General features: G+C 49.3%; 3 protein-coding genes and 1 long non-coding RNA gene across 8 annotated transcripts; 1 reads left to right on the plus strand and 3 right to left on the minus strand.

Annotated features, from left to right (window-relative positions):
* Positions 1-81,730: 81,730 nt before the first annotated feature.
* On the minus strand, positions 81,731-82,461 carry LOC134427723 (uncharacterized). Its single transcript, XR_010030221.1, has 3 exons — positions 82,340-82,461; positions 82,082-82,166; positions 81,731-81,890 (listed from the first exon to the last, which is right to left on the minus strand). It is a non-coding gene; the product is annotated as an uncharacterized LOC134427723 (long non-coding RNA).
* A 19,856-nt stretch (positions 82,462-102,317) lies between these two features.
* Positions 102,318-197,296, minus strand: CLIP2 (CAP-Gly domain containing linker protein 2). 5 transcript variants are annotated; one of them, XR_010030252.1, is made up of 18 exons: positions 183,619-183,722; positions 165,943-166,163; positions 145,959-146,491; positions 136,565-136,689; positions 130,695-130,908; positions 128,548-128,745; positions 126,219-126,322; positions 124,408-124,468; positions 120,388-120,492; positions 117,045-117,989; positions 114,496-114,553; positions 113,092-113,175; positions 112,545-112,701; positions 111,349-111,508; positions 107,667-107,852; positions 106,840-106,902; positions 102,942-106,344; positions 102,318-102,858 (listed from the first exon to the last, which is right to left on the minus strand). XR_010030252.1 is itself a non-coding variant. In XM_063174017.1 (17 exons), the coding sequence occupies exons 2-17, from the start codon at positions 166,052-166,054 to the stop codon at positions 106,333-106,335; spliced, it is 3,117 nt and encodes a 1,038-aa protein (XP_063030087.1). In that variant the 5' UTR covers positions 166,055-166,163; positions 197,055-197,296; the 3' UTR covers positions 102,318-106,332. The 5 variants fall into 5 exon arrangements, 4 of the variants coding, with proteins under 4 accessions (XP_063030087.1, XP_063030086.1, XP_063030089.1 ...); XM_063174017.1 differs by lacking the exon at positions 183,619-183,722 and adding an exon at positions 197,055-197,296 and having other exon boundaries at positions 102,318-106,344; XM_063174016.1 differs by having other exon boundaries at positions 102,318-106,344.
* A 5,295-nt stretch (positions 197,297-202,591) lies between these two features.
* RFC2 (replication factor C subunit 2) lies at positions 202,592-210,875 on the plus strand. Its single transcript, XM_063173957.1, has 11 exons — positions 202,592-202,770; positions 204,425-204,494; positions 205,196-205,237; positions 205,619-205,725; positions 206,881-206,982; positions 207,703-207,803; positions 208,474-208,631; positions 208,986-209,051; positions 209,518-209,598; positions 209,936-210,049; positions 210,671-210,875. The coding sequence occupies exons 1-11, from the start codon at positions 202,649-202,651 to the stop codon at positions 210,779-210,781; spliced, it is 1,074 nt and encodes a 357-aa protein (XP_063030027.1). The 5' UTR covers positions 202,592-202,648; the 3' UTR covers positions 210,782-210,875.
* A 2,941-nt stretch (positions 210,876-213,816) lies between these two features.
* Positions 213,817-225,272, minus strand: LAT2 (linker for activation of T cells family member 2). Its single transcript, XM_063174242.1, has 13 exons — positions 225,188-225,272; positions 225,124-225,137; positions 223,499-223,626; positions 221,643-221,686; positions 220,794-220,848; positions 220,134-220,177; positions 219,365-219,403; positions 218,624-218,654; positions 218,428-218,507; positions 217,981-218,046; positions 216,715-216,777; positions 215,809-215,911; positions 213,817-214,574 (listed from the first exon to the last, which is right to left on the minus strand). The coding sequence occupies exons 1-12, from the start codon at positions 225,270-225,272 to the stop codon at positions 215,823-215,825; spliced, it is 738 nt and encodes a 245-aa protein (XP_063030312.1). The 3' UTR covers positions 213,817-214,574; positions 215,809-215,822.
* Positions 225,273-235,133: the final 9,861 nt, after the last annotated feature.

Genomic DNA, 235,133 nt, shown 5'->3' on the forward strand with positions numbered 1-235,133 from the left:
AGTGGCCATGAGCTCTCAGTGCCAGCAGGACTTTTGCATCAAGGCTTTAATTTCTGTCCATGCTGTTGACTGATCCAGGCCACTTTGGGGCAGTTTGGGTCTACCCCGAGGGATGTCCTCAGTCTCCCATGCTGCCTGCTGCCTACCTGGCCCCAGTTCCTCATCATCTTCTCAAACTTGCCCACAGCCATCTGCCGAGACTCCAGGGATTCCATCTGCTCCTCGAGTTTCTCGCAGCGCTTGAGGAGCTCCCCCAAATGCTCGTTGAGGTCGAAGGTGCAGTTGGAGCACTCTGCCTTTACCCTCTCCGCCTCCTCCTGCACACTCTCCACCATCTCCTCTATCTCAGCCAGCTGCAGGAAGGGCAGAGAGAATTGGCTCCAGAGATGGGATGAATGGAACCATGAGTCCTGCGTGCTGTGGGCCTCAGTGGCCCCAGCCAGTTGGGGAATATGGCTGGGAACCCCACCAGGACTACTGCACCAAGCCAGGAGTGGTGGGAGTGCTCCCCCAGGACCTCATCTGCTCGTTCACCTTGTTGGCTGTCTCAGCCACCAGCTGCTCCAGCATGGCCTTCCTCATCTCCTGCTCCTCTTCCATCTTCTGCAGCTCACGCCTTGTCTCCTCCAGCAAAGCCCTGGCCAGAGAGATGGGGGCAAGGGCAGGGTTACCCCTGCAGGGCTGCTGGGCATCCCATGCCCACAAACCAGGATGCTGCCAGACCCCCTGGGCTCCCTTGCAGCTCCCTGGGGTATGAAACCCCCTCCTGTCCCCTTACGCGAGTTGCTGAGAGATTTCGTTGCTGCTCTCTTCTTTCCACTTGGCTATATCCTGCCTCAGCTTTTTCATGTCCTCCTCCATCTTCTTCATCTGGGAAGGCCAGTGACGGCAGAGTCAGGGCACACAGGCATGTTGTCTCAGCATGGAGGCTCTTCAGCTGCACAGAAAGCCCCAGGGCCACCACCCTTTCCCCAGCCCCTCACTCCAAACCTCAGGGAGCCTCACTGAAGTTCCCCATGAGAGCCCAAAGCTGATGTCACCCCATAGCTTACTGCGGCAGCCAGCTCCTTAATCTTCTGTGCATTTTGGTTCTGTGTTGTCTTTATGATGTCAATCTCCTCAAGGACATCCACGGAGGAAGCCGTGTCCTAGTAGAGAGGGGTGGTGGGAGTCAGTCTCTGGGGAGGGCCTGTGGGGACTGGCAGGGTGGTGGGGGCAGGCAGCACACTCCATGCATCCAGCCAGCAGAGCAGAGGGTATGGGCTGCTGTCTCAGACCCAAAACCTGCTCCCAGCAGCAGTTCACCTCATCCGCCGCCTCCTCGGCCTTCTTCCTCTTCTCTGCCCTCTGGAACTGTAAGAGAGGCAACTCCTTGAAAAGTGCCAGGAGGGAAACAACTTCACCACCACAGTGGTCTGCACAGACCTGGGCCTTCTGGTGGTTGAGTCTTTTGGCACAAACACCCCAAAGAGCCCCACCCTGGCACGGGCAGCCCTTGGCACAGCCAGGTGAGCAGGGAGAGTCCCGGTGCCACCTGCCCCAGCGGGGCTCAGTGCCAGAGCACTGAAGCCCCTCCAGAGAGCAAAGAGCCCCTGCCAGCGGCTCTGCCAGGGCAGTGAGGGCAGAGCCAAGCACTGCTGTCTGAGGAAGTGGGGAGGGGCTGTGTGCTGGGGGAGTGCCCGGGGGCTGGGGAGAGCCTCTACCTTGGACATCTGTTTCTTGCACTCCTCCATCTCACTCTTAACTTCTCTGACTTCAGCAACCACATCAGCAAGTGAGGGGCCACTGAGCTGGCCTGGCCACGGCTCCTGGCTGCTCAGGTACTGCACGTCCAGGTGCTGCAGCACGGCCTGCAGCAGTTTTCTCATGGCTGCAAAGTGAACAGTCCCCTCCTGGGGCATCCCAATGGCAACATCAAGCATCTGGGAGAGGCTGAGTGTGTCCAGGAATGGTTCCATATCTGCACACTCTCTGTCCCTGATGTGTCACAAGCCTTCTGCCCAGTTGGGTCTGTCAGGGATAATAAAAGTATAATGAAAGGGCTGACAAAAGCAATGATAAAAATGACAAGTAGCCAGCAGGCTCCTTCCTCATCGCTTGTCCAACAAAGGACTGGAGCCTGCTCTGCTCCTGCCCCTTTTCATCACAATTCCTGTTGCTAGGCGGCACACGTCATCCCTGCCAGACATTGGGTCACAGACTCATGGAGTCATGGAATGGCTTGGGCTGGAAGGGACCTCAGAGATCCTCTCATTCCAATCCCCTGCCATAGGCAGGAACACCTTCCACTAGACCAGGTTGCTCCAAGTCCCATCCAGCCTGGTCCCGGACACTTTCAGGAATGGGCTGACACAATTTCTTTGGGCAACCTGTGCCAAGGCATCACAACCCTCTCAGGAAGATTTTCTTCCCAATACCCAGTCTAACCCTGCTGTCTCACAGTGGGAAGCCATTGCCTCTTGTCCTGTCATTCAAGGCCCCTGTGCCAAGTCCCTCTCCAGCCCATTTGGAGCCCTTTCATGACTGAAAGGTGCTTGAAAGTCTCGCAGGACAGGAGAGGCCTCACTACTTTTCTTTTAATCCGTTTAAGACTTGAGTTAGAGCTAAACCACTTGTCCAGCTGCTGTGTCAGAGTCCTGTTCTGTGGCATTTCATGTTCTCAGTTTCTTCTTGCATTGTGGAGCGGGCAGCAAGCCTGGCTTTGCTGTGCAGTGAACTGTCAGTGTGAGTCACCACGGGCAGGGCCCTGCAACAACCACAAAGGCCCAGATGAAGGCCAAGGGTACCTTTGTGTTTGTTTCCTCACCAAGAGAGGGATCCCCCAAGCAGCTCCTGGGCAGAGGCTGCAGGTGGGGCCAGCAGCCCCACAAGAGCTCAGTCCCTGGGAGAGAATCACCAACCTGCTGCTTTCCCCGGGGTTTGAGACATGGCTACTTGGTGGTTTGGCACAGCAAACCCAAGGCCTGGTTTGGAGCATCCATTGGGATCAGCCTTTGGCAGGGAAGCAGTGGGGTGCTGTGCATGAGCCCCTGGCTGAGCTATGGCGTTGTTGGGGCACAGACTCCTTTGTCCTCAGCAGTTCAGGGCAAAAAGTCTCTGTGGGTGAAGCCCTTGGACATTTTCCTCCAAGTCAGGTTTTATGTCAGCTCGACAGTCCATAAAGAGGACAATGAAATATTTTCTCCTGCCAATATCCCCAAGACTTTTGGGGAAGACAAACCAAGTTCTTCCCTTCAATAACTGCCTTTTACTATATGTTGTACTTAATTTGTCCACAGAGCCACATAATTACCTTGGGCCTCCTTGATTTGTTACTGATCTCTCACGGTAGCACTGACTGTTCCATTAACTGCCAATTTTGCAAAATTTGCTGCGCTTTCAGGGAGGTTTTATTGCCACACACCATTGTGAGAAGCATCCTTGCAGTGTCCTTTGTCCTGTGAGAGCACAGACATTCCTCTGTGCCCGGGTGCCGCACACGGCGCTGCTCTGTGGCAATGGGGACACGGGGAAGCGGTGCCCGCCGTGTGTTCCCCGTGTGTTGCCCTGTGTCCCCCCATGTCCCCCCGTGTTCCCCCGGCCAGGGAGCTGCTGTTGCCCGGCATGGCCGGGCCCATCCACCGGGGCTCGCCGGCAGCGGGCAGGAGCCGGCCCGGGCTGCGGGACACGGCGGGGCTGCCCGGCTGGAAAGCAGCTCTGGCTGCCGCCAGGGAGCTGTGGGCGAGGGGCTGCCGCCTGTGCGGGAGGAAAGCCGCTGGGCCGGCCCCTAACGCTGCCCCGCAGAAAGGAAGGGCAGGAGGAAGCTGACAAATGAGCCGGGAATGTGGCAGTGCCAGAGATGAAGGGACAAGTGCCCTTGGGGGCCGGGGCCAGCCCTCGGGCACGGCTCCGAGCGGCTCCTGAGGCGGCGTCAGGGCTGCCTGTAAGGATTGCAGGCGGCAGCCGAGAGCAGCAGCGCCGGCAGTGCCAGCCGGGCCCCATGGCCATGTGGCCGTGCCTTCGCAGCCCGTGAGGGCCGCGGGCTCTGCAGCGCGGCTCCTGCTCCCACAGCCGGCCCCGAGCCTCAGGGCTGCCCCGCAGGCGCCGCGGGAGCAGCAGCGGCCTCAGGGCCTGGCCCGGGGCTCGATCTGCTCAGCCCGGGGGCAGAGCCAGAGCAGGGGGAAAGGAGCACCAGGGAGCCCGGGGAGAGAGAGGCTGTGAGACATGGCTCTGTCTGTAATTTCAACAGTTTTTATTCACTTAATTACTATATACAACTAAATAACTATATACAACTAACATAATAACTATATACAAGTAAATAGTCAGTTTTCAGGTGACAATTGTCCCAGGTGCTTCTCGATTCTGGCCAGATGTCCCAGGTCTTGCACTGGGCGCGGAGTCCTCTCCAGCTGGCCGGGGGCTGTTGATGTCTGCCGCGGCTGGAGAGGCTGCTCGACACCTGGGGCCTTTTGAGGAGCTGTGCCTGGCCGGTGCTCTCCTGAGGTGGCAAGGGTAGTGAAGGGCAAGGGTGAGACGCCACAGATGCTGGCCCCACCACACCAGGACTCAGGCTCCTGTCCCGCACTGGGCATGGCCGTTCTCCCACCTTACTCCAGCTCCAAGCTCAGTTGCCCCATGAGCTCCTCCTATTCCAATCTGCCCCTTTCTTCTTACCCCAGATGCAAAATAGCCAAGCCACATTACCCAGCTCTGTACACAGAGCCCTACTCCTCCCCCAGCCGGTACCTAGCAGACAGTCAGCCCCCTGTCCACGTTAACTCCCATGCCCTAACAGGGCCATACATGACGCATCCTGGGTCCTGATCGCTGCACGATGCTGGTCATTACAGCCCCTCCAGATGTGTCCATCACCACGCTGCAGCAGCGTCACACTGGGCTGAGGTGGAGAGAGCAGCTGGCTGCAATGCAGGGCCCAATCCAGCATCCCCCAATAATGCTCCCAACCCAGGTCTCCCTGTGGAATGAAGGCTCAGATTTCCCCTGCACAGTCAGCAATGCCATCAAGCCTCAGTCACCATTCTGTGTCCCCACCTACATCACACCTACCTTGTTGTAGTGTACCAGAAGACGCTGCAGCTGTGCACTACTCTTTGGGGAAGCCTTGATGTTTGGCACCCTGGAGCTGCTGCTCTGATGGTTCCCAGAGCTCTGCGGCATACGGGGGACACTGGCACGGACCGGCGGCCTCCTGTGGGATGTGGCAGAGGACACTCAGTGCCCAGCCCTGTGGCATGCAGGGCGTCACCCTGCTGTGCCAGGGAGGGGACTGGCAGTGCTGCCTGCAAGGGCATGTCCCTGCCAGCTCCTGTCACCTGCTGCAGGAGCCCCAAGCAGAAAGCAAAAGCCCCTCGCACACAGGGAAAAGCCCTCCTTGCTGTGTCAGGGCTACCCTGCACCCCAGGCGCTGGGGATGTGTCCTCAGGGCCCTTACCTTTGGCTGGGAGGGGGCTCCTTGCTGGGGGGCATCGGTTGAAAATACGGGAGTGTCTCGGGGTACCTGAGGAGGGCAGGAGTCACAGGTGTGTGACAGGGGACAAAGAACCTGTTCCTGTTGGAGGCAGCGCCCCAAAGCCATGGGATTGTAGCCCACGGCACCCCGCTGCCTGCAGCCCTTGGGATGAGCCCCCACAGGCCCTGGTGATGGGCAGGGCTGCAGAGGGGGCTCCCCACATCAGCCCCTCCCAAGCCGACACTGTCACCCCTGTGCCCAGCACAGCGGGTCACTGCTGGCACCCATCTCCCCCCATGGCAGCCCCGCTGCCCCCGAGGCACTGGTGCTACTCACTGGCCAGGAACCTGCACGCTGAGCATGCGGTCACACGACAGGCACGAGAAAGGCACTGGCAGCTGCCTAAGGAGGGTGAGGCAAGAGGGCTGGCTGAGCTCCTGGGCCCACAGCCCTGCAGCACACAGGCAGCAGCTCCCTGCAGCAGCCAGCTGCTGGGCAGCTCACTGCACAGGCTCACGGCCATTGCAGGCTGAACCGTGGGCTCTTGAGCCTGTTCCTGCCCATCCCCAAGGTGCTGGCTGGTGCCAGGTGAAGGGCACAGGCACCCATGCCACCATCCCAAGCAGCCCCTGCAGCGCTTTCAGCCCCTCTCTGGCACCAAAGTGCCCCCGTGTGCACAGCCAGGAGGGCAGGGCACGGCCCAGCTCTGGGGCACTGTGTGTCACAGCCCTGCCTGGGAGGAGCAGTTGCCATCGCTGTCCCCAAAGCCATCAGAATGTCCATGGCACTCACTTCTTCAGCCCAGCGGCGCTTTCTCGCAACAGTCGACTCTCAAGCTCCTCCAGGTTCCTGATCCAGGAGTCCTCCAGGTGTTTACGGAAAGTTCTCAGCTCCAGGCGATCCAGCTGTGAACAGGTGCAGAGCCTCAGCCAGCTGCTCCAGGATGTGACATGGAGCTCTCCAGGAAAAAAACCGGAGGGGGATCCTCAGAGGGATGCTGCCTCAGGCTGCCAAGTCCCAAAGTGGTGGGGACGAGGAACCCCTCACCTTCTTCTCCTCCACAACGCTGAACTGCTGCTGCGTATTGTTCCAGTGCTTCTCCTGTCCTGAAATCTGGCTCTGCAACTCCTTCATCTTCTCATCCAGCTCCTCCATGTTCTCTTCAAAATGGCTGCGATTGACTTTGCTGTCCAAGGCAGCTTTGTCCGCTTTCTAGCAGAGGGGAAGGGCAGGAGAGCAGTGGGGACAGGGATGAGGAACGGCAGGCAGGGCCAGCGTGTGAGGGGCAGAGGGAGGAGTGCTTCCTGCAGGCCATCATGCCCCTCTCAGGCTGCTGTGGCCCCATTTGCCCCATCACCCTGGTGAGCTTGGTGCCACCATGTGAAGGGTGAGGGACCCCTGAGCTCAGGAAATTGTCCCTCCCCAGACCAGTTCAGCCACCCAGCCCCCAAGGGACAAGGGGCATTTGTCACCCTGCCTGGCAGGCTGGCCTGGCACAGAGGCCCCCAAGGGACTCTACCATGTCCATTGCAGCCATGACATCCTTCTGTTCTGCTTTCTCCTTCTGCAGCTTCTCCAGAGACTGCATCAGCACCTTTCAGCACAGAAAGGAACACACATGATGACAGCAGAGCAAGGTTGGGGCACACCACAGGATGTAGGGGCACACCACAGGATGTAGGAGCCCTCTCCCCCTACCCAAAAATCTTGGGGGAAGGCACTTGGAACCAGCACAGGACTGTGAGAAGGGCAGTAGGAGATTCCTTGTGATCCCTGCCTGGAGTCATCTTGGGGGATGCTCTGACCCAAAGTGGATTTAAGCCACACACCGTGATATCTTTCTGCTTTTGTTCAGAGTCCTGTTGGATGCTCTTGGCGGCAAAGCGGAGTTTCTCATAGTCTCTCTGAATGTCCAAAATCTTGGCTTCCATGTCCTGTCTCAGTTCCTGATCCTGCTCCCGGGATGAAAGAACATACGGTGCTGACCAAAGGGAGTCTGGCTGCTCCACAGGGGCAGACCCACATTACTCAGCCATTGGCCACGAGCCCACCATGTCAAGAGGACATTTGCATCAAGGCTTTAATTTCCCTCCATGCTGCTGGCGGATCCAGGCCAATTTGGGCAGTTTGGGTCTCCCGTAGGATTACAGCAAGGCACAAGACAGCATGAGGATGTGGCATGGACCTCCAACAGGACTGAGCCAGGAGTGTCAGGAGTGCTCCCCCAGGACCTCACCTGCTCGCTCAGCTGGTCAGCTGTCTCAGTCACCAGATCCTCCAGCATGGCATACTTCTTCTCCTGATACTCTCCCATCTTCTTCAGCTGTAACTTTGTCTCCTGCCGCAAAGCCCTGGCCAGAGAGATGGGGACAAGGGCAGGGTTACCCCTGCAGGGCTGCTGGGCATCCCATGCCCACAAACCAGGATGCTGCCAGACCCCCTGGGCTCCCTTGCAGCCCCCCGGGGTATGAAACCCACTCCTGTCCCCTTACTCAATTTGCTGAGAGATCTCCTTCCTGTTCTCTTCTTTCCACTTGGCGAAATCCTCCTTCAGCTTTTTAAGCTCTGCCTCCAGTTTCTTCATCTGGAAAGGCCAGTGATGGTAGAGTCAGTGCACAGACATCATGTTGTCCCAGCGTGGGGGCCCTTCAGCTGCATGGACAGCCCCAGAGTCCTCCACCCGGTCCTGAGAGCCTGATCCCAAAACCCGCTCTTGTAGTCACATTGAAGTTCCCCATGAGAGCCCAAAGATTACAGAACCAAACAACTCACTAAAGCAAGAGACTCTTTAAGCTTCTTTATGTCGTCTTCCATGAGGACCTGGTTTGTCTTTAACTGCTCAACCTCTTCACGGAGATGCTGGGTGAGAATCATGTCCTAGGAGAGAGCAGTGGTGGCAGTGAGCCTCTGGCAGGGTCAGTGGGGACCCACAAGCCCTTGGCCCCTGCTGTGGTTTGTGGAGCACCGGGCACAGGGCAGGGCCGGGCTCAGCCAGGCTGGCAGGGCTCTGCAGGCAGCACGGTCCCTGCATCGAGCAGGGCCAAGGGTGCTGAGCCTCCAGCCAGCAGAGCAGAGGGCACGGGCTGCGCTCTCAGACCCAGAACTCGCTCCCAGCAGCATCTCACCTGGTCCCGCGACATCTGGACATTGTTCATTTCCCCTGTTAAATTGCGCTGGCTAGCCTTTAACTTTTCAATCTCATCAAGATGCTGGGAACTCTCCGCAGTCTAGGAGAAAGATGTGTCAGACAGAAGTGTCTGGTGAGGGTGTTTAGGAAACGTGACCTTAGAACCACAGTGGTCTGCACACACCTGGGCCTCCTGGAACTTCCTAAAGTCCTCTGACATGCGGGAAGCTTCTGCCTTTATGGCACCAAACTCATCGCGAAGAACCTATGAAACAGTCCCAGAAGCAGGGATGTCAGAGGTGATGGCCAGGGCAGCAACACCCCAAAGAGCCCCACCCTGGCACGGGCAGCCCTTGGCACAGCCAGGTGAGCAGGGAGAGTCCCGGTGCCACCTGCCCCAGCGGGGCTCAGTGCCAGAGCACTGAAGCCCCTCCAGAGAGCAAAGAGCCCCTGCTAGCGGCTCTGCCAGGGCAGTGAGGGCAGAGCCAAGCACTGCTGTCTGAGGAAGTGGGGAGGGGCTGTGTGCTGGGGGAGTGCCCGGGGGCTGGGGAGAGCCTCTACCTTGGACATGTGCTTCTTGTAGTTTTCCATCTCTTTCTTAAAATCTTTCACTTCTGAAGAAACCTCAGCAAGGGAGGAGCCACTGAGCTGGCCTGGCCACGGCTCCTGGCTGCTCAGGTACTGCACGTCCAGGTGCTGCAGCATGGCCAGCAGCAGTTTTCTCATGGCTGCAAAGTGAATGGCTCCCTTCTCTGGTGTCCCAATGGCAACATCCAGCATCTGGGAGAGGCTGAGTGTGTCCAGAGCTGTTGCCATATCTGCACACTCTCTGTCCCTGATTTGTCACAAGCCTTCTGCCCAGTTGGCCCTGACAAGGATGAGCAAAATGGATGACAAACAGGGTGCACAAAAGGGTTGATAGAAGCAACGAGCAAAGCAATAATAAAAAGGACGAGTAGCCAGCAGGCTCCTTCTCCTTCCGAATCCCTTGCAGGACTGAGGCCCCTTCTCAACACAACTCCTGTTGCCAGGCAATGCACCCCACTCCACTCCTGGGAGCCAGTGGGTCCCATGAAGTCATAGATTAATGGAGTCTTGGAATGGCATGGGCTCGAAGGGACCTAAAGGATCATCTTGTCAGGGACAGGTAAAGGAACCTTTTCCACTAGAGCAGGTTGCTGCTAGACCCCATCTGACCTGGTCTTGGACACTTCCAGGAATGGGGCAGACTCTGTCAAGGCATCATCATGCTCAGGGAAAGAATTTCTTCCCAATATCCCACCGATCTCTCCCCTCTCTCATTGTGAAGCCATTCCCATGCCAGGCCCTTGTGCAAATTTCACCTCCAACCCTTTTATAGTCCTTTTATTTCCCAAAAAGTGCTCCAAGTTCTGCCAGGAGAGTCCAGCCTCCTTGTTTTTCTTTGGATCAGTTTAAGATTTGTGTTACATCTGATCCAGTTCCTCCACTGCTGCAAAGCCACGGCCTGGTTTGGAGCATCCATTGGGATCAGCCTTTGGCAGGGAAGCAGTGGGGTGCTGTGCATGAGCCCCTGGCTGAGCTATGGCGTTGTTGGGGCACAGAGTCCTTTGTCCTCAGCAGTTCAGGGCAAAAAGTCTCTGTGGGTGAAGCCCTTGGACATTTTCCTCCAAGTCAGGTTTTATGTCAGCTTGAAAGTCCATAAAGAACACAGTGAAATAATTTCTTCTGCCAATATCCCCAAGACTGTTGGGGAAGACAAACCATGTTCTTCCCTTCAACAGCAGCCATCCACCTCCACCCTCCCTTTTCCAAACTCTGCTCTTTTCACCCCTAGTCCTTCTTGCTTCAAAGCTCATCAGCGGGTTTTGGGGATTTCAATATAAACTTGTAATTGATTTTTAAAATTAGTCTTTAGCAGTTTGTCTTCAATTCGTAGTCAGCAGGTAGCTATACGTCTTTTCAGAGGGTGTTATTATTAAATTTTCATTGGGAAAATCAGGGAAACTTTTGATTCTGCTGAACTAACCCTTGATAGCTTCAGTGAACAAAGCTGAAAACTGAGTCATTTAGTGGTCCTGGATGGTTGGTGAACCCATAGTCATATCTGACCCCCTGGTGAAATGGTGCTTCTTGGCAAACAAGGAGAAAAGTTGGTATAGCTGGCCAGTTATTTAATTTGTGGAACCATTGATCAATGGGTTGTAGGTTTACTCCCTTCTTTGGTAAGTGTTTATCCTGCTTTTGATGGTGTGGTTCCATGGACTTGGCAAAATGAGCATAGTATGGAGCCCACCAGGAGCAAGCAATTCTTCATCAGGCAACATCATGAGAATTGAGAAATCAAAAAGAAGTGGAAGAGAGAATATAGATTAATGAAGAGAAATCTGAAATTTATAGGCAATGAGCATTAATTTCTTTGCTAAAAATATGTAGTGAAAAGTTTAGGGAGTGGGTGTGCATTGTGAGTGGAGCTATTCCCATGCAGCCCGGTGCTGGGAAAAAAGAAATTCCTGAGTCCGAATAGTAAAATTAGCATAAGACAGTTTGAGTTATCGCGGTATCGTCAGTGACAGTGGGAAAAGGTGCTGCCTCTCTTTTTTATTCTTTGAATAAAAAAGTTTTTTTATTCACCAAACAGAATGAAAATAATATTTTTCTGACAGCAGTTGTCACAGAGTTTTCTCTCTGCTGACAAAGCATCCCTGGTGGAGCACTGGCTTCCCAGTCCTGTCCAACTGCTTGAGGGCTGCTCAAGTCTCACGGGGCTGGAGTGGCTGGCGGAGTCCTGGTGTCCTGGTGCCTTGCTGGGACACTGTGCCTGGCCGGTGATCCCGTGAGGTGGCCGGGACTGGGGGTGAGACAGGGACAAGGGTGAGCCCCCAGTCCCCGGGGCTGCCCCGCCTGGGTCAGCTCAGCCAGCTCAGCACGGGGCAGCAGGAGGGTCACCTGCTTGGCCAGAGACCCCCAGGGAGCAGGTGCAGACCCAGCAGACAAGCAGGCTCATCTGCCCCTGATCCCCCTGCCCTGACAGGGCCACACCTGGCTCATCCAGAGTCCTGATCACTATGGGAAGCTGGTCCCTCGGGATGTGTCCACCCCTGCTCAGCAGCTGGGTCACTCTGGGCTGGGAAGGAAAGAGCAGCAGGGTGAAATGCAGGGCCCACTCCAGCATTCCCTAGCAACCCTCCCAAACCAGCTCTCCCCAAGGAAACTGAAGGCACAAATTCACCCCCAGGGAGCAGGGATCCGCAGCATCGCCCTGCCAGCCCCCACTGCACATGCCACGTCCCCACCTTCATCACCCTACCTTGTTGGGGAGAGTCACAAGTCCCTGCAGATATGCACTGGTCCGGGGAGAATCCTGAATGGCTGGCAGTTTGCAAGTGCTGCTCTGATGGTCCCCAGAGCTCTGTGGCACATAAAAGCCACCGCCACGCACCAGTGGCTTTCTGTGGGATGGGGCAGAGGACACTCAGTGCCCAGCCCTGTGGCATGCAGGGCATCACCCTTCTGTGCCAGGGAGGGCACTGGCAGTGCTGCCTGCAGGGGCACGTCCCTGCCAGCTCCTGTCACCTGCTGCAGGAGCCCCAAGCAGAAAGCAAAAGCCCCTCGCACACAGGGAAAAGCCCTCCTTGCTGTGTCAGGGCTACCCTGCACCCCAGGCGCTGGGGATGTGTCCTCAGGGCCCTTACCTTTGGCTGGGAGAGGGCGCCCTGCCGGGGGGCATCGGCTGCAAATACGGGAGTGTCTCGGGGTACCTGGGGAGGGCAGGAGTCACAGGTGTGTGACAGGGGACAAAGAACCTGTTCCTGTTGGAGGCAGCGCCCCAAAGCCATGGGATTGTAGCCCACGGCACCCCGCTGCCTGCAGCCCTTGGGATGAGCCCCCACAGGCCCTGGTGATGGGCAGGGCTGCAGAGGGGGCTCCCCACATCAGCCCCTCCCAAGCCGACACTGTCACCCCTGTGCCCAGCACCGCGGGTCACTGCTGGCACCCATCTCCCCCCATGGCAGCCCCGCTGCCCCCGAGGCACTGGTGCTACTCACTGGCCAGGAACCTGCACGCTGAGCATGCGGTCACACGACAGGCACGAGAAAGGCACTGGCAGCTGCCTAAGGAGGGTGAGGCAAGAGGGCTGGCTGAGCTCCTGGGCCCACAGCCCTGCAGCACACAGGCAGCAGCTCCCTGCAGCAGCCAGCTGCTGGGCAGCTCACTGCACAGGCTCACGGCCATTGCAGGCTGAACCGTGGGCTCTTGAGCCTGTTCCTGCCCATCCCCAAGGTGCTGGCTGGTGCCAGGTGAAGGGCACAGGCACCCATGCCACCATCCCAAGCAGCCCCTGCAGCGCTTTCAGCCCCTCTCTGGCACCAAAGTGCCCCCGTGTGCACAGCCAGGAGGGCAGGGCACGGCCCAGCTCTGGGGCACTGCGTGTCACAGCCCTGCCTGGGAGGAGCAGTTGCCATCGCTGTCCCCAAAGCCATCAGAATGTCCATGGCACTCACTTCTTCAGCCCAGCGGCGCTTTCTCGCAACAGTCGACTCTCAAGCTCCTCCAGGTTCCTGATCCAGGAGTCCTCCAGGTGTTTACGGAATGTTCTCAGCTCCAGGCGATCCAGCTGTGAACAGGTGCAGAGCCTCAGCCAGCTGCTCCAGGATGTGACATGGAGCTCTCCAGGGAAAAGCCTGGACGGGGATCCTCAGAGGGATGCTGCCTCAGGCTGCCAAGTCCCAAAAATGCCAGTTCCTTGTGGTGGGGACAAGGTACCCCTCACCTTCTCATCCATTGCATCGCTGAACTGTTGCTGCATCTTATTCCAGTGCTGCTCCTGTCCTGAAATCTGGCTCTGCAAGTCCTCCATCCTCTCATCCAGCTCCTCCATGTTCTCTTCCAACTGGCTGCGATTGACTTTGCTGTCCAAGGCAGCTTTGTCCGCTTTCTAGCAGAGGGGAAGGGCAGGAGAGCGGTGGGGACAGGGATGAGGAACGGCAGGCAGGGCCAGCGTGTGAGGGGCAGAGGGAGGAGTGCTTCCTGCAGGCCATCATGCCCCTTTCAGGTTGCTGTGGCACCATTTGCCCCATCACCCTGGTGAGCTTGGTGCCACCATGTGAAGGGTGAGGGACCCCTGAGCTTGGGAAATTGTCCCTCCCCAGACCAGTTCAGCCACCTAGCCGCCAAGGGACAAGGGGCATTTGTCACCCTGCCTGGGAGGCTGGCCTGGCACAGAGGCCCCCAAGGGACTCTACCATGTCCATTGCAGCCATGACGTCCTTCTGTTCTGCTTTCTCCTTCTGCAGCTTCTCCAGAGACTGCATCAGCACCTTTCAGCACAGAAGGGAACACACATGATGACACCAGAGCAAGGTTGGGGCACACCCCAGGAGCTGGTAGCACACCCTTCTCCCCCTATGCAAAAAACTTTGGGGAAATGCACTTGGAACAAGCACACGGCTGTAAGAAGGGCAGTAGGAGATTCCTTGGATCCCTCGGCTGGATTCATCTTGGGGGATGGTTTGACACCAAACGGGATGGGTTCCAGCCACACACCTCCATGTCTCTTTGCTTGTGTTGAGAGTCCTTTTGGAGGCTCTTTGAGGCAAAGCTGAGTTTCTCATAGTCTCTTTGAATGTCCGAAAACTTGGCTTCCATAGCCTGTCTCAGCTGCTGATCCTGCCCCAGGGATGAAAGAACATAAGGGGGAGGGTTAGACCAAAGAGGACCTGGCTGCTCCACAGGGGCAGACCCACATTACTCAGCCATTGTCTATGAGCCCACCATGTCAAGAGGATGTTTGCATCAAGGCTTTAATTTCCCTCCATGCTGCTGGCGGATCCAGGCCAATTTGGGCAGTTTGGGTCTCCCATAGGATTACAGCAAAGCACAAGACAGCATGAGGATGTGGCATGGACCTCCAACAGGACTGAGCCAGGAGTGTCAGGAGTGCTCCCCCAGGACCTCACCTGCTCGCTCAGCTGGTCAGCAGTCTCATTCACCAGCTCCTCCAGCATGGCATACTTCTTCTCCTGATACTCTCCCATCTTCTTCAGCTGTAACTTTGTCTCCTGCCGCAAAGCCCTGGCCAGAGAGATGGGGGCAAGGGCAGGGTTACCCCTGCAGGGCTGCTGGGCATCCCATGCCCACAAACCAGGATGCTGCCAGACCCCCTGGGCTCCCTTGCAGCCCTGTAGAAGTCCATCCGAAAATCCTTCATTTTTTGCCTCACAATTGTCATGAGAAAAGACTACCGAAGGGTTAAAATTGCTCAGCCCGTTGGGAAAGAAAGTCTCCTGCTTATCTAGTGTGTTCACAATTGATGTTTGCAGAACTCGAAGGGGGCATGCTGCCCTTTTCTGGACAATTGAACTGGACTTTCTTCCAAACTCCTGAGCTGGCTAGACGGAGCTCTGGGGTGGTTCCCCTCCGCTCCATAAGAAGACCCCTCTTGCCTGTCTCCAACCACCGTGACGGACCAACAGAGATGCGAATCCCCTCATCAAGGAACCAAGAACCCCTCTGGCACCCTACTGACACCCCCATGGCACCCCCCTGGACACCTCCTTCCAGAGACTGGGACTGTACTCCCTCCCAGCTCAGGGAGGGGGAAAACTTAACGTACATGTGAGCATTCGGCCATGAACACAATGGACTTCTCCCCTCCATGGAAACCTAATTCCAGTTACCTTCCCCCAACCAAGAACAGTATATATATTGGGGTTCGGCCCGACTGTCCTTTGAGATCTCCCCAAGACGTGTACCAGCGAGTTTCGGCGGCGGGACCCCGAAGACATCACGTTTTGGTAGCTATACCCCATTCCCTGACCTCTTTCCTCCCTTTTTCCTTTTCTTACCCTTCTCTTCCCCGGATCCCTTAACCAAACGCATATTTAGCTGTGGTTATAATCAATAAATTGCACCTTGTTGATTTGTTACTGCAAAACCCCTGTGCCTTGTGTTGGTTATTTTTGCACCCAAAAATCATTCTTCACCCGTTTATTTCGGGCGGACCTTCACAAGCCCCCAGTGTATGAAACCCACTCCTGTCCCCTTACTCAATTTGCTGAGACATCTCCTTCCTGTTCTCTTCTTTCCACATGGCTAAATCCTCTTTCAGCTTTTTAACCTCTGCCTCAAGCTTCTTCATCTAGAAAGGCCAGTGATGGTAGAGTCAGGGCACAGACATCATGTTGTCCCAGCGTGGGGGCCCTTCAGCTGCATGGACAGCCCCAGAGTCCTCCACCCGGATCTGAGAGCCTGATCCCAAAACCCGCTCTTGCAGTCACATTGAAGTTCCCCATGAGAGCCCAAAGATTATACAACCCAACAACTCACTAAAGCAAGGGAGTCCTTAAGCTTCTTTATGTCGTCTTCCATGATGATCTGTGCTGTCTTTAGCCTTTCAACCTCTTCACGGAGGTCCTTGACGAGAGCCATGTCCTAGGAGAGAGCAGTGGTGGCAGTGAGCCTCTGGCAGGGTCAGTGGGGACCCACAAGCCCTTGGCCCCTGCTGTGGTTTGTGGAGCACCGGGCACAGGGCAGGGCCGGGCTCAGCCAGGCTGGCAGGGCTCTGCAGGCAGCACGGTCCCTGCATCGAGCAGGGCCAAGGGTGCTGAGCCTCCAGCCAGCAGAGCAGAGGGCACGGGCTGCGCTCTCAGACCCAGAACTCGCTCCCAGCAGCAATTCACCTCGTCCCGTGACATCAGGACCTTCTTCATTTCCTCTGTCACATAACGCTGACTAGCCTTTATCATTTCAATCTCCTCGAGATGCTGGGAACTCTCAGTGGTCTAGGAGAAAGAATTGTCAGACAGAAGTGTCTGGTGAGGGTGTTTAGGAAACATAACCTTAGAACCACAGTGGTCTGCACACACCTGGGCCTCCTGGAACTTCTTAAAGTCCTCTGACATGCGGGAAGCTTCTGCTTTTATGGCACCAATCTCCTCACGAATAAGCTGTGAAACAGTCCCAGAAGCAGGGATGTCAGAGGTGATGGCCAGGGCAGCAACACCCCAAAGAGCCCCACCCTGGCACGGGCAGCCCTTGGCACAGCCAGGTGAGCAGGGAGAGTCCCGGTGCCACCTGCCCCAGCGGGGCTCAGTGCCAGAGCACTGAAGCCCCTCCAGAGAGCAAAGAGCCCCTGCCAGTGGCTCTGCCAGGGCAGTGAGGGCAGAGCCAAGCACTGCTGTCTGAGGAAGTGGGGAGGGGCTGTGTGCTGGGGGAGTGCCCGGGGGCTGGGGAGAGCCTCTACCTTGGACATGTGCTTCTTGAACTCGTCATTGTCTTTCTTCATCTTTTTCATGTTGGCGGCCACATCAGCAAGTGAGGGGCCACTGTGCTGGCCTGGCCACGGCTCCTCACTGCTCAGGTACTGCACGTCCAGGTGCTCCAGCACAGCCTGCAGCAGTTTTCTCATGGCTGCAAAATGGACGGCGCCATTGTTGGGCATCCCGATGGCGAGATCCAGCATCTGGGAGAGGCTGAGTGTGTCCAGGGATGCTGCCATGTCTGCACACTCTCTGTCCCTGATTTGTCACAAGCCTCCTGTCCAGTTGGCCCTGACAGGGATGAGCAAAATGGATGACAAACAGGGTGAACAAAAGGGTTGATGGAAGCAATGAACAAATTCGATATTTAAAAGGACGAGTAGCCAGCAGGCTCCTTCCTCATCCCTTGCAGGACTGGAGACTGCCCTGCTGATGCCCCTCCTCAACACAACTCCCATTGCCAGGCAACGCTTCCTAATCCACACCTGGGAACCAGTGGTTCCCAGACTCATGAAGTCATAGATAAATGGAGTCTTGGAATTATGTGGTTTAGAATGGATGACTGTTGATTCCTTTGTTTGCTAACAACAGACAACTAAGTCAAAAGTTTTGTGTGTGTGTGTGGCTGGAACTATCCCCTCCACATGCGCTGACCAGAATAAAATAATGCCTAACTCGCTAATACTAAAATGACAGTGCTTGAGGATTTCATTTATCCTAGTTTTGGTGACAGTTTCTAATGACCCAGATGGAACTTTCCTCCTTCTTTTGCTCCATGGATTCACAGGATCGAGAGGACGCCGGTGCCCTCCAGAGATTTTTCAGGGAGATCCTCTGATGCTCCCATCCAGTGAGCTCATGGCAAAGAGCCCTGGGATTTTAGTCAGGGAGTTTCAGACACACTGCTATCTCCAGGTGGAGGAATTGTGGAAATGGCAAAAGTGGGGGAAGAGGCTCAGAGAGGGCAATGTCAGCAGGGAATGCTGGATCAATCTTTCCCACCTGCACATCCCTGGTGGGAGGAGGTGGAAAACACTGTCACTGTGTTGGTGTGGACCAATGGAACTCCAGGGAAATCAAAAGCAGTGGAACCAGTAAGGATTCAGTTGGAGCCTGACGGAGGACTGGTTAGGCAGAAAAAATATTTGTTGAAGTTAGAAGCTAGAAGAGGGTTAGAAGAATGAATTGCTAAAGTTTGCAAGATGGATCACTAAGGGAATGTGAGTCACAATATAGGGCTCCTCTCCTGCTGGTAAAGGAAGCACATACTAAGGAACACAGGCCAGTACAAGATGTCAGAGCTGTCAATGAAATAGAGTGAGACTCAGACCCAGCAAGTCCTTTTACAAGTCCTTTTTACCCAATTAAGCAATCTGATGAGTGAGTCCTGATGAGCCCACTGTTGTGGATGTTAAGGATCCTTTTTTCTGCATTGCCCTTGAAACTGAAAGTCAGCTCTTGCTTCTAGAATGGAAAGTTCCTTGATAGGCCATGAAACCCAACTGAAGCGGCATGTACTTCATCCAGGGTCCAACAATCTCAAACATTGTTTGAGAAATGTCTGGATTGGAGACAAGTTAGGAGGAAACATCCCCTCTAAAGAAAACAGGTTTGGGCACTCCCTGCCACCCACAGCAAGGAATTTTTTGGAGGAAAGTGAAAAAAGCTGTTTATTTAACACACAGAGTGCAGGCAGGCATGGGAAAAAGAACGAATAATGTTAGATCTTCAAACCTTCTGCAGACAAAGCTGGAGGATTCAGAGCTCTTTCTGTCGGTGTGGCTCGGCTCCACCAGCCCAGGGCCGGGATGGGCATCCCAGGGCCTCCCCTGCGGCCGTGGCACAGGGCCCTCGGAGATGTTCTGCTGTTTTGGGCTGGGACAAAGCCAAACAGTTCCAGGAGAAGGTGCCACAGTGCTGGAAAACCTTCTTGCATTATCAAAGAACAAGAAGCCAGCTAAAAGCCAAGATGTCCTCCGTCTGTCTCTGCTGCACAACACAGCTGAGCGAGCCTGGGGAGGATGGGTGAACACCACACCAAAAGAATTCCACACCGGCTTTCCACCCCTCTCTCAGACCTGGCTTAAATTTACAGGACCCATGCCTGGGCATAAAGCACACAACAGGGGACACAGTCTCATACAGTCTCATACAGTCACCCCAAGACAAGAACCAATTGGCAAAAGATTTGGAGTTATGGTGTTGCAGTTCAAATTTATTTTACTGATTCCTTGTTACATGGTTCGTCCTTTTTTACGCCCATGTTCTCCCCGAGCTGGTTTACCCCTGGGTTTTACCCTCCCTCAAAGCTGTCCCTCATGCCATTCCCCACCCCTTGTTCCAGCTCTTTCCCTGCCTGTCAAGGTAACCCATTCCTTGATTCCTGAACCTTCTCTGCCACTCAGCCCTCGGGCCAATCCCAGTCTGCAACACCCCTTTGGAATTCCCCTACTCCTCCAAGCCCCATTGGCCCCTGTGGCCCATCCTCCCCACCCTCCCGCCCCAATTGGCCCCAGACTCTTGGTGGAATCCCCTCGCTCCTCCCCTGAGGATTCCCTGTTGGTTAGCTGTTTGTATCCCCCTCCTGATCTGTATCTGTAGAAAAACCCTTACTCGGGACTGCCCAGTGCTCTTTGCTTCAGCTCTTTTCGCCTGGAATAAACTGTTCCTTATGGAACATCAAGACAGAAAGTTCTGCCATCTTCTCTGCCTGGTCCCTGTTGTGCCTTGTATCTGGCACCTTAGAGCAAGGGGCTGTAAAGGATGTGCCTCTTGTAAATCCCCATACTGGGGCGGCTCCCCAGTCCTGGAGAGGCTCTGGAGTTCAAAGAGCTGGCCAGGGCTGCAGCAGCCAATTCAGTATGGGAAAAGGGGAATGAGGATATGGCTTTGCTAGAGTATGTATGTGATGTTTTACTTGATACAGGAACTCAAGCAAGATGCATGGAAATAATTCTAAGCTTACTGACCTTTTTGGGACAAGCCAGTTACAGGGTATCCAAGAAGAGGGCCCAGAGTGCAAAAGAGCATGTTACCTAGCTAAGGTTCACCATTTCCCAGGGACAGCCAAACCCTGGAACCGTAAGGACAGAGCCAAACTCCAGAGCCAAGGTCTGTTTGCAAGTCAAGAACATTTCTAGGAATGGGTGGTCTGGGCTCTGATTCCTAATTCTGGCCTATGGGTAAGACCTTTCTATGAAGCCCTGAGAATTGCCCGAGGAGGTGCTACACCAAGGAGGTGCTAGAGTGGACTCCAGAATGGCAGAGGCTTTCAGAGAGCCCAGGAGAGCTCTAATGTCAGCCCTGCAGGGGCAATGCCAGACTTGACCAAGCCTCTTGAGCAGTTTGTTCAGCAACACTGACGTGTTGCGCTACGGGTGTTAGCTCAGAGGTTATGGACATGAAAAAGGGCCACAGGATATTTTTCCAAACAAGTGGGCAGTGTCAGTTAAGGGATGTCCCTTAACTGCCTTTGACTTGCAGCAGCAACTGCCTTGTAATACAAAAGCCCAGAATGGACCATGGGCCAAAAGATGACTGTTGATGTTCCACCCTTGGTCCTCTCAGCTCTAGGACAAAAAGGAGGCCACTGGTTACCCCCAGGTCGAATGCTTAAGCATCAAGTTGTCCTGTTGGACCAGGATGATGTGGAACTGCAGACACCTCTGCCTTGCAGCCAGCCACGTTCCTGGGATCTGTACCAGAAAGAAGCCTCACAACATGACTGTGTTCATCAGCTTCACTGCAGCAGAGGAGATCCTGTGGGAGAAGATCCGGACTGGGAATTGTCCACAGGTGGGAGCAATTTTGTGAGCAAAGGAGAGCAGAAGTTTGGGTGTGCAGTAGGGCCCAATCCAAGCCATCCCATTACCTCTTACCACCTGTGCACACAAGGCTGAGCTGCTTAGTCTATGGCAGCCTGGAATTGTCACAGGGAAGAAGGGGAGCATATGGGCTAATTCTAAGTGTGCATTTGGAGCAGTTCATGCCCCTGGAGCTCTCTGGAACCAAGGAGGGCTCCTTTCAGCCCACGGATCTCCTGTCAAAGGTGGAGACATTATCAGACACCTACTAGAAAGTGTTCAGGTACCAGCCAAAGTGGCTGTCGTGCATTGCACAGCTCTTCCATTTGGAAATACATCAATTAGTGTGGGAAACGGACTGGCAGATAAAGCTGCTCAAGGGGTGGCAGAGAAAAGCATCCTAATGTGTGGATGCCATGGAACAGAGAGAGAGAAACAGTGTTTCTCACAGTGGCTTGTGAGAAGTTTTGGGGATTTGGAAAGATGTGATAACTCGCTGAGAATAAAAAATTTGCAGGTGTGTTTTTCTACTTTATTTTTCTGTTCCTCTCAAGGACTGTGTGTGAGATAGATTTTCTGTTAGTTAGCCAATAGAATAGAACCTGTTGTACCACTCTATAAAAAACGTGTGGTTCTTTTGAATAAAGCCTTCTTTGCCTTTGCTACAATCCTGCCTCTGTCTTGCCTCAACCTCGGTGCAAGAGTGACTCTAATAGTTGCTGCACCAAAATGTGTGACCTTTCAAATGTAACCCAGAATAACAAGCACAAGAAGAAATGCTGGCAAAATTGAATGGCCCTAGATTTAAAATATGATAAGTTTTGCCAAAAAATTGTGTTAAGTAGTTTATTAGTAATTATTGCATTTTAGTGTCATATTGCTAAAAATATGTAGTGAAAAGTTTAGGAAGTGGGTGTGCATCGTGTGTGGAGCTATTCCCATGCAGCCTGGTGCTGGGAATAAAGAAATGCCTGATTCCTAATAGTAAAATTAGTGTAAAACAGTTTGAGTTATCCCGGTATTTTCAGTGACAGTAGGAAAAGGCTCTGCCTCTCTTTCAAAACGTTTTTTATTAACCTCATAAAATGAAAAAGCTAATTCTCTAACAACAAATATCACAGACGTTTCTCTCAGCTGAAACAACATCCCTGGTGGAGCACTGGCTTCCCAGTCCTGTCCAGCTGCTTGAGGGCTGCTGAAGTCTCACGGGGCTGGAGTGGTTGGAGGAGCCCTGGTGCCTTGCTGGGACACTGTGCCTGGCCGGTGATCCCGTGAGGTGGCCGGGACTGGGGGTGAGACAGGGACAAGGGTGAGCCCCCAGTCCCGGGGCTGCCCCGCCTGGGTCAGCTCAGCCAGCTCAGCACGGGGCAGCAGGAGGGTCACCTGCTTGGCCAGAGACCCCCAGGGAGCAGGTGCAGACCCAGCAGACAAGCAGGCTCATCTGCCCCTGATCCCCCTGCCCTGACAGGGCCACACCTGGCTCATCCAGAGTCCTGATCACTATGGGAAGCTGGTCCCTCGGGATGTGTCCACCCCTGCCCAGCAGCTGGGCCACTCTGGGCTGGGAAGGAAAGAGCAGCAGGGTGAAATGCAGGGCCCACTCCAGCATTCCCTAGCAACCCTCCCAAACCAGCTCTCCCCAAGGAAACTGAAGGCACAAATTCACCCCGGGTCCTCAGCATCGCCCTGCCAGCCCCCACTGCACATGCCACGTCCCCACCTTCATCACCCTACCTTGTTGGGGAGGGTCACAAGTCCCTGCAGATATGACTTGTTCCGGAAAGAATCATGAATTGGTGGCAATTTGCAAGTGCTGCTCTGATAGTTCCCAGAGTTCTGATGCACATAAGAGCCACCGCCACGGACCAGTGGCCTCCTGTGGGATGGGGCAGAGGACACTCAGTGCCCAGCCCTGTGGCATGCAGGGCATCACCCTGCTGTGCCAGGGAGGGGACTGGCAGTGCTGCCTGCAGAGGCACGTCCCTGCCAGCTCCTGTCACCTGCTGCAGGAGCCCCAAGCAGAAAGCAAAAGCCCCTCGCACACAGGGAAAAGCCCTCCTTACTGTGTCAGGGCTACCCTGCACCCCAGGCGCTGGGGATGTGTCCTCAGGGCCCTTACCTTTGGCTGGGAGGGGGCTCCTTGCCGGGGGGCATCGGCTGAAAATACGGGAGTGTCTTGGGGTACCTGGGGAGGGCAGGAGTCACAGGTGTGTGACAGGGGACAAAGAACCTGTTCCTGTTGGAGGCAGCGCCCCAAAGCCATGGGATTGTAGCCCACGGCACCCCGCTGCCTGCAGCCCTTGGGATGAGCCCCCACAGGCCCTGGTGATGGGCAGGGCTGCAGAGGGGGCTCCCCACATCAGCCCCTCCCAAGCCGACACTGTCACCCCTGTGCCCAGCACAGCGGGTCACTGCTGGCACCCATCTCCCCCCATGGCAGCCCCGCTGCCCCCGAGGCACTGGTGCTACTCACTGGCCAGGAACCTGCACGCTGAGCATGCGGTCACACGACAGGCACGAGAAAGGGACTGGCAGCTGCCTAAGGAGGGTGAGGCAAGAGGGCTGGCTGAGCTCCTGGGCCCACAGCCCTGCAGCACACAGGCAGCAGCTCCCTGCAGCAGCCAGCTGCTGGGCAGCTCACTGCACAGGCTCACGGCCATTGCAGGCTGAACCGTGGGCTCTTGAGCCTGTTCCTGCCCATCCCCAAGGTGCTGGCTGGTGCCAGGTGAAGGGCACAGGCACCCATGCCACCATCCCAAGCAGCCCCTGCAGCGCTTTCAGCCCCTCTCTGGCACCAAAGTGCCCCCGTGTGCACAGCCAGGAGGGCAGGGCACGACCCAGCTCTGGGGCACTGCGTGTCACAGCCCTGCCTGGGAGGAGCAGTTGCCATCGCTGTCCCCAAAGCCATCAGAATGTCCATGGCACTCACTTCTTAATCCCAGCACCACTGTCACCCTCCTTCATCTCATTCCTGAGCTCGTCAATGCTTCTCTTCCAGGTGTCCACCATTTGGTTACGGAAAGTTTTCAGCTCCAGGCGATCCAGCTGTGAACAGGTGCAGAGCCTCAGCCAGCTGCTCCAGGATGTGACATGGAGCTCTCCAGGGAAAAGCCTGGACGGGGATCCTCAGATGGATGCTGCCTCAGGCTGCCAAGTCCCAAAGTGGTGGGGATGAGGAACCCCTCACCTTCTCCTCCTCCACAACGCTGAGCTGCTGCTGCGTATTGTTCCAGTGCTGCTCCTGGCCTGAAATCTGGCTCTGCAACTCCTGCATCCTCTCATCCAGACGCTCCATATTTGCCTCAAACTGGCTGCGATTGACTTTGCTGCCCAAGGCAGCTTTGTCCGCCTTCTAGCAGAGGGGAAGGGCAGGAGAGCGGTGGGGACAGGGATGAGGAACGGCAGGCAGGGCCAGCGTGTGAGGGGCAGAGGGAGGAGTGCTTCCTGCAGGCCATCATGCCCCTCTCAGGCTGCTGTGGCACCATTTGCCCCAGCACCCTGGTGAGCTTGGTGCCACCATGTGAAGGGTGAGGGACCCCTGAGCTCAGGAAATTGTCCCTCCCCAGACCAGTTCTGCCACCCAGCCCCCAAGGGACAAGGGGCATTTGGCACCCTGCCCGGGAAGCCCTGGGCTGGCACAGAGGGCCCTCTAGACTGTACCATGTCCATTGCAGCCATCATGTCTTGCTGATCTGCTTTCTCCTTCTGCAGCTTCTCCAGAGACTGGAACAGCATCTGTCAGCACAGAAAGGAACACACATGATGACACCACAGTAAGGTTGGAGCTGCATCCTGGCCAGGAGAACAGAACCCACTCCCCTTGCCCTAAAACCTCAAGGAAAGGCTCTTGGGATCAGCACAGGGCTGAAAAGGCCGGCAGGAGATTCCTTGGGATTCCTGCCTGGAGTCTGCCTGGTGGAATACTCTGGCCTCAAATGGGTTTCAGCCACACACCTCGATTTCTTTCTGCCTTTGTTCAGAGTCCTTCTGCAGGTTCCCAGAAACAATGCTGAGCTTCTCATAGTCCCTTTGCAGCTGTTCAACTATTGCATCATTGGGCTGTATCTGCTCTGGGTCCTGCTCCAAGGAGGAAAAGCATTTGTTGCTGACCAAAGAGGGTCTGGCTGCTCCACAGGGGTAAACCTGCATTACTCAGCCAGTGGCCATGAGCTCTCAGTGCCAGCAGGACTTTTGCATCAAGGCTTTAATTTCTGTCCATGCTGTTGACTGATCCAGGCCACTTTGGGGCAGTTTGGGTCTACCCCAAGGGATGTCCTCAGTCTCCCATGCTGCCTGCTGCCTACCTGGCCCCAGTTCCTCATCATCTTCTCAAACTTGCCCAGAGCCATCTGCCGGGACTCCAGGGATTCCATCTGCTCCTCGAGTTTCTCGCAGCGCTTGAGGAGCTCCCCCAAATGCTCATTGAGGTCGAAGGTGCAGTTGGAGCACTCTGCCTTTACCCTCTCCGCCTCCTCCTGCACACTCTCCACCATCTCCTCTATCTCAGCCAGCTGCAGGAAGGGCAGAGAGAATTGGCTCCAGAGATGGGATGAATGGAACCATGAGTCCTGCGTGCTGTGGGCCTCAGTGGCCCCAGCCAGTTGGGGAATATGGCTGGGAACCCCACCAGGACTACTGCACCAAGCCAGGAGTGGTGGGAGTGCTCCCCCAGGACCTCATCTGCTCGTTCACCTTGTTGGCTGTCTCAGCCACCAGCTGCTCCAGCATGGCCTTCCTCATCTCCTGCTCCTCTTCCATCTTCTGCAGCTCACGCCTTGTCTCCTCCAGCAAAGCCCTGGCCAGAGAGATGGGGGCAAGGGCAGGGTTACCCCTGCAGGGCTGCTGGGCATCCCATGCCCACAAACCAGGATGCTGCCAGACCCCCTGGGCTCCCTTGCAGCCCCCCGGGGTATGAAACCCCCTCCTGTCCCCTTACGCGAGTTGCTGAGAGATTTTGTTGATGCTCTCTTCTTTCCAATTGGCTATATCCTGCCTCAGCTTTTTCATGTCCTCCTCCATCTTCTTCATCTGGGAAGGCCAGTGACGGCAGAGTCAGGGCACACAGGCATGTTGTCTCAGCATGGAGGCTCTTCAGCTGCACAGAAAGCCCCAGGGCCACCACCCTTTCCCCTCACTCCAAACCTCAGGGAGCCACACTGAAGTTCCCCATGAGAGCCCAAAGCTGATGTCACCCCATAGCTTACTGCGGCAGCCAGCTCCTTAATCTTCTGTGCATTTTGGTTCTGTGTTGTCTTTATGATGTCAATCTCCTCAAGGACATCCAGGGAGGAAGACGTGTCCTAGTAGAGAGGGGTGGTGGGAGTCAGTCTCTGGGGAGGGCCTGTGGGGACTGGCAGGGTGGTGGGGGCAGGCAGCACACTCCATGCATCCAGCCAGCAGAGCAGAGGGTATGGGCTGCTGTCTCAGACCCAAAACCTGCTCCCAGCAGCAGTTCACCTCATCCGCCGCCTCCTCGGCCTTCTTCCTCTTCTCTGCCCTCTGGAACTGTAAGAGAGGCAACTCCTTGAAAAGTGCCAGGAGGGAAACAACTTCACCACCACAGTGGTCTGCACAGACCTGGGCCTTCTGGTGGTTGAGTCTTTTGGCACAACACCCCAAAGAGCCCCACCCTGGCACGGGCAGCCCTTGGCACAGCCAGGTGAGCAGGGAGAGTCCCGGTGCCACCTGCCCCAGCGGGGCTCAGTGCCAGAGCACTGAAGCCCCTCCAGAGAGCAAAGAGCCCCTGCCAGCGGCTCTGCCAGGGCAGTGAGGGCAGAGCCAAGCACTGCTGTCTGAGGAAGTGGGGAGGGGCTGTGTGCTGGGGGAGTGCCCGGGGGCTGGGGAGAGCCTCTACCTTGGACATCTGTTTCTTGCACTCCTCCATCTCACTCTTAACTTCTCTGACTTCAGCAACCACATCAGCAAGTGAGGGGCCACTGAGCTGGCCTGGCCACGGCTCCTGGCTGCTCAGGTACTGCACGTCCAGGTGCTGCAGCACGGCCTGCAGCAGTTTTCTCATGGCTGCAAAGTGAACAGTCCCCTCCTGGGGCATCCCGATGGCAACATCAAGCATCTGGGAGAGGCTGAGTGTGTCCAGGAATGGTTCCATATCTCCACACTCTCTGTCCCTGATGTGTCACAAGCCTTCTGCCCAGTTGGGTCTGTCAGGGATAATAAAAGTATAATGAAAGGGCTGACAAAAGCAATGATAAAAATGACGAGTAGCCAGCAGGCTCCTTCCTCATCGCTTGTCCAACAAAGGACTGGAGCCTGCTCTGCTCCTGACCCTTTTCATCACAATTCCTGTTGCTAGGCGGCACACGTCATCCCTGCCAGACATTGGGTCACAGACTCATGGAGTCATGGAATGGCTTGGGCTGGAAGGGACCTCATAGATCCTCTCATTCCAATCCCCTGCCATAGGCAGGAACACCTTCCACTAGACCAGGTTGCTCCAAGTCCCATCCAGCCTGGCCCCGGACACTTCCAGGAATGGGCTGACACAATTTCTTTGGGCAACCTGTGCCAAGGCATCACAACCCTCTCAGGAAGATTTTCTTCCCAATACCCAGTCTAACCCTGCTGTCTCACAGTGTGAAGCCATTGCCTCTTGTCCTGTCATTCAAGGCCCCTGTGCCAAGTCCCTCTCCAGCCCATTTGGAGCCCTTTCATGACTGAAAGGTGCTTGAAAGTCTCGCAGGACAGGAGAGGCCTCACTACTTTTCTTTTAATCCGTTTAAGACTTGAGTTAGAGCTAAACCACTTGTCCAGCTGCTGTGTCAGAGTCCTGTTCTGTGGCATTTCATGTTCTCAGTTTCTTCTTGCATTGTGGAGCGGGCAGCAAGCCTGGCTTTGCTGTGCAGTGAACTGTCAGTGTGAGTCACCACGGGCAGGGCCCTGCAACAACCACAAAGGCCCCGATGAAGGCCAAGGGTACCTTTGTGTTTGTTTCCTCACCAAGAGAGGGATCCCCCAAGCAGCTCCTGGGCAGAGGCTGCAGGTGGGGCCAGCAGCCCCACAAGAGCTCAGTCCCTGGGAGAGAATCACCAACCTGCTGCTTTCCCCGGGGTTTGAGACATGGCTACTTGGTGGTTTGGCACAGCAAACCCAAGGCCTGGTTTGGAGCATCCATTGGGATCAGCCTTTGGCAGGGAAGCAGTGGGGTGCTGTGCATGAGCCCCTGGCTGAGCTATGGGGTTGTTGGGGCACAGACTCCTTTGTCCTCAGCAGTTCAGGGCAAAAAGTCTCTGTGGGTGAAGCCCTTGGACATTTTCCTCCAAGTCAGGTTTTATGTCAGCTCGACAGTCCATAAAGAGGACAATGAAATATTTTCTCCTGCCAATATCCCCAAGACTTTTGGGGAAGACAAACCAAGTTCTTCCCTTCAATAACTGCCTTTTACTATATGTTGTACTTAATTTGTCCACAGAGCCACATAATTACCTTGGGCCTCCTTGATTTGTTACTGATCTCTCACGGTAGCACTGACTGTTCCATTAACTGCCAATTTTGCACAATTTGCTGCGCTTTCAGGGAGGTTTTATTGCCACACACCATTGTGAGAAGCATCCTTGCAGTGTCCTTTGTCCGGTGAGAGCACAGACATTCCGCTGTGCCCGGGTCCATGCCAGCCCTGCACACGGCGCTGCTCTGCGGCAATGGGGACACGGGGAAGCGGTGCCCGCCGTGTGTTCCCCGTGTGTTGCCCTGTGTCCCCCCATGTCCCCCCGTGTTCCCCCGGCCAGGGAGCTGCTCTTGCCCGGCATGGCCGGGCCCATCCACCGGGGCTCGCCGGCAGCGGGCAGGAGCCGGCCCGGGCTGCGGGACACGGCGGGGCTGCCCGGCTGGAAAGCAGCTCTGGCTGCCGCCAGGGAGCTGTGGGCGAGGGGCTGCCGCCTGTGCGGGACGAAAGCCGCTGGGCCGGCCCCTAACGCTGCCCCGCAGAAAGGAAGGGCAGGAGGAAGCTGACAAATGAGCCGGGAATGTGGCAGTGCCAGAGATGAAGGGACAAGTGCCCTTGGGGGCCGGGGCCAGCCCTCGGGCACGGCTCCGAGCGGCTCCTGAGGCGGCGTCAGGGCTGCCTGTAAGGATTGCAGGCAGCAGCCGAGAGCAGCAGCGCCGGCAGTGCCAGCCGGGCCCCATGGCCATGTGCCCGTGCCTTCGCAGCCCGTGAGGGCCGCGGGCTCTGCAGCGCGGCTCCTGCTCCCACAGCCGGCCCCGAGCCTCAGGGCTGCCCCGCAGGCGCCGCGGGAGCAGCAGCGGCCTCAGGGCCTGGCCCGGGGCTCGATCTGCTCAGCCCGGGGGCAGAGCCAGAGCAGGGGGAAAGGAGCACCAGGGAGCCCGGGGAGAGAGAGGCTGTGAGACATGGCTCTGTCTGTAATTTCAACAGTTTTTATTCACTTAATTACTATATACAACTAAATAACTATATACAACTAACATAATAACTATATACAAGTAAATAGTCAGTTTTCAGGTGATAATTGTCCCAGGTGCTTCTCGATTCTGGCCAGATGTCCCAGGTCTTGCACTGGGCGCGGAGTCCTCTCCAGCTGGCCGGGGGCTGTTGATGTCTGCCGCGGCTGGAGAGGCTGCTCGACACCTGGGGCCTTTTGAGGAGCTGTGCCTGGCCGGTGCTCTCCTGAGGTGGCAAGGGTAGTGAAGGGCAAGGGTGAGACGCCACAGATGCTGGCCCCACCACACCAGGACTCAGGCTCCTGTCCCGCACTGGGCATGGCCGTTCTCCCACCTTACTCCAGCTCCAAGCTCAGTTGCCCCATGAGCTCCTCCTATTCCAATCTGCCCCTTTCTTCTTACCCCAGATGCAAAATAGCCAAGCCACATTACCCAGCTCTGTACACAGAGCCCTACTCCTCCCCCAGCCGGTACCTAGCAGACAGTCAGCCCCCTGTCCACGTTAACTCCCATGCCCTAACAGGGCCATACCTGACGCATCCTGGGTCCTGATCGCTGCACGATGCTGGTCATTACAGCCCCTCCAGATGTGTCCATCACCACGCTGCAGCAGCGTCACACTGGGCTGAGGTGGAGAGAGCAGCTGGCTGCAATGCAGGGCCCAATCCAGCATCCCCCAATAATGCTCCCAACCCAGGTCTCCCTGTGGAATGAAGGCTCAGATTTCCCCTGCACAGTCAGCAATGCCATCAAGCCTCAGTCACCATTCTGTGTCCCCACCTACATCACACCTACCTTGTTGTAGTGTACCAGAAGACGCTGCAGCTGTGCACTACTCTTTGGGGAAGCCTTGATGTTTGGCACCCTGGAGCTGCTGCTCTGATGGTTCCCAGAGCTCTGCGGCATACGGGGGACACTGGCACGGACCGGCGGCCTCCTGTGGGATGGGGCAGAGGACACTCAGTGCCCAGCCCTGTGGCATGCAGGGCATCACCCTGCTGTGCCAGGGAGGGGACTGGCAGCGCTGCCTGCAGGGGCATGTCCCTGCCAGCTCCTGTCACCTGCTGCAGGAGCCCCAAGCAGAAAGCAAAAGCCCCTCGCACACAGGGAAAAGCCCTCCTTGCTGTGTCAGGGCTACCCTGCACCCCAGGCGCTGGGGATGTGTCCTCAGGGCCCTTACCTTTGGCTGGGAGGGGGCTCCTTGCTGGGGGGCATCGGTTGAAAATACGGGAGTGTCTCGGGGTACCTGAGGAGGGCAGGAGTCACAGGTGTGTGACAGGGGACAAAGAACCTGTTCCTGTTGGAGGCAGCACCCCCAAAGCCATGGGATTGTAGCCCACGGCACCCCGCTGCCTGCAGCCCTTGGGATGAGCCCCCACAGGCCCTGGTGATGGGCAGGGCTGCAGAGGGGGCTCCCCACATCAGCCCCTCCCAAGCCGACACTGTCACCCCTGTGCCCAGCACAGCGGGTCACTGCTGGCACCCATCTCCCCCCATGGCAGCCCCGCTGCCCCCGAGGCACTGGTGCTACTCACTGGCCAGGAACCTGCACGCTGAGCATGCGGTCACACGACAGGCACGAGAAAGGCACTGGCAGCTGCCTAAGGAGGGTGAGGCAAGAGGGCTGGCTGAGCTCCTGGGCCCACAGCCCTGCAGCACACAGGCAGCAGCTCCCTGCAGCAGCCAGCTGCTGGGCAGCTCACTGCACAGGCTCACGGCCATTGCAGGCTGAACCGTGGGCTCTTGAGCCTGTTCCTGCCCATCCCCAAGGTGCTGGCTGGTGCCAGGTGAAGGGCACAGGCACCCATGCCACCATCCCAAGCAGCCCCTGCAGCGCTTTCAGCCCCTCTCTGGCACCAAAGTGCCCCCGTGTGCACAGCCAGGAGGGCAGGGCACGGCCCAGCTCTGGGGCACTGCGTGTCACAGCCCTGCCTGGGAGGAGCAGTTGCCATCGCTGTCCCCAAAGCCATCAGAATGTCCATGGCACTCACTTCTTATACCCAGCAGCATTTTCACGCAACATCCTATTCTCAAGCTCCTCCAGGTTCCTGATCCAGGAGTCCTCCAGGTGTTTACGGAAAGTTCTCAGCTCCAGGCGATCCAGCTGTGAACAGGTGCAGAGCCTCAGCCAGCTGCTCCAGGATGTGACATGGAGCTCTCCAGGAAAAAAACCGGAGGGGGATCCTCAGAGGGATGCTGCCTCAGGCTGCCAAGTCCCAAAGTGGTGGGGACGAGGAACCCCTCACCTTCTTCTCCTCCACAACGCTGAACTGCTGCTGCGTATTGTTCCAGTGCTTCTCCTGTCCTGAAATCTGGCTCTGCAACTCCTTCATCTTCTCATCCAGCTCCTCCATGTTCTCTTCAAAATGGCTGCGATTGACTTTGCTGTCCAAGGCAGCTTTGTCCGCTTTCTAGCAGAGGGGAAGGGCAGGAGAGCAGTGGGGACAGGGATGAGGAACGGCAGGCAGGGCCAGCGTGTGAGGGGCAGAGGGAGGAGTGCTTCCTGCAGGCCATCATGCCCCTCTCAGGCTGCTGTGGCACCATTTGCCCCATCACCCTGGTGAGCTTGGTGCCACCATGTGAAGGGTGAGGGACCCCTGAGCTTGGGAAATTGTCCCTCCCCAGACCAGTTCAGCCACCCAGCCCCCAAGGGACAAGGGGCATTTGTCACCCTGCCTGGCAGGCTGGCCTGGCACAGAGGCCCCCAAGGGACTCTACCATGTCCATTGCAGCCATGACATCCTTCTGTTCTGCTTTCTCCTTCTGCAGCTTCTCCAGAGACTGCATCAGCACCTTTCAGCACAGAAAGGAACACACATGATGACAGCAGAGCAAGGTTGGGGCACACCACAGGATGTAGGGGCACACCACAGGATGTAGGAGCCCTCTCCCCCTACCCAAAAATCTTGGGGGAAGGCACTTGGAACCAGCACAGGACTGTGAGAAGGGCAGTAGGAGATTCCTTGTGATCCCTGCCTGGAGTCATCTTGGGGGATGCTCTGACCCAAAGTGGATTTAAGCCACACACCGTGATATCTTTCTGCTTTTGTTCAGAGTCCTGTTGGATGCTCTTGGCGGCAAAGCGGAGTTTCTCATAGTCTCTCTGAATGTCCAAAATCTTGGCTTCCATGTCCTGTCTCAGTTCCTGATCCTGCTCCCGGGATGAAAGAACATACGGTGCTGACCAAAGGGAGTCTGGCTGCTCCACAGGGGCAGACCCACATTACTCAGCCATTGGCCACAAGCCCACCATGTCAAGAGGACATTTGCATCAAGGCTTTAATTTCCCTCCATGCTGCTGGCGGATCCAGGCCAATTTGGGCAGTTTGGGTCTCCCGTAGGATTACAGCAAGGCACAAGACAGCATGAGGATGTGGCATGGACCTCCAACAGGACTGAGCCAGGAGTGTCAGGAGTGCTCCCCCAGGACCTCACCTGCTCGCTCAGCTGGTCAGCTGTCTCAGTCACCAGATCCTCCAGCATGGCATACTTCTTCTCCTGATACTCTCCCATCTTCTTCAGCTGTAACTTTGTCTCCTGCCGCAAAGCCCTGGCCAGAGAGATGGGGACAAGGGCAGGGTTACCCCTGCAGGGCTGCTGGGCATCCCATGCCCACAAACCAGGATGCTGCCAGACCCCCTGGGCTCCCTTGCAGCCCCCCGGGGTATGAAACCCACTCCTGTCCCCTTACTCAATTTGCTGAGAGATCTCCTTCCTGTTCTCTTCTTTCCACTTGGCGAAATCCTCCTTCAGCTTTTTAAGCTCTGCCTCCAGTTTCTTCATCTGGAAAGGCCAGTGATGGTATAGTCAGGGCACAGACATCATGTTGTCCCAGCGTGGGGGCCCTTCAGCTGCATGGACAGCCCCAGAGTCCTCCACCCGGATCTGAGAGCCTGATCCCAAAACCCGCTCTTGTAGTCACATTGAAGTTCCCCATGAGAGCCCAAAGATTACAGAACCAAACAACTCACTAAAGCAAGAGACTCTTTAAGCTTCTTTATGTCGTCTTCCATGAGGACCTGGTTTGTCTTTAACTGCTCAACCTCTTCACGGAGATGCTGGGTGAGAATCATGTCCTAGGAGAGAGCAGTGGTGGCAGTGAGCCTCTGGCAGGGTCAGTGGGGACCCATAAGCCCTTGGCCCCTGCTGTGGTTTGTGGAGCACCGGGCACAGGGCAGGGCCGGGCTCAGCCAGGCTGGCAGGGCTCTGCAGGCAGCACGGTCCCTGCATCGAGCAGGGCCAAGGGTGCTGAGCCTCCAGCCAGCAGAGCAGAGGGCACGGGCGGCGGTCTCAGACCCAGAACTCGCTCCCAGCAGCAGCTCACCTGGTCCCGCGACATCTGGACATTGTTCATTTCCCCTGTTAAATTGCGCTGGCTAGCCTTTAACTTTTCAATCTCATCAAGATGCTGGGAACTCTCCGCAGTCTAGGAGAAAGATGTGTCAGACAGAAGTGTCTGGTGAGGGTGTTTAGGAAACGTGACCTTAGAACCACAGTGGTCTGCACACACCTGGGCCTCCTGGAACTTCCTAAAGTCCTCTGACATGCGGGAAGCTTCTGCCTTTATGGCACCAAACTCATCGCGAAGAACCTATGAAACAGTCCCAGAAGCAGGGATGTCAGAGGTGATGGCCAGGGCAGCAACACCCCAAAGAGCCCCACCCTGGCACGGGCAGCCCTTGGCACAGCCAGGTGAGCAGGGAGAGTCCCGGTGCCACCTGCCCCAGCGGGGCTCAGTGCCAGAGCACTGAAGCCCCTCCAGAGAGCAAAGAGCCCCTGCCAGCGGCTCTGCCAGGGCAGTGAGGGCAGAGCCAAGCACTGCTGTCTGAGGAAGTGGGGAGGGGCTGTGTGCTGGGGGAGTGCCCGGGGGCTGGCGAGAGCCTCTACCTTGGACATGTGCTTCTTGTAGTTTTCCATCTCTTTCTTAAAATCTTTCACTTCTGAAGAAACCTCAGCAAGGGAGGAGCCACTGAGCTGGCCTGGCCACAGCTCCTGGCTGCTCAGGTACTGCACGTCCAGGTGCTGCAGCACGGCCTGCAGCAGTTTTCTCATGGCTGCAAAGTGAATGGCTCCCTTCTCTGGTGTCCCAATGGCAACATCCAGCATCTGGGAGAGGCTGAGTGTGTCCAGAGCTGTTGCCATATCTGCACACTCTCTGTCCCTGATTTGTCACAAGCCTTCTGCCCAGTTGGCCCTGACAAGGATGAGCAAAATGGATGACAAACAGGGTGAACAAAAGGGTTGATAGAAGCAACGAGCAAAGCAATAATAAAAAGGACGAGTAGCCAGCAGGCTCCTTCTCCTTCCGAATCCCTTGCAGGACTGAGGCCCCTTCTCAACACAACTCCTGTTGCCAGGCAATGCACCCCACTCCACTCCTGGGAGCCAGTGGGTCCCATGAAGTCATAGATTAATGGAGTCTTGGAATGGCATGGGCTCGAAGGGACCTAAAGGATCATCTTGTCAGGGACAGGTAAAGGAACCTTTTCCACTAGAGCAGGTTGCTGCTAGACCCCATCTGACCTGGTCTTGGACACTTCCAGGAATGGGGCAGACTCTGTCAAGGCATCATCATGCTCAGGGAAAGAATTTCTTCCCAATATCCCACCGATCTCTCCCCTCTCTCATTGTGAAGCCATTCCCATGCCAGGCCCTTGTGCAAATTTCACCTCCAACCCTTTTATAGTCCTTTTATTTCCCAAAAAGTGCTCCAAGTTCTGCCAGGAGAGTCCAGCCTCCTTGTTTTTCTTTGGATCAGTTTAAGATTTGTGTTACATCTGAGCCAGTTCCTCCACTGCTGCAAAGCCACGGCCTGGTTTGGAGCATCCATTGGGATCAGCCTTTGGCAGGGAAGCAGTGGGGTGCTGTGCATGAGCCCCTGGCTGAGCTATGGGGTTGTTGGGGCACAGAGTCCTTTGTCCTCAGCAGTTCAGGGCAAAAAGTCTCTGTGGGTGAAGCCCTTGGACATTTTCCTCCAAGTCAGGTTTTATGTCAGCTTGAAAGTCCATAAAGAACACAGTGAAATAATTTCTTCTGCCAATATCCCCAAGACTGTTGGGGAAGACAAACCATGTTCTTCCCTTCAACAGCAGCCATCCACCTCCACCCTCCCTTTTCCAAACTCTGCTCTTTTCACCCCTAGTCCTTCTTGCTTCAAAGCTCATCAGCGGGTTTTGGGGATTTCAATATAAACTTGTAATTGATTTTTAAAATTAGTCTTTAGCAGTTTGTCTTCAATTCGTAGTCAGCAGGTAGCTATACGTCTTTTCAGAGGGTGTTATTATTAAATTTTCATTGGAAAATCAGGGAAACTTTTGATTCTGCTGAACTAACCCTTGATCGCTTCAGTGAACAAAGCTGAAAACTGAGTCATTTAGTGGTCCTGGATGGTTGGTGAACCCATAGTCATATCTGACCCCCTGGTGAAATGGTGCTTCTTGGCAAACAAGGAGAAAAGTTGGTATAGCTGGCCAGTTATTTAATTTGTGGAACCATTGATCAATGGGTTGAAGGTTTACTCCCTTCTTTGGTAAGTGTTTATCCTGCTTTTGATGGTGTGGTTCCATGGACTTGGCAAAATGAGCATAGTATGGAGCCCACCAGGAGCAAGCAATTCTTCATCAGGCAACAGCATGAGAATTGAGAAATCAAAAAGAAGTGGAAGAGAGAATATAGATTAATGAAGAGAAATCTGAAATTTATAGGCAATGAGCATTAATTTCTTTGCTAAAAATATGTAGTGAAAAGTTTAGGGAGTGGGTGTGCATTGTGAGTGGAGCTATTCCCATGCAGCCCGGTGCTGGGAAAAAAGAAATTCCTGAGTCCGAATAGTAAAATTAGCATAAGACAGTTTGAGTTATCGCGGTATCGTCAGTGACAGTGGGAAAAGGTGCTGCCTCTCTTTTTTATTCTTTGAATAAAAAAGTTTTTTTATTCACCAAACAGAATGAAAATAATATTTTTCTGACAGCAGTTGTCACAGAGTTTTCTCTCTGCTGACAAAGCATCCCTGGTGGAGCACTGGCTTCCCAGTCCTGTCCAACTGCTTGAGGGCTGCTCAAGTCTCACGGGGCTGGAGTGGCTGGCGGAGTCCTGGTGTCCTGGTGCCTTGCTGGGACACTGTGCCTGGCCGGTGATCCCGTGAGGTGGCCGGGACTGGGGGTGAGACAGGGACAAGGGTGAGCCCCCAGTCCCCGGGGCTGCCCCGCCTGGGTCAGCTCAGCCAGCTCAGCACGGGGCAGCAGGAGGGTCACCTGCTTGGCCAGAGACCCCCAGGGAGCAGGTGCAGACCCAGCAGACAAGCAGGCTCATCTGCCCCTGATCCCCCTGCCCTGACAGGGCCACACCTGGCTCATCCAGAGTCCTGATCACTATGGGAAGCTGGTCCCTCGGGATGTGTCCACCCCTGCCCAGCAGCTGGGTCACTCTGGGCTGGGAAGGAAAGAGCAGCAGGGTGAAATGCAGGGCCCACTCCAGCATTCCCTAGCAACCCTCCCAAACCAGCTCTCCCCAAGGAAACTGAAGGCACAAATTCACCCCCAGGGAGCAGGGATCCGCAGCATCGCCCTGCCAGCCCCCACTGCACATGCCACGTCCCCACCTTCATCACCCTACCTTGTTGGGGAGAGTCACAAGTCCCTGCAGATATGCACTGGTCCGGGGAGAATCCTGAATGGCTGGCAGTTTGCAAGTGCTGCTCTGATGGTCCCCAGAGCTCTGTGGCACATAAAAGCCACCGCCACGCACCAGTGGCTTTCTGTGGGATGGGGCAGAGGACACTCAGTGCCCAGCCCTGTGGCATGCAGGGCATCACCCTTCTGTGCCAGGGAGGGCACTGGCAGTGCTGCCTGCAGGGGCACGTCCCTGCCAGCTCCTGTCACCTGCTGCAGGAGCCCCAAGCAGAAAGCAAAAGCCCCTCGCACACAGGGAAAAGCCCTCCTTGCTGTGTCAGGGCTACCCTGCACCCCAGGCGCTGGGGATGTGTCCTCAGGGCCCTTACCTTTGGCTGGGAGGGGGCTCCTTGCTGGGGGGCATCGGCTGCAAATACGGGAGTGTCTCGGGGTACCTGGGGAGGGCAGGAGTCACAGGTGTGTGACAGGGGACAAAGAACCTGTTCCTGTTGGAGGCAGCACCCCAAAGCCATGGGATTGTAGCCCACGGCACCCCGCTGCCTGCAGCCCTTGGGATGAGCCCCCACAGGCCCTGGTGATGGGCAGGGCTGCAGAGGGGGCTCCCCACATCAGCCCCTCCCAAGCAGACACTGTCACCCCTGTGCCCAGCACCGCGGGTCACTGCTGGCACCCATCTCCCCCCATGGCAGCCCCGCTGCCCCCGAGGCACTGGTGCTACTCACTGGCCAGGAACCTGCACGCTGAGCATGCGGTCACACGACAGGCACGAGAAAGGCACTGGCAGCTGCCTAAGGAGGGTGAGGCAAGAGGGCTGGCTGAGCTCCTGGGCCCACAGCCCTGCAGCACACAGGCAGCAGCTCCCTGCAGCAGCCAGCTGCTGGGCAGCTCACTGCACAGGCTCACGGCCATTGCAGGCTGAACCGTGGGCTCTTGAGCCTGTTCCTGCCCATCCCCAAGGTGCTGGCTGGTGCCAGGTGAAGGGCACAGGCACCCATGCCACCATCCCAAGCAGCCCCTTGCAGTGCTTTCAGCCCCTCTCTGGCACCAAAGTGCCCCCGTGTGCACAGCCAGGAGGGCAGGGCACAGCCCAGCTCTGGGGCACTGCGTGTCACAGCCCTGCCTGGGAGGAGCAGTTGCCATCGCTGTCCCCAAAGCCATCAGAATGTCCATGGCACTCACTTCTTCAGCCCAGCGGCGCTTTCTCGCAACAGTCGACTCTCAAGCTCCTCCAGGTTCCTGATCCAGGAGTCCTCCAGGTGTTTACGGAATGTTCTCAGCTCCAGGCGATCCAGCTGTGAACAGGTGCAGAGCCTCAGCCAGCTGCTCCAGGATGTGACATGGAGCTCTCCAGGGAAAAGCCTGGACGGGGATCCTCAGAGGGATGCTGCCTCAGGCTGCCAAGTCCCAAAAATGCCAGTTCCTTGTGGTGGGGACAAGGTACCCCTCACCTTCTCATCCATTGCATCGCTGAACTGTTGCTGCATCTTATTCCAGTGCTGCTCCTGTCCTGAAATCTGGCTCTGCAAGTCCTCCATCCTCTCATCCAGCTCCTCCATGTTCTCTTCCAACTGGCTGCGATTGACTTTGCTGTCCAAGGCAGCTTTGTCCGCCTTCTAGCAGAGGGGAAGGGCAGGAGAGCAGTGGGGACAGGGATGAGGAACCAGAGCCAGCGTGTGAGGGGCAGAGGGAGGAGTGCTTCCTGCAGGCCATCATGCCCCTTTCAGGTTGCTGTGGCACCATTTGCCCCAGCACCCTGGTGAGCTTGGTGCCACCATGTGAAGGGTGAGGGACCCCTGAGCTTGGGAAATTGTCCCTCCCCAGACCAGTTCAGCCACCCAGCCCCCAAGGGACAAGGGGCATTTGTCACCCTGCCCGGGAGGCTGGCCTGGCACAGAGGCCCCCAAGGGACTCTACCATGTCCATTGCAGCCATGACGTCCTTCTGTTCTGCTTTCTCCTTCTGCAGCTTCTCCAGAGACTGCATCAGCACCTTTCAGCACAGAAAGGAACACACATGATGACACCAGAGCAAGGTTGGGGCACACCCCAGGAGCTGGTAGCACACCCTTCTCCCCCTATGCAAAAAACTTTGGGGAAATGCACTTGGAACAAGCACACGGCTGTAAGAAGGGCAGTAGGAGATTCCTTGGATCCCTCGGCTGGATTCATCTTGGGGGATGGTTTGACACCAAACGGGATGGGTTCCAGCCACACACCTCCATGTCTCTTTGCTTGTGTTGAGAGTCCTTTTGGAGGCTCTTTGAGGCAAAGCTGAGTTTCTCATAGTCTCTTTGAATGTCCGAAAACTTGGCTTCCATAGCCTGTCTCAGCTGCTGATCCTGCCCCAGGGATGAAAGAACATAAGGGGGAGGGTTAGACCAAAGAGGACCTGGCTGCTCCACAGGGGCAGACCCACATTACTCAGCCATTGTCTATGAGCCCACCATGTCAAGAGGACGTTTGCATCAAGGCTTTAATTTCCCTCCATGCTGCTGGCGGATCCAGGCCAATTTGGGCAGTTTGGGTCTCCCATAGGATTACAGCAAAGCACAAGACAGCATGGGGATGTGGCATGGACCTCCAACAGGACTGAGCCAGGAGTGTCAGGAGTGCTCCCCCAGGACCTCACCTGCTCGCTCAGCTGGTCAGCAGTCTCATTCACCAGCTCCTCCAGCATGGCATACTTCTTCTCCTGATACTCTCCCATCTTCTTCAGCTGTAACTTTGTCTCCTGCCGCAAAGCCCTGGCCAGAGAGATGGGGGCAAGGGCAGGGTTACCCCTGCAGGGCTGCTGGGCATCCCATGCCCACAAACCAGGATGCTGCCAGACCCCCTGGGCTCCCTTGCAGCCCTGTAGAAGTCCATCCGAAAATCCTTCATTTTTTGCCTCACAATTGTCATGAGAAAAGACTACCGAAGGGTTAAAATTGCTCAGCCCGTTGGGAAAGAAAGTCTCCTGCTTATCTAGTGTGTTCACAATTGATGTTTGCAGAACTCGAAGGGGGCATGCTGCCCTTTTCTGGACAATTGAACTGGACTTTCTTCCAAAATCCTGAGCTGGCTGGACTGAGCTCTGGGGTGGTTCCCCTCCGCTCCATAAGAAGACCCCTCTTGCCTGTCTCCAACCACCGTGACGGACCAACAGAGATGCGAATCCCCTCATCAAGGAACCAAGAACCCCTCTGGCACCCTACTGACACCCCCATGGCACCCCCATGGCACCCCCCTGGACACCTCCTTCCAGAGACTGGGACTGTACTCCCTCCCAGCTCAGGGAGGGGGAAAACTTAACGTACATGTGAGCATTCGGCCATGAACACAATGGACTTCTCCCCTCCATGGAAACCTAATTCCAGTTACCTTCCCCCAACCAAGAACAGTATATATATTGGGGTTCGGCCCGACTGTCCTTTGAGATCTCCCCAAGACGTGTACCAGCGAGTTTCGGCGGCGGGACCCCGAAGACATCACGTTTTGGTAGCTATACCCCATTCCCTGACCTCTTTCCTCCCTTTTTCCTTGTCTTACCCTTCTCTTCCCCGGATCCCTTAACCAAACGCATATTTAGCTGTGGTTATAATCAATAAATTGCACCTTGTTGATTTGTTACTGCAAAACCCCTGTGCCTTGTGTTGGTTATTTTTGCACCCAAAAATCATTCTTCACCCGTTTATTTCGGGCGGACCTTCACAAGCCCCCAGTGTATGAAACCCACTCCTGTCCCCTTACTCAATTTGCTGAGACATCTCCTTCCTGTTCTCTTCTTTCCACATGGCTAAATCCTCTTTCAGCTTTTTAACCTCTGCCTCAAGCTTCTTCATCTAGAAAGGCCAGTGATGGTAGAGTCAGGGCACAGACATCATGTTGTCCCAGCGTGGGGGCCCTTCAGCTGCATGGACAGCCCCAGAGTCCTCCACCCGGATCTGAGAGCCTGATCCCAAAACCCGCTCTTGCAGTCACATTGAAGTTCCCCATGAGAGCCCAAAGATTATACAACCCAACAACTCACTAAAGCAAGGGAGTCCTTAAGCTTCTTTATGTCGTCTTCCATGATGATCTGTGCTGTCTTTAGCCTTTCAACCTCTTCACGGAGGTCCTTGACGAGAGCCATGTCCTAGGAGAGAGCAGTGGTGGCAGTGAGCCTCTGGCAGGGTCAGTGGGGACCCACAAGCCCTTGGCCCCTGCTGTGGTTTGTGGAGCACCGGGCACAGGGCAGGGCCGGGCTCAGCCAGGCTGGCAGGGCTCTGCAGGCAGCACGGTCCCTGCATCGAGCAGGGCCAAGGGTGCTGAGCCTCCAGCCAGCAGAGCAGAGGGCACGGGCGGCGGTCTCAGACCCAGAACTCGCTCCCAGCAGCAATTCACCTCGTCCCGTGACATCAGGACCTTCTTCATTTCCTCTGTCACATAACGCTGGCTAGCCTTTATCATTTCAATCTCCTCGAGATGCTGGGAACTCTCAGTGGTCTAGGAGAAAGAATTGTCAGACAGAAGTGTCTGGTGAGGGTGTTTAGGAAACATAACCTTAGAACCACAGTGGTCTGCACACACCTGGGCCTCCTGGAACTTCTTAAAGTCCTCTGACATGCGGGAAGCTTCTGCTTTTATGGCACCAATCTCCTCACGAATAAGCTGTGAAACAGTCCCAGAAGCAGGGATGTCAGAGGTGATGGCCAGGGCAGCAACACCCCAAAGAGCCCCACCCTGGCACGGGCAGCCCTTGGCACAGCCAGGTGAGCAGGGAGAGTCCCGGTGCCACCTGCCCCAGCGGGGCTCAGTGCCAGAGCACTGAAGCCCCTCCAGAGAGCAAAGAGCCCCTGCCAGCGGCTCTGCCAGGGCAGTGAGGGCAGAGCCAAGCACTGCTGTCTGAGGAAGTGGGGAGGGGCTGTGTGCTGGGGGAGTGCCCGGGGGCTGGGGAGAACCTCTACCTTGGACATGTGCTTCTTGAACTCGTCATTGTCTTTCTTCATCTTTTTCATGTTGGCGGCCACATCAGCAAGTGAGGGGCCACTGTGCTGGCCTGGCCACGGCTCCTCACTGCTCAGGTACTGCACGTCCAGGTGCTCCAGCACAGCCTGCAGCAGTTTTCTCATGGCTGCAAAATGGACGGCGCCATTGTTGGGCATCCCGATGGCGAGATCCAGCATCTGGGAGAGGCTGAGTGTGTCCAGGGATGCTGCCATGTCTGCACACTCTCTGTCCCTGATTTGTCACAAGCCTCCTGTCCAGTTGGCCCTGACAGGGATGAGCAAAATGGATGACAAACAGGGTGAACAAAAGGGTTGATGGAAGCAATGAACAAATTCGATATTTAAAAGGACGAGTAGCCAGCAGGCTCCTTCCTCATCCCTTGCAGGACTGGAGACTGCCCTGCTGATGCCCCTCCTCAACACAACTCCCATTGCCAGGCAACGCTTCCTAATCCACACCTGGGAACCAGTGGTTCCCAGACTCATGAAGTCATAGATAAATGGAGTCTTGGAATTATGTGGTTTAGAATGGATGACTGTTGATTCCTTTGTTTGCTAACAACAGACAACTAAGTCAAAAGTTTTGTGTGTGTGTGTGGCTGGAACTATCCCCTCCACATGCGCTGACCAGAATAAAATAATGCCTAACTCGCTAATACTAAAATGACAGTGCTTGAGGATTTCATTTATCCTAGTTTTGGTGACAGTTTCTAATGACCCAGATGGAACTTTCCTCCTTCTTTTGCTCCATGGATTCACAGGATCGAGAGGACGCCGGTGCCCTCCAGAGATTTTTCAGGGAGATCCTCTGATGCTCCCATCCAGTGAGCTCATGGCAAAGAGCCCTGGGATTTTAGTCAGGGAGTTTCAGACACACTGCTATCTCCAGGTGGAGGAATTGTGGAAATGGCAAAAGTGGGGGAAGAGGCTCAGAGAGGGCAATGTCAGCAGGGAATGCTGGATCAATCTTTCCCACCTGCACATCCCTGGTGGGAGGAGGTGGAAAACACTGTCACTGTGTTGGTGTGGACCAATGGAACTCCAGGGAAATCAAAAGCAGTGGAACCAGTAAGGATTCAGTTGGAGCCTGACGGAGGACTGGTTAGGCAGAAAAAATATTTGTTGAAGTTAGAAGCTAGAAGAGGGTTAGAAAAATGAATTGCTAAAGTTTGCAAGATGGATCACTAAGGGAATGTGAGTCACAATATAGGGCTCCTCTCCTGCTGGTAAAGGAAGCACATACTAAGGAACACAGGCCAGTACAAGATGTCAGAGCTGTCAATGAAATAGAGTGAGACTCAGACCCAGCAAGTCCTTTTACAAGTCCTTTTTACCCAATTAAGCAATCTGATGAGTGAGTCCTGATGAGCCCACTGTTGTGGATGTTAAGGATCCTTTTTTCTGCATTGCCCTTGAAACTGAAAGTCAGCTCTTGCTTCTAGAATGGAAAGTTCCTTGATAGGCCATGAAACCCAACTGAAGCGGCATGTACTTCATCCAGGGTCCAACAATCTCAAACATTGTTTGAGAAATGTCTGGATTGGAGACAAGTTAGGAGGAAACATCCCCTCTAAAGAAAACAGGTTTGGGCACTCCCTGCCTCCCACAGCAAGGAATTTTTTGGAGGAAAGTGAAAAAAGCTGTTTATTTAACACACAGAGTGCAGGCAGGCATGGGAAAAAGAACGAATAATGTTAGATCTTCAAACCTTCTGCAGACAAAGCTGGAGGATTCAGAGCTCTTTCTGTCGGTGTGGCTCGGCTCCACCAGCCCAGGGCCGGGATGGGCATCCCAGGGCCTCCCCTGCGGCCGTGGCACAGGGCCCTCGGAGATGTTCTGCTGTTTTGGGCCGGGACAAAGCCAAACAGTTCCAGGAGAAGGTGCCACAGTGCTGGAAAACCTTCTTGCATTATCAAAGAACAAGAAGCCAGCTAAAAGCCAAGATGTCCTCCGTCTGTCTGTGCTGCACAACACAGCTGAGCGAGCCTGGGGAGGATGGGTGAACACCACACCAAAAGAATTCCACACCAGCTTTCCACCCCTCTCTCAGACCCAGCTTAAATTTACAGGACCCATGTCTGGGCATAAAGCACACAACAGGGGACACAGTCTCATACAGTCTCATACAGTCACCCCAAGACAAGAACCAATTGGCAAAAGATTTGGAGTTATGGTGTTGCAGTTCAAATTTATTTTACTGATTCCTTGTTACATGGTTCGTCCTTTTTTACGCCCATGTTCTCCCCGAGCTGGTTTACCCCTGGGTTTTACCCTCCCTCAAAGCTGTCCCTCATGCCATTCCCCACCCCTTGTTCCAGCTCTTTCCCTGCCTGTCAAGGTAACCCATTCCTTGATTCCTGAACCTTCTCTGCCACTCAGCCCTCGGGCCAATCCCAGTCTGCAACACCCCTTTGGAATTCCCCTACTCCTCCAAGCCCCATTGGCCCCTGTGGCCCATCCTCCCCACCCTCCCGCCCCAATTGGCCCCAGACTCTTGGTGGAATGCCCTCGCTCCTCCCCTGAGGATTCCCTGTTGGTTAGCTGTTTGTATCCCCCTCCTGATCTGTATCTGTAGAAAAACCCTTACTCGGGACTGCCCAGTGCTCTTTGCTTCAGCTCTTTTCGCCTGGAATAAACTGTTCCTTATGGAACATCAAGACAGAAAGTTCTGCCATCTTCTCTGCCTGGTCCCTGTTGTGCCTTGTATCTGGCACCTTAGAGCAAGGGGCTGTAAAGGATGTGCCTCTTGTAAATCCCCATACTGGGGCGGCTCCCCAGTCCTGGAGAGGCTCTGGAGTTCAAAGAGCTGGCCAGGGCTGCAGCAGCCAATTCAGTATGGGAAAAGGGGAATGAGGATATGGCTTTGCTAGAGTATGTATGTGATGTTTTACTTGATACAGGAACTCAAGCAAGATGCATGGAAATAATTCTAAGCTTACTGACCTTTTTGGGACAAGCCAGTTACAGGGTATCCAAGAAGAGGGCCCAGAGTGCAAAAGAGCATGTTACCTAGCTAAGGTTCACCATTTCCCAGGGACAGCCAAACCCTGGAACCGAAAGGACAGAGCCAAACTCCAGAGCCAAGGTCTGTTTGCAAGTCAAGAACATTTCTAGGAATGGGTGGTCTGGGCTCTGATTCCTAATTCTTGCCTATGGGTAAGACCCTTATATGAAGCCCTGAGAATTGCCCGAGGAGGTGCTACACCAAGGAGGTGCTAGAGTGGACTCCAGAATGGCAGAGGCTTTCAGAGAGCCCAGGAGAGCTCTAATGTCAGCCCTGCAGGGGCAATGCCAGACTTGACCAAGCCTCTTGAGCAGTTTGTTCAGCAACACTGACGTGTTGCGCTACGGGTGTTAGCTCAGAGGTTATGGACCTGGAAAAGGGCCATAGGATATTCTTCCAAACAAGTGGGCAGTGTCAGTTAAGGGATGTCCCTTAACTGCCTTTGACTTGTAGCAGCAACTGCCTTTAAATACAAGAAGCCCAGAATGGACCATGGGCCAAAAGATGACTGTTGATGTTCCACCCTTGGTCCTCTCAGCTCTAGGACAAAAAGGAGGCCACTGGTTACCCCCAGGTCGAATGCTTAAGCATCAAGTTGTCCTGTTGGACCAGGATGATGTGGAACTGCAGACACCTCTGCCTTGCAGCCAGCCACGTTCCTGGGATCTGTAGCAGAAAGAAGCCTCACAACATGACTGTGTTCATCAGCTTCACTGCAGCAGAGGAGATCCTCTGGGAGAAGATCCGGACTGGGAATTGTCCACAGGTGGGAGCAATTTGGTGAGCAAAGGAGAGCAGAAGTTTGGGTGTGCAGTAGGGCCCAATCCAAGCCATCCCATTACCTCTTACCACCTGTGCACACAAGGCTGAGCTGCTCCGTCTATGGCAGCCTGGAATTGTCACAGGGAAGAAGGGGAGCATATGGGCTAATTCTAAGTGTACATTTGGAGCAGTTCATGCCCCTGGAGCTCTCTGGAACAAAGGAGGGCTCCTTTCAGCACAAGGATCTCCTGTCAAAGGTGGAGACATTATCAGACACCTACTAGAAAGTGTTCAGGTACCAGCCAAAGTGGCTGTCGTGCATTGCACAGCTCTTCCATTTCGAAATACATCAATTAGTGTGGGAAACGGACTGGCAGATAAAGCTGCTCAAGGGGTGGCAGAGAAAAGCATCCTAATGTGTGGATGCCATGGAACAGAGAGAGAGAAACAGTGTTTCTCACAGTGGCTTGTGAGAAGTTTTGGGGATTTGGAAAGATGTGATAACTCGCTGAGAATAAAAAATTTGCAGGTGTGTTTTTCTACTTTATTTTTCTGTTCCTCTCAAGGACTGTGTGTGAGATAGATTTTCTGTTAGTTAGCCAATAGAATAGAACCTGTTGTACCACTCTATAAAAAACGTGTGGTTCTTTTGAATAAAGCCTTCTTTGCCTTTGCTACAATCCTGCGTCTGTCTTGCCTCAGCCTTGGTGCAAGAGTGACACTAATAGTTGCTGCACCAAAATGTGTGACCTTTCAAATGTAACCCAGAATAACAAGCCCAAGAAAAAATGCTGGCAAAATTGAATGGCCCTAGATTTAAAATATGATAAGTTTTGCCAAAAAATTGTATTAAGTAGTATATTAGTAATTATTGCATTTTAGTGTCATATTGCTAAAGATATGTAGTGAAAAGTTTAGGATGTGGGTGTGCATTGTGTGAGGAGCTATTCCCATGCAGCCTGGTGCTGGGAATAAAGAAATGCCTGATTCCTAATAGTAAAATTAGTGTAAGACAGTTTGAGTTATCCCGGTATTTTCAGTGACAGTGGGAAAAGGCTCTGCCTCTCTTTCAGAACGTTTTTTATTAACCTCATAAAATGAAAAAGCTAATTCTCTAACAACAAATATCACAGACGTTTCTCTCTGCTGAAACAATGTCCCTGGTGGAGCACTGGCTTCCCAGTCCTGTCCAGCTGCTTGAGGGCTGCTGAAGTCTCACGGGGCTGGAGTGGTTGGAGGAGCCCTGGTGCCTTGCTGGGACACTGTGCCTGGCCGGTGATCCCGTGAGGTGGCCGGGACTGGGGGTGAGACAGGGACAAGGGTGAGCCCCCAGTCCCCGGGGCTGCCCCGCCTGGGTCAGCTCAGCCAGCTCAGCACGGGGCAGCAGGAGGGTCACCTGCTTGGCCAGAGACCCCCAGGGAGCAGGTGCAGACCCAGCAGACAAGCAGGCTCATCTGCCCCTGATCCCCCTGCCCTGACAGGGCCACACCTGGCTCATCCAGAGTCCTGATCACTATGGGAAGCTGGTCCCTCGGGATGTGTCCACCCCTGCCCAGCAGCTGGGCCACTCTGGGCTGGGAAGGAAAGAGCAGCAGGGTGAAATGCAGGGCCCACTCCAGCATTCCCTAGCAACCCTCCCAAACCAGCTCTCCCCAAGGAAACTGAAGGCACAAATTCACCCCGGATCTGCAGCATCGCCCTGCCAGCCCCCACTGCACATGCCACGTCCCCACCTTCATCACCCTACCTTGTTGGGGAGGGTCACAAGTCCCTGCAGATATGACTTGTTCCGGAAAGAGTCATGAATTGGTGGCAGTTTGCAAGTGCTGCTCTGATAGTTCCCAGAGTTCTGATGCACATAAGAGCCACCGCCACGCACCAGTGGCCTCCTGTGGGATGGGGCAGAGGACACTCAGTGCCCAGCCCTGTGGCATGCAGGGCATCACCCTGCTGTGCCAGGGAGGGGACTGGCAGTGCTGCCTGCAGAGGCACGTCCCTGCCAGCTCCTGTCACCTGCTGCAGGAGCCCCAAGCAGAAAGCAAAAGCCCCTCGCACACAGGGAAAAGCCCTCCTTACTGTGTCAGGGCTACCCTGCACCCCAGGCGCTGGGGATGTGTCCTCAGGGCCCTTACCTTTGGCTGGGTGGTGGCTCCCTGTTGGGGGGCATTGGCTGCAAATACGGGAGTGTCTTGGGGTACCTGAGGAGGGCAGGAGTCACAGGTGTGTGACAGGGGACAAAGAACCTGTTCCTGTTGGAGGCAGCGCCCCAAAGCCATGGGATTGTAGCCCACGGCACCCCGCTGCCTGCAGCCCTTGGGATGAGCCCCCACAGGCCCTGGTGATGGGCAGGGCTGCAGAGGGGGCTCCCCACATCAGCCCCTCCCAAGCCGACACTGTCATCCCTGTGCCCAGCACCGCGGGTCACTGCTGGCACCCATCTCCCCCCATGGCAGCCCCGCTGCCCCCGAGGCACTGGTGCTACTCACTGGCCAGGAACCTGGACGCTGAGCATGCGGTCACACGACAGGCACGAGAAAGGCACTGGCAGCTGCCTAAGGAGGGTGAGGCAAGAGGGCTGGCTGAGCTCCTGGGCCCACAGCCCTGCAGCACACAGGCAGCAGCTCCCTGCAGCAGCCAGCTGCTGGCCAGCTCACTGCACAGGCTCACGGCCATTGCAGGCTGAACCGTGGGCTCTTGAGCCTGTTCCTGCCCATCCCCAAGGTGCTGGCTGGTGCCAGGTGAAGGGCACAGGCACCCATGCCACCATCCCAAGCAGCCCCTGCAGCGCTTTCAGCCCCTCTCTGGAACCAAAGTGCCCCCGTGTGCACAGCCAGGAGGGCAGGGCACGGCCCAGCTCTGGGGCACTGCGTGTCACAGCCCTGCCTGGGAGGAGCAGTTGCCATCGCTGTCCCCAAAGCCATCAGAATGTCCATGGCACTCACTTCTTCAGCCCAGCACCACTGTCACCCTCCTTCATCTCATTCCTGAGCTCGTCAATGCTTCTCTTCCAGGTGTCCACCATTTGGTTACGGAAAGTTTTCAGCTCCAGGCGATCCAGCTGTGAACAGGTGCAGAGCCTCAGCCAGCTGCTCCAGGATGTGACATGGAGCTCTCCAGGGAAAAGCCTGGACGGGGATCCTCAGATGGATGCTGCCTCAGGCTGCCAAGTCCCAAAGTGGTGGGGACGAGGAAGCCCTCACCTTCTCCTCCTCCACAACGCTGAGCTGCTGCTGCGTATTGTTCCAGTGCTTCTCTTGGCCTGAAATCTGGCTCTGCAACTCCTTCATCCTCTCATCCAGACGCTCCATATTTGCCTCAAACTGGCTGCGATTGACTTTGCTGCCCAAGGCAGCTTTGTCCGCCTTCTAGCAGAGGGGAAGGGCAGGAGAGCAGTGGGGACAGGGATGAGGAACGGCAGGCAGGGCCAGCGTGTGAGGGGCAGAGGGAGGAGTGCTTCCTGCAGGCCATCATGCCCCTCTCAGGCTGCTGTGGCACCATTTGCCCCAGCACCCTGGTGAGCTTGGTGCCACCATGTGAAGGGTGAGGGACCCCTGAGCTCAGGAAATTGTCCCTCCCCAGGCCAGTTCAGCCACCCAGCCCCCAAGGGACAAGGGGCATTTGTCACCCTGCCCAAGAAGTCCTGGACTGGCACAGAGGGCCCTCTAGACTGTACCATGTCCATTGCAGCCATCATGTCCAGTTGATCTACTTTCTCCTTCTGCAGCTTCTCCAGAGACTGGAACAGCATCTGTCAGCACAGAAAGGAACACACATGATGACACCACAGTAAGGTTGGAGCTGCATCCTGGCCAGGAGAACAGAACCCGCTCCCCCTGCCCAAAAACCTCAAGGAAAGGCACTTGGGACCAGCTCAGGGCTGAAAAGGCCGGCAGGAGATTTCTTGGGATTCCTGCCTGGAGTCTGCCTGGGGGAATACTCTGGCCTCAAATGGGTTTCAGCCACACACCTCAATTTCTTTCTGCTTTTGTTCAGAGTCCTTCTGCAGGTTCCCAGAAACAATGCTGAGCTTCTCATAGTCCCTTTGCAGCTGTTCAACTATTGCATCATTGGACTGTATCTGCTCTGGGTCCTGCTCCAAGGAGGAAAAGCATTTGTTGCTGACCAAAGAGGGTCTGGCTGCTCCACAGGGGTAAACTCGCATTACTCAGCCAGTGGCCATGAGCTCTCAGTGCCAGCAGGACTTTTACATCAAGGCTTTAATTTCTGTCCATGCTGTTGACTGATCCAGGCCACTTTGGGGCAGTTTGGGTCTACCCCAAGGGATGTCCTCAGTCTCCCATGCTGCCTGCTGCCTACCTGGCCCCAGTTCCTCATCATCTCCTCAAACTTGCCCACAGCCATCTGCCGGGACTCCAGGGATTCCATCTGCTCCTCGAGTTTCTCGCAGCGCTTGAGGAGCTCCCCCAAATGCTCGTTGAGGTCGAAGGTGCAGTTGGAGCACTCTGCCTTTACCCTCTCCGCCTCCTCCTGCACACTCTCCACCATCTCCTCTATCTCAGCCAGCTGCAGGAAGGGCAGAGAGAATTGGCTCCAGAGATGGTATGAATGAATGGAACCATGAGTCCTGCGTGCTGTGGGCCTCAGTGGCCCCAGCCAGTTGGGGAATATGGCTGGGAACCCCACCAGGACTACTGCACCAAGCCAGGAGTGGTGGGAGTGCTCCCCCAGGACCTCATCTGCTCATTCACCTTGTTGGCTGTCTCAGCCACCAGCTGCTCCAGCATGGCCTTCCTCATCTCCTGCTCCTCTTCCATCTTCTGCAGCTCACGCCTTGTCTCCTCCAGCAAAGCCCTGGCCAGAGAGATGGGGGCAAGGGCAGGGTTACCCCTGCAGGGTTGCTGGGCATCCCATGCCCACAAACCAGGATGCTGCCAGACCCCCTGGGCTCCCTTGCAGCCCCCCGGGGTATGAAACCCCCTCCTGTCCCCTTACGCGAGTTGCTGAGAGATTTCGTTGCTGCTCTCTTCTTTCCAATTGGCTATATCCTGCCTCAGCTTTTTCATGTCCTCCTCCATCTTCTTCATCTGGGAAGGCCAGTGACGGCAGAGTCAGGGCACACAGGCATGTTGTCTCAGCATGGAGGCTCTTCAGCTGCACAGAAAGCCCCAGGGCCACCACCCTTTCCCCAGCCCCTCACTCCAAACCTCAGGGAGCCACACTGAAGTTCCCCATGAGAGCCCAAAGCTGATGTCACCCCATAGCTTACTGCGGCAGCCAGCTCCTTAATCTTCTGTGCATTTTGGTTCTGTGTTGTCTTTATGATGTCAATCTCCTCAAGGACATCCACGGAGGAAGCCGTGTCCTAGTAGAGAGGGGTGGTGGGAGTCAGTCTCTGGGGAGGGCCTGTGGGGACTGGCAGGGTGGTGGGGGCAGGCAGCACACTCCATGCATCCAGCCAGCAGAGCAGAGGGTATGGGCTGCTGTCTCAGACCCAAAACCTGCTCCCAGCAGCAGTTCACCTCATCCGCCGCCTCCTCGGCCTTCTTCCTCTTCTCTGCCCTCTGGAACTGTAAGAGAGGCAACTCCTTGAAAAGTGTCAGGAGGGAAACAACTTCACCACCACAGTGGTCTGCACAGACCTGGGCCTTCTGGTGGTTGAGTCTTTTGGCACAACACCCCAAAGAGCCCCACCCTGGCACGGGCAGCCCTTGGCACAGCCAGGTGAGCAGGGAGAGTCCCGGTGCCACCTGCCCCAGCGGGGCTCAGTGCCAGAGCACTGAAGCCCCTCCAGAGAGCAAAGAGCCCCTGCCAGCGGCTCTGCCAGGGCAGTGAGGGCAGAGCCAAGCACTGCTGTCTGAGGAAGTGGGGAGGGGCTGTGTGCTGGGGGAGTGCCCGGGGGCTGGGGAGAGCCTCTACCTTGGACATCTGTTTCTTGCACTCCTCCATCTCACTCTTAACTTCTCTGACTTCAGCAACCACATCAGCAAGTGAGGGGCCACTGAGCTGGCCTGGCCATGGCTCCTGGCTGCTCAGGTACTGCACGTCCAAGTGCTGCAGCACGGCCTGCAGCAGTTTTCTCATGGCTGCAAAGTGAACAGTCCCCTCCTGGGGCATCCCAATGGCAACATCAAGCATCTGGGAGAGGCTGAGTGTGTCCAGGAATGGTTCCATATCTCCACACTCTCTGTCCCTGATGTGTCACAAGCCTTCTGCCCAGTTGGGTCTGTCAGGGATAATAAAAGTATAATGAAAGGGCTGACAAAAGCAATGATAAAAATGACGAGTAGCCAGCAGGCTCCTTCCTCATCGCTTGTCCAACAAAGGACTGGAGCCTGCTCTGCTCCTGCCCCTTTTCATCACAATTCCTGTTGCCAGGCAGCACACGTCATCCCTGCCAGACATTGGGTCACAGACTCATGGAGTCAAGGAATGGCTTGGGCTGGAAGGGACCTCAGAGATCCTCTCATTCCAATCCCCTGCCATAGGCAGGAACACCTTCCACTAGACCAGGTTGCTCCAAGTCCCATCCAGCCTGGCCCCGGACACTTCCAGGAATGGGCTGACACAATTTCTTTGGGCAACCTGTGCCAAGGCATCACAACCCTCTCAGGAAGATTTTCTTCCCAATACCCAGTCTAACCCTGCTGTCTCACAGTGGGAAGCCATTGCCTCTTGTCCTGTCATTCAAGGCCCCTGTGCCAAGTCCCTCTCCAGCCCATTTGGAGCCCTTTCATGACTGAAAGGTGCTTGAAAGTCTCGCAGGACAGGAGAGGCCTCACTACTTTTCTTTTAATCCGTTTAAGACTTGAGTTAGAGCTAAACCACTTGTCCAGCTGCTGTGTCAGAGTCCTGTTCTGTGGCATTTCATGTTCTCAGTTTCTTCTTGCATTGTGGAGCGGGCAGCAAGCCTGGCTTTGCTGTGCAGTGAACTGTCAGTGTGAGTCACCACGGGCAGGGCCCTGCAACAACCACAAAGGCCCCGATGAAGGCCAAGGGTACCTTTGTGTTTGTTTCCTCACCAAGAGAGGGATCCCCCAAGCAGCTCCTGGGCAGAGGCTGCAGGTGGGGCCAGCAGCCCCACAAGAGCTCAGTCCCTGGGAGAGAATCACCAACCTGCTGCTTTCCCCGGGGTTTGAGACATGGCTACTTGGTGGTTTGGCACAGCAAACCCAAGGCCTGGTTTGGAGCATCCATTGGGATCAGCCTTTGGCAGGGAAGCAGTGGGGTGCTGTGCATGAGCCCCTGGCTGAGCTATGGGGTTGTTGGGGCACAGACTCCTTTGTCCTCAGCAGTTCAGGGCAAAAAGTCTCTGTGGGTGAAGCCCTTGGACATTTTCCTCCAAGTCAGGTTTTATGTCAGCTCGACAGTCCATAAAGAGGACAATGAAATATTTTCTCCTGCCAATATCCCCAAGACTTTTGGGGAAGACAAACCAAGTTCTTCCCTTCAATAACTGCCTTTTACTATATGTTGTACTTAATTTGTCCACAGAGCCACATAATTACCTTGGGCCTCCTTGATTTGTTACTGATCTCTCACAGTAGCACTGACTGTTCCATTAACTGCCAATTTTGCAAAATTTGCTGCGCTTTCAGGGAGGTTTTATTGCCACACACCACTGTGAGAAGCATCCTTGCAGTGTCCTTTGTCCGGTGAGAGCACAGACATTCCTCTGTGCCCGGGTGCCGCACACGGCGCTGCTCTGTGGCAATGGGGACACGGGGAAGCGGTGCCCGCCGTGTGTTCCCCGTGTGTTGCCCTGTGTCCCCCCATGTCCCCCCGTGTTCCCCCGGCCAGGGAGCTGCTCTGGCCCGGCATGGCCGGGCCCAGCCGCCGGGGCTCGCCGGCAGCGGGCAGGAGCCGGCCCGGGCTGCGGGACACGGCGGGGCTGCCCGGCTGGAAAGCAGCTCTGGCTGCCGCCAGGGAGCTGTGGGCGAGGGGCTGCCGCCTGTGCGGGAGGAAAGCCGCTGGGCCGGCCCCTAACGCTGCCCCGCAGAAAGGAAGGGCAGGAGGAAGCTGACAAATGAGCCGGGAATGTGGCAGTGCCAGAGATGAAGGGACAAGTGCCCTTGGGGGCCGGGGCCAGCCCTCGGGCACGGCTCCGAGCGGCTCCTGAGGCGGCGTCAGGGCTGCCTGTGAGGATTGCAGGCGGCAGCCGAGAGCAGCAGCGCCGGCAGTGCCAGCCGGGCCCCATGGCCATGTGGCCGTGCCTTCGCAGCCCGTGAGGGCCGCGGGCTCTGCAGCGCGGCTCCTGCTCCCACAGCCGGCCCCGAGCCTCAGGGCTGCCCCGCAGGCGCCGCGGGAGCAGCAGCGGCCTCAGGGCCTGGCCCGGGGCTCGATCTGCTCAGCCCGGGGGCAGAGCCAGAGCAGGGGGGAAGGAGCACCAGGGAGCCCGGGGAGAGAGATGCTGTGAGACAAGGCTCTGTCTGTAATTTCAACAGTTTTTATTCACTTAATTACTATATACAACTAAATAACTATATACAACTAACATAATAACTATATACAAGTAAATAGTCAGTTTTCAGGTGACAATTGTCCCAGGTGCTTCTCGATTCTGGCCAGATGTCCCAGGTCTTGCACTGGGCGCGGAGTCCTCTCCAGCTGGCCGGGGGCTGTTGATGTCTGCCGCGGCTGGAGAGGCTGCTCGACACCTGGGGCCTTTTGAGGAGCTGTGCCTGGCCGGTGCTCTCCTGAGGTGGCAAGGGTAGTGAAGGGCAAGGGTGAGACGCCACAGATGCTGGCCCCACCACACCAGGACTCAGGCTCCTGTCCCGCACTGGGCATGGCCGTTCTCCCACCTTACTCCAGCTCCAAGCTCAGTTGCCCCATGAGCTCCTCCTATTCCAATCTGCCCCTTTCTTCTTACCCCAGATGCAAAATAGCCAAGCCACATTACCCAGCTCTGTACACAGAGCCCTACTCCTCCCCCAGCCGGTACCTAGCAGACAATCAGCCCCCTGTCCGCGTTAACTCCCATGCCCTAACAGGGCCATACATGACGCATCCTGGGTCCTGATCGCTGCACGATGCTGGTCATTACAGCCCCTCCAGATGTGTCCATCACCACGCTGCAGCAGCGTCACACTGGGCTGAGGTGGAGAGAGCAGCTGGCTGCAATGCAGGGCCCAATCCAGCATCCCCCAATAATGCTCCCAACCCAGGTCTCCCTGTGGAATGAAGGCTCAGATTTCTCCTGCACAGTCAGCAATGCCATCAAGCCTCAGTCACCATTCTGTGTCCCCACCTACATCACACCTACCTTGTTGTAGTGTACCAGAAGACGCTGCAGCTGTGCACTACTCTTTGGGGAAGCCTTGATGTTTGGCACCCTGGAGCTGCTGCTCTGATGGTTCCCAGAGCTCTGTGGCACACGGGGGACACTGGCACGGACCGGCGGCCTCCTGTGGGATGGGGCAGAGGACACTCAGTGCCCAGCCCTGTGGCATGCAGGGCATCACCCTGCTGTGCCAGGGAGGGGACTGGCAGTGCTGCCTGCAGGGGCATGTCCCTGCCAGCTCCTGTCACCTGCTGCAGGAGCCCCAAGCAGAAAGGAAAAAGCCCCTCCCACACAGGGAAAAGCTCTCCTTGCTGTGTCAGGGCTACCCTGCACCCCAGGCGCTGGGGATGTGTCCTCAGGGCCCTTACCTTTGGCTGGGAGGGGGCTCCTTGCTGGGGGGCATCGGCTGAAAATACGGGAGTGTCTCGGGGTACCTGAGGAGGGCAGGAGTCACAGGTGTGTGACAGGGGACAAAGAACCTGTTCCTGTTGGAGGCAGCACCCCAAAGCCATGGGATTGTAGCCCACGGCACCCCGCTGCCTGCAGCCCTTGGGATGAGCCCCCACAGGCCCTGGTGATGGGCAGGGCTGCAGAGGGGGCTCCCCACATCAGCCCCTCCCAAGCAGACACTGTCACCCCTGTGCCCAGCACAGCGGGTCACTGCTGGCACCCATCTCCCCCCATGGCAGCCCCGCTGCCCCCAAGGCACTGGTGCTACTCACTGGCCAGGAACCTGCACGCTGAGCATGCGGTCACACGACAGGCACGAGAAAGGCACTGGCAGCTGCCTAAGGAGGGTGAGGCAAGAGGGCTGGCTGAGCTCCTGGGCCCACAGCCCTGCAGCACACAGGCAGCAGCTCCCTGCAGCAGCCAGCTGCTGGGCAGCTCACTGCACAGGCTCACGGCCATTGCAGGCTGAACCGTGGGCTCTTGAGCCTGTTCCTGCCCATCCCCAAGGTGCTGGCTGGTGCCAGGTGAAGGGCACAGGCACCCATGCCACCATCCCAAGCAGCCCCTGCAGCGCTTTCAGCCCCTCTCTGGCACCAAAGTGCCCCCGTGTGCACAGCCAGGAGGGCAGGGCACGGCCCAGCTCTGGGGCACTGCGTGTCACAGCCCTGCCTGGGAGGAGCAGTTGCCATCGCTGTCCCCAAAGCCATCAGAATGTCCATGGCACTCACTTCTTATACCCAGCAGCATTTTCACGCAACATCCTATTCTCGAGTTCCTCCAGGTTCCTGATCCAGGAGTCCTCCAGGTGTTTACGGAAAGTTCTCAGCTCCAGGCGATCCAGCTGTGAACAGGTGCAGAGCCTCAGCCAGCTGCTCCAGGATGTGACATGGAGCTCTCCAGGAAAAAAACTGGAGGGGGATCCTCAGAGGGATGCTGCCTCAGGCTGCCAAGTCCCAAAGTGGTGGGGACGAGGAACCCCTCACCTTCTTCTCCTCCACAACGCTGAACTGCTGCTGCGTATTGTTCCAGTGCTTCTCCTGTCCTGAAATCTGGCTCTGCAACTCCTTCATCTTCTCATCCAGCTCCTCCATGTTCTCTTCAAAATGGCTGCGATTGACTTTGCTGTCCAAGGCAGCTTTGTCCGCCTTCTAGCAGAGGGGAAGGGCAGGAGAGCGGTGGGGACAGGGATGAGGAACGGCAGGCAGGGCCAGCGTGTGAGGGGCAGAGGGAGGAGTGCTTCCTGCAGGCCATCATGCCCCTCTCAGGCTGCTGTGGCACCATTTGCCCCAGCACCCTGGTGAGCTTGGTGCCACCATGTGAAGGGTGAGGGACTCCTGAGCTTGGAAAATTGTCCCTCCCCAGACCAGTTCAGCCACCCAGCCCCCAAGGGACAAGGGGCATTTGTCACCCTGCCTGGCAGGCTGGCCTGGCACAGAGGCCCCCAAGGGACTCTACCATGTCCATTGCAGCCATGACATCCTTCTGTTCTGCTTTCTCCTTCTGCAGCTTCTCCAGAGACTGCATCAGCACCTTTCAGCACAGAAAGGAACACACATGATGACAGCAGAGCAAGGTTGGGGCACACCACAGGATGTAGGGGCACACCACAGGATGTAGGAGCCCTTTCCCCCTACCCAAAAATCTTAGGGGAAGGCACTTGGAACCAGCACAGGACTGTGAGAAGGGCAGTAGGAAATTCCTTGTGATCCCTGCCTGGAGTCATCTTGGGGGATGCTCTGACCCAAAGTGGATTTAAGCCACACACCGTGATATCTTTCTGCTTTTGTTCAGAGTCCTGTTGGATGCTCTTGGCGGCAAAGCGGAGTTTCTCATAGTCTCTCTGAATGTCCAAAATCTTGGCTTCCATGTCCTGTCTCAGTTCCTGATCCTGCTCCCGGGATGAAAGAACATACAGTGCTGACCAAAGGGAGTCTGGCTGCTCCACAGGGGCAGACCACATTACTCAGCCATTGGCCATGAGCCCACCATGTCAAGAGGACGTTTGCATCAAAGCTTTAATTTCCCTCCATGCTGCTGGCGGATCCAGGCCAATTTGGGCAGTTTGGGTCTCCCGTAGGATTACAGCAAGGCACAAGACAGCATGAGGATGTGGCATGGACCTCCAACAGGACTGAGCCAGGAGTGTCAGGAGTGCTCCCCCAGGACCTCACCTGCTCGCTCAGCTGGTCAGCTGTCTCAGTCACCAGATCCTCCAGCATGGCATACTTCTTCTCCTGATACTCTCCCATCTTCTTCAGCTGTAACTTTGTCTCCTGCCGCAAAGCCCTGGCCAGAGAGATGGGGACAAGGGCAGGGTTACCCCTGCAGGGCTGCTGGGCATCCCATGCCCACAAACCAGGATGCTGCCAGACCCCCTGGGCTCCCTTGCAGCCCCCCGGGGTATGAAACCCACTCCTGTCCCCTTACTCAATTTGATGAGAGATCTCCTTCCTGTTCTCTTCTTTCCACTTGGCGAAATCCTCCTTCAGCTTTTTAAGCTCTGCCTCCAGTTTCTTCATCTGGAAAGGCCAGTGATGGTAGAGTCAGTGCACAGACATCATGTTGTCCCAGCGTGGGGGCCCTTCAGCTGCATGGACAGCCCCAGAGTCCTCCACCCGGTCCTGAGAGCCTGATCCCAAAACCCGCTCTTGCAGTCACATTGAAGTTCCCCATGAGAGCCCAAAGATTACAGAACCAAACAACTCACTAAAGGAAGAGACTCTTTAAGCTTCTTTATGTCGTCTTCCATGAGGACCTGGTTTGTCTTTAACTGCTCAACCTCTTCACGGAGATGCTGGGTGAGAATCATGTCCTAGGAGAGAGCAGTGGTGGCAGTGAGCCTCTGGCAGGGTCAGTGGGGACCCACAAGCCCTTGGCCCCTGCTGTGGTTTGTGGAGCACCGGGCACAGGGCAGGGCCGGGCTCAGCCAGGCTGGCAGGGCTCTGCAGGCAGCACGGTCCCTGCATCGAGCAGGGCCAAGGGTGCTGAGCCTCCAGCCAGCAGAGCAGAGGGCACGGGCTGCGCTCTCAGACCCAGAACTCGCTCCCAGCAGCAGCTCACCTGGTCCCGCGACATCTGGACATTGTTCATTTCCCCTGTTAAATTGCGCTGGCTAGCCTTTAACTTTTCAATCTCATCAAGATGCTGGGAACTCTCCGCAGTCTAGGAGAAAGATGTGTCAGACAGAAGTGTCTGGTGAGGGTGTTTAGGAAACATGACCTTAGAACCACAGTGGTCTGCACACACCTGGGCCTCCTGGAACTTCCTAAAGTCCTCTGACATGCGGGAAGCTTCTGCCTTTATGGCACCAATCTCCTCGCGAATAAGCTGTGAAACAGTCCCAGAAGCAGGGATGTCAGAGGTGATGGCCAGGGCAGCAACACCCCAAAGAGCCCCACCCTGGCACGGGCAGCCCTTGGCACAGCCAGGTGAGCAGGGAGAGTCCCGGTGCCACCTGCCCCAGCGGGGCTCAGTGCCAGAGCACTGAAGCCCCTCCAGACAGCAAGGAGCCCCTGCCAGCGGCTCTGCCAGGGCAGTGAGGGCAGAGCCAAGCACTGCTGTCTGAGGAAGTGGGGAGGGGCTGTGTGCTGGGGGAGTGCCCGGGGGCTGGCGAGAGCCTCTACCTTGGACATGTGCTTCTTGTAGTTTTCCATCTCTTTCTTAAAATCTTTCACTTCTGAAGAAACCTCAGCAAGGGAGGAGCCACTGAGCTGGCCTGGCCACGGCTCCTGGCTGCTCAGGTACTGCACGTCCAGGTGCTGCAGCATGGCCAGCAGCAGTTTTCTCATGGCTGCAAAGTGAATGGCTCCCTTCTCTGGTGTCCCAATGGCAACATCCAGCATCTGGGAGAGGCTGAGTGTGTCCAGAGCTGTTGCCATATCTGCACACTCTCTGTCCCTGATTTGTCACAAGCCTTCTGCCCAGTTGGCCCTGACAAGGATGAGCAAAATGGATGACAAACAGGGTGCACAAAAGGGTTGATAGAAGCAACGAGCAAAGCAATAATAAAAAGGACGAGTAGCCAGCAGGCTCCTTCTCCTTCCGAATCCCTTGCAGGACTGAGGCCCCTTCTCAACACAACTCCTGTTGCCAGGCAATGCACCCCACTCCACTCCTGGGAGCCAGTGGGTCCCATGAAGTCATAGATTAATGGAGTCTTGGAATGGCATGGGCTCGAAGGGACCTAAAGGATCATCTTGTCAGGGACAGGTAAAGGAACCTTTTCCACTAGAGCAGGTTGCTGCTAGACCCCATCTGACCTGGTCTTGGACACTTCCAGGAATGGGGCAGACTCTGTCAAGGCATCATCATGCTCAGGGAAAGAATTTCTTCCCAATATCCCACCGATCTCTCCCCTCTCTCATTGTGAAGCCATTCCCATGCCAGGCCCTTGTGCAAATTTCACCTCCAACCCTTTTATAGTCCTTTTATTTCCCAAAAAGTGCTCCAAGTTCTGCCAGGAGAGTCCAGCCTCCTTGTTTTTCTTTGGATCAGTTTTAGATTTGTGTTACATCTGATCCAGTTCCTCCACTGCTGCAAAGCCACGGCCTGGTTTGGAGCATCCATTGGGATCAGCCTTTGGCAGGGAAGCAGTGGGGTGCTGTGCATGAGCCCCTGGCTGAGCTATGGGGTTGTTGGGGCACAGACTCCTTTCTCCTTAGCAGTTCAGGGCAAAAAGTCTCTGTGGGTGAAGCCCTTGGACATTTTCCTCCAAGTCAGGTTTTATGTCAGCTTGAAAGTCCATAAAGAACATAGTGAAATAATTTCTTCTGCCAATATCCCCAAGACTGTTGGGGAAGACAAACCATGTTCTTCCCTTCAACAGCAGCCATCCACCTCCACCCTCCCTTTTCCAAACTCTGCTCTTTTCACCCCTAGTCCTTCTTGCTTCAAAGCTCATCAGCGGGTTTTGGGGATTTCAATATAAACTTATAATTGATTTTTAAAATTAGTCTTTAGCAGTCTGTCTTCAATTCGTAGTCAGCAGGTAGCTATACGTCTTTTCAGAGGGTGTTATTATTAAATTTTCATTGGGAAAATCAGGGAAACTTTTGATTCTGCTAAACTAACCCTTGATCGCTTCAGTGAACAAAGCTGAAAACTGAGTCATTTAGTGGTCCTGGATGGTTGGTGAACCCATAGTCATATCTGACCCCCTGGTGAAATGGTGCTTCTTGGCAAACAAGGAGAAAAGTTGGTATAGCTGGCCAGTTATTTAATTTGTGGAACCATTGATCAATGGGTTGTAGGTTTACTCCCTTCTTTGGTAAGTGTTTATCCTGCTTTTGATGGTGTGGTTCCATGGACTTGGCAAAATGAGCACAGTATGGAGCCCACCAGGAGCAAGCAATTCTTCATCAGGCAACAGCATGAGAATTGAGAAATCAAAAAGAAGTGGAAGAGAGAATATAGATTAATGAAGAGAAATCTGAAATTTATAGGCAATGAACATTAATTTCTTTGCTAAAAATATGTAGTGAAAAGTTTAGGGAGTGGGTGTGCATTGTGAGTGGAGCTATTCCCATGCAGCCCGGTGCTGGGAAAAAAGAAATTCCTGAGTCCGAATAGTAAAATTAGTGTAAGACAGTTTGAGTTATCGCGGTATCGTCAGTGACAGTGGGAAAAGGTGCTGCCTCTCTTTTTTATTCTTTGAATAAAAAAGTTTTTTTATTCACCAAACAGAATGAAAATAGTATTTTTCTGACAGCAGTTGTCACAGAGTTTTCTCTCTGCTGACAAAGCAACCCTGGTGGAGCACTGGGTTCCCAGTCCTGTCCAGCTGCTTGAGGGCTGCTGAAGTCTCACGGGGCTGGAGTGGTTGGTGGAGTCCTGGTGTCCTGGTGTCTTGCTGGGACACTGTGCCTGGCCGGTGATCCCATGAGGTGGCCGGGACTGGGGGTGAGACAGGGACAAGGGTGAGCCCCCAGTCCCCGGGGCTGCCCCGCCTGGGTCAGCTCAGCCAGCTCAGCACGGGGCAGCAGGAGGGTCACCTGCTTGGCCAGAGACCCCCAGGGAGCAGGTGCAGACCCAGCAGACAAGCAGGCTCATCTGCCCCTGATCCCCCTGCCCTGACAGGGCCACACCTGGCTCATCCAGAGTCCTGATCACTATGGGAAGCTGGTCCCTCGGGATGTGTCCACCCCTGCCCAGCAGCTGGGCCACTCTGGGCTGGGAAGGAAAGAGCAGCAGGGTGAAATGCAGGGCCCACTCCAGCATTCCCTAGCAACCCTCCCAAACCAGCTCTCCCCAAGGAAACTGAAGGCACAAATTCACCCCGGATCTGCAGCATCGCCCTGCCAGCCCCCACTGCACATGCCACGTCCCCACCTTCATCACCCTACCTTGTTGGGGAGGGTCACAAGTCCCTGCAGATATGCACTGGTCCGGGGAGAATCCTGAATGGCTGGCAGTTTGCAAGTGCTGCTCTGATGGTCCCCAGAGCTCTGTGGCACATAAAAGCCACCGCCACGGACCAGTGGCCTCCTGTGGGATGGGGCAGAGGACACTCAGTGCCCAGCCCTGTGGCACGCAGGGCATCACCCTGCTGTGCCAGGGAGGGGACTGGCAGTGCTGCCTGCAGAGGCACGTCCCTGCCAGCTCCTGTCACCTGCTGCAGGAGCCCCAAGCAGAAAGGAAAAGCCCCTCGCACACAGGGAAAAGCCCTCCTTGCTGTGTCAGGGCTACCCTGCACCCCAGGCGCTGGGGATGTGTCCTCAGGGCCCTTACCTTTGGCTGGGAGAGGGCGCCCTGCCGGGGGGCATTGGCTGCAAATACGGGAGTGTCTTGGGGTACCTGAGGAGGGCAGGAGTCACAGGTGTGTGACAGGGGACAAAGAACCTGTTCCTGTTGGAGGCAGCGCCCCAAAGCCATGGGATTGTAGCCCACGGCACCCCGCTGCCTGCAGCCCTTGGGATGAGCCCCCACAGGCCCTGGTGATGGGCAGGGCTGCAGAGGGGGCTCCCCACATCAGCCCCTCCCAAGCCGACACTGTCACCCCTGTGCCCAGCACAGCGGGTCACTGCTGGCACCCATCTCCCCCCATGGCAGCCCCGCTGCCCCCGAGGCACTGGTGCTACTCACTGGCCAGGAACCTGCACGCTGAGCATGCGGTCACACGACAGGCACGAGAAAGGCACTGGCAGCTGCCTAAGGAGGGTGAGGCAAGAGGGCTGGCTGAGCTCCTGGGCCCACAGCCCTGCAGCACACAGGCAGCAGCTCCCTGCAGCAGCCAGCTGCTGGGCAGCTCACTGCACAGGCTCACGGCCATTGCAGGCTGAACCGTGGGCTCTTGAGCCTGTTCCTGCCCATCCCCAAGGTGCTGGCTGGTGCCAGGTGAAGGGCACAGGCACCCATGCCACCATCCCAAGCAGCCCCTGCAGCGCTTTCAGCCCCTCTCTGGCACCAAAGTGCCCCCGTGTGCACAGCCAGGAGGGCAGGGCACGGCCCAGCTCTGGGGCACTGCGTGTCACAGCCCTGCCTGGGAGGAGCAGTTGCCATCGCTGTCCCCAAAGCCATCAGAATGTCCATGGCACTCACTTCTTCAGCCCAGCGGCGCTTTCTCGCAACAGTCTACTCTCAAGCTCCTCCAGGTTCCTGATCCAGGAGTCCTCCAGGTGTTTACGGAATGTTCTCAGCTCCAGGCGATCCAGCTGTGAACAGGTGCAGAGCCTCAGCCAGCTGCTCCAGGATGTGACATGGAGCTCTCCAGGGAAAAGCCTGGACGGGGATCCTCAGAGGGATGCTGCCTCAGGCTGCCAAGTCCCAAAAATGCCAGTTCCTTGTGGTGGGGACAAGGTAGCCCCTCACCTTCTCATCCATTGCATCGCTGAACTGTTGCTGCATCTTATTCCAGTGCTGCTCCTGTCCAGAAATCTGGCTCTGCAAGTCCTCCATCCTCTCATCCAGCTCCTCCATGTTCTCTTCCAACTGGCTGCGATTGACTTTGCTGTCCAAGGCAGCTTTGTCCGCTTTCTAGCAGAGGGGAAGGGCAGGAGAGCAGTGGGGACAGGGATGAGGAACGGCAGGCAGGGCCAGCGTGTGAGGGGCAGAGGGAGGAGTGCTTCCTGCAGGCCATCATGCCCCTCTCAGGCTGCTGTGGCCCCATTTACCCCAGCACCCTGGTGAGCTTGGTGCCACCATGTGAAGGGTGAGGGACCCCTGAGCTCAGGAAATTGTCCCTCCCCAGACCAGTTCAGCCACCCAGCCGCCAAGGGACAAGGGGCATTTGGCACCCTGCCCGGGAGGCAGGCCTGGCACAAAGGCCCCCAAGGGACTCTACCATGTCCATTGCAGCCATGACATCCTTCTGTTCTGCTTTCTCCTTCTGCAGCTTCTCCAGAGACTGCATCAGCACCTTTCAGCACAGAAAGGAACACACATGATGACACCAGAGCAAGGTTGGGGCACACCCCAGGAGCTGGTAGCACACCCTTCTCCCCCTACGCAAAAAACTTTGGGCAAATGCACTTGGAACAAGCACGCCGCTGTGAGAAGGGCAGTAGGAGATTCCTTGGATCCCTTGGCTGGATTCATCTTGGGGGATGGTTTGACACCAAACGGGATGGGTTCCAGCCACACACCTCCATGTCTCTTTGCTTGTGTTGAGAGTCCTTTTGGAGGCTCTTTGAGGCAAAGCTGAGTTTCTCATAGTCTCTTTGAATGTCCGAAAACTTGGCTTCCATAGCCTGTCTCAGCTGCTGATCCTGCCCCAGGGATGAAAGAACATAAGGGGGAGGGTCAGACCAAAGAGGACCTGGCTGCTCCACAGGGGCAGACCCACATTACTCAGCCATTGGCCACGAGCCCACCGTGTCAAGAGGACGTTTGCATCAAGGCTTTAATTTCCCTCCATGCTGCTGGCGGATCCAGGCCAATTTGGGCAGTTTGGATCTCCCATAGGATTACAGCAAAGCACAAGACAGCATGGGGATGTGGCATGGACCTCCAACAGGACTGAGCCAGGAGTGTCAGGAGTGCTCCCCCAGGACCTCACCTGCTCGCTCAGCTGGTCAGCAGTCTCATTCACCAGCTCCTCCACCATGGCATACTTCTTCTCCTGATACTCTCCCATCTTCTTCAGCTGTAACTTTGTCTCCTGCCGCAAAGCCCTGGCCAGAGAGATGGGGGCAAGGGCAGGGTTACCCCTGCAGGGCTGCTGGGCATCCCATGCCCACAAACCAGGATGCTGCCAGACCCCCTGGGCTCCCTTGCAGCCCTGTAGAAGTCCATCCGAAAATCCTTCATTTTTTGCCTCACAATTGTCATGAGAAAAGACTACCGAAGGGTTAAAATTGCTCAGCCCGTTGGGAAAGAAAGTCTCCTGCTTATCTAGTGTGTTCACAATTGATGTTTGCAGAACTCGAAGGGGGCATGCTGCCCTTTTCTGGACAATTGAACTGGACTTTCTTCCAAAATCCTGAGCTGGCTGGACTGAGCTCTGGGGTGGTTCCCCTCCGCTCCATAAGAAGACCCCTCTTGCCTGTCTCCAACCACCGTGACGGACCAACAGAGATGCGAATCCCCTCATCAAGGAACCAAGAACCCCTCTGGCACCCTATTGACACCCCCATGGCACCCCCATGGCACCCCCATGGCAACCTCCTTCCAGAGACTGGGACTGTACTCCCTCCCAGCTCAGGGAGGGGGAAAACTTAACGTACATGTGAGCATTTGGCCATGAAAACAATGGACTTCTCTCCTCCATGGAAACCTAATTCCAGTTACCTTCCCCCAACCAAGAACAGTATATATATTGGGGTTCGGCCCGACTGTCATTTGAGATCTCCCCAAGACGTGTACCAGCGAGTTTCGGCGGCGGGACCCCGAAGACATCACGTTTTGGTAGCTATACCCCATTCCCTGACCTCTTTCCTCCCTTTTTCCTTTTCTTACCCTTCTCTTCCCCGGATCCCTTAACCAAACGCATATTTAGCTGTGGTTATAATCAATAAATTGCACCTTGTTGATTTGTTACTGCAAAACCCCTGTGCCTTGTGTTGGTTATTTTTGCACCCAAAAATCATTCTTCACCCGTTTATTTCGGGCAGACCTTCACAAGCCCCCCAGTGTATGAAACCCACTCCTGTCCCCTTACTCAATTTGCTGAGACATCTCCTTCCTGTTCTCTTCTTTCCACATGGCTAAATCCTCTTTCAGCTTTTTAAGCTCTGCCTCCAGCTTCTTCATCTAGAAAGGCCAGTGATGGTAGAGTCAGGGCACAGACATCATGTTGTCCCAGCGTGGGGGCCCTTCAGCTGCATGGACAGCCCCAGAGTCCTCCACCCGGATCTGAGAGCCTGATCCCAAAACCCGCTCTTGCAGTCACATTGAAGTTCCCCATGAGAGCCCAAAGATTATACAACCCAACAACTCACTAAAGCAAGGGAGTCCTTAAGCTTCTTTATGTCGTCTTCCATGATGATCTGTGCTGTCTTTAGCCTTTCAACCTCTTCACGGAGGTCCTTGACGAGAGCCATGTCCTAGGAGAGAGCAGTGGTGGCAGTGAGCCTCTGGCAGGGTCAGTGGGGACCCACAAGCCCTTGGCCCCTGCTGTGGTTTGTGGAGCACCGGGCACAGGGCAGGGCCGGGCTCAGCCAGGCTGGCAGGGCTCTGCAGGCAGCACGGTCCCTGCATCGAGCAGGGCCAAGGGTGCTGAGCCTCCAGCCAGCAGAGCAGAGGGCACGGGCTGCGCTCTCAGACCCAGAACTCGCTCCCAGCAGCAATTCACCTCGTCCCGTGACATCAGGACCTTCTTCATTTCCTCTGTCACATAACGCTGACTAGCCTTTATCATTTCAATCTCCTCGAGATGCTGGGAACTCTCAGTGGTCTAGGAGAAAGAATTGTCAGACAGAAGTGTCTGGTGAGGGTGTTTAGGAAACATAACCTTAGAACCACAGTGGTCTGCACACACCTGGGCCTCCTGGAACTTCTTAAAGTCCTCTGACATGCGGGAAGCTTCTGCCTTTATGGCACCAATCTCCTCACGAATAAGCTGTGAAACAGTCCCAGAAGCAGGGATGTCAGAGGTGATGGCCAGGGCAGCAACACCCCAAAGAGCCCCACCCTGGCACGGGCAGCCCTTGGCACAGCCAGGTGAGCAGGGAGAGTCCCGGTGCCACCTGCCCCAGCGGGGCTCAGTGCCAGAGCACTGAAGCCCCTCCAGAGAGCAAAGAGCCCCTGCCAGCGGCTCTGCCAGGGCAGTGAGGGCAGAGCCAAGCACTGCTGTCTGAGGAAGTGGGGAGGGGCTGTGTGCTGGGGGAGTGCCCGGGGGCTGGGGAGAACCTCTACCTTGGACATGTGCTTCTTGAACTCGTCATTGTCTTTCTTCATCTTTTTCATGTTGGCGGCCACATCAGCAAGTGAGGGGCCACTGTGCTGGCCTGGCCACGGCTCCTGGCTGCTCAGGTACTGCACGTCCAGGTGCTCCAGCACGGCCTGCAGCAGTTTTCTCATGGCTGCAAAATGGACGGCGCCATTGTTGGGCATCCCGATGGCGAGATCCAGCATCTGGGAGAGGCTGAGTGTGTCCAGGGATGCTGCCATGTCTGCACACTCTCTGTCCCCGATTTGTCACAAGCCTCCTGTCCAGTTGGCCCTGACAGGGATGAGCAAAATGGATGACAAAAGGGATGAACAAAAGGGTTGATGGAAGCAATGAACAAATTCGATATTTAAAAGGACGAGTAGCCAGCAGGCTCCTTCCTCATCCCTTGCAGGACTGGAGACTGCCCTGCTGATGCCCCTCCTCAACACAACTCCCATTGCCAGGCAACGCTTCCTAATCCACACCTGGGAACCAGTGGTTCCCAGACTCATGAAGTCATAGATAAATGGAGTCTTGGAATTATGTGGTTTAGAATGGAGGATTGTTGATTCCTTTGTTTGCTAACAACAGACAACTAAGTCAAAAGTTTTGTGTGTGTGTGGCTGGAACTATCCCCTGCACACGCCCTGACCAGAATAAAATAATGCCTAACTCGCTAATACTAAAATGACAGTGCCTGAGGATTTCATTTATCCTAGTTTTGGTGACAGTTTCTAATGACCCAGATGGAACTTTCCTCCTTCTTTTGCTCCATGGATTCACAGGATCGAGAGGACTCCAGTGCCCTCCAGAGATTTTTCAGGGAGATCCTCTGATGCTCCCATCCAGTGAGCCCATGGCAAAGAGCCCTGGGATTTTAGTCAGGGAGTTTCAGACACACTGCTATCTCCAGGTGGAGGAATTGTGGAAATGGCAAAAGTGGGGGAAGAGGCTCAGAGAGGGCAATGTCAGCAGGGAATGCTGCATCAATCTTTCCCTCCTGCACATCCCTGGTGGGAGGAGGTGGAAAACACTGTCACTGTCTTGGTGTGGATCAATGGAATTCCAGGGAAATCAAAAGCAGTGAAACCAGTAAGGATTCAGTTGGAGCCTGACGGAGGACTGGTTAGGCAGAAAAAATATTTGTTGAAGTTAGAAGCTAGAAGAGGGTTAGAAGAATGATTTGCTAAAGTTTGCAAGAGGGATCACTAAGGGAATATGAGTCACAATATAGGACTCCTCTCCTGCTGGTAAAGGAAGCACATACTAAGGAACACAGGCCAGTACAAGATGTCAGAGCTGTCAATGAAATAGAGTGAGACTCAGACCCAGCAAGTCCTTGATTTATCCTAATCAAGGAATCTGATGAGTGAGTCCTGATGAGCCCACTGTTGTGGATGTTAAGGATCCTTTTGTCTGCATTGCCCTTGAAACTGAAAGTCAGCTCTTGCTTCTAGAATGGAAAGTTCCTTGATAGGCCATGAAACCCAACTGAAGCGGCATGTACTTCATCCAGGGTCCAACAATCTCAAACATTGTTTGAGAAATGTCTGGATTGGAGACAAGTTAGGAGGAAACATCCCCTCTAAAGAAAACAGGTTTGGGCACTCCCTGCCTCCCACAGCAAGGAATTTTTTGGAGGAAAGTGAAAAAAGCTGTTTATTTAACACACAGAGTGCAGGCAGGCATGGGAAAAAGAACGAATCATGTTAGATCTTCAAACCTTCTGCAGACAAAGCTGGAGGATTCAGAGTTCTTTCTGTCGGTGTGGCTCGGCTCCACCAGCCCAGGGCCGGGATGGGCATCCCAGGGCCTCCCCTGCGGCCGTGGCACAGGGCCCTCGGAGATGTTCTGCTGTTTTGGGCCGGGACAAAGCCAAACAGTTCCAGGAGAAGGTGCCACAGTGCTGGAAAACCTTCTTGCATTATCAAAGAACAAGAAGCCAGCTAAAAGCCAAGATGTCCTCCCTCTGTCTGTGCTGCACAACACAGCTGAGCGAGCCTGGGGAGGATGGGTGAACACCACACCAAAAGAATTCCACACCGGCTTTCCACCCCTCTCTCAGACCCAGCTTAAAGTTACAGGACCCATGTCTGGGCATAAAGCACACAACAGGGGACACAGTCTCATACAGTCACCCCAAGACAAGAACCAATTGGCAAAAGATTTGGAGTTATGGTGTTGCAGTTCAAATTTATTTTACTGATTCCTTGTTACATGGTCCGTCCTTTTTTACGCCCATGTTCTCCCCGAGCTGGTTTACCCCTGGGTTTTACCCTCCCTCAAAGCTGTCCCTCATGCCATTCCCCACCCCTTGTTCCAGCTCTTTCCCTGCCTGTCAAGGTAACCCATTCCTTGATTCCTGAACCTTCTCTGCCACTCAGCCCTCGGGCCAATCCCAGTCTGCAACACCCCTTTGGAATTCCCCTACTCCTCCAAGCCCCATTGGCCCCTGTGGCCCATCCTCCCCACCCTCCCGCCCCAATTGGCCCCAGACTCTTGGTGGAATCCCCTCGCTCCTCCCCTGAGGATTCCCCGTTGGTTAGCTGTTTGTATCCCCCTCCTGATCTGTATCTGTAGAAAAACCCTTACTCAGGACTGCCCAGTGCTCTTTGCTTCAGCTCTTTTCGCCTGGAATAAACTGTTCCTTATGGAACATCAAGACAGAAAGTTCTGCTGTCTTCTCTGCCTGGTCCCTGTTGTGCCTTGTATCTGGCACCTTAGAGCCAGGGGCTGTAAAGGATCTGCCTCTTGTAAATCCCCATACTGGGGCAGCTCCCCAGTCCTGGAGAGGCTCTGGAGTTCAAAGAGCTGGCCAGGGCTGCAGCAGCCAATTCAGTATGGGAAAAGGGGAATGAGGATCTGGCTTTGCTAGAGTATGGATGTGATCTTTTACTTGATACAGGAACTCAAGCTGGATGCATGGAAATAATTCTGAGCTTACTGACCTTTTTGGGGCAAGCCAGTTACAGAGGGTGTCCAAGAAGAGGGCCCAGAGTGCAAAAGAGCATGTTACCTATCTAAGGTTCACCATTTCCCAGGGACAGCCAAACCCTGGAACCGAAAGGACAGAGCCAAACTCCAGAGCCAAGGTCTGTTTGCAAGTCAAGAACATTTCTAGGAATGGGTGGTCTGGGCTCTGATTCCTAATTCTGGCCTATGGGTAAGACCTCTATATGAAGCCCTGAGAATTGCCCAAGGAGGTGCTACACCAAGGAGGTGCTAGAGTGGACTCCAGAATGGCAGAGGCTTTCAGAGAGCCCAGGAGAGCTCTAATGTCAGCCCTGCAGGGGCATTGCCAGACTTGACCAAGCCTCTTGAGCAGTTTGTTCAGGAACACTGACGTGTTGCGCTACGGGTGTTAGCTCAGAGGTTATGGACCTGGAAAAGGGCCATAGGATATTCTTCCAAACAAGTGGGCAGTGTGAGTTAAGAGATGTCCCTTAACTGCCTTTGACTTGTAGCAGCAACTGCCTTTTAATACAAAAGCCCAGAATGGACCATGGGCCAAAAGACGACTGTTGATGTTCCACCCTTGGTCCTCTCAGCTCTAGGACAAAAAGGAGGCCACTGGTTACCCCCAGGTCAAATGCTTAAGCATCAAGTTGTCCTGTGGGACCAGGATGATGTGGAACTGCAGACACCTCTGCCTTGCAGCCAGCCACGTTCCTGGGATCTGTACCAGAAAGAAGCCTCACAACATGACTGTGTTCATCAGCTTCACTGCAGCAGAGGAGATCCTCTGGGAGAAGATCCGGACTGGGAATTGTCCACAGGTGGGAGCAATTTTGTGAGCAAAGGAGAGCAGAAGTTTGGGTGTGCAGTAGGGCCCAATCCAAGCCATCCCATTACCTCTTACCACCTGTGCACACAAGGCTGAGCTGCTCAGTCTATGGCAGCCTGGAATTGTCACAGGGAAGAAGGGGAGCATATGGGCTAATTCTAAGTGTGCATTTGGAGCAGTTCATGCCCCTGGAGCTCTCTGGAACCAAGGAGGGCTCCTTTCAGCACAAGGATCTCCTGTCAAAGGTGGAGACATTATCAGACACCTACTAGAAAGTGTTCAGGTACCAGCCAAAGTGGCTGTCGTGCATTGCACAGCTCTTCCATTTGGAAATACATCAATTAGTGTGGGAAACGGACTGGCAGATAAAGCTGCTAAAGGGGTGGCAGAGAAAAGCATCCTAATAGTTGCTGCACCAAAATGTGTGACCTTTCAAATGTAACCCAGAATAACAAGCCCAAGATAAAATGCTGGCAAAATCGAATGGCCCTAGATTTCAAATATGATAAGTTTAGCCAAAAAGTTTTATTAAGTAGTTTAATAGCAATTATTTCATTTTAGTGTCTTAAGTCTTTCTGAACATTCAATGATAAGTAGACAATGATAAGTAAACATTCAATGGTAAATAGAAGTAATCCTAAAAGAAATAGATAAGAAATAGATAAGAAAAGAAATAGATAATAGATAATAGAAGGGGGGATTGTTAGAAATCATATAACTTTCTAATTGGCTGTTCCAATTATTTGTTTTGATTAAGTCTGTTAATAATAGATTTACTTAATTAGAAGCAGTGTAGTCTTTCCCTGGAGCATGCAGCATGGTTTTCCATAAACTATTAGTGGAACACCATTTGGAAAAATCCCTGAACTTTTAAGTTTTGCTAAACAACCTTGACAGTTTGAGTTCTCTCAATGTTTTCACTGACAGTGGGAACAGGCTCTGCCTCTCTTTCAGAAGGTTTTTATTCACCTAATGGAAGAAAAAAGGGACGAGGTGCCCCTCACATTCTCCTCCACAAGGCCGAGCTGCTGCTGGGTATTGTTCCAGTGCTGCTCCTGGCCTGAAATCTGGCTCTGCAACTCCTGCATCCTCTCGTCCAGACGCTCCATATTTACATCAAACTGGCTGCGATTGACTTTGCCAGCAGGACGTTTGCATCAAGGCTTGAATTTCTGTCCATGCTGCTGACTGGTCCAGGCCACTTTGGGGCAGTTTGGGTCTACCCCAAGGGATGTCCTCAGTCTCCCATGCTGCCTGCTGCCTACCTGGCCCCAGTTCCTCATCATCTTCTCAAACTTGCCCACAGCCATCTGCCGAGACTCCAGGGATTCCATCTGCTCCTCGAGTTTCTCGCAGCGCTTGAGGAGCTCCCCCAAATGCTCGTTGAGGTCGAAGGTGCAGTTGGAGCACTCTGCCTTTACCCTCTCCGCCTCCTCCTGCACACTCTCCACCATCTCCTCTATCTCAGCCAGCTGCAGGAAGGGCAGAGAGAATTGGCTCCAGAGATGGGATGAATGGAACCATGAGTCCTGCGTGCTGTGGGCCTCAGTGGCCCCAGCCAGTTGGGGAATATGGCTGGGAACCCCACCAGGACTACTGCACCAAGCCAGGAGTGGTGGGAGTGCTTCCCCAGGACCTCATCTGCTCGTTCACCTTGTTGGCTGTCTCAGCCACCAGCTGCTCCAGCATGGCCTTCCTCATCTCCTGCTCCTCTTCCATCTTCTGCAGCTCACGCCTTGTCTCCTCCAGCAAAGCCCTGGCCAGAGAGATGGGGGCAAGGGCAGGGTTACCCCTGCAGGGCTGCTGGGCATCCCATGCCCACAAACCAGGATGCTGCCAGACCCCCTGGGCTCCCTTGCAGGCCCCCAGGGTATGAGACCCCTTCCTGCCCCCTTACTCAATTTTCTGAGAGATCTCGTTGCTGCTCTCTTCTCTCCACCTGGCTGCATCCTCCCGCAGCTTGTTAAGGTCCTCTCCCATCTGCTTAATCTGGGAAGGCCAGTGACGGTAGAGTCAGGGCACAGACATCATGTTGTCTCAGCATGGGGGCCCTTCAGATACACAGAAAGCCCCAGGGCCCCCAACTCTGACCCCAAACCCTCCTCTTGGAGTCACATTGAAGTTCCCAAGAGAGCTCAAAGCTGACATCACCCCATAGATTACGAGGCAGCCAACTCCTTAATCTTCTGTGCCATGTGCATCTGTGTTGTCTTTATCCTGTCAATCTCCTCAGTGAGATTCTTGGAAAGAGATGTGAGCCAGGAGGGAGAGGTGGTGTCAGTCAGCCCCTGGGATGGGTCTGTGGGCACCAGCAGGACATTGAGCTCTGCCATGGTGTGCTCAGCATGGGGGGACAGCTCAGGGACCAGCGCAGCCAGCCTGGCAGGGCTCCTTCCTTGTCCAACAAAGGACTGGAGCCTGCTCTGCTCCTGCCCCTTTTCATCACAACTCCCCTTGCCAGGCAGCACACGTCATCCCTGCCAGACATTGGGTCACAGACTCATGGAGTCAAGGAATGGCTTGGGCTAGAAGGGACCTCAGAGATCCTCTCATTCCAATCCCCTGCCATAGGCAGGAACACCTTCCACTAGACCAGGTTGCTCCAAGTCCCATCCAGCCTGGCCCCGGACACTTTCAGGAATGGGCTGACACAATTTCTTTGGGCAACCTGTGCCAAGGCATCACAACCCTCTCAGGAAGATTTTCTTCCCAATACCCAGTCTAACCCTGCTGTCTCACAGTGGGAAGCCATTGCCTCTTGTCCTGTCATTCAAGGCCCCTGTGCCAAGTCCCTCTCCAGCCCATTTGGAGCCCTTTCATGACTGAAAGGTGCTTGAAAGTCTCGCAGGACAGGAGAGGCCTCACTACTTTTCTTTTAATCCGTTTAAGACTTGAGTTAGAGCTAAACCACTTGTCCAGCTGCTGTGTCAGAGTCCTGTTCTGTGGCATTTCATGTTCTCAGTTTCTTCTTGCATTGTGGAGCGGGCAGCAAGCCTGGCTTTGCTGTGCAGTGAACTGTCAGTGTGAGTCACCACGGGCAGGGCCCTGCAACAACCACAAAGGCCCCGATGAAGGCCAAGGGTACCTTTGTGTTTGTTTCCTCACCAAGAGAGGGATCCCCCAAGCAGCTCCTGGGCAGAGGCTGCAGGTGGGGCCAGCAGCCCCACAAGAGCTCAGTCCCTGGGAGAGAATCACCAACCTGCTGCTTTCCCCGGGGTTTGAGACATGGCTACTTGGTGGTTTGGCACAGCAAACCCAAGGCCTGGTTTGGAGCATCCATTGGGATCAGCCTTTGGCAGGGAAGCAGTGGGGTGCTGTGCATGAGCCCCTGGCTGAGCTATGGGGTTGTTGGGGCACAGACTCCTTTGTCCTCAGCAGTTCAGGGCAAAAAGTCTCTGTGGGTGAAGCCCTTGGACATTTTCCTCCAAGTCAGGTTTTATGTCAGCTCGACAGTCCATAAAGAGGACAATGAAATATTTTCTCCTGCCAATATCCCCAAGACTTTTGGGGAAGACAAACCAAGTTCTTCCCTTCAATAACTGCCTTTTACTATATGTTGTACTTAATTTGTCCACAGAGCCACATAATTACCTTGGGCCTCCTTGATTTGTTACTGATCTCTCACGGTAGCACTGACTGTTCCATTAACTGCCAATTTTGCACAATTTGCTGCGCTTTCAGGGAGGTTTTATTGCCACACACCATTGTGAGAAGCATCCTTGCAGTGTCCTTTGTCCGGTGAGAGCACAGACATTCCTCTGTGCCCGGGTGCCGCACACGGCGCTGCTCTGTGGCAATGGGGACACGGGGAAGCGGTGCCCGCCGTGTGTTCCCCGTGTGTTGCCCTGTGTCCCCCCATGTCCCCCCGTGTTCCCCCGGCCAGGGAGCTGCTCTTGCCCGGCATGGCCGGGCCCAGCCGCCGGGGCTCGCCGGCAGCGGGCAGGAGCCGGCCCGGGCTGCGGGACACGGCGGGGCTGCCCGGCTGGAAAGCAGCTCTGGCTGCCGCCAGGGAGCTGTGGGCGAGGGGCTGCCGCCTGTGCGGGAGGAAAGCCGCTGGGCCGGCCCCTAACGCTGCCCCGCAGAAAGGAAGGGCAGGAGGAAGCTGACAAATGAGCCGGGAATGTGGCAGTGCCAGAGATGAAGGGACAAGTGCCCTTGGGGGCCGGGGCCAGCCCTCGGGCACGGCTCCGAGCGGCTCCTGAGGCGGCGTCAGGGCTGCCTGTAAGGATTGCAGGCGGCAGCCGAGAGCAGCAGCGCCGGCAGTGCCAGCCGGGCCCCATGGCCATGTGGCCGTGCCTTCGCAGCCCGTGAGGGCCGCGGGCTCTGCAGCGCGGCTCCTGCTCCCACAGCCGGCCCCGAGCCTCAGGGCTGCCCCGCAGGCGCCGCGGGAGCAGCAGCGGCCTCAGGGCCTGGCCCGGGGCTCGATCTGCTCAGCCCGGGGGCAGAGCCAGAGCAGGGGGAAAGGAGCACCAGGGAGCCCGGGGAGAGAGAGGCTGTGAGACAAGGCTCTGTCTGTAATTTCAACAGTTTTTATTCACTTAATTACTATATACAACTAAATAACTATATATAACTAACATAATAACTATATACAGGTAAATAGTCAGTTTTCAGGTGACAATTGTCCCAGGTGCTTCTCGATTCTGGCCAGATGTCCCAGGTCTTGCACTGGGCGCGGAGTCCTCTCCAGCTGGCCGGGGGCTGTTGATGTCTGCCGCGGCTGGAGAGGCTGCTCGACACCTGGGGCCTTTTGAGGAGCTGTGCCTGGCCGGTGCTCTCCTGAGGTGGCAAGGGTAGTGAAGGGCAAGGGTCAGACGCCACAGATGCTGGCCCCACCACACCAGGACTCAGGCTCCTGTCCCGCACTGGGCATGGCCGTTCTCCCACCTTACTCCAGCTCCAAGCTCAGTTGCCCTATGAGCTCCTCCTATTCCAATCTGCCCCTTTCTTCTTACCCCAGATGCAAAATAGCCAAGCCACATTACCCAGCTCTGTACACAGAGCCCTACTCCTCCCCCAGCCGGTACCTAGCAGACAATCAGCCCCCTGTCCGCGTTAACTCCCATGCCCTAACAGGGCCATACATGACGCATCCTGGGTCCTGATCGCTGCACGATGCTGGTCATTACAGCCCCTCCAGATGTGTCCATCACCACGCTGCAGCAGCGTCACACTGGGCTGAGGTGGAGAGAGCAGCTGGCTGCAATGCAGGGCCCAATCCAGCATCCCCCAATAATGCTCCCAACCCAGGTCTCCCTGTGGAATGAAGGCTCAGATTTCCCCTGCACAGTCAGCAATGCCATCAAGCCTCAGTCACCATTCTGTGTCCCCACCTACATCACACCTACCTTGTTGTAGTGTACCAGAAGACGCTGCAGCTGTGCACTACTCTTTGGGGAAGCCTTGATGTTTGGCACCCTGGAGCTGCTGCTCTGATGGTTCCCAGAGCTCTGCGGCATACGGGGGACACTGGCACGGACCGGCGGCCTCCTGTGGGATGGGGCAGAGGACACTCAGTGCCCAGCCCTGTGGCATGCAGGGCGTCACCCTGCTGTGCCAGGGAGGGGACTGCCAGTGCTGCCTGCAGGGGCACGTCCCTGCCAGCTCCTGTCACCTGCTGCAGGAGCCCCAAGCAGAAAGCAAAAGCCCCTCGCACACAGGGAAAAGCCCTCCTTGCTGTGTCAGGGCTACCCTGCACCCCAGGCGCTGGGGATGTGTCCTCAGGGCCCTTACCTTTGGCTGGGAGGGGGCTCCTTGCTGGGGGGCATTGGCTGAAAATATGGGAGTGTCTCAGGGTACCTGGGGAGGGCAGGAGTCACAGGTGTGTGACAGGGGACAAAGAACCTGTTCCTGTTGGAGGCAGCGCCCCAAAGCCGTGGGATTGTAGCCCACGGCACCCCGCTGCCTGCAGCCCTTGGGATGAGCCCCCACAGGCCCTGGTGATGGGCAGGGCTGCAGAGGGGGCTCCCCACATCAGCCCCTCCCAAGCCGACACTGTCACCCCTGTGCCCAGCACAGCGGGTCACTGCTGGCACCCATCTCCCCCCATGGCAGCCCCGCTGCCCCCGAGGCACTGGTGCTACTCACTGGCCAGGAACCTGCACGCTGAGCATGCGGTCACACGACAGGCACGAGAAAGGCACTGGCAGCTGCCTAAGGAGGGTGAGGCAAGAGGGCTGGCTGAGCTCCTGGGCCCACAGCCCTGCAGCACACAGGCAGCAGCTCCCTGCAGCAGCCAGCTGCTGGCCAGCTCACTGCACAGGCTCACGGCCATTGCAGGCTGAACCGTGGGCTCTTGAGCCTGTTCCTGCCCATCCCCAAGGTGCTGGCTGGTGCCAGGTGAAGGGCACAGGCACCCATGCCACCATCCCAAGCAGCCCCTGCAGCGCTTTCAGCCCCTCTCTGGCACCAAAGTGCCCCCGTGTGCACAGCCAGGAGGGCAGGGCACGGCCCAGCTCTGGGGCACTGCGTGTCACAGCCCTGCCTGGGAGGAGCAGTTGCCATCGCTGTCCCCAAAGCCATCAGAATGTCCATGGCACTCACTTCTTATACCCAGCAGCATTTTCACGCAACATCCTATTCTCAAGCTCCTCCAGGTTCCTGATCCAGGAGTCCTCCAGGTGTTTACGGAAAGTTCTCAGCTCCAGGCGATCCAGCTGTGAACAGGTGCAGAGCCTCAGCCAGCTGCTCCAGGATGTGACATGGAGCTCTCCAGGGAAAAGCCTGGAGGGGGATCCTCAGATGGATGCTGCCTCAGGCTGCCAAGTCCCAAAGTGGTGGGGACGAGGAACCCCTCACCTTCTTCTCCTCCACAACGCTGAACTGCTGCTGCGTATTGTTCCAGTGCTTCTCCTGTCCTGAAATCTGGCTCTGCAACTCCTTCATCTTCTCATCCAGCTCCTCCATGTTCTCTTCAAACTGGCTGTGATTGACTTTGCTGTCCAAGGCAGCTTTGTCCGCTTTCTAGCAGAGGGGAAGGGCAGGAGAGCGGTGGGGACAGGGATGAGGAACGGCAGGCAGGGCCAGCGTGTGAGGGGCAGAGGGAGGAGTGCTTCCTGCAGGCCATCATGCCCCTCTCAGGCTGCTGTGGCACCATTTGCCCCAGCACCCTGGTGAGCTTGGTGCCACCATGTGAAGGGTGAGGGACCCCTGAGCTCAGGAAATTGTCCCTCCCCAGACCAGTTCTGCCACCCAGCCCCCAAGGGACAAGGGGCATTTGGCACCCTGCCTGGCAGGCTGGCCTGGCACAGAGGCCCCCAAGGGACTCTACCATGTCCATTGCAGCCATGACGTCCTTCTGTTCTGCTTTCTCCTTCTGCAGCTTCTCCAGAGACTGGATCAGCACCTTTCAGCACAGAAAGGAACACACATGATGACACCAGAGCAAGGTTGGGGCACACCACAGGATGTAGGGGCACACCACAGGATGTAGGAGCCCTCTCCCCCTACCCAAAAATCTTGGGGGAAGGCACTTGGAACCAGCACAGGACTGTGAGAAGGGCAGTAGGAGATTCCTTGTGATCCCTGCCTGGAGTCATCTTGGGGGATGCTCTGACCCAAAGTGGATTTAAGCCACACACCGTGATATCTTTCTGCTTTTGTTCAGAGTCCTGTTGGATGCTCTTGGCGGCAAAGCGGAGTTTCTCATAGTCTCTCTGAATGTCCAAAATCTTGGCTTCCATGTCCTGTCTCAGTTCCTGATCCTGCTCCCGGGATGAAAGAACATACGGTGCTGACCAAAGGGAGTCTGGCTGCTCCACAGGGGCAGACCCACATTACTCAGCCATTGGCCACGAGCCCACCATGTCAAGAGGACATTTGCATCAAGGCTTTAATTTCCCTCCATGCTGCTGGCGGATCCAGGCCAATTTGGGCAGTTTGGGTCTCCCGTAGGATTACAGCAAGGCACAAGACAGCATGAGGATGTGGCATGGACCTCCAACAGGACTGAGCCAGGAGTGTCAGGAGTGCTCCCCCAGGACCTCACCTGCTCGCTCAGCTGGTCAGCTGTCTCAGTCACCAGATCCTCCAGCATGGCATACTTCTTCTCCTGATACTCTCCCATCTTCTTCAGCTGTAACTTTGTCTCCTGCCGCAAAGCCCTGGCCAGAGAGATGGGGACAAGGGCAGGGTTACCCCTGCAGGGCTGCTGGGCATCCCATGCCCACAAACCAGGATGCTGCCAGACCCCCTGGGCTCCCTTGCAGCCCCCCGGGGTATGAAACCCCCTCCTGTCCCCTTACTCAATTTGCTGAGAGATCTCCTTCCTGTTCTCTTCTTTCCACTTGGCGAAATCCTCCTTCAGCTTTTTAAGCTCTGCCTCCAGTTTTTTCATCTGGAAAGGCCAGTGATGGTAGAGTCAGGGCACAGACATCATGTTGTCCCAGCGTGGGGGCCCTTCAGCTGCATGGACAGCCCCAGAGTCCTCCACCCGGATCTGAGAGCCTGATCCCAAAACCCGCTCTTGTAGTCACATTGAAGTTCCCCATGAGAGCCCAAAGATTACAGAACCAAACAACTCACTAAAGCAAGAGACTCTTTAAGCTTCTTTATGTCGTCTTCCATGAGGACCTGGTTTGTCTTTAACTGCTCAACCTCTTCACGGAGATGCTGGGTGAGAATCATGTCCTAGGAGAGGGCAGTGGTGGCAGTGAGCCTCTGGCAGGGTCAGTGGGGACCCACAAGCCCTTGGCCCCTGCTGTGGTTTGTGGAGCACCGGGCACAGGGCAGGGCCGGGCTCAGCCAGGCTGGCAGGGCTCTGCAGGCAGCACGGTCCCTGCATCGAGCAGGGCCAAGGGTGCTGAGCCTCCAGCCAGCAGAGCAGAGGGCACGGGCTGCGCTCTCAGACCCAGAACTCGCTCCCAGCAGCAGCTCACCTGGTCCCGCGACATCTGGACATTGTTCATTTCCCCTGTTAAATTGCGCTGGCTAGCCTTTAACTTTTCAATCTCATCAAGATGCTGGGAACTCTCCGCAGTCTAGGAGAAAGATGTGTCAGACAGAAGTGTCTGGTGAGGGTGTTTAGGAAACGTGACCTTAGAACCACAGTGGTCTGCACACACCTGGGCCTCCTGGAACTTCCTAAAGTCCTCTGACATGCGGGAAGCTTCTGCCTTTATGGCACCAAACTCATCGCGAAGAACCTATGAAACAGTCCCAGAAGCAGGGATGTCAGAGGTGATGGCCAGGGCAGCAACACCCCAAAGAGCCCCACCCTGGCACGGGCAGCCCTTGGCACAGCCAGGTGAGCAGGGAGAGTCCCGGTGCCACCTGCCCCAGCGGGGCTCAGTGCCAGAGCACTGAAGCCCCTCCAGAGAGCAAGGAGCCCCTGCCAGCGGCTCTGCCAGGGCAGTGAGGGCAGAGCCAAGCACTGCTGTCTGAGGAAGTGGGGAGGGGCTGTGTGCTGGGGGAGTGCCCGGGGGCTGGCGAGAGCCTCTACCTTGGACATGTGCTTCTTGTAGTTTTCCATCTCTTTCTTAAAATCTTTCACTTCTGAAGAAACCTCAGCAAGGGAGGGGCCACTGAGCTGGCCTGGCCACGGCTCCTGGCTGCTCAGGTACTGCACGTCCAGGTGCTGCAGCATGGCCAGCAGCAGTTTTCTCATGGCTGCAAAGTGAATGGCTCCCTTCTCTGGTGTCCCAATGGCAACATCCAGCATCTGGGAGAGGCTGAGTGTGTCCAGAGCTGTTGCCATATCTGCACACTCTCTGTCCCTGATTTGTCACAAGCCTTCTGCCCAGTTGGCCCTGACAGGGATGAGCAAAATGGATGACAAACAGGGTGCACAAAAGGGTTGATAGAAGCAACGAGCAAAGCAATAATAAAAAGGACGAGTAGCCAGCAGGCTCCTTCTCCTTCCGAATCCCTTGCAGGACTGAGGCCCCTTCCCAACACAACTCCTGTTGCCAGGCAATGCACACCACTCCACTCCTGGGAGCCAGTGGGTCCCATGAAGTCATAGATTAATGGAGTCTTGGAATGGCATGGGCTGGAATGGACCTAAAGGATCATCCTGTCAGGGACAGGTAAAGGAACCTTTTCCACTAGAGCAGGTTGCTGCTAGACCCCATCTGACCTGGTCTTGGACACTTCCAGGAAGGGGCAGACTCTGTCAAGGCATCATCATGCTCACCGGAAAAAATTTCTTCTGCAATATCCCACCGATCTCTCCCCTCTCTCATTGTGAAGCCATTCCCATGCCAGGCCCTTGTGCAAAGTCCACCTCCAACCCTTTTATAGTCGTTTTATTTCCCAAAAAGTGCTCCAACTTCTGCCAGGAGAGTCCAGCCTGCTTGTTTTTCTTTGGATCAGTTTAAGATTTGTGTTACATCTGAGCCAGTTCCTCCACTGCTGCAAAGCCACGGCCTGGTTTGGAGCATCCATTGGGATCAGCCTTTGGCAGGGAAGCAGTGGGGTGCTGTGCATGAGCCCCTGGCTGAGCTATGGCGTTGTTGGGGCACAGACTCCTTTGTCCTCAGCAGTTCAGGGCAAAAAGTCTCTGTGGGTGAAGCACTTGGACATTTTCCTCCAAGTCAGGTTTTATGTCAGCTTGAAAGTCCATAAAGAACACAGTGAAATAATTTCTTCTGCCAATATCCCCAAGACTGTTGGGGAAGACAAACCATGTTCTTCCCTTCAACAGCAGCCATCCACCTCCACCCTCCCTTTTCCAAACTCTGCTCTTTTCACCCCTAGTCCTTCTTGCTTCAAAGCTCATCAGCAGGTTTTGGGGATTTCAATATAAACTTATAATTGATTTTTAAAATTAGTCTTTAGCAGTTTGTCTTCAATTTCGTAGTCAGCAGGTAGCTATACGTCTTTTCAGAGGGTGTTATTATTAAATTTTCATTGGGAAAATCAGGGAAACTTTTGATTCTGCTGAACTAACCCTTGATAGCTTCAGTGAACAAAGCTGAAAACTGAGTCATTTAGTGGTCCTGGATGGTTGGTGAACCCATAGTCATATCTGACCCCCTGGTGAAATGGTGCTTCTTGGCAAACAAGGAGAAAAGTTGGTATAGCTGGCCAGTTATTTAATTTGTGGAACCATTGATCAATGGGTTGTAGGTTTACTCCCTTCTTTGGTAAGTGTTTATCCTGCTTTTGATGGTGTGGTTCCATGGACTTGGCAAAATGAGCATAGTATGGAGCCCACCAGGAGCAAGCAATTCTTCATCAGGCAACAGCATGAGAATTGAGAAATCAAAAAGAAGTGGAAGAGAGAATATAAATTAATGAAGAGAAATCTGAAATTTATAGGCAATGAACATTAATTTCTTTGCTAAAAATATGTAGTGAAAAGTTTAGGGAGTGGGTGTGCATTGTGAGTGGAGCTATTCCCATGCAGCCCGGTGCTGGGAAAAAAGAAATTCCTGAGTCCGAATAGTAAAATTAGCGTAAGACAGTTTGAGTTATCCCGGTATCGTCAGTGACAGTGGGAAAAGGTGCTGCCTCTCTTTTTTATTCTTTGAATAAAAAAGTTTTTTTATTCACCAAACAGAATTAAAATAGTATTTTTCTGACAGCAGTTGTCACAGAGTTTTCTCTCTGCTGACAAAGCAACCCTGGTGGAGCACTGGCTTCCCAGTCCTGTCCAGCTGCTTGAGGGCTGCTCAAGTCTCACGGGGCTGGAGTGGCTGGCGGAGTCCTGGTGTCCTGGTGCCTTGCTGGGACACTGTGCCTGGCCGGTGATCCCGTGAGGTGGCCGGGACTGGGGGTGAGACAGGGACAAGGGTGAGCCCCCAGTCCCCGGGGCTGCCCCGCCTGGGTCAGCTCAGCCAGCTCAGCACGGGGCAGCAGGAGGGTCACCTGCTTGGCCAGAGACCCCCAGGGAGCAGGTGCAGACCCAGCAGACAAGCAGGCTCATCTGCCCCTGATCCCCCTGCCCTGACAGGGCCACACCTGGCTCATCCAGAGTCCTGATCACTATGGGAAGCTGGTCCCTCGGGATGTGTCCACCCCTGCCCAGCAGCTGGGCCACTCTGGGCTGGGAAGGAAAGAGCAGCAGGGTGAAATGCAGGGCCCACTCCAGCATTCCCTAGCAACCCTCCCAAACCAGCTCTCCCCAAGGAAACTGAAGGCACAAATTCACCCCGGATCCGCAGCATCGCCCTGCCAGCCCCCACTGCACATGCCACGTCCCCACCTTCATCACCCTACCTTGTTGGGGAGGGTCACAAGTCCCTGCAGATATGCACTGGTCCGGGGAGAATCCTGAATGGCTGGCAGTTTGCAAGTGCTGCTCTGATGGTCCCCAGAGCTCTGTGGCACATAAAAGCCACCGCCACGCACCAGTGGCCTCCTGTGGGATGGGGCAGAGGACACTCAGTGCCCAGCCCTGTGGCATGCAGGGCATCACCCTGCTGTGCCAGGGAGGGCACTGGCAGTGCTGCCTGCAGGGGCATGTCCCTGCCAGCTCCTGTCACCTGCTGCAGGAGCCCCAAGCAGAAAGCAAAAGCCCCTCGCACACAGGGAAAAGCCCTCCTTGCTGTGTCAGGGCTACCCTGCACCCCAGGCGCTGGGGATGTGTCCTCAGGGCCCTTACCTTTGGCTGGGTGGTGGCTCCTTGCTGGGGGGCATTGGCTGCAAATACGGGAGTGTCTCGGGGTACCTGGGGAGGGCAGGAGTCACAGGTGTGTGACAGGGGACAAAGAACCTGTTCCTGTTGGAGGCAGCACCCCAAAGCCATGGGATTGTAGCCCACGGCACCCCGCTGCCTGCAGCCCTTGGGATGAGCCCCCACAGGCCCTGGTGATGGGCAGGGCTGCAGAGGGGGCTCCCCACATCAGCCCCTCCCAAGCCGACACTGTCACCCCTGTGCCCAGCACAGCGGGTCACTGCTGGCACCCATCTCCCCCCATGGCAGCCCCGCTGCCCCCGAGGCACTGGTGCTACTCACTGGCCAGGAACCTGCACGCTGAGCATGCGGTCACACGACAGGCACGAGAAAGGCACTGGCAGCTGCCTAAGGAGGGTGAGGCAAGAGGGCTGGCTGAGCTCCTGGGCCCACAGCCCTGCAGCACACAGGCAGCAGCTCCCTGCAGCAGCCAGCTGCTGGGCAGCTCACTGCACAGGCTCACGGCCATTGCAGGCTGAACCGTGGGCTCTTGAGCCTGTTCCTGCCCATCCCCAAGGTGCTGGCTGGTGCCAGGTGAAGGGCACAGGCACCCATGCCACCATCCCAAGCAGCCCCTGCAGCGCTTTCAGCCCCTCTCTGGCACCAAAGTGCCCCCGTGTGCACAGCCAGGAGGGCAAGGCACGGCCCAGCTCTGGGGCACTGCGTGTCACAGCCCTGCCTGGGAGGAGCAGTTGCCATCGCTGTCCCCAAAGCCATCAGAATGTCCATGGCACTCACTTCTTCAGCCCAGCGGCGCTTTCTCGCAACAGTCGACTCTCAAGCTCCTCCAGGTTCCTGATCCAGGAGTCCTCCAGGTGTTTACGGAAAGTTCTCAGCTCCAGGCGATCCAGCTGTGAACAGGTGCAGAGCCTCAGCCAGCTGCTCCAGGATGTGACATGGAGCTCTCCAGGGAAAAGCCTGGACGGGGATCCTCAGAGGGATGCTGCCTCAGGCTGCCAAGTCCCAAAAATGCCAGTTCCTTGTGGTGGGGACAAGGTACCCTTCACCTTCTCATCCATCGCATCGCTGAACTGTTGCTGCATCTTATTCCAGTGCTGCTCCTGTCCTGAAATCTGGCTCTGCAAGTCCTCCATCCTCTCATCCAGCTCCTCCATGTTCTCTTCCAACTGGCTGCGATTGACTTTGCTGTCCAAGGCAGCTTTGTCCGCCTTCTAGCAGAGGGGAAGGGCAGGAGAGCGGTGGGGACAGGGATGAGGAACGGCAGGCAGGGCCAGCGTGTGAGGGGCAGAGGGAGGAGTGCTTCCTGCAGGCCATCATGCCCCTCTCAGGCTGCTGTGGCCCCATTTGCCCCATCACCCTGGTGAGCTTGGTGCCACCATGTGAAGGGTGAGGGACCCCTGAGCTCAGGAAATTGTCCCTCCCCAGACCAGTTCAGCCACCCAGCCCCCAAGGGACAAGGGGCATTTGTCACCCTGCCCGGGAGGCTGGCCTGGCACAGAGGCCCCCAAGGGACTCTACCATGTCCATTGCAGCCATCATGTCCTTCTGTTCTGCTTTCTCCTTCTGCAGCTTCTCCAGAGACTGCATCAGCACCTTTCAGCACAGAAAGGAACACACATGATGACACCAGAGCAAGGTTGGGGCACACCCCAGGAGCTGGTAGCACACCCTTCTCCCCCTACGCAAAAAACTTTGGGGAAATGCACTTGGAACAAGCACACGGCTGTAAGAAGGGCAGTAGGAGATTCCTTGGATCCCTCGGCTGGATTCATCTTGGGGGATGGTTTGACACCAAACGGGATGGGTTCCAGCCACACACCTCCATGTCTCTTTGCTTGTGTTGAGAGTCCTTTTGGAGGCTCTTTGAGGCAAAGCTGAGCTTTTCATAGTCTCTTTGAATGTCCGAAAACTTGGCTTCCATAGCCTGTCTCAGCTGCTGATCCTGCCCCAGGGATGAAAGAACATAAGGGGGAGGGTTAGACCAAAGAGGACCTGGCTGCTCCACAGGGGCAGACCCACATTACTCAGCCATTGGCCATGAGCCCACCATGTCAAGAGGACATTTGCATCAAGGCTTTAATTTCCCTCCATGCTGCTGGCGGATCCAGGCCAATTTGGGCAGTTTGGGTCTCCCATAGGATTACAGCAAAGCACAAGACAGCATGAGGATGTGGCATGGACCTCCAACAGGACTGAGCCAGGAGTGTCAGGAGTGCTCCCCCAGGACCTCACCTGCTCGCTCAGCTGGTCAGCAGTCTCATTCACCAGCTCCTCCAGCATGGCATCCTTCTTCTCCTGATACTCTCCCATCTTCTTCAGCTGTAACTTTGTCTCCTGCCGCAAAGCCCTGGCCAGAGAGATGGGGGCAAGGGCAGGGTTACCCCTGCAGGGCTGCTGGGCATCCCATGCCCACAAACCAGGATGCTGCCAGACCCCCTGGGCTCCCTTGCAGCCCTGTAGAAGTCCATCCGAAAATCCTTCATTTTTTGCCTCACAATTGTCATGAGAAAAGACTACCGAAGGGTTAAAATTGCTCAGCCCGTTGGGAAAGAAAGTCTCCTGCTTATCTAGTGTGTTCACAATTGATGTTTGCAGAACTCGAAGGGGGCATGCTGCCCTTTTCTGGACAATTGAACTGGACTTTCTTCCAAACTCCTGAGCTGGCTGGACGGAGCTCTGGGGTGGTTCCCCTCCGCTCCATAAGAAGACCCCTCTTGCCTGTCTCCAACCACCGTGACGGACCAACAGAGATGCGAATCCCCTCATCAAGGAACCAAGAACCCCTCTGGCACCCTATTGACACCCCCATGGCACCCCCATGGCACCCCCCTGGCAACCTCCTTCCAGAGACTGGGACTGTACTCTCTCCCAGCTCAGGGAGGGGGAAAACTTAACGTACATGTGAGCATTCGGCCATGAACACAATGGACTTCTCCCCTCCATGGAAACCTAATTCCAGTTACCTTCCCCCAACCAAGAACAGTATATATATTGGGGTTCGGCCCGACTGTCCTTTGAGATCTCCCCAAGACGTGTACCAGCGAGTTTCGGCGGCGGGACCCCGAAGACATCACGTTTTGGTAGCTATACCCCATTCCCTGACCTCTTTCCTCCCTTTTTCCTTGTCTTACCCTTCTCTTCCCCGGATCCCTTAACCAAACGCATATTTAGCTGTGGTTATAATCAATAAATTGCACCTTGTTGATTTGTTACTGCAAAACCCCTGTGCCTTGTGTTGGTTATTTTTGCACCCAAAAATCATTCTTCACCCGTTTATTTCGGATGGACCTTCACAAGCCCCCCAATGTATGAAACCCACTCCTGTCCCCTTACTCAATTTGCTGAGACATCTCCTTCCTGTTCTCTTCTTTCCACATGGCTAAATCCTCTTTCAGCTTTTTAACCTCTGCCTCCAGCTTCTTCATCTGGAAAGGCCAGTGACGGTAGAGTCAGGGCACAGACATCATGTTGTCCCAGCGTGGGGGCCCTTCAGCTGCATGGACAGCCCCAGAGTCCTCCACCCGGATCTGAGAGCCTGATCCCAAAACCCGCTCTTGCAGTCACATTGAAGTTCCCCATGAGAGCCCAAAGATTATACAACCCAACAACTCACTAAAGCAAGGGAGTCCTTAAGCTTCTTTATGTCGTCTTCCATGATGATCTGTGCTGTCTTTAGCCTTTCAACCTCTTCACGGAGGTCCTTGATGAGAGCCATGTCCTAGGAGAGAGCAGTGGTGGCAGTGAGCCTCTGGCAGGGTCAGTGGGGACCCACAAGCCCTTGGCCCCTGCTGTGGTTTGTGGAGCACCGGGCACAGGGCAGGGCCGGGCTCAGCCAGGCTGGCAGGGCTCTGCAGGCAGCACGGTCCCTGCATCGAGCAGGGCCAAGGGTGCTGAGCCTCCAGCCAGCAGAGCAGAGGGCACGGGCTGCGCTCTCAGACCCAGAACTCGCTCCCAGCAGCAATTCACCTCGTCCCGTGACATCAGGACCTTCTTCATTTCCTCTGTCACATAACGCTGACTAGCCTTTATCATTTCAATCTCCTCGAGATGCTGGGAACTCTCAGTGGTCTAGGAGAAAGATGTGTCAGACAGAAGTGTCTGGTGAGGGTGTTTAGGAAACGTGACCTTAGAACCACAGTGGTCTGCACACACCTGGGCCTCCTGGAACTTCTTAAAGTCTTCTGACATGCGGGAAGCTTCTGCCTTTATGGCACCAATCTCCTCACGAATAAGCTGTGAAACAGTCCCAGAAGCAGGGATGTCAGAGGTGATGGCCAGGGCAGCAACACCCCAAAGAGCCCCACCCTGGCACGGGCAGCCCTTGGCACAGCCAGGTGAGCAGGGAGAGTCCCGGTGCCACCTGCCCCAGCGGGGCTCAGTGCCAGAGCACTGAAGCCCCTCCAGAGAGCAAAGAGCCCCTGCCAGTGGCTCTGCCAGGGCAGTGAGGGCAGAGCCAAGCACTGCTGTCTGAGGAAGTGGGGAGGGGCTGTGTGCTGGGGGAGTGCCCGGGGGCTGGCGAGAGCCTCTACCTTGGACATGTGCTTCTTGAACTCGTCATTGTCTTTCTTCATCTTTTTCATGTTAGCGGCCACATCAGCAAGTGAGGGGCCACTGAGCTGGCCTGGCCACGGCTCCTCACTGCTCAGGTACTGCACGTCCAGGTGCTCCAGCACGGCCTGCAGCAGTTTTCTCATGGCTGCAAAATGGACGGCGCCATTGTTGGGCATCCCGATGGCGAGATCCAGCATCTGGGAGAGGCTGAGTGTGTCCAGGGATGCTGCCATGTCTGCACACTCTCTGTCCCCGATTTGTCACAAGCCTCCTGCCAAATTGGGTCTGTCAGGGATGAGCAAAATGGATGACAAAAGGGATGAACAAAAGGGTTGATGGAAGCAATGAACAAATTCGATATTTAAAAGGACGAGTAGCCAGCAGGCTCCTTCCTCATCCCTTGCAGGACTGGAGACTGCCCTGCTGATGCCCCTCCTCAACACAACTCCCATTGCCAGGCAACACTTCCTAATCCACACCTGAGAACCAGTGGGTCCCAGACTCATGAAGTCATAGATAAATGGAGTCTTGGAATTATGTGGTTTAGAATGGATGACTGTTGATTCCTTTGTTTGCTAACAACAGACAACTAAGTCAAAAGTTTTGTGTGTGTGTGTGGCTGGAACTATCCCCTGCACACGCCCTGACCAGAATAAAATAATGCCTAACTCGCTAATACTAAAATGACAGTGCCTGAGGATTTCATTTATCCTAGTTTTGGTGACAGTTTCTAATGACCCAGATGGAACTTTCCTCCTTCTTTTGCTCCATGGATTCACAGGATCAAGAGGACTCCAGTGCCCTCCAGAGATTTTTCAGGGAGATCCTCTGATGCTCCCATCCAGTGAGCCCATGGCAAAGAGCCCTGGGATTTTAGTCAGGGAGTTTCAGACACACTGCTATCTCCAGGTGGAGGAATTGTGGAAATGGCAAAAGTGGGGGAAGAGGCTCAGAGAGGGCAATGTCAGCAGGGAATGCTGGATCAATCTTTCCCTCCTGCACATCCCTGGTGGGAGGAGGTGGAAAACACTGTCACTGTCTTGGTGTGGATCAATGGAATTCCAGGGAAATCAAAAGCAGTGAAACCAGTAAGGATTCAGTTGGAGCCTGACGGAGGACTGGTTAGGCAGAAAAAATATTTGTTGAAGTTAGAAGCTAGAAGAGGGTTAGAAGAATGATTTGCTAAAGTTTGCAAGAGGGATCACTAAGGGAATGTGAGTCACAATATAGGACTCCTCTCCTGCTGGTAAAGGAAGCACATACTAAGGAACACAGGCCAGTACAAGATGTCAGCTGTCAATGAAATAGCGTGAGACTCAGACCCAGCAAGTCCTTGATTTATCCTAATCAAGGAATCTGATGAGTGAGTCCTGATGAGCCCACTGTTGTGGATGTTAAGGATCCTTTTGTCTGCATTGCCCTTGAAACTGAAAGTCAGCTCTTGCTTCTTGAATGGAAAGTTCCTTGATAGGCCATGAAACCCAATTGAAGCGCAATGTTCTTCATCCAGGGTCCAACAATCACCCCACAATGTTTGAGAAATGTCTGGATTGGAGACAAGTTAGGAGGAAACATCCCCTCTAAAGAAAACAGGTTTGGGCACTCCCTGCCTCCCACAGCAAGGAATTTTTTGGAGGAAAGTGAAAAAAGCTGTTTATTTAACACACAGAGTGCAGGCAGGCATGGGAAAAAGAACGAATAATGTTAGATCTTCAAACCTTCTGCAGACAAAGCTGGAGGATTCAGAGCTCTTTCTGTCGGTGTGGCTCGGCTCCACCAGCCCAGGGCCGGGATGGGCATCCCAGGGCCTCCCCTGCGGCCGTGGCACAGGGCCCTCGGAGATGTTCTGCTGTTTTGGGCCGGGACAAAGCCAAACAGTTCCAGGAGAAGGTGCCACAGTGCTGGAAAACCTTCTTGCATTATCAAAGAACAAGAAGCCAGCGAAAAGCCAAGATGTCCTCCGTCTGTCTGTGCTGCACAACACAGCTGAGCGAGCCTGGGGAGGATGGGTGAACACCACACCAAAAGAATTCCACACCGGCTTTCCACCCCTCTCTCAGACCTGGCTTAAATTTACAGGACCCATGCCTGGGCATAAAGCACACAACAGGGGACACAGTCTCATACAGTCACCCCAAGACAAGAACCAATTGGCAAAAGATTTGGAGTTATGGTGTTGCAGTTCAAATTTATTTTACTGATTCCTTGTTACATGGTTTGTCCTTTTTTACGCCCATGTTCTCCCCGAGCTGGTTTACCCCTGGGTTTTACCCTCCCTCAAAGCTGTCCCTCATGCCATTCCCCACCCCTTGTTCCAGCTCTTTCCCTGCCTGTCAAGGTAACCCATTCCTTGATTCCTGAACCTTCTCTGCCACTCAGCCCTCGGGCCAATCCCAGTCTGCAACACCCCTTTGGAATTCCCCTACTCCTCCAAGCCCCATTGGCCCCTGTGGCCCATCCTCCCCACCCTCCCGCCCCAATTGGCCCCAGACTCTTGGTGGAATCCCCTCGCTCCTCCCCTGAGGATTCCCTGTTGGTTAGCTGTTTGTATCCCCCTCCTGATCTGTATCTGTAGAAAAACCCTTACTCAGGACTGCCCAGTGCTCTTTGCTTCAGCTCTTTTCGCCTGGAATAAACTGTTCCTTATGGAACATCAAGACAGAAAGTTCTGCTGTCTTCTCTGCCTGGTCCCTGTTGTGCCTTGTATCTGGCACCTTAGAGCAAGGGGCTGTAAAGGATCTGCCTCTTGTAAATCCCCACACTGGGGCAGCTCCCCAGTCCTGGAGAGGCTCTGGAGTTCAAAGAGCTGGCCAGGGCTGCAGCAGCCAATTCAGTATGGGAAAAGGGGAATGAGGATATGGCTTTGCTAGAGTATGTAGGTGATCTTTTACTTGATACAGGAACTCAAGCAGGATGCATGGAAATAATTCTAAGCTTACTGACATTTTTGGGGCAAGCCAGTTACAGAGGGTGTCCAAGAAGAGGGCCCAGAGTGCAAAAGAGCATGTTACCTATCTAAGGTTCACCATTTCCCAGGGACAGCCAAACCCTGGAACCAAAAGGACAGAGCCAAACTCCAGAGCCAAGGTCTGTTTGCAAGTCAAGAACATTTCTAGGAATGGGTGGTCTGGGCTCTGATTCCTAATTCTGGCCTATGGGTAAGACCTTTCTATGAAGCCCTGAGAATTGCCCAAGGAGGTGCTACACCAAGGAGGTGCTAGAGTGGACTCCAGAATGGCAGAGGCTTTCAGAGAGCCCAGGAGAGCTCTAATGTCAGCCCTGCAGGGGCATTGCCAGACTTGACCAAGCCTCTTGAGCAGTTTGTTCAGGAACACTGACGTGTTGCGCTACGGGTGTTAGCTCAGAGGTTATGGACATGGAAAAGGGCCATAGGATATTTTTCCAAACAAGTGGGCAGTGTCAGTTAAGGGATGTCCCTTACCTGCCTTTGACTTGCAGCAGCAACTGCCTTGTAATACAAAAGTCCAGAATGGACCATGGGCCAAAAGATGACTGTTGATGTTCCACCCTTGGTCCTCTCAGCTCTAGGACAAAAAGGAGGCCACTGGTTACCCCCAGGTCGAATGCTTAAGCATCAAGTTGTCCTGTGGGACCAGGATGATGTGGAACTGCAGACACCTCTGCCTTGCAGCCAGCCACGTTCCTGGGATCTGTACCAGAAAGAAGCCTCACAACATGACTGTGTTCATCAGCTTCACTGCAGCAGAGGAGATCCTCTGGGAGAAGATCCGGACTGGGAATTGTCCACAGGTGGGAGCAATTTGGTGAGCAAAGGAGAGCAGAAGTTTGGGTGTGCAGTAGGGCCCAATCCAAGCCATCCCATTACCTCTTACCACCTGTGCACACAAGGCTGAGCTGCTCCGTCTATGGCAGCCTGGAATTGTCACAGGGAAGAAGGGGAGCATATGGGCTAATTCTAAGTGTGCATTTGGAGCAGTTCATGCCCCTGGAGCTCTCTGGAACCAAGGAGGGCTCCTTTCAGCACAAGGATCTCCTGTCAAAGGTGGAGACATTATCAGACACCTACTAGAAAGTGTTCAGGTACCAGCCAAAGTGGCTGTCGTGCATTGCACAGCTCTTCCATTTGGAAATACATCAATTAGTGTGGGAAACGGACTGGCAGATAAAGCTGCTCAAGGGGTGGCAGAGTACAGCATCCTAATAGTTGCTGCACCAAAATGTGTGACCTTTCAAATGTAACCCAGAATAACAAGCCCAAGATAAAATGCTGGCAAAATCAAATGGCCCTAGATTTCAAATATGATAAGTTTAGCCAAAAAGTTTTATTAAGTAGTTTACTAGCAATTATTTCATTTTAGTGTCTTAAGTCTTTCTGAACATTCAATGAGAAGTAGACAATGATAAGTAAACATTCAATGGTAAGTTGAAGTAATCCTCAAAGAAATAGATAAGATCACTTTTAAAAGGGGGATTGTTAGAAATCATATAACTTTCTAATTGGCTCTTCCAATTATTTGTTTTGATTAAGTCTGTTAATAATAGATTTACTTAATTAGAAGCAGTGTAGTCTTTCCTTGGAGCATGCAGCATGGTTTTCCATAAACTATTAGTGGAACACCATTTGGAAAAATCCCTGAACTTTTAAGTTTTGCTAAACAACCTTGACAGTTTGAGTTATCTCAATGTTTTCACTGACAGTGGGAACAGGCTCTGCCTCTCTTTCAGAAGGTTTTTATTCATCTAATGGAAGAAAAAAGGGACGAGGTACCCCTCACATTCTCCTCCACAAGGCCGAGCTGCTGCTGCGTATTGTTCCAGTGCTGCTCCTGGCCTGAAATCTGGCTCTGCAACTCCTGCATCCTCTCGTCCAGACGCTCCATATTTACATCAAACTGGCTGTGATTGACTTTGCCAGCAGGACGTTTGCATCAAGGCTTTAATTTCTGTCCATGCTGTTGACTGATCCAGGCCACTTTGGGGCAGTTTGGGTCTACCCCAAGGGATGTCCTCAGTCTCCCATGCTGCCTGCTGCCTACCTGGCCCCAGTTCCTCATCATCTTCTCAAACTTGCCCACAGCCATCTGCCGAGACTCCAGGGATTCCATCTGCTCCTCGAGTTTCTCGCAGCGCTTGAGGAGCTCCCCCAAATGCTCGTTGAGGTCGAAGGTGCAGTTGGAGCACTCTGCCTTTACCCTCTCCGCCTCCTCCTGCACACTCTCCACCATCTCCTCTATCTCAGCCAGCTGCAGGAAGGGCAGAGAGAATTGGCTCCAGAGATGGGATGAATGGAACCATGAGTCCTGCGTGCTGTGGGCCTCAGTGGCCCCAGCCAGTTGGGGAAAATGGCTGGGAACCCCACCAGGACTACTGCACCAAGCCAGGAGTGGTGGGAGTGCTTCCCCAGGACCTCATCTGCTCGTTCACCTTGTTGGCTGTCTCAGCCACCAGCTGCTCCAGCATGGCCTTCCTCATCTCCTGCTCCTCTTCCATCTTCTGCAGCTCACGCCTTGTCTCCTCCAGCAAAGCCCTGGCCAGAGAGATGGGGGCAAGGGCAGGGTTACCCCTGCAGGGCTGCTGGGCATCCCATGCCCACAAACCAGGATGCTGCCAGACCCCCTGGGCTCCCTTGCAGCCCCCCGGGGTATGAAACCCCCTCCTGTCCCCTTACGCGAGTTGCTGAGAGATTTCGTTGCTGCTCTCTTCTCTCCACCTGGCTGCATCCTCCCGCAGCTTGTTAAGGTCCTCTCCCATCTGCTTAATCTGGGAAGGTCAGTGACGGTAGAGTCAGGGCACAGACATCATGTTGTCTCAGCATGGGGGCCCTTCAGATACACAGAAAGCCCCAGGGCCCCCAACTCTGACCCCAAACCCTGCTCTTTGAGTCACATTGAAGTTCCCCATGAGAGCCCAAAGCTGATGTCACCCCATAGCTTACTGCGGCAGCCAGCTCCTTAATCTTCTGTGCCATGTGCATCTGTGTTGTCTTTATCCTGTCAATCTCCTCAGTGAGATTCTTGGAAAGAGATGTGAGCCAGGAGGGAGAGGTGGTGTCAGTCAGCCCCTGGGATGGGTCTGTGGGCACCAGCAGGACATTGAGCTCTGCCATGGTGTGCTCAGCATGGGGGGACAGCTCAGGGACCAGCGCAGCCAGCCTGGCAGGGCTCCTTCCTTGTCCAACAAAGGACTGGACCCTGCTCTGCTCCTGCCCCTTTTCATCACAACTCCCCTTGCCAGGCAGCACACGTCATCCCTGCCAGACATTGGGTCACAGACTCATGGAGTCAAGGAATGGCTTGGGCTGGAAGGGACCTCAGAGATCCTCTCATTCCAATCCCCTGCCATAGGCAGGAACACCTTCCACTAGACCAGGTTGCTCCAAGTCCCATCCAGCCTGGCCCCGGACACTTCCAGGAATGGGCTGACACAATTTCTTTGGGCAACCTGTGCCAAGGCATCACAACCCTCTCAGGAAGATTTTCTTCCCAATACCCAGTCTAACCCTGCTGTCTCACAGTGGGAAGCCATTGCCTCTTGTCCTGTCATTCAAGGCCCCTGTGCCAAGTCCCTCTCCAGCCCATTTGGAGCCCTTTCATGACTGAAAGGTGCTTGAAAGTCTCGCAGGACAGGAGACGCCTCACTACTTTTCTTTTAATCCGTTTAAGACTTGAGTTAGAGCTAAACCACTTGTCCAGCTGCTGTGTCAGAGTCCTGTTCTGTGGCATTTCATGTTCTCAGTTTCTTCTTGCATTGTGGAGCGGGCAGCAAGCCTGGCTTTGCTGTGCAGTGAACTGTCAGTGTGAGTCACCACGGGCAGGGCCCTGCAACAACCACAAAGGCCCCGATGAAGGCCAAGGGTACCTTTGTGTTTGTTTCCTCACCAAGAGAGGGATCCCCCAAGCAGCTCCTGGGCAGAGGCTGCAGGTGGGGCCAGCAGCCCCACAAGAGCTCAGTCCCTGGGAGAGAATCACCAACCTGCTGCTTTCCCCGGGGTTTGAGACATGGCTACTTGGTGGTTTGGCACAGCAAACCCAAGGCCTGGTTTGGAGCATCCATTGGGATCAGCCTTTGCCAGGGAAGCAGTGGGGTGCTGTGCATGAGCCCCTGGCTGAGCTATGGGGTTGTTGGGGCACAGACTCCTTTGTCCTCAGCAGTTCAGGGCAAAAAGTCTCTGTGGGTGAAGCCCTTGGACATTTTCCTCCAAGTCAGGTTTTATGTCAGCTCGACAGTCCATAAAGAGGACAATGAAATATTTTCTCCTGCCAATATCCCCAAGACTTTTGGGGAAGACAAACCAAGTTCTTCCCTTCAACAGCAGCCATCCACCCCCACCTGCCCCTTTCCAAAGCCTGCTCTGTTCACCCCTAATCCTTCCTGCTTCAAAGCTTTTACTGCAGCAACGTTTGGGTGAGGGGATACAGAGCTGACTTATGAGCCAGAGGAGGAAATAAACCATTGAGGACTCTCAAATCTGCTTTCAAGCATTGGGAAACCAGACAACATGGATAGGGAATATATTTCCTGCACCCTCACGTTGTCAGCCACCTTCTGCTGTTTCTTTGTCAGACATGTGAATATGGGAGACTCCAGCAAATCCTCTCTGGAACATCTTCTTAGCTTTAATATCTCTAATCATTATTGCCTTGGTTCGTTTTTTTTTTTCACCTTTCAAGGTCTTTTCTTATCCCTATTTTCTTGAGTTTTTTATTGCATACAGTATGAGAAAGAAAACCAGCATCAAAGGCAGCTGTCTGCAGTACTGACCCATCAAGTTACTTTCCAGTGACATGAAAAGGCGTGTAATAAGAAGCACATCTAGGGAAAAGTATAGCAAAGTAAGTTCCTTTCAATGCTATTCTCTTTATTGTCCAAATATGTATTGCAAGAGACAAAGAGAGATGAAATAAGAACAGTGAAGAATTACAAGAACAATGAATGAGCAATGAATTACGAACATGAAATAAGAACAGTGAATAAAGAACAATGAAATAAGAATAGGAAGTTAGAACAAGAAACTATTTAGAACATTAATACAGAACATGAATGAAGTATGAAGAACATTAATTAAACTGTCTTGTCTGACTTCTTGAATTTTTTCATTGGAGGCTCCATTCCAGCTGGAGACCTTGGCTGTGTTCTGTATGGGTGAAAGAAGAACATGATGAAGTTAATTCAAAACAGTTCCTCTCCCCACTTGTTTTCCTGTGAAATTTGCTTTATGTGTTTTCTTTCCTCTCCATATGCTCATGTGAAAGCATCTCTCAGCTGCTGCCCATGGAAGAACTTGGTGCCATGGAGAAGTTCCTGCTGCCAGGGCAGAAGAGCAGCTGCTGTGTGAGTGCAAAAGCATCCAGGAGGGTCCATCTCTCTCCACTCTCCTGTGCCCAATGAACTCCCAGAGCTATGGATGGATTTTGGAGACCCTGCATTGCTGCCTCAGGACTTTGGATTTGTGCTGTTATTGTCCTGCAGTTGTTATTTCCTTGCTTACATAATCTGGGGTTTTTGGGTGACCTCTGGGATGGATCAGCTACAGAGGCAACACTCCCTGCCCCAAAGGACAAGTGGTGGCCAGAGTGGTGGCTTTGCCACTCAGACATTTCCCCAGGGCTTCTCTTGGTCACTTTTGGTGGGTGCAATTAAATCCATACTTACAAATTAATAATTGGGATGGCATATTTCCCAGTGGGAGTAAGCATTGCTCCCTTTGTGTTGGGGTCCTTCACCTCCACCATAAAACTCATGGGAATTCCTGAGCTCCTTTTAAGCCTGGGAACAGGGCTGGTAGATGATGATGGAACAGGACCCAAGGGTGGCTTCAGGTCACTGCAAGGTTTTGGGGGTAAAAAAAGAGGAAGGTAGGAATGTGTGTCCCTTGTCAGAACAGATCCCTTGTCAGAGATAAATGTGATTATTCCATGTTCTTCCAAGACCAGCTCTGACCTTGCCAACACTTACTTGAGGGGCTCATAGTAACGGCAGGACTGGATCATCATGGCTTTGATCTTGTCCTCCTCTGCAGCATTGGCCTCAGCCAGATTTGGGGTCTGTGTGACAGGGGAGGGTTGGACACACACGTGAAGAACACGTTTGAGCCTCCACAGCCAAACAGCCTACACGCAGCCTAGGAGAGATCAGCCTCTGGAGGTTTTGCTTTCACAGATACTCCTTCACAAAAGCCAGTTCAGAGATTTAATAAATGGGTGTTCCATTGGCACAGTGTTTTTCTGTGCAGGAACATGATCCAGATCCACCTCTCTGGAATCATTTCCATCAACATTTACAGAGAAATTTACAGACACTTCACCAATGTGTTTGAACCCAAATGGTTTACAAAACACAACCAAACCCCACCAAAACATGCCTGGGAATAGACCCAGATTCAAATATGGCACTTTTTACAAAAAGTAATGATGATACCAAAATCATTTACACTGTCTGCAATCAAACAAAGGAGATTGTGTTATCCACTGTCCCCAGACCCCAATTTGTGAACAAGTGCAGCAATCAAAGAATAGACCTATAGCTCTCATGGCCAAAAATTCAAAACTCAAGTCTCACAAGTGTTCTTGTTCCAGAAATGTTTGTTTTGGCTGCTGCAAGCCTCCCTGAAATGTCCATAACTTACAGCCAGTTCAGTTCTTCTGTACACATTTGTACAACACAAACTGTTAGTTTCCAGTGCAAAACTGATGATAAAAATGGGAAACAGGTGCTGAAGTGCTGCTGCTTTGGCTCTTGAAAAGAAATAATGCTGCAAGATTATTTTGGGGCTGATAAGGTGCTCTCCTTTTCTCTTCCCAACCTGGGAACTTCTCTTTCTGGGATAGCATCACAACATACATGCATTTTAAACTTACAATAAACACCTTAAGTTACTACAAATACAGTTTTGATCACATTACCACAATTATCCAGCTGTAGGTCACAGTATAAGATTATAAATCCTAAGCAAATTATTTTTTGTCAAGTATTTGACAAACAATATCTCTATACCTTAATGAGCTGGGCCAGAGTAAGAGGGGCAGAAGAGTCAGAAATCTGTTCACAAAATAATTAAACTATGTTCAGGTTCAATCTCCAGAAAATTAATGCAAGGCTGCACTGTTTAGCATGGAGTGCAGTGTGTAGGAAGAAGTGTGAGGCTGGGGTTTTTACGTACTGCCTTGGATGTTCCCCTCACTGGCTCCTTTTGGTTCCTGGCAGAAGAAACAGAGGTGATCAGAACTTAAAGTGAAGCATTTGGACCCAGCATCAAGCAGTGAAAACCAACAAGAACACCTGAACCTCAAACCATTATGTTCTCATAGTTGAGTGAATGTGGGAGTTTATTTGTCTTCATAAACTCTTCTCTCTTGGCACCTCCAGTGCAACTAAAGCCCCCAAAATCTCATTTCTGTTGCCACCAGTTACACAGGAGTGTAGTTTCTTAGCCAGAACAGTGACAGTGTCAATGCTCAGGAGTGCAGGTTCCTTTTAGTGAAAAATGATCCCTCCTGTGCCAAAGCAATACCAGAACTGCCAGCAGCTCCATCTCCAGATTGGTGTTTCTCTGTGGGAGCCCTGCTCACATCTCTGCCATCCTTAAGGGCCAAAGTGCCCAGTGTGTTACAGATGCTACAGTGCCTACAAATGCTGGTAGAAAGGTCACCTGGAAGCCTTTCCTAAGGGTTGGTGCAATTTAGGAGCTCTGTAGGGGGAAAAAAAAGAGTCTTAATTGGCAGAATTTCCTTTCGGGTGATCTTGAAAATGCAACAATATTTTGGGAGCTGTTTATTACACTTGCAGACTTGCTGGGATTCCACACACTCAGTGATGTGTGTCTGATTCAGGTGCTGAGGAATCAGACACACAACCCCTGTGAGAGCAGATCCTCATCCCTCCCACTCATCAGCCTCTCTGCCAGCTATTTCTGCCGTGTTTCCAGCTGCAGGGACAGAAAGCTCCTCTGCCTGGGAGCTGCCATCCCTGCAGCTGCACAGGCACTGCCCTCTCACTCAGGAGCCGATGGGATCTGAGCACTGCCAGCATCCACCCTCCCCCTGCAGGCAGCACCACACCAGGGGAGAGCCGTGCAGCCCAAAGGGAGGATGATGTGACAGGCCAGCATGAACCATCCATATTTGCATTAACCCCAAAGCAAAGCCAACACTGAGGCATCCAGAATTCTTCATCTCTCCTCTACAGACATTGTGTAAAAGCCCCAAATTTGGGGTGCAAGATACCTGCCAGATATCCCACAGTCCCCAAACCCACCTTCCCCAGTGCAAGAAATATTTGAGTACTGACAACCAGACTCTTCTCTGATGGGAGCACATTAAAAGTTTATTTCTAATAATATGTAATTGTTACAGTGTGTAGCTGTCATTACTACAAAGCCACTAAAAGCAAACACATAAAATCTGAACTCTCCTCATGCAGAGGAAACAGGATCTGTGACTTGGCTCTCAGCCCAATCATCCCAAGAACAAAACCAAGAATCACCATAGGATTTACCAGTGTTGGAGTCTGAACCCCACATCCCCACAAACCTAACAGTGGGAGTCTGCTTTGGAGCAGATAAATTTAAATCTACCCCATGAAAAAGGAAATTAACAGTAGCTTTGACCAGATGCAGTCCAAGTGCCTCTGCAAACCCATATCCAGAAAAGAAAAGAAGTTCACACCCTGACATCCCTCCCAGGGAATCCAGAGCTTCATGGATACTCACGTGGCTCGAGCTGGGACCCTCTTCACAATCACTGAGATGTTCTTTGGGATCTGTGCATCATCAGAGTATTCTGAGAACAGCACAAATGCAGAACAAGTGTGAGTCAGTTGGGAGGAATGGATATGGACATGGAATTAGATGGCACATCACAGAATCCCTTCAGAGCTGTAAAAGCCAGTTTTATAAGCACCACTGTGCTTTCCCAGCCTGGCTTTTGTCCCCAGGGCAGAGCAGGGCTCCCACAGCCTGAGGCACTGCTGATCTGTGCCACTGCCCCTGGGTGTGGCGGTGTTTGAGGGTCCCCAGGGTGAGGGAACAGATGGGAATCTTGACTCCATGCTTCAGAAGGGTGATTTATTATTGTATGATCTATATTATATTAAAATAAAATTATATACTAAAACTATACTAAAGAATAGAAAGTATTTCACCAGAAGGCTAGAAAAGGAATGAATAATAAAATCTTGTGACTGACCAGAGTCCCAGCACAGCTGGACCTGTGATTGGCCATCAAGCAGAAACAATTCACATGGAACCAATCAATGATGCACCTGTTGGTAAGCAACCTCCAAACCACATTCCAAGCAATCAGATAATCAGTGTTTACATTTCATTTCTGAGGCCCCTCAGCTTCTCAGGAGAACAATCCTAGCCGAAAGGATTTTCATAGAATATGTCAGTGACACCTGGGTGGCCCCGGGCCCCACTCACCCTCACTGGTCTCAGCTTTGAGGATCTGCAGGTCACAGTTGGCCACCTTGAGCCTCTCTCGGGCCATGATCTGGCGCTTGAGGTCAGCCAGGGAGATGCTGTGGCCATGAAACGTGACCACATCGTAGCCCAGCTTGGAGGAGAACTTGTAGTGCACGCCCGACATGGCCCCGCGCCCGCCCCGGCTCAGCACCCGCTGCTCCCAGCCTGCGCTGCCCAGGGTGGCCCGGGCACCTCTGCTGGGCACTGCCAGGGCAGCCAGCACACACCCACAGAGCTGGGCACCACCCAGAGCATTGTGACCTCGTGGCGTGGTGCTGAGGGGCCACGGAACGCCAGAGCTCTGCTCAAAGGACGCTCATTGTCCTCAGCACACACAGAGCACCAGGGTGGGGGCACTGAGGAAGGCTCCACATCTTCCTCTGTCACCCTGTCCTTCTGAAGTTCTGCTAAGCCTTCTGATGTTTACATTTTTGTAATGGTATTTTGTGATGGTGTTTGAGGGTCCCCAGGATGAGGGAAGAGATGGGAATCTTGCCCCCATGTTTCAGAAAGCTGATTTATTATTTTATGATCTATATTATATTGAAAGAAAATTATATACTAAAACTATACTAAAGAAAGAGAAAGGACATATCAGAAAGCTAGAAAAGAATGAATAATAAAATCCTGTGACTGGACCATGATTGGTCATCAAGTAAAAACAATCCACGTGAGACCAATCAAAGATACACCTGTTGGGAAACCATCTCCAGACCACATTCCACAGCCATCAGATAATTATTGTTTACATTTATTTTCTGAGGTGTCTCAGCTTCTCAGGAGAAAAATCCTAGCAAAAGGATTTTCATAAAATATGTCAGTGACAGTGTTTCTCACACACATTTCATGTAAATAATGATTGTTTTACATTCCTTTCTGGAGGAGGAGAGAATTGACAAACTGTTAGTTTAACTAGTGTGGTTGGAGAGGTGGCAATTTCATCCTCCAATCCATGGTCACTTTTAGAATTCTATAAATATCAAAATCCAGAAATAAACGCACCTTTTTTGCCTTGGACGTCTCAATGTGTATCGTTCATTTTCTGTTTTACTGTGACATTCCTCAAAGGTTCTGTCTGATGAAGGCTGGACGTCTTCATCACTGTGCCCTTTTCACCTCTCTCCTCCAGGCATGTACAGCCTCTTGTTGGCTCTTTCAGTGATTTTCTCACTGGTTTCAGCAAGCTTTGTTCTTCATTTCTGCAAGTTCTGCTCCTTATTTCTTGCCAAGTTTCATCCTGGGTCTCTGGCTTGTGACTGAAATTTGGTTGCTCCTGTATTGGTTACCAGGTATTTAATGCTTTCCTAAGTATGCTTTGTGCTAAAGTTTGGTAGCTCTTGTATTGGTTACCAGGGATTTAATGCTTTCCCCAGTATGCCTAGGCACAGTGCTTTTAACCCTTTCGGTGCCAAGACCCTGCACAGGGTCAGGGAGCTGCTGGAGACACAAGAGTGTCTTACCCACCTTGAAAAGAAAAATAAAAATTGGGGATATCAGGGATATCTGCACAGCCTCTGTGACAGCTCTGGGATAAGGCTGCATGGACAGGTTTCACGGTGTTGTCATCAGGCACCTCTAATTTTCTTGGGGCTTTGCTCTGGAATAAAACCAGCCCTGCAAACTTCAGCTGCTCTTGAAAATAATTTAAAACTTTCAGGTAATCTTATTAGGGGAGAATTTTAAATCCAGGGAAAGCAGGAGGCAGGGAGCAAGGGGAAAATCATTCCAGTTTTCCCCTATATCTTAAGCACTTTTCTATAAAGGAACTACAGCTCCCGCATGCAGGAAAACATGGCAGGAGGAGATGGATGTTCCCTTGCTGTATGGGCAGTGCTGAGCCAGGGCCACAGGCAGTTAAGGAAATTCCTAATTGAGATGTTCTACCATGAAAAAAACACCTGGCATAAATCCACCCAGTCCCACCTCAGGGGGACAGCATCACTCTGTGATGCTCAGAGCATCCATGAGGACATGGTGGGAACAAGGGACAAGAGAGGCACAGGGGCTGGGGGCTGGCAGTTCCTCCTGGAGTGATTCAGTGCCATCCCCATCTCCATGTGCTCTGGAGGGCTGTGGGGCATGGCCTGGAAGGAATGAGGATGACCCAGTCACAGTCTGTGCTCAAACACTCATGGGTCAGTGCTGGGGTGCAGGGAGCTGGGTCTGGCACAGCACCCTGCAACAGCCCTCACCCCAGGGCATTGTGGAAATGTCAGTGAGGGGCTGGGGAGACAACCAGATGGAAAATAGCCATGGATTGATAAACAGCACAACCACTCTGAGGCTTGGGAGACACTCGATGGCAGGAGCTCCCAGCCAGGAGATGGTGCTGGGCCTCCTGTCCCCACCTCAGGCACGAGCAAACACTGCTCTGCTCCAGCTCAGCTCCTCCCCGCACAGCTCTGCAGCCTCCCAGCCACTGCAGAGCCCAAACACAGACGGCTCCAGGTCACTGCTGGGGCCCAGGGCAGGGGGAGCAGCCCCACAGCCCCGTGGCCCCAGCCCCTTCCAGCTCAGGACCCTTTGTGCCCTGCAGAACACCCTCAACACGCCCCAGGATGCCCAAATTCAGCCACAGAGTTTATTGTTCAGTAGGAGCTCACCACACCAGCAAGCCAGGACAAGGGGGATGGTACATGAATACAGATGTGGAGGAGTTACACAGACAGATTTGTACAGCTTTTGTACAGAGGAAGAAAATGAATCAAATAACAAAATAGACATTAGCTGTCAAACATTTTTTTTGTCTTTTTTTTTTGTATCATACTAACAAAATCTGATAGCCAAAAAATGACTAAGCTACAAAATTGTAATACATACTGTATGGGTAAAAGGTTATCATCCATTTATACATCTAGTATCATCTTTTTTCTGGTAACTTACAGGAGGCCTATAGGATCTTAGTGTATTAATAACTCCCTACAGATAGTGCTGAGCTGCTAAAGCTGCTGAATAACGGAGTATTGGAATTTTCATTAAGACTTTTACAGTGCCATTTGCATTGTTCTGTTTAATGAAACCCTTATGCATCTCTACTGCAAGTCAGAGGAGCTGCTGGTGGCTGGGGGGGAGGCAGGAGCTGTAAGGCCTTGGCTGGCAGCTTGGCACCTGGCACTGCAGAGCTGTGACACCCAGCTGGCAGCTTGGGACCATCACTGCAGAGCTGTGACACCCAGCTGGCAGCTTGGCACGTGGCACTGCAGAGCTGTGACACCCAGCTGGCACTTTGGTACCATCATTCCACAGGGCACAGCACGGTGCTGCCCTTGCTCCAGCTCTCTGGATGCTGCAGGGGGGATAAAGCTGACATTCCCAAGCAAGACTCATTCTTTTCCCCTTTGGTCTTGAGAAATAGAAAAGAAATCACTCCATATTAAGTAGTCTCCACCCAAAAGCTGTCTTTGCAGTGGATGAGGGCTCAGCTCCCAGCAGAACAGCATCACTGACTGTCAGGGCTGCTCCTTCCCTTGGAGCCCAGCTGTGTCACCCCCTGCTCCCCACCCTGCACCCCTGCTCAGGACCCACCTGCAGCTGGAGAACCAGCACGGCACTCTCAGGCTGGGAGAAAGGCTGGGGAGAGCACAGCCCTCCCTCAGCAGCTCCCAGGGAGCGAGGTAAGAGCAAGGCTGAAGCCAGAGGGGGAGTGAAGGCACAAACAGGAACCAGCCCGGATCAACAACAGGACAAGGGGACATCACCACTGCTCCAGGGCCCCAGACTCTCCCAAAGAACCAAGCCAGCAGGACCAAGGATTGTGAAGCACTTTATACACCACCACATAGGTAAAAATAGCACTTAAACTTACAAATAAATAGAGGGGATGGGGAACCTCCCCCTTGTCCTTTTCAAGTTTGTCCCCAGTGTGGTCTCTCACCACCTCAGGAGGGCAGCCAGAGGCTGGTGCCCTGGGGAAGCCTGTGCTAGTTTTGGAGAGGGAGGAAGTGAGTGAGTGCAATCCCTCCTTACACAGGGCTGAGCTGAAGCCCACATGAGCACACAAATATCTGTTGGCATTGTGGATGGTCCTGTCTGGGAGCAGCTCCCATGGACCTGCACCCCAGAGGGGCTTCAACCTTCAGCCCTGTCACACAGTGACCACAGAGCCTGCACAGAGAGCCCAGCAGTGCCAGCAGCTCCTGGCTGATCCTCAGGGAGCAGCACAGTCATCTACAGGCAGAGAACACCACCAGCACTAACTCTGAACCTGCCCTGAACCCTCTGCTCCTGTGCTGCGTTGTCTCCTGAGCTGAACAGGAAAAGCCCCAGGTCTGAGCTGCTCTCAGGGGATGGTCCCTGGGCAGAGGCAGGAACCAGAGACTCTTCCAGCCTGGCAACTTTGGATCTGATCAACAGAACCAAAAACATGGGGACTGACTCCCAGGGGATCCCACTCTGTGCAGAGCCAGAGGGAGGTGGAAACAGAGATGTCTCTGCTGCAGGTGAAGGCAGCTGGCCACGAGTCACTAGGAGACCCAAACAGGAAAATAATTTACAATCCAGAAGGGAGCCTCCCTCTTGCAGGTGCCCAGGGAAGGCCACGGGGTCTGCAGCCATGACTTCAGAGACCATCTAGCCAACAGGAGCATTTTGGGGAACATCAGCCCTAAATTCTTCAAACCAGCAGTGAGGTATTCACCATTGAGGGCTGTAACAAACAAAAACTCCCTCTGGGACTTTCCAAAATCACTTAGAAGATGAATACTCAGCCAGGAGGGTTTTGGAGACCACTCCTACAATCCCTTGGGAAACTCCCAGAGCTAGGCAGAGATGTGCCAATCTTCCTGGTGATTTGTAAGAGCTGAAAAAACACTTCTACGTGGCAGGATAGAATTCTACATGAATTACTTCCAGCCAGTTCCATACCATGCCCTGCCTCCTGCTACCATGAGCAGATTTCTGCTGTGATTTCTGACCTGTTTTACTTCTCCTTCCTCTCCCATCCTCCTTGAAGGACAAGAGATCACCAATTCTGCATCAGGTGAGAAGGGTCAGGTGTTCAATGTCACCTTCCTCATGGCAAAATCACAGTCCTGAAGCTCAGGTCTTTCCCAGGCTGCTTCTGTCTGCCCTTCCTTCAGAGAAGCAGGAGTCTGGCAACCCACTAAGAAAAAGTGACACAACTTTGTGGGAAATCAGGGCAAAAATCAACAGAGCTGATGTGCCCTCGTGTTCACCTGCTGGGGGTCTGGCTCAGATCTCCCCATCTTGTCCTGTCACAGATGTCCCATCATAGCAGAAGGCTGGAGGAGGTGGCACTAACTGGGAGAAGCCTGGAGAAATATTGCTGTGACTGTTCCCTGTGCTGCTGAAGAGTGACCCTGAGCTGGCTCTTTCACATCTTTAAGAGCATGTTGTCACCTTCCTCTGCCCTGTTATCACCTGGGAGCTGTGGTGCAAAGTTGGAATAAAGCCTTGGGAAGAAGGAACAAGATCCTCTGCTGGTACAGACACAGGAGCTGTGTGGGCTCTGCTCTTGGATTGCCTCTGCTCCAAACACAGCCAGGTCATGACAGAGGATTGCTGAAGCCATCAAAGGCTCACAGCAGCACCTCCACCTCGGGCAGCAGGGGATGGGCATCACACTGGAGAGCCCAGGACAGCTCTGGGAAGCTCCAGGCAATCACAGTGAGCTGTTCAATTGCACAGGCAAGGAGGGAACCCTTTGTTCAGGGTGTCTGTCCCACACTGAGTGCCCCCAGCATGGAGCTCCAAGGCCAGCAATGCTGAGATCCAGCACCTGTGGAGTCCTGAGCTCAAAACAGAGCCCAGGAACCCCCCAGGAGTGAGGGGGACCCAGCTGGACAGATGGCAATGGCACAGGGCTCCAGCAGCCTGCGCAGAGATCCCACTGCAGGAAAAAGGGCCAATACACCCAGGCAAGGTGTGCCTGACCCCAAACCCAGAGCAGCCACCACAGCCTCTTCCCCAAATGCCAGGAGAGAAGAAACAAAATAAATACCCCTCTGAAACCGGATTATTTCCCACGACATGCTATAATACAAGAACTAAGTGCAGGTTCTGCTCTAAAACAGTGATGTCTTCCAAAAGGGAGGAGGAGAACACATCCCCAAACCTCACATCATCAGCCCAGCAGGTCTCACTCACTTGTGCAGGTCCTCAGGACACCAGGGAGTGTGGGAGGGAAGGGCCAGATCCTGTGGGAAGGGTGCAGCCTTTGGGCACATGCTTTGAACACCACAGGCAAATCCCTCTGCAGCTCCTGTGGGGTCCCACTGACACTTGAGCCACAGGTCAGGGCAGCTGTCATCCAAACCACGTCAGCTGGTGGGACAAGGGCAGCTCAAACAATACAAATTCCACAGTCAAAACCAATACAAGTAAGAAACCAAACCCAGAGAGGTCCTTCTGCTCCCTCCTGGAACAATGGCTGTCTTGGAAAGATGGACTCTGGGATTGTCCTGATTACATCAGTCAGTACATTATAAACATTGTCCTGCTTTAAAGTGAAAATACTGTGTGTGTGGTCTTTTGGAGGTGCTAAAGCCAGATGTGGTGTTGCTTTTCCTGACTGTGCAGAGGAGCTGATACTGGCGTGAAATGATCCTTTCCACCTCTTCTCTATCAGAGCTTCTCCTGGAAAAAACCAGAACTTGTCAGGCAAAAGCACAGAGGCTTTATTTTGAAAGCACAGAGGGTTTTTTGGAAAGCACAGAGGCTTTATTTTGAAAGCACAGAGGTTTTTTTGAAAGAGGTGTGCAGTAGAATGCCCAGTGCTCTGCCCAGTATATGTGGATGAAGTCTGCTGTGGGAGGCCAGCACAGCATGTCCCACAAATGTCACCCATGCAAAGGGGACAGCAGAGAGCTGAGGCTCAGCAGGCTCCAGCAGGGGCTGCCAGGGGAAGTGTGACACAGCCCTGACCCAGGAGACTGTGGGGAAGGTCCCTTTGCCCTGCCCCTCTCTCTGTGTGCCCCTCACCACCACCCTGCCCATGGCTTCAGGGGGTTTCTAGTGAGGTTCCCATCACACCTGGGAACTGGAGTTGTGCGAAGTGCTGTCCCCACTACAGCAAGCAAGAAGCCACACAAAGCAGATATTGTTTTAAATAACATTCTGCTCAAAACTTACCTCTTGCTTGTGGGATTTATCCTGCTGGTGAATCCCATTAGCAGACCCAGAGTTTCCAACAGTCTGCAATGGAAAACAGACAACACTTACTGAAGACAACACAGATCCCGGTGTTTTTTGCTTACAAGCACTGAAATCTGGCAAGGCTGCCCTGTCCTTCCTTAGCTGCCCACTCCACACAAGGATAAGAGGGAATGATGAGGAGGACTAATTTATTACTTTATTATACTATATTATATTAAATAATACTATACTATACTATACTAAAGAATACTGAATTATTGAATGTTTAGAAGATAATAATGAAAACTTGTGACTCTCTCCAGAGTCCTGACACAGCTTGGCCCTGATTGGCCAAAGAGTGAAAACAACTCACAGCAGAACCCAATGGAACAATCACCTGTGGGTAAACAATCTCCAAACACATTCCAAAGGAACAAAACACAGGAGAAGCAAATGAGATAAGAATTGTTTTCCTTTTCTCTGAGGCTTCTCAACTTCCCAGGAGAAAAACCCTGGGTGAAGAGATTTTTCCAGAGAATGTGAATGCCACACACAGGCACAACCTGCTGGCTGCCTTCCTCAAAGCATTATTGATTTTAGCAGCATTAGCTGAACAAATCTGCATTCTGAGACGGGAGAACTTTCTGGACTCTCCATCCATCAGAGTTTTTGCATGCCTGCCAAAGGATGGGGAGTTCAGCAAGAGGCTCAAGCACTGGCACGGTGCAATGTGACACCTGATCCTGGCTTCTGGGTGAAGGAATCACGTTCAGAGGCTGTGAATGCCACAGATGAGGGCTAAGCTGCCCTGTTTGCTGAGGTACCTGTGTTTTCTCAGAGGAGAGCCTCATGGCTTCCATGAGCTTCTCCATCTGGTGTCCCTGCTCCAGGGCGTTGCGCAGCACGTCCTCGGTGCTGACGAGCCGGTGCTGCAGCCGGATCACCTCCGACTCCGAGGAGGGGTCGATCAGCGAGAAGCGCCGCTGCTCCGGCGCCGCCTTCTCCTTGTCCTGGGGCAGCACAGGGAAAATGGGACAGTGTAAGAGCCTGAGTGAGGGATGGGGGACTCCAGGCAGTCTCCAAAATGCAGTTTATTACATCCAAAACGTTACAGCAGTCCAGGTTGGTGGGTGACAGAGCTGTGCCCACAGCTGTCAGCTCCAGCTGCAGGCAGGCCTGGAGACCCTGAGTTTAGGTTACAGTGCATTATAGACTTTTCTTTTGGTTACAATGCATTATATACTTTGGTTTTGGTTACAATGCATTATATCATTTTCTTTTGGTTACAAATACATTATACACTTTTCTTTGCTGAGCATCTTAATACAGCAGAACCAATCTATACCTTAACTATTATCTACAGCCTATCATAACTACTATAATTACCATATTCATGTTACTGGTCTCCAATCACTAGAAGTCACTATATTATACTTTAAGCTAGAAGTTGGTTTTCAGTTTTCTTGCAGTGGAAAATTCTGAGACCTTTTTACTACTTGTAACTTTGCTGACTTGTTTGCCGGTGCTCTCTTTCTGATTGGTAAAAACATCTTGTTTGGGGTGGGTTTATCCTTTGCTCTAGGGCATAAAACCCTTTCTAACTAACACACCCTTTGCCTCCTTGGTTATCCAGTGAGACTGGCTCAGCAATTCTTTTTTTCTATATCAAAACTTGCTTCCATCTCTATTCCTTCATCAGACTCTACATTCAAAAATCTTTCGGCTAAGCATACATATCTGTGAGACTTTCTTGTCAAACTTTCATCCTTCCCAACAGGAGGTTTTACAGCAAAACCAAGTATTGCCAGCTGGGGGCTCTGTACAAATCACAAACGGGACGGGACTGCTGGGGAAGGCATCTCAAGCTGTTCTGTTTTCCAGCATCACTCTCACTACATGCTTATGACAATGGGAAGATGCCATCAGCTCACATCCCAGGCAGCAGACCAAGAGCTCAGTTTTACAACTCACTTTAAAAGTTTTTTGACCAACTGTGGAAACCTGGAGCACACAGGGTATGTTTCTTTTCTGCTCTGGGGTGCCCTACCCCAGGGGACCACTGACTTTGACCCCCATTCATGGAGAAAATTTCCTAGGCTTCAAGAGAGGCTGGAATCCCCAAAAGTGTGAAATAGATTATGGAGAGCAGTGTAGGTGCATCACTTGGTAAGAAATTGAGGTTTTGGGATTTTTTATATGTTGTAGATGGAAGCAAGATGGACGCCACAGGGTGTTGTCCTGGGCTTCTTCCTCATGCTTCTTCTTCCTCCTTCTTCATGGGTTTGGGTGCCATTTTGTAATTGGGCAGAAAACTCTGCATTGCAGCTCTGTGGGATCAGTTATTGGGTTAAAAGGGAAAATAATCCAGGTGTCAGTTCTTAATTGGATAGTTTAGTCTTAAAAGACCTTGTAACAAGAGATTGTTGGCCATTTTGTGCCTTCTAATGAAAAGCTGCTGAACTCACAGCAGTGAGACTGTTTTACTGATAAGAAATAATAAACACCTGAGTCGGAACATGAACTACTGTCTCAAGTGCCTTCAATCCAGACCAAGGGAAACCACAACTGGAACCATCACAACCAATCACACAAAGCAAAAGCACATTGACAGTAGTTCTATCCAACCACTATAAGCACAGGTACCTTTGGTTAAACAATGCTTGCTTATTTCAAATACAATACCTGCTTGTGAGCCTTAAACACAATGCACAGAGCTCCATTATTAAGCTTAGAACTTCCTAATATCTCACTAGATATTCTTTCTGTAGCTTAGTGAGTTATTCTAGACAAGCATTAATACACAAACCATTGTTCTATTTGTCTTTACTTTTCTACTTACATAATTTTTCTGCTGACCAATCTTATGGGTATTGCTTAGCTCTAATCACAGTTCTGCTGTGTCTGAGGCCTGCCTTTTGCAGCTTTCCCAAAACCCTCTGATTTTGAGGATTCTCACACCAAGAGCTGCAGAAAGTCAAGGTATAAATCCATATAATGCCTAGAACCACGCTGCAATTTCAGCAGCAGATGGGGCAGAACACAGCTCAGATCAAGTGACCAGGAGCAGCTCCAGTTTGTTCCCAGCACTTCAAATCAATTATTCACATCTCAGCCACTGGAGGACGTTGACGTACACGGGACTTTGAGGACACTGCTTATTCTTGGATCAGAGAATCTGTAAAACACGTGGGGTAGCTGAACTACCTTCAGTTCCTCCCACAAACTGCAGTCCTATTTAGCCATGGATCTAAAACCTGAACAGAAAAACGCTGGAGAAGGACACAGGAGACTACAGCTTCCTCATGAGGGGAAGCAGAGAGGCACACACTGACCTCTGTGACCATGGACAGGAGCCAGGGAATGGCCAGAGCTGTGCCAGGGAAGGTCCAGGCTGGAGATCAGGGAAAGGTTCTTTCCCCAGAGGGTGCTGGCACTGCCCAGGCTGGCCAGGGAACGGGCACAGCCCTGAGGCTGCCAGAGCTCCAGGAGCCTTTGGACAATGCTCCCAGGCACATGTGATTGTTGGGGTGTCCTGAGCAGAGCCAGGAGTTGGACCTGATGATCCTTGTGGCCTTCCCAACTGGGATATTCTGTGATAAATTACATGTGGGCATCTTTGCTGCATAATGAGGTGCTGCTAAGCTCAGTCACTGTCAAGAGAATCCCCATCAGATGCTCAGCAGGACAAAAGAAAACACAAAGACCTGGAGCAAGAGTGAAGGGCTCAGACTCCCCACTCCCCTCAGCAGTACAGAGCCCTCCAGCCCCTAGGCTGTGCCAGGATTGTAGGAAATAAATTTAGAAAAAGTTTTTAAAGTTTAACAGAAGGCTATATAAGGTTAAACATAAGCTATATCAAGTTACTTTATATACTTCATCATACGCAACAAATAATAAACAAAACAATCAAAAAAAGTTTTTTCTATCCAAGAGGGAGGGGGAAATGTAGGAAATAAATACTACAAATAAAACTAACAAAACAAAATATAAAACTAATAAAACACAATAAAAACTAATAAAACACAATAAAAACTAATAAAACACAATAAAAACTAATAAAACAAAAGAAAAAAATAATAAAACAAAAGAAAAAACTAACAAAACAATATAAAAACTAATAAAACAAACTACAATTAAAACTAAATACTTCAGAAAAATAGAACTATAAACATACATTGCAGTGGGACCCACGAAAGATAGTTTCAAATAATTAACTTTAAGACATCTGCAGCATGACGTAACAAAAAACTAATAAGCCAAGAAACACAGTGCATTGTAATTAAAAAATAGTTAACTTCTAATTATAATAGCATAAATAACACAATATATAGTGTATTGTAATTAAAAATTAGTTAACTTCTAATTATAATATAACATCTATATTATCTCACCCTTCTCATAAAACCAAAATATAATAAAACGTTTTTAAAAACCCCTCTCAGCTACCCCATCTCTGGCTCAGGAAAGGAGTATCATCCAACACAGGACGGGTTTCAGGGCCCTCACCAGCACAACCAGTTTCTCCCGCAGCCCCTTGATGTCATCCTTGAGCTTCTGCTCCTTCAGCCTCCACTCTGCCTTGTGCACCTCGCGGCTGAGGTCGCGCTCCGGCCCCGGCGAGTGCCGGTTCGCCTCCAGCAGCAGCGCCCGCAGCTCGTTCAGGCTCCTGACACCAGAGAAACAACAGTCACTCCTTGCTTTAAAATGTTAAAAGGTCAATATGGTTATGGAAATTGTAATACAGATTAGAGCAGTAAGAATTTGGGCAATCAGGGGTAGGATGGTAAAAGCAAAGAATTACGAATGTTCGGGTGCTTTCCTCTTGAAAACAAAGGATCCTCACTAACAAAGGACTAACCCTTAAAAGCAATAGCCTGTTGCATGTCATACATGATTCAAAAATTCTTTTCAAACAAAGGTGTTTTCTGGTTATTGGCAGCTTCCCTCCCTTCATCTTGTAAATAAATCATGGTTGGACTCCAATGGAGTCTATAAGGAGACTAGTTCTTCACCATAGGGAGGCAATAATTCTTCTCTTTGGGATCTCAGTGTCTTGTTGCTGTTATCTCTGTGCAAAGAATTTCTTGATTATCTCATCTCTTTCTTGAGCTAGTTAACAAGCATCTTACATTGCATAGTTCTATTTTACCATTATGTCATAACCTAAAACTATATTTAACACACTACTTAAGAGAATTAATACAGCATAACTTTCTAACATAATACATATAATATTCATTTTAATATTTGCAAACAGCCAATCATATAATACATATTTTTCACATGCAAGCAGCAGCAGGAAGAGATGAAGACATTCCCAGAGCCCACACACCACTGAAGCCCTGTTGTGCTCCCTCCCACCTTTGCTACAGATCCAAAGGAAGGCCAAAGTGAGCAAATCTGACCCAGCTCCCACCACTCTTTTCTTGTCCCAGTTTGCCAGCTCTGAGACTGGCACTGCACAGGCACTGCTTGAGCAGCCAGCCTGGCTGGCCTGTGGTGACTTCATTCAGCATCTCCTCTGAGCTGCTTTGCAGCTCCTGGCAAACAGTGAAAGGGCAGTGCCTTTTGAGAATTCACAGCCTCTAATTCCAACCAAATCCACACATCAGCATCTCTAAAGAAAGGGAAAGCTGTGGGCTGGATGAATATTCACAGAGCCCCCCTGTCTGCATCTCTGTCCTCCAGACCTGCACACTGACCTTTCCTTCTTGAGCAGCTCCTGGCTGATCAGGACCAGCTGCCCTGAGGCATCATGTGTTTTCTTGGTCAAGGCTTCCAGTTCTCCTTCCAACCTCTTCTTTTCTTTGAGCACCGAATCAGCCTTCTTTTCTGCTGTTTTGCATTTGTTTTCCAAAGCTATGAGAAGCAGAAGATTCAGGGGAAGAAAGGTCACTTAGTTCTTTACTTAATCCCTACTTTTTGCCTTTTCCCAATTCCTACTCCTAAAAGCACAGACATAATTAACTCTTGGCTGGCTGTAGCTAAGGGGACACATCCAGCTCAATTGACTTCTACTTCATTAACTTTACACATAAACAACCCCAAACCCTCCCTCACAGGACACTAATATCTGCTGCAGTTTGTGTTCAATTCCTGAATTAATTTCTACCAGCAATAGTCATTGAAAAACAATAGCATCATGTTTTACATCAACCTATTTCAGCTCTGGGCTTTTGTTCAACACCAGGCTGTGGGACAAGCAGGGAAACATTTAATTCCCCCCAACGCTGGATTAGGGAAACTTACCACTTACTTGGGCCCTTAGAGTTTCAGTCTGGGTCACCAGGGATGACACCTCTTTGTCTCTTTTACTCAGCTTGTCCTGAAGGTCTGTGGGGGAATGAAAAGACAAGGATGAGAGGGCTGGACAATGCTTTGTGCAAATTGGGAAGGTGTCAGGAGCACAGCATGGGCCAGGGTGCAGTGGGCACCATGGTGGTTCACTGCTGTTGGCAGAGGGACACTCATCCCACCACACTGGGAGGTTGTACCAGACAGGGTTAGGAAAGCAACCTCAAAGGAGGAGGAGAAAAGGCAATAAAACATTACTAAAAAAAAAAAAAAAAAAAAAAAAAAGTAATAAAACATTAATAAAATTAAACCAAAATGAACTTTCAGCACATTTCTTTGTGTCACCTCCTACAGTGGAAGGCAGACACTCTTTCAAAAGACATGTTTTCTGGAACTGATGCATTTCCATGCTCAGAGCTGCAGATCTGAAGTGTGATGCTTTTGTGGCTCAAATCTGACCTGGTTGTTTTCTGAACATCTTTCTGGGGTTTATTCAGTGTGGAAACAATGCACATATGGACTGAGTGGCCATTCAGAGCAGTAGCTGCTGGTTCTAATTAAAGGCAGGAATTACCTGTCAATCAGCAAACAATTTGGTGTAGAAACATAGAATAGTTTGGTTTGGAAAGGAACTTAAAGATCATCTTGTTCCACACCCCACCTTCCACCATCCCAGGCTGCTCCAAGACCTGTCCAACCTGTCCCTGGGCACTTGGAGGGATGGGGTATAACCTGAATGAGTTCTACAGAATCCCATATCTGCAAAAACAGACAAGGATTGAGGGCAATGGAAATAGGACAAAAATACCTCTGAATCCAGCTCTGCTATTGCTCAGACTCAGTGTTACAGCTCACCCTCTGTGAGGGGGCTGAGTGCAGTTCAGGTTGAAATACACTTTATGCAAGTTTCCTGAGTGTGTAAGTCTCACATTTTCTTAAAAGGAATGACTTGATTTATAGTGAGCTTAATAAAAAGTAACTATCATTATTTGAAGCCATTCACATTAATATCTAATAACTCCTCCCCTGAGAGCAAATAACATTTAATTAAGGTCTCAATTTTACCTGCTGTGAAAATCAGTGAAGCAATGGAATTGCACCTATTTCCCCAGATCTGTCTCCAGCCTGCACCATCTGCATGGAGAGTATCTAACACAGGTAAAAACATCCACCCTTGCATATGCTCAGCTTGATTAGAAGGAAAAAACAAATCCAGACAACAAAAGCCATTGGGCAAATTTTGATAGAAGAAATGTCCTCCTAAACCCCTGCCATGCAGTCATCCCTGCAAGAGCAGAAAGCTGGAAGAAGAGAAAGTGTACAAGTCGCTAGAACATGGTAAATATCATAGTTTCATACCTTCCATAGTCTCCTTCATCTTTATCTTTTCTTCTGAAATATCATTAGTCTCAATCATCTGGAATAAATGTAAAATGTAAGATATAAACTAACCCTTTACCCAAAGATAAGCAGAAGTTAACAACCACAAAGCCCCATCCAAAGCAGAAGGCATCCCATGTCCAAGTTAGGATGTTTTACATCCTTCCCAAGAGGGAAATAAAGGCTTTTTAGAGGAGCCACTTGTCCAGCTGGGCACTCCTGAGGCTGCCCAGAGTGCCCAGACACAGCTCCCAGGTGAGCTCACTTGCAGGATTCACCCAGGAGGGAGCAGAGCTCGAGTTCTCCCCCAGGTTCTGGTTCAGCCCTGCACACACACAGGGATGCAGGAGCTGCTGTACCCCTGACCAGGCACCTCTGGGCAATCTCAGCAAACACCCAACTGCAAATGCCCTCAGCATGCAGCTTGACACCTGCCAGTCAGCAAGCTCCTCAACTTCTGCAGAACCTAGCTGTGCCCAAAGTTATAAAAAGGTTGGTAAAATAGTAATTTATTAAAGAACTAATGCATTCATAAAAATAATAACAAAGCAAATGCTGTGTCCATACATGGGATTCTGCTTTTCCCCATCCTCTTTTCTATATTGCAATGAAAAGCCAGAGACTACAGAGCTTCCAGTGCCAAGCTTTCTGTGGCAGAGGCCACACCTGAGCCCTTCACACCTCTCTCCATCCAGCAGCCTTTGCTGGGACCTCAGCACAGGCCCAGAGCCAGCAGCTGCTGTGGCCACCAAGAGCCCCAAGGCCACTTCTCTGAACTCTGGGCTGTGGGACAAGGCAAACAGAAGCAGGAGAACCCTCAGAGCAGAAATATGTTTTCTGATGTACTTTTGGTATGGAAAAAACTATTTAACTGCTCCAGGGAAGCAGTTGTGGCTCTCCCTTGAAGGTGTAGGAAAGGCTGTCACAAGAAACCTTTGCTTGTTTAAAATAACTTGGACAGTGAATACTGCAGTTACTTTAAATTAACTAAGACAATTTTAAATAGAACTTGCTCCATGATACTCAAAGGCTTTCACCCATGCATTTCTTCCCATATTCTCCTGATTTTAATTGACACATAGCTGAAATAATTACTTTAAGACTTCCCTGGTTCTAATCCAGTATTGATATCCCCCAGAGCCCTTCCATTTATCTAAAGGGCTCAGGAACAAGACTTCAGCTCCTTCTTTTCCATTCATTCCTGTTTGAATATTGGCTGTAATGTGTTACATGTTGTAATAGCAACTCCTTTTTCCCAGAGTCCTGGCTGTACTTATTGTTCCCAACTGTCCTTATTGGCTGAAACATCCTGGAGCAACCCTTCAAACACCATTAATGCTGGAGATTCCTCCTTGGCCTTTGCCTCTGTTGTCCTCTGTGTGCCTATTTCCAAGGTGTGCAGTTCTGACTTGGACAACATGGAATTCATGGCTTGACTTTGCTCCCTGGAGGTGCAACTGCTTTCAATGGGGCTGCTCATGTTGGGAAATTAAACACAGGCATTGAATTCATTTCATTGGCATCTCTCTCTGGAACAGAAACTACATCACCACTGAAATTTCAACGCAGTATTCTTCAAATATGCACATTCTACAGCTTATTTTAATTTTCTGCATCCTCATAGGATGTAAATTGGGTTTTTCCTCATTTCTCATGCAAAATCCAAACACAAATAGGGGCCCAGCCCCCCATGAGTAGCAATCTCCCTGCTCACTACAGTGCAGAACCAGCCACGATCCCTTGTGCCACACACAAGGGCAGGATAATGCATCCTGTGGCATATACTCAAACAAAAAAAAACCAAAAACAACAAGGTGACTTAGACACAAAGGCCACAGTAAATTGACCCCTTCATATGACTGCTCTTATTTCAGCCCTCCCTGGTCTCATATTCAATCAGGCATTTTATTTCCCCAGCCTGGTGCCATTCTGACCCTTTCTGGCATCTTTTCCACTCTAACCCTCATCAGCAGCATTTCCCTGTCTCCCACATGTGCTGTGGAGCCCCTGCCCTCCTGCTGACACAGCCTCACCCATCCCACAGTGCAGCCACTCACTGCACCTCTCTTGCTCCAGGTGCTGAGCAAGGCTGACTCTTTTTCCACCCTGTCCTCCTGGCATCCCCAAAGAGCCTTGCCCAACAGCACACCAAGGCTGCTGCAGCTCCTTGCAGGAATTCATTAGAGAATAAATTCAACTGCATTGCAGGAATGATGGCTTTCCAGCTCAGAACATGCTTGCTCAGCATGAGAGCCCACCCTGACAAACCATGACAGTGCTGGTCTGCTCCTACAGCAGCCTCCAAACCCAGGTGTGGCCCCACTTGCTCCTTTTCCTAATTGTCCCACTGTCCCATTGGCTTTCTAGAGTGGACTGACACCTTCAGCCTGGAGATGCAGTGCAGAAAGAACACTGTTAGTGGAAGAAAAAACCATCCAGATATTTGAAGCCTCAGAGAACTGCACAAGGCAGTGGCTGAGGAGTTACCAACAGTGATAATAAACAGCAAAATGACCCCCAAGTCATACATTTGCATGCTGAGAAGGATGCAGGGCCTCCATGGACTGCAGCTTGTTCTCTAAGACAAGCACTTTTTCCTGCAATCTTTGGATTTCCTGTTTGCTGTGGGCTTCTGTTTTCTGTAATGTTTCATAGTCCAACATCTTCTTTTCAGCCAAAGATATCTGCTCTTTCAAGAAAGCTATTGCTTCTGTCTGATCTGTGTATTCACCATGAAGTTTCTCCAGTTCATGCACCCTCAGCTCAGCATCTCGACACTTGTCCTTCACATCCTGGAGCTCAAGAAGGTGCTGACTGCTTTTGGTTTCCAGTTGCATTTTCCAGTTGCTGTTGCTTTTTTCCACTTCTTCCAAAGCCTCCTGCAGCTTCAGCTTGAGACTCTCTTTCTCCTTTATATGGACAGCTGTCTCGATGTCGTGCTTTGCTTTCAGGTTCTCCAACTCAAGCTGGTGCTCCAGCTTTATACTCTCCACCACTGCCTTCAGCTCCACAATCTCCTTGTGCTGGGTGTCAGGGCCTGAGTTGAGCGTGGCTTTCAGGTCCTCCAGAGACTTCTGGTGGTCAGAAGCTAACGTGTCCAACTTGGACTTCCAGTTGTCCATGAGCCCCATGTTCTCATTAGTGGCCTGCTGAACTTTATGCTTTAAGTCCACAATCTCCTGCGAGTACTTCTCATTGACAGACTTCAGCTTCTCCATCTCCTGCTGGTACTTCTTTAGCGTCTTCTCATACTTCTCCTTCAGCTGGCTGCTCTCCTTCTGGTGCTCCTTGTTGGCAGAGAGCAGCTGATCCCTCAGCCTCAGTGCCTCTGAGTGCAGGCCCAGGCTGTGCTCGGGGCTCTCTGCCTGCTGCGAGCTCTGCAGGCACTGCCGGAGCTCGTCCACCTCGCTGCGCCTCAGGCTCAGCTCCTCCTCCAGCTGCAGGATCCTGGACTGCTCCGCCACCGTGGTCAGCTGCAACACCACAAACACAAGGTCAGTGCACCCCTCATCGCCACACCTTCCCCCCAGCAAGAGTTCTCCAGTGGAAATAAATCCAAAATGCATCAAAGTTCAAAGGAAGAGGTGGAGAGCACCTGGTGCCCTCCAACCTGTCACCCTGGTTTTTAAAGATTTTATAAGCCTTCTGATGTTGACATTCTTGTAGCGTACTTTCTCACACACTTTCTGTAAATAACTCATTGTTTTGCATTCCTTTATGGAGGAGGAGAAATTTGATGGACTGTTGGTTTGTCCAGTGTCATTGGAGAGGTGGCACTGTCACCCTCCAATCCACTGTCACTCTTGGAAAACTATAAATGTTGGAGTCAGAAAACAAACTTCCCTTTTTTCTTCACCTTGAGAACAGCGGTGTGAGCTTGTGTTCTTTTGTGTCCTATAACGACATCAACCTGAGCACAGTTTTGCACCAGCATAACTGTCGCCCTGATTTTTTAAGATTCTCTAAAATCATAGATTCTGATGTTTATATTCTTGCAACAAACTTTCTCACACACTTTCTGTAAATAACTTATTGTCTTGCATTCTTTTATGGAGGAGGATTGTCATTATAGGACACGAAACAACATGAGCACACACACTGCTGCTTTCAAGGTGAAGAAAAAGGGAAGTTTATTTTCTGACTCTAACATTTATAGTTTTTCAAAAGTGACAGTGCATTGGAGGGTAAAAGTGCCACCTCTCCAATGACACTGGGCAAACCAACAGTCTATCAAATTTCTTCTATGAAAGAATGCAAAACAATATGTTATTTACAGAAAGTGTGTGAGACAGTTCATTACAAGAATATAAACATTAGAAGCCTTAGAAAATCTTAAAAAATCAGGGCAAGAGAGGAGAAATTTGATAGACTGTTGGTTTGTCTAGTGTCATTGGAGAGGTGGCAGTTTCACCCTCCAATCCACTGTCACTTTTAGAAATCTATAAATGTAGAGGCAGAAAATGAACTTCCCTTTTTTCACCCTGAGAGCAGCGGTGTGCACGTTGTGTTTCATGCCCTATAGTGACAGGCAACCAGCACTGACAACTCACAGTTATGTCTGTGCCAATTACAATTTATTTTTCCTAATACAAACCTCTTGCTTTCCACAGAAAAACACCTTGGAAATAACCCTTGAAATTCACTAGGGAGCAACAGTGGTTTATGAAAAATAATGTCCTGGATGGGCATTATGTTTCCAGACCAGGCATCTTGCCAGATGATGCACAGAGGAGATGTGACTGCACATGCAGGAATTTCACAAGCATCAAAACCAGCATTAAGCATATCATGTTTCCTTTATTGCTCAGCAATCCTCAGCCTGCAAACCTCTCTTCTGTAACAGAATTTGTTTACCCTGGTGTAAAAAGGAAAAGGGATTTTTACATATGAGTGCTTGTTAGAGTTTATTAGCAAAGTCAAAATAACAAAGGAGGCTAGAGGATGCAAGACAATAAATCTGGCCATGGTACACATTGAGCTTAAGGGCTGTGGGTCCATGTTTTGCCATCTGAATGTAACCTGGCAGAGCTGAACTCCCTGTGAGTCACAGGGAGTACAGGGTGCTGCCACTATGGATGGAGAAGAGGATGAAACATTAGAAAAAGGCAAAAGAAAGAAGGAAACCAAGCCAAACTCCAAGAGATGAATTTCACTACATTTCAATTGCCATTTGCCCAGCAGCCATCAGCCCAGGAGGCTGCTGGTCATTATTTCAGATGGGCACAGGGGGCTTCAGACCATCCAGACCTTTTGGAGACCCTCCCATTTATGTTTTCTACAGCTCTCAAACCCATTACTGCTCACTGCAGCAAGTTTGCTGCTTCCCACATCACACCAGCATGAAAAAGCCCTCTCCACATCTGGCTGCTTTTAGGATTCCTCTGGGCAATCTGTCCTATTGTCCATGGCCAAGGATCAGAGTGGGCCCAGCTGCATCCACCAGCACCTTCCCCTTCAGATGGCAGCTCCCACAACGGGCAGGGGAGACTGGAATGTTGATTGCAATGTTATTTCCTCTTACAGCCTGGGGGGAGCTCAAGGCAGAATGAATTGTGCAGGATATTATTGGGATATGTTAATTGAAAAATGAATTGTAGGAGCTCATGTGTCAGATGGTGGCGTGGGGCAGAGAAGCAAGCTCAATCTGAGAAACAAGCTCCCCACAAGAGAAGCAAAGCTAGAAATCATATCATACTACTATTTCTGGGAAAGAGAGCAAACAAAAAACCAAACAAAATCAAGGAAGCTTAAGTTCAAGCCAAAATCAATCAACCCCACAAAAACCAAAAGAAAGAAACCCAAAGCAAGGCATGATGAGCACCAGGGCAGTGCAAGCGCTGTCTGCAGGCAGGGCAGGTGAGGGTGCATTACCCTGGTGTCCTCTAATTCTCTGAGGAGTTTTTCAGCCTGTGCCTTCTCAAACAGCAGGCTCTGCTCGAGCTCCCGAATTCGGGCATGCTCCAACTGCGTCTGAGTCTGCTCACACAGAGAGAGAAAAGAACAGTGGAGAGGGGAGCAGGGAAGGGAGAGAGAGAGAGAGAGGGGGACAGAGAAGGCTGCAACATCATCTCCAGAGAACAAGACAAGGAAAGGCTGTTCACAACAGGAAGAGAATAAACACCCAGACAGGGAGGAAAAATCCAACCCAACAGGAAACGGTCCCTGTGGGATTTTACATGGTACTGGTAGTGGCTCTTCACAAGAAAAGTGAAACTGTGATGGGAAAACATCCTTCTGCTCCAGTGTCTTCCTGCATCAACTGGAGACACTTCCTAAAAAGCAAAGCTCCCCCACCAGTACAAGGCCCTTGTACAAACAGATAATGCAAGGATGTTGCAATGATTCTCCACATCTTTCCTCAAGAAGAGTCACAAGGCAGACTGAAAAGAGCTGGAAGCTCCCATCCTCTTTTTCCTCTGGAGATTCTGTGAATCCTACACTAAATGGGAAAAAAACCCCAGGTCATACTGTACATGGCATGTTGTTAAACAAAAAACACATTGCACTGGAGAGATCAGGGAATTGGGATCCCACCCTGTTCTGTAAATCAGTGCTTTCAGTTTGAGCAGGCCAGACATGAATTTCAAAGTGACTTCTGTACGGTACGACTCTACTAATTTTGGCACAAGAAAACAGAACTTTTTTGGTTGGTTGGTTGGTGATTTGTTTTCAGAGTTGCTGGTGTTTTTTTGGGTTTTTTTGTTTTTGTTTTTGGTTTTTTTTTTTTTTGGACAAATGATTCATCTAAGCACAAAAAGCTCATGTTATCTACCCAAATCCAGGAGCACTGGCTCTGGGCATTGCTTCAGTGCCCTTCACTTTAAAGCTGAAATACCATAAAGCTGCACTTGGTAGCAAAGCTCAGCAATCCACAATCACCACTGTAAAATCATGTAAAATTCCCTATAAATGAAAGAGAGGAGACACAGGAAGGTGCATGCACACTCTGGCCTTCACTTTTTTTTTAGCTGACAAAACCCACATTTTCCTTAGAACTAAACTTAATTAACCTATCAAGTTAAAAAATTAATCTAGCAAAAAGCAAACAAACCTGCTCAGAACCATTTTTATCCCCATTTTTTGCCCTTCAATTTCCATATGATTATTTGCTTCCTCCCTCTTTCTACTGGAGCCAGTTTTAAGGATTTTCTGCCCTTCCCTGCAATAAGTCAAGCCTTGCAAGTTTTGTACAAATTCTAGAAACAGAAGTTTTTTAAAAAATCCATGTTTTAGGCTTGCAAAATACCATTGTACATGTGTATTCATAGATGGTGACATAACTGCCATTTATATTCAGATGGCTCTGTATTTTATATGCCTTATTTAACCCCTGAAGGAGGGGAGAAAAAGATGTGGATTCAAAAACCCAAATATTATCAAAACTCTGAATTATATAACAGCACATCAGATATTTGCTGACCTATTACAAAACTTATCTCTGGACTTCTCACAGAGATTCTCTCCAGGTTAACACAAGTGCCCAGTCAAGCTCTCAGTCCCACCCGATATTCTTGCTCAGTATCTATTAATCCTGTTATTTTCCAACTCTGAAATAACAGCTGATAATAGAGGGGAAAAAACCAAACAAAAAACCATAGAAAAAATTAGATTAACTGTTTTACAGTCCTTAAATCTTAGGTTTACATTCAATCCTGTGTTATTTTATGTAAATTTGTTTGCTAGTACTAGCCAGTATGAGTCACAACCTCACATCCAAAGTTTCCCTGCACTTTGAGGAAGCCCAGATATGAATTTCAGATTTATTTGTAGCTATTAGCCTCAAATTACTGTTCACAAACTATAAACTGACTTCCCACTGGCACTCAAGGCATGCTGCAGGATGCAGGAGATGAGCCTGAGAGAGTTCCTTGATGAGGATAATACTTCCTGTAAACTATGGTTTTCCACCACAAAAAGTCTTTCCTGAAAGCTTTTCCTACATTAGCTTTTTAACTTTCAAAGCTCTTGAAAGCTTTTCCTGCATTTGTTTTTCATCTCCCAAATCACTACAGCATCAGCTGCCAAGCAGGATCAAAACTGGGTTGAAATCATAACTACATTTCAGGGCTGAATCCACAGCTGCTCTATCAGAGGTCCAAAACCTTGATCTCTCTTTACCTTCACATTTTTTCTCTCAAGTTAATTACTTGCTTCTGGAAAGCTTAACTGTCTCCACAAAAAAAGCAGGAAGGTGAGAATTAACTCTGGTGGGTCAATCATTCAGTCTGCAAATCAGGCAGACAAGATGTGAAATGTGGCCCCAGCCAAGCCTGTGCTGGGACTGATGCTTGGCTCATGGAGAGCATGCCAGTTCCCTGGGTCAGGGGAAATCAAGCATTCCTAAATTATCTGTCCTTTTGTACAGACCAGCATGGAAGTGAGGACAGGACCATAATGTCCTGCTGAAAGCTTGGCCATATCCCCATTGCAAAACAATTCCTTCCCAGCCCAAAGGAAAATTAAATTCAAGACTGAGTCCCAAACTGAGAATGGGAGCCCTTACCCATAGCAGCTTATCATCATGGTGGCTTAAAAAAAAAAATAAAAATCCAAATATACCAAGCCTGGTCCCACTGCCATAATTACACAGCCAGGCTGAAACACTTGGAGCTTACAAAGGGACAATTCACTGCTCCCAAAGGGAATGATGCCTGCACCAACCACCCTTCCCTAGGGCACTGTGGGAAAGCTGTCAGCTCAGGGATGAACTGAAATCTGATTTTGCTCCACACAACAGGCAGAAATTGCACTTGCTGTGCTCCCACAAAGGTCTGCTAGCAGTGCACTGCTGATTTACACCCTGTCAAACATCTACTTCAGCTTCTGGATGAAGAAGAGAGGTTTGTGCCAACAGGATCACAGCCACAGCAATATGTCCATTTCCCAGTTTTCCCATTTTCCTGGGCTTTTGTTGGTGTGAGTGACAGTGAAGCACAGGAGCAGGGCCCTTGACATTTCTGGCTGTTACTAACCTGGCACTCCTAAAGCTAAACAGACAAAAAACTCCCTTGATTTACATTTGGAGAGCAGAGCCTTGCTTCCACAGAAAGATTTTCTGTTCCCTTTTCCCCATGGAAAAGCCTCCCACTCAAGGGCCAACATCACTTCATCCCAGCATCCCTTCCAGCCTGCACAATGTTCACTGCAACAGCATCTCCAAACAACAGCCCTTCCCAGGGGCAGGGTTTAAGGATTTTCTGCCCTTCTGTACAATAAAGCAAGGCTTGCAAGTTTTGTACAAATTATAGAAACAGAAGTTTTTTAAAAAATCCATGTTTTATGCTTGCAAAATATCACTGTACATGTATTCACAGATGGTGACATAAATGCCATTCATATTCAGATGGCTCTGTATTTTATGTGCCTTATTTAACCCCTGAAGGGGGGGGGCGGAGAAAAAGATGTGGATTCAAAAACCCAAATATTATCAAAACCTAGTGCCAAACCCACACTCCAGGCAGTGAATTCCACATGAGGATACCTCAGCATAAACAGCATTTTGTCTGGAATTAAACAGCATCCATTCAGGAGACTCCATGTGCCCATGAGCTGCTGAGAGCAGGACACCTCAGGGACAGGAACTGAACTGTCAATTCATTTCTAGGGTGGAAAAATGTAAGTTCAACACATTCAGACACAGATTTTCACATGGTTTGGCGACTCAGAGTGACAGATGAACTCCAGGCAGCCCCAGGTGTGAGCAGCCATTGGGCACCACACCAAAGAACAACCCTCACAGCTCACAGCAGTAAACCACACAGCACATCAGGAAAGTATTGTTAGAGGGGACCAAAAGGTGGCAGAAATTACTCAAGTGAGTAATTTCTACCACATCCAGAGTAATTTTTGCAACTCTGGATCCCACATTTTGGCAAGATCATAAGGAATTACCTCCAGATCCCCTTTTGTAATGGATTCTTCCTCCACACGGAACTGCAAGTCCTCCACTTTCCTGGGGAAGGAAAGGGACACACAGAGCAATCAGAAGGACAGGGACACACAGAGCAATCAGAAGGGACAACAGAGCAATCAGAAGGGACAATAGAGCAATCAGAACTCTCAGCTCAGCACCTCTGTCTCAGCAGCCAATCCACATCACTGTTAACCAACTTCTGTGGATCACTGCAACCATCAATGGAGAGGCCATTCCCAACAAATGGAAAAGCTGCCCAAAAAATTACTGATACGTTTTTATCCAGCCAATTAAATTTATAAATGTATTATATATACATTTATAAATTGAATTGGGTGGATAAAATTATGGGCAGTGGGACCAACCCTGGTCCCACTGCCATAATTACACAGCCAGGCTGAAACACTTGGAGCTTACAAAGGGACAATTCACTGCTCTCAAAGGGGAAGATGCATGCACCAACCACCCTTCCCTATTTATTTTATTATAAAATAAATAAAATTAAATTAAAACCACCCACCCAATATTTAAAAAAAATCACATCATGGCCTGCAGAATCAAAGTCTGAAAGGGATTCAGATCACCTTTGAATACAAAAGCTCAGCAGAAACTGAGCAGCAAGTCCCATAGAGCAGGACAGCTACAAGCAGCTTTCCACACACAAAGGTGGCCTTTTTGTAAAGTGCATCCCCTCAGACACACAATTACTGTTCTCTGACACAGGAGCCTAAAAACAAGCAAAGCAAGGTTTCGGATTATTTAAACCTTGTTATGCAAGCACCGGGCAATTCCTGTGCCAAATCCATACAAAATATCCCAAGGGAATGGAATGGGATCCTCTGCCTCCTTGGCAGAGGGTGGGGAACTGTGAGTTACCCTGGCAGACAGAAGAGCCTTCCCCACAGAGTTTACAGGCCAGTCATGCATAAATGCAATAAAACCACACACATTAACACAGACATGCCAAGGAAACTCTTCTCTTTTGGAAGGCAGAAGCCAGCAACAGTAGAAAATAATTCCATTTTCTGCTGGATTCATCCCTCTTTTTCTCTTTACTGATTATAAAGAAAAAGGCTGAGGATGTTTAGTTTGCATCCAGATGTAAGGACTATGAGTCTGTTACAGATAAAAATAGCTGGGAGTGTACATAACTCTCTTCATAAACAAGCTTCCTTGTCTAAACCTCCTCTAATTAGAGGAGGGAGGCATCTGTTGATATTTAGATGAAAACTCAGCTGTCTGGGGTTAAAGGGCCTCCTAGAGCTGGGAAAGTCAGCTGCCTACCAGGACTATGGGGAGACATGCATGAAAGAACATTTCATCCTCAGGAGGAGCATCAATAATTGAAATCGACACTGTTTTCAGTTATTTAATACACATCAATGTTTTCCTATTCCCACTGAAGAGTTTAATTATACACACGGAGTACCTGGACTCCAAGAATGACATGCAGATCACTCTGATCCAGAGAGGAAATGTGTGCACCAGGAGATTTGCATGGATGGGGGCCTCTGGCATGTGAATCACACTGCAGTGAGGCTGCACTCAGTTTGGCTTCCCTTCCTCACAAAGAACATCCTCAAGATCAGTCCATCATAAATGGAAGAGAGGAAGGGGACCTCAGCAAATCCAGGTTGTACAGGAGGGTCTGTGATGGCCCAAGGTGCACGTGCCTGTTTATGACCCAATTTTTATTTCACAAATGTATGTGTATACATAAGGCAAAACCATCCAAAGCACTGTCCACACATGACTTCACCTCCCTCACACCCCTCCACTCCTGCTTTACCTCTTCTCCTCCTCCAGCTGGTTCAGCAGCTCAATCTTCTCTTTCTGCATCCCATCCACCAAGGCTCGTGCTCGCTGCAGGTTTCCTTCTGCCTCTGTGACATACTGGAGCAAAAAACGAGCCCAAGACACAAAAATTAGCCACGCCTGAAGTAGTTCAAGGCTGTTCAGAACGAGGGAACAGAAAGTTTTGATGATCTGTTTCAGAGGATGCTGTGCTAACAGCACATTTTCCAAAGAGCTCAGGATGTAGGGATCAAGACAACAAAAACAGCTCCGTCTCCAGCAGCTGGAAAGGATCCATCCTTCAGTGCCTCTCTGACCTGACCCTTTTGGAGACTCCAGCTCTGATTAGAGTTAAGAACTCGAAGCCTGAAAAGTTCTGAAAATCTGGTCAGAGGTTGCCAGTGCAACTCAGCCTAGTCACGAAGCAAAAGAGGTATTTCAGACTTCTGTTAATTCATTTGTTACTGATAATTACTGGAAAACACAATACACAAGAAGAATGTCAGCTTGCAGCTGATTTCCCAATTTCTCCTGCATATCTGACAGGCAGGTGTGACCCACCACACAAAAATACAGTGCCATCCCTGCTCCCAGGTAGCTCACTTGGCTTTAAAAGCATGAGTAAAGAATTTCGGACAGCAGCAGACAATGAAGAACCACATACTGACAAATAGCACAGACACAACTCACTTTAAGCATTTTAATATATAAAATATCCTCTGTACAAATGCTTGTGCAACAAACAAACACCAACCTAATATGATCAGCCTGTTTTCCTTCCAGATTTCCTGCCTTTAGTAATGTTATAAAAGCATCCTCTCTGGTGGGAAAGCAGTGGCATATGAGCTGGGCTGATGCCCTCAGCACCATAAAATCACTGCAATGCAGTCCCAGCCACAGCCAGATTCAGTGGCTGAGGGGAACAAATTTGCATTTCAGCATTGGAATTTATTGATCCAGCAGACAGAAACTGCCTGCTGCCTCTGATCTGGCACAGCCCTTTCCCTGCTCCTGGCTCAGGGCAGGGACAGCACATGTGACACTGGGAGGGAGGAGAAAGAGCCTCTATAGGAATGTGGGTTTTGTTGATGCAGTGACAAAATTACTTTTTGTCCTTTCAAAAAGGAAAGAAGCTCAGAAGTTTCTGGCTTTGATTAAGTGAAAAAGTCACTTTATAGGCCTAGGGGACTTCAAACTTAAGGACAGCTAATTGGACAGAAGCTGAAAAGTCCAGCTTGGGCAATTTATTAGAAAAATAATTTAACAAAGAAACTAATTGCTTTTGGGACGTGTTTTATCAGGAGCAAGAATCTTTAGCACTTGGCTCGGGTTTTTTTTTTGTTTGTTTGGTTGGTTTTTGTTTGTCTGTTTGTCATTTTGTCTTTTATTAAACTTTTTTGTTTCTAACACTGCAACAAAAGCCATCTTGCTGATTTTTATGCTTCTAAGGGTAGCTAAGCTATCTTGGTGTGTTACAGACCTCTGAGAGCTTATAAGACCTGGCTCAAAGAGGCAACTATAACACACCTCAGCTTAACTCACCACAACAGAGGCAGAAATTCAGAGCCCCAGTTTCACACACAGTGGTAATGAGACACAAACTTTAAGGAATTTAGAGATTTTAGAGGAGCTAAGATTTTAGTTAGAGATAAGCTTTACAGGAGTTAATTAAAGTAAATGGGTAAGCCTTGATGAAGTTAAGAGTTAGTAGTTAACTAATAACTGATTGCTTGTCAACATAATGTTTGGTTAGCTGGGTTTATAATGAAGAATATAGAAACTTATAAATAGCTTTTAGGAACATAAGACAATTGTAGGCCTCCTGTGCTCTGAAACCAGTTGAGGATGGGAATAGGAGTTCTACCAAGGGGTCATTTGTCATATTTGCATTGAGAAGGTAAAAAGGTCAGAATGAGGAAGATTTCCTTTACTTCTTCATTTTGGGACCCTTTCCCATGAAAGGGACCACCAACCCATTTCAAGGAACAAACTAGTCATGCTTAATGGCCTTTGAACTAATTACCATATGGGGCAGGGAATGGGATGTACCAAAGTGATGAATATGTAGTTGTATTTTGGGTATTCAATACTTGTATAGATAAAAAGACTCTGTAATCACCTGTAAATGGCAGTGTGTATTTGGGAGTTATCCCACAATGAACACACACTTTCTAACTTTAAACGGTTAAAGAGGTTTTGTCCGTCACAGTTGGATATCAGTACTAAATCAATATCTGTATTTTTTAAATGAATCAGTAACATTAAGATCTGACACATCCAGGGGATATCAAATATTCAGATATTTAACAGCTGTCACCTCCTACCTGCTCGTGCTGGGCCTTCATGATGGCAATCTCCTTCTCCACCTCACAGATGTGGCTGGTGGCCTTGGCCACCTCTGCCCTCTCCAGATCCCTCTCTGCCAGCAGCTGCTCAATGTGCTGCTGCTTCTCCTTCAGGGCCTCCTGCAGGGCTGTGGTGCCAGAGATCTTCCTGGCATAGCGAGACGAGGTCTCTGTCAGCTGGGAAAGAGGTAAAAAGAGATGGGGTAATGTGGAGGTGTTTGTGGGTCCCCAGGACGAGGGAGGAGATGAGAATGTTGACTCCATGTTTCATGGTTTATTATTTTATGATCTATATTATATTAAAAGAAAATGATATATTAAAACTATACTAAAGAAAGAGAAAGGAGACATCAGAAAGCTAGAAAAGAATGAATAATAAAATCTCATTACAGACTCAGAGAGTCCGACACAGTGGCTGTCATTGGCCATTAATTAAAAATAATCCACATGAGACCAATCAAAGATGCACCTATTGATAAACCATCTCCAGACCACATTCCAAGCAATCAGATAATTATTGTTTACATTTCTTTTCTGAGGCTTCTCAGCTTCTCAGGAGAAAAATCTGAGTGAAAGGATTTTCATAAAATATGTCAGTGACAGGGTAAAGCTGTGTCCTTTCCAGCCCAGAACAGCTGAAGTCCCCTGTTAAACCTGGGATTTGCTCACCTAATTATCATTTGTTCAGCTGAGGAGAGCTGCTGCTCCAGCTCTGGGCCCTACAGGGGACGTGAAGTCTGAGAAACATCTGGACAATGCTCACAAGCTCAATTTCTCTTCTGCACTGCAGTGAACACAGCATCTCCCAAAGGACACAACATGGGGTGGGAACTGGGTCAGGGAAAATTATCATGCATTCTATCATCTGCCTTCTTAGGTACATTTTAGTGATGGCCTGCACTGATGAAATCCCAAAGATGAGCTCAGCTGGGTAGGCTGATCTCAAGTGGAGACCAGTGTGGGGTTATTGGATCCACTCCCAGGAATGACACTGCACCCTTGTCCCAGCCAAGAGGAATGTGGGTGTTCTGCAGCAGCACCACAGCAGAGCCAGAATTTTTAATAGGATCACTGCCTGCTCTGCTTTCTGCCTGCTTGAGCACCTGCCAAAACCCAGGCATGTGACCCAGGACATTGCCACCTCCACAGTGAGACAGTCACAGCAGGAGCTTTGCACAGCTGCTCAGTGGAGTGGCATGACCATGTGAGACTGGAAAGAGTGTCCTTTTTCTGCAGGGATCCCTTATAAACCTGCTCTTGACAGCAGAACTGAGATTCATCCCACCACAAATTGCACTCCAGGCTCTTCAGTGGTCTCAGCTGCTTGGTGTCCCTTACTAGGAGGGAGACTGTGTCTCAGAGTCTCTGTGGTCAGGACAACCCAGAGGTGTTAAAAAGTCTCATTTTCCAGTCTGGCAGCCAGAGAAGGAGTTAGGATTCTTCTGTTCTGGTTCTCAAGGTTGTTTATTTTCTCTTATCTATAACATTCTTTCTCTGACCTCCTGAGATCTGTCCAGCAGGTCAGGTTGAGGCACACTGACACCCTTGGGGTGGTGTTATCTTTTTATACTAAAAACTACCTGTACTTTATTTACAATAATTTTCCAATACCTATCACCGATGTTAGACAGTTTGTCTCTACTCTAAACCAATCCAAAAGTGCCACCATCACAGCAGAAAATGGAGGACAAGAAAAAGAAGGAGAAAGACAGGACACGCCCAGATTCCTCCATCTTGCCTCCTGAACCCCCATTCTAAAAACCCCAAAATTCTACATTTTCACCCTGTGATAAATTCACTAACATTCTCCTCAAACCCTTGTGGCTTGTAAATCTTCCCACAAAGTTGTTAATTGTTTTTTCCATGGGCTAAAATCAAAGGCACAGGTGTTTTTGACTCTGTGCCAGGGTCTCTGAGCCCCCCTGCCAGGGTCTCGAGTCAGAGTAATGTCCTGGGTTTTGACAACTGTGAGGTGGGTGACAGCCCCACCCTCCATTCCCCTCACCCCATGAATGGTGAAGGAGCAGCTGAACTAAGAAGAAAGAAGGAAAGCCCCAACCCTCCTGTGTTGTGAAGCTGGGTCACAGAGGCAGAGTGAGGAGCAGAGACCCCCAGCAGGTACTCACCAGCCCACTGCGGCTGGGCCTGCCCCCGACCGAGGAGGCCACGGAGCTGACGGAGCTGATGGAGGAGCTGCTGGGGCTGTGGGTCAGGGCTGACACCCCCATGGCCATCCTCTTGCTCTTCTTTGCCTTGGCAGGGCTGGTTGATGGGAACCCAATCCTGATCACCTTGTGGATGGGAGCAAAGAGGCCAAACTTGGGTGGGCACTGGAAATACCTGGAACACAGGAGTTGCACCAAGTGAGGAGTGGCAGGGCAGCCGACTCACACAAGCCTTGCAGAATGGAACAGCCAAGCAGTACAAAACCCACAGCTCATCTCTAGGTGCTTTGCTGTGGAATTGTTTCACAGAATTCACAGAATGACCGGGTTGGAAGAGACCTTAAAGATCATGGAGTCCAACCCAGCCCCAACACCTCAACCCAACCCTGGCACCCAGTGCCACATCCAAGCTTTGTTAAACACACCCAGGGATGGGGACTCCAGCATCTCCCTGGGCAGCCATTCCAGAACTTTATCACTCTTTCTGTAAAAAACTTTTTCCTGATATCCAACCTGTATTTCCCTTGCTGCAGCTTGAGGCTGTGTGCTCTGGTTCTGTCAGAGGTGCCTGGAGAAAGAGCCCAACCCCAGCTGAGCACAGGCACCTTTCAGGGAGCTGTAGAGAATGATAAGGTCACCTCTGAGTCTCCTTTTTTCCTGGCTGAACAACTGCTTTCCTGTGTACAAGCAGCTGGATTCTTCTCCTTTCCTGCTTGTAGCACTGGCAATCTCCCTGTTTGCATTTGTGGTGCTTTAGCAGGGGGACCTGAGGTAATTGCCAAGCACCAGCTGCTGTGCACTTTGGGGAGATGCCAGGAAAGACACAGCTGGGAGCCTGGAGAGCACAAATCCCAGAACATAAACACAGCACAAGCACTCCTTCCTCACAACCAAAACTTGGGTGTGCTCTTTACCCTGCTTTGAGGATAGTGATGTAGTAAAGTGTGTCTGCAGGAGATGTCAGAAGGTGGACAAGGCTCTACTCTGTGAGCTCAGCAATGAGACAAGAGGCCACAGGCAGGAAGTTCCAGCTAAAAATGAGGAAGAACTTCCCTGTACAGTGACCAAGGCCTGAACAGGCTGCCCAGAGAAGGTGTGGGGATATTCCAGAACCTTCTGGACACAATACTAGGCCATGTGCCCTGGGATGACCCTTCCTGAGCAGGAAGGTTGGACTTAGATTACCAACTGTGGTCCCTTCCAACCTGACCCACCCTGTGACTCTGTCAAATAAAAAGATCTGAATCACACAGCTCTGTACAAATGTTCCACAGGGTAAAAATCTTTCCTACCAAAACAGCAGCTCAAACCGTTGAAGCTAAAAATGCAATTACAGCAAATCCAGAGTGTGCCACCTCCTTTGGGTGGCAGAAAAACTATGTCCTATGCCATCAAACTTGGAAAGATGAAAGCATGGAAAAGGGAGGACCAGATAATTACAGTGCATGGTCTCTTCCACAACTGAGCCCAACGATTCTGTGTCTCCAGAGCCCTCTTCCAGAATAAAAATGAGCCACAATTCAGTGTCAAACCCTGGGAACTCCCTCAGTGACCAGCATAAACCAAGGTTCATTTGCTGCTGCCCAGCTGCACTGCAGCAAGAAAAACCAGATCAGCTCCAGCATGATGTCCCCTCATTCCAGGGGAGCAGCCAACACAAAAAGCTCCTCCAAGAGTATCCTCACAGGCCTCCCAGCAAGAACAGGACTAAATGCAGGCTCATAAAACAATCTGCCCTATGTTAATATAAAAAAGCAGGTTCTAATGACTAAATTACACAAATCCAGTTTTACTAGCACAAGTTTTCTCTCTCTCCAGATGTCAGCAGCTGTTTCCCCAACTCCCTTTTATTTTTAAGAGCTGGCAGCCATACAGCTGTGTCACAGGCAGACCCCTGTGTGCTTGGGAGGCCAGGGAACAGCCTGATCTCCAGCCAGATGAGAATAAAATTAAACTTTAAACATCAGCTCAGATCCATGTTTTTTCTATAATAAACTTTAAACAACTCCTCTACAACCCCAAATCTCTCAGCCTCATTGACTTCCTGCCAACACAGGCCCTTGGGTTTTAAAAACCATCCACACCACAGGCTGACCTCTTGAAAACCTGCCAAGGCCCTGCTCAGCATCATTTTCCCAAATTCCAGTAGGCACAGGCAGGCCAACAGCCCCTTCCACAGCTCTGCCTGCTGTAAGCACAGCCTGGTAGTGTGGCTGCACAACAATCCCAAATGTTAATTCCCTTAAAAGCCTCTGACAGCTCTTAGCAAGTTCAAACTTGCATCACTAAGTCTGCCCATTTTCTTTCAGTACAGATTGAAAGTGGTTGCAATTAACTTTTATAATTCAGAAGCAGGAATTGGGTCCAAACCACTTGGCAGAAAAAAAAAAAAAAAATCTACATGAAAAGCAAAAGCTGCTCTCAGTGAGTGTGGAGGAGCTCAGAACTCACATTACAGAGAGGAAACAGGGCAGAAAAGTGATGGCAATGCAAACTGCAGGTGGAAAACAGCACAGGAAACGTTGAAATAGATGGAAAAATCCTCAGTGTCCAAGGCTGACAAAGAGTGCAAAAGTAAAAGGTCTGGGCAGTTTAGTGAGCAAAGACTGTGACTGGAGCAGAGAGAGAAGGGAGAACAGTAAAATAAGGGAACAAGGGAGAACAAGGGAGAAGTTGAGTAAAATAAGCAGATAACATTTAAATTGCTAGAGATGAGTCCATGGAACTTGCTTGGCTTTGTGGAACTGACACCACACCACACCAGCACCTCTGCAGTCTCCTGTGCAGACCAGCAGATGCAGCAAAGCTCAGTGCAGATCAGCACCATCTGATGCGAATCTCACCATCTGATGTACACAGGGGCTCCCCACAGTGACACCCTGTCCCCTGGGCCACTGCTACTGACCCCCAGCCTGCAGCAGCCTCCACTGGAGAGCCACAGCTGCTGGGAAAGCCCAGCCCCAGGGCCTGCCCTTGGTGCATATCCACACCTGAACCTGCAGGAAAATCACTGACCCACTGTGGGAAATGGATTTATAGAGAATTCTCCAGGCCTGAGAGAATTCCCACGTAGTGTGCATCTGTGTGCAAACCTTGAGATGAGAAATGCTGACTTAGAAGTGCCATGGAACAAGACAGATGTTGTTGAGAGAGAAATGGAACTAGAACCAAGTTTCAAATGATGGCCTTACAAATAAGACTGGATACTTTGGAGAAATAGAACTATGAAAGATGCATTGTAGTAAGACCCACAAGGAGTAATTTTGGATTATTTTCTTTAAGGCATTTACAGCATGGTGTGGCAAAAGCTGATAAGCCAAGAAACACTTACAGTGTATTGTAATTAGGAAATAGCTGGCTTCTGATTGTGATGGTGTGAATTATAACATCTGTATTGTCTTATCCTTCACATGAGACTGAAAATGGAATAAAAGTTTTTAAAACACCTCTCAGTTACCCCATCTCTGGGCCAGAAAAAGACATAATCCAACAAGCCACCCCAAATTTCAGCCAGTTTACCATCAACTCAGGTGGAGCTGCCTATGGCAGCAAAGATGAACAATGTCACCAAAGGCTCTGTGCTACCTCTGCTGCCTTGAGCTGCAGTTTTGGGTTTATTCTCCTGCTGCAGCTGCAGCAGGCAGTGCTGGCCTTGCTGGCCAATGCTCACTAGATGGCAACCATCACCAAAGCACAGCCTGCAGACTCTGGACAGCTCTGCCCAGGCAGATCCTGGCAGGACAAGATCAGCACATCCTCAAGAATTCCAGGCTGCCAGAGCACACAGGGAAGGCACTCAGGGGTGCCAACATGCACCAAGGGACTTCTTCAAACCACTGCTTCTCCAAACCACTGCTGCTAAATGGGCACCTGCTACAAGAAAATCAAAGGCTGGATGGAGGCTCACAAGGACACACATGGACAGTGCTGCAGCCTTGCTCGGAACAGTGTGAACCAAAGAAGGAGCCTCTGCAGACAGAGCACACAGCAGAACTGCCTCAGCCAAGATGCAGCAGTTTCAGAAGACAGATAACTTCCAAAAGCTGGATTTTCAAACCACAGCAACAGAGGTATGAGGATGAGAGGCAGACAGCACTACACCCACATCTGCTTTTCACACCTTCCACATGCACAGAGACAATAAATACTTCCTGAGCACCATGAAGATTAATCTTCCAGATAGTTTGAACTGTATGATAAAGAAAGCAGAGCCTTGCATTCACTCCATGATTTATTCTCTGCCACCCTGCTTCTTTTATTTTGAGAACAGGCTGAAACTCAGCCATCTGCTGCCAATCATTTACTGCTTTCTTGCCCTGACATTGAACAAGACAGCTTTTCTCTTCATTTAAATGAAAGCACATGCCTGCTGGACAAAAAAAAAAAAAAAAAAAGGCTGACCCAACATAAGAAACCTTTATTACAGAACCTGAGATCTAACAAGAGGCCATGGGCAGGAAGTTCCAGCTAAACTAAGTTCCTCAGTTTCAAAGTTATAGGTTGGACTTGATGATATCAAAGGTCTTTCCCAACCTAGTTAATTCTGTGAAAGATAAATCTCACCTCTAAAGCCAGACTGCCTTCAGAAGCTCCAAGAAACCAACAATATTTCCCACTTGGAGAACTTGTATAGGACAAGGAATCAGTTGCCCCTGTATTTGAAGCATGGTCAGAGCTGCTGTATAATTCAGATTCGAACACCACCAAACTCAAGATCCAAGGCCTGGGTCATTCTGTTCCCTAAATTCCACAAGAACAGAAGGAGCTTCCCAGCAAGCCTGTGAGATGTCTCTGCCTCATTTTATAGATACTAACAAGGGCTTTTTTGGAAAATAAAAGAGTGGAGGTGCATAGGGAGTCAGAGGTGGTAAGATCAATCAGCAGACACCTATCCCACTACAGAATGAGTACAGGGACAGAACCACCAACTGTTCTTTCAGTTCTCTGGAAATTTGAAGGGAACAGAATAAAACATTAAGTGAGGAGAAAAGAATGTAAAATCTTTGTCTTTTGCAGTTCTGACAGGATGACATAGCACAAGAAGAAAGTTTATGAGAGGAATGTGTGGAAGGAAGCAGAGCTAATATAATCAACAGAATCAGTTTCTAGCAAAAATTAAATCCCACTGTAAGTTATCTTCTCTCCCTACTTTCTCCTGTTTCCTGAAGCCATTCAGGTTCCTTCACAGAAGTTATCTGATCCTGCTTTAAAATGGCCCAGTGATGAGGTTTGTATTGATCTCCCTGCAAGGCTATCCAAAAACCTAAAAGACTCAAAATTAGACTCTTCCTCCCAGCCCACAACGTCCAACCAAGTACAGCCCTAACTCTCTGTATGAATGTTGACAGAGTGACCAAATTATCCTTTGTCTCCTTAAAAAAAGAAAAAAAGGCCAGAAGTTTCTCTGCTCAATTTGGTAAAAAAGACACCTAATAAGACCTTTGAGACTTCACCTCAAACCTAAGGCTACCTAATTAGACAGAAGCCAAAAATCCCCCCTAAGAAGAAAAAGAACAGAACAAAAGAAATAATTGCTTTTGTAGAGTGTTTTTAGCAAGAGCAAGAAACTCTTGCCCCTAGCTCACTTTTTCTCTGTGAGAGCTTGGTTATTTTACCTTCTATTAAAACTTTTCTGTTTCCAGCACTATGTCAGAAGCCATCCTGCTAATTTTATGCCATTCCAAGTAGCTGAGCCATCTCAAGTCTGATAGGTTCCTCTAAGAGCTCATAAGACCTAACTTGAAGAAAAAACCCAACTCTCCTCCTGGGGCTGATGGAATTTGCCCCCCAGGCACCCCAGGAGGTGTGCAGGGGTTCAGGGCACCCAGTACCTTGTGCCAGCAACTGCCCCATCGTTCTTGCCCAGGGGCTCATCCAGCTCCACTCCACACCACTCTCCTTTGGCAAAGTCTGTCTCTCCCACGTAGCGCACCACTCCTGTCTTCGTGCCACCGACCTGCAGAGAGAGGTGTTCAGACAGAAGGGTTTAGAGAAGATGTTTAGAGATAAGAGGTTTAGATAAGAGGATTAGGGATGGCAGCACTTGTAGCATCCCATGAACTGTCCCCCCTTGGTCAATCCCCAAGCCCTCAGCCCTGGAAACATGAACTACTCACCACAGAGTCATCCCTCCCAAAGGGAAAAACAGTCTCCCCCATGGACTTGGTGTCACAACTTCCTTGGGTTTCTCCTGTCACTGGCTTGGTACCCCTGGTGGCCACCCCCCTTCCCCTGGAGACCAGGCCCCTCTGCCCCCCACCCCTTCCCTTTTATAAGCTGCCTGCTCCACGTGGGTTTTCTCTTTTCCTGGGTTTCTCCTTCAGTGACAGTGTCACTCTGCTGGAATAAAACCTTGCAAAAGAGCCTTTCCTGCCTCTATCACTGAGCCAGTGAGTGTTTAGTAGAGGTTTGACTGCATTGCCTGAATGTTAACTCAACCTGCCTTTTAGCAGGAGAAGCTTGCTGGGGACAAGGGACAGGCAGCAGCACCGACCACTGTAACACCACATTTTTAATTTTTTAATTGGCGCCCAACGTGGGGCGCACAACTCCTATCTGTACCATCGGCCTGCCAGAGAGAGAATGCTCAGAGAGAAAAGGTTTAGAGAAGAGGATTAGAGATGGCAGCACTGTGTAGTAACAGGCCCCTGGCCAGGTAATAATTATTATAGACTCTATAATTCACAGAAGGCTGATCAATCTCTGTTTTTATTAAGAAACCCATTGTTTTTATAGACAGTTATGATACAAATGGGCTTGATTGGTCCTTTAATTAAAACACTATCACTAATTAAGAAACCACCTTTTGGTAAACAAATCTCTGTAACACATTCCATGTGTTCACAACAACAGGGGCAGCAAGTTAAGAATTGTTTCTCATTCTTTTCTCTGATCTTTTCACAGCCTTTTTCCAGCATGATGACTGGGAAACGTGTGTTGGTCAGAGAGCTGCTGCCACACTTCCACTGACACAAGGGGACTGAAGCTGGGACAGGTATTTAAGAGGGAGACAGACATCTGTATTTTCTGTTTCAGATCTGATAAAATCAGCAGATAGTTCTCACACTGAGTTCTATCTAACTGTTATAAAAGCAATAACATCTTATATTTTACCAAACATAAAATGTCATTGCTTTTGTAGTTGTTTTGGGAAAAACAACAACAACCAAGCCTAAAGCAGCTAAGAAGAGCTCTTTCTGGAAGTTACAAAAAATGGAAACAATATTGAATAGTTCTCACACCAAGTTCTCCCAGCACTTAAGGTGTCTTTCCAATAACTGCAAAGTGATTTTGGGACTGCCTGCCTACAAGATATTAGAGTAAATATAATCAAAATATATTTCAAGGTGTCAACTAATTGCACCAAGTTGCTTGTGAGGCCACAAAGGAGTTTAAGCCCTACAGGCACAGCTCATACCTGCCCTGCCTGAAGAACCATGACCTGCACTGACAGGTTTTCCAATAGTTCTGGGCAATACTGGGACATGACAGCAAGAGCACAGCTGAGCCAGGAAAGCATTCCCTGCTCCTCAGCTTGCTCCCAGGATGTAGAAACTGCTCAAAATAGAGGTGTTCCACTTTTATCTTCACTTCCTACAGCACCAGTGCTGACAAACTGCATGGGAGTGGGGCTCAGCTCGCTGCCAGGCATCCTCCAGCACAGCTTTCTTCCCCCACCATGCAGAAATAAGAATAAATAACACCTTTTTCTCCTGAATTTACACTTTAAGTTCTTAAAGTTTGCAGCTTACTGAGGAGACTCGAGGAGGGCAAGTCAGGGAGCTGTGTTTTGATCATTGCTCTGAGAGTGTGTGGCACTGAGCAGCAGCTGCCTCTGCTCTAAACACTCCCACTTGGACACTTGGGCTGAGAAAAGGAAGATAGAAAAGGAGGAGGGTGGTTCTAAAGGTTCATACTTCGAGTAAATTAGCATATGATCTAAACCTTTCTAGCCCATCTCTGCTAACGCCTAAATTCAAGGAAGAAAGCTTAAAAATAAATTTAAAATTAAATATGCAGATTCATCCTGAATGACTTGCAATTATTCATTTTCTTAATATTAAAATGATCATTAAAAGGCATCAACACATTATTATTTTCCTACAGAAAACAGAGCCAGAAAACTCTGGGTTTGTGTATTTTAGAGTAGCAATGTTAGATTTACCAATTCTAAATCCCAAAAAAATTGCTTATGTAAAGGAAAAAGAAGAGTTTTCCTAGACTAAAAATAACTGCACCTCTATGGACTGAACAGCACAGCTCTGAAGTCTGGGTCCAACCTCAAGTCCTGGGAGGCTGCAGCACACAGCTTGAGTTAGTGCATCCCTTCCCCAGTGAAGCATCCCCAGTAGCTTCAAGGGACAGTCTAGGGCTTGACCTTCACAACAAAATGAAGCCAAGGATATTCAGAGGATATTCAGCAGGTCTGTGTGTACTGGTGAGTCAGAGCAGCACCATGGAGTCATGGAAGGATATCCACACACCTTCCCTGCTAATTGTAGTATCATTGACATCACATTTTACTGTTCTTATCCCATCAAATGGACCAAAATGGGATGCAGATCAGTATCCCAGGGCTGAAAAGACAATGATGCTAATCCTTCCTGACACTGCCTTCAACAGAGCTAAATAATCATTTAAACTATTTACCAGATGAGCAGCAGGACAGATCTCAGTGTGACTGCTGAGAGTGACACCCCTCCAGCCTGTGTCTGCTCTCTGCTCATCCCACAGCACTTTCCTGCTCCAAGCAAGAACCTCTCAGGAGCTGCCCTCACCCTATGGCCTCTGGGCATTGCTCTGATTGCAATACTGCACAGGAAGAAGAGAAAAATAAAATTCTCTGTGCCTTTCAGGCCATCAGGGACTGTCCCCAGCCATGTCACACACATTCAGGGGTCAGCAATGGCTGAGGCACCTGCTTGATCATATTCCCATGAAGAAATCCAGAGATAACACCGTCCTTTCTGTTTAGCATCCCAATTTACCCATTTAAATTGATTTTCAAAGCATTTCCACAAGACAGGGCTGCTGAGCAGAGGGTGAGGTGGGAACACAAAGTGCCCAGCACAGGGACGAACCTCTGCAGAGCTCCCGTGTCCTGTGTGGAGACAGGCTCAGCAGAGCCCTGAGACTCCTGCTGCTCTCCTCTGGGAAGAACAAGGAAGGGGTGGGGGAAAAGAGCCCACACAGGACACTTGCTTCACTCTGAGGACCTGCAAGTACTTTCTGTGTGCAGCACATCAGCTTATTCCACTCTGCTACTGGGTGATGCCAACCAGAACTTGGTAATCACCTTATACTGGACAAATGAGGCTTGCTCTGGTTAGAGCTGAGCCTGCAGGCTCTACCCAGCCTCTAAACTGGAGCAACCATCCTTTCCTTTGGGATGAATGGCTGGGTTAATTTCCTCCCCCCCATACTCATCCACCCACTCAAGGATCATATTTCCACCCAAGCTGAGAGAGGCAGGAGCTGTGATTTCCCATCAAACACAGTTTAGCTCTTCTAGCATTGAAAATCACTGTACAATAATACTTGATTTACAGAGGGTGCTTTTGGCAAAGGCACAGCTACTACAGATCACCTGAAATAATGCAAGGGGGTAAAAGTGGCCATCACATACTTGGGGCTGTGTCCCAGCCACAGCCAGGGCCAGCATTCAGCAGCTGGTGAAAGGTGGAGAACTGGCTTGTGGTCAGGTTTATCTATAAATACAACTTTACATCCATGTGCAATCTGGCTATCAGCAGCTTTATCTGATTGAATAAACACCATGTCATCTGAGAATGCCAGAGCTGGCTTTTAAGGTAAGGGGAGAAACAGACAGCCAGGAATTACAGGCCAGCCCTCCCTGTGTGATGCTACAGGAATTTTTATAGTTTCTTTTCATCCAACCACTGATCTTTGTGCCTACCCATCCCCACAGCACAAGTCAGCATTGCACAGCAATGAGTCTGACAGCAGTGCTGATGCAAGACATTTCTGTGCATTTATCTGTCAGGCACCAGAGAGAAAATAATATCCTAGGGAGGTGGTGTAAGAGGAAAGCCTGGAATTACAGCATCTCCTCCTGGGGCTGGCTCCAATGCCAAGTCTGCCCCTGTTATTAACACAGTTTGTTCCACCACACTCCACTCACAGCTCCCATTTAACTACAGATACTGCACAAGCAGACAAGGGCCAGGCAGTGGCTCAGCCCAAATGAATGGTTAGGAGGCTGTGCACAAAGAGCCTCTAAGGGTTAATGTGGCAGCAGGGCAGGGCAGTTGCCTTGGGCTATTTATTTCCCTCTTTGTTTCACTGCAGAGAAACAGGATGGTATAGGTTAGAAAGGACCTTAAAGTTCATCTTGTTCCACCCCTGCCATGGGCAGGGACACCTTCCACTGTCCCAGGTTGCTCCAAGCCCTGTCCAGCCTTGCCCTGAACATTTCCAGGGATGGGGCAACCACAGCTTCCCTGGACAGCCTGGGCCAGGGTCTCACCACCCACACCAGGAAGAATATTTCCTAATATCAAAGCCAACCCTACTCTGTCTGAAGCCATTCCCCCTTATCCTGACACTACACACTCCTGCAAAAAGCCTCTTTCCAGCAGCAATCCCATACAGTGAGCAAAGAGCCCTGAACAGGAGCCCCAGATGTTTTCTTATCTCCTGAATCCTGCAAACAGCTGGAACACTGCCCTTCCCATTGCCTGTCACAAACTTCCACAGGGACAGGGATCCATCATCCCACACTGCCATTCTGCTGCACTCCCTAGCCATGACACAGCAACGCTGGAGCTCTAAGCAGGCACTGGAACACTGAGAATCCTGCCTTGGTACAACTACAGAATGGGATCCTTCCTCCTTTTCTGCCTGGTTAGCAGTAAGGGAATATGCCTGGTGATTGGCTGAGAAAGGAGCATTGCTGCACCTGTAGGGCTTCACAAGCTGGGAGAGCTTAACCAGGAGAACAAAAAGCAGGAATCCTTCCTTCATGTAAAAAAAAGTGTATTTTATGATTGTCCTTTCACAAATATTAAAATGAATGTTATATGTGTTATGTTAGAAAGTGATGCTGTATTAATTTTCTTAAGTAGTGTGTTAAATATAGTTTTAGGTTATAACATGAGGTTAAAATAGAAACTATGCTATGTAAGATACTTTTTTTAACAGAAGACTTGCACCGAGGTAGCAGCCACAGGACACCTAAATCTTTCAGAGAAAAAGAATTTATTGCTCCCTTATCAAGTTCTTCCTGCCTTGCTCAGCCATGAAGACTCTGTCAGGATTCAGAGGGAGAAGCTGACACTGACCAGACAGAATCCTGTGTTTGAATGGAATTTATGCATCATGTATAAGATGTATGAATATGCAACAGGCTGTTGATTTTAAGGGTTAATCCTCTGTTAACGTGGGTCCTTTTTCGGGCTGTTTTGCCCAGGAATAGGTACCCAGACTGTCCATAACTCTTTATTTTTATTGTCTCATATTGTCCTAATCCTAATTATGCAAATTTTTATTACTCTAATTAAATTACTATTCTTATAGCCATTTTATTACTATTAAACTTCTAAAATTTTAAAACCAAGTGATTGGTGTTTTTTCACACTTCATGCCACCTTGAACGCCTTTCCAGCAGCAAGGCTTCAGTCTCAGGCACTGAAACAGCTCAGGGATTTTGGCAGCAGAGCAGTGAGCTGTCTCTGCCCAAGGAGAAGGGCTTAGGCTGCAATTCTCCTGCCCAGGGAGCTTCTCAGGAAATTATTTCTCACTCAGGAGGTTCAATTTCTCACTCAGGAGGTTCAATGCTTTCTGCAGCCCCAGGCTGGCTGAGCAGGGCTGTGGCAGGGACAGGTGGGGGGGTGAACACTGAAGAAAGAACCTAATTTGTTTATTCATGAGTGCTTCCCATCATTTGCCAGCAGCTTCACCACACTGCAGGCAAAAGCAGTTTGCAGCAGACAGACAAGATGATTAAAACCCCACGCCCAGGGGAAGGCCAGGATCCATTTCAGCAGCCCAGGCTCCACACAGCCCTGTCCAGGCTCAGCTGCCTCACTGACTCTCCCTGTAAATGTTGCTGTCCCAGCATTTGCACTGGCTTTGAAGCCCTGCAAGTTCCAGCAAAATCACAAACCTGGCATCCATCCAGAAGGTATCTGGGCAATACCCCTCAGCAACTGAACCAGCCACTGGCCCTTAAACAGCCTTACTTATCACTCCATTTCAATGCTGAACTGCACAATTCCAGTTAGGAAGTACAAGCATGGCTGAAGGGCAGAATACCTATTCTAAGAAGAATCTTTTAATTTAAATTATTTTTTATTTAGGCTGACATATAATAAAACCACCTACTTCCCCCACTCCTTCAGAGTAATGACATCTAAAGGGGAATGATTTCAGCTGCTAAGAAGGCCTCTCCACAAAGAATGCAAAATACATTTTCTTAGGCAAAAAACCAAGCAGAAATTCCTCCCAGGCAGAAAATGCTCCACTGCTCTGTTTCCAGCCCTTCCTTCCCTGCAGAAAGGCAAAAAGCCAACCTCACATTAACAGAACTTCAGCAATTATCCCACTTCAGGAAGCTCAGCTGTCACTAAAGCAAAGGTTAATTGTCCCACATTTATTTGCCAGACTTCAAGAGATGAGTTCTATAACATTAGGGTGGATTTTTCATCTCTTTAATGCAATTTTTACATCTCTGGGAAAAAGTCTGAGTGCCAAAGGCAAATATTATCTAACTCTTCTAATGGAAAGCTTCTAATGGAAAGCTGAAAGTCACTGCTGGAGAGTCAGAGAGGGTCTTGGAACAAAGTAACTGAATAGCAAAAATGTCTTCAAGCTATAATGGACTTTAATGAAGTTGAAGAAAGGCACCATCAGGAAATAGCCTGACTGCAGAGAGCCAGGTGTCCATCTGGCTGACCTGGAAGGGTCCCCTGCAACCTTGTGCTCCATCACAAGCACTCACTGAAAACACATTCTCCCTTTGAAAAGCCTTTGGTGGATTCCATACATCTAAAAGCCACTCTCAGATATAAATACACTCTTTCAGAAAAGGAAACACTAGGAGTAATAAAGACAGCTAAAACTGTACCCATCCATAGAGGATGAGCAAAGATTGGCTCAAGGAATTTGAGGCAAGTCAGGTTAATTCAGAATTATTGTTTATGTATTCCAATACTCAACATGATTAACTGACTCCTCCCATAAGTAAAATAAAAGCTGCCAAGCCAAGCAGATGTGAATGAACCATAACAGCAAATTATTTCTTCCTGTTATTATCTGTTCTTTTCCTGGATCTCTATGGCTGTGTGCAAACAATTCCTCAGATTTCTGTATGCTGAGCATTCCTGCTAGAACCAGAGACAGACTAAGCTTATTCCAGGCTCACTCTTTTGTAGCTATTTATTACACTAACAAGTCACAGCACAAACTTTATCTAGTAACATCTGAGGGGGATAAATTAGCAGGCAGGGAGGGCAGGCTTTTAAGGATGCACCCTCATTTTAAAAAAATTGAAAACCCAAACCATTCCCAAAACACAACTCAACAGAAGCCCAAGGGGAGAGATGCTCCCAGGTTGTATCCTGTGGCTATGCCAAAATTCACTCTGGGTGGGCTCCACTGAGGTGAGCAGTGTTCAGGGAACAGGTCCTGTCTCAGAGAACTTATGGTCAGGAGAAGAAAGGGGTAAAACAAGTCTGGAGAACATCATTCCATTGCTTGCCTGCTTCAGAAAGAACAGAGCCAGGTCTACCGTAGATTTTATAGTTTGCAGTGTGCCTTCTATGGCTGCTGCTTGTAAAATCATAAGTTCTCACCTGAACACTCTCCCCACGAGGTAAAGGAGAAAATGGGAGCAAAAAAACTCATTAAAAGAGGGCAGATCCTCAGGTTCACTTTCCCCCATGTGTGGCTGCTGCACCACACCCAACCTAAATTTCCCACCTAAGTCATACACCTACACTACTCTCTACAATCTACCTCGCACCCTAGTGGATTCTAGCATATTCTGGAATTTAGGGAACTTTCTTCATGAATGAGGGTCAAAGTCTGTCACAGACACATTTTATGAAAAATCCTTTTGTTAGGATTTTTTCTCCTGAGAAGTTGAGAGGCCTCAGGAACAAAATATAAACATTGATTATGTGCTGCTGTGGAATACAACAAGTGGATCTGTGATTGGTCTCATGTGGTTGTTTCTAATTAATGGCCAATCACAGTCCAGCTGTGTCTCTCTCTGGTCAGTCACAGGATTTTGTTATCATTCCTTTCTATTCTGCTCAAGCCTTCTGATGAAATCCTTTCTTCTATTCTTTTAGTATAGTTTTAATATAATATATATATATAATAAAATAATAAATCAGCCTTCTGAAACACGGAGTCAGATCCTCATCTCTTCCCTCTTCCTGGTGCCCCTGTGAACACCACCACAAAGTCAGTGCTCCCCTGGGGGTCAGAGCACCCTAGAGCAGACAGGGAAACATACCCAGTGCCCTGGGTTTCCACAATTGGTCAAAAAACTTTTAAAGTGAGTAGTAAAATTGAGGACTGCTGTAAAATTCTTGGTGAGCTGATGCCCTGTGTTTCCCCACCAATACCCCCCAGCCTGTCGGTTTCTCAGCTGTTTAGGTGGCCTGGAAAGGCCCGGGGTGGCCTTGGACAGCCCACACTTCAAAGGACGAGAAGAGACTTCTGATCTTTTCTCAGTCTCCGTGTTTATTAATTGTTTATCTAAAAGATTTTCTCTTGGCCCGACAGAGGTCTGCACAGCAGCCAGCCATGAGCACACTGAGAACCCCCGGGGCGGTCACTTATCTTTATACTCGAAGTTACGTATACAATATTTATCATTTTTCCCCAATACCTTTTGCCCTTATTAACCAGTGCACTTTTAGTAATAACCAATCCCAAAGTGCCAACATCACCACAGAAGATGGAGGCCAAGAAGAAGAAGAAGGACAGGACACGCCCCAATTCCTCCATCTTACTTCTTTAGACCCCCCTGTACAGAAACCTTAAACCCCGTGTTTCACTCTAACTAACTTATCCCTTCACCATTCACCCCAGTGAAATCCCCCCATCCTCATACAGGGGTCATCTCCCGTGCAGGATCAAAGTCCAGCCACCAGACACTTCTGGCAACATTCCAGGACTCCCGAGCCCCCCAAGGGTGGTCTCGGTCACTCTGCACCTCAGTCCTGAGGTGCTGAGATCCCACACCAGCCAACTCACCAGCACACGGTCCCCGAGGCGCAGATCCTTCTCCCCCTTTTTCACCGAGCCGCTGTCCGACAGGTTGGACCCGGACTCGTTGCCCGTTTTCATGGCGCTGTTGAGGACGCTCTCCCTCAGCGGGATCACGCGCGTGGACAGGGGCGGCGTGGCCGTCCCCGAGTGCAGGGACAAGTTCTGAGCCGTCAGGGAGTCCACGGAGGGCGCGTCGCTGCCCTCGGCCACCGGCTGCCGCGTCAGCTTGGACGGTCGCGTGAAGATGCCCTGCAGCGGCTGGCACTCGAAGTAGCGCACTCCTCCCACGGAGCCGTCATTCTTACCCACAGGGTCATCCAGAACAACCCCTGCCCACTGGCCCGGAGCAAACTGCGTTTCCCCGAGGTACTGGATCACTCCTGGCTTCACTCCGTTCACCCAGACGCGTTCGCCCACCACGAAGTCTCCCAGGAAATCATCGCCCACCTCGGCAACCTTTGAAGCCGACTTCTCGGTGCTGGCGGTGGATGTGGTGCCCTGCTTGTGTAAAGGGGAGCCTGTGGATCAAGGAAAAGAGATTTTGGTACAAGGAGAAGTCCTAGAAGGAAGCCAAAACACCAGGAAAAGGCATTTACGGAAAGAAAACATCTGTTACAACAACTTAGATTGTAGGTGTACGCCCTGTGAGGATTAAACCTGAGTGATGCCATTACTTACACACCTTCTTCAGTGTAAATCTGCACAGATATTCCATCTGCTGCCCAGTTTCTGCCGGTCTCACACAGAATACAAAGAAATGACCCCATGTCTTCATCCCCTTTACAGTACCTCAGCCCCCTCACAGCCCCAGGGTGTGGATAAGCTCAGAAGCACAGGAGTGGTGGTACATGCTTAAGGACCAAAGGGAGCCCAATGAACTGCTGCTTTGCAGGAAGAAGCCAAGGTCATCCTTTTACTCCAAAAAATAAATCAAAATAAATATATTAAAAAAAAAAAAAGTGTGAGGCACTGATGTTTCAGTACTTGGCACTATGAGAACCTCATAGTGTGTCCCACTAACTGCTCCTGTGGGACCACAGAGTGGCCTCCACAAATTCCCCATTTTTCCCAGCTCCTGCTGTGCCCTTTGCTGGAGCAAATGCAGCAGCAAGCAGACACCTGGGGTGTGTTCAATATAAACAGCATCTCTCTAAACAGGAAGCATCTATAAACCTTCATGCACAGCCCTGCAGGGTCACACAATGTGCATGGAACTCAATAAACTGGTAATAATGAGTGCCCTTTTTCCAGCACCAGCCTTCCAGCAATCCTCTGCTGCCTGGGGAAGGAGAAGTGCAGGTGATGCTGGTATGCAGTGTTCTGCTCACACTCTCCAGCAGAATCTTGACAAGCCAAACTCTCCATAATACAAAAGGGGACCCTTAAATACATGGCAGGTGCCTGAATGGGAACAGAGTCAACCCAAGCAAATGAGACTGCAGTGACCCAACTCTTGCTGACCCCATTGTCAAACCCTCCTATCACAAACTTTGGGCTTTCAGCCTGGGCCCCAGGCAACAAATGACAAGGACATGAGAACTTCATTAAAACTCTCTGAGGGTTAAAGGGGGAGTGTGAGTAAAGCCCTAGAAGAAACCACAACAGAAAGTGAGGAAATAAGTTTGTAAAATAAGATCCAGTAAGTCACATACCATGGACCTTCAGCCATCCTCAGCTCCCAACAGCCCTGAGGTTCCAGGTGTGGTTCTCCCACACAGCTGGCATAGGGGGTGTTTGCAGGAGGCTTGGTCCCACATATCCTGTGCTCAGTGAAACCTCCCTGGACTCTTCAGCCCAACTTTCAACTGAAGTTTCTGGGTGCCACCAAACAGAAAACTCTAAAGCACAGCCAGGAGAAAATTTTTATTTGCTACCAGAGAAGGCTGGCAGAGGACACCCTTCGCAGCTGCAGAGACAAACCAAACTTGAGTGCATATGTGTAATGAACTGTGAAACTTGTTCAGCCTCAGCCATCACTGTGGCTCAGTCCACAACACTTCTACAGCTCTTCCACAAGTAATGGGCCTGACAGATCAGGCTCAGCTCCTAGAAAGAATGAAAAACATAAAAGCTCTCAAAGCAAGATACTTGAAAGCTTGGCTAGAGGTCTAGGAAAGAGGAAAGAAAAGAGCACCAGGGCAATAGCATGAAGAACTTAGTTCCTGCTAAATCATGTGTGTTGTGAGGGATCAATTTTGACACTTGGGTTCTTATTGGACTCCAGAGTCAACACTTGACAAATTTCTATGGCCACCAGTCTGGGGGCCCTGGAAGCAGCACTTCTGCTTGGTCTGAACCTTGTCTGGACAAGAAGAGAGCAGCAGTTAAGGGGTGATTGTACAAACTCCTCTCACAAACAGAACTATCTCCAACAGCTCACTGGGCTCAGTGGGCTGGGGCTGGAACAGCTCTTGAGAAGATCAGCCAAAAGGGACATCACACATGGGGAATGTTCAGGAAAATCCCATTATGGGCACAGGAAGGACAGTAAACAGTGTCCCCAGCTGTGTGAATACTTTTCCCAGCTGAAAATGTTGGTGGCAACAGAGACCATGGAGCTCCCAGCAGAGCTCCCCGGGAGAGCCTCCTCCTGGATTCTGGACCCTGCCTTGGAAGTTTCCTCAACCTCATGTGTTCATCAAGAAGTTTTGGGGGCTTTTGGGCAAGTTTCTGGCATTTAAGCTTGTGCCACTCTCAGTTTTGTAGGACAGTACACCAAGATGAGCTCCATCAGATGGACAGAATTACATCCAAGAACCAGTTTCACCTTAAAAAAAATTAAACCCAAAGACTGTAAGGGTGCTTAGAGCTTTTGATCTTTACAAAAGACTTTAATAAAAAGAAGTGTGAAGGAAATAGGGCTCCATCCATCTGAACTATAAAAACAATCATAGGCAGAAAATAAGGCCACTATTGTGATTTCAATGCTTAATAACACAAGATAGTAAAGCAGTCAGCTTAGCAAGTTACATTTTAAGAAGCTTCAAGTTAAATAACCAAAGCTGGCTACAGGGGTTTATCACCAGCAAGGTCTGCGATGGGTACAAGAATAAATTAAATTAGAAATGCAACTTACACCTGGGTTTTGTGCTTGGCAGAGCACCCTAACACACAAAGATTGTGCCACTGACATGTCTGTGCACACATACCCACCATGCCAAGGACAGCCAAACTCAACCTCCTGTACGGGGAACTATGAGCACATAAAATCTGGGGGGCTCTGCTACTCTACTGAGAAGAGATCAAAACTGTTTTTCTTGACTTACTGAGTATGAATTTCAGCACAGCTCTTGATTTCAGGTGTTAGCTAATGGTCAAGGTACAGGTCACATTTGACTCTCACAAGCACCTCTGCAATGTGGCCGGGATAAGCAAACCCTTCAGCTGCAAAGCTCAAGCAAAGAAAGGCAGGAAGGCTGCCCAAGGCTGAACAAACAATGCAGCAGGATTTAAAATCGCATTTAGACTCACTGTATTTCACTGCAAGAGCAAACACCTTCAAAACTGACTCGGACCAGCAAAAAAAATAAAGAACAGTTCATTGGATTCCTGGTGCAACACTGTCCTCCCCCAAAAGCCAAAATTTTAGTGGAACTTTACACACTCTTGTTCATTTTAGGTGCCTGTCTGATAAGCAGGTATGCTGAACTACAGTAATTACATCTCAAGGAAACAATCTCATCCCAGGCTCCTGAGCAGTGCAGGCAGAAACATCATTATTCCTGAGCATGAGGTGAATTATTCAAAAGCACAGGATGTAAATAAGGAACTGCCTGAAGGTTCACCTTGTTTATTATGGCCACAGTGTAGAAACTTGTGTTTTTCATGGCTTTCATTACCCACATATGAAATAATAACCACAGAGCAGCTAATGGGCTTTGGTGCAGGAGGTTTTCAGGGAAACCAAGAGCAACCATGATCAAGCTGAATTCTTTTCTCTTGGCTTTTACAAACCCACCAGCTAGATGGCAGACAGCATCCCAAGTAGTCCAAGCAGACTAAGCTCTGATCCTCCCAGGTAGGTATCTGGTCACCAGCCTTTCAGAAGGCAAATGGAGCAATGAGTAACTTGACTTCAATCCCATGAGTACCTTAGGAAAGCCCAAAAGTGAGAGCAGCTGGTGGCACTGCTCCCAGAGAGCTGACATTGGCACTGCCACTGTCCTGGTACCTCTTACAGCTGAAGGGAAACCCACCCAAGAGGATTGCCATGAAAGAGTCCTGAGATTTTCCAGCCTAAAAAGGAGTTGGTCTATTGGTCTGTGTCACTTGGATTTGCTGTTCTGAAGAAGAAAAGCCTTCCTGTTCTAGGCAGACTCCCCAGAGAAATGCCAACAAGTTCCAAAAAATTCGCTAAGAAAAAAGTTCTAAGAAACAGCAAACCAAGGGTACAGATCTCAGGTATGAAATAGAGAAGAGTTGCACAAGAGAAACCCACCCAACAGAACAAACTGGGTTCTTTCTACTCCAGCCCTGGTAGTTCCTGCTGATGCCAACCAAGAAGCCACAGGAGCTCTCTGAAGGTCACTACTGGGCTCCAGCTCAGCAGCTCACCTGGAAGCCAGAGATGGGGAAGGCTCTTCCTGCTCCAAGAGGATCTCCCTGTGCTGCTCTGTCCAGAGCAGACCTCACCTGCTAGCCAGGACCTCCCCAGCAGCAGCTGCCCTCCTCCTCTCACTGGGACCAGGCTCCAAGACACAACAAGCAGGATCTCCTCCACTCAGGCTTTCCAGCTTTACAGCCCCATTGTGTTCATTAGCTGGCTCATTCTTTTCAGATTAAGTGGGTTTCCTGTAGGTCACAGCTTCCAGGGCTGAGCAACAATATGTAAATCAGTCACACATAGCATCCACTGCATGCACACCTTATCCAGCTCCAAATCTCTGCTTTCCCTTTCACATCAGCCACCACTGTGGCAAACCTGGTGCTTAGAGCTCTTCCTGCATCCCACCAGTTTTAGGGACCCACACTGACAGGGCACCAGTACTTCAGGAGCCAAATTCCCACCAGCCAAGAGCTGGAGAGGTTAAAAGTTTAACTGAAGTCTCAGCCTGTTCTCAGGGCTCTTGTTACCGTGTCAATGAAAGCCATGTGTCCAAAATCCCTTGAAGCACAAGGGCTTCTGCAAAAAGGGCATGGATTCTTCCAGCTCTTGGAAACTGCTGTAGGAAGGAGTGAACAGAAGCTTTGTACAGTACAGAAGCAAGAACCCCCCCTCAGGAAAGCCCTGGAAACTGAAGTGGGAGGAAGAGAGCACAGGAGTAGCAGGAATCCTTTCCCTGCAGGATCCCTGGAATCTCAGCCTCGTGCTGTGTTTCAGTCACATCCACTGAACCCATCCATCCCCTCACTCCCTGCACATCCTTTAACCTCCCACAGCACTCCAGTTGCTCATTTCTTCACACCAGGCAACTGAAACAAAGGGGAGAGGAAACTTGTATGTAAAGGGGAGGAGGGAGAGGAAGGGGAGAGCAGTTCAGTGTGAGAGGCAGTGCTCAGGGAGTGCTGCCCATGGATTTCCTACTCCCTGCAGAACCCTTTTGTGGCCTGGCTGCTCCCAAGACACATGCCAGGCACCACAACTGCCAAAGGGCTCAGAAATGCAACAGCCTGTTGTGTTGCCATGGGAATCAGGAGACAAGCAGTTAATTGATGAAATGGAGGCACACTAGATTTAAAAGAAAGAGGAAAGAAAAAACTGCAACAAAAAACCCCAAAAACTCAACCAAAAAACCCCACAAAACCACACGCTCAAAAAAAAAAAAAAAAAAAAAAAAACCCCAAAAAAAACCAAAAAAAAAAAACCACAACAAAACAACAACAACAAAAAACTAAAACCACAACCAAGGAAAAGAAAGAAGAGAGATTCCAGAGTAGTGTCTCATGTCAGGAAGGAGGGAGAAATAAGCACAAACATTATGTTCACAGAAGAACTTTACAGTGCTCCTAAAAGAGGTCTTTTTTTCTTTTGTATTTTAATTTTCAGAGGTTTTTACCTTCAAACATCACAAGACATGCAGCACAGAGCTGCCCACTCAATCCCAGCTGTGTTCCCTCTCCATGGTAAATCAATAAACTTCTCATCCACCACCCAGCACCAAAAGTGCCCCAGCCTGGCAGAGCTGCCACTGGCACCAGACTGAAGACATTTCACCCTCCTGTCACTGTCCCCTGCTCTAGATGCCACTGACCTGGGATGGGGCAGCAAGTTGTGCAGTCTGTCAGCATCTCAAAGTGCAGCCTTGCAACCAGACTGGTCAAAAAAAAAAAACCTTTTGGTACCAGCTCTGCTCCTCCCAGCCCGGGCAGGGCTTCAGGACAGTCCTGAGACCAGGGGACTGTAATGCCCATTTGAAGCCAAGATTTTGTCACTTGGAAAACCCTACTGCTGGCCACAGGGGTGCCAGCTCAAAGGAATAAGGGCTGGTTTTACTGCCACAGAGATTATTCAAGAGCCTTGGAGCACTGGAACAGCTTGGCTCACTGCTCAGATGATGAGGTGGGGATGACAGTCAGACACTGTCCCTGCTCAGAGCACCAAAGATCTGTGGTGGATGATAATACCCCATCCAACAGCCCACCACCTGTGGAAACCCAGAGCACACAAGGGATATTTTTCTGTCGGCTCTGGGGTGCCCTGACCCCCAGGGGAGCACTGACTTTGACCCTCATTCATGGAGAAAATTTCCCAGACTTCAAAAAAAAAATAGAATCCACAAAAGTGTGAAATAGATTACAGAGAGCAGTGTAGGTGTATCAAGTGCTGAGAAATTGAGGTTTTGGGATTTTTAGTATGGTGTGCATGGAAGCAAGATGGAGGGCACAGGGTGTCATCCTGGGTTTCTTCTTCATGCTCCTTCTTCCTTCTTCTCCATGGGTTTGGGTGGCATTTTGTAATTGGGCAGAAAAGCCCCCATTGCAGCTCATTGGGATCAGTTATTGGGTTAAAAGGGAAAATAATCTAGGTGTCAGTTCTTAATTGGATAGTTTAGTCTTAAAAGACCTTGTAACAAGAGATTGTTGGCCATTTTGTGCCTTCTAATGGAAAGCTGCCAAACTCACAGTAGTGAGACTGTTTTACTGATAAGAAATAATAAACACCTGAGTGCAAACATAAACTACTGTCTCAAGTGCCTTCAATGCAGGCCCAGAGAAACCACAACTGGAACCCCCACAACCACCCTCCACTGTGGGCTGGAGGACAGCCTGGTTTTGTCCCTACAGCCACAAAGCTCTCAGTTCCTGGTGCAGTGGGTTTTACTCACCCTTTACACTGCAGTTACTGTGAGCTTCTCTGGCTCTGCAGTTCCATTTCATCTGCAAGCACAACTCTGCAGAACTTCACTGAGGGAGAACAGAGCTCATCAGAGCTCCCCCTTGCAGGAGGACAGTGCAGAGCTCTGCTCCCCACCACCTACAGCAGCTTGGCTGCTGGGCAAGAGAGGAGGATGCACAACTGCTGCACCTCCAGTGCAGGGGTCAGGGATTCTCCCCTTGGCAGCAGCAGCAGCAGCCACACAGGCACAGATTCCTGTGGGAGAAGGGCTGGTGCCTGCTGCCTCCACAGCTCTCACTGATGGTGAGCCCTTGCCACAAGGAATTTCTAGGTTACCACATGGGGATTTGAGCTTCTCAAAGCAACCTGGATTACATAAACATGATGCTGTTGGCAGTCAGGTGAAAGCCAGCCCACTGCCACATGGAAATTCAAATTATGGAGCACAGCAAGGAAGCAGCTGTTTTCTGCAGGATTTATCACAGCCCTTTCACACTGCAGGGTGAGGCAGAAACAGAGAGGGAAGAGGTACCTGTAAGAAAAAGCAGCACTGTGCAGACAATAGCCAACTGCCTGGCAGCACACTGTGGGAGGAAGGAGCCCCAGAGATTTATGGCTGACTGGAAACAAGAGCTGAAAGCTCTGCAAGTTCAAAGCTGAAAGGTTGGGGCCAAGATCTGGCACAGAGGCAAGCTCTGCATCTGGCACCCTGGAAATCTATTGCCCTGCTGCTCCCAGGAATAACCCCAATGGATATTAAAATCTGATACAACTTCAGCATCCCTGTGTTCAGCTTCTCTGAAGGGAGGAGGCACATCCAGAAATAAAACTGCAATGAGGAGGAAGAGAGTAAGAATGAGCATTATGAATGAGAAGCAAGACCCAGTAAGGAGCACTGCAGAGATGTCTTGCACTGAATGGAAGGAGATGCCCATTGAGACAAATATTTGCCTCCCAAGAGGCAGCTGGGAGGGCAGTGAGCCTGACACAGACACCCCTAACAAAGGCTTTCTTATAAAGTCTCATTCAAGATGCTGACTGGTATAAAATCTGCCCTGCCCCTGGCAGGAGGCACATTCCTGGTGCCTGCTAGAGATGGAGGAGGTGGGGAGTTACCAGCTATGCTAGATCAAATCCACTGAATTCTGAAAAGAAACAAACAGCAAAGCTATATATTTATGTGTGAGGATTTAAAGTTGTTTTTTTTTTTTTAAATAAACAACAGTATTCAACAAAATACGCAAAGCAGATTGGTTTTGGCAGTACAAGGGAGGCCAGTGACTAGTAGAAAATGCACAAGGTTTCTTTCACTGAGGGATAATTACCTTGCAGCATATGGCTGGATCTATTAATCTCAAAATTGCAGTCTTAATTTTTACATAATTATTATTTTTAAAACCATATCCTTTCAACATTCACTTTTCAACACTCTAGCTTAACATTTTTCAGCCTTAAAACAGGGTCTATATATCACACGTCTGAAGAAGCACCCTGTTTTCACCAGAAACAATGAAAACAAGAATCCCACAACTTTAACAGCTTTGCAAGTTTAACAAAGACTGGAGCACCCATATCTTCTTCCTCAGCATGTGCCACCCCTCATCTCTAGAAATAACATACAAAACTAGAATTTAATATGCAAAACTAGAATTTAATGAACACCGGTTAGTATGTTAAAGTAACCCAGGGTGTATTACAAAATAATATTCTCCATTCTTCCTTAAACAATAAAATCACTCCAACTAGAGAATATTCCACATAGAAGCATTACTCACTTTATTCACCATAACTTGTTCTGACAAGAAAATACATTTTTCTATTCAGCAAGCCCTTAGCTCTAAAGCCTCGCTCAGTTTTGTCCCAGTAGCCCCACAGCCAAACTGGGTTTCCTCCCACTGACCACTGCAAGCAATGAAAGACTTAGGGGCAGAAAGGAGAATCAGAAAGCAGCCCAGGGTAACCTCTGAGAACAAAAACAGGAGCAGGGGAGGGGATACTCACAGGAAAGGCTCCTGCCATGCACAGGGAGCCTCCTTCCAGGGAATGCCCAGCTCACACTCACCCTCAGCTGCAGTCTCACAATGTGTTCACTTCTCCACACAAAACTAGCACAAGGCTGATTTCTTGGAGTCTTTTCTTTTCAAAGAAGCATGGAGAAGGTCGAGGAGGAGCTCAGCCTGAACCCCCATGCCCACAAAGCCCAGCACACACACGTGCACAGCTGTCTGCTGTTCTTTGGCTGTGGGAATCTGCAAGGCACAAGTGTGGCTTGGGGCTGCTGTGATGGAAGTGAGGACAGCTGCTCTCACTGAGCTGATCCAATGACAGAAAGAAAGAAAAGGAGGCAGACACAGGTCTTTAATAAGACATTTATAAACCATTTCCCAGGCAGAACACTGGCACTAGCACAGAGGGAGAGCAGCAGTCTTGGGACTGTTCTGAACTGGAGAAATTTTTCTTGAGCACCAAACACTGTAAAGAGCAGCCAAGTAAAGCATAGTGCTTTCCCCCCACCAGAAGAACTAATTGAGCATCAGGGGTTTGATATTTCACAGCCTTTTTACATATTGGAATTTTTCTCAAGCATCATTCCCACACAAAACCCACTTGGATGGACCCTGGGAGCATTCCTGCAGCACCAACTGAGAGGAGCAGCCAAGCAGGGCATTGCTCAAGCAGGTGCACACAGAATGACACTGCCTTAGTCATTCAGGAATGATAGCATTAGCTCAGTCCCAATCAAAGGGAGAAGAGAAGGCACCAAAAAAAGAGCCTGGCTTCGGCTGGATGCCAATTATTACTTTCTGATCAGACTGGAGCCAGTTTAGGGGATCCCTGTACTGGGAACAAGATGCAGGAGGAGTTGCTGTGTGTGCCTAACTCAGGGTATTCACTCACAGGGCATAACCTGAGTAGCCAAGCACAAGCAGATTCACTGTACCTCTAACAATCCATGGGAAAGAAAAGCTAAATGCCAGGAGAGAGTCTAGTTTGACTCCAGCTTTGGCACACGCTGCCTGTGAGCACAGGACTCACTCCAGCCATGGAACAAGCATTTTAACCTCTGGTATATCCTCAGAGTGCTCAGGGATTCACTCCAGCCATGGAACAAGCATTTTAACCTCTGGAATATGCTCAGAGTGCTCAGTGACCTGGCTACCCCAGCCAGGTCAGATTAGCTCCAGAGCAGAGCAGGATTTTCCCTGGTGTGACAGGTGAGGAGCTGTGCCACTCACACCTGTGCTCCCACTGCATTCCCCCAGCTCAGGCTCAAAGCATCCTTTATTTGGCACATTTTTGCAGCACCTCAGGCAGGGAGTGCTCTGCTGGCTCCAGGCAATCTCCCCTGATAAGGGCCAGACCTGTAGAAATACAGCACAGCACTAAGATTTTCCTCACTCCCCTTCTCCTGACAGATAACCACTTCTCATTTCTACCTGCTGAATCTCAGAAATATTTCTTTGGTACAGCCACAAGCTTTTCTCTGACTTTCTGATTTTACTTTGCTCTGCTTCCCTCTGGCAGGAGTTGGGATAATCTTCACAGCTCTTTACAAGAGCTGCCAGCCTGCAGCCACATTTCCTCGGGCCCTGTCTGCAGCTACTCTTGAGGGGAGGAGCAGAAAAGCTTAACACCTGACATATAAGAGTGAGGGATGATGCTTTTTTAGCTCCTTTTCTCTATGCTGGTTTTCAGTGTTACCAGCTATGCTGAGAAACAGCAGAGTTTGAGCCACTGGGATGGCACCAGCAGACAGACAAGCACATTCTTTCTCCCTTGGATGGAGGTTTTTTCCCCTCCCCAGTAGAAACACGACATCAGTACAATTACACCATCTCTTTGAGTCATCCCCCTGAAACAGGGAGATTCCTGCAGCACCCCAGAATCCCAGAGGAACTGCAGCAGAGGTAAAAATGACCACTGCCAAGCAAACTTGGGCACAATCCTGGGGCTGCAGTGTGCTAAAGACAGCTTTGATTCATCACTCCTTCAGCCTTTATTCCTGCAGCCATACATCCATGCACAGAGCAGGCTGCCCAGCACACAAAGGGCTGATTGTACACAGCTCCACACAGTGCAGGGTGTGCTGGGCTGGCTTGGCTTTGCCTAATCTAATAAAAAGGATATTTGAGAGCAGATTAACACTGAGTCATCTACTTCATTCCAAATACCTGGCTTTAACAGCTAAGTATCCAGCTCAAAAGGCAATGAGCTGCACATGAACAGGCATCATTGGCAGAAAAGCCAAGTCACCTATTTGCAGTGGATGTCTTTTTTGTTTGTCTTTTTTTTTGAAAGTAAACATGACCATGACCCAAATCTAATCCTAAAATACATGAGCTATGACACAAACACAGCAAGTGTTCTCAAACCAAACGGGGCTAAGCCTCAGTGACCACCAGAAATTGCATCAAACACCACTCCATGAGTGGTGGTGGGGAAACTGATGATGTGAAGTGAGATATCACAGATAAAGCTTGGGAGGTGATGAGTTAGGCTGCACAAAGACTGAGCACAGGCCCCAGTGGGCACCCTGAGCACACACTCTGCTCCATTCCCAGTACATATTACTGGTATGAAAGACTCACATGTGGATTATGACTCTCTCTCAAGCCACTTCTTCATCACTTGATCAGATGATCAGTTTTAGACTTTTATCTTCTGAACACCCAGCCAGGACAGAGTCAGTCACTGAGGATGATACCCCCAAGCCCTTTTGAGAGTTCAGAATTTTCTCATCATACCATCTTCACCTGAAATTCTTCTGTTCAAATCTCCATCAAACCCTTCTAATTTCTGACAAGATTTTTTTTCTGAGCAAATACCTCCAAATAAAATATTCTGTAGGAAGTATTTCTGTGAAATTATACAGCAATGCAAAAGGCTCCTGAGGTCTTCAGGAACATGAATCCTAAAGAACTGTGCAGATTTAAGTGTGAAATAAGACAAGCATGAGCAGGACAGAAAGTTACCCTGTAGCTCAGTGACTGCACACCCTCAGCCAAATCCCAAAGGCAATGATGTTTACAGACACAACACTTCAGGCAGTGGAAAGGAAATGGCATCAGAGAGGGAAGCTGCTGCTCCTGTGCCAGAACTGGGAGGACAAAAGGTGAGAAAAATCTGCTGGCCAAGATAACTTCCACTTTCACCTCTGACTTACAGGATGACATGGACAAGAGCTACTTCTTTAGGTTGTCTTGGGTGTGTAACATGGGTAATACTTGTAATAATTTGTCACACCTTTCAAGCTTTACAGGAGGTGCTGAGGCAGTCAGGAAGATTTCATGTGTGCATAGGAGCTTATAATTACAGAGAGTGAGAGTGACCTACAGCTCCTGCTTGGCAGGAATTCCTCAATCAGGCTGGGAGCACTCCTGCAGCAGAGTTCTCCTGCTGCTCTACAACTGCACTACCTCACACAAACTAACTCCTGAACCTTGGGGCAGGTTCAGCTTTTAAGAGGAACTCATGGCTAAGTCCATCACTGCCTTCCTCTGAGACCATTTAAAAGTCCCCGTTCACAAACATTTCCTTTCTCACAAAGAATTCTGCAGACACATGCATGGAGTGAAGTGCTCTGCTGCATCCACAGTGCAGATGTAGCACACAGGACACATATTTACTGTGCTGGGAAACAGCATTGCCAAACATTTTGTAGCAGAGAGACCAACAACTGTATTTTGAATAGAGCTGCTGAAGTCACAGACAGCTCAGTTTTGACAACTCTTATAATTTTAGAATGAGTGTTGTGATAAAACAGTGTTTTCCTACAGCTCTCACTCCTGCAAAAAAACCAGTTTCTCTCTCTTATGGGAACAAGATATTAATTTACTTACTAGCATTTTCATTAAAAAGTAAATATCCTACTGAACTTAAAATAAATAGAGAATAATATTTGTATTCTAAATGTTTTAAGGCTTCTGTGGAGATCAAGTCACCTACCAGACTGCTTGCAAGGAGGATGCTCACATGCAGGGTCAGTGTGTGCTGGTTAATTCCAGCCTCTGGGAAATTTTATGTACCAACAGCCTGATGCCACTTTAATTCAGCAGACTCTCATCCCAAATCCATCTATGCCAAAGGGAATCTTTCCTTCAATTTCAATGAATATTGGCTCAGGGCTTTAATGATTAATCTGCTCTAGCTGGATTAGTGCAGTTTTTGGAGGCAGCACATGCAGGGGCTGATCCCACCCTGAAGCTGCATCCCCACTCTGATGGGCGTAAGCACAACCACAGTGATTCCACTGCAGACACCCCAGCCCAGCTGAACAGGATTCAGTTCATTATATTCCAACCTCCATAAGCTGAACATCTGTGGGAAGCAGATTTTCTGTCCCTGCTGTTCTGTGAAGAGCTACAGACAGAGGGAGCAGGAGGGTGTCTGACCTCCATATGTCTTTGCTGTGTGCTCATGCCTCACCCACAATGAATGAGCTGAATATCAAGGATTAACTACAACAAGTCCTTCTAAGAGTATCTAATCATTAAGACAATTAAAATCAGACTCACAGCTATCTCTATATGTTTCCTGTAAAGCTGATAAAACTAAGATTGATTCAATGCCCTTTTATACTGCTTGGAATGCTCTGGATCACTTCTTGGGAGAGGAACTCCACCAAAGGGGGTTCTTCCCTTCAGGAGGGGAACCAGAAAGGGTGGAGGAACCTCCACCTTCAAAAACCCCAGTACAAAAGGTATTGCAGAGTGCAGGATGGCAGGCAGAGCAGCTCAGGAAAGGCACGGGAGCTGAATACAAGCCCTGTGCAAACAGCCAAGCCAGAACACTTTGGCACATGAGGATGAGAACAAACATGAAGAGTCTCAGGACAGCATCTGTGTCCATGAGTGACTGGATTTGGATGGAGGGACATAACCCCCACTCAGGGCACTTCAGCCAAACCCCAGCAGTGATGAGGGGACACACTCAGGCTCTAATGATCCCTCAGCAGAGCTGCCCCCATGCCTGCTGCAGTTCTACTCCTCAGCTGCACCTCAGCCCTGGATCAGCAGAACAGCAACTCTCAGTTGCAGTTTTTCCTGTTCAGCCCCTGAAAACAATCTTCCTTTCTTTCAGATACCTGTTAACTCCTTCACCAGGTGACTGACTGCCTGCGCAGACCCAGATCCTGCAGCTCTGGCTGCTGATGGAGTGCTGATCTGCTGACACTGCAACAGAGGCATTTGATCCTCAAACACCTCCCTGGCACCTCATCCTAATTCCCCAAGGAACTGAGGACACTGTGTATACAGAGCCATTAACATAAATCACAAAATGACCGGGTTGGAAGAGACCTTCAAAATCATCACGTCCAACACAGCCCTAACACCTCAGCTAAACCCTGGCACCCAGTGTCACATCCAGATTTTGTTAAACACACCCGGGGATGGGGACTCCACCACCTCCCCAGGCAGCCATTCCAATATTTTAGTACTCTTTCTGTGAAAAAACTTCTTCCTAATATCCAACCTGTATTTCCCCTAGCACAGCTTAAGACTTTGACTTTTAAGACTGTGACCTCTGGTTCTGACAGTTGTCATCTGGAGAAAGAGCCCAACCCCACCTGAGCACAAACACCTTGCAGGGAATTGTGCAGAGAGCTCATCAAACTTCACCAATGACACATTTCCAGCAGGATCACTAATCCAGGCTTGCTGTGTGGATTTAATTGAGGACAGCACTCAGATGGGAGCTGACAACACCAATCACTCCATGAGGCCTGATGCAAAACAGCAAAACCAAATGTTTGCTAGCAATAATAGCAGCCTCTGGCCCTGTGATGTGGGGTCTCCTCTCTCACTTCACCAGCACACAACACCCCAAGTTAATATAAATCAAGAGGCACAAAGCCTTTGAACAGACAAGAATTAGCTCCCTATGTCTGTGCCAGTCAATCAGTTGCTCTGGACATTACAATCCTATTTCTTTTGTTGCAGACAAAACAGTGGTTTAGTCTTTAATATTATTTGGGAATTAGAATTACTAGATTGATACAAAATCAGAGAGCCTCAGCAGTTTCTTGCAGCTTTATAAAAAAAGCCTGTGTTAAGATGCCACCAAACCACCAATAATTACCTGAGGACAACCTACTCAAGTTCTTTCTTAATACTGAGGCATAAATTCCCCAGGAAGGACATCATCCCTCCCTCTGTATTTTACCACAGAAAATTCTAGAAGCAACAGAAATTCCTTCTTACTGCTATGCATCCAGCCAACTTAACTTAAAAAACATCCTGAGAAACTTGAGGTGTGAACAACTGATTTCCAAGTTAATTTACCAAGATGTTGCTGTTAACACTGTGGCAGATAAATAAAAAGGAATGAAGATTTTCCACTGAGAAAGAGCAAGGCAGTAAATGCACAAGAGAGCCAAGGTGGTGGTGAGATGGAGGATCCTCCAGCAGAACTGAGACAGGTACAGATCAAGAGAGACTTGGCCACAGAATGGCTGAGTGTCAAACTAGAAGCAGCCCTCAGAACATAATCACATTTCTAGAAAAGAAATTTAAAAGGAAAAGTTAACCCCCTCAAGCAAACTCAGCCCTGAGAGGCACAGCAGTGACTGTCCCCAGCAGGGACCAACCTCAGCCCCAAATGCACCCAAACCCCAAATGCAACCAACCAGGACCCAATACCCAACCCAGCCTTATCAAACCCTCATTACAGCATATTTTAGTTTAATTACCCTATGGAGGCAGTCATCCCATTCTCCTTAATGGCCCTGGGAACGTTCCAGTCTGCTTCACTCTTCTTTTCAGTGAACAAAAGCAACACACAGTGTTTGCAGAGCAGACACTATGCCAACATGATTAGCCTTGTGCATTTATTCTTCATGAAAAATAATGCATGTACACTTACATGAAAACAGGAAGGCATTGCCAGGCTCCCAGCAATATGCTGTACAGTTTAGCTCTCAAAGCAAAGTTTTTGGCAATAAAACTAGGTAACTGCTGAAAAACAGTTTTGATATTGTTAGCCATGCCTAATATGAAATTCATGTGACAGATATTTGCACTTGCCCGTTCAGAAAGACAGGATCCATCTGTAAAACCCAAGGTCTCCTCTGGATTCTGACTGGATGCACATAAGTCTCACAGAAAACTCAATCAGTTTGGGCTTTCTTGCCTCCAGCACTGAAGTCTCAGTGTTGCCCAGCCCCATCTGCAAATACAAGTATTTCTGTTGTCCTCTGTCTTTTGCTAGATTTTTTAAATTGAACAAGAGATTTAAGAACCATAAACAAACACTAGAGCCAGCTGACAGCCAAATCAAGTATGAAAGGCAAATTTCTGCTCCAACCACATCACTCTAACACTGCTCTGAGCAGACAAAACCCACTCTGAAATGTGAATGCTTCTCTTCCCAGCAGCTTTCACCTGTTCCACCAGCTGGGAGGGCTCTGTGGGCCCATTCATCACAGCTTCCATTCTCTTTCCATCTTTTTCCAGGCTTTTCCAGGAGGAGGGTGGGAAAGGAACTGAGACATATGAGAAATCCAAATATTATACTGAGCTCTTTACCCATGACCCACACCTTTAGCACAGAAACCTCTCCTGAATGTGGGGTCAAGAGCAGTGACTTTACTTGAAACATGGGAAATAAGCCAACACATTTGTGGGAAATGCTCTCCTAAGGCAGCTAGAGATGAATTTTCAGGCTGGTTAAGGAAAATAGTTACTGCAAAGCAGCAGAACTTATTTTTTCCATTGTTTCAGCTTTACAGGAGAGAAGGGAGGGGGATAGCCAGCATGGACATTACTCAAGGCTAATTTCTTCCAGGAGTCCATGTCAGCTGCCAGTTCCCCACTGACTTTCAGAAGAAATGGCAATTTCTGTTCTTTTAAAAAAAGCCTACAACCACAGCAAGCCAATGCACCTAACCCAGACAAAAGCTCTTATTCCTAAAGGCTCTGTGAAAGCACCAGCTCAGGTAAGGAGACACAAAAACTCTCCACTCAGGATATTCCATGAGCAGAGCTGACTCTGAATGTGTTTTCAGGAGAAATAACTCAGATACAGCATGTGTGACAAGTTGGCTCAGTGTGACTACAGCACATTTGGTCTCTGTAGAAACCTCCAGCCATGAACTGTGAAATTCTATAGAATTCACAGCATCTCCCATCTGCATTGACCCTTTTTCTGGTACATTAGATGTGAGCTGTCAAGAGTACATGGAAATGTTGAAGAGGAATCTCCCTGCCTGGGAAAGGAAGAGAGAAATAAAAGACAGATAAGAGACACTTGAGTTTCTACAAAAGAATATGAACAGGACACTGGGGAAAAGAGAAAGGAGAAATCAAAGCAATTTGTGTATTCCAGAGTAAGAATAAAGGGAAGTGCCTCCACTTGCACCTGTGCAGACAAGGTTGATAAACTTTTGGGAGGGGGAGAGGATCAAAGTGTGGAGCTTTTAAAAATTCATTTGCTAATGGCTCTGACACACCTTAGGTACAACTGGAGAACAGGCATCTTCTCTTATCATGCAATCTGAAAGATATAATCCCCTTTTGGGTTCTTTCCCCAAGCTCCCAGAGCCAATGAACATCTCAGAGGCAACAGACTGGGCACTGCTGCAGTTTAATTCTGTGCTTTGTTAGATTTGTGGTTCTCTTCTGCAACTACATTTCAGGATTTTGAGATTTCTATCCTCCACCCAGGTAGCAAATTCATATAGATGAGTGTTGCAGCTCTGAATTTTGTAACACAAACCACTCTGGTTTTCTTCCATCAAGCTCCAGAAAATACAGACTTCTCCTTTGGCTGGCAAAGAGGAGGGTAAGTGCAGAGGCAAGGAGTAAGGCAGCAGTTCAGGGGCATGTAATGAATTTTCGTGGAGTCAGGAAAAGCTTGTCAGCCTCCCAGGAAGCACCTTCAGTGCAGACACAGGTCATGGAGCTCATGGTGTCTGCAGGGCTTCTCAAACACCTCACACACAGACTCCTCCTTACAACTTTTTAAGACCTCATATAAAATCTAGTGGCCCAGATCTGACTAATCCCAGGAAATGTAATTAAATTAAATCCAGCTTCCACAGCCATCTACCACCAGCTTCTTTGGCTGCAGGCATTCCCAAAATTAACATCAGTGCCTGCTATGGTTAAGGTTTCAGTGATGTGGACTGGCTCTGGAATAGATTTAAACCACTTTAACACAAAATAAGAATATTTTCTATTGTAGTTTTCCCCTACCAAAGGCTGAATCCCTTGACTGTGCTGGGGCTGGGCCCCACATCCAGCAGAGATCTGCTGCTCTCAGAGAAGGGCACACAGGCAGGGCAGCAGGATTTTGGGATGCACACTTTGCTCACAGAGAGCAGCAAGAGGCAGCTGGCCAGAGTTTTGTGAGCTCTGCAGGAGGAAGAACATGTGTGGGCCATGCAGGGACACAGCTCCTGAGCAGGGCACTGAGAGAAGGGCCACAGGTAACACCACAGCCCAACCCTGCTGTACACCCAGCCCACATTGTTTAAATAACCCCACTGTGCTCTGTTCTCACCCTCCAGGTAGGAATGGCTCAGGAATGGCTCAGGAATGGCTCAGGAATGGCTCCACAATTTCCAAAAGTCCCCTGGACTATCCTGACAGGCAGAGGAGCAGCAGTACATCTGTCACACAGCACCAACCCACCATCACAAGACTTCTCCCCTTCTCCATGCCCACCTTTTTCCAGGAATAAGCCTCAGAACTCCTCAAGCAAAGGTCAGAATCCATTTGGAGCCTCCCAGGGCACTTGGCTGCACATCCCCTGGTGGCAGATGGCTGGAGCTGAACAAGGCACAAAGGAACTCCAGCAAACAGGAGCTGCATTCAGCCCAGAGGTTGCCTTGACCCTGCCACTGCCTGACCCTTTCATACCACAAGACACACACCAACTGTGCCTGCTGAGATGCCACTACAAAGCCTCTGGGGTGAAGAGAGGCCTCAGATCCTTTGCCTCATTTTGGTGTTTTTCATGTGATTAAAATCAACTGAAAGCAACTCCACAACATGCTGCAGTTGTAAATCCAGACCAAGCACCTTGAGAGAGTCACAACAGGGCAGAGACAGCCTTTTTAACAAAGTGAAATGAAAAACATGAAATACAAAACTCCCATCTGGAATAATAGATGCACACACTGGAGTTCAGGTTCATTTCTCAATCACAGTGTGGATCTAGTCCAAGATACAAATCCTATAGCATTTCCATACAGCCTATAAGAATCATTACATTACCATACTGTGTTACATTTTAAACCCTAAAAACTCCTCTTTGGGCCCCTTCTGCCAAGCTGTAGGGTCTGCTCTGACCCTTGGGCCTGTCTGCAGGCAGAGGGTGTTGTTCCATCAAAAGGGGATCACCTTCAGCTGGCCACACCATTGTTTTCCAGTTGTTCAGTAACAGGGATCTCAAAGCTTGCTTTCATTTCAATCTCACTTACAGTTTCCATATCCTCAAAATCTTTTGCCAGACAATCATATTTATAAGGCTTTCCTGCTTCATCTTCCCCAACACCACCCACTCCACAACTTGCCAGTTCTGTGCATCACCTGGGAGAGGGAGCCCATTTATTCACCCTGGTACACTTGTTTTGATCCCTTAACCCACACACAGATGGGAATTTCACATCCCACAGAACATTGGCTCCACCAGCCCAGTGCCTCCAGGCCAGGCAGTCCCTGGGGCAGCTGATGCCCTGCATGGAGCCCTCACCTTCCTTGGAGCCAGTGGTGGCAGCAGCTGTGCTGGTCCCTGATGCCCGTCCCACAGGGCTGGAGTGCTTCCCAGCCCTGCCTGGGATTTTAAGTCCACTTGGTTTCAGCATGATTCCTCTCTCCTGTAGCTCAGGCTCCTGCTGCCAGTGTCTCCAGAGCTGTCCTGGGGTCACTGCTCAGGATTCTTGATGGTGCACCTCTTCTTCCATGGTCACACACCTGGGGGAGAAGAGCACAAAGAAATCAGATTCAGAATGAGCAGGAGAGCGTGGACCAGGCTCCCAAAAAGCAGTGCCCAGCTCTGTTCTCACAGCCCTAGGGGAGCAGAATCTTTCATTTCTTCTCCTATAAAACAAGGGTGATCATTTCCCTCATCTCCATGATACTCTTTTTTAAATCAGTCTCAAAGTTGTGGGCCAAAGGTGAAACTTCCCAGAGCCATTAAACAAGTATTTAAAACAGTTTGGGATTTGAGTAACTGAAATGGTTTTGACTGGTTTTAAATCCTAAAGCCTCAGTTCAGCACCTGCCAAGTCTCTGTGGTGCTGTCAGAGCCCTGACAAAAGGCACCACCCTTCATGCACAGCCCTGGGTCTCATGGAAAGGAAGAGGAAAAGCTAAAGGAAATTTTTGACCAATATTAACCCCCTTGACTAAAAACACTGTTTTTAGTAAAAAACTTTCCTGATTCTGCTGAATGCTCAGAGCAGCCTCTCCAAATTGGCAGAGGAAGGAAGGACAATGCCAGTGTCTGGGGTTTTCAGCTCTATTCCTTAAAAACAAATCCAAAAACTTATCACAGAAAAAAAAAAAGGAATTTGACCCTATGGATTTACAAGAAAATTTGAAAAAAAAAAAAAACAACCAAACCCCCAAATTTCCTGAAACTTAAGCATAACTCTACCGACTATTTATTAGTGAAGTCACAACCCTTCCTTATTTAATTCCCTTCCCTGAAGGCAAATGGAATAAAAACTCCAAATTCCTTGCAAGGATGTTGCATCAGCAAGCACATTTTATGACAAGAAAGGAGAAATAAAGGAAATTACTAAGTTGTTAAAAGAAAAAAAAAAAAAAAGGCAGTAACATTCCTAATGGATAAAGAAAAATAATAAAAAATTGAGCCTATCAGCCAAAAGGAATCTTGAGGCAGGGAGTCAGCAGGCTAGAATGTGGAGGAAAAAAAGGTGGCAGCAGAGTAAACCAGGGACAATGCCAACCTAACAGCAAGGAGAGCAATCCAAGGAGCAGCCAGACACTGGGGACACTTTCCTGGGCAAAGGAAAAGAGGCAGCACCCCTGAGAATCAAAGATTTACAGATGCTGCAAGGAGGAATTGCAATAATGGGATGGGAAATGATTGAGGCATGAGTAAGGACTTGAACAGAGGCTGGGTCAGAGCGAGCAGAGGGCTGGCAGGGCTCCAGGAAAAGCTGCAGGCAGACACAGAGGAGGGAAAACCACAAGGAAAATTCCAAAGCTGTATTCCTGAGGGCTCACAAATATCTAAAACACCAAAGTGCAGCAAGTCAGTCATCCTACATCAGCTTAAAGGGACAGAGAAAGGAGGGATCAGCAGAGACATCCTGGGAGGGAGCCTGAGCAAAAACCTGAGGGATCAAAGCCTTTTCCCCATGTGCCCACCAAGGTGTTCAACAGCTGGGCTGGGTTCAGACACCTGCAGATATTCAGGGCTGGATGCTCCAATCACATCACCCACAGCAGGAATAACAGACAAGACAAGAAACTCTTCCTAAGGAAGAGAAAAACCCAACCTTTCTGCAGCAGAGCTGGTGGGAACAGCTCTGAGCTGGACAGGAGGCTGCAGCTTCCAGCTCTGTTTAGCATAAAACAGGGAGACAAGGAGCTCAATCTGGAGGTGAGAAACACTGATCAGCCAGGTTCCTGTTATCTGCCAAGCCATCAGATGTGGCATCTCCCACCCACTCCCTCTCACAGTGCACATTTTGCCCAGGGCTGGCTTTGATTTTACAGACAAACTTGATTTCTAACTCTCCTGCTGGCAGGTGATGTGCTCTACCTACAGATCTCCATCCATCCCCTCCAGCCTGAGAGCCTGCTCTCTCCACAACATGACTTACTCCTGAATTCACTCATTTCTTGATCCTACTTTTTGGTTACGAGGTTGGATGGTGTACTCAGGATTATGCAACCTGGAGCTGCTGGTGCTTCCACAAAGCTGGCTGAATTAACCAGGAAGATAAAAAGACACAGGGAAGGAAAAAACAGCAATAGAGAAGAATTTAAGTAGGAAAAAGTGCCAGAAGAATAAAAGGATTTTACAGTTTTTCAATATTCTGTTAGAGAGCATCTCTGGATCCTTAACTTTGCAGCCAGAACCACATAAACTTTGGGGAACAGTGAATTTAGTGTGTTCCTCTATATTTAGTGTGTTCCTCTGTTTCGCTGCTCATCTTTGAGCAAACAGGAACTTCAGTTCATCCTCTCTCCACATCTCACTATCCCTAAAGATCAGCTGTCCCCTCCCATCACAGGATATTGTGATTTTTCTGCTTTTTCTCAGGACAACTGGATATTTTTACACTGGGGAGAGAAACAACAGGAAGTGTATTCCCACCACATAAATATTTCTGCCAGGAATCTTTACACAAACACATTTGCTTTCAACACACTGATGTTAGAACCAAATGAACTCCACAGGCTGCTAATCATGCTCCCCTTGGAACAGACAGATGCTTTTATCCTGAAACACAGCCAGTTTGTGAAAAACACCAATCACTTGGTTTTAAAATTTTAAAAGTTTAATAGTAATAAAATGGTTATAAAAAGAGTAATAAAATTAGAGTAATAAAAATTTGGACAATTTGGATTAGGACAATATGAGACAATAAAAACAAAGAGTTATGGACAGTCTGGGTACCTGTTTCTGGGCAAAATAAGCCCAAAAAAGGACCCACATTAACAGAGGATTAACCCTTAAAATCAACAGCCTGTTGCATATTCATACTCATACAAGATGCATAAATTCCATTCAAAGAAAAGATTCTGTCTGGTCAGTGTCAGCTTCTTCCTATGAATCCTGGCTGCATCTTCAGGGCTGAGCAGGGTGGGAAGAGGTTGGCTTCTTCTGATATTGAAGCAATAAATTCTCTTTCTCTGAAAGATTGAGGTGTCCTGTGGCTGCTATCTCAATGAGAATACCTCATTCTTCTCTTTAAAAAGTATCTTACACAGCATAGTTTCTATTTTACCATTAAGTTATAACCTAAAACTATATTTAACACATTACTTAAGACAATTAATACAGCATCACTTTCTAACATAACACATATAATATTCATTTTAATATTTGCCAAAAGCCAATCATAAAATAGGCATTTTTCACACAGTTCATGGCCACACTCCCTGGGGTCAGAGATTCAAAACCTTCTCAAATGCCACTGGGAGTCAGAGCAGATGCCCTGCCTGGCTGTGCCACAGCCAGGGCCAGCTGCCTCAGCACACCCTGCACATTCATCACCACACAGGGAAATGAGGATGAAATGGAGTAAATTTTACTCTAAATGCAGTTTGTCAGTGCTACACAGATAAAAATAAATGTCTGGGATGCTTTTAAAGAAGTCTGAGTGTGCTGCTAGGGACAGATACTCCTTCTCTGTCACCAGCTTCTCCCCCACTTCAACACAAATATACATGAGCTGATTTTTAGGAAGCTCTGAACACTCAGCTATTCCAAATGACACCATTAGGTCATCTTTACCACCCAGAGCTCTGCTGCCTGAGCCATCCTAGTCCCACATTAGTTCCTGGCTGAGTGATGCAGCTTTTATGCTGCAGAAATATCCTTGGCCTGGGACACAGGCCAGCATCTCCACAGGGCACTGCCCTGCTCCATTAGAGATAACAACATGCTCTGAGCTCCCATACAGAACCCTCAGCTTCCCAACAGGCTCTATTAGAGCCTTCCTGAAAAACCTACTTCCAGCTCTTCCAAAAAATCTCCTTCCAGCAGCAGAGGTTGAACACAGGCAGATATGTGATGTAAGAAACACATGAACCATCCCTCTTCCCTGGTACTGAAATCAGCCAGAATAGTCTTTAAGCTCTATCCAGAAACTTCAGGGGAACAGAAAATTTCTATTCTCTATATGATTTATCATTCCTGTATTCCAATCCATATTACCTGCACAAGCTGCACACTTTGCCTTCCTGCAAAACTTCATGGAAATGTGACTTTCTCCTGATACACTGTACAGAAAACCCCATCTGCTCCTATTCTCTGTGTTATTTATCATTCCCACTCCCCATATTACCTGCACAAACTGTACACTTTGTCTTCCTGCAAAACCTCATGGAAATGTGACTTTCTCCTGATAAACTGTAAAGAAAACTCCATCTGCTCCTCTGGATACTCCAGTGCCACCAGCTCTGCTTATTTTGTTTTTATTTCCTTTACAAGATATGACAGACAACAAGCATTTTCTAGATCTCTGCTAGATTCTTCCAGCAGTGTTTCCATACCAGGATGAATGGTTCTGTCTGTTCCCACAACCAAGAAAAGCATCCCAGGAATGCACAACACAAAAACCAGCATCAAACAACCAAAATATTCCCTTCCCCATCTTTCTACCAGAAAGGGGGACAGCTGAATGTCAGTCACATCAACTCAGACTCAGAAAGGGGAATTGTCTGGGGGTGATTTTATGATGATATTTTATTTACTCATCTGCTTTATGGCCAGAATATTTGGGGTATCTTTAAGAGGAGCCAGGGCAGGGTCACAGCCTGGGATCGCTCCAGTGTGCTCTGGGGATGTGAGCCTCATAGGCTCAGATTAAAAAAGGGGAACTCTCTGGGGCTGATTTTATCATGATATTTTATGTACTCATTTGCTTTATGCCCAGAATGTTGGGGATATCTTTAAGAGGAGCCAGGGCAGGGTCACAGCCTGGGACCACTCCATTCAGTCGCTCTCTCCAGTGTGCTCTGGGTGGTGTGGGCTGGGGAACTGTCTTGGGGTGACTTTATGATGATATTTCATATACTTGTTAAAAATAGGTTAGAAACTGTTGTCAAATAGTTGATAATTGTTAAGCATGTACTGTTAGTTTGGTTGTTATATTGTAAAAGGGGTTTAAAGGGCAGGTATAAGAAATCCGGTACCCAAGGTACCATAACACACCTAAGGAAAGTGTAATGGGCCAATCAAGCACCTTAAACCTTCATGCAAATGAACAGAACAGAAACCAATCCAAAGGGACAAAAAAACAGGATTAAAAGGGGCATCTGACCCAGGGAACCTGTCCAGCTCCACCTGGGACATCAGGGCCATCATCGGTGCTGCAGCATCCTCAGCAGGAACGCTCCTACTCAGCCCAGGCCCCCTTGCTTTAGCCCTTTCTTTTATTAGAATAAATGCTGAAATCACTTTAGTACTGGGACTCTGGTCTCATTTTTAACATACTCATCTGCTTTACGTCCAGAATTTTGGTGGCATCGTTAAGAGGAGCTGGGGCGGGCTCACAGCCTGGGACCCACTCTGTTCAATCTTATTCCAGTGAGCTCCAGGGATGCTGCCTTGTTCTTCTTGTTGGATTGGGTTTTTTGCTAGCTTGAAACAAGAATTTTCTTCTCTTTCCTTCCCCTAGCCTGCAGGCTGTACCAGGAATTCTCCTTTTGGGTTTTTTGTTCCCTTGAACTGTTTCTGCCTTGGCTTGTGGGAGCAGTGGGGCTGCCCTGAAACAGAGAGCTCAGAGGAGCTGAACCACCAAAAGAAAGGGCATGAAACCCACCAAGAGGGCACTGAACCCACCAACAGGGCATTAAACCCACCAACAGGGCACTGAACCCACCAACAGGGCATTAAACCCACCAACAGGGCACCAAACCCACAGCTTCAGCTGCTGTGAGGAAATTCAGCAGCTTTCCCATCTGCTCTGCTCTGGGCTGAGCTCCTCTTCCCTGCCACAGACAAAGGGACCTGTCACCATTATCCAGGCCATGTGGTCAGCCCCGTCCTTTTCTTCCCTGGGCATTTTTGCTTTTTTTGTTCTTTTTTTGAGGTTTTTTTCCCCACTAGTATCAATTTCTCTCAGTGGCAGAAGGATGTTGCTGAAGCCCTTTTCTCTACAGAGGAAATGCTCATTCCAGAGCATAATCCTCTGAAATTTGTCCCCAAAACTGAGACAGGAACTGTTCTCAACTAAGTACAGATGTACAGCCAAGAGACAGCTTTCACCAGGAGCAATATATCTGGATATACCTGGCCAGCACCATGGATAATTACATGAGAGCAGCACACATTAAAAACAAACAACTGGAGGTGCTCAGAGTAAATTATTTCATATTTGATGTAATAAATAATTATATTCTTTATTATATCAATTTATTAATTGATATAATAGATAATATATAATTGACATAATATAGAATTGATATAATATATTTATATAGTATATTTAGCACACTCCCCAGAGGAAAGCCCTCATGGGTATACACAAAATAAGGATCTCCTCATGTCAACTCACAACAACTGCAAGACAGAGGAACATGTTTCCAGACACCAGACTGAGCTGGCCTGAGTCCCATCCTGTGCCTGGTGCTTCCTTCTGGCTGGATCAGGGTGGAAGAAGTGTTTACCCAGCATGACACCCTGGGCAAGGCCTGGGGATTTCACTGCAAGAGCAGATCCATGTGGAATTCCAGCCAGCTGGATCTGAATATTGCTATAACAGTTTGGTCCAGATTGAGGTTTCTAATTTTCTGAATTTGAAAATTCACACGTAAGAAATTAAATCTGAATTTTTCAGTCAGAGATGAACAGATCTTTTTAGGGATGGGGCCCATAGGGAAAAAAAAGGTAAAGAAAAGCATTTAATTATCAGACTGAGGGAAATCAACATTATCATGTTGTCTGAAAGATTAATGATAACAATGCAGAGAAGCAGGACAACACATTTTAAAAATAATTTCGACTTCAGCAAATAATCAGTGAATTCAAAGACAACTATTTGGATAGGAAAAGGTTAGCACAAGAAAGTATCTAAGACAACTTTTTGAGAATCAGTTCCTTGTGCCATTATTTAAACACTATTCCATCTTTCCTCATGTTCATGCTACAGATGAGGAACCAGGGTTTGGGATGCAGCACATTTGCAAGTGGAATTTCAGCCCTTTTCAGGGCTATCATGGCTCAATCTAAGCAAAGGCTCTGGCATCAGCCTCCAAGAGATTTCAGGGTTCCATCCCCTGATCTCTGATTCTCTCACGATCACTGGGTTTCATCCCCTGACTTCTGTCAGAGACTGTTCTAAGGTGATTTAGAAAAACCACCCACCTTAGAACAGCCCTGGAGCCACCTCTGCTGCCCCTCTGAACCAAACACCACCACTGAGGGCAGAAACCTTCAGCATCAGGCACTAAAAATGTTCAAAACAGGAGGTGAAGCTCAGCATCTCCCTGAAAATAAAATGCTAGAGAAGAATGTGATCCCCTGATCACTGGAGGAGCTCTGCACCCACCTCAGTAAGCACACAGAATAAAGGCAAAAAGCTTTCAGAGCCAAATCTGGTGCTCTTTTATTAGGCCTTATATAAAACCTTTACTGGCCTAAAGATACTGATTTTTTTTAAGTTATTTTATGTCTTGTTTCTGAGCATTTGGTTGCATCCACTCCATATTTCCAAGCCTCTCTGCACCTTCCCCACTCCCAGAAAAATGAGATTTTCAGGCAGGAAAGCCCCAACTCCTTGAGTTCTTACTTCTGGATATTTTACACCAGGAACAAGAGCAAATAAAGATTTGGTGCTCCAAGCTCCCCACCTCACAACACTGACCATGCTGCAAGGGTGGGGTACGGATTTCAAGAACAGAATTTTGCCTTGAAATCCAAATCCAAGGGCCAGACTTGTGTGAAAGGGCCAGGAAATGAATCCCATCAGGGACAGGATATGATAACGCCAAACTGCAGCTTTGCTGATAGAGACAGAGATTATGCTGAGAAGAAAAGGCCATTTTATCTCTTAATTCCTTAAGATGCTCCATCCCATCCAAGGTAATTGTGCCATTCCCTTCTCACTTCTCTGATTAGTTACCCCTGACAAGCCAGCAGAAACCCATTTCTGAAGCACGTGGAAGATTAGGAGTAAATCCTTGCACTTAAGTATAGAGGAAATTATAGAGGAAATTAGAGACTCATTTTTAATTAAGGTCAGATTCCTCTCCCAAGAAAACCTTTCCTTCTCCCATAGAGGGAATGGAGACAGAGCACTGCAGGAATGAAAAGTGTGAAAAATACATATTTTATGATTGGCTTTTTGCAAATATTAAAATGAATATATGAGTTATTTTAGAAAGTTGTGCTGTATTAATTTTCTTAAGTAGTTAAATATAGTTTTAGGTTATAACATAATGTTAAAATAGAAAATATGTAAGATACTTTTTTAAAGAGAGAACTTGCTCCAAGGTGGCAGCCACAGGACACCTGAATCTTTCAGAGAAAAAGAACTTATTGCTCCCTTATCAGAAGAAACGAACTTCTTCCCACCTTGCTCAGCTCAAGAGGAAGAAGCTGACACTGACCAGACAGAATCCTGTGTTTGAATGGAATTTATGCATCATCTATGAGGTGTATGATTATGCAACAGGCTTTGCTTTTAAGAGTTAATCCTCTGTTCACCTGTGTCCTTTTTTTGGGCTTATTTTGCCCAGAAAGAGGTACCCAGACTGTCCCTAACTCTGTGTTTTTATTGTCTCATATTGTCCTAATCCAAATTGTCCAAATTTTTATTACTCTAACTACTATTTTATAACCATTTTATTACTATTAAACTTTTAAAATTTTAAAACAAGTGATTGGCATTTTTCACAAAAGGAGCATACTGCTCACAGTTATATGTAGTGAAAATCAGGGAATTCTGACAGCCATCAGGTTTTTTCTCTCCTGCAGTTGGAGAATTCAAATAGATTTTCAGCCATAAAGCTCAGTTGTCACTACATAATTTCCCTGACAAGTGTGAAGTGCTGTTAACCTCCAGAGAAGGTGTGTTTAGTCTTCTTGCTCACTCAAATTTTGTAAAAATTAGCACAGAATGCCAAGAGAAAGCCTAGAGGAGTTTTAAATAAAAGCTCAGGTATTTTTAAAACTAATTCTAACCTCTGTGATAGACCAAACATCCTGTGATTTACTTCTAAAACAAGATTTTTTTTAAAGGAACAATATGCAAAACGCTCCTATTGCACTCTAAAAACCACAATGCAAGTCCTGAGGCAAAGTGCAGAGAGAAGAAGCCAAAGTACATTGAAGGAAGTCATGACATAACCTGTGGAGCAATTTATGGGCTGGATGAGCCTGTGCTCCTCACACTGGCAGAATGCCTCCTGAGGACTGATACAGCAGATAGCAGCAGCTCTGTACTAATTGCAGAGCACAACTATCTCTAATTTGTGGGGAAATTCCTGGACATGCTGTTGGTTCTGCATGAGCTTCTGCTCCCTGGAGTTCATCCCTGGGGTCAGGGGACAGTGTCCCTGCAGAGATTCATTAGGGCACGACACCAAAGCTGCAGGAAGGGAACAGAATGTGCACAGAGGTTTCACAACTGCTGTCCTGCAGGTCAGCTCTGACTTGATTTATCACCACTCTGTTCCATTAGAGAAGGAGGCTTTGATAAAATCCAAGTTTTCTGTTCACAGAAAATCTTATTTTTCAAAAACAGCATCTGGAAGAGAAACATGAGGACAGCGAGCCAAGTGCAGGAAACACAATGATACATGACATATATATTCCATTATAATGGCTTGGCATTTGTCTGCTGGAGAAACAATTTCTGTAATTAAAAATGAGCTATACAACAACCCAGCCATGCTGTGCAGAGCTGCAGAAGGATCTGAACTTTGGGAATTTCCTCACTTTTGACTGCTGATTTAGCACAGCACTAAAGTTCACTCTGGCACTTTATCTGTTACTGACTGGAGTTCAGATGAATACATGTATTTTAATTTGTGCACTTCTATAAACTAACCTCTGTCCTGAACTTTGATTATGAAACAAAATCAGGACCTGGGTGCCTTCTGCCCTTATTTCCCCCCTTTTACAAGGCAGGCTCTGCAGGCCAGCCTGTCTGATGGCACTGCAGTTGCACCACTTTAAACTTGCAGATGATTTGGTTAATAAAACTAGGATGCAACAAGCTCCTGGTGTACCTTGGGACACACTGGGCTTGCCCCTACAGTCCTCAGTGTGCTCCACTAATGCTGCCCAGTGTCCACACACACCCTCAAGTGCACCAGGAAAAGGCACCATGCTAATGCAATCCTTTTGTAATGGTCATCCCAGGATGAAACAGAAGCCTTGTCCTGGGCCCTGCAGGTGTAACATCTACTGCAGAACCTCCTCAGAACAACCCCAGTGCAAACACCAAGGGAAACCTGGCCCTGCCTCTCCACAAGCTGCCAAAAGCTCAGGCAAGGGATGCAGGATAGGAATACACAACCCTGCCCCTGCTGCAGCCTCTTTCCATGAGTTCTGAAACCTCTGTATGAGATATTTCATTCCAAACAATTTCAGCCTTTGCTGCCCAGGAGAGCCCCCAGCAGTTGCCAGTCCCAGTTTATCCAAGCCAACCTTCTGCCCACCTGTGCCCTTTGCACAGCTCTGGCCCCCTCCCACCGTGCCCAGCTGCCAGGAGAGCTCTGCCCTTGCTCTGCCTTCTCTGTGCCCTGTGAGCAGGCAGTGCTCTCCTTTGAGGAGTCCTGGGGTATGACACTCACCAGTTCTGGGTCATCTCAGCTGACTTCTCCAAGCCTCCTCACTTGAGCTCAGTCTGTTCTAGACATGGGCAACCCAAAGTGCAGGCTGCATCCCAGGCAACCTCACCAGGCCAGGGACAAACTTTATACCAAACATCATGAGCTGACAGAATCTCATTCCTTCAAACAAAGCAACTGCTTCCAAAAGGTTAAAGAATAATTAACCCCTCTTCACACTCTGGGTGTTAAGATACAACAGCAGAGAAGCTAACAAGTAAATATAGACTATGGTAGAAGCAGTTGGGTTGGAAGGGACCTCTAAATATCCAATCTCTAGTGACCCATAGCTAAGATCCAGCACTGACAGCCAGGACTCCTGCTTCCCTCTGCCACAGGGGCCACTGATGTCCTGGCTGCACACAGAGGGATGGTGACAGTGCCACTCTGAGGGGGCAGAGCAGGGGGTTACACCACTGGTACCTCTGGAAAGAGCTGATGTCACCAAACCAAAGACACTGAGCAGCGGCAAACCCCCTCGCCTTTTGGGACACCAAGGGCAAAGCCCATCCCCTGTCCCCACACAAACATCCTGCTTGTTCTTTTCCTCATGGAACAGAGCAGTGCTGGACACTCTTGTTCCCAGCACCCTCCTCCTCCTCCCTGCTGATTCACCAGCCCAAACTCAGCCTTCCATTTCAGCAATGACCTCTGGGCTGTGGGCATTAATTGCTGCCTTCTCTACAAACACTGCTAACCCTCACTGACACTGCCATATCCACACAGCTCCCACCACAACCAGGGGTGCAGACAGGGAGAACAGTAATCTGGAGAGTTTGCTTTCAGTCATTTTGTGTTAATCATGGAGTTTCTTAATTTACCACCTGCAACCTCACTCATGTCACACACTCCTCACACAACAGGAGTTTGGACAGCTCATGGACCTTAAAGTACAAGAAGGAACACATCTTATTCAAATTATACCCTATCATATATCACATCCCTATCAATGGCCAAAACCACAGTTTTGGCAAGTTATAATACTGACAGATAGAATCTGGGTGGCAAGAGGAGATAAGATATCAAATTGGATCCTTTTTCCTCACACCCTGCCTTGCAAAAGCCAGTGTTTACTGTGGATTGCACCTCATGGAGAGAGGCAAGATCCCAGCTCAGCCTCTGGGCACTGAGCAGCACAGGATGGCTCCCTAGGATGAAATGCATGGGAGTTGGGATTGCAGTTTCTAGGGAGGGAGAAGATAAATCCCCACCCTGTGCAGTCAGATTGCACAGGAGGTGTGCAGACCCACATGCCCACCCCACAGGACCTGCTGGGGTGGCAGGAACAGGAGATGTTGCCACATCTGGGCCAGGCTGTCAGTGCCAGCCTCCTCCCACAGCAGCAGAGAGGCAGCAGGAGCTGGGGTAAGGCTCAGCCTGGTTTCTGTCAGCAGCGCTGTCCAGACACTGCCATGCCACTGAGGAGCACACACAACAGTCTGTGATGTGTAGATGCCAACAGCCAAAAGGAAAGGGTCTGCACAGACAGATCAGTGCTAAAAATGAGTAGGCAGGACAGATGGAGCAGCCCACCCTACTCCTGGAGTACCACAGCACTACCTGTTCCAGCTGGAGCTTCAGAGTCACAGGCTGCTTCTGTTCCCCTAGTGCAGGCAAAGCCACAATCATGATTTGTACAGAGATCAGATACAATCTCACCTAGCCAAGCAAGCACAGTGCCCTTACAACAGCAGCCTCCCTACATCACAATGCAGAGCAGTGGCACAACATCTCTAACTCAAACTGGTCGTGTTTCAGCCAAAAAGCAAGAGCAAAAACTGAGCTGTCACTCCTAACAATGGCAATCAAAGCTGCTGGCACCCTAAGGCACAGTGCATCACAGCACTCCATAAACCTGAATCATATGATCACCAAAAAGCACCACCTGACTTTGACATTTCCATGTCAGTGTGCTGGGAGTGTTCCTACACCTTCCCAGCACCCAGCCAATGTGCTTTGGGGAGATTCAGAATTTAAAAAGGAATAGTGCTTGCAGATGCTTCACAGACATCAAGATTAAACATGCAGGAGGCGTTGATATTGCCAGTATTTACTAGAAATATACATAAATATAAACAAAGTTTTCCTATGGATGAGACACAGCAAGTTCAAAAAGCTACTACAGGGGCCCCAGTAAAAGCTCACATAAACAGACAGAAAAAAGAGTGAAAGGCAAAACATCCTTCCTCCAACAGGCATCCTCTGTCTCAGCAGCATTTCCATACAAACCTGCATTTTTGTGCCATACTCTTCATCATTAAATCTCCATTAGGGATGGTTGGTGAATCAGCTCAACATGCCAAACTTACCAGCTGGGAAACAAAAGTCCAGAGGGGAAAAAAAAAAAATAAAAGAAAAAAGAAAAAGGCACTTATGCAAGGTTGCAGACTGACCTGCTCCAATTTGCATAGTAAGGATTTCAGTTATAAAACAAATAGCTAAATGTTAAATCTAGCCAAGGAGGAGGCTTGATTCAGCAGGGCCAGCTTCATACTGATGGGAACCACAGAGGCAGCACAGGGCACAATATAAACAACAAATATGAGGCTACAAAGCTCATTAAACACAACTGGAGAAGCCTCTTCTTGTAGGGAGGTTTGTTCTGCAGCCAGGACAGCCCCTGCATCCAGGGGAGGCACTTGCAGGTCATCAATGTGAGCGTCCACCAAGGATGGGAAATGCTGTTGGTTCCAACAGGCAGCTGCTGTTTGTGCCTGCCAGGCTGCTGAAGAGTTCCCAGTACCAATTACAGGACACAGAAGTGTCAGAGCATGGTGCAACAGGGAAACAGGGGAGGGATATGCCAAAGGAAGAAAAAGAACAGACCAGCCAGAGAAATCCTTTGTCAGGGACTGTGTCAGGAGTGGTGCCTCAGGCTGGAAACCTCCCCTGCCCCAGCAGAGGATGTGCTGCAAAAGAAGTTCGTGCTGCAAAAGAGATTGTGTTGCTTTTTGTCAGTGAAACACTTTGTCTTTTGTACAGAAACAGGCAGATAGGCAAAGTGACAATGACAACAACAAAACAAAGGGGAAAACACGACAGAAAACACTTTACACTGAGCCAGGCTGCCCAGAGAGGCTGTGCAAATTCCTGCATTGCTACGTTATTCCTTGAAAAACAAAAATCTTCCAACCCCTGCCTTGAATGACAGGTGAAGACAGATCCAATCTGGAACAGACAGATGGATCAGATGATTTCTTGAAGTTTCTGTGGAATCTTCCCAGTGTAACCAATATCCACGTGGTCTTTACTACACTATGCAAGTTATTCAGTAAAATAAAATAGAATTAATTTCGACCAAGAGCTCTGGAAAAGGCAATACAATTTAATTTGCATTACCTTTTTAAAAGAAGCACGTGTGAAAGCACAGGAAAGGGATTTATAAGGAGCAGAAAGGGATTTAAAAGTTCCAAGATCCACATACCCAACATCCCCAGAGCATTTCATTCACAAACCTCAAAGGAGGTCAGAATTACAACAGCCTTTTTGGACCTGGGAGAAACAGATGGAAAAAAAATATTTCTCTCAAGACTTCTGAAAAAACAGTGGCAGAAATGGCACCACTATCTCCCTGAATATCTAACCCATCAAAGCACTTGGGAAGTCCTTCTGAAGTGTTTACTTTGCAGACACAAAGTATAAATATTTTCCAAAATAATAATTTGCCTTTCACAGGCACAAATGGAATTATCAAGGGAATCAACAGCAGAACTCAGAGCATAAACTCTCAAAATAAACCAAAGTTTAGATTCCCTTTGTGCTTCAGCAGACTGGGATGAGGAGATGGAGACTCCATGACAGGCTCAGAAACTGCAACATGGAATTTTGCCAGTTTGTGCCACACTCCTCTGCAACTACGCAGGTGATTAAACATTAGCTCAATAAAAATTAATAATGGAAATGAAAATATCACTTCATTTCAGTGCCAGTTCAAGTCAGCATCACATTTAATTCCATCATTCTGAAGCAAAAAAAAAAAAAAAAAAGGCAACAAAAATATGAAAAAATTGGCTTTATTTCTTCACACATCTTTCTTTGCTTATGCTGCATCTGGGCCAGCCATGGCTGTTTTATAGACACAGTTTCACTTATTTAGAATGGGATAATAAAAACTGTACCAGTGTATGGGAATGATTTCCAGAAAGCCTGATGCAGAAACATTGTAGCTTGCTGTAGGTTTTGTTTAAAAGGGATTTCTGTAGGATCTTTTTTTTCTGGAATAGCAGAAAGTATCAGCCACATGCACAGAAGTCATTTTTCCACAACAAGAGCTACTGCACAATCACATAGCAGCAAGAAATGAAATGCAGCAATGAGGGAAGTGCATTTGCTTTGTGCTGCTCAGAGCACACAGGCTGCTCTCAGCAGAGCAGGGAAAGGCTCCAAGAGCACGGGGGTGCTGCAGAAAGAGACTTTGTGCAGTGGCACACTGAGAATTCTGTGTCCCCATCAGTGTCAGCCACGTGGGGTGAGACAGGGAGGACCCACATGGAGAAAACAGGGCACAAAAAAAAGACCAAGCCCAGTTCCTTACTCTAACCTGGGATTCTGGAGTGAGCATGGACTGTTCATCTTTATTCAACAACTTAAAGTGGTTGTTTTATAAAACTGACCAGTAAAACAAAGGCCAAGTCATGCTGGAGTTTGACATTACCAGGACTATCACCGAGGTGCTCTCCCTGGCCAACAACACCTGAAATTCTACCATAAACACCACAAGAACAGTGATAAAGGAATAACAGCCAGAGACTGATTACTGGGGGCATTAAGTCAAAAAATAGTGCTCTCAACCCATGTCAGCAACTTCCTTGATCATTCTTGAGCCCTTGGGAGATGGGGAGGAAAAGAGCCACAAGGTATTTATAAAAGGCATCTATGAAAAACAGATCTCTCCATAAATATCTGTAGATATCTCTATAGATAAGTGCACACCAGTGTCTAACACAGGCTGGCAACAAGTCACATCCAGGTCTAGCTACCCAAACCTGGCCTTTCCCAGAGCTTTAAAAGTATCTAATCTTGCCATGCATTGTACTCTGTGCAAAGTGGTACCAACACCAGGTACCTGGGGTATGGAACTTGCTTTATATACTGTCTCCTGTCCTCACCAGAATGATAAAACACCCTCTGAAAAAAAGAAAAAAGAATTCATTTCCCCATGTTTCATGGACAGAGGCAGCATTTTGATAAATAAACCCAACAGCATCAATCAGGAGGTGGAACACACACCTTGACCCATTTTAACCACCCAATAACACAACAAAGAATCAACCTGGATGTCCTTACAGAGCCACATCCCTTGGTACCAGAACCCCCACTCTGGGTTCTCCATCACTTCTTGTGCTAAACCAAAAAGTACAAGTGGGATAAAGAGGAAACACACCAAGAACTGCTCCTTGCTTGTAGATTCTGGCAGCCTGCAAGGCTAGAGGAGCCCATACCAACCTTGGCCTCAGCAGATATCCCATCTATACTGATCCTAAGAGCATCTCCTTAAAAAACCCCAGGTTTTTTGAGGTTTCCCTTAAGTGAAGGCAGCCCCACATCTCTGCTCCTGAGATGACAGACAGGCTCCAGCACAGCTTCTCCCTGCTGTGCTGCAGGGGCTGGTGCTAATGTTGTCACTTGTGCCGTGTCTCAGAGCTGAGCCTTTGAAGTCCTGCACTCCCAGAGATTTCTGGTAGGCAGTGACAACTTTCCTGAGAACACAGCTGTTTGATGCAGACTCCCTCCTTCCTAATCCCTGGCAGGCTCTAACAGCAGGCAGGTAATTTCTTAAAATGCTGTATCTCAGACCTAAATGTAAAATCAGGAGCTGCACGATGTTCAAAAGCATCACCACACCAGCAATGACAGACCTGTGCTGATTAATGGGGCTCTCTTGGAGCACTGATGGGGACAGGAATGCTCTTACCAGGCAGCTGGGCAGAGGCCAACCAGCCTGGCCAGGCAGATATATCTCTGTCCACATGCAGACCAGCTCTTGAGTTGCAAGTCACCCTCAAGGAAACACTTCTAGCCAGCAGGAATGGATGGACGGGTAAAAGCTGACACCCATTCCAGCAGGATGAGTTTCTGAGACAAGGTTTGTAGGCCTGTGAGACTGATGCTCAGCAGAGCAGCAAATAACACTCGGTGCTGACACAGTGCTTTGTCTCCCAGCGCTTCCAAAACGCCGCTGCAGCCTCTGTGGGTACTGTGCAGATAACAACTCCTGCCTCGCCTCTGTCTCATCCCTGGATGCTGCCCCAAACATCCTTTGCTGTTTGTGAAAGGGGCAGATCCCTCCTTCACCTGCCTGGCTGCTCCTGCCAATGTCAGCAGCTCAACCCGGGCCTTCCTCAGAGGCACATCTCGCACCAGACAAAAACCCACATCAGATCCTGCAGGATGTGCTTAATGTCATATCTGGATCGTTAAACAAGAAAACCCGAGCGTGGACACTGAGCCCAGCAAGCAGCCAAGCCTCCCAGAGACAAAAGACAAATTTCCTCCCGTTCCAAACCCAAAACTTGCTCGGCCACGGATGCTGACACCCCCTCCCACGTCGGTCTCCATGGCACCAGGCCGCTCCAAGGCGCCGTTCCCGTGCCCCAGGAGCGGGGAGCGCGCCCGCGGCGGGCCCGGGGCTCTGAGGGAGCGCGCCCCCGGCGGGCCCGGGGCTCTGAGGGTGCGCGCCCCCGGCGGGCCCGCACCCCTCCCGCAGCACCGAGGGAGCCAGCCGGGCTGCCGGCGATGCTCGGTGCCTTCCCCAGCCCAAGGACAATGCCGCCCATCGGTACCGAGCGGCGCATCCCCGCTGCCCGGGCTCCTCCCGTACCCTCTCCATCCATCCATCCCTCCATCCATCCCTTTGTTGTGCCGTCCCTCCCGCTGTCCCCCTTACCCTGTGCCGCCCTGCTGCGGGGCAGGGGGCTCGGAGCCGCCGCAGGATGCGAGCCCGGCCGGCAGCCGCCCTGCCACTCCCTGCGCGGCCGAGCCCGGAGCCGGGAGCCGGGAGGAGGAGGAGGAGGAGGAGGAGGAGGGAGCTGGGCGGCGGCTCGGGCAGCGGGGGCGGAGGAGGATGCGGGGCCGGCACCGCCGCCGCTGCTGCCGGGCCCACACGAACAAAGGGGCCGGTCCGGGGCCGCCCCGCGCCGAAATCCTCCTGGTTGCCGGGCCCTGGCGCCTCCCGGAATGGGGTGGGAGGGTGGAAAGGCAGCGCCGAGGCTCCTCCTGGCTGCCCGCAACTCCGAGCGCTCCTGCTCTAAAATCAGAAATAATCGTAAAATCGCATTTTGCTCGCTGGAGCCGCCGCCGCCGCCTCCCTCCCCGCGGCACTGGGATGGGGCTCTGGGAAGGAGGAGCTCTCCCGACGCACCTGAATTTAGGTGGTAGCGATTTTGATTGATAAAAGAAGGGAAGGGCAGGAGGTGCTTCCCATAAAAAAAAGGAGAGACCTCCCCCAATTAGCCGGGATTTAACGGGGAAAGCAGCAAAGAGAACACACCTGCAGCTTGGAAACTCGTTGATTGAAAGCAAGGATGGCCGGGCTGAGGTGGTGACCATCACTTGGCCTTGACCACCTCCTGCTGCTCCCTCCCAGAGCCATGCCTGGGCAGAAATTGCACAGGGATACAACGGAGCAGGGACATACAATCATTTAGGATAGGAAACCCCTAAAAGCTCACGGAGTGCAGCCACTCCCCCAGCACTGACAAGGCCACCACTGCTCCCTGTCCCCAGGTGCTAATTCTGCACATCTGTAAAATCCCTCCAGGGATTGTGGCTCCACCACTGCCCTGGGCAGTTGTGCCAGGGCTGGACAACCGTTTTGATCAGGAAATTTTCCAATCTCCTCTGGTGCTACTTGGGGCTGTTTTCTCTTGTCGTGTCTCTTGTTCCCTGTGAGCAGAGTCTGACCCCACCTGGCTGCACTTTCCTGTCAGGGAGTTGTGGGGAGTGAGAAGGTCCCCCCTGAGCCTCCTTTTCTCCATGAAAAGGAGCATCCCCAGCTCCCTCAGCCACTCCTCATTACACTTATGTGTCAGACCCTTTGCAGCTCTGCTGCCTTTCTCTGTACATGTTCCAGCGCCTGTCTGGTGCCTGTGCCCTCAAACTGCATCCCTAATTTAGACAGGAGTGAAAGTGCTTGGCACAAAGGCCATAACTCTGTACTTTATTACCTCTGCAGACACCCACATCACCCAAGGGGCAGCCCAGGATATTTTGTACATCAGATGCTGTGGTGGGAGGCCCCAGGGTATGCAGAAAGAGAGGAGGCTCCTACCCAGCAGCAATCCCCAGATCTGTGGCTGTGACGCTGCTCTGATTTGCCCGTGGGAGCCCAAAAAAGCAGAGATAGAAATGAAGGAGGTGCAGGCAGCAAAGCAGAGAAGAATAGAGCTGAGGTCAACTGAGCATCACCCAGAATATGAGATTTGACAGTCCTGGCTTTAGCAAGATGACCCAGTCCCAGGAGGCAGCTGTAGGCATCCTCATTTCTCATCTTGCAGGGAGGAAGCCAAAGTCAGAAGTGAAATGGTTGGTCCAAGCCAAAAATAGAACCTGAAGCACCTGACTTCAACGCCTCTGCTTCAACTGCTACTTACTGTATTTCCCTGACATTTTCCTACATCCAGGCTCAAGTCATTGCTTTGCAGTCTGTATACAAGAATTTTTGTCTCCTCTCCAATCTGTAGTTGCCTAGGGAGACAGTATGGCACCAGGAGAAGAGTGAGATGAGAAGGTGCCTATTGAATCAGGCTTGGGCTCCAACAGACCTTCTCACTTCTCCATCCAGCTCCACCCCTGCTATGCCAGCTCAGTCAGTCCCCATCCTTAGGTCCAAGTCTCTTTCCTTACCCAAAAGGTGGCAGAGCAATGACGGTGACCTCCCTTTGTGAGACTAACAAGAAGCATTATATGCAGACATGCATTTGATAAGGAGGAGTATAAATTTAAAGAAGTTCTGAAAAAAAATATCCTTTTTAATATTTTCAGGTGCTTCAGGGTAGGATTTCAAATCAGGAATTGCTTAGAAGTTAAACCTCATTTTTGATCAATTGGACAATTTTATGCTCAATTTTATATGCACTAATTTGTTATCAGTACAAATAACTTCAACATAAATGTTTAAAGGACAGCCCTGTTCTGCATGACAAAGAAGGTCAGCAGGTCTGGGGTTATATTTTGCCTGCAAAAAGTATGTGGCTCTGAGAGGAGAATCAAACCCACTGGCTTCAATGTGATGAAGCTAGAAAAAAGTTCCCAGCTCTTGCAGTCATTTCCTTGAATCATTTTGACAAATCTGCCTCTCTGCTAAACTTCTCTGGGGAATTCCCAGGGAGAGCAGGAAGGATCATCCAGGGGCAGAGCTCTGGCAGTGATGTGGCTGAAGTGCCTGTAGATTTGAATTTGTGTCTTCTATCAAGTGCTCTCCCACAAAGCTGTCCCTCAGCTTTTGTTGTTCCTGCTTGTCACAAAGCTTCAGGATGACTATAAATGTTGAAATGCCATCATCCCACAGACACTACTATTTCCCAATAACCATTTCTTTATTCACAGGAGCTTATGTGCAGGCAAAGAGCCCCTAACTGATGTCCCAGACAAGGGAGAGCACAGGAGACACGTAATTGTTAATTTTACACAGGTGAGCAGAATAATGACTTTAATTAAACCATTATATGTAGAGAACTGGTATGTAATCTCTGACATCTCTGGGCTATCACATTTGCCTGATAATACTCTCTACTACTCTCTTGTTTTCTCTGATATGATATATATCTTGTTTTGAAAGGCGGCTTCTCACACATAGGCAAAACTGTCTCCACTTGAGTGATCCATTGCTGGGATTTGACAAGTATTTGCATTAGCTGTTGGGATCTCTAAAAAACTTTACTGCTGTTTTCTTTTAAATTACTCTGACAAACAGAAGCATCACACAGACAATGTAGCATAAAAACCAAGGGAATACTCATGCCTGCATCTAGGGAAACAAAAAGAGCAAACATTTTGTGTTTTGCTGTTATCTATATTTTTTAAATAAAGACAGCCAAAGTGTTGAAGTACCTTTCCATTTTATTCACCAGCATCAGAGATAAAGCACCTCTCTGGAAAGAGCTGATGAGACACTCAGCTTGTCACATAGCAGTAAGTCACCCATCCTAATGCCCCAATCCTTCACTTGTTCCCCAAAGACAGCAACTTTTAAAGATGCCACTTCACATGAAGGGGTGGCATCAAGACCTCAGGTGCCAGTAAGGGCTTGAGTTGAATCCCTTCATTCTTTTCTCTATCATAGGCCTATAAATCCCTGCCTCTGTACTGTGGGAATTGAGTGGTGGCAGAAACTACATTTGAAAATATTGCACAACTTCATTACTGTCAACTTTCAGTTCTGTGATTTCCAGCACCTCAAAGGTGCAGCTGCAATGACAGCCTAAGCTCCTACTGTTCAGTCAGGCTGACACTATAAAGAGCCTTCTGCATCTGGGGGCAGAACACAAAATTCCAGCACTGGTGGGAGGAACAAGATTAAAGCAGTGATCTGAAAAAAAAGCTGTTTTTTTCCTTTGATTACAGAGCTGCTGAAAGACCTTCTTATCTTGAGGATCAGTGGCTGCTTTAGGCCTTACTCATTCTAGGCCAAGACTAAAGTTCAGAAACTTCTTATAAACAGTCTTTAAATGAAAATTAAGGTCTTGCATGGTTGCAATGACTCAGCCAAGTGGCAACGTGTTTTCAGGCATTTGTTATCTGACCCAGAGCCACCACAAGGCCTCTAATATCCAGCAGATTCTGTTGTGTCTAGATAGGTGAGAGAAACCCCTCATCTTCAGACATTTATATCCAAGCCAACTCTCTAGGCTTTCTATATAATGAGTGCAGAGGAACAGACTCTGGGGTAGAATTCCCCTTATTGTACTGCAGGCACCTAAAAAGGATAAATTGCTCTCTAATGATGCTCTCCTCCATCCATGAATTAAAGAGATATTTGAGAACTAGCCAAATGAGATGTTTAAAGTTAAGTGATGAGAATCCCACTCATCTCCCTTCCAGGAACACTCAGCACAGCTGATGGAGCTTATTTGGGTACATACAGCTCAGAGGTGTGTGCTGGGTGCACTCCTGTCTGAAGGCATCACTTTGTTTTGTTTCACTGGAAGAAATGAGACTTTTGGCCAGGATAACATGGGCAAGGTCTGGCTCCAGGACCCTTTAGGGGAACACACATGGCTTGTGCAGTGTGCTGGAAAGAGCTTTGGGAAAGGTTTCTACAGTTGACTTCTGTGAGTTCCTGTCTATTTCTTAACATAAAAGGAAGTGTGGGCAGAAATATGTTGAAGGATCATGGCAGTTCTCATTAATTATGAAGATCAAGAGGAGCTCTTACTGCTTTTTTAGTGTGTTTCCTATACTGAAATTAGTGCATTAGCTGTAACTTAAATTTACTCCAACCATCAGTATAATTTAATCATTAACACAGCCTAGTTCCTGTTGTTCCACATTTTGAAAGTAAACTACCTTGCTGCAGTAGCAGTGATTGCAAGGAATGTGGGACAGTACTCCACAGAAAAATAAAACAATAAGATGGATCATGCTGCACGATTGAAAAAATAGTGCCATTTTCATGTTTCCTGCCCATGAGCCCAAAGGCAAGTGGATGTTCAGAGAAATTCAGCATCCTTTAAGTGAAGGCCTTCTGAAATTCTGTGTTTGTCCAAATGCCCTATGCAAGTTCACACTGGCAGTGGAGAATTTGCTCTTTTATTAAGTCAGTAGATTATTGTCAGTCTTTCATCTGAGGATGAAGCTCCTCTTTACAGATGAAGTAAATGAATCATAGAGAGAAGAAATAATATCTGTGAACATAGCTGTTCATTCAGCTGAAACAGAAATGTGTTGGTTGACATCTGCATTTCAGAGTCAAACATCTACAACTAAGCATGACTGAAAAAAAGCAATACAGGAGGATCAGAGCATGGAGAGACTGAAGGGAGATTTGGCAGTAATGAGCATAACATCTTATTCATGGGTGGCAGGGAACAACACAGCAAAAAACCAGAGGTTAAGTAGTGAACAAATCATTCCAGCACAGTACCACATATTTATTTTCCCTGTTATGTTTCTTTTCCCTATCCCCACATTGCAAAAAACCCATATTGCTATATTTAAAGACCATTTTTTGTCCCTGGTAGATCTAGAAGTACATAAGCAGATCAATCTGGGCAGCAGATGAAAAGAAAGTAGAATCTTGTTGGAACCACTCCATCATTGCCCTAAAGGCCCTAAACCTTGTTGCTTGTCTAAATCAAGACTAAAGAGCACACTGTCCTTTACTTAGTTCATTTTCAAAGATCAGGGCAACTGCCAATTGCACTTACCCATGCTGGCACAGAGATAAGAGAGACTTGTAAGCCTCCTGACATCAAAGGTGAGCAAAACCCACCTTATTTTGTAGACTTGGAATCCAATTTGAGAGGGATAAGTTTATTGTCCAAAGGCTCCTCTAACACACAGAATCCAGGTAACCAGATCCTGGCATTATCATGTTCTTCATCCAGTTCTTGCACTTCTCTTCATACACATTCAATCCAGCTGTAGGGCTCCCAGTGTAGTGTCCTATAGTCTATTGTTTAGGAGAAGCATAGCCTGTTTTATAAACCTCTGATAATTCCCTGTATAATTCCATGTGTCCTCCAAAAAACAGGGAGACAAAGATCCACCATAATGGGGCAACTCTGCATTTTTCCACTTGTCAAAACATCATGGGTATGCCTACAAACTCTCCAAGCTCAGTCTCAGTGCATTGCAAATCGAAATTCCTTCTAGATCAATATTTTTTATTGGATGTCAAAAAATTATTCCCGTCTATATAGCTCTTCTTGTTGTCACCAGGGGTGTCAAGATTTATTGTGTTCTCTGACCTCATTAAATAAGTTCTGTAACAAACTGGAGCCACCCTGTACTTTGTGAGAATAAAGAAAAAAGCTGTTTGTTTCCATGTTGTTTGGGCCTGGCCACAAAGACTGTTTTAGACCCAAAAGAAGCACCAGATGTTTTCTAGCAGAGCTACAGAATGTGCTGTGATAGGCAGGAGAATCCTGTTTCCTTTTCATGAACTGGAGCATGTTAGAGGATCAAAGCTGAGGGACAGGAGCCAGGATGAAAAATTTCCTATCTCTGTCCAAGACTTCAAAAAATATTTCAGTACCTACAACCAAAGCTGTGTTTAATGGGGAAGGGGAGGGAAATGAGGCTTCAGTTTGACACTTAAGCCAGGATTTTAAAATGTCATCAGTAGGCAGTGCCTGGACATGGCTTGGATTGCTGCTGTGGCTGTGGGCACTGAAACATCCAGTTCAGTTTCTCAACCTTTAATTCTCCAGAAAAGCAAAACCATCCTTAAAAAGGCTCTGACTCTGTAATTTAACATAGGGAATGCTTTCCCAGGAGATGCCAAGGCACACAAGGAACAATCTTTGTAGCAACTTGCCGATGAGAAAAATTGGAGCATGAAGGCCCACAGTCCCATGCAGGATCACCTCCAGTCCACTGATTCCCAGTCACTAAAGCAGCCAGCTGGTCCCAAACAGGTTTGTGTGGTGGGTGTGATGTAAATCTCACAATAATGAGCTCTGCCAGAGCTGTATGTGAGGTATGGAATAGCAGCAATTTTCCTGTGTGAGGTAGGAGTCTGTTAACAGTACAACTAACTGCCCCCTGCTTCCTGCCAAAAAATGATATTTTTAATTAAGGAGAGGTTTCAACCAAAGACCATGTCTGACCTAATTTAAATTCCACAGTATTGGGCAGAGCATTAAAAAATATATATATATATATATACATAAATAAATATACTGCCCAGAGTAATGGGCAGAGCATAAATACCCAAACCCTCAGCACATCATGTCTCAGGACTGATGGAACAGGCTGTTATCCTGTCACCAGGAGAGCACTGCAGAACCATCCACTGATCCCTGCTCTCAGTGCTCAGCAAGATGGTAAAAGGTTTAAAGAAAAGGTTTATAAAAAAAGAGGTTATTTTCTAATGCAAAAATATTATTAAAAGGTTTATAAAAGGAGGTTATTTCTTTATGCAGAAATAATATGTCCTGTGACAGGAGAGTTGCAAGATGCCCCAAATGACCTCACTCACCAACTGGATATTGCTGCAGGGATTGCCAGGAGCTAAGGGCAGCCTTGACTCCCAAAAATCCCAGCCTTACTAAAACAGATGTAGAAAGGCTGAGAAAGCTTGATCCTTTGCCAGGTGTTCATTTTCATTTTAGAATGTTTATTACAGAAAATCCTTTATAACATGGATTTTGGCTGTCAAATGCTGTGATATAACCCAGATCCAGGAACTTGCACACACTCCTTCAGTTTCCTGTCAATTTAATTGTATTAATTGCACTACATGAACTACATATGTTCCAGTAAGAAAGAATCACTGTGAAAATGCAGCCAGTGTGATGTTCTGTAGAGCACTGTACAGCAACACATGAGAATTGGATCCTAATCCAATTTTTGGTTTTACTGCTGGTGTAAAATGGAAACTCCCTCCATGTCAGCAACTGCTTTCCCAACAGCAAAAGAGAAACAATGATACTAACCTGATCTGTAAAGTGCTTTAACTCATCAGAATGAATATGGAAGGCACACATTCAAACAGCTAATGCTGCCTTCTCTGTTCCAGCCCTAAGTACTGACAGATGAGCTCAATGTTATATACAACAAATGTGAAGTTAATAAGTGAAAAAACCTCAAATATAAAGCTAACAAGTGGGAAAATACAATTAAGGTAAATTATCCTGTGGAATTCAATCCCAGAATATATTAGAGGTAATTAGCATAGTTATATTGCAGCAGTAACAATGGTAATTCTAATTAAAATTTAAAAGTATGAGACAACTCAACTCTTGAAGAAAAGTAAACCTCTCTGAACAGAGTCTATGATTGTTGTATATCACACTTGAGGTTTGTTTCTCTTTTCTTTGAGCCTGTGCTAACAGTGAGCTTCTCAAAGGGGGTGTTTGCCTGAACAGGCATCTGGCCTGTTCCAGTCAGTAATCCACCTGTACCTTCCATTTCACATCCTCTGCAATACTTCTAGGAATGTCTGTGGTAACAGAACAGAAATAGCAGGTTACTATCTAAGATATTTATTGAAGAAAGCAAATAAGAAATTAAAATAACCTTTTTTTTAATGCAAAACACAAATATAAATTAAGCCATATAATGCCCATTTAGCATGCTAAGAAAAGAGATGAACATACTTCCAAACTGGGCTTAAAATGTCATGGCAACAGCTGTCCTCCCAACAGACTGAAATTCATTTATTTGTTGTATCCAGGCAAGTTTGGCAGAGAAAGCCCCTGCATTCACACCTATGTATCACACCAAAAGCTGTGATTTTTAAGCAGACTACAAATACCAACCAAAAATCCAAACAAATGATTGCACCTTGTTGGGTTTTTTTTTTTTTTGTTTGCAAGTGGGGTAGATTTAAGAGATTATTAATGATTTGTGACATCAAGGTGGTAAAACAAAGCCATGTTGCACTTCCAGAGAGAATTGCCTTGCAAATGACACACTGCTGTGACTTTCAAGTCCCAATAGTCAAGGAGCTCAAGTCTAACAATTTCCCCACTTACAAAATCTGCTCATGCAGATCCTTCTTCACAGGGCTGATTGATGTGACTGAAGCCCTGAAGTTGTTTCATGGAACATAAAGAGGATATTAGAGATAACCCCTGTAAACAGCACTTCAAACTTGCAGAGCAGTTTCACTCTCCCTATGCCCACATTGCAAAAAACCCGATATTGCTCTATTTAAAGGCCAGTTTGTGTCCCTGGTAGATCTAGAAGTACATAAGCAGGTCAATCTGGGCAGCAGATGAAAAGAAAGTAGAACCTTGTTGGATTCACTCCATCATTGCTGCCTTGGGACTGTGCTGTTTTGAGAGGTGCCAAGTGTATGAAAAATCTTGTAAGCCTATATTCCAGAGCAGATAGAAGAGTGAAATACTTCTGTACCAGTGTGGACTTGCAGGAGGCAGGCATCATTCCCACACAAAACAAGACCTGTCCCACAACAGTTGTGCCATTTGTTTTCACAGGAAATGTGCCTGGGGACTGCCAAAGCCAAGGCCTCAGCAAGGACCTGCTGCCACCCATCTCTCCTGGAATCCCTGATCTTTGCAATCACTTCCCAGCTCCACAACCCACATTCCTGCCACCCCTCTCTCCTGGAATCCCTGATCTTTGCAATCACTTCCCAGCTCCACAAGCCACATTCCTGCCACCCATCTCTCCTGGAATCCCTGATCTTTGCAATCACTTCCCAGCTCCACAAGCCACATCCCACAGTTGGCCTGTATGAGCTTGTCTCAGTGAGAGATGATTTTGTCACCACTGCCATGAAACTTCATCCAAGCACCCACTGCTAGAAGCACATTGTGCTCCCAGCCTGCCGAGTTCAACAAGGAATAGCAGCCCCAATTTAGCAAAAGTCATAAATCCAGGTTAAACTCCACCTACAGGAAGTATCTCCAGAAAATCAATTAGATTAATCAGCTGCACAGCAAGTGCACAATTCCCTAATCAGGACTCCCTGTGCTGTATTTTTGAGGTGCAGTGGGATGTCATTAAAAGACAGCATAAGCTTTTATTTTCTAAACCCTTCATTTCTTCAACAAAGATCCACTTTGCTGCAGCATAGGATTTTTAAATTATACTCTTCCCTTCTACTCTCTTTTCCAGCTACATAAAGAGCTCAAATACCTTGCTTACACTGACTGATGTGTTGGGGAAATAAAGTCTACTTCATTTGCTATCTTCAATCATTCATTTCCATAAAATTCCAGTTCTAATAAATGGATTTATAATCTACAATCTAGACCAGGTGGGGTATATCAGGTTCCTCTGTACACCTTTCACTTGATGTGCATGAGTGCACACAGCATGCTGTAGCACTGTACCCTGAGGTTATTTTCTGTAAGTAATATTTCCATTCTGGGATGAGGTTTACTAAGCACAGTTGTGATTATTACACTGATACAAGGGAAGTTCATGAGGGGGATTTTGCTGTATTCTGCTTGTATTAGGTCAAACCATCCACTCACAGTTAAGCCCAGTGAAGCTTCTGGCAGATAATCTGTACAATCAATCCCATTTTTAAAGCTGCTGTAGATGCACTTTACAACAAAGATTGTGTTTGCAGCTCTGCATTTCTCTATTCCACTCCAGCAAGTCTCCTACAGTGGAAGAACTCAGTGCAGGTGGCATCAGTGTTTGTATCACCCATCAACAGATGAACCCTGCAAGGCAGAGAAAGCAACAGCACAAGCCCAGCTCATGTTCACCCTAATGACAAGATGTAACATTTTGTGATCTTTCAGCACCTTTATCACCTTATGCCATGGCATTTCAGGAGGTTTTAAAGTAGGAATTCACTGATCAGACAAAAAGGGATGTCTCTGAAGAACAGTATAATCACAGAGGACTTAAAGCACACAGTTTATACAGCCCTACTGCTTGGGAAGAATCCTCCTCTAGTGTAGCAATAAACCATATTTTACATGAACAACAACTGCAATATAGAGCAAATGCCTTGAACAACTTGGTTTAAGAAGTGGATGAAATAACCAAATAATATCCATTGTACAAGTGGAAGAATCTGCATTTCATGTCTAGAGATTGAAACTAATATTCTTCAAAATCTAAGACCTTTTTCTGAGCTATTGGTCAGCTTCTGTTTAACCAAACCTATACAGTGTCCTACACAAATACCCTGCATGTACAAATATGTAAATACATGCACAGAGACATGCTTATTAATATGCATAAATCCTGCACAAATGTAATTGTTTAAGTCATTAAAGAAGGAAGTCAAATGTGCTCAGTATAGGGAATAAAGGCCAAACCTCTCTCTTCTTGGGCAAGGCATTTCAAACTTTCCTGGTTTAGTTTTGCCACATGTGTGTTGGCAGCATCTTTTTTCCAGTAAACGTGCCAGCTGCATGAAAGGTTTTTAGCCATTCAGGTAAAGTTTCTATCAAAATGTCACTGACAAGCATACATGCAGAACTGGAAAGCTAAATCCCAGAATAGACTTGGAAATAATTATAAAAATATATCTATCAAACTGACCTGTTCTTAGCTGATGAGTACTGAATTTGGGGACTGTCTTAGGAGAATTATTAAGGAGGATCCAGAAATGGTGTGGGAATCAGTCTCAGATCTCAGCTCTGGTACCAGTACAAAAGTCAAAAGAAATACCTACACAAAAAGCTTTGCTTGGCAGCCTGGAAATCTCCAGGACAAATGATGTTTAGGGGATAATAGTTCCTAAAGCCCAGAAAAAAAAAAACCCATAGTAAATACTTTTGGTATTTACTCATAAGAAAGTAGTATTTGCCATCCCTTCACTTCATTTATCAAGTCTTCAAAGTAGCTCAAGCACAGTAACCACCAGGGTAAACATTATTATTTAATATTATTGTTTGCATATCCTGTCTATTAAATCTGAACAAAGGGCCAAGACAAGAGGAGCTGCAAGAAAACTTAAGCTAATGCAAAAGAATCTTGATAAACTCTTGAAACTCATGGAAAAATCAAAGTGTGATTCAGCTATGACAAGAGATTGTACAACTCTGCATTCATCTGGACAGATAATAAAATAAGAAGGGGGAAAAAAGGTGGGGAAGAGACTGAAAACCAAGCATTAGACATCAAAAATTTCAGTTCAAACTGCAATGTTTTAATTCCTTAGTTACAAACTGCTTAAAATAAGGTATTACAAAGTCAGCTGTTCCTCAGTGCTGGCTCCAGACAGCACAGCTCACACTGCAAACAGCCACTGGACTAAACTCTCAAGCCCTTTCCTCTCTCCTCTGTTCTCCTTGTCAGTGAGGCCAGAGGCATCAGCAACCACAGCAATAAAAAGCACTGGCAGTGGTTTCCTCCCTTCATGGCTCCAGGAGAACAGCTCATATTTTATTCATGAAAAACGAGGCCTCTGGAGGTCTAAGCAAAAAAAACAGGAAGCAAATATTTCTTGGGGACAGTTGGTCACAGGCTGGCGAGTGTCCAGGACACCAGGGAGGAGGGGCAGGGGTGCAGGGTGGAAGGATGAAAGCTGCTTTCCCTGCAGCCTTCCTGCCAGGGTAGGGAGGAGATCACAAAGGGCAAACTGCACCCAGAATGTCTGGAAATCTCCAGGACAAATGATGTTTAGGGGATAGGAAAGAGGATCCCAAAGGGCAAACTGCACCCAGAATGTCTGTGTGCTGACCCAGAGGGGAACACACTCAGCTGCTGTCCTGCAGTGGGGATCCTGCAGGGAGTCACTGCCTCAGAGGGGCAATCCAAGATGTGCAGTCAGCACAGATGCATTGAAGGATGGGATCCCCTCAAGGTTTAGTTGGGAGAGCTTAATATTTACCCCAGCCACTTGTACAAGTTTTTACTTTGAGTTATCCGGGTAATTCCTCTCCCCACTATGCCACTCTTCACTCATGTCCCAAAATCACATCACTCTGAAGATTGTTTTGCAAGTGCCTTTTAGAATAGGACCACTCCTGAGGCCAGAATAAGCACCTTCATGGGAAAAGAGATCTTTTCCCAGACAGACAGACAGCCCTCTTCCATTTCCTTGTGCCCCCAATAAGAGACCCCCCTTGTTACCAGCAGAGAAAACAATCCTCTGCAATCCTTTGCTTTCCTGAGATGATGTGAAGGTGCAGATGTCCTTTGTCATCTCCAGTTGTGTGCACAGGAACAGCCATCAGTCCCTCACAGCTCAAACCCAACACCCAGCACTGGCTGTGCCCCCCCTCAGGAGCCTTTCCATCACCACTGACTGGTTCTGACTTTAATTATTTCGCACAGGACATTAACAAAAACTTTCTGAGAAGCCTGAGCTTGAATTCTGGAATCTTAAGGGAAAGAAAGATGCTACTTGTTACTTTCTGACAGACTTCCTAAGAGATGACACATGGAGAAGAGTTATTTCTTGAAAACTACAGAAGAAATGTAAATGTTTTACATTGTTTTAATTACTCCATTGTTTTAATTACTCCATTGTTTTAATTACTGCCTAATGAATTTTAGCCCTCAGAATATCTCCCTTGTATGGATGAGCAAATGAGAAACAAGTCATAGCAGAGCAGTCAGAATGAAAGGAAGAGGAAAAACCAACACAAAAACCCACACACATGAGGAGAGGCAGAAAAATGCACACAGAGATCTGAAGATAATAACTCCTTTTTTATTTTTATTATTTTTCTCACATTTTCTATCATGAGCATTTTAAATCAAACCAGACTCGACCCTTACCTTGACCTTTTGCTAAATTTATCCTTTATGCTTTAGGAACTTGCTGCCTTGGAATACAGCAACTCTTCCTTCTGATACTTCTAAATCCATGCTCTGCAGACTTGAATGAATCCAGAGTTCCACAGCCTGGACTGGAAGTTAAATCCTGGACTGTTGATATTGATATTGCATTTCCATCTGTGCCATGAATAAGTGCAGATGAATGTTAAGATTTATTCTGTTGCATTCAGCCAGACAAGGTCTCTGTTGAAGTTTTGCCCAGCATTTAAGAGACTAGAGGAACTGAAATGGGTTGCATAATGCCATGCAGAACCAATTAGGGGCAGTCAGGGGAGAATGTTCCCAGACTGCTAATGCAAGGAATGAGCACAGAAAGTACAAATGCTGGATGCACTCTGGCAGCACTGTGCTGTACCATGGCTACATGGTGTCTGACCAAAAGTCAAGCAATACTTGACTTGAATAATACTTGAATAATGTTACTTTGTAACTTTAAAAAGTGCAATTCACTTTATGCCAGATTTGTTGCAAATTTCTTTTGAAGTTTCTGGTAAACATAAATCAAGCCACTCCACATTCCCATTTTTATGAGAAACAGAGACCAAGTGTTACATCTGAAAACACAAAGAGAGTGGCACACTGGTAAAAGAATGCATGAACCTATATTGCCTACCTCCATTTCAAACTCTTGGATTGTACCAATCAGAGCCCCCAAATCATTCCTCTGATTCTGCACCAGCTTGGGGCTGAGTCTTCAGGCAGAAAGCTCACAGATCCATCAGGTTCCTCCTTCTTCTTTAAGATCCTTCCCCTTACACAAGGGAGCCCCAGCAAGCACTTGCTCTGCAGGATGCTCATTGCAACATTGACATTTGGCAGTGAATCATGCACAGAGCCACTTTCTCAGCTTCCTCAGTGAGAAGGTGAAGGCTGTGTCCTCCCTGGAGGCAAACAGAGCCCTGCTGCAGTCACTAATGGTGACATGAGATCCTGACACAGAGGAGGAAAGGTGATGCTCCACACCAGCCCCAACTGCAGGTGCTCCCAGGGAAGCTGCACCAGAAGAAAAGCATGGCAAGCACAAAAGATCATTCCCCTCTCCTGCACTTTCAATTCATTGACTGTGTAAGGAGCCAACAGCTGCATTTTGGCATCTAGGAACAATGTATGTGTAGAGAATTCACCTGGTTTTGCAGACCAAAGAGGAATTCTAGGAGAAAGTCAATTCTCCTGGATGTCATGGGTGACCTGTGTGCCTTTAACCCAGGTTTCCATACTCCCTCTACTGACTAAAGCTGTAACCACGCAGCTGGACTTGGGCTGGACACTCGTTGCTCTCTGTTATGTGCTTAAAGGAGAAAAAGAAAGGAACTCTCAGTCCCATTTTCAGTCTTCAGCATCCAAAGGGCAGGAGAGTAGGACTGGCTGGTCACTGCTGCTGCATCCTTTTCTTGTAACCTAGTGTAAAGCTCTGGACAAATGCCTCAATGCATGCGGAAAAATCATAATAAAGCTTCTCTGGCTTAAAACAGCACTTAACACCAGTTCTTTTAAATATTTTCAGAAACCAATTGTAAATATGTGCAACTTTAGAGTCTCCCAGTAGCAATAAGCTGAACTTGATCTTCCAGCTGCTCTGTCACCATGACCTGTGCCCTGCCTCACTTCCAGCACTATGAATTTCCTAACTGCAGATGTTGGTGGCACGCTGCTTAAAATTTTGTGTGGCAGCATTAAAAAAAGATTTAAAGTAATTAATGAAAATGTAAAAAGCAATGAGATGCTGCAAATAAAAGTGCTCAGGTGTCACTTTGTATTTACCCAGAGTATGCTGGTGAGCTGCTGTTGCTCTGCTGCTCTTGGAGATGCACAAGAGGAAGGATGAGGCAGTGGATGGGGAAATAAAAAGGGAAATAAATGTGGGACCTCAGGCATTACACTTAGCAAGAGATTTTAAAGGGTACCCATAAAATTAGCTCAGCACAGCTGTACCCCAGGGCCACTGTATGGATAAACACATGAAGAATGGACATGATGCTACAAGTTTAATACCTTTATATGCTGACAGCATTGTCCCAGTTTGCTCTAGAGCTCAAGCACAGGAATCAGGGCCCCTGTCAGTCTTGGGTGCAGACACGTCAGGCCCAGCAAAGCTCCTAATGTGGTGATGCCCCAGTTCATGAAGCACCAGCCCAGTCTCCCTTCTAACAGCCCCACCATTACTTCCACTACTTGTTCTAGCTCTGCTCTCTGCTTTCAGCCTCAGTGAGCACAAGATGAAAAGGTTGGTAGCACGAGAATTTATTCCCCTGTCTCCAGCCTAGCTGTGTGAGAGAGGGCAGAGAGGGAACAGCCTGCAAGGGGACTGCAGAGTGCACAGGCCCTGGCAGTGAGGTGATCTGAGCTCTGTCACCCACCTGTGGCTGTCAAACTGCAGCAGCTGGAACTGCAGCTGTGGGACCAGCAATGCACAGCCCAAGAAACTCTGCACTTCTCTCAGTACTGCATCTCAAGGTCTCAGCCCCTGGCCTTGTATACCTGCAGGAAAACATGCATGAGTGTTAGCCCTAACAGTAACAGTCAGCTGAACTCACAGATTTAACCCAGAAGCAAAACAGCCTTGAATGGTAAATGGTTCTCCCCTCCCTCCCCAAACCACTGCACATAAGAAATTTTTATTACTGAATTTACAGATCCATACTTTTTGTTAACAATTGCCTGAAGTTAGTTTCCTCTCATGCTTTATTTCTATTGATTTCTGGGTTTTACACCTCACATCACCCTCACTCTTGCTTTTCACTGTCTTTAGCTACTGCCTCACTTTTAGTGTGTTCTAATTTCAATTTGTTGTTCAAACTCCAAACAAGCCACCCTCACTTTCACCAACCATAGCATGCAAAGCAGCAATTCTTTTGCCACAACTTCTGCATTTACTCAACTCTCTGACAAAACATGTTGTGCTGGGCTTCAGTTTCCCCATGGGGACTAGAGCTGGTCTGAGAGGAGCTTCCATATGATCTGTAGAAGTCCTATTCCAAACACCTCAAGAATCTGCAGCTGGGACTTCCTTGCTGCTGGGCCAAGATCATGATTTATTTCTCTGATGGGGATCTCCACTACTAGTAGTAGATGCTGTTTGAATAGACTGAATAGGATCACTCCCACTGATGAATAAACCATCAGCAGAAAGCCTTTCTCTGTACTCTGTGCTGATTATGAGTACTTAGTAAGCTGTTCTGTACATCTTTTGGGGTGTGAGGGAGAGAGCTCTGAAAGGATCATTTTAAATTCAGGAGTATTCTCCTTTCAGGATAACACAGTACATCTGCATGCACATGTATTTAGGCATTGCTGATGACACATCAAAAGTTCTGCTATTTCAGCACTGAATTTGGAATTCATTTCACTCTGGATGTATCCTGTGAACTCAGACTACAACAAGAAGTGTTTGGATTTTGGGATATGATGGGTTTTAAAGCTTTCAGCTCACATGTGCCTGTCCACATATCCCTAGCAATATTGTGTCTTCAATAAATACTTGTTCTGTGTTTGATAAACCACTGTGAGAGCTCCTGCCCACGCCAGGGCTGCAGCTCTTTAGGAGTCCATGCTCAAAACCACATTTCAGCTGTTAGCAGGAACATATCACACAATCTGTCATCAGGCTCTCTGCAACAATCCTTATCATTAGCCTTGCTTATTGTCCTGTGAGTGCTTATCAGCAGCAATTCCACACACACAGAGTGGTAGAATTAATGCTGGCCAGGAAAGTGATAGCTTATCTAGAAGCTGGAACTTCCTAAGAGCAGAACTCCTGTTTAATTTGGCAAGAAATCAAAGCAAACCCAGGGTGCTGCACTGACAGGCTGTTATGACCAGCAGTATTTCACTGCTTTGTGTTGGGTTCTGATGAGCACTGCAGAAAATGAAGTCTAAAGACAGAAGTAACAGAGTGAGATTGAGAATTACAGGAATGATCAGTCCAAATATAAAAAAAAAAAAAACAAAAAAAAAAAAAAAAACAAAAAAAAAAACCACCAAAAAACCCCAATTCTCCCCCTCTAATACCACATAATTGTGGTATAAACATATTTAATTATCTTTACCTCCAATCAAGGTGGTTAACCCACTGGTGATGTTAACCCAGCCAGGCACATGAAGGGTGCAGAATAATTCCAATTTTACCCTTAGATAACAGTTATCCCACAACCACTAGGAACTACTACAGCTATAAAAACAATGTGCAAAACAAGATTAAAGCACTTAGATATGAGACTGCACTTTGCAAAACAGAAACTTCACCCTCCAGAGTTTTAGAGTCTCAGGAGAAATTCATTAAACTCCATCACTGTCAGGCCATGGGCAGAACCAGTTTTACAGGCTGAAGGCAAATGCTCATATGTCAGCCTCAAAATACCAATAACAGGCACTGACAGAAACACAGGAATACAAATGTTGTGATGAGTAAGAGGAAGTTACTCCCTCAGAGGAGCATCACTGCTCACACTGAGCTGCAAATATGGTCAGGTCTGAGTTCCTGCCTCACACCAATCTTAAATTAGAAACACTTCCCAAGGAATCAGGGCCCAGACTGAAGGACAGATGCTCTGTGCACTGAGCTAACACAAATGTCATTAATTATGTGGAGCATAAACAGAGCTGAAAGATGTACCAAGGCCCCAGTAACTACTGAGGTTGAAAATCTGTACTGATTTCCAAATTTTAATGCTATGGAAACAACAATCCAGTTCTGTCAGGGGCTGGTAGCGTGTAGGGGCACCAATGAGCTTGGTACCCTAACACCTTATTAAAATTATAAATTAAGAAAAAAAAAAGTCTTGACTTAGCTGGATGAGCCACCTTGAGTTAACCTGGAAAAGAACATTTAGAATTACAGAATCTCAGAATGGTTTGGGTTGGAAAGGATCTTAAAGCCCATTTCATTCCACCCTCTGCCATGGGGACACTTTCCAGTAGACAGGATTGCTCCAAGCCCATCCAACCTGCCCTTGAACACTTCCAGGAACAGGGCAGCCACAGCTTCCCCAGGCAACCTGTTTACATTATAAGTGTTCAACAAATAGAGCCAGAATCATCTCCCAACTATAACATAGCTGCTTACAGTATTTTGCAATGTATCTTCTATTGTTTCCATTTGGAGAAAGGGGGGCATAAATAGACATAGAAAAAGGAAAGTTTTAGACCCCTGAAAAAATACAAACATGTTATTGATTAATTGTTGTTATTATCTTAACACTCAGTAGGGCAGGAAGCCCAGCGAATCCAAACGGACGAGTACAAGAACACCCAGCCGTGCTGCGAGCGGCCTCCCCTCACCTACAGGCCGGCACTATGGCACGGCACGGCCATCACGGGCTTGGGCTGCCGCCTCCCCGCCTCACTGGGCAGCCACAGAAGCGGGACACCGGCTGGGGAGCGCAGATCCCGGCTGCAGAGCGCAAAACCCGGCCGCGGAGCCACATCCCGGCTGCCTCCCCCAGCCCGCCCTGGAGGCGGGCCCGCCCGCGGCCCTCCCTCCCCTCACGGCGGCGGCAACAACAGGGAGACAGGCCGGGAGCACCAGCTGCGCCACCATGGAGGTGGATATGGCGGAGGAGGAGAAGGCCGGGCCGTCGGCAGGAGAGAAGCGGGGACCGACAGACCCCGCGGGAGCCGCGCCCGGCGGCAGCAGCAGCGGCCACTACGAGCTGCCCTGGTGAGCGGGGACAGCGGGTGAGGGAGTGCGGCCGCCCTGAGCCGCCATGATGGGGCAGCGGGCGGGGCGAAGGGTGGGCGCGGCGCGCGGTGATTGGTCCAGAGCGGGGAGGGGGCGGGACTCTGCGCGGCAGAGCCAATGGGGTGAGGGCGGGCCCTGGTGGCGGGAAGGCGGGGGGTGTGGCGGCTGAGGGGACCATGGCGGTCGGAGCCGGCCATGGCCACACCCGCGTGTCCAGCGCTGTCCCCCGGTGCCCGCCGGGCTGCAGGAGCTCAGTCTGGCTTGGAACCGGGACTCTGTCTGCGCCCTGTGACTTCCCCGTCTGTTGCCGGAGCTGGGAAGGCAGGAATCGCAGAATGGTTTGTGTTGGAAGGGACCTTAGAGGCCATCTCTTTCCAGCCTCCTGTCATGGACAGGGACACCTTCCACTAAACCAGGCTGCTCCAAGCCATGTCTAACCTGGTCTGGAACAGTTCCAGAAATCAATAGTGAAGAAAATACCATTATTTTCCTTTGGAAACAAATGGGAAGGAAAACAAACAAACAAACAAATGGAAGGAAATCCCATTTCCTTGTAACAAAGTCAGCCCTGCACTGTGCTGACCATGGGACAGCACACAGGGTGGCTTCTCCCCTCAGGCTGAGGCGCCGAATTCCTGTTCGAGTTGAGCATTTTTCCTTCCTTCTCCTTTTTTATACCAATGGAAGTAAAACCTTTGAGGATGGTGAGGCCCTGGATGGGTTGCCCAGAGCAGCTGTGGCTGCCCCATCCTTGGAAGTGCCCAAGGCCAGGTTGGACCTGGAGCAGCCTGGGACAGTGGAAGGTGTCCCTGCCCGTGGCAGGAGGTGGAACGAGATGGGCTTGTGAAAAACACCAATCACTTGTTTTTAAAAGTTTAATAGTAATAAAATGGTTATAAAAGTAGTAATATAATTAGAGTAATAAAAATTTGGACAATTAGGATTCAGGACAATATGAGACAATAGAAACAAAGAGTTACGGACGGTCCAGGTACCTCTTTCTGGGCAAAATAAGCCCCCAAAAAGGACCCACGTTAACAGAGGATTAACCCTTCAAATCAATAGCCTGTTGCATATTCATACATCTCATACATGATGCATAAATTCTTTTCAAACACAGGATTCTGTCAGGTCAGTGTCAACTTCTTCCTCCTAATCCTGACAGCATCTTCAGGGCTGAGCAAGGTGAGAAGAACTTGATAAGGGAGCAATAAATTCTTTTTCCCTGAAAGATTCAGGTGTGGCTGCTACCTTGGCATCTTGCATAGCATAGTTTCTATTTTAACATTATGTTATAAGCTAAAACTATATCTAACACACCACTTAATAAAATTAATGCAGCATAACTTTCTAACATAATACATATAATATTCATTTTAATATTTGCAAAAAGCCAATCATAAAATGCACATTTTTCACACTTGAAGGTCCTTTCCAACCCAAACCATTCTGGGGTTCTCTGAGTCAATGATTAGTGCCGTGCTTAGCAATGACAGACACCCTGCAACACTTGCACTGAACTCATGTCCAGCCATCTTTGTCCTGTGCTCTCTTAGCATAATCCTCTTTGTCCATCACTCTAAAGCTCAATTAAAATGCTACTAGATGTGGTGAAGTGTGTGGAATTTTGCAGGGTGGAAAAATACAGACCCATGAAACTGTCGGAAATAGTTGGAAATGAAGATACTGTGAGCAGGTTGGAGGTGTGTAGCTGTCCCTGTATCTTTTTACAGGTTATCTATAAAAACATATTTCTGTGTAGATCCACATTTGTACTGTATTTTTACATCTGTACTTGAGTATGTGGAAGAAAGCTTCCTGATTACCTAAAAAGTTACAAGTTTTACATTATATTTGAGTGGTGTGTAAGGAAATATGCCTTCTTCAATTGGGATGTTTGAAATAAAGCATTTATTTCAATGCTGCATCCCTGTTGATGCAGTTTAGAGAATTTGTAGCTGTTACAATAATACTGTTTCCATTAATAAATATAATTTGTATAACAACAGAAAGAAATAGAATAGGTTTTTTGGAAAAGAAATGTTTGCCATATCAATTCTTCCCTGAATGTCTCCAGCATGAAATTCTAACTGTTCCAGGATTCTATAATTATATGACAAATAATTCTGTGAACACAGTATTTGTTAACAGAAAGATTATACTATTAAGTATATAATTAAACAGGTGCAAAGGAAAGGCAAGAGTACTAAAGACCTGTGGCATTAAGTGCTTTTAAATACTTCTGTATTATTCTAGGGGCTGATTTCTAACAGTTCAATTAAAAAACCAAAATATGAAAGAGCAAGGTTCAAAAAATTAAAATAGGAAGGGGAAAAGTAATAGAATGGAAACTATTTGTTCATGTCATTTTCTTACATAATTTCTTTTTATCATTCTTTCTTAGGTCTTTGCAAAGGAGGGGAATGTACCAAACATTATAATTGCTGTGAGTATTGCTGTGTTGTGCTGTATTTCAGTGTTGGGCCTGGATTTGAAATCTAGCCAGGGTGGCCTCCCAGTACAGATGGGCTTTGTGCCTGAGTGTACTGGTGAGGGAGATGTTGGTTCTGGGCTTTTGGAGCAATGTTCTTGGCAGAATACAGAGGGAAACAAGTTTAAATCTACCTCAGGTACCTGCTGAAACACATCCTGTGCTTATCTCCTCTGTTAGGGGCAGGATGCTGAGCTCAGGCACAGCTTCCAGGCTGATGTTTGCTCTCAGTTCCTCTGCTGTAGCCTTTTTTCATGACTGAGGAGATTTGTAGAGAGCACAAGTTAGGAAATTTCACTAAACTTACCAGCAGTTGTTGCACTGTCACTTTTTTAGGGCCCTCCAGGAACAGGTAAAACCACCAGTATCCTGTGTTTGGCTCGTGCTCTGCTTGGTCCTGCATTAAAGGATGCTGTTCTGGAGCTGAATGCCTCAAATGACAGGTGAGAATGGATAAACCTTACCAAGTTTTTAATGAAGAAGCAAGTTTCCATTAAACTGAGGCCAGTTTGATGGGCTTAATGCTATAGTAAAGCCTTTAAGATTTATTTTAGTGCATTCTTTCCAACTAAAAGTTAGGCAGTCTTTGGTGTCCACTCATCAACACAGATATTATTTCTTGATGTTTTATAAACTTTATAGATACTTTCATATGTGAAAATATAAACAGATAGAGTGCAGAATCCATAATGGTACTTTTGTCTCAAATCTATTTGAAAGAGTTAAGCTTCCCACTGCATTCATGAGGATCATAAGAATGAAAAGTGAACAGGTTGTTTATAGTCAAACCCTTCAGTGCTTAGAGTGAGAGAAATGGGGGTTATACCTTATAACTGCTGAGGATTGAAATGTAGGATCAGGGTGTGTAGAGGACACTGACTGTACTCCAGGGATCAGGCACTAAGGGCTGATTTTATTTCCCAAGTTCTGTTCAGACTCATCCTGAAGTATTCTGACATTTCCTGGTGGGTTGTCTGAGCACAATACACTTTACCCACCCTGTTAGCATCACTTACAGAACTACAGAATCACAGCATTCTTGTTGTAAACAGAACAAACAAGGTAAAATCCTTCCTTAAGAAAAGTAGGTCTTTGAATGGACTCTTTCTAGGAAAGTGTCTGTGTTGTGTTGATATGATTCAGTGTTGCTATGATTCAGTGTTGATATAATTCAGTCTATCCAGATGTTTTTCCTAAACTCTTCTGAGCTACAGCTGGGGCTGTGGATGGAGCTGTGGGAAGAACTGGCAAAGCAATCTTAAATGCTTCTGCCTTTGTTTATTTATTACCCTTGTGCCAAACAGAAGTCATTTTGTGGTGGTACTGCAAGTAAGGTTACTGGCTCTGTATATTTATATTGCTACTGTTAAATTATTTTGTTCAAGACCACCAAAACCAAGGATTGTTGGTGTTTGAATCCAGATCAGTGGGAGAGTCTGGCTTGAAGCATGGTTCCACAGCAGTTGTGCTGAAACAGCTGAGGGGGCAGGAACAAACTGTGGTAGAACAGGAGCACTTCAGCTGCTGTGGCTGCTGAAAAAAAATCTATTCTGTGTTTTCACCCAACTTATCATGAATCAATTGAATTGTTGTTCCAGAGGCATTGATGTTGTAAGAAACAAAATCAAAATGTTTGCCCAGCAAAAGGTCACACTTCCAAAAGGTCGGCACAAGATAATCATCCTTGATGAAGCAGACAGGTATGTTGGTTTTTCCTGACCTCAGCTCCTGTGTGAAATGTGCATCTCTCCTGTCTGTAGAGCTCCAGCCTTGGACAGTATTGAGTGTTTCTATCAAGCTGTTCAAAATAATTTGGTAGGAAATGAATATGGATTGAACAGGGATCTTATGGGAGCACTCGCAGCAAGAGGAGATCATTGCTTGAAAAGAGATGCTGGATATTGACATGGAATGATCTGGGTATGAAACAGAGCAGTTTACTGGAAAGATGCCCCATCCCTGGAACTGTTCAAGGCCAGGTTGGACAGGGCTGGGAGCAACCTGAGCTCATGGAAGGTGTCCCTGCCCATGGCAGGGGGTTGGAACTGGATGAGCTTCAAGGTCCCTTCCAACCCAAACCATTTTGTGATTCTGTGATTCCTCTTTGGAAGGAGTTTGGCTCATGTAGAGAATTTCACTGGATGAAAATGGGACATTCTCCTCCTCCATGTTCTTAGCAGTGCTCTTCAGAGCATTAATGATTTCATTTTGCATGTTATGGATGGCATTTTGCATGTTGTGGAGGTCTCAGTGACTGCCTGCCTTGCAGGGTGGTTCTTCACATGACTAGAAAAAGCTGCTTAGTTTATCAAAGCACAGCTTAATATCACTAAACTGAAGCTTATGTGAAAATAGTTCTTAGGCTGCACCAATGAGTGAGTGAAGGGCAAAATCTTCCCTAACTCCTTGTCTGCCCTCAGCATGACAGATGGAGCACAGCAAGCGTTGAGAAGAACAATGGAGATTTATTCCAAAACAACACGTTTTGCACTGGCCTGCAATGCCTCTGACAAAATCATAGGTAAGTGCTGCTGCTTCCTGGGTGTTCTTGTCATGTGTTCTCCATACTGCTGGCTACCTGCCAAGGCAGCTGCCAGAAATAGCTTGATCCAAATTGTTGCAAGAAAGCATGGTGCTTCTGAAAAGTCAAGCCACCTGTACTTCAGCAGATAAAAGTTTAATTTTGTAGTCAGGGAACCCTCTGAGCAGCCATTTTTGATGGATGGTGCCATATGTGACTGCAGAAGCAGATTTTTCATGCTTTGGGCTCAATCTGCATCCAACTCTGCCACAGTGTAGGATGTTTGATCTATTTTTTATTGGGTATTGAACCCTTTTTGTCATTTCTGAATCACAATCTTAAGTTTGCCTATAGATGAACACATTGCACCTTAGATTTCACTTGAAAAAAAAAATAATGTGATAAACATCTATTTTCAGAAATCCAGGAGAACAGAGGAAACTGAGCTTTGTATATATTTCCACATATCTGGGAAAATTCCATTAGCACATCTGGGCTCAAGGGAAGGACCATAAAAATTGAATGTGCTTTAGGAGAGGCTGTGTTCTGCTTGGAGCTTCCATGTCCTTTTTTCTTGAAAAGAATTGTTGGAAAGTGAAATGAAGACATGTTTGTTTGTGGGGTTTTTTTGACAAAAAGAGAGAAGCTAATGCCACATCTCTGTCCTCAGAACCCATTCAGTCTCGGTGTGCAGTGCTGCGTTACACCAAGCTGACAGATGCACAGATACTCGCCAGGCTGCTGAAAATTGTTGAGAAAGAGGATGTAGCGTACACAGATGATGGGCTAGAAGCCATAATCTTCACAGCTCAAGGTGATATGAGACAGGTAAAAGGAGAAAGACAATAAAACAAAGGCTTCTGTTTAAACTTTTGAATTGCAGCTCTCAAGGATTTCTCTGGAGAGAATGAGCAAAGGAGGATATGACTTGTGGTCCAAGAGTAACTAAACTGTTTGGTTTTGTGAGGGTTTAAAATGCTCCTTAAAAGTGAGTTGGTGGGAAGTGGATACCAAATTTGTGGGAGGAAATAAAATCAGCATAAATTTGTGATTTTTTTTTCTGTTGTTTAATGGAAAACTGCTTATTTGGCATCATTTCCTGAAGTGCATTTCATCCTGAGGAGGGGAGTGAGAAGTAGAGCACTTCAAAAAATAAATGAAGTATTATTTTTTCTTTCACAGGCATTAAACAACTTACAGTCCACATACTCTGGATTTGGCTTCATAAACAGTGAAAATGTCTTTAAGGTCAGTAATAGCTGAAAACAGTTTTGCCAGAAGTTTATCCCTGTGGCTGTGTGAGATTCCATTGGACACATAAACCTTTTTGCTAGCTTGCAGACAGCTCTGTGTATGTAGCAGTTACACCATTAGACTTTAAGTAGCCCTTGTGCCTTTTGAAAAGCCATCCCTAATGGCACTTCTGAGACCTTTGCAGCTCTCCAAAAGCACACAAATCCAATTATTGCTGAGAAATTTCAGTAAAAACTTGAGAACCTATTACTTGGGTGTTCTCATTTCATGTGAGTCTGCCATTTAGAACTACAGAATCACAATATAGAAGAATCTGAGAAGTCAGATTAATTAAAATTTAGTTTGTATTATGGAATATCTCTGATTCAGCACTTCAGCTCCATAGAAACTTGGTGAAAATACCAGAAGTTTAATACAAAGTCTTTTGATATTTTAAGTGTACTATTTCTCTTGGATACAGGTATGTGATGAGCCTCATCCTCTGCTGGTGAAGGAAATGATACAACACTGCATAAATGCAAATATTGATGAAGCATACAAGGTTGGTTTTCATGTTTTGCATACAGTATAGCCAGGCATTATTTTGCTACAAATTTTTTTGTTTGCTTTGGGGAATTCACAGTGTGTGTTGTTTTTTAAGATAAGGGCAATACCATGTAGATGAGTTGATAAACTAAATCCCTTTTAGGCAGGAGTTTGATCAGATAAATAAACCAACAAGCAAAAAAGGAAGTTGTAGTGAAATCAATTGCTAGATGCTTGAGGTTAAATCAGCTGATAAACAGTACATGCAATTTCAGCAATGATATACAGCTGTTCCAAAGTGAATATCCTTGACTCACCTGGCAGATAAATGGGGATTATTTTTGCCTGCACAGATTCTTGCCCACCTGTGGCGCCTTGGGTACTCTCCAGAAGATGTCATTGGCAATATCTTCCGTGTGTGTAAGACCTATCAAATGCCAGAATATCTGAAACTGGAATTTATCAAGGTTGGTACTCACTCAGCTCCTGATGGGGCCTTTTTAAGAAGAGGATGTGATCAGGGGCAGCCTCAGGGGTTTCTGTTTAAAATTTGTTGTATATTAGCATAAAGTGCTTCTTGATTCATGCCTGCTTTTTTTCTCACTGCATCATCAGTTTGTCAGTGAGAAGTCACCTGGAGATTAGCATCTCAACACCCACAGAAGTGCCAGAAGTCACTTTAGTGATCAGCTAAAATTAATAGCAGATTTAATGCTGAATTTATTAGTTATTTCAAAGCCTTGAAAATGTTTTTCAAGTGCATATTTGATTCTAGTCCAATAGATACTAAAATACTAAATTAGCAGAGAGTTGACAGTCAGCTGGTGTTATGGAATCACTCTTCATATTTGAAACCTGTCCTTATATGCAGGCACCTTGCTTGTTATAAAGGAGGTGGGGAAATACAGGCTTTGATTTTAATAAGAAAAGGCATTTTAGCTGGTTTATAGGAGTAGATGCATTCTCTGAAGTAGAAGTGACTCAAAGCTGGTCTTTCAGCAGAAGGGGCTATGTTCTGTTTAGTCATTAGTAAAATATACACAGACTGGGGGAGTAAACAGCAGGCTTGACAATGTCTCTGTCACCAGGAAATTGGGTACACCCACATGAAGATAGCAGAAGGTGTGAACTCCCTGTTACAAATGGCTGGGCTGCTGGCACGCCTGTGCCAGAAGACTGCAGCCCCTGCAGCCAGCTAGGGGCTCCTGCCTTCTGAGGGGAAACCAGGATTTGCTGCAAAAATGTTGCATACTTTTTTTATTTAGACCAATAAAGATCTAAAATTTACTTTAACCCTTAAAACTGTATGTGTTTTATAAGCAGGGTAGAAGAGAGGACTGTGACAGTCCAGAGCAATTGAGCTCTGTCCAGTGCACTCAGGAAAACTGTTTATGTCCTTGGTGTTGAGAGCTAAGCAGGAGAAACAAAAATGGAATCCTGCTGTTAGGGATTACACTTCAAGCCTGGTCATGAATGATCTTACCAACACCAAGAAGGAAATTTTTTTGCACAAAATTAAAGTTATAATTATGAGACACATTGAGCAAGTGCTGCTTTGTCCTGTGGATAGGGAAGGTATTTTCAGCAAACATACTGCGGAAATATTACACATTTCTTAATGGTGCCACTATATTTTGTATATTCCTTTGGTAATCTTTAAAAATCTTTACTAATTTCTGGGGTGCTCTGCATTTGAGTTCCCTTTCCTGTCCCTGCTTGTCCTGGTTAGGTAATGTCATAGTTTCAGGATGGCAGAAAGCTACAGAATCGTGTTTGCCTGTCCAGTTTTGGAGACACCTTGCCAGCATAGATGGACAATTAAGTGTGAAATGCAGAAAGAAAATAAACATAAATCGAATTTGACCACCTAATATGAGATGTGAGACTTGTGTTTCCAAGCAGATACATCCTAATACAATTAACAGAATCACAGAATGACAAGGTTGGAAGAGACCTTTAAGATCATCAAGTCTAACTCATGCCCTAACACCTCAACTAAACCATGGCACCTGGAATAATGGATGCAATGCTCAAAGTACATTCTTTCTTCACTAGAATTGAACTTAGGCTTTGATTCCCACCCAGTGAGTTACTATCAGCACAAACTCTATTAAATACACAACTAATAGTTTAGTACTGGGGCTTGAGCTGTTAGTTCTCTACAGACACAGCATCACAGCTTTTGTCCCCAAAAATTTAAATAAGATTAATTTTCCTTTGACTGCACATCACAGCCAGCCTACTCTGTCTTTGCTGTCTCATTAAATGTGTTCATTGGAATGGGGAAGGAAGAGATGTTCCCATGGATGTCTCATAAACCAGCAAACACCATATTTTGGGTGACTCAAGGCCAGTCCTTACCCTGTGGGCTGTGCCTGCCCACAGTGGTGGTGCCAGTGGAAGGGTGAGGAACATGAAGGGTCAGGTTCCTGTTCCTACCTGGTTTCAGAGGGTTTCTTAAGTGTAATCAGTAACTGCATTTCACAGCACCATTTTGGAGCAGACTCCCCTCTGGGCTAATCCTTTCCAGCTCTGCAGGGACACAATCACACTCACTTTTCCTAAGAGGACTAGTATTGATCCCAGAGGCCACCAACACCTGCTGCTCTCCACAGGTGTTTGTTCCCCTCTGAGTGCAGAGCTGCTGCTTTCCAGCACTCAGCACAGATTCCCCAGCTCCATTTTCAGAACTGCACCAGCCAGAACTGCTTTTCTAAAGCAACTTAAATTGAAAACAGGAAGTGAATTTGTCACTTAACTGCCACCCTCATGTGGAGAGAGGTGGACCCAGGGGATTGAAAGTCTCCTTGCATTAGGTTCAAACAACAGTCTCTGGCAATTCTGGCTGAGCACCAGAAACCCTTGCACACCTAAAGCCAGTCCCAAAAGTCAGTGCACACACACATCCACACTCAGTCATTGCAGAGAAAAACTGAGGTTGTTCAGAGCCAGACTAATAACAAACATTATTGATGAGAGTTCCTGAAACAGTCCCTGGATGCCTTCCAGGGTAATGAGATGATTGCCTGAGAAGTGTTCCAGAAGCTTTACAAAGGATTTACACCTCACTACAGCTGACTGCTCTGGAGAGCTGCAAAGGGGGATTTGCTCAGACCCCAGTGAGTGGAGGGAAGAGTCTCCACATCCAGTTCTGCCCTGCCTGCTTTGGCTCCACAACATTTAAACTCAGGGTTTGGCAACAGAGGATTGGAAAATTGTACATTTTTCTTGTACCAAGAAAATCTAACTGGTGTAATCTGCCTCCCTGCTTAGTGAGGAGAACAATAAATCTTGTATTTTCATGTTCTGACCATGCACTGACCTCATGCCTAGAACTTTCTGGGAGGTCTCCAGCTGGACCTGTTGCTGTGTGCCAAGGATCTGTCAGTGCTGCTAATCTATTCATGAATGGCTCCCTTGGCTGGGAGATGAATCACCAGTGGGTAACAGCACCAGGCATCACTCACAACGAGCTCACTCACTGTTCCCTTGCAGTGAGCAGCCCACAGTCTGCAGCCCTTCATGGAAAGGGGAACTTTCTTCAGGTGCTGAGGGTGAATCCAAAGGTGTCATGGTGCTGTGAGGTCTAGGCACAATTTCAGTGCCAAAAGCACCCTTTGCCTGCACTGTCTGTGCTGCTGGCTCAGGGGACCCTGCTGCCATGCAGACTTTTTGCATTTGACCGTCAGGAAGCCAAAGGGTGTGAGGAGAAGCTGGGCAGGGCTGAGCAGGAAACCAGGCTGTGCGTCCCTGAAGAGCACTGATTTTCTTCTGTTGTAGAAGTCCTGTGGAAACCTGTAGCATTTGTAGGGACCACGAGCAAACCTTCTCCTGAGCCAAGCTCCAGCCCAGCCACTGTTTCAGCCACACCAACGGTGGCACCTGTGCTCTCTCTTGGTTCTGCTAAAATTGGAGCCCAGTCATCTGCAGCAGGAAGCACCTGACATCCCTTCTCCCACAGCACAGCTCTCTAACCCCTAACTCCCCTTCTCTGCTCACTCACCCTGAGTGTGGGCTGTGCTCTTTCCTGAAACACAGTTTTCTGACCTGATTTTGAGGAAGAAGGCTTCTAATGCATTTTCTCCCCATAAGATCCTGCACATCACTCCATGTCACCTCCTGTCCTCCCATTTCCTTGTCATACAAACATCTATCATTGCAAACTATAGCAAAACACATTTTCTTTGGAAGCTTTTCAGTTTTAATAAATAAGTATTCCAGATCTGTACATCAGGGCTCAGGAGACAGGGATTCTGTTTCTGGGATGATGTTCCAACAGCCACATTGAAGCACTGGTGCAGTTCCTGAGGCTGGTGGATCTGACTCTCACAGTTGCTGCTGGTTTTTTGTATCATTTTAAAACAGATACTGAAACATAAGGAAAACTGCCATAGACCAACACTGTGAATTACATGCCCATGGATAAGCAGGCATTTAATCCTCTTTAGCTTTTGTGAACAGGTTGGAATCTCATTCAGCTCCAGACAGCCACTGCTGTTACAAACACCACCTCTGCCTCTCCAGTTCCTCTCACACAGGAAACTGCTTCTGTAGGAGAGCACAGGAACTAAATCAGAACATAATCCCTCTGGCTTAATTCACTGTGCATGAGTCACCCTGACAAATTAAGTAGCTGGCTGCATTACTGCTCAGCAAGTTAAGGATTCATTTCATGCCTGCCAGGAGAAAACACTGCCCAGACTGCCCATCTCTGAGTGGACACAGGGAAATGAGATGGGGATGAGGAGCCTGGGGTTTGCCTGTGGTCACTGGGGCAGAATGCTTCCTCCATTGCTGGTTTGCAGCTGGACTTCTGTGGGGCTTCAAGCAGAGCAGTTCTTCTTTCAGTGACACCCCTTGTGTGTCACTGCAGGCACAGTGTGGAGAGGAGATTTCACTGAGGGATGGAAATCCCCCCTCTCCCTGTGTGCTTGTTCTCTGGGTATGCTCTTACAGCTCAGCAGAAGATTTCTTCAGACTTTACGCAGAATACTTGAAATAAGAGGAGAAAAAACAGTGAGTCCACTGACTTTTAATCCCTGCTTTCAGCTTAACTCTGCTGCCTGCTACATTTTCCTTCCAGGGACAAGTAGTGACATACACTACAAAATGCCCATGTCTAAGCAGAAACCCCAGTTGTGCTCCTGGAGGAGGACCCAGGAGCAGAGCAGGAGGCACAGAGGCACCAGGAGCCCATTTCTCAGTTCAGCCTCCCTTGGTGGGGAACTTCTGCTGCCATTTGTTGGTTGGACATTGAGATTTCAGAACATTACTCTGCTAGCAAAGGCCACAACAGAGGCATCATTATAATGGCAAAAAGATGCCTGGCAGCAAGATGTGGTCAGGTTTCTCAGGGTGGCTTTTTCCACGTCCAGCTACATCCACCAGAAGCAAATGCCCTAGTGTGCAGAATGGGATGACTGTGCTTTGCATGGTGAGGACAAATCTTAAGTATTCTGCATGGCTTCAGAAAGATCCAATTTTGGGACAGTCTGGGGAATATAAAATCCTATAAAACTAGAGCAGCTGGCTTGTGGCATAAGGACAATCCCACTGGGCCTCTGTAGGTGCTCAAGAGGGAAAAAACCCAACAAGGAGAGTGATCCTGGTCCCAGTCCATCTTCCAGTCTGGAGCAGGATGACCAGCACATCACTCACTGTCCCTCAGTGTCATGTAACCTTCCTGCAGCTCTCTGCAGATTTTTTACTTTCTCTGCTGTGAGAAATTCTTTATCAGCAGCATCAGGCTGGTGCTGATGATGGGACAGGATGTGTGGTCTCAGCACAGCAGGCAGAGCTCAGGTGAGGGAATCCCTGCTCAGAGCAGGGTTTGGGTGTCCCTGCCCACAGCATGTGGCAGCAGTGACTCAGGGTGCCCTGGAGCAGTTTGGAGCTCCTGTGCCCATTGAGGAGGGCAGTGATGGAGCTGGGGCATGGACTTGGACAGATTTGTCTCCATGGTCCCTGTTAGTCAGCCTGGCATCAGCCAGAAGTGAGGCATTGCACAGGGTGGGCTCCTCACACTCTCACTGCCCACATGGGCTGCTGTGCTGGAGCTGCCAGCAGGGGCAGAGCTCCAGCTGAACCCCCTTTGGCATAAACAAATCTTCCACCCCTAAATAAATATACCCCATAAACCAAATCCTCCACCCCTAAATAAACACCATAAACCAAATCCTTAACCCCTAAATAAACCCCATAAACCAAATCCTCCACCCTACATTACCATTTACTCTGTTTCTATCTTTGCTCTGGCAGCAGGGCAGGCCTTGACCCAGGAGCTGTGTTGATGTAGTCTGGCTCTTCATCCAGGCTTTCTGTCACAGGGGCTGTGGGTGAGGATGAAGCATTTACCAGTGAGTGCTGTAAAAACACACAATGTAGAAACACACAGACCACTGACACAGCATGAGTCCTGCCAGCATTTAGCCTTTGCTGCTGACATGTTTTTGTGCCTGGGCTAAGAAAACTCACATCAATGTCAAGGTCTCCTTGAAAGAGGCTTCAAAATGATCACAGCAAATTTGCAAACACTCTGGGCAGCTCTTCAGAGCCAAAAAAAGAGAGTGTGCAAACAGGAATCACTTTGCTTAGACAACTTTCACACCAGAACTCTCAAACACATCTATGTGTACAGTCCCCACTGTCCCCCAGGCCAGAACTACCCTCATGCCTCACAGGAAGCCACACACTAAATGAAACTTGTTAAAAGGTCAGCTTGAGAAACAGGGCCCCTGACCACAGCACGAGAGTCAAGGGCTGAGCCCTGGGTGTGTGCACAGAGTTCTGTGGCTCAGGGGATCCCACAGCTGTGCCTGTGCTGGGGCAACCTCAATGTAAGAGCATTTCAGACCTGAAGAGCAACATTTTTCATTTTTGTGTAGCATCCCCTGGTCAGGGTTTGGGCAGGTGCCTTTGGAGTATGACAGACACCACATCCCAGCAGAGCAGCATTCAGCTACAGGAGTGTGTTACAATTTGCACATTGCCTTGGATATTTATCATGGAAACTTGGGGGAAAAAATTAACTCAAGGATGATGGCTGTGTTGCCCTTGCATGGGCTATACTGGCCTAGTGCTCCAGGCACTCTGCCCATAAGCCCCATCCCCAAACAGCAAATAACAAACCCACCTTGCCCTTGCTGGAGCTTCCATGTGAGTATTGCCATGCTGTTCTCATAGTCCACAGCATCATCTGTGACAGGGAAGAGTTTGGACAGGACAACACTGAGCAGCAAATGGACAGAAAAGGGACCTTTGTGAAACCCTCCTGGCACTGCCCCACTGCCCCCTGCACGTGGCTGAGCCTCCAGCCAGCTCAGATCTGCTGCTGCTGCTGCCTCATCGTTTCCCAGCCCTGGCCATGTGCCTGGGTCTCTGCAGGCAGGGATGGGGATCAGACAGGTCCCTGCTGCTCCCGCCTCCTCTGATCACTGCACAAAGCCAGAGAGGAGCAGGGCAGTGCAGAAAGTGTGTTAATGCATAAAAGGAAACCAAACTGACTTCCTATTCTGATTGCAACACCCCAGGACTGATGCTGGAAGCCCTGAAGGGACACTGTGGTCCAAGTGTCACCCTCCACAAGCTTCCTGGCTGCAGCTTTGTTGTGCTGGATTTGGTGAGAAACCTGAGCTAGGGGCCAGAAATATAATCACCCTGGCTAAAACAACACCAAAAACCTAAAGATGCAGACCCCAAAGCTCCTGAATTGCTGCAGAAACCACCAAGTCAAAGGCACCAGGATGGAGGTATTGAAACAGAGTAGGAATTTTTTAGAGTAAAAATCTATTTTGATTTAAGTGAAATGTACATCTTTCAGTCTGTAGTTAGAAAACATAGCTAGGTAGCTTAACTGCAAACTGCTTCAGTGAAAGACAGAGATAAGGGGGGAGAGACAGAAAGTAATAAAGAAAGACAGAAAGACTGCTGTGAGAGCAGTTCTGACCTAAGAATTCTTTCTGATAAAGAACTAGCAACAAATGTCACGCAAAATTCATAAAAATGAGTATGTATAAACTTACTGTGAAATTGTATGGATATGTATTTGAGAAAGAGATAAAAAAAAGACCTGAAGTTCCCAGAAGTACACATGTCTTTTAAGGAGAGTAATCTCCTCATGCATCCAGCACTGTAATAAACATACCAGCTTTACAACTTGCACAAAGTTGGAGTTTTTAGTTATCTCTGCAAAACAGCATCACCATGTGCATTTTCCTGCAGAAAGGGGAAATGTTCCAGGCCTGCCCTGTGCCTGCAGCAGCCCCTGTGTGCCAGCTCCATGGGCAGAGCTGGCAGGAAGAGCTGAGCTGAGAATGAGCAGGTTTCCCTTGGCTGAGCAGTCACCATCCTCCTCTGCACTTGGTGTGACACTCCTGACCTGTGACAGCAGCACCCTTACCTGGATCACAGCCCTGAGACACTCCAATGGTGACATTTTCATAGGAATAGGAATCCTCATCTTTCTCTGAGGGAGAGAAGAAAGAGGAGTCACAAAGGACCTATGGAATTCTAAGTGACCTGGGAAGATCCCTCAGAACCTGTGGGCTGTTTCCTACAATGAAATGGAGATTAGGTAAAAAACAGTCAGTCTTAGTGACAGCCTGTGATGACCAAGGGATGGAATTGGGTGCACAGGAGCACAATTACCAATGGTTTGGGGCTGTCCTGTTTATGGGCAACAGATGGACTGATGGGGGCTTGGACATCCCTCAAATCCCTGCTCCACCCTTTCAATGAACGTGTCCCCTGGAGCCCCACCTTGCTTCAGCCATGCACAGAGCTCAGCAAGAGCAGTCTCAGCAGCTCCTGGAGCCCAGGGACAGCCAGGCTGGGTGAAGGAACCCACCTTGCTTGCCTGGAGACCTCACACAGGGTGGATTGAAGAGCCTGCTGCAGTTGTAGTAGTGATCCAGAGCCATGGGCTCCCTGTGAGGAGAGCAGCTCTGTTATCCCTCCTGCCCAGCCCAGGCTGGGCTCTGGGAGCAGCAGGACAGCACTGGCACCAGGATGGCACCGTGCTGGCAGCAGCTCAGGGTACTCACACATAGGCAGTGTCTTCCTGCAGGCAGCTCTCTGCAAGAACAAGGGTTTGCCATCAGCACCCCACCATGGCATCGACCTGAACAGCTGGGCACAGCTGGACAAACCCCCAGCACAGCTGGACAAACCCCAGCACAGCTGGACAAACCCCAGCACAGCCACAGCCCCAGAGCTGCCCACAGCAGGGCAGGGAGCACAGGGAGGGAGCCCTGGTCCAGCCCAGCTCCTGGGAAAACCCCGGCTCTCCACCTCTCATGGGCACATCCTGCCAGCTGGCAGGACATGGGGAATATTCTCCCTGGCTCGGGAAAGCAGAGCACAGCCCCACACAGCAATAATCCTCTTAGGGCAAGCAGCAGCTCACCCTGCCCCGGGAGGGAGCGTCCGTCCCGCTCCGCCCTGCCCTTAATCAGATCAGATCAGATCAGATCAGCGTGTGGCTCACAAAGCAATCTCTAAATGGACCGAGCCAGAGCTCTGCCAGCTGCAGTGCTGCCTGCCTGTGTGCTCCCTGCCAGCCCCATCCCCTGGAAACACCAAATGTGCTCCCTGCCAGCCCCATCCCCTGGTAAAACTGAATGTGCTTCCTGCCAGCCCCATCCCCTGCAAAACCAAATGTGTTCCCTGCCAGTCTCCATCCAGTGCAAATCCAAATGTGCTCCCTGCCAGTCTCCATCCCCTGGAACCCCCCATCCCCTCCAGCCTTCCTTCCCAGCCCCCCCAGGCCTGGCTGCAGCATTTACCTGCCAGGAAATTCTGGTACCTGGGCTCGTCCCTGCTGCCTGGGGACAAGAGAGGGACACATTACACATGAACTCAAGCGAGTGATGGCAGCAGTTTGACAATGGAGGCACCAAATATTTCAGCAGCAGCAGCAGCTCTATCCCTGTTCAGCTCTGAGGTCAGGGGACACAAATGCAAGGTTGGACACTCCAGGGTACAGGAGCTGGGACAGCCAGGGTGATGTTTTAAACAATCTGTGCCTGTGGCTGTAACCAGGGCTGGTCAGACACAGCAGGATGAGCACTGGGCTTTAAACTCAGACCTTAAATTAAGATGGAATTGGAGCAAGTCCAGAGGAATGCACAAAGTTGCTCCAAGGGCTGAGCTCTCTGCTCTGGAGACAGCCTGGAAAAGCTGGGGCTGCTCAGCCTGGAAAAGGCTCTGGGGAGACCTTGGAGCCCCTTCTAAAGCAGAGAGGGACTCTGGACATGGGCTGGGAGTGGCAGCACAAGGGGAAATGGCTTCCCACTGGCAGAGGGCAGAGTTAGGTGGGATTTTGGGAAGAAATTCCTCCCTGTGAGGGCAGTGAGGCCCTGGCATAGAATGCCCAGAGCAGCTGTGGCTGCCCCATCCCTGCAAGTGTCCAAGGCCAGGCTGGATGGGGCTTGGAGCAACCTGGTCTAATGGAAGGTGTCCCTGCCCATGGCAAGGGGTGGAAGGAGATGATTTTAAGGTCCCTTCCACCTCTGTGGTTCATTGCATCTGTGCCTGTGCCAGGAAGCTGCTCACCATATCCAGGGTGATGGGAAGCTCTGAGCTCCTCGGTGGCTTTACTGAAAGAGAGAAAAGAGACCCAAAATGCCAGGTCTGAGCAAACCCTACCAGCAGTAACACACCATCAGAAACCTCCCTGTGAGGTTATCAGGTACACACATGGAGCAAGGGGAGATTAAAAATTTGGGGTAAAATCCTAAAATGGGAATAACTTTGCTTGAATATTGTAGCAGAGTTACAATGGCTGTGAAGTTACTGGGGGTTTTGGTGATGGGGAGAAGGGGATTTATCACACCAAACTGCTTATAAATGAATAATGGCCATTTCTTTTCCATGATGCATCTGTTATGTAGAGCCACAGCTCACTCCCCTGGGTTTGATTTAATCAGTTGCCAGAAGAATGCAGCCAGAATGAACAAAATCTAGAAAAGTCTAAATATACTATTGACCATCAACAAGTGAAGAAACCCAATGAAGTTGAAGATGTCCCTGCTCCTCACCAGGGGGTTGGACTAGGTGACATTGAAAGGTCCCTTGCAACCCAAATTATTCTTTGATTCTAAATACAAGCCACATCTATAGGGCCCAGAGTGCAATCTCAAATGTTCATCTGTGTTGGGTGGATTTCATCCAACCTTGGCTCTAGAGCTAGATTTTATTTGGGTTTTTTCCTACCTTGCTGTTGATAAGTCTTCAGGTTCCTTACTTTTTTCCAGCCTTCGGGTTGCAACTGGCAAGAAAAACAAGAAAATGACTGTGTTAATTATTATGGCAGCAGCAGATGTGGCAAAGAGCACAGAACATCCACCAGAGAGGGATCCCTGGGACTGGCAAGTATTTTCCTCTTCCAGATTGTTTCTTGAATGTTCAAAAATGGTCAAAGCAATGAACAACCAGGGAAAAAGCTGGTGTCTGTGCAGAGCACAGAGCCTGCAGACACTGCTGGAGGACGTTCCAACCCCAGCTGCTGTCACCTGCTGTCCCAAATTCACTTGATTTGGGGCCATTTCCCTCCCTCCACACCGCAAGGGGCAGCCAAGGGTTTGGTCAGGCTGGGATGAAAGATCTGCAGAGGGGTTCAGGGGCCTGGAGCCAGCAGAGCCCTGGGGCAGGGCAGAGCCATCTGCAGATGGACAAGGCCCACAGGGACCTGGCAGCTGCTCCTAGGGACACAAAACTCAGAATTTCAGCACTGAACCCACTGCAGGAAGCAGCGAGGGGGGTGATGGGTGAGTCACTCTGTCACCCACACCTTCACTCTCACAGGGTGCCCTGCATGGCTCCAAGAAGTGTCACTTTTCAACAACACCACTCTACTGGATTATTTTCAATGCAAAGGGCACTTTTTAAACCAGAGCTCAGAATTCACACACCTAGAAGCATCTAAGGTGGCTTGGACACTCCAGGTCTCATCATTTCCTGGCCTGGCCCCAAGGTGACCCTCTGAACATGACTGTCCCCTGTTGTGTGCAGGCAGGGCCCTCACCCCAGCAGGCAGGGCCCACGTGCAATGCTCATACTCACTGGTGTGGGATCGAACCACCTCAAACCTCTGCTGGCTCTCGAGCCTGGAAAAAACAGCAGCACAAGCTCAGCTGAATGTTGGGGTTTATGGCAATGAAAAGAGATACAAGAGACCTGAGTGGTGAGCGGAGGGCGGAGAGCACCATGCTGGGCTCTGTGAGATGCCAAGATGCATTGCTCAGCATCTCATGCAGGGCCTGTGTGAGCTGGGAGCATCTTCCTGGACTCTTCTTTGATCCTTTAAAGACAAGATGTGGTTTTGGACCACTGGGTAGAACAGCCAACATTAGCAAGGGAAGGATCCAGGGATGAGGAAAACATCACTTAGGATAATTCTTGTCACAGACATCTTTTCATTAAAATCCTTTCCTTAGGATTTTTCCTCCTGAGAAGCTGGGAGGCCTCAGGAACAAAATGTAAACATTGATTATCTGCTGCTGTGGAATGCAACAGGTGCATCTGGGATTGGCCCATGTGGTTGTTTGTAATTAATGGCCAATCACAGTCAGCTGGCTCGGACAGATAGCCCCGAGCCACAAACCTTTGTTATCATTCTTTCCTTTCTTTTCTATTCTTAGCCAGCCTTCTGAGATGAAACCTTTTCTTCTATTCTTTTAGTATAGTTTTAATGCAATACATATAATAAAATAATAAATCAAGCCTTCTGAAACATGGAGTCAAATCCTCATCTCTTCCCTCATCTGAAAACCCCTGTGGACATGGTCACAAATTCTCATTCTGATGCTTCAGCCACCAAAGGCCAGAAGAACCTTTTTGCCCGCAAAAACATGGATGTTCATGCATGAAATGACTTCAGACCCCTCTGCTTCACCTCCACTGCTACCCCTGCCCCTCCCATCATCCCTTAATATCGGCATGAATAAAATAACATTATCAATGATAACCTCTGCCCAGTCACTTCTTTACTTTTCAGCTAATAGGAGAGCTGCTTTTCAGAGCACGAGAGAATTCAACACCTTTTCTACTGCAGGTGTTTCTACACAGGTATTTATTAATTCCAATTTTAGGAACTGTTTCCTCCTTTTTCCTTGGGGTTGCCCCATACCCAGCTGGGATTCATGGCCCAAGGCTGTCAAAAAACCCAAACATGGAGTCAAACCACTCTGCTTGCAAACCACACCTCCCAAAAGAGCACACAACCCCACAAACCTGAGCCCAAACCACCCAATCCAGGCATAAATTTCAAGAAGTTGGGACAATTCAGCAAGAGTCTGTGGCGGATGGAGCCTTCAGTGGCTGCTCCATCAGTCTGCAATGGATCACTCTGGAGCCTTTCCCCACAGAAACAAAACCCCAGCCCCTTGGAGGCCTTTGCAGAGCCACATTGCATCTCCTTTAACAAAGCTTACCACCCAACTTTTCTTTTTTTAACATAATTTACTGTGGTTTGTCTGTTGCTGAAGGAAATCAGGGCAGTGCATGTGTGTACACTGCATTTCCTTCATTCCTTGTGCTAGTGGTTGCTCTGGTGCATGGTCCAACCCACCCCAGCCAAGGGCAGGGGCTTCTTTATGGAGTAAATAATCTTTCCATCTCATCTCAGGGCACAACACAACAGGATAAAAACTTGCCCTTCTCTCCCAGAGCTTTTCCGACTAGTTAATGATTCAATGTCATCACAGTCAGAGCTTCAGTTTCATTTTGGATTATTCTCTGTGAAGGCACTGCCCCTTCAGCAGCACCTTGGGCTGGGGCACACTGCCTTGCATCCCATCCTGACGTTATTTTATTTTATTTTATTTTATTTTAACCCAGATTTCAGCTTGGGCCTGGCTCTGGGGCTCACCCTGGGTGATTTGTTTGGGAGAGAAACACAAGTGGGAAAGGAAACTTACTGGCTCCTCCGCTCGCTTAGCTGTGCCTCTCGTTTGGTACCTGGAACACAAGGGAACAAAAAGCTCTTAGAAAGGATGATTTGGGAGTTAGAGATCAGAAAGGCCAATAAAACACATTCACAAAGCTTCTTCAGCACGTCAGGACAGCGGAGGCAGCGAGCAGCAGTTGCAGTAGGGCTTTGATGAAATTTTTTGAAACTGTATTTGCTTTGTGGTTTTGTCTCAAACCCACAGAGCAAAGCAGCCAGTCCTGGCCCCAAACCCCAAACTGCAGCCTCTCCCCCATTAAAACCCACCCAAACTGCAGCCTCTCCCCTTTAAAACCCACCCAATGCTCAGGGAGAGGTTCAAGCCCCACTGGGTGCTCACCCAACTCTCTGTGTGAATTTATCCTCCAGCCTGCCCTGCTGTCCCAGACCCTGCAGGATTTGTGTCACTGCAGCTCATCCTCACAGGTGGAGACCCAAAGCCACCCACCAGGATAACCACATAGAGGGATCTCAGAGTTACATCTGCCCCAGGGAAGGAGGGCTGCACTTTTGGGGGCTCCTTCCCTCCTGGCTCTCTGGCAGAGCCTCTTCTGTGCTCCAGCTGTAGGAGCACCCCTGTAGAAACCCATGAGCTTACTGGGGAGAAGATAACAGGAATGCCCTGGAGAGATGCACCACAGGCTCCAGGCACTCCTCACAATGATAATAAACACTTTCCCCCACAGGGCTCTGCAGTGCTATGTTAATTTATCCTGCTTTTGTCCTCCCCATTGGCCCGTTGGCCTTGCCTACCCCTTTTCCCCTATAAGTTCATGTTCTAGAATGTTCTCCCTTCCCTGTTTTCCCATTGGTTTGTGTAACCATGCCCATCCACCCTGGCATTCCCTATTGGTCCCTTCCCTGGATTTATACCCTGGATACTCCCTTGTTTGCATCTTTGGTTCCTGGGCCCCTTCAATGCTAGACCTCAATAAACTCTTGTTGGAACTCCACACCTGGACCCTTCTGTGTCTCCACTGTTGAGTTGCTTTGTGTGTCTGTCTGTCTGTCTGTCTGTCTGTGTGCTGGTGTTCTCATGGCTCACACCCACTGGCACAGGATGCTCTCAGTGAAGGTGGCACCCACCACTATGGACCACAGCCCATCCCCAGAAGGGCAAAGCTGAGCAGAGCCAAACCCACATGATAGTGGAACCCTGGAAAAAGTTAAAGATAGAATCTAAAATGTTAGGCTTTGTGCTTTCCCAGATCAACTGCACCTGCGTAAGCAGTATGATAAATTATATAATTGTTAGATGTGATGATTGTTTAGTAATTAAATGTAATTATTATATAACCATAAGAAGAATAGTGAGAAACTATGTTGGAAATTCAGAGAGGGGCTTAATTTATGTATACAATAGAACAATATAAGTTTAATAATTAACATGAAAGTTATGTAACGATAGAGTATAAAACGTGATCATTTCGGATGTATGGTCGGAGTCAGATTTGGGTTGAATATACCCCGATTCCCAGAGCTCTTAATAAAAAGCACCGCATATAATCCCCCGTGATTATGTGTTTTTGAACGCTAACACACACAGTTTGGGGACATTCCAAGAGGGAATTCCAGCCAGGGGTGGGCAGCACTTACCTGGGTGCTGGCACCTGATGGGCAGCACTTACCTGAGTGCTGGCACCTGATGGGCAGCACTTACCTGGGTGCTGGCACCTGATGCAGAGGCTGACGGCCGCCCCGAGCAGCATCAGCGCCACGGCCGCCCACAGCTCCAGCTGCAGCATGGCCCTGCCAAATCCAGCCTGAAACACAGCCAGGGAACCCATCAGCTGTGGGGACACAGGGGGCTGTGAGGCCAACCTTTGTGGCATTCATTCTCTGGAAAAATCCCTTCGCCCAGGGTTTTTCTCCTGGGAATCTGAGAAGCCTCAGAGAAAAGGAAAACAATTCTTATCTCATTTGCTTCTCCTGTGTTGTGCTCATGTGGAATGTGTTTGGAGATTGTTTACCCACAGGTGATTGTTCCATTGCATTCTGCTGGGAGTTGTTTTCACTCTTTGGCCAATCAGAGCCAAGCTGTGTCAGAACTCTGGAAAGAGTCAGGAGTTTTCATTATTATCTTTTCAGCATTGAGTAAGTATCCTTTCTGTATTCTCTAGTATAGTATAGTCTTCTTTAATATAATTTAGTATTATACAGTAATAATTTAGCCTTCTGAGAACATGGAGTCAGATTCATCATTCCTGCCTTTGTCATGGCATTCCCTGCAGATGCAATAATTTCTCAGAGAGCTTTTAGCCCCAAAAGCCAGGTGCTGTTTGCCCTCACACCCCCAGGGAGCTGCTGAGGATTAAGAAGGGACTTTGGGCTTGTAGCAGAGGTGATGCCCTTTCCTGCACTGCTCTGAATTTCTCATTTCCAGTCCCCAAACCCACCCTGCTGCCATCAGATCTGTCAGCAGACAGGAATCTTTTAATATCCACAAGAGAGGGCAAGAGGGAGGCACTCAGCAATATTTAAACAGTCAAGACCTTTGCACAACGTGTTCTGGCTCTTTGCTGCAGCTCAGAGGGACTCCCAGTGTGAAATTCCCCACTCCTTTTTCTGCTTTTTTTTTCTGCCCTGAGCTGGCTCAGCCACTGGCTCTCCCCTCCTTTCCATGGCAGGCTTTTCCACAAACAGCAGCTCACATTTTTTAACAATCAGCACGATTTGGCTTCAACTTCTTCCTTTAAAATACAAAACATCCTACAAATATCACAGAAAGCAGCCTGCTGGCACTGAGATGGATCATTTACCCATTCCTATTCCCCAGGGTCAGATTTTCTTTAGTTACAGATTATTTTAATTTATTTTTGGTTTGATCAACTTTCTGTTTTCCCTAGGGATGGAGACACTTCAATGTGCCAAAGGCCAGAACATCAGGAAGATTTCCTGCTGCCTACCTTCAACCTCTCTTATTAGAACTTTAGCCTGTATTAAATTGGTGAATGAGGGAAGAAAGATATATTATAGCAATTGATTCTAAATTTAATTGCCCAGACCTCCAGAGGTGCAGGACCAGAACCCAAAAGAGCCTAGTCAAAGCCATGTGGTTTTTTCCATCATTTTTCCTTTGCTCAGCATCGCCCATGGAAATCCTGAGCTGTGGCTCATCTCTAAAGCATCCCCAAGAGGCAGCTGAGGGAAGCTGGTCCTGTGCTGGTGACTAAAATACCAAGGGCTGCATTGCTGCTGCTTTGTGGATTTCCTGGCTTTTTTTTCTTTTATTTTTTTTTCTCCTTTTCTTTCTTCTTTTTTTTTTTCTTCAAAGTGAAGGCAAGGCAGAGCTGGGGACACCTGACAGCACTGACCCAGTTTGCCCTGTTCATGGCAAACCTCCTGCTCCCTTCCAGAGCCAGTTTTATTTTGGTCACGGGCAGTGAGGCAGCAAAACCTGCCTGCTCCTGAGCCCAGGGACACAAAAAGTGGATATTTGAGGGGCTGATGAAGAGGACAGGATGTGTCCCACCCCATCACAGCTTTATGCCCCAAGAAAGCCCCCAAATCACACACACACATCAGCCTGGAGATCATTTGTGCTCCCCAAACACCACAACGCATGGAAAATCCTTCCTTTTGGTACGAGCCCTGAGCTGACAGAAGGAGGTGATGAACAGATTTATGACAAGCACAAGGCTGGAAGCACTTACTCACGGCCAGCAGGATATAAATAAAATATATTGGGAAGGCTGAATGTGCTTCCTTGTGCTCTGCCCTGGGGAGCTGCAGAGCAGAACAAACAGCCCTGAGCCATGGAGTGTCTGCACAGAGGGATGTGTGGAGCTCATGGATGGGCAGCCCTGCTTCCAAGGTGCTAAACTGGCACAATTTCACTGCACTCTTAAGAAAAAGTATTGGGAACCTGTTTTCTCCCATGTAGGAATCCATAAAATCAGAGGGTTTTGGGAAAGCTGCAAAAGGCAGGCCCCAGATGCAGCAGAACTGTGGTTAGAGCTGAGCAGCAGCCATGAGATTGGTCAGCAGAAAAAATATTTAAACTGTAAAAAAGGAAGGATAAATAGAATAATGGTCTGTGTACTAACACTTGTCTAGAATAACTCTCTAAGCTACAAAAAAATGTATCTAGCAAGATATTAAGAAAGTTAAAGCTTAATAATAGAGCTCTGTGCATTGTGTTTTAAAGCTTACAAATAAGTATTGTATTCAAAATAAGCAAGCATTTTTTAAACGAAAAGTACATGTGCTTATAGTAATGAAATAAAACTACTGTCAATATGCTTTTGCTTTGTGTAATTAGCCAAAAAACTTATAAAATAAATTGTGACATTAAATTCTTAATCTGCTGCCTAAAATGTGAGCTACTAACATCTTCCCATTGTCACAACCATGTAATAAAACTAATGCTAAAAAATAAAACAGCTCAAAACACATTCCACATGGATGTAAGCTGGATATGCACAGGATAGAAATAAAATTCCTAATGGATGGAAAGTCTGGAGGAACTTCCCAAAAGCAGCAGAAGAGGCACAAAGCTCACTAAAAAAAATCTGCCAGAGCACTTAAAGTGAACTTTAGCTTTTTGCTGAGAAATCAGGAGCGTGAGGAATGTGTAGATGTGGCCTCAGCAATGCCTGGTTTTCCATGAGATGATTTCTGATGAAGACATTTTAGCCCTTTGCAGATGTCAAGCCCACCCCTGAGTTCACACTGCAAGATAAAGAATAAAGTATGTATTTATATTATGTATTTATATTATGTATTTAATGTATTTATATTATGTATTTATATTATGTATTTAATGTATTTATATTATGTATTCTATCTATCAATCAAAAAATGCCCCAAAGGCAAATATAAACCAGTCAATCTCTCTCCCCTGCAGAAAGTTTTGTGGTGTGCACCAGTTTGCAGTAAATTAATTCTAATTCAGGCTGGTAGGATGAGTCACTGCTATGAAATATGAAGTGCAGAGTGTATTTAAAGACTCACCATATGAAATTCAGCACACTGACTTGTTGAACAGATGCAATATTCAGCCTGAGCCGATGTCTCTAACGTGTCTAAGAAAAGCAACTCCACTTTCTGTTTGCTGTGTGGCACAGATTGCCACAGAAAGTCCCATCAGTTCAGGAATTAAAGTCTCAGACAAGGAATCTCTGCTGTGGATGGAATGATTTCAATGACCAGCACTGAGCTCCTTTCCAGAGCTCTGCACATCTCATTTCCTCCAGATTTGTGCCACTCAGGCTTCTTAGGAAAGCTGCTGCCATGGAGTTAAAATCTGGGGTTTTTACAGCTATTCAGATCAGGCTTTCATGCCAATAGATGCATTTCAGTAAAACTTATGATAAAAGGGGAAATTTAGAACTGATAGACCAACTTTCATGTAGATTATAACTTTGGAAAATGCTTTTTAAAAGCCTTGGGTGGAAAATACAGTGCAAAACCCCAATCACAGCAGGCATGGCAGCACAAGAAGGCAACTCAGACATATTTTGTATTTGTGGCTGTTCCAGCAGCACTGAAGCCTCCCAGCATCATTCACTTCCACTGGGAGCCCAGGGGGTGCCATGTTAGCAATACAGGAACCCCCGAGTAACTACAGACTCCAGGACCACGAAAATGAGCCAATCTCACACAAGGTTACCCCAAAATTATCCTCTTCTGCTAAATTATCTGCCTCATGGCCCATCTTACACTGAACATTGCTCACACAAGAGAAAACTGATGCAAAACCAAATCTCTCTCTATCTAGAATTAGCTATTCCAAGCACTTACATGCAGTGAAATAAATACACTCATATCCATGATGCCAGTCAGCCCTGAAATCAATGGAAAACCCAGGAAGTGTAGTTTGAATTATCTATTTTTAAGGGCTGGGCTTTGGAGGGGGAGCAGCGTGGGCAGGACCACAGGCAGGAGCCAGAAGGACCACGCAGGGATGAGGGAATCTCAGCACAGGCTGAACGTCCCAGAATATTTTAGAAGATGGGAATGCAGAAATAATGTCATTAAACCCACGCTGGCATCAGCAGATGGACGAGGAGAGGTGATTTACAGTGCTGTAAAACAGAAATTCCAGGTTGTGAGGGGTGGGCTCCTCTCAGAGGGGTCTAAAATGCTGCTGGGAGGAGAGAGGTGGGAATTCCTGCCCTGGAGCTGGTGTGGCCAGGGGCAGCAGTGAGGGGGGACATCCACCACGCTGCTTTTCAGAGAGGCTTCACAGGGATGACCCTGAGCCTCTTTAAAGGTCACCAAGGTCTGAGGTGGGATCTGAGCCCACTGGGACACCCCAATGTCCCCACACCGCCCCTCCGGGCGCTTTCCCTGCCCACCCTGCCTCCCTCACCCGCCTTACCCCGGCTCAGCCGCTGTCCCTGGGGTGTCCCAGCTGCTCCAGCTGCTCCAGCTGCTCCAGCTGCCGGGGCTGGAGCTGGTTCCTGCAGGGCTCGTTGCACTTCTGGTTTCCTGTCCCCTGTGAATCACCAACCCCAACATCCGCGGCCCGGCCCCAGAGGCGAGGCCTGCACGAACCCACCGGGGTCACCTTGTGTCCTGTGGGGAGAGGAGGCGGCCTGGGCAGCGCGGGGCCACACACAGCAAGCGCTGGGGCCGCTTCCCCTGAGCTTCAGGCGCTCTTGGGGTGCCCCACACAAGCTGGGGGTTCCCTTCAGCAAAGAGCAATGAATGAGGCCGGTGCTGCCAGGAAAAGCTCAAAGCAGCAACAGCAAACTGCAAAATCCCTCTCTGGGGTTTGTGGAAACGATGGGGACAATTACAAAGGCAGCAAACAGCCTGAGATCACTGCTGCTGATGGCCAAAGCTGCACGTCCTGTCCAATGCTGTCAGAATAAAACCAGCTCTAACGCTGCAGCGTAATTGGCACAATTTCACTGCACTCCTAAAAGGTAATTCCTCAAATGTTTTGGTGCTTGAGGGCTCATGAATTCCCTACTGGGAATTTCTGTATTGGCTTAAAGCCCTGCCACAGTCCATGAAAGAGGGATCCAGCACTAGGGAAGTCTGCACACACTCATCAATGTGTAGTTGTACAAGAGCCACGGGGCACACGAGTTACAACCATAAACAAAACATTTTGTGCTGCTCTCACCGAGGCTCTACAAAGCCTCTCTGACATGTAAATTGCTCAGTAAAAGGAAATTTCGTTATATTTAAATTAGGGCAGCCACCTACGCCCAGCTCTCTGTGCAAGAAGGTGACTCTTCATCAAAAAAATTATTAAGGAGCCAACAGGATACGATTTTTGCAACTCTGTGATGAAATCTGGCTATCAAACTTTCAGAGGAAATGTTACTTCAATAAGATAATTATCCACTGTACATGCAAATAGACTTTCTCTCTTCCAATTCTAACCTGAGATGCAAAAATAATGCACATTCCAGACAAAATCTGGGTGCTGAAGCCTATCTTGAAATTGGTATAATCTGAACCAAAGATAAAAAGAGGCAGACTCAACTTTTAATTTCTCATGTGGTTTCTGGGCGGTCTCTGTGTAAAGGACATTGCAAAATGTGAATGTTTTTGTCACTGCCAAAAGAGTTGTTACAAAATTGGTATTTCTAGCAGAGGTCTTGGCAATTATAGTTTATTACCAGCTTTCTAGCAGGGTTTTCACATGTTCACACATAAGCTGACAACAGAAGTTTTGCAAAAGAGTTCTTTATAGCAGAACTGATACCCAAAATATGCTGGAGACATTTAAAGTTCATCTTTTGCACCCAAAATCAATTTCACCAGGAACAGCCACTGCTAAAAAGGTGCCACATATTTGTTTACAGGTCCTCTGGTGGGTGTCAGCTCCCAGTGAGCCTCAGCGCTGTGGTGTGGACATTGTCCTGGCTGGCTGGGGCTGCCCCAAATGTCCCCTGAGGGATCACCGAGCCTCCCCAGGGCAGCAGCAGCTGCTCTGTGCCCAAGCAGAGACACAGCAGGGTCACCCCAGTGTGGGGTGGCAGCCCTTGGGCAGAGGGATGCCCTTCACAGCCATCAGTCCTCTGAGAGGCCAACCCCCCTGATGGAGGGTAATTACTGCAGCAGCCCATCCTCTGTGTGGATCCCATCTCCCTCATTCACATTTCTCCCAAGAAGAGCTGCCTGTAAAGGTTTAGGGTGAGTCCTCACCCCGAGCACTTCCCAGAACAGCCACAGGTTCTGCTCTTCATGAGGCCAGGCCAACTCTCCTCCAGCACACACAAAATGACCCTCAGGTCAAACCCAGCTGGGAAAAACCCCCCTGGAACCCCTCTGCCTCATCCAGTCCTGCTGCTAGAAACAAGTTCTGATTTGACAGACGGAGCAGAATGTTTTTATCAACTGCAATAAGTTACAGAAACACCACATTGTAATTTCACCATTTGTGTTCTTTTCAAAGCTCACCCATTTCAGCTTGGTTTGTTCTCCCCCATAACATAGTTCCTACTGCTTCAGGAAGGTTCACCAGTTAACCTAATCCACTTTTTCACCTTTTCATACAAAGCTGACAAGCTGCAGAGAGATCTCTTGGGTCCAGAAAACTCATCAGAACCCATCTTCTACTGGGCTCAGCTTACCTGGCCCTGGGGAGCCAAATGCCCTGAGGGCTGATTTACATTCTTTCAAATAAAGGTGGGGGCTGCTCAGAGACCAGCTGACTTTGCTGGAATCAGCTGTTGTGACTAACACTGATCAAAAATCAGCAATGAAACAAGGACTGGGAAACAGGGCATCATCTAAACCCCTCCTTCTGCACAAACACACTCAATGCTGGAAGGTTTGAGAAAGCTCCAACGTGTTTTTTAATCTCCAACAGGCTCCAAGCTCACCAGCCTTGCAAGTCAAGCATTGCTGTGCAGCAGCATCCAGCCCCTCTTGCTTTGGGACAGAAGGAGCTTGTGGCTCATCCCAACCACTAACTGGGATTACACTGCATTCCATTTGTTCAGCAACATTTTCACAGCAGCTCTAACTCAAGCCACATCTTGGAGGGAATTTTCTGCTGTGCTGAAGCAGTGCTGGATGGTTTTGTATTCACCGAGAAACTTTTCTCCCTGCTGGAGTGGAAGGAGCTTTTCCCAGGCAAAGGGGAAGCGCTGCCTCCTCCCCTGCCCCAGCTGCACGTGGGCTCTCTCTGAGCTGAAACTGAAAGTGGCTCTGTTCTTGCTGAAGGAAAATAAATGCTGCTACCCAGTGGAAAGTCATCTCACAGCCAGGGTGCCTGGGTGCTTCACAAAACTTTGGCCAAGCAAACTTTGCAAAGAGTAATCCCAAACATCCCTCTGGTACAAAGCTTCCCTTTCTTATCCTGCTCATCCTTGTGGACACAATAATCCTTAAATTTGAAGACAAAAACCTAGAAGGTTTGAATGCTTTTATTTGAATTTTTTATACAGCAATACAAATTATACAGATTTGTTACAGTACAGATTTTGCAGGGGTTTATAGAGGTACTTTGTGAGTTTTTGGTTTATTTAAAAGAAAGAGGCAGATCTCGGGAGCACGGTGACATGAACAGAACAATCTTGTGGTAGGAGGCAAATCCTGACCACAGGGAACACTAACCTGGCTGAAACCTACTGGGCAGAAAGGTGGTGGTAGCATTCCCAGCACTAACATCCCAAAAACATCAACCCTGGGATACTCTAGAGCTTTACACAGGAATTGTGAGCACACAGGTGAGAGGGTTGTTCCTGTAACAGTGCTGAAAGTCTTCGAAGCCCTTGGATGCACTTTGCTGCAGAGGGGACAGAAATGAGGGAAGCTGATGTCACACTGAACCTGCTGCTGAGCAGGTGATGGCACAGAACAGAGTTGGAAAAGGAAATGCTGCAGATGTAGTCAAACAGGTACAGTGAGATGAGGAACACGATTTCAGATCTAATAATGCTGACACCATGTGCCCACCGAGACACCAGCAGAACCTAATGGCTCGTGTCTTGTGTCCCCCTTGGGTTCCTGTGAGCACACCCAGGACAACAGCAGAGCTTCCCTGCAGGCCCTAACGCACAGGAGAGGGGCTGAACACAGAATGCCATCAAGGTATTGCTATTACTGATGTGCATCAGGCTTCAGAGTCAAGTGTCTGGCACTGAAGGATTAAAGCCTTTCAGCAAGCAGGGTCAAAAATATGATTACACCATCCTAAATGCTTCTATTCAGTTTGGTTTATACTGCTACAGCAAGTGCTATCACGAACAACAGAATAAATTACAGATTATATAAATAAAATGTATGCACCAAATAAAAAATGTCTCTCTGCCACTTCTAATATACTTTGTTCCTGCAGTGGGTAAGAGACATTTAAAGAGGAGGGAGATGAGAAAATTCCACTCTCAGCTAGAAATCAAATTCTTTTTCAGTCACAGAAACTCCCCTTTCTAAAAATTTAGGACAAGCAACACCAACTAAATTGCATCCCGAGAATCCATCCCAGGGAAGCCCTTGAGAAGTACAAAGGTAACTGAATATTCTACACTAGAATATGCTGGAATAGGCAAGCAGTCCCTTTCCTGCAGAGCCTTTGCACTCCACTGGTAGTGAAACACAGAAACCATCAGAATGTAAAACATCAACTTAACACAGATTTCAAGATGCTCAGTGTTAACAGCTCCTCTCCCCTGCTCTTGCTGAGAGTGCAAATAACCACCAGACAGCTTCTGTGCACAGAGAGGGGATGGGGTTGGCACAGAAAACCTGTGACTGTGCCTTGGAGCCACCTGACACACAGAGCCTGTGTCCAGAACACACCCAGGGGAACAGGGGGCTTCCAGCAAAGTCACTCCCAGCAGATTTGTCCAAAGCAGGCAGCAGGACAAGGGCTGCTCTGCAAGCTGCAACATGCCAGCACTCTCTGGTTGAAGAGGTTGCCCATATATTCCAAAATTTGCTGGCTTTAGTATTAAATCTTTCCTACAAAGAGGAAGGGTTGCGGTATTACAGGATTTGCTCTAAAATTCTCACAGTTTTATCATCTTTCCTGAAGACAAGTCAGCAGCCAGTACTACAGGTAGCAAATGCTTCTACTAGGCTATGTACTAAAGTCAGGATTGAAACTACAACACCGTTCTTAAGTTAGAAGTATCAGTATCATCCAAAACTGCCCTGGGACAGCAAGCTTGGCCACAATCATCATCAGCCCTGGGACACCCGGAGAACTTCAGAAATTCAGTCAGCACTGGGGATTCAGAGCTGACTGGTGAGCAAGTTGTTTAGGAAGGTCAGTAAGCCACACACGAGGGCACAAATTTAATATGACTGTACCATCACCAGCCCATTACTGAGTGTGTGAACACTCCTCCACCTCTTTCTTCAGCCACCAGAACAACCCTGACAGCCACAAGCACAAAGAGCCCCCTCAGAAGTCGCTCCAGGCCTGCACAGCCCAGTGAGTCGGCATCACACCCGTGCCAGCACTGGGTGCTGCCCTGAGGACTGGGATGAGCTCTCCAAGGGCATTCCTGCACTCAGGAGTTCAGTGGGGGATATTTCTTGCTGGTTGACAGCAGAGTTTTACAGCACATTAAAGGCTTCTGCTCACTGCTGCAGGGTCCAGCAGCTCCTCCACACTCCCACCTTCCCCACTTGCAACCAAACTGGAGTAACACAGCAAAGCACTTCTACAGTAGCAAAGCAAACTTGGCTTCAGT

This window comes from Melospiza melodia, chromosome 21 (genome assembly GCF_035770615.1).
Source record: "Melospiza melodia melodia isolate bMelMel2 chromosome 21, bMelMel2.pri, whole genome shotgun sequence".
Classification (NCBI taxonomy): Eukaryota; Metazoa; Chordata; class Aves; order Passeriformes; family Passerellidae; genus Melospiza; species Melospiza melodia.

Excerpts from the sequence above, each read along its gene's own strand:
- CLIP2 (XM_063174017.1), bottom strand. The coding sequence starts at position 166,054 with ATGCTGAAACCAAGTGGACTTAAAATCCCAGGCAGGGCTGGGAAGCAC. Across the intron at positions 128,746-130,694 it reads GGCCCAGCCGCAGTGGGCTG|CTGACAGAGACCTCGTCTCG; the intron begins GTGAGTACCTGC and ends CCTCTTTCCCAG. Across the intron at positions 117,990-120,387 it reads GAGAATTAGAGGACACCAGG|CTGACCACGGTGGCGGAGCA; the intron begins GTAATGCACCCT and ends GTGGTGTTGCAG.
- RFC2 (XM_063173957.1), top strand. The coding sequence starts at position 202,649 with ATGGAGGTGGATATGGCGGAGGAGGAGAAGGCCGGGCCGTCGGCAGGA. Across the intron at positions 204,495-205,195 it reads ATACTGTGAGCAGGTTGGAG|GTCTTTGCAAAGGAGGGGAA; the intron begins GTGTGTAGCTGT and ends ATTCTTTCTTAG. Across the intron at positions 208,632-208,985 it reads CTCAAGGTGATATGAGACAG|GCATTAAACAACTTACAGTC; the intron begins GTAAAAGGAGAA and ends TTTCTTTCACAG.
- LAT2 (XM_063174242.1), bottom strand. The coding sequence starts at position 225,272 with ATGCTGCAGCTGGAGCTGTGGGCGGCCGTGGCGCTGATGCTGCTCGGG. Across the intron at positions 220,178-220,793 it reads GAAGACTTATCAACAGCAAG|TAAAGCCACCGAGGAGCTCA; the intron begins GTAGGAAAAAAC and ends TCTCTCTTTCAG. Across the intron at positions 216,778-217,980 it reads GTCTCAGGGCTGTGATCCAG|ATGATGCTGTGGACTATGAG; the intron begins GTAAGGGTGCTG and ends TCCCTGTCACAG.